General features: G+C 38.2%; 7 protein-coding genes, 1 long non-coding RNA gene and 2 pseudogenes across 10 annotated transcripts; 4 read left to right on the top strand and 6 right to left on the bottom strand.

Annotated features, from left to right (window-relative positions):
* The first annotated feature begins 49,697 nt into the window (after positions 1 to 49,697).
* LOC132097084 (taste receptor type 1 member 1-like) lies at positions 49,698 to 78,687 on the top strand. The gene is made up of 6 exons (XM_059502716.1): positions 49,698 to 49,879; positions 50,028 to 50,325; positions 58,140 to 58,862; positions 59,131 to 59,340; positions 76,269 to 76,389; positions 77,753 to 78,687. Exons 1-6 carry the CDS (start codon positions 49,698 to 49,700, stop codon positions 78,685 to 78,687), a joined length of 2,469 nt encoding a protein of 822 aa, XP_059358699.1.
* Positions 78,688 to 85,027: 6,340 nt separating this feature from the next.
* Positions 85,028 to 109,362, top strand: LOC132098240 (taste receptor type 1 member 1-like; annotated as a pseudogene).
* A 9,826-nt stretch (positions 109,363 to 119,188) lies between these two features.
* Positions 119,189 to 137,358, top strand: LOC132097083 (syntaphilin-like). The gene is made up of 5 exons (XM_059502715.1): positions 119,189 to 119,304; positions 128,764 to 128,846; positions 130,084 to 130,212; positions 132,402 to 132,551; positions 135,728 to 137,358. Exons 2-5 carry the CDS (start codon positions 128,803 to 128,805, stop codon positions 136,998 to 137,000), a joined length of 1,596 nt encoding a protein of 531 aa, XP_059358698.1. The 5' UTR covers positions 119,189 to 119,304; positions 128,764 to 128,802; the 3' UTR covers positions 137,001 to 137,358.
* A 1,612-nt stretch (positions 137,359 to 138,970) lies between these two features.
* LOC132097424 (peptidyl-prolyl cis-trans isomerase FKBP1A-like) lies at positions 138,971 to 141,314 on the bottom strand. Its single transcript, XM_059503126.1, has 5 exons — positions 141,200 to 141,314; positions 140,933 to 140,980; positions 140,066 to 140,178; positions 139,608 to 139,782; positions 138,971 to 139,306 (listed from the first exon to the last, which is right to left on the bottom strand). Exons 1-4 carry the CDS (start codon positions 141,234 to 141,236, stop codon positions 139,654 to 139,656), a joined length of 327 nt encoding a protein of 108 aa, XP_059359109.1. The 5' UTR covers positions 141,237 to 141,314; the 3' UTR covers positions 138,971 to 139,306; positions 139,608 to 139,653.
* A 4,533-nt stretch (positions 141,315 to 145,847) lies between these two features.
* mfsd2al2 (major facilitator superfamily domain containing 2a-like 2) lies at positions 145,848 to 155,432 on the bottom strand. Its single transcript, XM_059504419.1, is given in 19 exon segments — positions 145,848 to 145,875; positions 146,309 to 146,410; positions 146,503 to 146,679; positions 146,927 to 147,000; positions 147,002 to 147,072; positions 148,329 to 148,443; positions 148,639 to 148,719; positions 149,014 to 149,115; positions 149,265 to 149,386; positions 150,445 to 150,536; positions 151,031 to 151,175; positions 152,550 to 152,593; positions 152,595 to 152,611; positions 152,810 to 152,862; positions 152,865 to 152,935; positions 154,408 to 154,520; positions 155,098 to 155,166; positions 155,168 to 155,225; positions 155,356 to 155,432. Coding segments are annotated over 19 exon segments (1,611 nt in total).
* A 1,261-nt stretch (positions 155,433 to 156,693) lies between these two features.
* Positions 156,694 to 161,186, bottom strand: LOC132097423 (protein FAM110A-like). Its single transcript, XM_059503125.1, has 3 exons — positions 161,020 to 161,186; positions 160,839 to 160,882; positions 156,694 to 158,340 (listed from the first exon to the last, which is right to left on the bottom strand). Exon 3 carries the CDS (start codon positions 158,208 to 158,210, stop codon positions 156,966 to 156,968), a length of 1,245 nt encoding a protein of 414 aa, XP_059359108.1. The 5' UTR covers positions 158,211 to 158,340; positions 160,839 to 160,882; positions 161,020 to 161,186; the 3' UTR covers positions 156,694 to 156,965.
* Positions 161,187 to 163,808: 2,622 nt separating this feature from the next.
* On the bottom strand, positions 163,809 to 218,033 carry LOC132097421 (prickle planar cell polarity protein 3-like). 2 transcript variants are annotated; one of them, XM_059503123.1, is made up of 11 exons: positions 217,824 to 218,033; positions 211,446 to 211,528; positions 182,571 to 182,754; positions 180,487 to 180,600; positions 179,122 to 179,259; positions 177,325 to 177,528; positions 175,472 to 175,658; positions 172,430 to 172,762; positions 171,524 to 171,802; positions 171,087 to 171,446; positions 163,809 to 164,859 (listed from the first exon to the last, which is right to left on the bottom strand). In XM_059503123.1, exons 1-11 carry the CDS (start codon positions 217,863 to 217,865, stop codon positions 164,447 to 164,449), a joined length of 2,337 nt encoding a protein of 778 aa, XP_059359106.1. In that variant the 5' UTR covers positions 217,866 to 218,033; the 3' UTR covers positions 163,809 to 164,446. The 2 variants fall into 2 exon arrangements, with proteins under 2 accessions (XP_059359106.1, XP_059359107.1); XM_059503124.1 differs by lacking the exons at positions 211,446 to 211,528; positions 217,824 to 218,033 and adding an exon at positions 211,031 to 211,051.
* A 1,030-nt stretch (positions 218,034 to 219,063) lies between these two features.
* Positions 219,064 to 219,533, bottom strand: LOC132097082 (uncharacterized). The gene is made up of 2 exons (XR_009422655.1): positions 219,256 to 219,533; positions 219,064 to 219,184 (listed from the first exon to the last, which is right to left on the bottom strand). It is a non-coding gene; the product is annotated as an uncharacterized LOC132097082 (long non-coding RNA).
* A 59-nt stretch (positions 219,534 to 219,592) lies between these two features.
* On the bottom strand, positions 219,593 to 281,289 carry LOC132097420 (proteolipid protein 2-like). Of its 2 annotated transcripts, XM_059503122.1 has the most exons (6): positions 281,280 to 281,289; positions 235,045 to 235,141; positions 224,132 to 224,287; positions 223,948 to 224,046; positions 223,730 to 223,826; positions 219,593 to 220,121 (listed from the first exon to the last, which is right to left on the bottom strand). In XM_059503122.1, the coding sequence occupies exons 2-6, from the start codon at positions 235,138 to 235,140 to the stop codon at positions 220,108 to 220,110; spliced, it is 462 nt and encodes a 153-aa protein (XP_059359105.1). In that variant the 5' UTR covers position 235,141; positions 281,280 to 281,289; the 3' UTR covers positions 219,593 to 220,107. The 2 variants fall into 2 exon arrangements, with proteins under 2 accessions (XP_059359105.1, XP_059359104.1); XM_059503121.1 differs by lacking the exon at positions 281,280 to 281,289 and having other exon boundaries at positions 235,045 to 235,461.
* Positions 270,375 to 273,375, top strand: LOC132098238 (NFU1 iron-sulfur cluster scaffold homolog, mitochondrial-like; annotated as a pseudogene).
* Positions 281,290 to 288,358: the final 7,069 nt, after the last annotated feature.

The raw sequence follows: 288,358 nt of genomic DNA, 5'->3' as shown, positions 1-288,358 counted from the left end.
CATGAAACAACTCAGTTTTCCGCAGAGACCACTGAATGTTTCAGGTAAGCAAGGACTTTTTACCAGTCTATGGTTCTCAATGCACAGTATTTTAAATTAAAGCAGCATTTTCTCAAATTTCTCATTACTAAACTGAATATTCCATTACGTGCTATTAACTTTCTCACTGATGTTTTCAAGGCACATTTCCTCAAAATCTGGATATTACATGTTGCAAGTAATGTAAACATACCAATTTGAAAAATTTATGGAATGCATAGTCAATATAAAAACCTGGACGAGGAGTTATTTCTTACTGCTAAATTCTGAAAAAAAAAACACAGGTGTTAATTATTGAACCTAAAAACTCTGCATGTAATAATCTAGAACACTGTCTAAGAGTTGATGGCTGCTCTGTCAATTCTTCGTCATCCGTTAGAAACCTAGGTGTGCTATTTGATATCAATCTTTTCCTTTGAAAGCCACATTTCTAGCATTTGTAAAACTGCATTTCTCTATTTCAAAAATATATCTAAATTACGACCTACAGGTATGCTCTCAATGTCAAATGCAGAAATGTTAATCCATGCATTTATGACCTAAAATTTGATTATTGTAATGCTTAATTGGGTGGTTATTCTGCACATTTAATAATCAAACCCCATCTAGTCCAAAATGCAGCAGAGTTCTTACTAGAACCAGGAAGTATGACCATATTAGCCCGGTTCTGTCAACACTGCACTGGCTCCCTATTAAACATTGTATAGATTTTAAAATATTGCTTATTAATTATAAAGCACTGAATGGTTTAGCACCTCAGTATTTGATCAAGCTTTCATTGCACTAGTCCTCCACGTCCGCTGCATTCTCAAAACTCTGGCAATCTGATAATATCAAGAATATAAAAATCAACTGCGGGAGGCAGATCATTTTCCTGTTCACCGCCCAAACTCTGGAATAATTTACCTAACATTGTTTGGGAGGCAGACACACTCTGTCAGGTTTAAATCTAGGTTAAAGACCCATCTCTTTAACCTGGCTTACACATAACACACTAACACATTTCTAATATTCAAATCCGTTAAAGGATTTTTAGGCTGCATTAATTAGGAAAACCGGAACCGATAACACTTCCCATAACACACAATGTACTTGCTACCTCGTTAGAAGAATGGCATCTACACTAATATTAGTCGGTTCCTCTCTTATTCCGAGGTCACCGTAGCCACCAGATCCATTCTGTATCCAGATCAGAGGGTTACTGCAGTCACCCGGATCCAGTACTTATCCGGACCAGATGGTGGATCAGCACCTAAATAGGACCTCTACAGCCTTGAATGTCAGCGGAGACCAGGACAACTAGATGAGCCCCAGAGACAGATCCACAGTCAAGACATTGTCTTCTAGACGGCCACCAGGACAAGACCACAGGAAACAGATGATTCTTCTGCACAATCTGAGTTTGCTGCAACCTGAAATTGAATGGATGGTTTCGTCTGGTCAGAGGAGAACTGGCCCCCTGACAGCCTGGTTTCTCCCAAGGTTTTTTCTCCATTCTGTCACCTTGCTGCTGTCGCCTCTGGCTTGCTTAGTTGGGGACACTTAATTTCCAGTGATTTTGTCGACTTGATTGCACAGATACTATTTAAACTGAACTGAGCTGGATGATTTCAATGATGAACTGCCTTTTTGCTTTATTGACACACTATTTTCCTATTCAATGCTGTTCAGTTGATTTGCCACAATCTGTATTGTTAAAAGCGCTATATAAATAAAGGTGACTTGACTAGTATAATGTCCAGGGTATAATGGTTAGGTTAAAGACAGTAATTATATTATATTTTATATATTTTGTAATATTAGGTCACTTTGCAGCAAAAACATTCTCTGTTGGCTTTTATTATTTGAGAAATAAAAACTTGTCTTGAAAAGTTATGCAAATGGTTTACTATTTGTATGACCACATCACAATGAGTCAAGTTTTGTAAAAGCATTAGATGGAAAACATTGACATATTTTATAAAAGTGTGTAAATAATAGAATTGCAGTTAAAAATTCCCTTTCTTTAAATGTCAATGTTCTAATAGTATTTAAGTACTAAAAAAAAAAAAAAAAACTGGGTCTTAAACTGGGTGTGTGGCTGTGGAATGGGGTTTGGCCATGGAACAATTTTCAATCCTTTTTTTTTTTCTAGTCCATATGGAATCTATGAATTTTCTATTGACTCACTTTAAAGTTTTGAATACTCAAAAAAATAAAAACATCACATTATTCACCTCAACAGATGCTGCATAAAATCTAAAAATATATATTCACATACACATCACAGCCATCACAGTTTATTTGTTTAACCATATCTGAACCTGAAAACCATTTTGATTCTAATCCAACAGTAAAAACCCTGCTGATAGTTCAGAAGGTTAAAGTTGATTTTACAAGAGTTTGATTTATAAATTCAAACATTTGTACAGCATACAGCATATATATATATATATATATATATATGAGGAGACATTTGTGGCGTAATGCTCTGTTTAAAAAAGATTGACATGCTTTATGAGTTAAATATGGAAATGGACATTTGAATCAGCGAATATAGTGGTTTAAGCTAATTGAAATGTGGTTTAAGAAAATTAAGTCTTGAATATGAGTCTGTCTTTTTTTTCAAATGATTAGCCACTACACACACAGGTCTGTTTCATGACCAGCGGTTTCTATTAAACCATGCTTCTCAGGAGCATTTACATTTTGCTTGTGGGCTTTTCAAATTTTTTCAAATGTTATTAATGTTATAGAAATATGATATTTACATAACATTAATAATATAATTATCTATCAAAAAGCTACTCTCGATGCCGCATTTAAAAAATGAGAACATTCTTTGTTGGACCGGTTGTGAAGAATGTGTGTCAAACACGCCAAGAATTGGCTTAGGCCCTGTTTACACAAGTGCGTTTTTCATTTTAAAACACCATTTTAGAATTAAAATGATCCACGTTTACACTGGCATTTCCGCTGCATTTCAGAAACGATCTCCGTCTCCAGTACATAACCAAAAACGCCTGTCACGTGACCATTCATGCACACTGGGCATGCGCATAAAAGTGTAAAGAAGAAGTCGGTTGCTAGTCACTGGCATGTTCAACAATGAGCATGATGGTGAGGAAAAGCAAGGGCATCTTTATGTGGACAGATGATGAGGTGGAATTGTTACTCAAAGTAACTAATGATTACAAGGCGCCCATGGCGGCCAAAAATGTTGATTGGGAGTCATGCCAAAACAAATGAAAGTGAAAGTCGTGACATTTGCCAAGTATGGTAACTCAGAATTGGTGCTCTGCATTTAACCTATCCAAGTGCACACACACAACAGTGAGAAGTGAACAATACAACAACATACTCAACAGAGACATGATACGGTTACACGGTCATCAAGGATACGCAGAGATCACGTGATAAACGAGGCCTTAAATAACCTTAGCAGGTGACATCATTTGATTATGTGCATTTATCATTCAAAAGAAAGCATCTTGAAAGTGAAACAATTTACTATTCTTGTTGAGTGAACCTGTAAGAGATGCATGCTTCGCTCTTCATGGCCGATCTCTGAAGAGAACTCGCATGAGTATTTTTTTGGAATGTTTGGGAGAAAAGCAAGCTGCTGTTGCTTTCCAGATTAGTAGATTTGAGTACTGCAGTTCACTTCCTATCCGTGTGCTTCGCATTTCTCTCACGAGGAAAGAGCATCTTCACACTCATTAAGATCACGATTTGATCTGGCTGAGGATTTAGAACTGTGCGTTCCCCTCTCTTGTGTTCTTGACAGAATGGAAGGTTTTCATGCCCGACTCCGAAGGTTGCCTGGGCACTTCTTCGGATCGGGCAGAGGATGCTGCAGCTTCTGCTTCTGTTGAGATGAGATTGAGAGTGCTGCCTCCAAGCAGTCCTCTCACTATTATAAATATATGAGGAGTTTCTCGAGGTGGTGACTCGTGCAGTGACCAGATTAAAGCTTTAAAGTGATTAAAATGTCACAAAAAAGAAAAAAAACTGCAAATTAGATGACAGGTTTCAGTCAGGTGGACACAGGGAGGGGCTACAGCAATGGTCTCTCCCCTTCTTTGGTGATCTCCATGATTAGATATCTTGGTACATTAGGTGAAAGAGAAACTAGCGGGCTATCTTTAAAAAACAGCATATGCTCCCTACCAAGCCATGTGGAGAAACATCTACATTTGGAGGGAAAGGGTTTCACACCGTGGATCAGACTGGTGCTGCCCTGCACACCATGGGGGTTCTGCACGTGTATCAGTGCCAGAAGGAGACTTTCAACAAGTTTCTCACATACTGTGCTCAAGTGTCTGGGCCACCCAGTCCCTACCTGGACCAGCTCCTCTGGGGCAAGAGGCTCAAAGAGAGAGTGTGGTAAGTTGTGTGCCCCCTCGTAAACTGGGGAACAGCTTATAGCACTTAACAGCCAGAGATGAAGCAAGACCTAAGAATTGTCATTACGACCAAAGAAAGGTCCTGAGGCTGTACCCAGGACAAAAGGTGTGTCCCCCTTGGGGAGGGCCACAGAAAATTCCAACAGAAGACTAGGGCTGCTTCCTGGCTCCCTTAGGGGATAGCTGTACAACCTCCGCCAACAACCGGTGTTTTGGGGAGCAGCAGTCTACAGTGAAATGTTACATGCTCAGTTGTGCCTGCCATGTTTCAGGACACCAAACATTTAACATTCCCCCCAACAGAACGAAATGTCTTGATTAGTTTCCCTTTCAGAGAAGTTGTCAGTGTAGAAGCTACTGCCAAATAATCTCTACTTGGGTAATAAGTATTGTAAAAAGGGCTACAGAATATGGTTTGTGTATTGTCATCTGCGTTTCAACGGTATGGTCTTCACTACCGCTGAACCGAAACAAGCATATTTGTTGACACAGGAATTGCAAATTCTCCTGTACAAGGAAGTCTTGGAACATTTTCCCTTCCCAGACAGAGAGCTGGGCTGCTACAGCTAATATCTTCTGGTTCCCAGAAATTACGGAGTTGCTTCCAATTTTCGAACTTTGCTGACTGAAATGCTTTCTAAATGCTGACAATCAATGATTGTTCTTTCAGATCCACTCAGGGGATTGATTGGTGATAATTGATGAATACTTTAATCTAGAAACTTTGCCACAACGTAGGGAGTTCCAGGGGTTTGCTTTCAGGGACAAAGCTTACCAGTATCGGTTCTTCTGTCTGGCCTAGCCTTATCTACCCGCACATAAACAAAATAAATGTGTGTAGCATTTGCATTGGCAACTGGCTGATTTATCCCAGTCTTAAGAGCTTTCGCTTCAACATTAGGATGCTGTCTTTGCTCATCTAAAGTCTCCGGGGTTGAGCCAAGGAAAGCGTTTTCTCTTTTGCCCAGGTGACAATGCATTTAGGGATTGAATGGGATATGATCACAATGTGGGCAGCGCTGTCTCCTGCATATGCCGAATCTATTCTAAACACCCTGTAGGATTTCAGGCTAAGCCAGAAAGTTACTGTACATTACTTTCGGAAAGTTCTAGGTCTCATGGCGACTACATCTACAGGAAAATCTCTGGCCGTCCTGTAAATGAGACCATTGCAGTTGTGGCTCAGAGCCAGGTGATTTCATTTAAGGGGCAATGCCCAGAGGCATATAAGGGTTACGCGCTAAGGGCTTCATACTCACAGTATGTGGTTCAGACCATGACTTTGGGTCTCACGCTATTCACGTGTTGTCATCATGAGATGCTAACAACACACACTTCTCTAATGTGCTGGGGAGCAGTTTTAGATGACCGTCCACCCCAAGGGATTTGGAGAGGTCATCTTTTTGACTGGCACATCAATTGCCTCGTTATGATTTTGGTATTTTGGGCCATGGGTATAGGCTGTGGTCACTTACATAAGCCGCGGGACAGAATGCATTTGTAGCACCAAATCAGGCTAGCACAGCAGATTCTGCTTTGGAGATGGGACAAGTTCCTGTCCATCATGGAAAATTACATTCTGGGGCAAATAAATGTGGGAGCAGATTCACTGTCCAGACAAGCTGGGAAACTCCAACCCAAAGTAGTCAGACAAATTTACAAAGTAGCTTTTTTTGCCTTTGCTTCACAGGAGACAGCATAATGTCCCCTCTGATTTCTCCAGCTCAAGAAGGGATATCGGTCTGTAGTTTTCTAGAAGTGCTGGATTTAGAGATGGTTCCTTAAGCAGTGGGCTTACCCGAGCCTGCTTAAATGCTGAGGGAAATGTTCCAGAGTGAAGAGAGGAGTTGATAATGTGAGTAAGTGAAGGTATGACTGAAGAAGAAATTAAAAAATTAAAAAAGTGCAAAGCATAATACTTTGCACATAATTTGCAGATCTATCACGCATAAATTAATTTGATTACATTTGGATTTGGATGCATGTTAAGATATTATCAATGGCTACTTTTTGTATTTATCTGTTTTTTGTTCAATTGTTTTGTTGTTTTTGCTTGAAAAATTGATTTAAAATTTGATTTTAAAGCACTGACAGAGCCCATTAATCTAATGGCCGATCCAAATGCAAACTTTGCACACAACAATCAGGCAGCAATTGACAGTGCTCTGAACCAATGGCATCCTCAGTTTAACAGTACTGTAGCTCAATGACATTGAGAGATCCAGTGGGGGCAGCAGTCATATTTCAGGGTGACCATGCCATTCTTTATCACAAACCTGCTAAAATGTAGCACTGTAGTGCCAGTATGAGCGTTCATTGGCAGCCCTTAAGCTGGTGGTGCCCTATGCGACCGCCTAGCCCACCTATGCCTAGAAATGGCGCTGACCGGGCATACAGCTACACCGGGCATTTTTCTGTTGGGCCGAGGCACTTAAGGGACCAACGGAATTTTTTGTTTTGTTTTGTTTTTGCCAAGGACCATCACGCACGGACAGTGAGCATCCAGTGTTGCTCCCTTGGTTTGTCTCCTGTATTGACAATGTTAACCACCCAATCACAATGCGCTATAGACAGAGTGATGAAGTATTTTGCTCCGCCTAAACTCCGCCTAAACTATCGCTTCACCCAAACTTCTTCCTTGTCGGTTTTTACCACATTTTCACAGCAGCATTATCTAGAATACGAAAACACTTTTTAATAAAACATAAATTCATCCCCGACATGTTCATTGAGGTATCCACGGCCCAATGCGAATAAATCTAAATTTAAATTTAAAAAGACACTACAATAGTTGGAACTGATGTTTTATTCTTATCCAAAACAACTAGATGCAATGATACATATCTACAGTATTTACACTACCAGTTAAAAAAAGTTAACAGTAAGATTTGTCATGTTTTTTAAGAATTTATTCTGCTCACCAAACCTGCATTTATTTGAAACAAAGTACAGCAAAAGCAGTGTAGTGGACAGCACATTCCAGGGGCCAGTTTATGGCAGGGCCCCTCTCTGACCACAATAGTGGACAAAGGTTTGCTACATTTTGATTGGATTTTGGTTGACTAACACAAGCAAACTGTCCAACGCCATGAAAATGCCAGGACAACATCCAGACACCTATTAGATGGCAAGAAGAAGACATTTGGTACTTTGGAAGGACAGGACTTCCTATTGGTCAAAATGCAGTTTCTGCCCTTCACCCACCAACAGACTAATTCCTCAGGTTTTGGTCTGTGACCGCCATAAAAATTCCTTAGGACCTTTGGATGCAGCAGCAATGGGTGAAACAAAAAAGAGGGATCACAGAGTTCCATCCAAATCCATTCATAACTATGTTCTCAAACCTTAAAGGTCCCGTTCTTCGTGATCCCATGTTTTAAACTTTAGTTAGTGTGTAATGTTGTTGTTAGAGTATAAATAATATCTGTAAAATTTAAAAGCTCAAAGTTCAATGCCAAGCGAGATATTTTATTTAACAGATTTCACCTACAAAAAAACGACCCGTTTGGACTACACCCCTCTAGTTACGGATGGGTGTTTTCCGCAAATATCACATTCGAATATTTGAGCTCACAAAAAACGAATATTCGAATATACGTTTATTTAAATTAAGTTTAATGAGACCGACGTTATTTTTCAGCAACATTTATTGTTTCCGTCATTTTTAACAAGCTTACACACAATAAGCTTGAACATTACACATCGTGTTTTGTAGCTGAAAACCTTTAACAATGCGTGCAAACAAAGAAAAGTACAGATTAAAAGCAAAAAAAAAAAAAAAAGTTAAAGAAAAAACTTAAAGCAGCCTGCAGCAATTAGGCTATTGTAGAACGTAGCCTACACTTAACTTTGAAACTTTTAAACTGTCAGCAAATCTTTTTTGCTTTTTTTCTATTGTTTTACATGTTCTTGTTAAGAAACACGGGCATGTAAACATGATCGGGGGAAAGTCGGCTCCTTAGTCTGTTAACAATAAGCCTGGGCGCGGAGAAAACGCGCTCTGACAGCACAGACGGGCGGGACTCACAAATAATGGTGTGCTAAGCGAAAAAGTTTTGTGAAGCGCCTCGTGTTTTCGTTTCATCACTGAATGGGATCCTCAACTGGTGGAATACATGGCTACAGCAAGAACTGTTCCCACTCGTCTCGGCTGGACTCTCTGTAATCATCACTGAAGAACTGGCTCAGCCTTTTCCGACGAGTGGGCATTGCATCCTCTTCATCGTTGGTGACGGCGGCTGCATCCGCACCACTCGTATCAAGGAAAATGTTCAGATAATGTTCAAAAAAGTTTTTTTTTCTTACTTCTCTTATGTTTTCATCGAGAAACCTGAGATGTTTGTGCTGAGGGTCTAGGGCAGACGCGAGAGGAGGAGTTTTCACTGAATTCTCCAAGTTAGCGGTGTTTATTCGTTGCTTGAGAGATGCCGCAACAATGTTCTTGAATTCGGTCACTTTCTGTGATTCTCCACGGCATATTAGAAGTACTGTAGAAGACCGCAGTTCTTAGGGGCCGTTCACATATCGCGTCTTTTGCGCGCTCAAGTTCGTTATTTCCAATGTAGGCGCACGTTATGCGCGTTCATAATGCAAGCGACACGGTCGCGATGTGCACGGGGTGCGACGCGCCCGTTTTTTCCAGGCGCGGCCGCACCGCATCGAGTTAAAAACCTCTCAACTTTTCAGAATGCCGCAAGCGCACTGCAGGTCATGTGACAAGAACTAAACATTCAGCTTCATCCTCTCCCATAACAACATTGAAAGCTCAGCCAAGATGAAGGAACAGCTGATCATAGATGTATATGGATTGCCATTTTGAAATAAATTTAGTAGCAGAGCTACTGAAAGCGATTTTTTGTGCTGCAAATCCATTTATCCTTTGCTGAAATTTCTGCGTCTTCATGGAAAGAATGCGTCATTGTTGCTTAGCAACGGCAGACGCCTCAGGAGCGCTTCTTCCCAAGCACTTTGGAGAAGGAGAAAGCGGCGCGCCTAGCGTTTTCCACGCGTTTTTAGGCGCGATATGTGAACGGCCCCTTATTCATTCATGAATTATTTTTTGCTTGCATACATCTTCAAATATGCCGTGGAGAATCACAGAGAGTGACCAAATTAGGTTTTATTGTGAACTTTTTTTTTTTTTGGCGAAATTCGCAAATTTTTATTTATCGAATAATTAGAGCAGAATGAATATTCGAATGTTCGACTATCCGTGCACACCCCTACCTCTAGTTCCTGCAGTAATGACGTCATTAAAACAGTTTTTTGACTAACCTCCGCCCACATGAATACACAAACAGGGGGGCGTGGTCTTGTTGCGTTCCGACGTAGAAGAGGAAGAGCTGCGTTGTTCAACACCCAACATAATCTCTTGCATTTAATGTATCTTATGCACTTTAGTCTAATTTCATTTATGAAAGTAGTTGTTGATTACTCTTGTCTATCTTTTTAATACAATTTATTGTATTACACTTGTGTCTTCCTTGTGTTGATAATACAGAAGTGTTTCTACAAGTTAGAGTTCCCAATAAACTTTCTTATTTGATGTACTCATAACCACACCTTAAGTGACACGTGATCCAAATATCATAACGTTATTGGTGATGTGAGTACCCATCACTACACTATTTTGCCTCCCTAGGTTATCGAAAGCGAATATCACTACAGCAGCAATGATGTGAAATATTTTTACTTTTCAAAATAACTACTTTCTATTTGAATATATTTTAAAATGTAATTTCTTTCTGTGATCAAAGCTGAATTTTCAGCATAATTACTCCAGTCGTCAGTGTCACATGATCCTTTAGAAATCATTCTAATATTCTGATTTGATGCCCAAGAAACATTTCTGATTATTATTATTATTATTATCATCATCATCAATATATTTAAAACAGTTGAGTTATTTTTTTTAAAAATCAGAATTCTTTGATGAATAGAAAGATCCAAAGATCAGTATTTATCTGAAATAAAAAGCTTTTGCAACATTATACACTACACCATTCAAAAGCTTAGAGTCAGTATATATATATGTATTGGGGTGAAGAAATTATAGAAATTAATACTTTTGGCAAGGATGCTTTAAATTGATAAAAAAAAATTAAACGTTTTTAATGTTACAAAATATTTCTATTTCAGATTAGTGCTTAAATTAAATATTAAATAATTAAATATAAACTTGTCTTTTGCACTTATATATTGTTGCTCTTTTATTAGTTTTGACTGCTTTTATTGTCCTCCTCATTTGTAAATCGCTTTGGATAAAAGCATCTGCTAAATGACTAAATGTAAATGCTTTTCTTCTGAACTTTCTATTCATCAAATAAACATGAACAATTTATACTCGGCTCTTTTCAACATAACAATAATAAATGTTTTATTGAGCAGCAAATCAGCATATTAGAATGATTTCTGAAGGATCATGTGACACTGAAGAGTGGAGTAATGATGCTGAAAATACAGCTTTAACATCACAGGAATAAATTACATTTTAAAATATATTCAAATAGAAAAGTTATTTTAAATAGTTAAAATATTTCACAATATTACTGCTTTTGCTGTATTTTGGATCAAATAAATGCAGGCTTGGTCAGCAATAAAGACTTCTTTAAAAAACATTAAAGATCTTACTGTTCAAAAACGTTGACTAGTAGTGGTGGTGGTAGGTAAAAAAAATAATATATATATATATATATATATATATTCATTTCATTTCACTGACGCTTTAATCCATAGCGACTTACAATTGCTATATATGTCAGAGGCCGCACGCCTCTGGAGCAACTAGGGGTTAAGTGTCTTGCTCAGGGACACATTGGTGTCTCACAGTGGATTCAAACCCGGGTCTCTCACACCAAAGGCATGTGTTTTATCCACTGCGCTAACACCACCCCTCTGTATATATATATATATATATATATATATATATATATATATATATATATATATATATATATATATATATATATACACACACACACACACACACACACACACATATAAATATATATATATATATATATATATATATATATATATATATATATACACATATAAATAATGTATAATGTATATATATATATCAATAAAAAAGTAAGCAAAGAACCATTGCGCATTTTACAGCAAAAAAAGTTTGAATATGTGTTTTTGTCACCAGCAATACAGTATGTTGCTCAGTTTTGTTAAGCTCCGATTTAAAGAAAGTTTTAATGAGTTTCTTCTGTTGTCCTGTGGAAAAAAAATTAATAAATTAATTAATCAGAAAGTATCGTGCTGTTGCACAAAGATGCATCCAATTGAAACGCATTAGTTAAAAAAAAAAACTTGCTGCAATCACGAAAATAACGAAATAAACGTGTCCCTGCCACGGCATTCCATAGCCTAGGACCCAGCAAAGGCATAAAATACATGGGCTGAATCACAACCAGATGACAATTTGCAGGACACTTTCTACTGTGACCTTGTTGATCTCAGTGGTCAGAAGGGTGAGATTTTCACAACACTAAAATTTAAAAATGGAAATGGCCAACTGAAAGTAAAAGTTGATATGGGCACCAAATGTAATACCGTATCCAAACGAATGCTGAATACTACCATCCCCACACTCTAAAAAATGCGGGGGTTTTCAACCCAACTTTGGGTCAAATATGGACTAACCAACTCTTGGGTTAAAAATTTAATTACACAATTTAACCCAACAGCTGGGTTAGTCCATATTTGACCCAAAGTTGGGTTGAAACAACCCAGCATTTTTTAGAGTGTCAACAACAGAGAAAGTCAATCTTATGGCTTATGGAGGAGAGAAAATTGACCCTGAAGAAACCACATTGTTGTAGTGCAACAGTGGGGAATTTAAATTCCATGTAGTGGATTGCTATGTAAAACCCCTTCTCGGCCTGCAGGACAGCATTGGTATGGGACTCATTTAGCTGGGACCTGATGTGCACATGCTACATCATAAAGCACAAGAGGTATGTGAAGGCAGGGATCTTTTTGATGTCATTGGCAGCTTGCCAGTTGTGTATCATATGAGACTGGATACTACAGTGACCCCTGTAGTCTGTGCACCCCTAAAAAATCAATAGCCATTAAGGTAAAAGTCAAAGCAGAGCTGGACCACATGACTGAGCTGGGAGTGATAACACCTGTAACCGAGCCAAACCATAGTGGGTATCAGCCATGGGTGCAGCCAATAAAAAAGATGGCTCAGTGAGGATTTGCATAGATCCAGTTCATCTTAACAAAGCCCTCCTTTAGACCATGGCATCCACTAAAAACAATTGAAAAGATAATTGCAGATATGCCTGGTGCCAAGGTGTTTACCATTTTGGATGCTAAATATGGCTTCTGGTAAATCCCCCTTGATGAAGCTTCATCCAAATTAACCACATTTAGGTCCCCGTTTGGCCATTACAGGTTCTTGAGGATGCCATATGGAATCTCAACAGGCAGTGAGGTTTTTCTGAGATCAATGGAGCAACCGTTTGCTAGACTGCCTTGTGAAATTGTATTTGACGATATTCTCATCTGTGGCTGGACGCATTAGGAACACAATGATCACAGCAGTTACAGAACAAAATTTGTGCCATTAACATGAAACTCAGCCCTGACAAATGCAAGTTGAGAGTCAATTCGGTCCAATAAGTTGGTCACCTACAGTCAATGTATTAATAACCCGCACCCGACCGACTTTTTCATTTAAACCGCCTGCAACTCGGGCCGCAAAAAAAATTAAAATAAAATATTGTACCAGACCCGCTTCCTGACCCGCATTTTAAAAAAGCAGTAAATGCTAATCGTAGCATCATTGGGCCATAGGAATGTAGGCAAAACTAACTAGGCAAAAAAAAAAAAACACTACAAAATAATTTTGTCAAGAATTATAAAAAAAAATCGTCAGTAAGCTCATAATTTGTACTAACCTAGTCTAGTCTGGCTAATGTCTATTTGTATGTTTCTGCAAGGTCAGCAGACATTGAGGCTCGGGTTTGTTCCTATCAGAGCTAGTGAGCGTAGAGCGCATTTCTGAATATCCCGATCTGCTCGCTCATTCCGTGGGGTCTCGCTCAACCCAGAATGGCCTGCTGATTCGAAAATATGCAAGGGGTCATTTAATTGTTTAGTAATAAACTGGTGCTTTCTGTGTCGCTGCTAAGATGAAGTTGACGATGCAGACTCGCCATGAACGCCAGAGAGAAATGCACATTTCATATGGATTACATCATCAGAGAGTAGCCCATTTATTTTGGTTTGAATATTTTAGTTTAAAAGAAGACATTTCAAGCTTTCCGTAATATATATCCTATATTTCTCAAATCTGTGAGGCACACGCTGAGTTTAGTTCACATGCAATGCAAGTGATCGTGCCGGCGCCTTATTACATTGTCTGCTAAGCTATATATTTGCTTCTTATTTATTAAATACGGGCAACTGATTGATAAAACACTGATCAAAATTAAGATACAATTTATACAAAACGAAAATCTTTTAAAAAGAGTTTTCTATCAAACAAAACCCAAAGAAGTCGTCAAAATCATGTACCGCGTTTCCACCAAAATTACCCGGAACATTTTTACCAGGAACTTGTTTCCCCAGGAACTTTTTCCCCCCAGACCTGTTGCTTTCTGCGTTTCCACCACGGTGTAAAGTACCGAGAAGATTAGGCAAATAGACTGGTGACGTAGGTCTGCGCGCGTTTCTCAATACTATAGTACACTGATTTTGGACGTGCATCCTCGGTAGTTCAGACTTTGCGCATTCGACTCGGGAGTGTGATGTCCGCGACGACGCAAATCTGGTAAATCTGCAAACAGCAGCGTACTTGATAACTTCAGTCAGCTCGCCTTGGCTACTGCTATTTTCCTCACTATATATTTACAATAGGGCTTGGGCGCCGCGTTGCATTCTGGGACGTGGCGGCCATGTTGATGGCATCGCGAATGTAAACATAGAGCAAGTTGAATGAGAAGAAGCAGAGTTGGTAGAAAGAAAAAAGATGTTTAAATCACGGAAAGGTTGTGGGATTTATAAGGATAAACTAAATAGGGATGCCAGAGACCGGTATGTGGACAAAATCGGCACTATTAACGGTTTGGATCCATATGAAATTCCCAACAAAGAGTGGAGTACCGACGACGACTTGCTGCCACACTTTTGCATTAAAGATATCCCCGTCTACCTTGTTTGTCATTGGAGTCTCATGTGCAGTTCGAAAATGGATGGGTTCAGGAGTTGCAGATCATAGAACCGGCAAACAGTTTACAGTAATACAGTAATCTGGACAAAGGTAAGCTGCGCTCTACCTAGCTGCTGGTTTATTAACTGTTAGTGCTAACAACCATTCACACATGGACTTTTAACTATGTGTTTCAAAAGTGTAGTTAGTAGCTGTCAACCCTCCCATTTTTTTCCGGGGTTCTCAGGTATTTGATCTCTTTTCCCGCTGTCTTGCCGTTTTATTATTTTCCTGTAAAATATCCCCTTAGCCCCTCCATCGGACCTGTCAAGTCTCTGTGCTGTTGTCCTGTTACTACTCCTTGCCCTTCCAGCGAACAGATGTTTTCAAAGCATCGTTTTGCTTACTTGAAAGCAACCTTAGCGTGATTTTGGGCTTTTTAAGATAACAGCGTGGTTGTTGAGAGAGCACGATTTCACGCCAATCTGTAAGCAAAGTCATGTCAGACCTAGCTTCACAAATCGCTTAACGTTAGTTAATGCAGCAGTTTTGTAGTACGGATTTCTGCTGTCAGCAGAGGGATAGCAACAGAAAGATGAATGTTGAAATTTCCCGTATTTTGCATGAGTAACCCAGGAAATTCCCCTTATTTTCAATGTTCAATGTTGATTTAAGCTATATAAATGAATTTTCAGATGTTATGGTCTCCGTGGTCGTGCCTCCAAGCAGGAAAGCGGTGGAAAGTTAATCCATTCTCGTTTTATTTGCCCCATGGCGATTATATTTTGCGCTGTTACACCTCACAATACAGCAACGGTTTACCATGGTTGAAACAGATTTTTAATTAATCAAATTAAGACACACGGATGAGAGGGAGTACGTCTAAACACTGCGCAGTAGTCCAAGTAGCAGAAAAGGAGGCCATCAACACGGCGGCCACGCCGAGTAATGACGTCACGACGCCCAAGCCCTATAAAACGAAATAGGATATTAGGAAATACCACTGCCTCCTTTCGTTTTTATTTAAACATAATAACAGCTGCAGAAATGTACTTAGTTCAGGGATTTCTGTATTACAATTAAAACGAAGTATTATATAAATTTGCCTTTTTTATTTTCATTTTAACATATAGATAAATTGAATACAGACCAAAGATAACCTGTTAGATTTACCCAAAACGAATTATATCTTATGTTTAACCACTAAAGAGACCTCAGAGCCAGCGGCACATATCAGAAGGTCTAGCCGAGTTGAGAGTGCTCTCGGCGGATACATGAGGACTGAGCTCCCGCTGATCGCGTGGAGCTCACCGTCTCCGAGATCGGCGAAAAACATTTTTAAATAGGCGCTCGCTTTTTAAATAAACCACAGATTTGAGTTTTAAACAACTACATTCTCGCCTGAAATACTTTTAAAATTACATTTCATGACATAATAACAGTAATATTTTGAAAATGATCCGAATAAATGGTGGTTGAACTCAACCAATGCAGCGTGAACTCAACCAATCAGGATGTTTAGCGCCCAAGTCCCGCCCCCGAAAGTTCCGGAACTTTGAAAAAGTACTACCTCGCCAGCAGGGACTTTCTAAGGGGCATTTTTTTACCCTGAACTTTATTTAGTTCCTGGTTCCTGCGGTGGAAACACACCGAATACCAGGCCAAAGTCCCTAGTTCCTGGGTAAAGGTTCCTGCGGTGGAAACGGGGCAATGTTTTACCAAAAACAGTGACATTGCTCCCCATGCAGTCTTCTTTGCCGCCTCCATCTCTACGTGCAGACTGAGCTTGTGCGTCATCTTCATGCCAGTTTTTCAGCCAATAAAGTGTAGGCCAATGTATTTCCAAAATTTGTCTAGTACTATATAAATTACAAAGGTTTAATTGGCATTTTTATTTCAAACGACCCGACCAACCGTTACCCAAATATCATTAAAAATATTTTTGGATGACTCGTAACCGCAGGTAACCGTGGGTGACCGCAGGCACCCACTTATTTCGGATCAACCCACGGCATCACTGGTCCCCTAATAACTGCTGATGGTGTCAAACCTAACCCTGAAAAACTAAAGCTGTTTGTGACATGCTAATATCTCAGGACAAACATGCTCTTAGGCATGACAAATTACCTATCAAAATTCATCTCCAGTACAGTGACATCACTGGTCCTTTGAGACAGATGATTTATCGGGATGTGGAGTGGTGCTGGCATGAGACTTATAAAAATTTGGATTTTGCAAGACTGAAACAAGCTTTGACAAATCCCCCAGTTTTGCAGTATTTCGATATATGTCCATAGTGGTCCTCTCAGCAGACGCCTCTCAACATGGCCTTCGTACAGTATGCTTATAGCAAGGATGGCCTGTAGCATTTGCATCATGAGCCCTCATCCCTACTGAATCACGTTACACTCAGATCAAAAAAGAAATGTTGCTTCTCATGTTTGCGACAAAATAATTCCATGATTTTATCTACGGCTGCCCAGTCATTTTAGAAACTGATCTCCAGCCCTTGATAACCATAACAAGGAAGCCACTCCTCACTGCCTCACCCCGCTTACAGGGTATGATGATGAAACTGCTTTGTTACCATCTGGATGTGTCGTAGATTTTTCTTAAATCTAACTAAGTCCTATCTCATCTGACCTAAATCTACTGGGGCCGTCTCCAATCGACGATCTCCCTGGGCCGTCTCCAATCGACGATCCCTAACGTCTCCAATCAACACTTGATAAATACTTATTTATCTAAACTATCTCACCTGCTGCGCAGCAGAAAATGACAGACAGACTTCAGCAAATGTCCTTTGAGTTCTTTATTTACGGCCGGGAGAGTACTCGAGCAATTCTCAGAGAATCTCTCTCCAGAAAAAGAATACATCAGGTTTTATAGGACAAATACAGACACACCAAAATAAACTCAGCATGACTAAAATCACTAACATAACTTCACCTTTTATCAATATGATTGGTTCAATTTATAAAGCAAGCCCCTCCCTTCTTTACCCTCTGTTTCTGGCATATGCAAAATCATCAAAAAACATTGTACAGGGTTAACAGTCAGTTGATTACTCAATATATATCATGACATAATGCAGGCTAAAAACGAAAGGTTAGTAAGACCTGTTCCGAAAAGAAGAAGTAGAATTTAGTTTGTTATTTTTGTTAGACCTAGAGGAGGAAGTTAGGTAAGTGTTTGTCATAATGTTAGACTGAAAAGAGAAGTCAGGTTAAAAGTTTAACAAGTTGAATTAAGGTTAGAAGTTTAACACAGGTTAGATTCAGAAAAAATAGTTTACTATCTTATTTATTAAAAATCCACCACAGATGTTATCTTCAAACGTGGCAAGGAGCTGTCTGTGGCTGATGCCTTGTCCTGAGCCCACCTCTCCACATCTGACCCACAACTCACAGATTGCCTACTGGAGGTCATTACCAATGTTGAGAGTAGTGCATTACAAAAGTAATGCATTACAGTAACTGATTACTTATTGCTGTAATGCAGTAGTGTAACTAAATGACAGCTTCTGATATATTTGTTTAGCGATTTATTTCATTCATCTCCCTCTTGTTGGTGGAACTTTGTGTTGTGTGACGTAGTCCAGTGAAGGCGGGTTTAGGGGGCGGGATTTACAGGAGTGTCGTGAGGGGCATGATGGCATGATGCGGGATGATTTCAGCATATGGCATTAGAATTTACATATAGTCCTGTTTTGTCTAATATGAATAGCAGAGGTGTCAAGTAACGAAGTACAAATACTTCGTTACATTACTTAAGTAGAAATTTTGGGTATCTGTACTTTACTTGAGTAATTATTTTTCAGGCGACTTTTTACTTCTACTCCTCACATTTTCACGCAAGTATCTATACATTCTACTGCTTACATTTTAAAAATAGCTTCGTTACTGCTATTTCATTTCGGCTTGTTTACATTCTGGCTTGTCATCATTAAAAAAAAACACCTATCCAGATAAATCGCGCCATCCGGATGGAGTGAATTTGATTGTGGTTGGAAGAGAAGTATAAACATGCCATTCCGACACCCTATTGGTTTGTACGCGATCCATCGAACTTGCACATGACACAAATCACATCACACTCCAGCAAGGACATAGCCAGTGTTGGGTTCGTTTAGCAAAAAATGTATTTCTTAAAAGTAGGGTTGGGTATGGAACCGGTATGCACCGAACCGAAAAAGAGGAAGCAGATTTCGGTGCCTTATAAATGCCTGAGCGATCGATTGAAATTTGTCCTGGTTCTCTGAAATGTTCACAAGAATCACGGTTATTTATATATTTTGCTGTAGTGTGTCAGTATAAAATATCAGTTTACATTTCCAAACATTCATTTTGCCGTTGTCAGACTGCTTGTGCATTCAAAATCGCACTAGATTATTGTTAAAATGAATGGCAAACTGATATTTCCTACTGACACACTACAGCAAAAGATATAAATAACTGGCTTAAAACCCTTTTTTGGGGTGAAAATACTAATGTGCCTAAGACTTTTGCACAGTACTGTACTTTACAAACGAAATTGTTGCTACTTTATAAAGAATGACCATACAGTAATTCACAGAGCTGATTAAAGACAGTGACAGACAGCACTCATCTTAACTAAATATCAGAGTGATTGACAGGGATACAGTAGAAACATTATGTGTGGTTTTGTATTAAATAATGACCCAGATTGTGAAATACATTTATTAGCCTTAGAGTTAGGAAAGCTTGGGAAATGAGAGCATCCAAGGAGAAAGCTATGGATGTATTTTAAATATTTGTAATGTTCTTTAATGTTTAATGTAATGTTCTCTTGTTCTTTTTTTTTTGTGGTTCTTTTTTTTTTTAAGTATTGGTTCAGGCACCATTTAGGCACCAGTACCGTTTTAAAAGTATCGAAATGGCACTGGACCCTACTTAAAAGTTATTATTTCTCACTACTGGCTCATTTACCAAATGGGTGCTTTCTCTTCGTCCTCCACAAATGAAGCTACGGTAGGTAGTTCGGTAGCGAGACATTTGAATAAATTATCGTTTGCGATTGACGACGCGATTGACAATGTTGTGATAACTAGGCTATACCAACTTTATAACTTGTTAACCCCCCCCCCCCCCACACACACACACACACTGGACATAGCAGACGTATGTACTGAATACAGGAAGCTATTTGAGGAGGTGGGGTAGTGCACAATAGGCCCCTGTGGTGCAGCCTAAGCTTTTGTTCTTAATGGCATTTTTTTCCTTACATTACTTTTACTTTTATACTTTAAGTAGTTTTTTTAAACCAGTACTTTTACACTTTTATTTGACTAAAAATCTTGAGTTGATACTTCAACTTCTACAAAAGTCTTTTTAAACCCTAATATCTATACTTCTACTTGATTAATGAATGCCAATACTTTTGACACCACTGATGAATAGACCCAAGCTATTCACAGATATAGCTAGATTAACAACTTTACCTCTACCATACTTTTAACAGACTTGGATTGTTTGTGATTCTGGCTGTCATCCTTTCTTGCATTGTCTTGAGCCTTCACTTTGCCAATTATAAGCTATATTGTTAGTAGCTTGGATAGCCAACAGTCATTATGGTACACCATATCTATTTGATGTAAAGTGACTTCAGAATGTTAAGTTCTACTTCTGTAGTTATTTTGGTGAAAGTAACTCAAAAGTAATACAGGAGTCATGCAACGCATTAAAATTCTGAGACAGTAATATTGTAAGGTAAGGAATTACTTTTAAATGACAGTAACAAGTAATCATAATGTATTAAGGTTTGGAAGTAACTTGCACAACACTGGTCATGACTGCCCTTATGAAAAATAAGTTTATTCAAGTGTGCTATTAGTATACTTCTTTTAAACTAAAATTAGGAAAGTATGCTTTTAGTTTACTTTTTTTGTACTTCTCAGAAATGGGCTTTATGTACTCATCAGAAATCTACTTAAAATGACATTTAAGTATACTTGACTTATACTTACAAAAAGTCTAAATATATTTAAGCTATACTTGTGCTCCTAGAATCCGTGTTTTCATTGTTATATGGTAGAGGGCGCTAGAACACATCTTTCGTACAGAATTTCCAAAAAAATAACACAAATGAAGAAGAAAAAGAAACAACAGATAATAACACGTCATCTAACATGATCATCTGACAGGAAACAGCATCAAAACTGTAACATTATGGAATAAAATGACAGATGAAGAGGTAATAATTACAGTCAAGCTTTGGGGTGTTGATCGACTCCATGTACAGTATGTTTTGATTACATTCTGAAACCAATTCATAGTCTTTGGTGTACATTGATATTGACACTGAAATCTCTTGTTGTGCACCCAGCAATGAATTCAAACCTCATCAGGTGAAAGAACCACTGCAGCTGCATGAAATCCTTGATCTTCCCTGGTCTTTCACAGCTGCTGACTTATTTGACTGGCATGGAAAAACACATTTAGTCCTTGTAGATTTCTTCTCTGGCTAGTTCTAACTGGACTGCCTTTCTGACATGAAAATCAGCACAGTCATTGCGAAGTTGAAAATATTTTTTTCAGTACATGGTACTCTGCACACTCTAATGCCTGATAACACTACTCTATTTGTGTGCAAGGATTTTGGATATTTTACACACACGGGACATTAGGCTTTGGAAAAAATGGGGGAAAAAAATTTGTTTTGTTTTTTTGTTAGTTTGTTTTTTGACGCAAATGTAATGTATTCTGAAGCAATAGTCTCATAGGTACTCTATCAGGTATTACTTTAATCAGCATATTTGTGCATATTTGTGATATTTGTGTAATTGTTACACTTTTTAACTTTATGAAGGACAATATTTTCCTAACCTGATTAAATGTACATGTCAACATTTATATAATTTCTTAAATTTGATCAATACATTAAGTTAAAATAATAAGACTGTATATGGTTGTTACTATTAAAATTAAATCAGTATCAACAAACTCCATCTTTCCACTGCACGGGAAACACAGAAGCTGTATCGAAGGTGACATTTAAGAGTATTTTATTTTTGGATTAATGCGTATTGGAGACACAAACAGTTTAAAAGGATTCAGTTCGATTTGGTGAACTGGTTCAAAAAGATCCGGTTACATCGAATGATTCGTTCGCGAAACCGGATATCACAAACTGCTTTGTTTTGAACTCTCTCACAGCAGACACGGAAGAGAAGACAATGCTGAATAAAGTCGTAGTTTTTTCTATATTTTTGGACCAAAATTTATTTTCGATGCTTCAAAAAATTCTAACTGACCCTCTGATGTCACATGGATTACTTTGATGATGTTTTTCTTACCTCTCTGAACATGGACAGTAGACCATACACACAGTTTCAATGGAGGGACTGAGAGCTCTTGGACTAAATCTAAAATATCTTAAACTGTGTTCCGAAGATAAACGGAGGTCTCACTGGTTTGGAACGACATGAGGGTGAGTTATTAATTACATAATTTTTATTATTGGGTGAACTAACCGTTTAATTCCTTAATGAAGAAAAAGAAGCAGAAGTAGCAGTGATCCTTCACGTCAGGAAAGCTGTTACGTGAGGTATGACAGCATTCAATGATGATGATATGTTAAGTATAATAGGATTATGGTCAAAAAAACTGTGATCACATATCTCAATATACCCCATAGGGAACCCATGATATGTTATAATATCAATGTGGCCATGTATATGAGTAGGTCCTTTGATAAGCTACATTTAATCAAACATATCTGTTAGGCTAATTAAATCTTTTGAAGTGCAGCACAGGAGAACATTAAAATCCACAATAATCCCACCCCCCCAAGAAGTCTGAGAAATTAGTCAGAAATTCTTTGTATGGCTTTGGAGGCCTATAGTCCACTGAATAATGGAATATCAGAGCCTAACACAAGCAACTGCAGTTCAAAACTGTTATATGTACAGTAGCTCTTTGTATAGTCAGACATTGAAAACAATCTTTAAAAATGTAATCCTAAACGTCACCCTGTTTTACAGAACAGGTGGATTTAAAAAAAATTACAATTGGGTGGTAAGAGCTTAGAGGAAGGAGTTAAATCTCCTTTGGGAAGCCACGTTTCCATGATAAATAGAAAAGCCGAGGCTCTGGAAATGAAGTACTTAAGAATAAAAGTCTTATTTACCACAGACCTCACATTGACCAAAGCCATCTTTATCTGGACTAAAGGTCCTTGCACACTGAGTCAAAAATTTTAGTACGCGTTTTTTCATGTTCGTCATTCTAAAAATTTGTCATGCACAGAAACCTTGCACACTGACTGCAAAGCATATTAATTCATCCGTTGTGAAAAACAAAATAGCAAAACAATAGTAAATGGAGTCTTCAAGCAGTGAGGATGATTTTGTGTTTCTCTCACAAAAGATCCCTTATTCTTTAAAAGAGAAAAAGACAGGAATTATAGGGTCCATCCAAGATCCCTTATTCTTATAAAGAGAAAAAGACAGGAATTATAGGGTCAATCCAATCCTGATATATATATAGCAGTGGCGGCTGGTGAAAATTATGTTAGGTGGGGCTGTCATATTCGGTTATTTTAAATAGCTTGGCCTTGGTAACCATGGGACACCAGGTCTTATAGCATTGTGGCTCCCAGGTTGTGGAATGCTTTTGCTCAAGACGTCTGTCAAGCATTCACCCTTTTCTCCTTCAAAACCTTTTTTTTTTGTCTGAATATTACTCTTTAGCTCAGAATCTTTAAATTTTACCTTATTATTAATGTTTATGTTACTTGCTTGAATCTTTAACCTAACTTTTGTAACTGAACTCTGTATATTTATATCTGCCCTTGGTATGTCTATCTTTGATGTTGAGGTTTATTTAGTTCAATTCCTTAACCTAGGCCTATATTGTAAAGCGACTTTGTTGGAAAGGCTATATAAATAAAAAAATCCTATTATAATTAATAACCACCCAGGATACCAGTGCTCTGTGAAAAGTAATTATTTAATGCCAATATTAAAAGGTTGAGGCATTTTTGCACAAAAACAAACATATTGCACAAACTTTCTATTTGCATTTGAAATTTAACTCAAACAAAATACTTAGTCATTAATTAGCTGATTAAATACAACTATTACCTGCAACAATTTTGAGTGATTTCAAACAAATGTTCCACAAAATGTACAGTAAATAAACATAATAAACTCGATACTTTAGTAGTGGCTCGCGCCCATTGCTCGCGCCTCGCGGCCGCGCGCAGTTTGGGGCGCTAGGCGAAGCGCCCATAGCTGACTAGATTTTAGCTCGCTGATTGGCTACAGTTTATGTCAAACATTTATATCTAAAATCAGCAATTGGCTAAACTGCTCCAAAGACCCGCCTTTCTGGGGCGCTTTCTCCAGCGCCCCAGAGCTGATCACGTGTACAGATCTAGACGGGACGTGTAGAAAAACAAACATTTTGAATTTCTATAATATTTTTCAAATATACTAGCTGCATTTACTATCTCAAACACACAAATATTGATAATTTTATATATGATTTATTTATGTATTTACATGTATTTGACTGCAGTCTATGGTATATGCTCATGGGGGGGCGGCGCCCTAGCGCCCTCTATTGGCCAGCCGCCCCTGATATATAGAGAGGAAGGAGAGTTCCTCCTCCTTTTTAAGGAGCAGCAGGATTATCAGTGGTGATTCAAAGGTTACTTCAGGATGTCAGTGGCTCAGTTTGATGCTTTGCTAGCAATACTAGAGCCACATATTAAAAAGAAGACCATCAATTTCTGTGAACTCAGTGAGAAAGGATCTTTACAGTGCTTTGTGCTGCGAGATGAAGTAGATGAACTATCTATAAGTGGATGACAATCACCATACTGGATTTTGGCGTTCACTTGTACGGTGGCTCTGAATTGTCAAAACGCATCTCAAAATGCTTGCTACGGATTCATAAAACACAGAAAAAAAAATCTGTTTTTAAATACCTCAGTATGTTGAGTTGACAGTGTGAACTCTTCAGTCCATCAGACAGAAGTTTCACTCCTGAAATCAGCAATTCATTGTTAAACAGATGCAGCTGTCTTAGTGAGGAGTTTGATAATTAGAGATGAAGCTGGTTGGTGAAGCTGGTACAGCATGGTCTTGCAGAGTCGAGTGTAAGTAGGCTAGCTGTCTGTATGCAAGCATTGTTTTTACTAGCATATTTCTATATTTAACAGATTACTGATGCAGAAACCATATGAGATTAAAACATGAATTGTTGCATATTTCTATATTTAACAGATTACTGATGCAGAAACCATATGAGATTAAAACATGAATTGTGGTTATTAATTTAACTCCTTCTGTTGACAGTAGAACTGATTGTATTATTATTGTAATGATTGTATTATTGATCCGTTATAAGTTTTGAAAAAAAAATGTAAAAATTCAAATCCGTGAAATGTTTCAAAAGATTTGTGTTCTGTTTCAAAGGATCTATGCTTAAAACAATTATAACCTTTTTTATCAATCTATTTCTCCAAGTAATGTAACTGCGCTTAAAACTATTAACATATCAGTGCTGTTGTTCCACTGAAAAAAAAACTTGATTGTCCACCTGTCCTGAATGTTCAAATCTTAAATTCTGAAAAATGTTTGAACTATTAAAGAAAATAAGTTGTCCCAAGATGACCACAAATGTAACCCTGCACCACAAAACTTGAGATTAAATAAGATGAATAAATAACCTTTCCATTGACGTATGGTTTATTAGGATCTGAAAATATTTGGCCAAGATACAACTATTTGAAAATCTGGAATCTGAGGGTGCAAAAAAATTAAAATACTGATAAAATCAATTTTGATCGCTTTTAGCTGCTATTAAGCCTCTCATAAAAAAAACACAACTTGATCCAAAAAAACTAGTTAATTATAGACCAATCTCGAATCTCCCTTTTCTGTCCAAGATACTAGAAAAGGTAGTATCCTCACAATTATATTCCTTCTTAGAGAAAAATGGTATCTGTGAGGATTTCCAGTCAGGATTTAGACTGTATCATAGTACTGAGACTGCTCTCCTTAGAGTTACAAATGACCTGCTCTTATCATCTGATCATGGTTGTATCTCTCTATTAGTGCTATTGGATCTTAGTGCTGGATTCGACCCTATTGACCACAACATTCTTTTGCATAGACTAGAACACTTTGTTGGCATTAATGGAAGTGCATTAGCATGGTTTAAATCGTACTTATATGACCGCCATCAATTCGTAGCAGTGAATGAAGAGGTATCATATTGATCACAAGTGCAGTATGGAGTACCTCAAGGCTTAGTACTAGGGCCGCTACTCTTCACGCTTTACATGTTACCCTTGGGAGATATCATCAGGAAACATGGTGTTAGCTTTCACTGTTATGCTGATGATGTTCAGCTCTATATTTCTTCGCAGCCAGATGAAACACACCAATTTGAAAGACTAATGGAATGCATAGTCGATATAAAAAACTGGATGACGAGTAATTTCTTACTGCTAAATTCTGAAAAAAAAAACAGAGGGGTTAATTATAGGACCTAAAAACTCTGCATGTAGTAACCTAGAACACTGTCTAAGACTTGATGGCTGCTCTGTCAATTCTTCGTCATCAATTAGGAACCTAGGTGTGCTATTTGATAGCAATCTTTCCTTAGAAAACAACGTTTATAGCACTTGTAAAACTGCATTTTTCCATCTCAAAAATATATCTAAATTACGGCCTATGCTCTCAGTCAATCAATCAATCAATCAATCAATCAATCAATCAAAATTTATTTGTATAGCACTTTCAACACCATAACAATGGACCAAAGTGCTTTACATGGTAAAAAATCATTATATAAGTCATTAAAAGTATAATCATAAAACATATCAAGCTAACAATTAGATAAAAGGATAAAAATACCATACACAGTAACTCAGGAAAACATACCAATCATACAGCAAAAGCCTTAGAAAAAAGGAAACTCTTCAATTGTCCTTTAAAACTACCCAAAGAGGGAGCCAATTTCAAAGACAACGGTAGCCCGTTCCATAACACAGGAGCTGCCACGGAGAATGCATGATCTCCTCAACCGTGATTGCGGAACAGACAACAACATATGCTTATTTGCTCTCAAAGAGCGAGAGGTTTTGTATGGGCTCAACATAGGGCATTACAATAGTCCAACCTCATAGAAATAAAACCATGAACAACGAATTCTAAATCTTTTTCTGGAAAGAATAGATTTCAGCTTGGAACTGATAAAAGGATCCTTTTATCAGCTTGCAACTGATAAAAGGATGATTTCACGACAGCATTTACTTGTCAATCAAAGCAAGGTTCTGTGTCAAAAATGACACCCAGGTTCCTAACATAACCATTTATACTGGGAGCAAAATCCTCACTCACAAACAGATTTCCCGTAGACTGTTTGTTTCCAAAAACTATAATCTGTTTTATTCTCATTTAATTGCAGAAAATTACTTGCAAGCCATACCTTCACTTAATTTAAGCATATGTTGAAGCTGTTCCATGCAGCACGCTTGTCCAAAGAAAAATATAATTGCAAATAATTTGCATAGATATGGTAATTAATATTGTGGCATGTAAAAACAGACCCAAGAGGCAACAAATACAGAGAAAAACATTCAATGTTCAATGTCAATGTTCAAATGCTACATTCAATTTCAAATGCAGAAATGTTAATCCATGCATTTATGACCTCAAGGTTAGATTATTGTGATACTTTATTGGGTGGTTGTTCTGCATGCTTAGTAAACAAACTACAGTTAGTCCAAAATGCAGTAGCAAGAGTTCTTACTAGAACCAGGAAGTAGGACCATATTAACTAAACTCTGGAATAACCTACCTAACATTGTTTTGGAGGCAGACACACTCTTGCAGTTTAAATCTATATTAAAGATCTCTTTAACCTGGCTTACACATAACACACTAATATGCTTCTAACATCCAAATCCGTTAAAAGATTTTTAGGCTGCACTGATTAGGTAAACCGAAACCGGGAACACTTCCAATAACCCCGATGTATTTACTACATCATTAGAAGAATGGCATCTACGTTAATTTGAGTCTGTTTCTCTCTTATTCATAGGTCATCGTAGCCACCAGATCCAGTCTGTATCCAGATCAGAGGGTCACTGCAGTCAACCGGATCCAGTACGTATCCAGACCAGATGGTGGATCGGCACCTAGAAAGGACCTCTACATCCCTGAAAGACAGCAGAGACCAGGACAACTAGAGCACCAGATACAGATCCCCTGTAAAGACCTTGTCTCAGACGACCACCTGGACAAGACCACAAAAACAGATGATTCTTCTGCACAATTTGAGTTTGCTGCAGCATGGAATTGAACTGGTGGTTTCGTCTTGTCAGAGGAGAACTGGCCTCCCCAACTGAGCCTGGTTTCTCCCAAGGTTTTTTCTCCATTCTGTCACCGATGGAGTTTCGGTTCCTTGACGCTGTCGCCTCTGGCTTGCTTAGTTGGGGTCACTTCATTTACAGCGATATCGTTGACTTGATTGTAAATGATTGCAAAGATACTATTTAAACTGAACTGAGATGATGACATCACTGAATTCAATGATGAACTGCCTTTAACTGTCATTTTGATTTTGGGACAGTGTTTTCTCTACTTCCTGTTGGCCTTCTGTAGCAAATTGTAGCTCCGTGTAGCTGTTTTTATTTTATTTTTTCTCTAGAATCTTTATCTTACTATCACTCTCTGTTTTTTAAAGTGGTAAAATATAACTTAATTCACACCATATTTCTGATATTATCGATCAAATCTTATCAGATTAACTTTGATCGTTCACTTTTATTTTATATCTGTGAGTGCAGTACACCTGCAAAGCGTTAGCACTCATTAGCTTGTCATTAGCGTTTTCATTCGAACCTATCGCTGTTTTCTTTTCTCCTCTCCCTCGCTCCAGTTTTTCACAAGTTCATCAAACAACCGCAGTAAGAATATTTCATCAAGCACGGTGAGTAATGGCTTCTCCCGTCATTGTTACTTGCACCTCTTGCCACATGTACAGTTTATCTATCTCTGTCGCTGATGAGGGATTCACATGTGATAAATGCAGGGAAATAGTTAGGCTGACAGAGAAGATTTCAGAATTAGACACACGCATCCAAACTTTAATTGAGGACAGTAAGAATGTTAGGGCTCTAGATACGGCTTTGGATGCGTCTAGCTCAGGGATTCCTGTACATTGTTCGGTTCCGGAAACAGAGCCCCAGCAGCAGGGCAACTGAGTGACGGTGAGGCAGCGTAGTCGTGGGTCAAAACACCGCTCTTCTGTTCCGATCAAAACATTAAACAGGTTCTCCCCACTCAGTGATGCACCCACTGAGAAACCTGATGAAAGTGCTCTAGTTATTGGTGATTCTATTGTACGGAACGTGAATATAGAGACACCAGCCACCATAGTCAAATGTTTACCGGGAGCAAGAGCGCCTGACATCTTGGCAAATTTAAAAGTGCTGGCTAATGCTAAACGTAAATACAGTAAGATTGTTATTCATGCCGGCGCTAATGATGTTCGACTTCGCCAGTCGGAGATCACTAAAAGTAACATTAAAGAGGTGTGTGAACTTGCAAGCACGATGTCAGACACTGTAATATGCTCTGGTCCCCTCCCTGCTTACCGTGGTGATGAGATGCATAGCAGATTGTCATCACTCAATGGCTGGATGTCTAAGTGGTGCCCACAGAATAACATAGGTTTCATAGACAATTGGATGAGCTTTTGGGGCAGACCTGACCTGTTTAAAAGAGATGGTCTTCATCCCTCCTGGGGTGGCGCCACTCTTCTCTCTAGAAATATGGCAAATAGTCTTAGTGTTTATACTTGACTAACTGGGGCCCAGGTCAGGAAGCAGACAGACTGGCTAAACCGACCGTCTGCTAGCTGCCTCCCGTCACAGAGGTCAGTTAATTCTCAGCACATAGAGACTTTTTCACCTAGATATCACACTATAGAGACTGTGTCTGTTCCCCGAACTAGAAAAAACAAAAAACGTCCAAACCAAGTTAAGATTAACAATTTAATTGAGGTTCAACAAATAAAAAACAGAAGCAATATGGATAAACAAATGATAAAGCTTGGCTTATTGAATATCAGATCCCTTTCTACGAAAACACTTTTTGTAAATAATATGATCACTGATCATAATATAGATGTACTCTGTTTGACAGAAACCTGGCTAAAACCTGATGATTACATTATTTTAAATGAGTCCACCCCCCAAGATTACTGTTATAAACATGAGCCACGTCTAAAAGGCAAAGGTGGAGGTGTTGCTTCAATTTATAACAACGTTTTCAGGATTTCTCAGAGGGCAGGCTACAAGTATAACTCGTTTGAAGTAATGGTGCTTCATATAACATTATCTAGAGAAACAAATGTTAATGATAAATCCCCTGTTATGTTTGTACTGGCTACTGTATACAGGCCACCAGGGCACCATACAGACTTTATTAAAGAGTTTGGTGATTTTACATCCGAGTTAGTTCTGGCTGCAGATAAAGTTTTAATAGTTGGTGATTTTAATATCCATGTTGATAAAGAAAACGATGCATTGGGATCAACATTTATAGACATTCTGAACTCTATTGGTGTTAGACAACACGTTTCAGGACCTACTCATTGTCGAAATCATACTCTAGATTTAATACTGTCACATGGAATTGATGTTGATGGTGTTGAAATTATTCAGCCAAGTGATGATATCTCAGATCATTATTTAGTTCTTTGCAAAATTCATATAGCCAAAATTGTAAATTCTACTTCTTGTTACAAGTATGGAAGAACCATCACTTCTAACACAAAAGACTGCTTTTTAAGTTATCTTCCTGATGTATCCAAATTCCTTAGCATATCCAAAACCTCAGAACAACTTGATGATGTAACAGAAACTATGGACTCTCTCTTTTCTAGCACTTTAAATAAAGTTGCTCCTTTACGCTTAAGGAAGGTTAAGGAAAACAGTTTGACACCATGGTATAATGAGCATACTCGCACCCTAAAGAGAGCAGCCCGAAAAATGGAGCGCAGCTGGAGGAAAACAAAACTAGAGGTATTTCGTATTGCTTGGCGGGAAAGTAACATATCCTACAGAAAAGCATTAAAAACTGCTAGATCCGATTACTTTTCTTCTCTTTTAGAAGAAAACAAACATAACCCCAGGTATTTATTCAATACAGTGGCTAAATTAACAAAAAATAAAGCCTCAACAAGTGTTGACATTTCCCAACACCACAGCAGTAATGACTTTATGAACTACTTTACTTCTAAAATCGATACTATTAGAGATAAAATTGCAACCATTCAGCCGTCAGCTACAGTATCACATCAGACAGTGCACTATAGACCCCCTTGAGGAACATTCCACTCACTCTCTACCATTGGAGAGGAAGAATTGTATAAACTTGTTAAATCATCTAAACCAACAACATGTATGTTAGACCCTATACCATCTAAGCTCCTAAAAGAGGTGCTTCCAGAAGTCATAGATCCTCTTCTGACTATTATTAATTCCTCATTATCATTAGGATATGTCCCCAAAACCTTCAAACTGGCTGTTATTAAGCCTTTCATCAAAAAACCACAACTTGACCCCAAAGAACTAGTTAATTATAGACCAATCTCGAATCTCCCTTTTCTGTCCAAGATACTAGAAAAGGTGGTATCCACACAATTATATTCCTTCTTAGAGAAAAATGGTATATGTGAGGATTTCCAGTCAGGATTTAGACCGTATCATAGTACTGAGACTGCTCTCCTTAGAGTTACAAATGATCTGCTCTTATCATCTGATCGTGGGTGTATCTCTCTATTAGTTTTATTGGATCTTAGTGCTGCGTTTGACACAATTGACCACAACATTCTTTTGCATAGACTTGAACACTTTGTTGGCATCAGTGGAAGTGCATTAGCATGGTTTAAATCGTACTTATATGACCGCCATCAGTTCGTAGCAGTGAATGAAGATGTATCCTATCGATCACAAGTGCAGTATGGAGTACCTCAAGGCTCAGTACTAGGGCCGCTACTCTTCACGCTTTATATGTTACCCTTGGGAGATATCATCAGGAAACATGGTGTTAGCTTTCACTGTTATGCTGATGATACTCAGCTCTATATTTCTTCACAGCCCGGTGAAACACACCAATTTGAAAAACTAATGGATTGCATAGTCGATATTAAAAACTGGATGACGAGTAATTTCTTACTGCTAAATTCTGAAAAAACAGAGGTGTTAATTATAGGACCTAAAAACTCTGCTTGTAATAACCTAGAATACTGTCTAAGACTTGATGGTTGCTCTGTCAATTCTTCGTCATCAGTTAGGAACCTAGGTGTGCTATTTGATCGCAATCTTTCCTTAGAAAGCCACGTTTCTAGCATTTGTAAAACTGCATTTTTCCATCTCGAAAATATATCTAAATTACGGCCTATGCTCTCAATGTCAAATGCAGAAATGTTAATCCATGCATTTATGACCTCAAGGTTAGATTATTGTAATGCTTTATTGGGTGGTTGTTCTGCACGCTTAGTAAACAAACTACAGCTAGTCCAAAATGCAGCAGCAAGAGTTCTTACTAGAACCAGGAAGTATGACCATATTAGCCCAGTCCTGTCAACACTGCACTGGCTCCCTATCAAGCATCGCATAGATTTTAAAATATTGCTTATTACTTATAAAGCCCTGAATGGTTTAGCACCTCAGTATTTGAATGAGCTCCTTTTACATTATAATCCTTTACGTCCGCTACGTTCTCAAAACTCAGGCAATTTGATAATACCTAGAATATCAAAATCAACTGCAGGCGGCAGATCCTTTTCTTATTTGGCGCCCAAACTCTGGAATAACCTACCTAACATTGTTCGGGAGGCAGACACACTCTTGCAGTTTAAATCTAGATTAAAAACCCATCTCTTTAACCTGGCATACACATAACATACTAATATGCTTTTATTATCCAAATCCGTTTAAGGATTTTTAGGCTGCATTAATTAGGTAAACCGGAACCGGAAACACTTCCCATAACACCATATGTACTTGCTACATCATTAGAAGAATGGCATCTACGCTAATATTTGTCTGTTTCTCTCTCGTTCCGAGGTCACCGTGGCCACCAGATCCAGTCTGTGTCCAGATCAGAGGGTCACTGCAGTCACCCGGATCCAGTATGTATCCAGACCAGATGGTGGATCAGCACCTAGAAAGGACCTCTACTGCCCTGAAAGACAGCGGAGACCAGGACAACTGGAGCCCCAGATACATATCCCCTGTAAAGACCTTGTCTCAGAGGAGCACCAGGACAAGACCACAGGAAACAGATGATTCTTCTGCACAATCTGACTTTGCTGCAGCCTGGAATTGAACTACTGGTTTCGTCTGGTCAGAGGAGAACTGGCCCCCCAACTGAGCCTGGTTTCTCCCAAGGTTTTTTTCTCCATTCTGTCACCGATGGAGTTTCGGTTCCTTGCCGCTGTCGCCTCTGGCTTGCTTAGTTGGGGACACTTCATCTACAGCGATATCGTTGACTTGATTGCAAATAAATGCACAGACACTATTTAACTGAGCAGAGATGACATAACTGAATCCAATGATGAACTGCCTTTAACTATCATTTTTGCATTATTGAAACTGTTTTCCTAATGAATGTTGTTCAGTTGCTTTGATGCAATGTATTTTGTTTAAAGCGCTATATAAATAAAGGTGACTTTGACTTTGACACACTGTTTTCCTAATGAATGTTGTTCAGTTGCTTTGAAGCAATGTATATTGTTTAAAGCGCTATATAAATAAAGGTGACTAGACTTGACTTGATGTTGTCCAAAGCAATGCATATAACTAATAAGAAAAAAGTAAGTTTTGATATATTTACAGTAGGAAATATACTAAATATTGTAACATATGAGCAGTTCATTGATAAATTAGTTCTGAATTAGTTAACGAATCATGGTTCGTTGAATCTAAAACAATACACCTTCCTTGGCTAAAACCCAAAGCTTCTAGCTTTTGAACCCATGCATATAAAACAAACTCTGCAAGCTGAATTCCTGGCGCCAGCATGCCTGGATTTAAATTGTTTATGACTCCTTGGAATGTTAACAGACCTTCCACAGTCCCGTTTGAGCAGCTCTCTACACCTTTAAACACACAAACACACACACACAAACTTTACACTCTTCATGTAAATTATTACTAAGATGTATTTTGATAGGTTTGTGTGTGGCATAACTGGTTAACCCTGTTATGCGATCATTATGATTTTCTGAGTTGTAACTTGGAAATGTTTTTCGAAATAATGTCTCAAAAAACATGAGTTTGTAGACAGGAAAGCCCAGCTCGCTGGAATTCTTGTAAGAAAAGAGAAAAGTACCTTTTCTCAACGTATTCTAAATGTATTGACTCTTTTGCTTTTTTGTGCTTAGATGTCTTCCCATATCAAATTGGAGTATCTGCAATTTTATCATGTTTTAATCCAACTTTAAATGTGTGTAATTCTGCATATAAGTGAAACTTTGTTTCTTCTACCCTTACCCATCATTCTTGGTATCTGTTTAACCGTCTTCTTTTGACTGACACATTCATACATAGGAAAAAAATGTTAAATGTATTTATTCTGGAATTACATCTTGCTGGAATATAACTGCTGAATTCTGACAACACCATAAATTATGCGAGTGGGTGTTTCCCCAGAGACAAAGGAACTTTTTCCCGCTTCAGATCGCGGACGTTCATTGGTTGATCGTGCAAACAGAGGCGTGAACCGGTCAATCTATAAGAGAACTGACCCAGGAAGTTCCCTGCTCCCCTTCTTCCCTTCTTCGCTTGGTCTCAGCACTGCGTCTGAGAGAACAGCCTGTTCTCATGGCTCCTTAGGGGGCTTTCATCTCTGTTTTTCTTTTCTTTTCTCTACTAAGTTTATTCTCATATTCGGCTCTCCCCACAAGGGAGATGAACTCTGAATCATTTCTGAAGTAACTTTACATTCATTGAAGCCATGGGCGTCAGTTTGGTTTGAAATGTGGTGGGGACAGAGACGCATTCAGAAGTGCATTTTCAGAAGTGGTGGGTACAATGATGCATTTTTTTTTTCTCTTTCGCGCAGGTCATGTTTTGAAAGACGTCCTGTATCTTATTAATGTAAATAAATAAAAATGTATACAAAAATGTGATGATGTCCGACTCGTTTTATGAAGAAGAAAGCCGTACAAAGCATTAGACATATGATATATGACCCACTAATCTGCTTCATATCATCATATAAGTACCATGTTTACAATATGACATGGCCATGACGTGGTTTAATGTACCTAAACAATGATTACCAAATTTCTCTTTCATGTTGCTTTGTTATAACCACTGAAAACGGGGAAAAAAATCTAACCCAAAATCGGGCCTCGCTCTACATTATCCCGCTTATTACATGGCTACCCACCAAATAAATCAATAATTTGACACAAAATATTGATTTAAAAAAGAGTTTATTGATTTAAACACGATTGTATTGCTTCCGCTAAAGAAAATAGTTCCGTCTCTACGATTAGAATCCTGCCGCGTCCATACCAACGCTCTGTTTTTCATGGCAACGGTGTTATTATCAAGAAATAACAGACTTCATTCTACAGTGGAATTCAACCAAGCCATGTAATAATTTGATTTAATTCCCAGTACAATTTACCATATCTACACAAAACACAACTTAAGCACTACAAATTTTATCAAGATTGAAAAAGCAAAAATACGTGTAGCACATGAACACTATTGACTATCACACCATGATCTGACTGCTCTCAATTCACAACAACATGCATCCATCCAATCTACATCAGGCATTTTGACTAAAACTTGATCCATTCCTCATCATCATCATCATCATCATCATCATCACAACTATTTCAGAATTCAGCAATAGATTCAAGCAATAATTAAACAAGATACTGACTACTCAACAATCATCTCCCCCAACACTTGCTGTATGAACGCAAACCGTAACTAGCTAATTAAGTTGGTGGCTAAGGAAGTCTAACGTAACATTAATTGCAAGAGAAGAATTAAAACAGCCGATCCCTTGTGTGCAAATGCACAAGACCTAGCCATAATACCAGCAAATCTTAATAAACATAAGTTATCGCGTCTTACCTTTGTGTCAATGGTCTGCAGACCCTTGCTGTGTGTACAACAACATCCATTTGTTCTACAAGTTATCACTTTGATATGTTATAGTCCATGGCACTAGGATGCAACCTTGTGATATTGTATGAAGGCTAAATGACTTGCTCGTCTATGATACATTCGCCAGAAATTCTGGCCAATCCCAGCAAAGACTAGGTAGCCTCGTTCCCGCTCGTTCACTGTCCATTCCAAACTGTCAACTCATTTGAAAAACATTCTTTAAAAAAAGAAGCGCGATAGTCATATAGACGGTTTCATCGGGCGCACGCGCCTGGACCTAAGTTAACTTCCGGTCTGTGTTGTGTATATCGGTCTGGCTGCAGTGCCTTCTACAAACGCGGTTAAAGTCAAGGCGATGAGTAGACTGAGGGCTCAGTTGGTTGTGCTGCGGGATGTGTTTCCCATACATTTATTTATTTTTGGAAACTCACCACAATTTTAAAACTGATCGATTTTCAAAAAGGCTTCGCTGAATAAACATGAGTAACGTTATGTACTGCACGTTTAATAATAATAATCCCTTACATTTATATGTTTAAATATCAAAACGAGGCACAGGTGTTTTTTATATCGCTGTATTTCTGAAGGAAGACTTGCATGTTATATGCCTGATAAAACAGCGTGTGTGAGCGTACTTTGTTTACAGCTGTTACTGGGGAAACCTCCATTTCTCGCGCTTTATGTCTATGCTTTAAAACATCTCCTATTGGCAAAGAATGGATTTGCATTCTCATTAAGTCCGCCTGATCCATGCAGCAAACATATTTTGTTTGTTATCAAAAAATATCTACTCTAGAGGGACTTGGCTGATGTTATTGATTCTATTTGGAAGTCTACCGGAAGTTAAGTTAGGTCCGCAAAAGCGCGCATGCGCTGTAACGTTTGTTTATGTTGTTGCCGTTGAAACCGGCATATAGAGAAAATAATAACAGTGACACGATGACTCCCCCTCCCCCAACATAGAACGTATCCCAATGTTACAGTTGTTGCAGTTTTAATGAACAGAAAAGCGTGTAGCCAGCGCAGCAGCAGAACTTGAGGTTTAAAAAAAAAAAAAAGGTGGTGGGTACAAAATGACTCATGACGAAATCTGGGGGGGACACGTCCCCCCTGTCCCCCCCGAAATCGACGCCTATGATTGAAGCTTTGAAATTGCGCGCGAGTCTAATCGCCCCGGAAGACACGAGAGAACACGGCCAGTTCCAAAAGAATGACACACGCACACTCGTCCTTCGCAACAAAGAGACCACATGCAAGTATTATTTTTCTAGAGAGATTTAAATGCTGCTTAAAGGTTTTAAAGGTTTTATTACCTTTTCAAGGTGATCTGATTCCTTGTTGTCTTTCAAAAGGTTACTGTCTGTGATTTTGCCATACTGTGTGATTATTCTGTGATCGCGCCTATTCTCTCTCACCTTCTACTTTCACTTTCTCTTGCTTACCCTCTCATCCCCTATCTCTCTCTCTCTCTCATCTGTATCCGTTATGTATTGTATTTGTTTTTACTGTTTGTATTGTTATACGCATCTTTACTGTGTGAAGCGTAGTTTGATGTATTATTAGTTCAATTATTAAAATCCAATATATATACATGATTGTTTCTATCTAAAATGCTCACATCACAAGTCAATGAAATGTTTGATCTTAGCTACAAAGCTTATTTGTTACTTTTCAGTAACCTAAATTTTATAAAGACAGGAGAATAGTTTCATGGCCAGAAACAATGTTTCCTGAAATTATAAGAAGTGCTAACTTTATTGAAAGTTGATAAGGTAATCTTACGGCCCTTTGCTGGACAAACCACTGTTCGATTTGCATTAATTCCCAGTAAAAGATATCACGATAAGTGATGTGAAGAATGGAATATTGACATATTAATGAGTAAATTACAGTGCCTTGTAATGAGTTATTGATATATACAATTGACCTATTTTTCATCTTCAATAAATTTTAATGTGACCGTCATATGAAATATATATTAATCATATTTTTATTAAAATTTCCTATATCATTTGAGTTAACTTTAATGTACTACCCAGTGCGGCTACAATATCTTCATGGAACATGATCTTTACTTAATATCTTAATGATTTTGGCATAAAAGTAAAGTTGGTAATTTTGACCCAGACAATGTTTTTTGGTTATTGCTAAAAATAAACCCCAGCAATTTAAGACTGTTTTTGTGGTCCAGGGTCACAGATGTGAACTATCAATAATCATGTGCAATACTTTTAAGTACAGAAGTGGACTGACGTGACTCTTTATATGTGCTTCTGGGGTTCTCTCAATGAGATGCCATGATTTATTCATTTAGGTAAATTAGGTTACCTCTGATTTCATTTGAAATTCATCTGTACTTTCCTCTCTTCTCATTCCTTCAATCCTGTTGTCCACTTCCTCTCTGTCCATGTTGTCTTAAAATTTCTCATATTGCTCTTTCCACCACACCAATGCCTTCCACTATTCATCTCTTCTGCCTCTCCTTCTACTCTTTTTATAACATCCTCTTCTCCCCTCATCTCCTTCTAGCTGTTACACTCTTATTCTCCCTCTAATTACATCCCTTCCTTCACCCACTTCACAACTTGCACCTTTTTCTTTTCCCTTCTTTTGCATAATCTTAGTCTGTATACTTGCATAGCCACATTTCTGATGAAAAAAGGGGCCACTATTGTGCATCATATTCTCAATCAAGGTCTTTCAATGACCGAGGCAGGTCGAAAGCAGTGTTGGGGTAGTTACTCAAAAAAATGTAATTAGTTACTAGTTACTAGTTACTTCTGTAAATTGTAATGAGATTACTAGTTACTGCATCTGAAAAGTAAGTTCACTACTTATTACTTTACTTTCCTTTTTTTAGTGCCCTATAAAATCTGTTTGATGAATAATTGTATTCATCAAAAAGCATGTCTAATTAATTTAAATCATAACACTTATACATTTTCACAGCAATTTATCAAAAGTTTAGGGCCCTATGAAATGTTTTATTTTTTCTTCACCATATGTTTTACTTTTGTAGCATGTGTAATTATTTAAAGGCAATTTTTCTTGAAATAGCCTTATGAAATGTTTTTCCCTTCAGAAATTCTGTTGTGTATTTACATTTTTCTGGTTATCAAATGAAGGTATAAAACATTCATTTAGATTTTCTTTTAAAGATAAATTGCATTTCTTTTTTCTTCTTCTGAGAAATAAACACAAACTATGCAGCATATAGTAAAAACAATTGCACAAATTGTCTTCAGCAATACAATGCACAACAGTGCAAATGATTCACAAACTACACACAAAATGAGTGAGAAATATTCAGTGCAACAGAAAATAAATAGTGCAACTATCTTTATGAACTGTATACTTAAATAATGATTTACTTAGTGTACATAATATACATAATATAAATGATCGATCCGTTGGCTGTAATCTGTGTGAGAATTGATTTTATCGATTTTTAGCGACCCAATACATAAATTCCAGTGCTTTATCAGATATGTACCACTGTTTCATCCTTGTTTTTTTCATCCATTTGTTTTATGTCAAAGTACTCTGTCGAGGGTTTTTTGTGCTTTTTCGTAGTGTTTTCTCATGCAAATGTGTTATTGTGTGTTTGTATTCATGCACTCACGCATCAGACTTTACTTTCATTTTGTTTTCGTTCATTTTCCAAAGCAATATGTTAAGTAGTAGTTCAAAAGACTACTTATTGGTTTAATATGGGACAGTTTGAACCAATCTGGGCATGGGGTGGGACTAAGTGTCAACAATCATTTCTGTTTAGCTCAGAGGAACGAAAGCATTGGTTTCTTCTGATGAATCAATGTTGTCAAAATGTGATGACGTAATCACGTAAACTACGGCACCTCAGAATATCCATAATGAGATACCTGGAGAATCTCTGCTTTACATCACTTTTTAAAGGATTCAGATTGGATTAGCGGTTCAATAGTTATTAAACATTAAATAATAACAGTTATTTTTAGCCGCGGGCGGCTGTCTCTGTCTTTGAGGGTTAAGCGCTGAGATCAATCGTTATCGGGAAACCCGGCATAGAACTTTACACACAGGCAAACACGGCATGTGTAACGCAGGAAAGCACATTTTTATAGTCTAGTAAAGTAGTGTAGTTACCAATATTATTAGTGTAATGCATTACTTTACTTCGTTACCCAAAAAAGTAATATAGTTACTTTAATCCGTTACTTTGTAACTCGTTACCCCCAACACTGGTAGAAAGCTATAGTCAAAGGTTATGAGAACAACCATGTCATCAGTCATTCAAAAGTTTTGCAGACAGAGCATTAATGTAATCCAACAATGTGGACTGAACTTTACGGTAAAACTGTAAATCTAATGTAATTTTTCATAGTACACTTGCATTTTACTGTAATTTGTTGTCAGACCACAAGTAAAATTGTAAATAAATCCTGTCCTGTTTCTTGGAATCAACAATAAACAGGAAAATAGCAGCCTTGTACAATATTGTCTTCACATATATTGTAACTATAGCCATTATTTACATCAGTAAATATTGACAGATTGCACTGTTACTGTCACATGCTAAATATTTTGTTTGTGAACAATAACACAATGACTTGTCATTCTGATGGCACTTATTTATTCATATAATTCATTGGACTCACTGGTTTACAGATTATAACTATGATTCAAGAAAGGTACTAAATTGACCAGAAAAAAATTAAATAAAAAAATAAATAAAAACCTTTTGCAACTAAAACTCCATTCAAGAATCCAGTCAAAGCAGCTTGGGGTTTATTTAATAGAGGTTCAGTATTTTTGGAAAAAGGTGTCTCCCCCTAGAGTCAGTTACTGACTAATTGTTGAGTGAAATAACTCCAATGATAGAAACTTTTACACATTTCTTCTTAGTTTTATACATCATATTTTTAAGGGCATGTCTTTTCATTTTTTTTATTTTGTATCCATTCCATTTGAGTATATAGTTATTCCCATCAAAACTAGGGTGGCCAATTGGAGACTTCAACATCCACCTAGATAAATCTCAGGCTGCAGACTTCCATACTCTGCTTGCCCCTTTTTATCTCAAGCGAGTGCTAACTATGGCTACTCACAAATCAGGCAACCAACAGGACCTTATTTACACATGACACTGCTCCACTGATCATGTACTGGTTACTCCACTGCACACCTCAGATCACTTCCACCTCATTCTTAACCTCAACATGGTTTCTGACACAACACATACCCCACCACATGTCACTTTTCGACTTAACCTATGCTCTCTCTCATTGTCCCTGCTATCCGCTATAGTTTCATCTCTGCTTCCTTCCCCTGAACATTTATCATCTCTTGATGTTAACAGTGCTACTGATACTCTCTGCTCCACTCTTACGTCTTGTTTAGACACTGTCCGTCCCTTGTCTTCCAGGCCAGCTTGTATCACCTCTTCTGCCCCTTGGCTATCTGATGTTCTAAGTTCAGAGCTGCAGAAAGAATATGGCTTAAATCACAAAATCCTACTGACCTTAATGTATATTGATCACTCATCTCTTCATTCTCTGCTAATGTCTCCACTGCTAAAAGGACATACTATCACAACAAAATTAACAATTCGCCTAACTCTCGTATGCTCTTTAAAACATTTTCCTCTCTCCTTAGTCCTCCTCCTCCCTGCCCTTCATCAACTCTAACAGCTGACGACTTTGCCACATTCTTCATTAATAAAATTACAAACCTCAGTGGACAATTTGCCACACCAAAAACTGTCAAACACATCTTACCAACAAACATACACTCATTTTCATTCTTCTCTCCACTCTCTGAGGCAGAAGTCTCTAAACTCATCCTTTCTAATCATCCTACTACTTGTCCGCTTGATCCTTTTCCATCTCATCTCCTTCAAGCCATTTCTCCTGCCATTATGCCTACACTCACATCATTAACACATCCCTTCACACTGATGTTTTTCCCTCAACATTTAAACGGGCTTGTATAAACCCACTTCTTAAGAAACCCACTCTTAATCCACTCTTAATCTTTTAGAGAACTACAGACCAGTTTCTCTTCTACCTTTCATTGCAAAAACACTTGAACAAGTTGTGTTCCACCAAGTCTCTGCCTTCCTCACAAAGAACAACCTCCTGAAGAGCAATCAAGAAGTGGACATTTGACCGAGACTGCCTTGCTTTCAGTTGTCAAAGCCCTAAGACTGGCAAGATCTGCTTTCGAATTTTCTCTACCAGGGGTAACCAACCCTGCTCCTGGCGGTCGACTGTCATGCAAATTTTAGCTCCAACCCTTATCAAACACACCTGCCTTTAATTTTTAAGTGATCCTGTAGACCTTAATTAGTTGCTTCAGGTGTGTTTGATTAGGATTGGAGCTGAACTTTGCAGGACAGTCGATCGCCAGGAGCAGGGTTGGTTACCCCTGTTCTATACTTATCTTGCTGGATCTGTCCGCTGCTTTTGATATGGTGAACCACCATATTCTCCTGTCAACCCTATTGGAAAATGGCATCTCAGGAACCGCACGCCAGTGGTTCGTGTCTTACCTCTCAGATGAGTCCTTCAAGGAATCTTGGAGAGGTGATGTGTCCAAGTCGCAACTTCTAACTACAAGGGTGCCTCAGGGCTCAGTTCTTGGAACACTTCTCTTCTCTGTCTACAGTCGTGGCCAAAAGTTTTGAGAATTACATAAATATTGGAAATTGGAAAAGTTGCTGCTTAAGTTTTTATAATAGCAATTTGCATATACTCCAGAATGTTATGAAGAGTGATCAGATGAATTGCATAGTCCTTCTTTGCCATGAAAATTAACTTAATCCCAAAAAAACCTTTCCACTGCATTTCATTGCTGTCATTAAAGGACCTGCTGAGAAATCGTCTTGTTAACTCAGGTGAGAATGTTGATGAGCACAAGGCTGGAGATCATTATGTCAGGCTGATTGGGTTAGAATGGCAGACTTGACATGTTAAAAGGAGGGTGATGCTTGAAATCATTGTTCTTCCATTGTTAACCATGGTGACCTGCAAAGAAACGCATGCAGCCATCATTGCGTTGCATAAAAATGGCTTCACAGGCAAGGATATTGTGGCTACTAAGATTGCACCTAAATCAACAATTTATAGGATCATCAAGAACTTCAAGGAAAAAGGTTCAATTCTTGTAAAGAAGGCTTCAGGGCGTCCAAGAAAGTCCAGCAAGCACCAGTATCGTCTCCTAAAGAGGATTCAGCTGCAGGATCGGAGCGCCACCAGTGCAGAGCTTGCTCAGGAATGGCAGCAGGCAGGTGTGAGCGCATCTGCACGCACAGTGAGGCCAAGACTTTTGGAAGATGGCCTGGTGTCAAGAAGGGCAGCAAAGAAGCCACTTCTCTCCAAAAAAAACATCAGGGACAGATTGATCTTCTGCAGAAAGTATAGTGAATGGACTGCTGAGGACTGGGGCAAAGTCATATTCTCAGATGAAGCCCCTTTCCGATTGTTTGGGGCATCTGGAAAAAGGCTGGTCCGGAGAAGAAAAAGTGAGCGCTACCATCAGTCCTGTGTCATGCCAACAGTAAAGCATCCTGACACCATTCATGTGTGGGGTTGCTTCTCATCCAAGGGAGTGAGCTCACTCACAATTCTGCCCAAAAACACAGCCATGAATAAAGAATGGTACCAAAACACCCTCCAACAGCAACTTCTTCCAACAATCCAACAACAGTTTGGTGAAGAACAATGCATTTTCCAGCACGATGGAGCACCGTGCCGTGAGGCAAAAGTGATAACAGTGGCTCGGGGACCAGAATGTTGAAATTTTGGGTCCATGGCCTGGAAACTCCCCAGATCTTAATCCCATTGAGAACTTGTGGTCAATCCTCAAGAGGCGGGTGGACAAACAAAAACCCACTAATTCTGACAAACTCCAAGAAGTGATTATGAAAGAATGGGTTGCTATCAGTCAGGATTTGGCCCAGTAGTTGATTGAGAGCATGCCCAGTCGAATTGCAGAGGTCCTGAAAAAGAAGGACTGCAAATACTGACTCTTTGCATAAATGTCATGTAATTGTCGATAAAAGCCTTTGAAACGTATGAAGTGCTTGTAATTATATTTCAGTACATCACAGAAACAACTGAAACAAAGATCTAAAAGCAGTTTAGCAGCAAACTTTTTGAAAACTAATATTTATGTAATTCTCAAAACTTTTGGCCACGACTGTACATGGCATCACCAGGTTCTGTCATTCAGAAACATGACTTTTCATTTCACTGCTATGCTGAAGAAACTCAACTCTTCCTCTCATTCCATCCTGGTGATCCGACAATAGCTGCTCACATTTCAGCATGTCTAACAGACATTTCTTGTTGTATGATGACCATCACCTTCAACTCAACCTGGCTAAGACAGAACTGCTTGTGGTTTCAAAAAACCCATTGCTTTATCAAAACTTCACCATCCAGTTAGGCTCAACAACCATAACTCCTTCAAAAACCGCTAAAGACCTCGGAGTTGTGATTTAATGATAAGCTGAATTTCTCAGACCACATTACTAAAATTGTCCAGTCCTGTAGATTTGCTTTATACAACATTAAGTGGCCTTCCAGCCACTTCTATCAAACCTCTACAATTAATCTAAAATGGCACTGCAAGATCATTCTGTCATGGTCCTGTCTCCCTCTGCTGGTCACTCTTTCTCTCTTTTCCTCATCATCCTCGGTTTCATTACTGACAGGTGTTCTCACTTTCCATTAGGCTCATTCCTCCCAACCTGTTCCTCGTCCTGCCTCATTATCCTGGCTTTTTCTAACCCTCTCTTCTCATGTCCTATTGTCAGATTGTTTGATGTCACAGGTGCATTTTAACCAGTGTCTCTTCCTCGTCTTGTCCTATCCTGTCGGAGTGTGTCATTACTTTGCTACCGCTGCTGAAATTACTCTGTGCTCGTCATACATCCACAGAACCCTACCTGCCAAGAGCTACTTTGGCTTACCTGCTTGGAGCTCTCCCTTCATCAGCCTCTTCGTGAGTTTGTGTTCCTCGCCAGTGCTCTGGCCTTCCCTGCCACAGAGGAGTTTTTGTGTTAGAGTGATTTCCCAATCTACAGGTTTCTTCAGTTCATTATTCTCCCATTTAAGTTGGATTACCTGTGGTCAGACTCTGTCTCAAATAAAGAACTGTAATCGCCACTTTCGCTTTTGAGTCCTCTCCTGCATCACACATTCTTTAATGAGCTGAAAACAACACCTGTCACACCTCTGTTCATCAATTTGCACTGGCTTCCAGTAGCTGCTCGCATAACATTCAAGGCATTAATGTTTGCCTACAAAACCAACACTGGCTCTGCACCCCTTTACCTAAATTCATTACTTCAGAGTTATGTGCTCTCTAGAAGATTGCTTTCTGCAGGTGAACAATGCATTATTGTGCTATCCCAAAGAGGCACAAAATCACTTTCAATTACTTTTTCATTAACTGTTGCCTACTCACTCTTAGCAGCTGACTCCTTAGCCATCTTCAAGTAATGACTAAAAACAAATCTGATCCATTTTATTTGACCCTCTAACTCTAGCACTTTCTATTCTTTTTTAATTATACTTCATCTATTAATCTTATTTTTATATATATAAAAAGCTTTCTATTTGTTCTATTGTATCTACTTGTTTTTCTTTGTGTGATTGAAATATATATATATATATATATATATATATATATATATATATATATATATATATATATATATATATATATATATATATATATATATATACTCACCTAAAGGATTATTAGGAACACCATACTTATACTGTGTTTGACCCCCTTTCACCTTCAGAACTGCCTTAATTCTATGTGGCATTGATTCAACAAGGTGTTGAAAGCATTCTTTAGAAATGTTGGCCAATATTGATAGGATAGCATCTTGCAGTTGATGGAGATTTGTGGGAAGCACATCCAGGGCACGAAGTTCCCGTTCCACCACATCCCAAAGATGCTCTATTGGGTTGAGATCTGGGAACTGTGGGGGCTATTTTAGTACAGTGAACTCATTGTCATGTTCAAGAAACATTACACCAGCACCACCAGCCTGCACAGTGGTAACAAGGCATGATGGATCCATGTTCTCATTCTGTTTACGCCAATTTCTGACTCTACCATCTGAATGTCTCAACAGAAATCGGGACTCATCAGACCAGGCAACATTTGTCCAGTCTTCAACTGTCCAATTTTGGTGAGCTCGTGCAAATTGTAGCCTCTTTTTCCTATTTGTAGTGGAAATGAGTGGTACCCAGTGGGGTCTTCTGCTGTTGTAGCCCATCCGCCTCAAAGTTGTGCGTGTTGTGGCTTCACAAATGCTTTGCATGCTTTACATATTAGAGGATGGTCTGAATACCATTTTATGAGTATCGAAACTTCTATAGTAATCAACACAGAATATTCAAAGCTTTGTAGGGTGGGGATGAACATATTCTTCTCTCTAATAAAGGCAGGAATTTCTGTGTGTCTATCTCTCTGTTTGCATTTATATTATGTCACAGACTGTTCATCCAATCAACTTCACGTGTCATGGGTGTGTTGCTGTGGACCCCAGGGAGTGCAGTGTTGCATTTTGGTGCAATATGGACACACAACACGTTCAGAATGAATCAACTTTTAATAAACTACAGATTAACTTGAGCCGTAAGCAGCGCACCTCATGTCTGCAGGGCTTATATGCTCTGAGAATGGACACTGCACAAGTGATACAAAACACACAAGTTTTTTTCACACCAATAATATACTATGGCGTACTACTTCAAAGTACTTCAATCTCGATGTGCTGTTGTGGTAGTCCAGTTTCAAATCGCCTTTTTCTTGTCCTCACTCAATTTAAAGTGCTCCCGCACAGATGAGGTCTTCAGCATTTCTGTCTTCTTGAATGTTTGATCAATTCCACTTAGCCAGCTATGGAGAAACTGGTAGCCAAGCAAGAGAGTGGTAACGTCACGCACACGGACTCTAACAGCACGGTTAAGCACGGTTGTCTAACCATTCGGCCTGATAGTAAAAACAATGGCTATATTCAAGCACAAATGAAGATTCTTTGCGGGGGATGATGTGTAAATAAATATATATATATATATATATATATATATATATATATATATATATATATATATATATATATATGTATATAAATAAAAAATAATTATTTGAATCTCAAAATTGAAAATCGAATGCCAGTCCACCAAATGAATATTCGAATGATTTAATATTCTGTTCCACCTCTAGTATATACATTTTATATATATATATATATATATACACACACACACACACACATACATATATAGTAGAGCTGGAACACAATATTCTGGTCCTACATACTGTATATATATATATATATGGGTTGTGACGTTGAGGAAATTTTCCCACCGGTTAATTGATGTGTGACAACACCGGTAATACCGGTAACACTGTGAAGTCGTTCCCTTTTGTCTTTGCTTTCCTTCACTTTTAAATAGTTTGTGAAGGTGGCATGCACATTTTACTTTCACTTTCAAATAGCAGCAATTCAATGTAAAGCAATTGTTAATTTTTAGTTTGTTTGAATTTTCCCTCTTTTCCACGCTTTCCTTCAGTTTTAAATAGCATAAAAGCGCTGTGCGCATTTTACATTCACTTTCATATCAGGGGAAATACGGCATCAATTGCTTAAATGCAAACACACTTTAGCCTATATATAATACATAGACCTTTTATTAACAAAACAAATAAAAAATACACCATGCTAAAGGGAAAGCTATGCCTAATATAAAATAACAAATAACTTACATAAAGTTTAAATAAGTATACAAAATTGGAAATAAACATGTATACTATATAACCAAATAAATAAGAGGAAGAGGTAACCATGTGGAACCAATTAAATAAGAAATTAATGTTTAAAATAAGACATCCAAAATCACATTAAGAAAACGGCAAAAGTCAACAGGCTTTTCAAAGTCTAACTAAATCATCAGCCATAGTCTTGTCTGTCTCAATTCATTCTTGTCAGTCAGCTTGACTCTCCTCACTGGATACATTAAATCTGATCTGTGATGCAACTGTTGTTCGGCATGCTGTACTGAGCAGCCACTTTCAGTTTTTAATCTCTCTCTCTCTCTCTCTCTCTCTCTCTCTCTCTCTCTTTCTCTCTCTCTCTCTCTCTCTCTCTATATATATATATATATATATATATATATATATACACTCACCTAAAGGATTATTAGGAACACCTGTTCAATTTTTCAATTTCCTGTTTTCAATTTCAATGGTTGTTGGTGCCAGACGGGCCGGTCTGAGTATTTCACAATCTGCTCAGTTACTGGGATTTTCACGCACAACCATTTCTAGGGTTTACAAAGAATGGTGTGAAAAGGGAAAAGCATCCAGTATGCGGCAGTCCTGTGGGCGAAAATGCCTTGTTGATGCTAGAGGTCAGAGGAGAATGGGCCGACTGATTCAAGCCGATAGAAGAGCAACTTTGACTGAAATAACCACTCGCTACAACTGAGGTATGCAGCAAAGCATTTGTGAAGCCACAACACGCACAACCTTGCACGAGCTCACCAAAATTGGACAGTTGAAGAAAAATGTTGCCTGGTCCGATGAGTCTCGATTTCTGTTGAGACATTCAGATGGTAGAGTCAGAATTTGGCGTAAACAGAATGAGAACATGGATCCATCATGCCTTGTTACCACTGTGCAGGCTGGTGGTGCTGGTGTAATGGTGCGGGGGATGTTTTTTTGGCACACTTTAGGCCCCTTAGTGCCAAATGGGCATCGTTTAAATGACACGGCCTACCTGAGCATTGTTTCTGACCATGTCCATCCCTTTATGACCACCATGTACCCATCATCTGATGGCTACTTCCAGCAGGATAATGCACATGTCACAAAGCTTGAATCATTTCAAATTGGTTTCTTGAACATGATAATGAGTTCACTGTACTAAAATGGCCCCCACAGTCACCAGATCTCAACCCAATAGAGCAGCTTTGGGATGTGGTTGAACGGGAGCTTCGTGCCCTGGATGTGCATCCCACAAATCTCAATCAACTGCAAGATTCTATCTTATCAATATGGGCCAACATTTCTAAAGAATGCTTTCAAGCACCTTGTTGAATCAATGCCAATTAGAATTAAGGCAGTTCTGAAGGTGAAAGGGGTCAAACACAGTATTAGTATGGTGTTCCTAATAATCCTTTAGGTTGTTCCTAATAATCCTTTAGGTGAGTGTATATACTGTATATACATCTTGCTACATTTACTGAATTAGGCTAACCAAGACTTTTCTTGCTAACCAAGACTTGTTGTTGCTTTTTAGTTTGTTTTGATTGCTAATATTGTCCTCAATTTTAAGTGATTTGGGTAAAAGTGTCTGCTAAACGACTAAAATGTTGACTGGATTTGACATAGTGTGGTTGCTTTTTTCTTAGTCTATTTGGGATCTATGAATTTCATCATTGGTTTCGAGCTTCCAGGGATAACATTAACAGTTATACTCAAAAATTATTAAATCCTTACATTCACCTCAACAGATGCTGCATATATTCACCTCACACAATGATCACAGGTTATTTTTTTTAATTATCTCTAAATTGGAAAATCTTTGTGATCATAATCCAACTGTAAAGCCCTATTGAGATTTCAGAAGGTTACAGCTTGTTTCACAAGAGTTTGATTTGTAGATTTTAAAATTTGTATAATTTGCTTTGTGTGAGGAGACATTTGTGGTGTAATGCTCTATTTAATACCTGAATAATATATACTTTGTGAGTCTGACATGGAAATGGACGTGTATCATGTTTGAAAATGGTGGTTTAAGCAAATTTAATTGTGTTTTAAGAAAATTAAGATATAATTAAGTAATATTAGACTGACTACTCTCAAACGACTATTCACATTTCTGCTTCATGACCAGCAGTCCATCTTTAACCATGCTTCTCAGTAGCATTTACACATTCCTTTGGTGCTTTACTAATTGTTTCTTTTTCAACGTTTCTTGTTCAACATCTGAATTTAGATTGGAGGGAGATTACTTATTGGGTGGACTTTTTGCTTTACATGAAATTGACCTTGTGACACCTGTTTTCAACCCGGAGACCACTGAATGTTTCAGGTAAGCAAGGATCTTCTACCACTTTAAGGTTATTAGTATGGAGTATTTTAAATAAAATCAGCTTTTCACTGATTCTAATCAGCTTTTCACAATTCTAAACTGAATATTCAGTTACATTCAATTAACTTCCTCTCTGATGTTTTATAAGGCACAATTTCTCAAAATCTGGATATCAAATGATGCAAGTAATGAGGTTTGCTGTTGAGGAGATCAATAATTCCACAACTCTTTTGCCCAATGTTTCTCTGGGGTATGAACTTTTTGACCATTGTTCTAACACAAGGAATTTTCATTCAGTCTTAAGTTTCATCTCAAAGAATGGCTCAATAAACCCTAAAGAAAAACTCAACAACTATCAGCCTAAAGTGATTGCTTTAACAGGACCATATGGAAGCCCAAGAGCTATATCTGTTGCACCACTGATCACAATGGACCTTATACCAATGGTAAATTTTGTGTATTTTTATACAGTCCACACACAACAAAACACTTTTTTTTCTCCTACATTTTGTTCAGGACTAGCAAGTTATACTATGAGTGTATATATATATATATATATATATATATATATATATATATATATATATATATGTATAACAATGCATTGAGAGGCTGAGGTGTAAACATTTGAACAGAATGAGGATGTGTACATTCTTTATTTCACCTAAATATTATATATACAGGTCCTTCTCAAAAAATTAGCATTTTGTGATAAAGTTCATTATTTTCCATAATGTAATGATAAAAATTAAACTTTCATATATTTTAGATTCATTGCACACCAACTGAAATATTTCAGTTCTTTTATTGTTTTAATACTGATGATTTTGGCATACAGCTCATGAAAACCCAAAATGCCTTCTCTAAAAAAATTAGCATATTTCATCCGACCAATAAAAGAAAAGTGTTTTTAATACAAAAAAAGTCAACCTTCAAATAATTATGTTCAGTTATGCACTCAATACTTGTTCGGGAATCCTTTTGCAGAAATGACTGCTTCAATGCGGCGTGGCATGGAAGCAATCAGCCTGTGGCACTGCTGAGGTGTTATGGAGGCCCAGGATGCTTCGATAGCGGCCTTAAGCTCATCCAGAGTGTTGGGTCTTGCGTCTCTCAACTTTCTCTTCACAATATCCCACAGATTCTCTATGGGGTTCAGGTCTGGAGAGTTGGCAGGCCAATTGAGCACAGTAATACCATGGTCAGTAAACCATTTACCAGTGGTTTTGGCACTGTGAGCAGGTGCCAGGTCGTGCTGAAAAACGAAATCTTCATCTCCATAAAGCTTTTCAGCAGATGGAAGCATGAAGTGCTCCAAAATCTCCTGATAGCTAGCTGCATTGACCCTGCCCTTGATAAAACACAGTGGACCAACACCAGCAGCTGACATGGCACCCCAGACCATAACTGACTGTGGGTACTTGACAATGGACTTCAGGTATTTTGGCATTTCCTTCTTCCCAGTCTTCCTTCAGACTCTGGCACCTTGATTTCCGAATGACATGCAAAATTTGTCCAAAAGTCCAGTCCTGCTACTCTATAGCCCAGGTCAGGCGCTTCTGCCCCTGTTTCTGGTTCAAAAGTGGCTTGACCTGGGGAATGCGGCACCTGTAGCCCATTTCCTGCACACGCCTGTGCACGGTGGCTCTGGATGTTTCTACTCCAGACTCAGTCCACTGCTTCTGCAGGTCCCCCAAGGTCTGGAATCGGTCCTTCTCCACAATCTTCCTCAGGGTCCGGTCACCTCTTCTCGTTGTGCAGCGTTTTTTGCCACACTTTTTCCTTTCCACAGACTTCCCACTGAGGTGCCTTGATACAGCACTCTGGGAACAGCCTATTCATTCAGAAATTTCTTTCTGTGTCTTACCCTCTTGCTTGAGGGTGTCAATGATGGCCTTCTGGTCAGCAGTCTTACCCATGATTGCGGCTTTGAGTAATGAACGAGGCTGGGAGTTTTTAAAAGCCTCAGGAATCTTTTGCAGGTGTTTAGAGTTAATTAGTTGATTCAGATGATTAGGTTAATAGCTTGTTTAGAGAACCTTTTCATGATATGCTAATTTTTTGAGATAGGAATTTTGGGTTTTCATGAGCTGTATGCAAAAATCATCAGTATTAAAACAATAAAAGACCTGAAATATTTCAGTTGGTGTGCAATGAATCTAAAATATATGAAAGTTAAATTTTTATCATTACATTATGGAAAATAATGAACTTTATCACAATATGCTAATTTTTTGAGAAGGACCTGTATATATTTATTTTAGGCACTCTGTCTATATTTCCATTTAGTGCATGCCCATCAGAATATAAATGTGTCTCCCAGAAGCTAGCTCTAAATGCATTGTTTTTCCTTCTGGGAAAACCAAATAATTTGTGGGATCTGAAGGATTTTTCTGAAGAACAGCTAGAAGTTTATTGATTCAGGACAAACGTACTCGGTTACTAACGTAACCTCGGTTCCCTGAGATGAGGGAACGAGTACTGCGTAAGCTAGCTTACGCTATGGGAAAAGGTCCCCTTTTCTCGAGAATATGAAGCCAAAAATTATCCTTAATTTTTAAATAATGTAAAACGCAGTGCTGCAGCACAGCAGACCCAAGCGAAGCGGCTCGCACGCTTATTGGCTGTGCTGCGGCAACTGCAGCAACCTATGGTGAGGCGGCGGAGAGTAACGAACCAATGGGGGCGCTTCGCGCCCATTGGACGTCAGAGCGCGCCAAAATAGGCGTGGCTGGAACTATATAAGCCACCGCTTCACCATAGGGATCAGGTTTTAAATCGACTGAAGCGATCACCCGGTCCGAGCACATAGCACGGCAGGTTACGCAGTACTCGTTCCCTCATCTCAGGGAACCGAGGTTACGTTAGTAACCGAGTACGTTCCCTTTCGAGAGTACTCTCGTACTGCGTAAGCTAGCTTACGCTATGGGAACACAATGTAAAACGCCGTGCGTGCTCGGGAACTTCGACCTGTCACAGCCCGAGGCGAGAGCTCGGGGCTTTATAGCAGGAGAAATCCCAGTCCCAACAGCCAACCTTAGTGAGCTTTATATAGGGAACGAAAAAAGGGGGACGTGATAAGGCTTAGCACGTCTATATAGAAAGTACCCTGGCCTGCAGGGCAGGGACTTGCAGATTATAGAATGTAATAAATGTGGACGGAGAGGCCCAGCCTGCCGCCGCACAGATATCATCCAGTGGTATCCCGCAGGACCACGCCCATGACGAGGCCATACCTCGGGTGGAATGGGCTCTGATGCCGAACGGGCAGTGAAGGCCCTTAGATTTGTAAGCCAGCGAGATAGTGTCTATTATCCATCGCGATAGGCTTTGCTTCGTGGTGGCGAGACCTCGGGTGCGCCCACCAAAGCATATGAAGAGCTGGTCCGACCTCCTGAATAAGGCGGAGCGTGCAATATAGGTTTTAAGAGCCCTGACAGGGCAGATGAAGCTCGCGTTGCTTTCGTCGCTTTGCGAGGAAAGGGCTGACAGCGAGATGACCTGCGCTCTGAACGGTGTTGAGAGCACCTTGGGGACATAGCCGTGTCTTGGTCTGAGAATGACTCTGGAGTCATTAGGCCCAAACTCGAGACAGTCAGCGCTTACAGATAGCGCATGTAAATCCCCCACTCGCTTGACTGAGGCCAGAGCCAGTAGAAAAGCGGTTTTGAACGAAAGAAGCTTCATATCGACAGACTGAAGCGGTTCAAAAGGGGGGCCCTTTAAGGCCTCTAGGACCGTAGACAGGTCCCAGGAAGGGATTGAAGGGGGTGGGGGAGGGTTCATCCGACGAGCTCCCTTAAGGAAACGAATGACCAGTTCGTTTTTTCCCAGTGATAGGCCGGCCACCGGAGCATGAGAAGCTGCAATGGCTGCCACATACACTTTGAGCGTAGACGGGGATCTGCCCGCATCTAAACGCTCCTGTAGGAAGGAGAGTATCTCCGTCACGTCACATAAGTGAGGGTCTAGGTTCCGTGTCCCGCACCAGGTGGAGAACACTGACCATTTCTGCGCGTATAGGCGCCTGGTTGAGGGCGCTCTGGCTTCCGTAATGGTCTTTAACACTCCCTCAGGGAGGTTCCCGGGTACCCGTTGAGGGGCCATACATGAAGGGCCCAAAGTTCAGGGTGGGGATGCCAGAGGGCGCCCTTCAGCTGCGTGAGGAGATCTTTCCGCAGCGGTATTGGCCATGGGGCTGTACTGGACAGCTGCATCAACTCGGAGAACCAAGGTTGGGTCGTCCAGAGTGGGGCTACTAGCAGCATAGCACATCTGCTCTTCCTGACCCGATCGATGACCTGCGGTAGCATCACGACCGGTGGGAAGGCATAAAGCGGGCGTCTGGGCCAATCGAGGGCCAGCGCGTCCCTGCTCTTTGAAAAATATATTGGGCAATGAGCGTTGTCTTCTGAGGCGAAGAGGTCGACCTCTGCCCTGCCGAAGATGCTCCACATCAACTGAACCGTCTGTGGGTGAAGAGACCACTCCCCAGGGGGAACATTCGCCCTGGAAAGCATGTCCGGGCCCCGGTTCAGGATGCCAGGTACATGCGCTGCCTTTAGCGAGCACAGATTGTAATGTGCCCATGTCAGAAGACGCTCGGTCAGGGTGTGCAAGGTTTCTGACCTGACACCACCCTGGCGATTTATGTAGGCCACCACTGACATGCTGTCTGATCTGACCAGAACGTGGTGGCCCTTTAAAAATGGGAGGAAAGCTTTCAGGGATAGTTCGACCGCTATCATCTCCAGACAGTTTATGTGTAACAGTCGCTCCGGGCTCGACCAGAGGCCGGAGGCAGACCTGCCCTCGTACAGGGCGCCCCAACCGAGGTTGGATGCATCTGTCGAGACTACTTTCCATTTCGAGACAGCGCCCGTGCTTACGCCTAACTGATACCAGTTGGCTATTTTCCAAGGGGCCAGAGCTGTGATGCAGCCGTGGGTCACCCTGATGCGCGCGCGGCCGGAAATCCAGGCGCGCGCTGGAACACAGTCTCTCAGCCAGCGCTGTAGTGGGCGCATGCGCAGCAGGCCCAGTTTGAGAACCGCAGAGGCTGATGCCATCAGACCTAGCATTTCCTGAAATCGTTTGAGCGGGTAAAGAGACCCGGCTTTGAACGACACGGCTAAATGCTGAATAGTGAGAGCGCGCTGTGATGTCAGACGCGCTGTACATGTCACAGAGTCTATGTCTATCCCCAAAAAGGAAATCCTCTGGCTGGGAGACAGAGCGCTCTTGACAGTGTTGATCGTGAGACCCAGGCATTCTAAATGGCTGAGGATCCAGGATCTGTGTGTCGTCAGTAGTTCCTCGGAATGGGCTAAAACTAGCCAGTCGTCGAGGTAGTTCAATACTCGCACTCCCCGCATTCTCAGGGGTGCGAGAGCGGCATTCATGCACCGTGTAAACGTACGGGGTGCTACGGAGAGGCCGAATGGAAGAACCATGTACTGATAAGTCTGCCCCTCGAAGGCGAATCTCAAGAATGGCCTGTGATGGGGTGCTATTTGAATGTGAAAGTAAGCGTCTTTCAGATCCACTGAGAAAAACCAATCCCTCGGGCGAATTTGCGCGAGTATTTGTTTGGTAGTTAACATTTTGAACGATCGCGTCATAAGCACTTTGTTCAAACGTCTGAGATCTAGGATGGGTCTGAGACCGCCATCCTTTTTTGGTACGAGGAAGTAGCGGCTGTAAAAGCCTGACTCGCGCTGCGCAGGGGGGACAGTTTCTATCGCCCCTTTTGCAAGAAGGTTTATCAGTTCGGCGCGAAGGACGTGTGTCATTTCGCTTTTCACTTTCGTTTCGACCACGGCGCGAAAGCGCGGCGGTCTGCGAGCGAACTGGAGCGAGTAACCTCGTTTTATTATATTCAAAACCCAATTTGATATGCCGGGGATGGCCTGCCATGCAGCGGCTCGTGCGGCTATGGGTTGAATGTGCTTCGGGCACTGGCCGCCTGTTATGAGGGGACCAGTAGCTCGAGTATGCTGTGCTTGTGACACTGTGGTGACAGCGCTTATTTGTAGGGTTGCGCACTGAGAAGTGGGCACGCGCGCTACATTTAGAGCACCTCCGGCGCGAGCGGGAAGGTGGGCATGAAAGGAGACCCGAGTGAGTCTTTGTGACACTTGGGGGAGTGTGTATACATGTAGGGGTGCGTACTGTGTAGTGGGCACACTGCCTACATAGAAAAAGCTCTTTTTGTGCTTTATTGAGGTCGCCGTGAAAACGGCGTTTGTGTGCAGGCGTGCGTGCATTGTAACAGGATCGTTTACTGCAGTGTAGACATCTCCAACCGCCTTTAGTGAGGGGATTGGAGGAAGCATGTGAGGTTTCTTGTGTGGTGGTCCGGCCGCAGCGGGACTTAACCACGGTCTTTTCAGCCCGAAGGTCAGGAGGGCTTCGGAGGCTCGGGGTTCAGCACAATCCTGGGCCGAGGTCCCCGTCTCTCTGGCGGTTTGCGGCTCGTAGAGCGAGAGCGGTGCTGGGTTTTGGTCGCTGGGCGAGACTGTAAGTCTGGCTGCGATGGCTTCGAGGTCTGAGGGGGCGGCGCATTTCTACGGCGTCCCGCAGCAGAGCTAGAGCGTTTCGGCAGGAAGTGTCTCATTGCCTGTGACGTTTTCTGAGCCTCAGTGAAGCGTTCAGCGAAACCCTTAACCGACTGGCCAAAGAGGCCGGAAGGCGAGATAGGAGAGTCGAGAAAGGCGGATTTGTCGGCGTCTTTCATCTCCGTGAGCGTGAGCCAGAGGTGTCGCTCTAAAACAGCGAGGCTTGCCATGCTTCGGCCGATCGCTTGTGCTGTGGTCTTTGTCGCACGCATGGCTAGATCAGTAGCGCTGCGGAGATCTTTAAAGTCATAGGTATCTGGGGCAGACTCGTCCAGGTTACGGAGAAGTCTGGCCTGAAAAACCTGCAGCACAGCCATGGTGTGTAGAGCCGAAGCAGCTTGACCAGCGGAGGTGTAAGCTCGGCCAGCGAGAGCTGAGGTGGCACTGGTGAGCAGGGACTGGCGCTGCTCGTGCACGAAGAGGACAGGCGAAGGAGAGAGAGCGGGCGAGGCACGCGGGGAGTGTTCCGGTGTGAGCTCGCGTCTAGCAGTATGCTCAGGCATTCTCTGATCGCGGCTTTTCTTACGCGGCACTTGAGAGAGAAGAGGCGGAGCGGGTGGAGCATCGTGGCTGGTTTGAGCTAATCGAGCCCGCAGGGTCGATATAGCCATGTCGTCGCACTCAGGGCAGCCGCCCTTGAAGAGTGCGCTCTCAGCATGCTCGCGGCCCAGGCAGGAGACACAGATGATGTGGCGGTCCTCGCTGGGCAGAGGGCCTCGGCAGGAAGCGCAGGCCCGAGGCATTTGAAACAACGCCTCGAATTCTGGAGGAAAAAAGTGTGATGCAGCGGCAAACACACTAGCTTTGAAAAGGATATAGTCACGCCGGATGGCGCAGCAGGAAGCGAGTGCTGAAGGCGGCGTCGAGATGAAGCACGAGCCGGCGTCCTCAGATCTGCGTTGCAGTGCTATCCCGCTGAGAGGCTTTTCGACGGCGTGTAGAGGCTTCTCCGGAGAAGACAGCGAAGTGCAGGTGAGATCGCTGAAGGAGATGAAATCTGATCCCTATGGTGAAGCGGTGGCTTATATAGTTCCAGCCACGCCTATTTTGGCGCGCTCTGACGTCCAATGGGCGCGAAGCGCCCCCATTGGTTCGTTACTCTCCGCCGCCTCACCATAGGTTGCTGCAGTTGCCGCAGCACAGCCAATAAGCGCGCGAGCCGCTTCGCTTGGGTCTGCTGTGCTGCAGCACTGCGTTTTACATTATTTAAAAATTAAGGATAATTTTTGGCTTCATATTCTCGAGAAAAGGGGACCTTTTCCCATAGCGTAAGCTAGCTTACGCAGTACGAGAGTACTCTCGAAAGGGAACAAGGGACTCATGAACAACTATCACTAAACAAACAAACAAAACAAAAAACATCAGTGGATCGTTCAGGTAACAACAAAGTATTAAGAATCCAGCATATGTAAACTTTTGAACGGGGTCATTTTTATAAATTCAATAATTATTTTCTCTTGTGTACTATATATAAATGTATTTTATGTGAAATATCTTGTTCAGGTCAGAACTAAATAAAAAATTAACATGCATTTATATGGTCCCTCTTATTGGTAAAATAATTAACATTTTGCCAATTCTGCAAGGTGTGTGTAAACCTTTGACCTCAACTGTATGTATAAATGTTTTCTTCTCTTTCAAAGGTGAATTATGGAGCTTCTAGCTATGTGCTCAGCAATAAACTTCAGTATCCTTCTTATGTAAGAACACTTCCTAGCAACAAAGACCTAATAAAGATGATTATTCACATTATACAGTGGTTTGGATGGAATTGGGTTGCCTTTCTTGGAAGCCAACAGGATTTGGATGGACTAAATCTGTTTAACAAATATATAAGAAATACTAGCATTTGTTTAGCCTTTCAAGAGGGTTTGAGCCTAAATGCAAACTATAGTCAAACGCTTAAAAAGATTGATGAGCTCAACATCAATGTCATTGTAATTTTTGCTTTGCCACAATATGCAACCAAAATAATCAAAGCAGCCATAGCAAACAACATCCAAGACAAAGTATGGATTGCAAGTCAACACTGGTCTATGAATAAACAGCTTCCAAGTGAGCCAGGAATTAGGAAAATTGGCACAATCATTGGCATTACGGAGAACCTATTGTCATTGCCTGGATTTAACGAATTTGTCTATGGCCATAATGATAGAGCTGAGAGTGAAGTCCAGGGGAAGAGTAAAATATGTAATCAAGTTTGTGATTACTGCTCATTGTTGACCGCAGAGGAGATTATAAATGAAAATCCCACACTCTCCTTTGCCATTTATTCTGCTATATATACCATAGCTCATGCATTACATATAGTTCTGCATTGTGACATGGATGAATGCCACAAAAATATAATGGTCAAGCCATATATGGTAAGTAAATCCATGTGAATCCATGATAAGTTGAATAATTATTATATTTACATTGTTGAAGTAACGTTTTAATTAATGAATAATGTATTTTTAAAAGTATATTATACCTTATTGTATTATTGTTTATATTATTTATTGTGCAATAATTTAATAAAAGAGTAAAACAAAAGTAATATAAATTGTATTAATATTATAGTAAAATAACTTCAATATAATATAACAGATAATATAGTTATATGTTACTTTTGTTTTAAACACCTCACAACAGCTTCTTGAAGAAATAAGGAAGTTGGATTTTCTACTCATTGGACGTCACATTAAATATGATGATAATTTTGATCCAACCATCAGTTTTGCAGTTGTGCTCTGGCGCACTGATGTGAATCCTCCACAGTTTAAGATTGTGGGCTCATATGAGAATCATCTGGAAATATATTTTACCATGGACAACTCTCTCCTTCTCTGGCATAATGGTTCTGTAAGTTTTTAATGTTCAATGCTCAAGATTTTATTTACAATGTAAAGTCTTGGTACAGCAGTTAGGGGGAAGGGATAATTCAAAAAGAAAAGACAAGACACTTCTAGCTTCAGGAGGGGGTTAAGGCCAAAATAACAAACAGAAGGAGGATGCTACATGGGAATAAGGGAATCTAACTTACTTATCAATCAAAACGTCAAAATAAACAATATGTTTCTTCCTTGACTTCTTCACTTTCTTAAAGAAAAAATTGAGCTCGGAGCACACAATCTTCAACATGATCTGGGAAAACAGACTCTCTGGTGAACAGCCAGTTCCCTCTGTTCGAATGCAAACTGCTCTTCACAGCTCTGGTGAGGGACAGGTGACATAAATTAAGCTTCTGTGAGAGGTCAGGGAGGAACAGAAAACATCTCTAGGTTACGTATGTAACCCTAGTTCCTTCGAGGGAATGAGACGCTGCGTCGAAAACGCTTTGGGTAACGCGTTTAACGCGAGCGACTCTGAATATCATATCTAATCTGTCTTATAGAAGAGCGTGACGTCACGGGGGGGATGACGTAAGCGACCAGGAAGCTATAAAGGCACGAGCCGCGCAGCTGGCGTCAGCTTCGAGTACCAGCAAGCGCCGGCAGGGGTGCCGGGGGTATGGCCTCGAGACGCAGCGTCTCGTTCCCTCGAGGAACTAGGGTAACATACGTAACCTAGAGACGTTCCTCTTCAGGAACTCGAGCTGCGTCGAAAACGCTTTGGGGAACGAGTACCAACGCTGCCAGACTACCAAACCCCTGCCTAGTGTGTATCCGAAGAGCACAGCTTAGGACGAGAGGACTGAAGCACCTGGAGTGACTGGCATGTCTAAGCCATAGAATTTTGCGAAACTAGAAGGCGTGGACCACCCCGCAGCATTGCAGATGTCCAGCATGGACACACCTGTGTGGAGTGAGCCTTGACTCCCGACAGCCGGGGACGACCAGAGGACTCATAGGTGGCGTTGATAGCCTCGACTATCCAACGACTAATAGTCTGCTTAGAAGCAGGAGAACCCCTCTTGTGGGGACCGTAGCATACAAGCAATTAGTCTGTTTTCCTCCACAGAGCAGCTTTGTGGACGTATGCGTCCAGCGCTCGAACTGGACACATACAATTTAGCTTCTCTTCGTCGGGCTCCCGAAAGGGAGGAGGACAGAAGGCCTGCAGCACTACAGGTTGTGGTATGACAGAGGGAACCTTAGGAACATATCCCGCTCGAGGGTATATGAACTCTTTGGTCATGCCAAGTGCAAAATCAAGATAGGTAGGGGCCACTGAGAGGGCCTGCAAGTCTCCTACTCTCCTCAGAGAGGTAATTGCCAACAGAAAGGCGGTTTTAAGAGTCAGATGTCTGTCTGAAATATCTTGAATGGGCTCAAACGGAGGTTTGCACAAAGCCTCTAACACCACAACCAAGTCCCACGGGGGAATAAGGGACCGTACTGGAGGTCTCAGCCTCAGTGCACCGCGGAGGAAATGTGTAACTAAGGGGTGTCTTCCCAAAGACGTAAACCTTCAGCGTGGAGTGGGTCAACCCTGCAGAGAGCCTGGCCTGTAAGAACTCCAGAACTGTACCAACTGGGCAGTTTGCTGGGTCTAGCTGGCGGTCCCTGCACCATGAGGTGAAGAGTTTCCACCTCAGGGCGTACAGTTTCCTCGTTGAGGGTGCTCTGGATTGGAGGAGGGTCTCAACAACCTCGGTTGAGAGACCGGATGCTATTAGTTGTGCCCCCTTAGGGGCCACACCCTAAGCTTCCACAACTGCGGGCGAGGGTGAATTATCGTGCCCTGCGCCTGTGAGAGTAGGTCTGTCCTGATCGGTATCTCCCATGGAGAGCCGTCGAGGAGCGAGACCAGATCTGCGAACCATACTCGGCTCGGCCAGAACGGGGCTACTAATAACAGACGGATCCTGTCCCGGCGTACTCTTGCCAGAACTCCCGGGAGCAGAGCGATAGGGGGAAAGGCATACAGACGAAGCCTCTGCCAGGTCTGTACCATAGCGTCCAGTCCCAGAGGAGCTGGATGAACTAGAGAGATCCAAAGGGGACATTGTGATGTCTCTTGAGTCGCAAAGAGGTCTACTTGAGCTCTGCCAAAAACTCTCCATATCTGCTTCACCACCTTGGGGTGAAGTTTTCATTCCCCGGGCCTCGGCCCCTGCCTCGACAGTATGTCTGCACCCATATTTAGTTTCCCAGGAAAATATACTGCTCTTAATGAGAGGAGTTTGCTCTGGGACCACACAAGGATCTGGTGCGCCAGCTTGTACAAGGGGCGCGAACACAGACCTCCCTGGTGGTAAGAGACCACCGATGTGTTGTCGATTCGCACCTACACATGGTGACCCCTTAGGTCTGGGAGGAAGTGCTTCAGTGCACGATAAACTGCTAGCATTTCTAGACAATTGATATGCCATGTCAGATGGCGACCGCTCCACAGACCACGGGCAGGGTGGCCACTCATGATCGCACCCCAACCAGTGAGGGATGCATCCGTCACTAGTATTAGACGGCGACAAGGAGCTCCCAGCACCGGGCCCTGATTCAAGAACCAAGGTTTCTTCCACATGTCTAAGGCACGGAGGCAGCGCCGCGTGACCTTGATAGTTCAAAGTGGATTGCCCCTCGGGGAAAATCCCTTGGTCTTGAGCCACCACTGTAGGGGTCTCATGTACAGCAGGCCAAGAGGTATCACGTTGGATGCAGCTGCCATCAGACCCAACAATCTCTGAAATTGTTTGACAGTGAGAGACTGGCCTTCTTTGACTCTCTCGACTGAGATGAGGATCGACTCGATACGAGCAGGGGACAATCGTGCCTGCATCGCGGTTGAATCCCATACTACGCCTAGATAGGTGGTTCTCTGAACTGGAGAAAGTACACTCTTCTTGGCGTTCAGTCTCAAACCCAGCTCCCCCATATGTGCGAGAACGACATCTCAATGCCGAGCCGCAACCTGCTCTGACTGAGCTAAAATCAACCAATCGTCGATGTAGTTGAGAATGCGGATGCCCTGCATTTGCAGGGGGACCAGAGCCGCGTCTACACATTTTGTGAACGTGTGGGGTGAGAGTGCAAGACCGAAGGGAAGTACTCGATATTGGTAAGCTTCGCCCCCGAAAGCGAACCTCAGAAACTTCCTGTGTTGTGGAATGATGGATATGTGGAAGTATGCATCTTTGAGATCTATTGTGACAAACCAGTCCTCAGTCCTCGGAGCTACAACATGCGTGATCATGAGCATTTTGAACTTCAGTCTCATAACTGATCATTTTAAGACCCGCAGATCTATGATCGGATGCAACCCCCCATCCTTCTTTGGAACTATGAAATACCTGCTGTAAAACCCAGACTCCCTGTCTTGAGGAGGGACCACCTCGATGGCCTCCTTCTCTAATAGGGTTTTCACCTCCTGTTCCATAACCAGAGCCTGCTCGGGGCCGACTGTCGTTGGGGTAACCCTGTTGAATATCGGTGGTGCAGAGCCAAACTGAATACGGTAGCCTATTTCTACTGTATGCAAGACCCATTGAGATACATTTGGCAGTAGTTTCCACGCTGCTAAGTAATCTACTAAGGGAATCAGTCTCTCGAGACTGACCTCTGGTGTAAGAGGCCCCCGAAGGGGCAGCGAGCATCTCAGCTCCACGACGCACGCGGGCGGAAAATACTGAGGACATTGCTCGCTGTAGGCCGCTGCGCCCTGGAACTCTGGCAGGGTTGGGCAGATCGGCCCCCAGAAGGCGCTGAGGCGAGACGGGCACCGTGTAATGCGTTGTACGCCACTCTACCCCAGTAGGGACCGCCCTCTGCAGTCATGACCGAAACGTGTCAGGACTTCTTAGCTGAGGGCCTCCCAGCCTGAAGTACGGCCCTCAGATCTGCCTTAGGCTGGGAAAAACCCTGGTTCTGAACCCGCTCTGACGATAGACTGAGAGGGCTGCTCCCGCCAAGCAGCCCTCCAGTATATATAATTTCTCAGAGTGGGATTAATGTCATTATATTCCTCAGAATTTAATGCAAACAAACAATCAGATGAGTAAACACGGTCTGCCTTGTTGTTATAATTCATATCTAACTTCTCATAGTCAGATAGATGCTGAATTTAATTCCTCAGAATTCATGCAGTTAACCAATCAGACGAGTAAAGACGGTCTGGTTTTGGTAAGATTCACATCAAAACTGAAAATGATGTAATACATGCATTGCCTCGGCAACACACGAACCGCTTAGTCACACAAACAATATTAATCTCCTCTGAGATAAGTAGCTGCAGCTGCGAGTTCACAGAGGGGGAAGGAACCGATACGTGTGCTTCCGAACCTCGAGAACGAACTCTACATCTAGGGAACATGGGTGGAGATAGGCGGAGCCGTCTTCAACTCGTCCCCAGATATACGAGAAGCACAGTCAGCCCCCTTATTTTTCCCTGAGAGCTGACTGCATGGGCTGCACTCCTCATTAATGCTGCTCGTTATAAAGTTAGGCATAATATGCTTGTGTAACTGATGCTTGTGCAACTGTTGTCTGTGCAACTGATGTTTATGCAGCTTATGTTTGTGCATCTGCGAGCTCATCGACGCACTCTGTTTCAATCTTCTCGGAGAAAGAAAGGCGGTGCGTCACGGCCGTCACTCGGGGAGAAGGACCGTAACACTCGGGCTTCCGAACCCGGAGATCGGGCAGATCTGTCGGGTGAGGTAGGAGATAGGGAAGTGCCCATCTCCATACCCTCCATCAGATCTTATCTGCGAACCCAGCGAGTGCAGGCGCCGCTCTGCCTCGGCGAAAGCGGGACCGATACAGCGAGGAACACTGGTGAAGAATCCCTCTCGAGAAGAGTCCTCCAGGATCGAAGCGTCCACACTGGCTTGTACCAGTGCAGGCAGTCGGCTCCCTCAAGATCCGAAACAGCATGCCTCGATCCCAGGCAGACCGCGCACAGACAGTGTATCCCTACTCGTGATGAACACACAATCTGAAACACGATTTCAGATGTCTCGTCTTAGCTTTGCTCTTTGACTATTGCTTACTCTTTGAGGAGCTAATAGTGACAAACAACAATAAATAAGACTGACAAGACAGAATAACATGAACACACAGAGCGCTCGCTGAAATACGCGAAGCTGATGCCAGCTGCGCGGCTCGTGCTATTATAGCTTCCTGGTCGCTTACGTCACCCACCCCGTGACGTCACGCTCTTCTATAAGACAGATTAGATATGATATTCAGAGTCGCTCACGCTAAACGCATTCCCCAAAGCGTTTTCGATGAAGCTCGAGTTCCTGAAGAGGAACTACACTTCCCAGCAGGCTTCCCAGCAGCAATTGCTGTGTTTGAAATGCCATATTATCATACTACTCTTGCTATTTCAGCAGTATCCAGTATGTATGATGTGCAAATTTTCTGTATGCATCAAATACCTGGATGACCTTGCTAAATATAACACAAGTCCACTGAAATCAGTACAGAATCTGTGTTCGGAATGACATACTACCATACAATTCCTGCTATATTGCAGTATGCTGCGTGTATACTGTGAATAGTAAGTGAATGTTCTGTATGCATGGAATGCCCGGATTACCTGCTACATTGGCTGAAATTTGATGTATGCATCTGAAGACACTGCATGGGATACTGTTTCCCAGAATGTAACGCGTAATGTTTCATCTTCAAACGTGTGAGTGAACTAGCACTTTTATACATACATGTTACTGTAAACTACAAACTGTCACTGTTTATCTAAAAACAATATTGCAAATAGGGCATAAATTGTACTTTAATCTCTACAGCATTTTTTTTTATCAAGTCAAATGACATCACCTTTATCTCTATTGTGCTTTATATAGTACAGTTTATTTAAAAAAAATTATTAATAAAAATATTGAAGTAATATAATATATTAACAAAAAAAAAAAGGAAATATAAATATAAAGGAAATATTAAAAAATGTGAAATAAAAAGTCATTAATAATACAGTGTTATTAGGTGGTTAGCAGTATAGGTGTAGGGAGGTTTTTGTCCAAATAAAGTTGCATTAATTTAATGATATTTTTAAGTATGATAATTGAAACACATGTTATTGCATACTGTTTTATAATGTATTACAGTACTGAAAAATAAATATCTACCACCTAACTACTATTCACACAATTATTATTGGTTCTGTTCAGTATGTAAAGTCCATTAATTATGAAATGAGTTCTTACCACGTGTACAACCGAACAGTCCAAAACAAAATCCCGAATGTTGCAAGCCTTACCTGGCTACCAAAATCATTGCTTTACCAAAAAACTAGTTCGATTAACTCCTGGATGACATGCCACATTGGAGCAATGACCCCATCGAATAACGTCTGACCGTAATCTCTCGGGCACGAATAGGCTGATTTGACATTCGACTCAATCTCCCATGTGAGTGTGGAAACAATACGTTTCTCAGTTAAAATGCACTCGGAAGTAGTTGGGTGATCAGAGCGGTGAAAAACACCAGGGGGAACCAGGGGAGAATTGGCAATGAAAAATGAAAAAATTGGAGATGAAAAATCTCTTCAGTGTGGTTCCCGGATGTGATGAGGGTGATGTTGCTGGTGGTGTGTGAGATGGCTGGAAGTTCTTGTCCGTTCAGTGCACTGACAGAAATCTTGTGAGGAAGGGGGGTGACTGGAATTTGAAGGTGAAGAGCAAGTGATTTGACAATGAAATTACCTTCCACCCCCGAATCCAGTAAGGCTTGACACTGATGAAACGTGGTTGCCCATTGCAGTCTTACCAGGAGGAGAGTTGATGATGAAGGTTTCTCTGTAGCCAGTCCTCCCGACAGTAACCTCGGTCCTACTGCCGGGCTTGGTCTTTTACCGAGCAGTCCCTTAGAAAATGTCCAGATCCTCCACAGTAGATGCAGAGTCCCTTCATCCTCCGCCTCTCTCTCTTCTCCCGGGAAAGCCGAGCTCTACCGATCAGCATGGGTTCATGATCACACGTAGCACCAACCGCATTACTACTTCTGGTTCTGTGATGTTCCGGGAACTCGGAAACCACTGTCTGACGAGTATGCCTCTCTAGTCGCTGTAAACGTGCGTCCACCCGAAGCGCCAGATCGATGAGACCATTAAGATCCGTGAAAAGTGTGAAAATCTCCTTCTGAATGTGGTCGGCCAACCCATGCAGGAACATGTCCCACTGCACCTCCTTATTACATTTGCACTCTGCCGCTAGGGTGCAGAACTCGCTCGAATAGTCCGAGACGGGTCTGTCCCCCTGACAAAGCTTGGTGAGTTGACGGGCCACCTCGCGTCTCATCTCCTGGAGAGTGCTTGGAACGAGGCACAGCAGGGATCTTGATTCTCCCACACCACCGTTCCCCACTGAGCCACACATCCTGAAAGCAGCAAAGAATTGTAGTGGTGGGTCAGACAGAAGCAAGTGCACGATGGTCCACTCCTGGCAGCACAGGGACACAGATGGGCAACCAGTCTTCCGTGGAACACGAGGAATGGAATGACCATGAAGACAACACAGGAATCAAGACAATAACGCGGGAACAGGACAGCCATGGACAGGACGACTCAAAACAAACTCCAACGATCTGACAAAGACAGGAAGTGAGATGAGAACATATATAGGCCGGTGTAAGTGACCACAGCTTTCGGTGGTGATCAGGTAATTGGTAATCAGTGGCCACACCTCCAACACAACCAAACACACACAGAGAGCATAAGTCAGCAAATTCAAGAACCGTGACAAGACATGTCAAGACATCCTTCCTTCTGTGAATCAAGCCCATAGTCACGCCCTAATTGAACGACTGTTGGTCTTTTCAAGTGACCAGAGCAGTTACACAGGCATGGCTCACCATGATATAAATGCATCCTTGACGCCCCGCATTGGTCTGTTCTGCAGGGCTTTAATTTTGGTGCAGGATTGCGGGGATTGCACATAATTATTTCCGCAAGTTGAACTTTCATAATGCAAGAAATTCCCGCACAAATGTATTTGCTTCATCTCAGATCAAATTATGCAATACATCCACAGAAGCAAAAACAGAAATGTTCTGTCTTTATTTCAGAATTTAATTCTATTAACAGCGCGGCACCGGACTTCTCGGACTCTCTTTGAGTCCTTGTAGCATCGGTGTAATCTGTGGTATGCTCTAATATTCTAAGGCGCACGCAAATGCAATTGAAATCTACTGCATGTGACTGTGAAAAAAAAAATGTAGGAGCACCACTGCGACTGACCCGAGCATATGTTTGTTTGTGCTAAGGTGAGCCTCAAAAGTTTCTCTGTGTTTTTGCAGCATTTAGGAATGTATCACAGACATAGGCTATCTCAAGAATCCTTTCATAAACAAAGTAGACACAAGGTAAATAAGAGATTAATTGTGCAGTGTAGAGAGCTTCATTGATTATAATGGAACTTTGTGAAATCGTGATGAACTAAGGAGGATGATAGATAGATTTAATGGTTATTAAGGGAGTTTGTAAATGTGATATTGATTTAATAGGCTACACCAGTTTACTATAACAATATTGGCTGATTTTGCTCTATTGCATCGACAAAAAAAGTTTGAAACAAAGTCACAGCTCAGCCACTGTGCATCTCCATTCAAACACAGCGGTGTACTGGTTTATGAATAAACCTTTTTTTTTAAACGAATCATTACTGAGTCGATGATTTAATTACCCATGCTTTATTCCTGAATGAATCAGCCATTCGAACAAATCAATTGAATGAATGATTCAGTGACAAAATCAGTGGGTGTGTTCGACTTGAAGCTCGGCTACAGACGGCGATCAACAAGAGTAGCCGCTTGCAGTCGGGGGCAGAGTTGAAAATGGAGCCGTCAAGACGGACAGTTTCTGCTCCCGTTAGTGACACTCACGTGGTGTTTGCATACATTGTCATAAATGAAGTGCATTAAATGCAGTATTTGTAAAATACACAGACGTTTTAGAAACTTTTTCATGAGCAACAGAAATACATACATACTGCTTATATATTCGTTATAAGCAGCGGCATATTTTCAAGAACAAAGTTCAACATATAATATTTAAATACTAATACATTGGGGCATATATGCTTTTATCAGTGTTACTCAGTACAACAGTGCGACTACATTTAAAAGCTTTTACCATTCTAAAAACACAGATTTGTGTCCATTATTTGAACTGAAAAGGTTCGAGAAACACACGTGATCGTTGCCATGTGCTGGATCTGGCCAATCGTGAAGCAGCTGTGTCGTCATCAGCACTCCTGCAGCCACTCTGGAGAAACTGCGGCGTCTGAGTCAGACGGCTGCTCTCGAAATGCTCTTGCGGTACTTTGATGCCACACGTGACAATCATGTGGCGTTGGCGCCGTCTCAAGTCAGACAAAATTTCTAACCGGAATGCACTGCTTCAAGTCAGATAGCGATCGGTTTGCGCAATGCTGTGTGAAGTCGAACGCACCTAGTGACTTACTGCCATCTACTTAGTTTAATTTTTAATGTATCTTTTCATTTATTTAAATAATTTAATATTTCTATATTCAAAATGTTATATAAAAAAATTTATCTCACCATGAATTTATAAATTTAATTGCACTCATGCCACCTCAGTAAAACGTCTGAAAATACACCTACATACCAATTTTGGTATGGTTTCATTGACTGCTGTGCTAGGTGGGGTCTGGGGTGACTGGTGGTCGTTGCAGAACTGGAGCGCTTGGGCAAATAAGTGCTGCATTGCCTGGGACGGCTTCTGTGATGCTGTAAAACACTCTGCAAATCCCCCGAAAATGGGTCTAAATAGGACCGTTAGGGGAGACCAGAGAGTCAAGTAAGGGGGACCTTGTCAGCTTGCTTAATCTCAGTGAAGTTTAGCCATAAGTGGCGTACCAACACCACTAAGCTGGCCATTGTCCTCTTCCGATGGCCTGTGCTGTAGCCTTTGTAGCTTGCAAAGCCAGGTCTGTTGCACTGCGCAGCTCCTTGACTTGGAGGAGTCTGGCCTGGAAGACCTGGAGCATGGCCATGGAGTGACATGCTTTCATCCTATAGCTCGTCCTCCATTACCCTGAACAAGACCATGTTGCTCGTATCCACCGAGGGATGCTGGTCTGAGTGTTCCAAGAGAACGGGGGAATCATCTCTGCTTGGCGAGGGCAAGGCACGCTGGATCTGGGCCAGCGTGAGCTCACTTGTAGCCAAGCGTTTAGTCCCCATAATCGCTGGTTTTCCTCAGGAGTCCCTGGGAGATAGTAGAAGGTAGGTTGTGAGGGGCAGAGCAAGGCATGACAATGGTGAGCGCTTCAAGTCCTGTAGATTAGCGAAGGGAATATCGTTGTCACTGAAGGATAATTGATGGCCCTGTCCATTCTGGCTGGTTCTGGCGGGCTTCATCACCATAGGCTTGAGCAGCTCTGTGGATGCGCTGTCCTTGCAGGATGTTTAAATCTGCATTGTTTATATTTTGCTTAGTTTATAATTTTAAATGACAGATGTTATCTTTGTTTATTTTTTCTCTGCAACATTTTTCCTACTGTATTAACAGAAAAACGTCAAAGGAATTTAGTATTTTGACAAGACGAATAAAAATAGTGGACAGGCTATTTTTGTACCACCTACATTTTAATAAATTTTCTCTCTGCGACACTTTTTCCTATTGTGTTGTAAATGTTATCCTTGTATCCTGACAAGACAAATAAAAGTAAGAAATAAAATTTTTGTACATTTTTATTTTACACTTTTTTTCCTACAGGTTGCATAAAATATAAATCAAATTTTGTGTCTAAAGATAATTCATATAAATTCAAGTCAAAGTCAAAAAATTCAAGACTCTTCACAAGACTAATAAAATAACATACAACTTTGTGCAGACTTTTATTTGTTAGCCTCTCTCTTGTTATTTCAGTAGCAGAAATTTAAATGTGAGATTCTGGAAATGAGATGTAAATTTAGCCAGAATGGTTGGTTAGGGAAGAAAATTATTTTAAGTGGACAGCAGGTGAACAAAGAGCGGGTGGGTGTGGAATATAACTTTACGGGAGCAGGCAGGAGCGGAACTAAAAATAAAAAAAAAAAGTCCTGCGCAGACCTCTAGTCTGTGCCACTGGTGTTTTCAAGTTCTCCTGGGGAAGTTTGTGTTCAAGGGTTAGCAAGTTGTAATTACAATATTAGGTCATCAATTTAGTCAAGTCAAGTAAAATCATTGTTATTTATATGGTGCTTTGTACAATACAGATTGTGTCAAAGTAGCTTTACAGTGTTAAACAGGATAAATGTGTGCTGATAATTCAAAAGGACAAAAAAAACCTTCAGTGATTTCATCATCTATTCAGGTCAGTTTAGTTCTCTTCAAGTAGTGTCTGTGCAATCAAGCTGCCAATATTGCCAGAAACTATGTCCCCAACTAAGCAAGCCAAATGTGACATTGACAAAGAACCCAGACTCCATCAGTGACAGAAATGGAGAAAAAAGCCTTGTGAAAAACAAGGCTCAGTCAGGGGGCCAGTTCTTCCCTGGCCAGACAAAACCAGCATGGTGTGATTTAAATCCATGCTGCAACACAATTCATTATTGTGCAGAGGACGCATCAAGTTCTTGTGGTGTTATTTGGTCACAGCAAAATTCTGATTTACATTTTCTACAAAAATGTTTACAACATTTATATCTGCAAAACAATAAATAAAAGAAAATAAATAAATAAAGAGAATGTTCAGAATTTCCTACCCATAATTACGACTTCATGGTGGTTTTCATTTGCTATGAACATTTTGTTAAGTGACTTGAATGTACCATTCTAGTGTCACATTGTCTTTTACAAAGACCACATGTAATGTTTTGAGAGAACTTTCTTTCTTTAGAGCACTTTACTCAGTATGAGTATTTACTTATTTGTCCCTGTGTGTTGTGGAGTGTTCTGTGTTGTGTGTTTTTGTATTGGATGCCATAGTCATTACACTGTAAAACAAATTTACCTACGGGTACAATAAAACTAACTAAGTAAAAGTTTGTTTGAAAGAGGAGATCCCGTCTAAGTGGAATGGGCAAAGGGTTGCTATCAACAGCTGAGTTAGCTCTGATATCCATGGCTGGTTCATCCAAAGGGGGTCCACCAGGACAACCATTTTTTTTTATTGCCTTACTCGCCTGATTACCTGCGTGATCAGGATGATTGGGGAAAAGCATAGCGAAGGAGGTTGGGCCAGTTGTGGGCCAATGCATCCCTGGTCTTTGGGAAATAATTTGGGCAGTGAGAGTTGTCTTCCGAGGCGAAGAGGTCCACAAACTGCTAACATTTCCAGGCAGTTGATGTGGAAGCCCTTTTCCACTATCGACCAGTGGCTGAAAGTCAGTATGCCCTCATACAGCGTCCCCCAACCTGAGTTGGAGGAATCTGTCGTGACAACTGTTTTTCTGCAAACCATCGCCCCACCCTGTTCCAGCCAACGGGAGTCCTTCCAGGGGGACAGGGCTGTTACACAGGCCTGACTCACCCTGATCTTTGGGCGTCTGTGATGGAACCCATGGGATAGAACCCGTGATTTCAACCAGAACTGAAGGGTGCGCAAACGAAGCAGAACAAACTGTAGCACTGATGATGCCGCTGCCATGAGGCCCAGCATCTAAAATGCTTTAAGAGGGCAAGTGGTACCAATCTTAAAGGAGGTCGTCTGCCTCTGTATGGCCAGAGCCCGTTCTGGCACGACTACAGCTCTCATTTGGAATCGGAAACTGTTCCCAGGAATGATATTTGTTGGCTGGGGAACAATGTGCACTTGGCAAAATTGACCCTGAGCCCCAGGCACTCCAGGTGACTGAGGAAGACGGTCCTGATTGATATGATCTCTGCCTCCGACTGGGCCAGAACTAGCCAGTCTTCTATGCAGTTGAGAATTTGGATTCCCATCTGGCCCAGAGGGGAGAAAGCCGTGTCCATGGAGTTAAGCGCGGGGGTCTTCGAGTGAATTGGAGTAAACATCCTCATTTTATTATCCCCATTCCCATCTCGACATTCTTGGGATGGCTTGCCAGTCCTCGGCCCACATGGCGAGGGGTTGAATTAACTCAAGTGACTGGCCACATGGGGGCAGGACACTGGAGGGTAATGGAAGGGGAAGATTGTTCTCTTTTTGAAAATGTATGTGTTTTATTTTTCATGCTATAACTGCGGCTGAATGCTTGAGTGCATAAACAGACCCGTTGTTTGCACAAAACACATTTGCCTCTGTACACAGAGTTGAACGGGGTGTCAAGAGGCTCTGTCCCTGTCCTCTTCCTTTCTTGCAGATCAGGATGACACCTGAGGCACTGGGTCCAACGCAATCTTGGGTTGGGGTCCCTGGCGCTTAGGAAGAGGGTAGCATTTGGGCGAAAGAGAGCATCCCCGCATCTGCTGCATCATAGCGGGCTGAACAGCAGGGGCAGGAGGTGCTGGCTTCACAGGCTGCTGAGTCAACACAGACTCAGGGCAAGCAGAGGCAGCAGTGGAGCTGGAGCACTTAGGCAGGAAATGTTGCATAGCCTGGGATAATTTCTGTGCCTCCGTTAAGCACTCTGTGTATCCTTCAATTGCCGGTCCGAAGAGACCTTTGGGAGAGACTGGAGCATCATCCTTGATCTATGTTAATGTCGAACACCACGAGGCTGGCCATCAATCTCCCAATTGCCTGAGCATTGGTCTTAGTGGTGTCCAGAGCCAGGTCAGTTGCAGTCCTTAGCTCCATCAGAGGAAGCAAGGATTTTGGCCTTGAAGACCTGGAGGACCGCCATTAAATGAAGTGCCAAAGTCGCCTGTCCAGCTGAAGTGTAGGCATGTCCAGCAAGAGCTGAAGTGGTCTTACACAGCTTGGACCATGGCTTGGACCACTTTGCTCTCCAACCGATAGCCACGGGCAGGCAGAGGTGCATGGCCACCGACTCATCCAAGGGGGGAAGCTTATCGTACCCCTTCTATTCAGCACCATCAATGGAAGTGAGGGCGAATGAAGCAGAGAAACAAAGGTGGGCAGAGCAGGGAGAATGCAAAGATCTGGGGAGCTCATCATGGACCTCCAGGAAGAACGGAGAGGAACGCTGACCAGGGGACTTGGTGGCACCCCGGCAGGAACCACTCATCCAGGCGGCTGCGGTATGGTTCCTCTGGTGGAGACCACTCTAAACCTTACCTTTCAACCACTTTTGAGAGGATTAGGAGAAGCACGGCATCCATCCCATCTTGGGCAGCGCTGGGTGCGGACGATGGCAAGGGGGTAGGGTCAGTCACAGAGTCCAACAGCTCCTCTGTGTCCTATGCTGTTAATGACATGCTGTAATCAAGCAGCTCATCCTCACTTCCCCTAAATGAGATCAGGTTGCTTGCATGAGCAGAGGGACACTGATCAGACTGGGAGAAAAGGATGGGAAAACACTCTCTATATGGTGAGGGCAAGGAAGAGCGTGAGCTCACTCGCAGTCGGTCGCTCGAGTCCTCTGACCCTCAGGTCGCTGGGAGGAAGAAAACTGGAGGGCGCGAGGGGTGGGGCCGCTCTCTGAGAAGAAAGTGATCTGCGAGAGGAGAGAGCTCTTTTTAGTAAGCTCTTGTAGTATTGCCGGATATCGGCAGGGGAAACGGACCGGAACTGCTGCGTCACTGAAGCATCGGAGAAGCTGCTCAGCCATGCTGAGAGGTCCAGATTCCAGCTGTGACGGCGTGTCAGTGGTGAGTGGCTTCGGATCAGTGTAGAGACGTAGAGTCATCGCTGAAGGAGAAGAAATCTGAGAATCCTGCGGCGAATGCTCACTTACAGAAGCAGATGCCCCGCCCATTCTGGCAGGCTTTGTCACCGTAGGCTCATGCAGCTCTGCTGCCTAGCCATTGGTTTGTATTTAATACATGCAATGGCCATGCAGTTTCACTGCATGAATAAAAAAGGCTTCAGTTCAGGAGAACAAAGGCTTTTTCAATATACATCCAGCGAGACGCAGTACGAGTGAACAGTCGTGGCCAAAAGTTTTGAGAATTACATAAATATTGGAAATTGGAAAAGTTGCTGCTTAAGTTTTTATAAAAGCAGTTTGCATATACTCCTGAATGTTATGAAGAGTGATCAGATGAATTGCATAGTCCTTCTTTGCCATGAAAATTAACTTAATCCCCCAAAAAACCTTTCCACTGCATTTCATTGCTGTCATTGAAGGACCTGCTGAGATCATTTCAATAATCGTCTTGTTAACTCAGGTGAGAATGTTGACGAGCACAAGGCTGGAGATCATTATGTCAGGCTGATTGGGTTAGAATGGCAGACTTGATATGTTAAAAGGAGGGTGATGCTTGAAATCATTGTTCTTCCATTGTTAACCATGGTGACTTGCAAAGAAACGCGTGCAGCCATCATTGCATTGCATAAAAATGGCTTCACAGGCAAGGATATTGTGGCTACTAAGATTGGACCTAAATCAACAATTTATAGGATCATCAAGAACTTCAAGGAAAGAGGTTCAATTCTTGTAAAGAAGGCTTCAGGGTGCCCAAGAAAGTCCAGCAAGCGCCAGGATCGTCTCCTAAAGAGGATTCAACTGCGGGATCGGAGTGCCACCAGTGCAGAGCTTGCTCAGGAATGGCAGCAGGCAGGTCTAAGCGCATCTGCACGCACAGTGAGGCGAAGACTTTTGGAAGATGGCCTGGTGTCAAGAAGGGCAGCAAAGAAGCCACTTCTCTCCAAAAAAAAACATCAGGGACAGATTGATCTTCTGCAGAAAGTATAGTGAATGGACTGCTGAGGACTGGGGCAAAGTCATATTCTCAGATGAAGCCCCTCTCCGATTGTTTAGGGCATCTGGAAAAAGGCTTGTCCGGGGAAGAAAAGGTGAGCGCTACCATCAGTCCTGTGTCATGCCAACAGTAAAGCATCCTGACACCATTCATGTGTGGGGTTGCTTCTCATCCAAGGGAGTGGGCTCACTCACAATTCTGCCCAAAAACACAGCCATGAATAAAGAATGGTACCAAAACACCATCCAACAGCAACTTCTTCCAACTATCCAACATAAGTTTGGTGTAGAACAATGCATTTTCCAGCACGATGGAGCACAGTGCCATAAGGCAAAAGTGATAACTAAATGGCTCAGGGACCAGAATGTTGAAATTTTGGGTCCATGGCCTGGAAACTCCCCAGATCTTAATCCCATTGAGAACTTGTGGTCAATCCTCAAGAGGCGGGTGGACAAACAAAAACCCACTAATTCTGACAAACTCCGAGAAGTTATTATGAAATAATGGGTTTCTATCAGTCAGGATTTGGCCCAGAAGTTGATTGAGAGCATGCCCAGTCGAATTGCAGAGGTCCTGAAAAAGAAGGGCCAACACTGCAAATACTGACTCTTTGCATAAATGTCATGTAATTGTCGATAAAAGCCTTTGAAACGTATGAAGTGCTTGTAATTATATTTCAGTACATCACAGAAACAACTGAAACAAAGATCTAAAAGCAGTTTAGCAGCACACTTTTTGAAAACTAATATATATATGTAATTCTCAAAACTTTTGGCTACGACTGTAGTATCGAAAGGGAACACGTCTCTTACAGCATTGTCTGTCCCTGTGTATTTTGCCAAGTCTTCAGTTTTGATTGTAAGACAACTTTAATTATTGATTGCTGTCGGGATAATCAGAATTTTAACCAGAATAACAAAAATGTTTCTGGAAAAAAAATTCCTGTCGAAACTTTTAACTGTTTTGAAAGTTAGAGTTAAGTAATTTATGTGCATTTAAATTTGTATTGCATTCAGGTTTCAGGATGTGTTAATTTGAAGATAGTTTGTTTAGATTGAGAACACCAATATTAGTTTGGAGAAATGTTTAAAATCAATTGAGATTTTACTTTAATAGTCATTTAACTTTAATGACACATTTTCTCATTTCTTTCTCAGGTTCCTTTCTCAAACTGCTCTGTTGAGTGTGAGGCGGGATATTCAAGAAAACCTGAAGGTTTTCATAGTTGCTGCTTTTCATGTGAAAAATGCCCACCTAACACCTATGTGATTTTTTCTCGTAAGTACCTTCGGCAGCAGACAATGACAGCTTGGCAGAGATAGTCCACCCCCCCAAAAATTTAGTCATTTACTTTCCCTCATGTGATTCCAAATCCACATACATTTCTGCAGAACACAAAAGAAGATATTTTGAAGAATGTTAGTAATCAAATAGTTTTGGTTCCTATTGATTTTTCATCTATATTTTTTATCAATGCAATTAAAGTTAGTGGAAACTGTTTGGCTACAAAATATCAGCATTCTGTAAATTCGACTAACAGGACTCTGAAGTGCAGCGCGAACAAACATGGCGGCGCCCATCTCACATTACAGATCACGATCAAGATCATTTAGAAAAGTTCTTAAAGGACAAAACTCACTCATTTACACATACTTGTGAATCGGAATATCAGCTTGTTCATGACATGGTATGCAAGTTTGTGAATATTTTAAATAAAAAATTAAATACAAAATAAAAGCGATTCATCAGTCATACAGTGTTATTATGGCCACGGTGTGTCAAGTGACAAGCCTGACGTGTTGCCATGGAAAAAGTAAGGGGAAACGTTCTAAAATAATTGCCTTAAAAAAACTCACTCTGGGGTGACTGCTAGAATATTTTAAACTCACCCCTGAAAAGGTTAACCCAGTTCAATATGATAGATCATGATATGCTGATTGATGATATGCATATCTCATGGGAAGGTCATTCTCTGTCTGCAAAATTCATCCAGTTTGCCTCTTTCTTGGGAGGTACCTTAGGGTTTGACTCTTGCACCAATATTTTTTTCCTTTTATATGTTACCTTTAGGATCCATTTTTCGAAAATATAATGTATCCTATGTAGCCATTTTACATTCCTTCTAGATCTTTAAGATCTGAAAATCAAAATCTTCTTTGTGTTGTGAGAAATAAAAACTAACAAAAGGGTGACAGCGCCTTTACTTGTGTCAGACCAAACTGAAATGATTTCCTTATTTCTGTAAGTTCAGTAAAGTCACTACTGACATATAAAGCCATGTTAAAAGTACATCTTTTAAATAATTTTTGGGCATCTTTATGATGGTGTTTTGATTGTTTACCATAGCTATGACTTTGTTTGTTGCTCTCTGTATTTCTATCTTTTTTAGTTTCATGGTTCATATTATTTATGCATTTGTTTTTTGTGATTGTGAAGCCCTTTGGGCAACAGTGGTTGCATTAAATGGGCTATAAAAATAAACAAAAACAACATTTTTGAGGATCTCTTTATACAACAATAGTTTACTGGAGTTATGTGCTATTTGAAGTGTGATATTTGATGACAAAATATTTTTCCACATCCAGTCACAATTACTGCAAATTCTAGTACTAAACATTCATATCATTTTACTGTTTTTCAGGCGACCCCTATACCTGTTTTCCATGTGCAGAGAATGAATGGTCTGATGAGGGCAGCACGACATGTAAGACACGTTCTGTTGTCTATCCTCAGTTCACAGAAATCCCCTCCATCATTGTCATGTTTTCTGCTGCATGCCTAATTATTCTGCTAATTGCTGTATTTTGGCTTTTTGCATACAATTACAACACACCAGTGGTAAAGTCTGCTGGTGGTAGCATATGTTTACTCATGTTGGCCAGTTTGATTCTGTCTAGCATAAGTGTGTTCTTTTTCTTTGGAAAACCCACATCTGTATTTTGCCTCCTGAGAAATGGCATATTTGCTTTTTTCTTCACTGTCTGTATTTCCTGTTTGACTGTCCGTTCCTTTCAAATTGTTTGTGTTTTTAAAATGGCTGCCCAGTTCCCTAAAGCACACAGCCTTTGGGTAAAACACAATGGCCAGTGGCTTTTCATTGCATTTTCTTCTTTCATTAATTTATTTTTTTGTGTGGTATGGATGACTGTCGATCCTGTCAAAGTCATTGCTGACTCCTGGACTTATAAAGACCAAATTATGCTCATCTGTGAAATGGGGAATACTACAGCCTTTGCCATAGTATTGTTTATAAGTTGGTTTCTTGGTTTCCTGTGTCTCCTATTTTCTTATATGGGAAGAGATCTGCCCAAAAATTACAATGAGGCCAAATCAATAACATTCAGTCTCATTTTGTACTCTCTGACCTGGATTGCATATTTCACAGCATACCTCACTATCAAAAGCAAATACATCATCATTTTTAATGCAGTGGCCCAGTTAACCAGTATAAATGCAATTCTCTTCAGTTATTTCATACCAAAATCTTATGTAATAATATTCCAACCGCAAAAAAACACTCCAGCATACTTTCAAACATCTATTCAGACTTATACCCAAACCATTAGTAGGTCTTAGAGTCAGACTGTAGTCTTTATGTATAGAAAGTAAGCCAGCTTAATTCTTCAACTCTGGTTTAGATCCTTAACTTTTATGTAATCACAGTCTTAAACACAAGTAGAGAAAACAAGTAAGCAAAATAGAGAATAGAGATCTATTGGGTTCAATCAGCATATGTGATTTTTGAGATTTATACGGTACATTATGTAATGTAAACACAAAGGCTTCCATTTTTGTTTTAACTTATAATAAAGAACATTTGAAAACTCAATAATTAGTGTCCATGTTATCCATATACGTTTGTCAAGTATGGGTCAGCTTTATTTGGAAAATGTGCATACTTCTAAAACAAAACAAAACAAAACAATAATATGATCTCACTGCATTTTAATAATTCAATTCAATTCAAGTTTATTTGTATAGCGCTTTTTACAATACAAATAGTTACAAAGCAACTTTGCAGAAAATTATGTTTCTACAATATTAAGTAGTAGCTTATAAGTGGTGACTGTCAGTTTGTGCATGTATGACAGGATTTTTAGAAAATTAATACAAGACGTAGTCAGCCAGACGATGAACATTATTAATATTATTAATAATTAATAAATATTATATGATGCAGTCACACTTGTAGCAATATTTGTTAGTTCTGTTTGTTGATTCAGGGTTAGCATCATCTGCATACATTATTCGAATGCTTGGCGAAAGAGATGCGTTTTTAATCTAGATTTAAACAGAGAGAGTGTGTCTGAACCCCAAACATTATCAGGAAGGCTATTTCAGAGTTTGGGAGCCAAATGTCCAGCGTTTTGTGACCTTAGGGAGCGTGATGGGTTGTAGCGGGGTATAAGGCTAGTTAGGTACGGAGGAGCCTTATAGGTAAGTAATGATAATTTATAACTGATACGGAACTTAATAGGTAGCCAGTGCAGAGACTGTAAAATTGGGGTAATATGATCATATTTCCTTGACCTTGTAAGGACTCTAGCTGCTGCATTTTGGACTACCTATAACTTGTTTATTGAAGAAGCAGGACAACCACCTAGAAGTGCATTACAATAGTCCAGTCTAGATGTCATGAATACATGAACTAGCTTTCCTGCATTAGAAACAGATAACATGTTTCGTAGCTTGGCAATGTTTCTAAGATGGAAGAATGCAGTTTTTGTAACATGGGAAATATGATTTTCAAAAGACAAGTTGCTGTCTAATATAACACCCAGATTTTTGACTGTAGAGGAAGTAACAGTACATCCGTCTAGTTGCAAATTGTAATCTACAAGATTCTGTGTAGTGTTTTTGGTCCAATAATTAATATCTCTGTCTTATCCGCATTTAATTGGAGATTGGTCATCCAATCTTTTACATTTTTAACACACTCTGTTAGCTTAGATAATTTAGAAGTTGAATCTGGTCTCGTTGAGATATATAGCTGAGTATCATCAGCATAACAGTGGAAGCTAATTCCGTATTTTCTAATAATATTACCAAGGGGCAACATGTATATTGAAAATAGAAGGGGACCTAGGACGGATCCTTGTGGCACTCCATATTTTACTGGTGAGAAATGAGATGACTCCCCATTTAAATAAACAAAATGGTAGCGATAGGACAGGTAGGATCTAAACCATCTTAGAGCCTGCCCTTGAATACCTGTATAGTTTTGTAATCGATCTATGAGTCTGTCATGATCTATGGTGTCGAACGCAGCACTAAGATCAAGTAAAACTAGAAATGAGATGCAGCCTTGATCTGACGCAAGAAGCAGGTCATTTGTAATTTTAACTAGTGCAGTTTCTGTGCTATGGTGGGGCCTGAAACCTGACTGAAATTCTTCATACAGATCATTTTTGTGCAGGAAGGTGCTCAATTGAGCAGACACAACTTTTTCTAAAATTTTAGACATAAATGGAAGATTTGAAATAGGCCTATAATTTACCAGTTCACTAGGATCAAGTTTTGGTTTCTTAATAAGAGGCTTAATAACCGCCAGCTTGAATGGTTTTGGGACGTGACCTAAAGATAACGACGAGTTAATGATATTGAGAAGTGGTTCTTCGGCTACAGGTAACAACTCTTTCAGTAATTTAGTGGGTACAGGATCTAATAAACATGTTGTTGGTTTAGATACAGTGATAAGTTTATTTAGCTCTTCCTGTCCTATATTTGTAAGGCACTACAGTTTATCTTTGGGTGCGATGGATGAAACGGAAGTGTTAGACGCTGTAGAATCTACATTCGCTATTGTATTTCTAATGTTATCTATTTTATCATAGAAGAAATTCATAAAGTCATTACTATTAAACGTTGGTGGAAAATTTGATTCAGGTGGCATCTGGTTATTTGTTAATTTAGCCACTGTTCTAAATAAAAACCTTGGATTGTTTTGGTTATTTTCTATGAGTTTGTGTATATGCTCTGCCCTAGCAGTTTTTAGGACCTGTCTATTGCTGGACATAATGTTTTTCCATGCAAATCTAAAAACTTCCAAGTTATTTTTTCTCCATTTGCATTCAAATGGTAAATGGACTGCATTTATATAGTGCTTTCAACAGACCACATGGCCATCCAAAGCACTTTACAATTTGCCTCACATTCACCCATTCACACATTCATTCACACACCGACTGCGGTGTCAGCCATTCAAGGCGCCATCCAGCTCGTCGGGAGCAGCTGGGGTTAGGTGTCTTGCTCAAGGACACCTTGACACTTGGTCAGGTGGAGCCAGGGATTGAACCACCAACCTTCCGGTTTGAAGACAACCTACATGAACCACTGAGCCACTGCCGTCAAGACTACGAGTTACTTTCTTGAGAGAGTGAGTATTACTGTTATACCATGGCACAGTACGTTTTTCTCTAACCTTTTTCAATTTGATGGGGGCAACAGCTTCTAATGTATTAGAGAAAACAGTGCCCATGTTGTCACTCATTTTGCATAATTCATGTTTTTTTTGGGTACAACTAGCAGTTGAGATAAATTTGGCAGGTTATTTGTGAATCTGTCTTTGGTGGCTGGAACAATGGTTCTGCCCAGACGGTAACGCTGAGACATATAGTTAATATCAGTGATACGCAGCATACACGATACAAGGAAATGGTCTGTAACATCATCGCCTTGAGGTATGATATCTATATCAGTAAGATCGATTCCATGCGATATAATTAAATCTAGTGTATGATTAAAATGATGAGTGGGCCCAGTGACATTTTGCTTGACTCCAAAAGAGTTTATTAGGTCAGTAAACGCAAGTCCTAATGCATCATTTGTATTATCAATGTGCATATTAAAATCTCCCATTTTTAGCGCCTTATCAACTGTAACCAGAAGGTCTGAGAGGAAATCTGCAAATTCTTTTAGGAATTCTGTATACGGCCCTGGTGGTCTATACACAGTAGCCAGCACAAGAGATATATTAGATTTCTTTTGCATGTCTGACAGTGTAATATTAAGCAGAAGTATTTCAAATGAAAACCTGTATCCTGTTTTCTGGATAACATTGAGAATAACACTATATATTGTTGCTACACCTCCGCCAAGACCAGTCTGACGGGGCTCATGCTTATAACAGTAGTTTGGTGGAGTCGACTCATTTAGACCAAAATAATCATTTGGTTTTAGCCAGGTTTCAGTCAAGCAGAGTACATCAAAACTATTATCTGTGATCATTTCATTTACAATAACTGCTTTGGGTGTGAGTGATCTAATATGTATGAGCCCAAACTTTAAAAATAGTTTTTGTTCATTTACTTTACATGTTTCTGGTTTAATCACGATAAGATTTTTTCTAGATTCTACATTTAATTTATATTTTGACCTCACTATTCCGGGAACAGACACAGTCTTAATAGATTGTACAGCGCAAGTACTTTTATCATTTAAGCGTGTGGAACAAAAGTCATCATAATCGTTATTTGAGAATTGTCTTACTAGTCACATGGAGCGAAGTGTCCTGGAGATGTTGTCAGAGAGCAGCTCCGCTCCGACTCTGATGGGGTGCAGGCCATCAGCGCGAAACAGCCTAGGATGCTTCCAGAAAAGATTACAGTAATTAACAAATAGATCTTTTTGTTCTTTACACCATGACAACAACCATTCATTTAAAGCAACAAGTCTACTGAACCTTTCGTGTCCTCGTCAATACATGGACAGTGGTCCTGACACAACGATCGTCGCACAGGCGTTGTGCTGCGAACCGTCTCGCTCAGGCTCCTGAAGACCCTCTTCAGCGTCTCCGTCTGCCGCAGCGTGGTGTCGTTAACCCCGGCGTGAAGCACGACCGCTCTGGGGCTCTTGTCGGCCTTCAGGATCGCGGGTATCTGTGCAGAAACATCGAGAACACAAGCACCAGGGAAACAATGAGTGTGCACTTTACCTTCAGCTAACATAGCACGGACGTGTCGGACGATGGAGTCTCCGATGATCACAGCGTCCCGTCCCGTCTTGAGGAGGGGAGCGAAGCAGTTCCGGATGGAGATCTCGAAGATCGGAGGGGGAGTAGTCGTCGCCCGGGGGCCTGGCTCGCGTCCTCCGCTGTGGATACACCCAGGGTCCGTGGTGTCCCGGCGCTGGAGTGAAGGACATCTGGGAAGATCACGTCCTGGGTGCACCGGGCCTGTGCAGAGAAACACACGGAGTAGACGTGGTGGGACTGTTAGCATCACGCTGTATACTTACCCCGGAATTGTGAGCGTAAGCCAGAGATGATTCCAGCGTAGCTCTCCGCTCTCAGCTGGGCCTGCCTCACCTCCAGGTCGCGAATCTGCTTCTCCATTGCCTTGAGCTCGAGCTGCATTCAGTGTCCTCACCTGCAATCAAAGGTAGACATTCATCCGCCATTAAAGCAAGTAACAGAGTGTACAGCAATGGTAATGTGTGTGAATAGAGTATTAGGAATGTAAGCCCAGTTAGCAGCAACCAATAGATAGTTTTAGAAGTGGAGTAACCCTTTAAGTCACATGATAACATCAACATGGCTGATGATGCCTGGATCGCATTCATACTAAATTTGAGATTTAGCTGTAGAGTTCCTACTCTTTTAGCACTCGTTAAGTAAGTACTTATTGAACTTAACTAAAGATTAGACCATGAGACCAACAAGACGGACGACAAGCCAAATACACCAGCGCTGCCATCTTCCATCAGTTTTTATTTTTATTTGACACATTTCTCCATAGTAATGTAACTGCTCTCATAATGATTAGAGCGGTCCTATTATACTTTTACTCTTTTTCAATTTTAATTAGCCTGTAACGTTGCTGTTTGAGCATAAAAAAGATCTGCAAAGTTACAAAGCTGAAAGTTCTCTTCAAAAGGAGATATTTTATTTAACAGAAATCACTTTTTAAAAACTACAACGAATGACTCATTTGGACTACAACGCATATTTTCCAGATTTGTGTTATCAAAAATATGGACGAATGGGACGAGACCTGGTTGAGCTGCACAAAAGAGTTCAACGAGTGTTATCACTAAGTTGGAGACACACTAGCTTTCCTATGGCAGAAGAGCTTAGAGGGGTTACAGTCATCCAGGTTTAAATAAATTCCTAAATTCATTAATTCAGATGTATGTGTTTATTTAAGTTTACAGGGAGAAGATAAACAGTAATACTCAAAAATGATGAAATCATCACATTCACCTCAATAGACTTTGCATATATTCACTTCACACAGTGACCACAGGTTATTTTTTCAATTATCTCTAAGCTGGAAAACCTTTGGGGTCCTAATTCAACCGTAAAACCCTGCTGAGAGTTCAGGAGGTTACAGCTTGTTTCACGAGTTTGATTTGTAGATTCAACAATTTTTACAATTTTCTATGTATGAGGAGACCTTTGTGGTGTAATGCTCTATTTAATAACTGATTAACATATACTTTGTGAGTTTGACATGGAAATGGACATATGTATCATGTCTGAAAATGGTGGTTTAAGCAAATTTAAATGTGTTTTAAGAAAATTAAGTTGAAAATATGAGACTGACTACTCTCAAATGGCTAGCCACATTTCTGCTTCATGACCAGCAGTCCATCTTTAACCATGCTTCTCTGTAGCATTTACACTTTCCTTTTGTGTTTTACTAATTGCTTCTTTTTCAAATTTTCTTGCTCATCATCTGAATTCAGATTGGAGGGAGATTACTTATTGGGTGGCCTTTTTGCTTTACATGAAATTGACCTTGTGACACCTGTTTTCAACCCGGAGACCACTGAATGTTTCAGGTAAGCAAGGATCTTTTACCACTTAAGGGTTATTAGTACAGATTATTTTAAATAAAATCAGCTTTTCACTGATTCTAATCAGCTTTTTACAATTATAAACTGAATATTCAGTTATATGCTATTAACTTCCTCACTGATGTTTTTAAGGCACAGTACCTCAAAATCTGGATATCAAATGTTGCAAGTAATGAGGTTTGCTGTTGAGGAGATCAATAATTCCACAACTCTTTTGCCCAATGTTTCTCTGGGGTATGAAATTTTTGACCATTGTTCTAACACAAGGAATTTCCATTCAGTCTTAAGTTTCATCTATGGCTCAATAAAACCTAAAGAAAAACTCAACAACTATCAGCCTAAAGTGATTGCTTTAACTGGACCATATGGAAGCTCAAGAACTATATCTGTTGCACCACTGATCACAAAGGACCTTATACCAATGGTAAATTTAGTCTTTTTATACAGCATGCACAACAAAATACTTACACACTAGTTTTTGTTCCTACCTTTTGTTCAGGACTAACAAGTATATTGCTATGAGTATATATATATATATATATATATATATATATATATATATATATATATATATATATATATATATATATATATATATATATACAATATATATATATATATATATATATATATAACAATGCATTTAAACAGAATGAAGATGTGTAAATTTTTCATTTTGCCTAAATATCAATATATATATATATCAATATATATATCAATATATATATCAATATATATATATATATATATATATATATATATATATATATATATATATATATATATATATATATATATATATATATATATATAATATTATTATTATTATTATTATTATTATTTTATTTTACTTTATTTTATTTTTTTTCCATGCACTTCAGGAGATACATGTTTCCCAGAAGACAAATAAGCTAGATTTTCCCTGACCTTTAAATACAAAAAAAAAAAAAAAAAAAAAATTCAGTCCTTGGCTCTTAATGCATTGTTTTTCCTTCTGGAGCATCAATGAGCGTTTGAACCTTCAGTAAAGTTGCATATGAGTCCCTCAGTTGTCCTCAGTTTGAACAGATGGATCTCAAAATCATACAGTCAATGTTGGAAAGGGTTTAAATACATAGAAATGCTGAAAAAAACTAAGAATTTGGGGACTCATGAACAATTATCACTAAAATAAATAAATAAATAAATAAATAAATAAATAAATAAATACCAGCTGTGGATCATTCAGGTAACAACATTAAGAATCAAGCAAATGTCTTTTGTGTGAAATATCTTACTCAGGTCAGAACTAAATAAAAAATAACATGCATTTTGTATGCTCCCTCTTATTGGTAAAATAATTAACATTTTGCAAATTCTGTGTGTGTAAACTTTTGACCTCAACTGTATATATAAGTGTTTTCTTCTCTTTCAAAGGTGAATTATGGAGCTTCTAGCTATGTATTCAGCGATAAACTTAAGTATCCTTCTTATGTAAGAACAATCCCTAGCAACAAAGACCTGATAGAGATGATTATTCACATCATACGATGGTTTGGATGGAACTGGGTTGCCTTTCTTGGTAGCCAACATGATTTGGATGGACTTAATCTGTTTAACAAATATATAAGAAATACTGGCATTTGTTTGGCCTATCAAGAGGGTCTGAGTCTAAATGCAAACTATAGTCAAACGCTTAAAAAGATTGATGAGCTCAACATCAATGTCATTATTATTTTTGCTTTGCCACAATATGCAGACAAAATTATCAAAGCAGCCATAGCAAACAACATCCAAGACAAAGTATGGATTGCAAGTCAACATTGGGCAATGAATAAACAGCTTCCAAGTGAGCCAGGAATTGGGAAAATTGGCACAATCATTGGCATTACAGAGAAAATCTTGTCATTGCCTGGATTTAAGGAATTTGTCTATAAAGCCAAAGGAACAACTGATGTTGGCCATAATGACAGAGCTAAGCGTGAAGTCCGAGTGAAGAGTAAGACATGTAATCAAGTTTGTGATTACTGCTCATTTTTGACCGCAGAGGAGATTATAAATGAAAATCCCACACTCTCCTTTTCCATCTATGCTGCTATATATACCATAGCTCATGCATTACATAAAGTGTTGCAGTGCAACATGAATGAATGCCACAAAAATACAATGCTCAAGCCATACATGGTAAGTAAATTCTTTTGAATCCATCCATTTTTTTAAATATATATTTTTAATTAAGTAAATAATGAATAATATTGTATTTTAATGAAATAGTATATTATACCCTTTTGTATTATTGTTTACATTATTTAATTATTGTACAATAATTTAATAAAAGAGTAAAACAAAAGTAATATAAATTGTATTAATATTATTGTAATACAACTTTAATATAACACAGATAATATAGTTATATTTATACATTTCTTTTTTTACACACCTCACAACAGCTTCTGGGAGAAATAAAGAAGTTGGATTTTCTTCTCAATGGCCGTCACATTAAATACGATGATCATCTTGATCCAACCATAAGTTATGCAGTTGTGCTCTGGCGCACTGATGCGAATCCTCCTCATTTTGAGATGGTGGGCTCATATGAGAAACATCCAGATATTACTTTCACCATAGACAATTCTCTCCTTCTCTGGCATAACAATGGTTTTGTAAGTTTTTAATTTTGAGCCTTTATCTAAACATTTAGCTTTGTAGATTACAATTTTCTCAATCAGGTTTACATATTTTGCCAAATGAATGTCAACTTTCATTTGGTCCTCTGGTGCACAATTTTATTTTCTTAAGTTTTATTTACTAATTCAAGCAGTAGAAATCAATTTACTTCCATATGAGTAAAGATTATAAGGTTTTATTTTAATTGTCTGTTAAAACTAGGGTAGGCAGTGTCTGTGCTAGAAGTCTGCATTTACAGACTTGTTACACAGGCCTGGCTCACCATTACATGAATGCATCCATGATGCCACGCATGGGGTGGAATTTGAGGTTTCAGCCAGTACTGAAGGGTTTTTATGAGGAGCAGGTCCAGCTGTATTACCAGCGATGCCGAGGCCATGAGACCCATCATCTTTTGAAACATCTTGAGAGGGCGAGAGGCTCTGATTTGGAAAGACGCCGTGAGCTGTTGTATGGCCAGTGCACATTCTTGCCAAAAACAGCTCCCAGGAACGAAGTTTGTTGGCTAGGAGACAGCAAAATTGAGTCCCAGGCACTCTAAGTGGCTGAGGACGAGGGACCTCTGAGATATCAGCTCGGCCTTTGACTGAGCTAAGATGAGCCAGTTGTTGAGGTAATTCAGAATGCAGACTCCCATCTACCTCAGAGGGGAGTGGGCCAAGATCATGCACTTTGTAAAAGTACAGAGAGCCAGAGACAGTCCGAAGGGCAGGACCATGCACTGATATGCTACTCCCTTGAAGGCAAACCTCAAGAATCATCTGTGATGGGGGCTACCTAGATGTGAAAGTAAGCATCTTTCAGATCCAGAAAAAAATAACTAGTACCCTGGGCGTATTTGTGAGAGAATCTGCTTCAGGGTAGTCATTCTTAATAGCCGTTTCATGAGGGCATGGTTCAGGTGTCTGTGATCGAGGTGAACAACATCCTTTTTGGGGAAGAGGAAGTAACGTCTGTAAAAGCTTGACTCGCTTTGAGCTGGCGGAACTGTCTCTAAAGCTCCTTTTTCCAGTAAATTCTTTACCTCGGATCCCAAGACATGAACATTCTTGCTCTGGACTAAGGTGGAGACCACATCGCGAAACTGCAGGGGTCTTCGAGTGAAGTGTGTAACCTCATTTTAGAATCCCCAGAACCCAATCAGCAGATCAGGGCGACACCTAAAGCAGAGGATCCAATGTCAGCTTGCTCCGGGTTCCTTGGCACTTCAGAAATGGGTAGCATCTGGCTGATCGGGAATCACTTAAAGGCGGGTCCAAACAGCCCCGTAGGGGAGACCAGAGAGTCGAGGAAGGGGACCTTGTCAGCCTCCTTAATCTCTGTGAAGTTTAGCTAAAAGTGGCATTCCAACACCACTAAGCTGGCCATTGACCTCCCGATGGCCTTTGCTGTAGTCTTTGTAGCTCGCAAAGCCAGGTCTGTTGCACCGCACAGCTCCTTAATGGCTGCAGGGTCAGATTATTTCTGCCCAGAAGATCAGGGCGGCGTAGCGTCACAATGCATGTGTGTTTAAGGATGTGTTCATTTTTAAGATAGTCTGTTTAGTTTGAGAACACCGATCTAATTTTGGAGAAATGTTTAAAATCAATTGAGATGAATGTTAACTTTAATGACACATTTTCTCATTCCTTTCTCAGGTTCCTTTCTCAAACTGCTCTGTTGAGTGTGAGGTGGGATATTCAAGGAAACCTGAAGGTTTTCATAGTTGCTGCTTTTCATGTGAAAAATGCCCACCTAACACCTATGTGGATTTTTCTCGTAAGTGCCTTAGGCAACAGACAATGAAACCTTGGAATTTAAAGAGAAAGTCCACCCAAAAATTGACATTTTGTTGTCATTTACTTTCCCTCATGTGATTCCAAATCTACATACATTTCTGCAGAACACAAAAGAAGATGTTTTGAGGAATGTTGTAACAATATAAACTTCATAATCACGGGAAGCAGTAGGCGGGAACCGGCGAACATTCAAATCAAACTTTAATAATAAAATAAACACAAAATAAAGTCCAGGCCTGGTCCTCTCTCATCCTTCACTGTTGTAACTCCTCTTTTGCATCCTTCCTTAGCTCCTCTGTGGGACTCAAGACTGGTGACTGGCGCAGGTTTCACTCATTTCCATTTACTCCTCCGTCCTGTTCCCTGCTCGTTCCCATTCTGGCGGATGGCAGCAGGCTATGGCCCCAGGCGAATGGCAGTGACTCCTCCACTCCCTCATGGATGGCAGCCATCTCTCCACATCCCGGCCGGACGGCAGCGAGCTCGTCCATCCCCCCGGCAACTCACTCCAGCCCACCGCCTCGAACGTCCACAATGGCAGACTGCTCCGCCATGCTCGATGGCACTGCGGATTCACCACAGCAGCAAGGGATCTTTGGCAGCATGTCCCTCCTTCATCCTGGGTTTCAGCACCAGTGTAACAATATAAACTTTATAATCACAGGAAGAAGGAGGCGGGAACCGGCGAACATTCAAATAAAATTTTAATAATAAAATAGACACAAAACAGCACAGACCGGTGAGTGGCACAGGTGTTGCTCATTTCCAATTACTCCACCGGCCTTGACCCATTCCCAAGGCTCTCGACCACGCCCCACTCGTCATATACCCCCATCGCCCCTGGCAGGCCTAACTCCGTTCCCATGGCTCTCGGCCCCGCCCCACTCGCCACCGACGAATTTGAATCTTGCTTCGAAAGACCAATCTACTTTGAGTGTAACTAAACGAGCCAGTGCACATTTACATGCAATTATTGCATCCAGCTTCTACTGATCACAACGTGAGTATAAAAAGGCAGCAGGTGCGATGCAGACAAGCTGTCCCTGTATCCCCATGTCTTCCCGAAAGTCATGGAGGGGGGTCTTGTTCCCCTCAGAGTGCAGGGTGTACAAATCCTCAACTATCTCGACGGTTGACTTATGCTAGCACAGTCTCAAGATCAGATGTGAGAGCACAGGGACATGGTGCTCCAGCACCTCAGCCTGTTGGGTCTTCGGGTCAACTGAGAAAAGAGCAAACTCTCCCTAACGCAGAGGATCTATTTTCTTTTTGTGGATTTGGATTCGGTCAAATAGACAGCATGCCTCACAGAGGAATGTGCATGATCGGTGCTGACCTGCTTTGAAATCATTCAAGGGCAGGACTGCAGTCACACTGAAACCATTTCAGAGGCTCCTGGCGCAAATGGCAGCTGCAGCGTCACTTACAATGCTAGAGCTTTTGCATATGAGACCGGTTCAACACTGGCTTCATGGCCGAGTCCCGAGGCGGGTGTGGCATCACTGCACTTACCGGGTCCAAGTTACACCAGCCTGTCGCCAAACCTTCACCCCATGGTTAGATCTTACATTCCTCTGGGCAGGAGTGCCCCTAGAACAGGTCTCCAGACATGCCGTGGTTTACATGGATGCCTCTACCACTGGCTGGAGGGCCACTTACAACGGGCACGCAGTGTCAGGTGTTTGGATGGGCCCCCATTTGCACTGGCATATCAATTGCCTAGAGTTGTTAGCAGTACACCTTGTCTTGAACGGTCTCAAAGGGTGCTTGCCAAATGTACAACAAAGCGACCATTGCGTACTGTATATTAAACAACAAGGTGGTCTGAGCTCCCATCGCATGTCGCAACTCGCCCTCCACTTCCTCTTTTGGAGTAGGAAGGTTCTGAGGTCACTTTGTGCCATTCACATTCCGGGCCTGCTCAACCAAATGGTCTTGAGCTACACTCCAGAGAGAGTAGCGACTCCATCCCCGGATGGTCCAGCTGATTTGGATATATTTCAGGTAGGCCTATTTGCCTCTCCAGAGACCTCTCAATGCCAGTTGTTCTGGCACACAGCCGGCCATGGGGCCTGTGCAAGTATGCGTTTGCGAGCGAAGGATGTGTCCCTCCACCCTTAAAGTTTATGTTGCTGCGATTGCTGCTAACCATGACCCTGTGGAAGGGAAGTCAAGTGGTGAACCTGCAAGTGCTGTCCCCGAAGGATGCAGACCCAGCCTTAGCTTAGCTTTGTCCCGTCCGGGCATTGAGATGCTGCGTAGACTGGACACAAAGCTTTAGGACCTTAGACCAGCTCTTTGCCTATTATGGAGACCGGCAGAAAGGGAAAGGGCGTCAATAAGCTGAGGATGGCCCACTGGATTGTGGATCCAGACAAGGTGTGCCCTGCCTGCTCAGGTTGTGTGTTCTAGAGCTGTAATATAATATAATAACTTAAAAGTTAGGCCCGACAGGACACAAGCCCAACACATTTCGGCCGGAACACGACAAATACATTTTGATTGACAGCTTTTTAAAAGCCAAAACCTGTTTACAGCCCGACATTATTCAAATGTCGGGCTGTTCACACACAGCTCTTTTGCCTTTTGTCAAGAATAAGTAATTTATACATGTTTTAACAATTTATTCATGACTAACGTAGGCTATAGGCACTTGGAAGTTGGAATAAAAAAATAAAATAAGTAATATGTAACATCGTAACATCTCAGCACTCTAAATGGGTGGTCTATGGTGGACTAAGCTTTGTGTCCAGTCTACCCATCATCTCAATGCCCGGATGGGACAAAGCAAAGCTAAGGCTCGGTCTGCCTCCTTTGGGGACAGCACTTGCAGGTTCACCACCTGACTTCCCTTCCACAGGGTCATGCTTAGCAGCATTCTAAATAGGCATAGGCCAATGCACCAATAAAAATTAGTCTTTCTTAACAAATTAAATTAAGATAAATTCTAAATTAAAATGGGTATTTGGCAATAATGAAATTAAGATAAAGGCTCTGCCGGATTTGCTTCGCCACTAGCAGCTGAAATTTAATAAAAGAATAATGCCAAAATTAGCCTATATATTCTGTCTACATTATGCATTTTAGACTCAATTAATATTTAGTTATCATTTGAAAAAACCTTTACTCACCAAGATTAGGCTAGGCCTACATGTTTTTGTGGAGGAAAATTACTGAATCCACTGTAGATGGTTTCAGCATGTTCCTGTACTCACTGATGCTGCGTCAAGCTATATAACCCACTGGCTCATTATTCTCATTATAAATATGGTCAAAACTCACCTCAGACTTTGCTTTAGTTGCTGGTGCAACCAAAACATAATCGCCAGAAGCCCCCGTTTCACCTACTCAGCACACATTTTCGCATCTTTTTCATGCTAATCGAAACACATCACATGACCACTCATTAACCTCGCAAAGTGGTTCGCAAGTCCGAGCCCAGCCCGGGCCTGTGTAAAATGATATATATTAAGCCCGAACCCGTCGGGTCCCATCGGGACCTTCAGCTCTAGTGTGTTCACTCTACTAGAAGTGTTGCATCCTCCTGGGCACTGGCTTGACAGATATTTGTAGAGCTGGGGGACCCCCAACACGTTCGCTAGATTCTATAGCATTTGTGTGGAGCTGGTATCCTCCTGTGTTCTCGCCTTATATGGGTAGTGGCACTGAGAGGCCCCGGTTAGTGTTGTCTTGCTAAAATTGCTCCAGAGTGCCCATACTGTAGACCCTGTCAAGCTTCTCTATCCCCTCGACAGACAGATGCAGCAGAACTTCTGGCACCATGCCTTCACCCTTCACTTCCAATTTTCCATATGCACCTAAATGGATGTTCATATGTGTATTTGCTTCCAAAACCTCTTTTGGGAAGGATGGGGCTTCTGCAGAGTCCTGCTTCCAATTTGAAATGGTACATTTTCCCAGTGTTATCAATCTCACTTAATGAGTAGTGTTACGACAACAGTGAATGGTCCTCTTGTTGCGAGCCCGGCCTACACCAAAGAGGAGCGCAGGTGGCTTGCACAGGGAACTGGAAGGGGCAGCATCCATTGTACTTTGATGGGGAATCCCAATTCTTCGGTCACCGACGTGACGTCAAAAGTGACCGACTGAAAGGGAACGACTCGGTTACGTATGTAACCCTCGTTCCCTGAAGTATGAAATGGAGATGTCACATCCCTTCGCCACAGCTGCTGTACCACCTTTGAGAAGCTGGGTCACCAGCTCGTTTCCTCAAACAAAACCTGGTGTGCAATGCACTAAGTGCAATAATTGCATGCCTATGTGCATCAGCTCATTTAGTTACACTCACAGTAGATTGGTCTCTCGAAGCGAGATCCCAATTCGTTGATCACCGAGGGAACGTCTCCATTCACTCCTTCAGGGAATGAGGGTTACATACGTAACCAAGACATTCCTATTGATTTTTCATTTGTATTTTTTATCCATGCAATTAAAGTCACTGGAAACTGTTTGGTTACCAAATAGCAGCATTCTTCAAAATATCATCTTCTGTGTTCCTAAGAAGAAAGAAAGTCAAACAGGCTTGGAATTACATGAGGCTGAATAAATGATGACATTGAGCTACAGATGTTACAGATTCCTTTGATTAATCCTGTGCTGGTTGCACTTGTATATCATCCTCTAAATGCAAACAAAGACTTCATTTGTGAATTTTCTGAACTCTTGAGCAAGCTGGCTACACATTTTAATCACTTTTTTTTGCCAGGTTTTCACAACAAAACCCTCCCAATTACTACTTTAAACTACCCCTAAACTAGCCCAATGGTGTTTTAAGGAGGGTCCCCCAGTAAAAATTGTGTTTCGGGGGGTAAAATACATGTTTTTGGTGATGTTCCCCTGGTAAAATTTGCATTTCAGATGCTAAATATCACATTACTGGGGTCGCTTCAACCCGCAGACATGAAAAATAAACCATGGCAACAGTGTTAAAGTAGCCCAATTCTGCCAGAAAACTGTGGTCTTGGCAACACTGCCCATCAATTCATAGGTCTCGCCCACATTTCTGCAGATTCTGTCACAAACACATGTTTCTAAACTATTTAATTAGCCTGAGTGCTCCAATTTTTGTCTGCTGATTGCCGCACAAGAGGCTTCTTAAAATAAGGCAAATACAATTAAAATCTTCTCCTGGAGGTCCCTAAAAAGTCTGTTGGTGCCTCAGTTGAACTTGTCAATCTCTGCTGTCAGTCATGGCATCACTCTCTAATTTGTCTCACGTCCTATTAGATTACATAGAGAGAGCGGCATTTATGACCTACAGTATACTCAGTCCAACCACCTGGGGACAATCAGAAAGTTTTGGGTTCACTTATCAGGACTTGTGCAGCACACTTGGTTGGTGAACGTATCCTTCTACTGCTACATTGATGAAACTCAGATATATCTTCCAGTGAGACAGGTGCTACATAAAACAAGGCGCTTCCTATCTTTCGAGTTTTGCCATTTTACAATCCTTCTTTGTACTGTAAGAAAAAAATACTAACAAAAGGATGACATAGGCTTTTCTTCTGTCTGACCCAAACTGTGGAATGATTTCCCTATTTCTGTAAGGTCAGTAAAGTCACTACTGGCATATAAAGCCATGTTAAAGGTACATATTTTAAATACTTTTTGGTCATCTTCATGGTGGTGTGTTTTGATTGTTTACCTAAGCTATGACTTTGTTATCTATGCATTTGTTTTTTGTGATTGTGAAGCCCTTTGGCATTTGTCATCTCATTATACTATACAACAATAGTTTACCCACATGGAAAGAACGTATATGTGGATATATGCGCTTATATGAAACCTATATGCAGTGTATATGCACATATATGCTGCATATATGCACATATATGATAATATATATGCTGCATATATGCGCATATATGCTGCATATATGCGTATATATACTGCATATATGCTGCATATATGCCGTATATATACTGCATAAATGCTGCATATATGCCGTATACTGCATATATGCTGCATATATGCGTATATATGCCACATATAGGCAAAACTGAGGTGCATATATGTGCATATACAGGAAATATAGGTCTCCTGTATTGCTTCTTCATATCCACATATAAGCCCTATACATACAAGATATGTCTTCTATATAGCTAATGGCAGGATCTGGTCATTTTGTAGCTCAAATCTCATTTTTGACTGTCATACATGATGCCTAGCTCATATTTTCTATTATCAAGACAAAAACTAAGAATTAACGAAAGAAATTATGCAATAACTAATGTATGTGCGAACACGTGAAATTGGTATCACATGTAATTGGCATGTTATGGAATTTAACTATGGCAATATATTTACATGATATACAGAGCCGGACAGTAACGGAGTAAATTTACTTGAGTACAGTCCTTAAGTACAATTTTGAGGGATCTGTACTTTACTCGAGTATCATTTTTGGGGAGTACTCATGACTTTACTCTAGTACATTTGAGAGGCAAATATTGTACTCTTTACTCCGCTACATTTCTATCCATAACCGTAAGTACCCGTTACTTCTTCGGCCCCGTCCACACGGAGACGGACCCCCAATCTTTTTTTCCCTCATCTCAAGAAATATCCGCGTCCACACGAAACCGATTTAGTATACATGCCAGACCAGCATGTGGCACTGTAATTCTGCCACAGAGATACACTTAAAACGTAGAAGAAGACATGGATTTGCTTTGGCATGGACTTTTATTTATGTATCCTAGCAGCTATGGATTTTAATTTTACTATTATAGGTGAACATATAAGTGCATATATACATGCATATATGTACCTATATAGGTATATGTATGCACATATATATGTGTACATATATGTGTACATATATGTGTGTGTGTGTATATATATATATATATATATATATATATATATATATATATATATATATATATATGCATATATGTACATATATGTACATATAATTTAGGAAAACGGCCAATTTTATATATGTCACATATATTTAAAACCTATATCAAAACCTATATTGAAACATTATATGTTTATATAGGTTTTTTCCATGTGGGTACTGGAGTTTTGGTGCTATCTGAAGTGCGATATTTGATGACAAAATATTTTTCCACATCCAGATACAATTACTGCAAAAATCTAGTACTGAACATTCATATTATTTTACTATTTTTCAGGCGACCCCTATACCTGTTTTCCATGTGCAGAGAGTGAATGGTCTGATGAGGGCAGCACGACATGTAAGACACGTTCTGTTGTCTATCCTCAGTTCACAGAAATCCCCTCCATCATTGTCATGTTTTCTGCCGCATGCCTAATTATTCTCCTAATTGCTGAATTTTGGCTTTTTGCTTACAATTACAACACACCAGTGGTAAAGTCTGCTGGTGGCAGCATGTGTTTACTCATGTTGGCCAGTTTGATTTTGTCTAGTATAAGTGTGTTCTTTTTCTTTGGAAAACCCAGATCTGTATTTTGCCTCCTGAGAAATGGCATATTTGCTTTTTTCTTCACTGTCTGTATTTCCTGTTTGACTGTCCGTTCCTTTCAAATTGTTTGTGTTTTTAAAATGGCTGCTAAGTTCCCTAAAACACACAGCCTTTGGGTAAAACACAATGGCCAGTGGCTCTTCATTGCTTTTTCTTCTTTCATTCATTTAATTTCTTGTGTGGTATGGATGACTGTCGATCCTTTCAAAGCCATTGCTGACTCGTGGACTTTTAAAGACCAAATTATGCTCATCTGTAAAATGGGGAACCCTATAACCATAACCATAGTCGTGTTTATAAGTTGGTTTCTTGGTTTCCTGTGTCTCCTGTTTTCTTATATGGGCAGAGATCTGCCAAAAAATTACAATGAGGCCAAATCAATAACATTTAGTCTCATTTTGTACTATCTGACCTGGATTGCATATTTCACAGCATACCTCACTACCAAAAGCAAATACATCATAATTTTTAATGCAGTGGCCCAGATAACCAGTATAAATGCAATTCTCTTCAGTTATTTCATACCAAAATCTTACGTCATAATATTCCAACCACAAAAAAACACTCCAGCATACTTTCAAACATCTATTCAGACTTATACCCAAACCATTAGTAGGACTTAGACTCAGACTTATGTATAGAAAGTAAGCCAGCTCAACTCAAATACTTCACTGTTATGTATTCACAGTCTTAAACACAAGTAGAGAAAACAAGTAGGCAAAGTAGAGAATAGAGATTTGGGTTCAATGATTTTTTAGATTTATACATGTAAGCACAAAGGCTTCCATGTTTGTTTTAAATTATAATAAAGTACATTTTCAAACTCAATAATTAGTGCCCATGTTACCCATATAGGTTTGTGAGGTTTGAATCAGCTGTCTTGTAGGTTTGATGTTATACTCACTGTCTATTCACACTCAAATGATATAATAGTAATATATATATTGATGAGCAACAGCAGTTTTTAACCCATTTATTTAGAAAATGTGCATACATCAAAAAAATAAATAAATAAAAATAAAAAAACAATATGATTTCACTGAAGTTTAATAACTTTCCTTTTGAAATCTTAATTTTTCAAGGCCCTATATCGTTCAGTGCCAAGAATATGGGGAACTCAGTGAGGCTTCATGTACAGATTGTTAACTATTACCAATTTTCAGAGGTTTCAAAACCAAATTTGGTCACTTTGTATTCGGCTGATATTTATTGTATTTAAAGGGAATGTTGAAACTAGAAATGTATCTTGTTTCCCTCCACCAAAAAAAAATATAAAAAAATATTCTAGATGAATAAAATTGTATAGGACATACCTGTTTGAGTGTCATAAATATCCTTTTTCCAAAATCTGCATGCTTGTAACTTAAGAAGTATTAACTTTATCCTAATATGAATTTAGATTCTGTAAACTTTTTTTTTTTGGAATCTTGATTTTTAAAGTACCCCATTATGCCATTTTTAAGGTTCTTAGTATTTTTCGGAGCCTTCTACAATAAGATCACATGCATGCAAGTTCAAAAAACGCTTTTGTTTTCTCAAAATATGTATTTAATATCACCTCGTTTTCCAGCCATTCTCAAATGATTAATTCAAAGCAGTTCTAAGATTCAAGGTGTGTTCGACATCGGCTGCGGCTGGATGCAACCGATCGGCGAGGGTAGCCGCGTGCAGGTGGGGAGGAGCTGCAAACGGAGATATGAAGCCGGACACGTTGTGGCTCCCGTAGTTTGCTGCAATTATTTCAGTCACGGCAGATCACCTGGCGTTTGATTACTTGATCGCGTTTAAGATGTGTGTATAAAGTGGTGTTTTGGAAGGGTGTCTTCCAAAACAATATAACATATTGGATATATACTTTAGCAGTATGACATGGGTGTTTCTGCTAATAGAAAATGATAAAAGTAACCTATAAAAAAATTCCCTGGTGGGTATGTGTTTTTTAAGAAGGTTTCAGCAACAAGATTTACAGTACCCTCCTGCTGAGCTCTTTTTAACATTTTAAACATAACACCACTGATTTTCATATACAGAAAAGCACAATTCTGTTGGATTTATATTGTGTTTTGAAAGTGAACAGAATGTTGTCAAGTTGTTAAGTTGAAGTTACAGCAAGTTGTTAGCAGTTTGCTAACCACACGCAGGTGAAGTATAAACACAGCAAAATAAACTAGACAATATGAAGAAACCAAACAAATGGAGGAACATAATGTATTATGTATCATTTGTATAGGAGCATACATTTATGACCACATTAGATTGTATGTTTTTAAGATTAACATTTTAGTTATTAAAAATGCTCATTTGAATAGGTTATGCTGCTGAATACTGTAAAAGGTCTGTATAAAAAAGAAAGTCATGCAAAATAAACATACACAAACTTTATATTAACAATAAAGTAAATACAGTAAAACAATATTTAATAAATATGATTTATGAGATGAAGACGACATAAAAACGTATTTAACTGTTTTAAAAGTCCATATGAGAATTTCTGAAACTGAAGTCGACTCGCAATAATCTTGAAACGCACGTCATCGGTGTCATCAGTGAATCCAGCCAATCGTGGATCAGTTGTGTCGTCATCAGAACCTGTGCAGCCGCTCTTCAGAAGCTGCGCTGGCTGAGCTCTCCGGCTACTCTCAAATCACTCTCGCGGTACTTTGATGGCACACGTCACAGTCACGTGGCGTCAGCGCTGTATCAAGTCGGACAAAATTTCTAACCGGCATGCACTGCTTCAAGTCAGCCGACGATCGGTCTGCGCAGAGCTCCATGAAGTCGAACAAGCCTTCAGTCTCTTTAAACCCCTCCTTTCCATGAGCCTGCTCTTCTCTGATTGGTGAGATGGCCCAGTATGTTGTGATTGGTCTGTGGCATACAGCGGTGTCAGAAATGATACTCCCATTGTTCCATATTTTGAACGCTTGTTAGAAAATCTATTTATCATACTTGTGATTCAGTGAAGCCAGCTGTTCCATAAAACAAACATCTTTCAAGAGCAAGCGTTTAGTGAATCCCACGTTGAACTCCCCGAGATTAGAGAAGCAGTCATCCGAAGAATTAGGTGTTTGTGGGCGGGGTCAGGTTGCCAACGTAAAACATAGGCGGGAATTATGCAAATGTGTTACATGAAGCTGTCACTAAAGTGGTATACATACAGTCGGCATCTAGTCATAGCTGGGGGCGTGGCGAGGGCGGAGTCGGCGTGGGGGAAAACACTGCGAACATCGTGTGTATCTGAATGACAAAAATGCAATATTGAGCGCTCATTCCCAGAGACGCGTAGAACAATTTTAGTCTCTTTTAACTTTAATATTCATATACACAAGTCCATATCGATATTTGATTCATTTTACAGCCCTAATATAGATGTATTCATTCAAAAATAGCCAAATTCCGTGACGTTCTGCTTTATACAGCAAGTTCTATTTTTGACTGGATTCCGCGATTCAACCGTTTCGCAAACAGACGGGGTGAATTTATGAATGAAAGTGTAAAAGTTCTGACACAAACCAAAGTTGTTACGTGTCCACGCGCTTTTTTGAGTGGGTTTATGTTCGACACTAGGCTAACGTTACATAGTTTTGCTTAAGGTAGAATGATAAGGCTAATTATATATACATGCCACTTTCTGAAACAACCTTACACAGTTTTGATAACGTTAATAATGAACACAATGTTAACGTAGCCTGCCTGTGATGAATGCCGACTGCACACATTTCCACAACTTCCCTTGATCATCCTCACAACTTATTGCTTGTAGCCATTTTGTCATCCTTTCCGGTTCTGTATGTTTATTAGGAAGGATGTAGAACTTCATTTCATAATTTGTTAGTTTATTGGAGGTACAGAAAACGACACAACAACTCTTCGGCATGATTGTCCTGTGTATTTCAATTGGCGCCAACGCAATGTTTTCCCCCGCGGGCTAAAGTCACATCACCTGACGGGGCGTTCCCGGGGGCATTCCCAGACCAACCGTCTGTATCTATAACGGAACTTTGTGAGATCGCGATCAGCTCAGATGAGTGGCAGGTTTTTAGGGAGCTTTCTTTGCACGTTTTATGTAGGCTATATGTAATTTATGTTATTCATATAGACTTATTTGTATAGAACTTGTTTTTCACACTACATGCTGGAAAATTATCTTGCAGGGGATATTTCCCTTCCTAAATTATAGAATTGGCTATATTTTTTTACATGTATAAAGACCCACCTAAGCTAAGTAAAAATATTAATTATTTTTTATTCAATTATTGTGTTTTGCTTAAGCTGACTGGGTAATAGTAAATCGCTTTTTTCTTTAGGACTACACCACTGTATCCTACCCATTTTCAATGGTCAAAAACCATTGGTTTTGTGTTTCATCACTGTTGACACTGTCAAATATGCAAATAATAACAGTAACCCAAGGAATGTACAGTGTGATATGTCAGATTATGAATGACCAGGATTTATTATGTGGTACTGTGATATGAAAATTGAGCATAATACCAAGTCTTGATATGCCATTCAAAGCATTTGAATGAAAAAACAAAAACAAAATGTTTATGCTAATATACAAATCAAATACAGGTAAGGGGCGAAAATGTAACTATAATAACACATAATTTGACGTAATTCATACTCATGCAATAAAAATTATAATAATTAGACTTTATGGCCAACATAGCATAGAAGTAAAGCACACGTGAAGTGGGCGGGAAATTGTATCAGTACGTTATTGATGCATGCTGAGCAGCAAAAGGTATGGCCTCAGGGGCGTCGGACTGGGGGTAAAACCAGTTCTGATAACCAGGGCCCCAAAGGAAGAGAGGGCCCTTGAAAAGTCTGGAATATATATTTTCAAGGGGGGGTGGGCATTAGGACTGCCTATGCATAGGGCCCGGGATCTTGTGCAGCGCCCCTGTATTGCCTACAGTACAAAAATAAGAATTGTTTAGACTTAAAAAATTATTTATAAACAAATAGAGCTAATTTCCAGGATACTGAAATTGTGAAACTGATGAACACAAAAAAAAACTTGACAGCGGGTGTATTTATTTGGCCAGCATTACACAAGATGACTTCTCAAAAACAAGTGAGCTCCCTATCTAGACAACATTATTTGGTGTCATAAGCGCATTCTGAAAGTACAACATGTTTGGTGTCCATCTAGACAGCATTCTGGAGCATCGCCGGTGCGGTGCCTATTAAGGCTGTCTGGGATGGTAACGTTAACTAAATGTTTTTTGAGACAGAGCCTAATAAACCATATTTAAGAATTGGGAATGACAGCCTTAACTCAAATATGTAACACATATTTACAAAAAGGCAATTCTTATGTTACTGGGTAAAAGGATGACTATTTAAGTGTACAGTTGTGTTAAAAAAAACACTAATAAGTTCATTAAGTTACATTAGCTTCACAGTCTCCCATGTTGACGACAAATGTTTTCTCAGACACGCCACACATCACAATGTTTTATGCCCAAATCTTCACCTCTAAACGAAGCTCATTAGCCAAGATATGTCTCGCAGTCCATTGGGAGAAGAAAATAACCAAAGCCCACATGTTTGGATGTGACCTAGAGACCACCATAAAGGAGATCTTATCACCCCAGGTAAAGTTCACCTGGTTAATTTATATATTAACACTAAACCAACTAACTTAATGAAGTTAGTGCTCACTTTAGGAGATAGAAAAAAATGTAAAGCTAAACTAAACTAATCATTGTCTCTTCCTGTTTGTGGGATATATCCACATGATTCATTACCAGATGAAAGTTAGTCTTTGAACTTCAGGTCACCTTCTTTAAGGAGTTGTCTGGATTTACTCAAAGAAGACCAGATAACCTTATTGCAGACTGCGGTGATGCGTTGATCAAAATTAATGTGGCTTTCAGGCCAGGTAAATGCAGCCTCATACAATACATGATTAATCTAGATTAAAATGGCTCATTTGAACTCTGCCGAAGGCATTCAGAATATGTGTGCTACCAATAAAATGATGACTAAAAGTAACATTAAGTCTTTGAGAACGGGTTTCTCAAGACAGTTGGTGCATTAGACCAGGGGCTCATCTCCTGTTTCCAAAATGCATCACAAACTGCTCCACATTGCACCACATTGCACAAGGTGCAAACAACCTTACGCCTGTTTCACACATACTCCATCTGCAGTGCGTATGCATTTCATATTTTTTTACGCACCCATGTTAATAGATTCCAGCGTTCACGCGGTTGCGGTCCGTCATTGCATTCCAGGAGCGGTGCGTCTGCAGCAGTGCAGCGATCGTTCACGTACCGAGTAGCGGACTGCAAACGCTTCCTGTGTGAAAGCACAATGAGTATGAGTCCATGCTGCTTCTGAACCACATATGAAATGCACACGGACTGCATACGCATTGGGAAACTTCTTTAACCCTCCTATTAACTTTGGGGTCAATTTGATCCCATTCAATATTTAACATCTGTAAATACATTATTAAAAAAAAAAATTCTTCAGATTTTATGAATTTTCCTAATTTAATGGGGACAACTCTGTAAACATAAAATTAACCTGCTGATATTTTTTAAATGTCCTGTACACATTTTGTAGCCTCGGTGTTCCTTTGGGGTCAATTTGAGCCCAGGCTCTTTTAGTTGTATAAAACATAAGAAATATAGAAATTTCACAAAAAATTGTTTTAGTTGTTTTATTGAGGTCACTATAGCATGTTATAATTATATAATGTTCACTATAATTTTACATATTCAATATTATATTCAAAAAACGTCCCTCTGTTTTAGGGTTCTAACCTAATATAACCGTATCTGAAGTAGTACACATGACATGGGACATAATTCTCATGAGAACTTTGATGTTTCATATGCCATGGGGGAGGGGAAAACATAATTTTTGTGAAAACTTTGATATTCCCCGTGCCGTAGGGAGGGGAAAACCTAATTCTCATGGTTTACCAAACAAAGGGGAGGAGCAAACATTATAAAAGCATGAACAAAAGCATTCTAAACCATTTCTCTTTGTGCTCTGTGTGCTCTCTTTGTTCACCATCTCTCTCATTTGAAAATTACATCTAAGCAAAGATTTTATGTCAATGAGATTTTGACAGTGAAAGTGACAGAGGAGAATGTGTCTGAGACCGATGATAATATTGAGGACCCTGATTATGAGGCATCCTCCTCAGATGAGAATGAGACTCCTAATGTTGACCCTCCTGTTGTCTCTCAACCAACCACAAACCCATTACCAGAGGTGGGTAGTAACGAGTTACATTTACTTCGTTACATTTACTTGAGTAATGTTTTGGGGTAACTAATACTTTTCGGAGTATATTTAAAGATGGGTACTTTATATTCTTACTTGAGTAAATTTTGGGGGAAAAATCTGTACTTTTACTTCGTTACTGTGGGCGACGCTCCTCTCGTTACTTTATCTTAATGCAATAAATGTTATAAATGCTTCAGTTTATTCCAAACGCGCCGTCTACTTTTCTCTTGGCAATGAGCGTTGCTCATTCGCGAATGATTCATTCTTTTGAGTCAATTCTGTTCAAAGGCTTGATCAAACCAGTTGGCAAACGAATGAATTGGTTCATGAATCAGTTTGAATGAGTCGTTCAGTTCCCTGTCGCACGCGCTGAGCGTCTGAAGCGGTTCACTAAGAGTTGTAACGTTTAACATCAGCAGCGTTGAAAACGTGGCTATGGAACTGCACTGAATTGAAAGCAAATCTGCAAAGGCTATTATTTGCATGCGATGGAGATCCTTATTAGATGAACACCGCGTGTGCTGTCTACTGTTTAACAGGTAATAACTTGGGCTACATTCGATTACAGTACACGATACCACTATGACATTAGTTTGTTGTACGTGTGTGGCTTATAACAGAGGGGAGTCAAGTTGAATGCAGCTTCCAAAAGACAAAAAATAGCCAAGATTATAATAGATAATAGATTTTAATTAATTTGAATACAATCACACCGGTGCCAGTAGCCTACGTTCAGCAAGTCATATCATCAGCTGCTTAATTCAGATCTGTGATCGCTTGCTGGCGCTGAGCCAGAGACAGACGCGTTTTTACAGCAGTGGTGCGCATTATAACCAATCACACATGATTTTTTTGAGCTTATTAAAGCATTGGCCAATCAGAGGCGTTCAGATGAGTCATCGCTAAAATACCGGTGATGTCGGGTCTCGGGGCTAATCACCTGTCTTTTTGGTGTGGGTGTGTTGGGATGGTTTGACAGCTCACCGCGTCTGCCTGTTTGTGTTTTCCCCGCCTTCCTTGTTTCCCCGTTGTTAACCTTAATTGATCGCCACCTGTTCTCTATGTCCTTCTAATTTTTCCCCTTTATTATTCCCTGTGTTTCTCTGTCTATTGTCAGACTGTTGTTATTCGTACCTATAGCTCCGATCATCTAGCAGCTCTTTGTACTCACCCTGTCGTGTCTTGTCCTCAGGCTCCAGTGTGTTTAGCTGATTTCTCTGCCCTAGTTCTTACAAGCCCAGAGCTCCTAGTAGCATCTGCTGTTCATCCTGTCACTGCGAGTGAAACCTGTGAAACGTGACTCATCTGCTGTTCATCCTGTCACTGCGAGTGAAACCTGTGAAACGTGACTCATCTGCTGTTCATCCTGTCACTGCGAGTGAAACCTGTGAAACGTGACTCATCTTCTCTGTCTCCGCTTTGTGAATAAAGACTTGAGTTTACCCGCATCTGAATCCAGCCTGCTTTCTCCTGACAGAACAGTCTGACCATATTATGGATTCAGCGGGATCTGATCCGGTTCGCTCGGCTCTCGCTCAACAGGGAGTGTTGATCGGGCAGCATGCCACCCAGCTCAACACCACCGCGCTGGATGTGGACGTTCTCAGTGCCCGAGTCTCCGAACTCCTCACACGGGTGGACGATCTTCAGCGAGAGGCAACGAGCCGGAGGCCCGTTCCTCACACCGGTATGTCACACGAGTCCGAGCCCCATGCCAACAACCCGCCGGTCTACGATGGCGATCCTAACGCCTGTCAAGCGTTTCTCTCCCAATGCTCGCTGGTGTTTTCTCTGCAGCCCCGGCGTTTCGCAAATGAAGAGACCAAGGTGGCTTACGTCCTTACACTCCTCTCGGGTCGTGCCCGCGATTGGGGAATCGCCGTATGGAGATCACGTGCTTCCTGTTGTGCCACCTTCGCGGATTTCAGTCAAGAGATGGCCAAATTGTTTGATCGCTCTGCTCAGGGGGGCGAGGCGGCGGCCCAGTTATCACGACTGTCTCAGGGGAGGAGCTCCGTCACTGATTATGCCATCCAGTTCCAGACTTTAGCTGCGGCATGCGGCTGGAATGAGAGCGCGCTGCGCGCTCGTTTTCTTGAAGGGTTGGCTTTCACCATTTCTGATGAACTCATGGCCATAGAGCTCCCGCGGGAATTGGATCAACTCATTAATCTCGCGCTCCGTATTGAGGGTCGTCTCAGCCAACGCCGCAAACAACGGCAAACACCCGCCCCGTGGCGCCACCTAGAGTCCTCTTCAGCCAGTTCAGCCAGCCGACAGCCCTCGGAGGAGCAGCCCATGCAGTTGGGTCGTCTACGGCTTACACCACGGCAGAAGCAGGAGCGTCTGTCGTCTGGGGCGTGTCTATACTGCGGCAAGGGAGGCCACTTCGCCCTCTAGTGCCCGTTAAAGGGCCAGGGTCCACCAATGAGGCGGAGTGTCCTGGTGGGCACGGTTCTCAGCTCAAGCTCTCCTGCAACACGCACTCAGCTGCCGTTCCAACTCTCCTTCCAGAGTCATTCACACACTGGACTCGCCCTTGTGGACTCAGGGGCTGAGGGGAACTTCCTTGATGCTGCCTCTGCTCAACATTGGAGAATACCGCTTCTTCCTTTGGTTAGTCCCGTATCAGCATGGTCATTAGCTGGCCGTCCCCTTACCACAATCACCCACGTCACTCCCAAGATAGATCTTCAGATTGCTGGCAGAACAGGTGCAGAGACAAAACGGGACTTTAAAATCCCTCCCGGGATCCTCCTGAGGAACACAAGACACAGAGACAGGACGAAAAACAGCACCCAAACATGACACGTGACAAGACTGACTCCAGGCTAAAACAGAATTACCGACCCAATCAATGTGGGGATTGTGCTTGTGCAACCATGGGTGTCCCAGAACTAAAGGAGCCTTAGGGGAATCAATAATAAAAAGTTAATAAAAAAGGGTAATAAAAAGGCTTTAATAAAAAGCGACCCTCTCCGGGCGCCTTCTCGTAAGCTGGCACCCAGATTCATTGGGCCATTCCGCATCACCAAGGTGGTTAATCCGGTGGCGATCAGGCTCAAGCTCCCTCCTACTCTTGGTCGGGTTCACCCGGTGTTTCATGTTTCCAGGGTCAAGCCTGTGTTCTCTTCCCCCCTTAATCCTGCTTGCAGTCGCCCCCCCCCCCACCCCCTCGTCTTGTGGATGGATCTCCTACCTAAACGGTTAAGAGATTACTCGATGAGCGGCGCCGCGGCAGGGGGTTTCAGTATCTTGTGGACTGGGAGGGGTATGGTCCAGAGGAGAGGTGTTGGGTGCTGTCCCGGGACATTCTGGACCGCTCGTTGATTGAGGACTTCCAGCGGCATCGAGGTAGGCCCCTTCCTAGAGCGCCAGGGGACGCTCCTGGGAGGGGGGGTACTGTCGGGTCTCGGGGCTAATCACCTGTCTTTTTGGTGTGGGTGTGTTGGGATGGTTTGACAGCTCACCGCGTCTGCCTGTTTGTGTTTTCCCCGCCTTCCTTGTTTCCCCATTGTTAACCTTAATTGCTCGCCACCTGTTCTCTATGTCCTTCTAATTTTCCCCTTTATTATTCCCTGTGTTTCTCTGTCTATTGTCAGACTGTTGTTATTCGTACCTATAGCTCCGATCATCTAGCAGCTCTTTGTACTCACCCTGTCGTGTCTTGTCCTCAGGCTCCAGTGTGTTTAGCTGATTTCTCTGCCCTAGTCCTTACAAGCCCAGAGCTCCTAGTAGCATTTGCTGTTCATCCTGTCACTGCGAGTGAAACCTGTGAAACGTGACTCATCTGCTGTTCATCCTGTCACTGCGAGTGAAACCTGTGAAACGTGACTCATCTGCTGTTCATCCTGTCACTGCGAGTGAAACCTGTGAAACGTGACTCATCTTCTCTGTCTCCGCTTTGTGAATAAAGCCTTGAGTTTACCCGCATCTGAATCCAGCCTGCTTTCTCCTGACAGGTGCTTCCTTCACTCGCTCACTGACTGAATACCTCTTTCTGGCGAATTCTCTCAACAGAAACAACAAAGTGCAGATGTGTGTACGAATCTTTAATTAAGATATTGATTTCACAGTGTTAACAGTTTCAGTGATTTTAATGGGAGTTTCTGAGAGTGATTGAACTCTAGACTGTCAGTGAAAATGATCTTTAATAATGTAAATGTTATTTGCTCTCTTTCTGAACAATGGAAGATTAGTAGCAATATTTATATCACATTAACTTTCAATGTTAAATTCACATTTTTGTGAATTTGTCGTATTAAAAATATGTTATGGCATGACACCTATATGTTACTTAAGTAAACAGACAGGGTTTTATAATAAATTAAATAAATTGGAGTAAAGGCTGATGAAATATATACATTTATACACACACACATACATTACATATATGTTATCTATATATCTAAATAAAAATAGACTCAGTATATATGACCCAAAGTAACTAGTAACTAACTACTTGAGTAGATTTTTTATCCGATACTCTTTTACTCTTACTCAAGTAACTATTCAAGACTAGTACTTTTACTTTTACTTGAGTAAATATTTCTAGAAGTACTTTTACTTGAGTACAGTTTTTGGGTACTCTACCCACCTCTGCCCATTACCTTCCAAAAATGAAAAGTTATCATGATCCTTCTCACCACCTGAACAAGAGGGTAGACTTAGTGCTGCTAATATCATCAAAATGGTTCCAGGGCCCACTAGATATACTGTCAGCCATGTCCAATATATAAAATCAGCATTTCATCTTTTCATCACACCATCAATTGAAAAGAATGCTCTTGAAATGACAAACTTAGACATGTTAGCATGACACGTTTGATGTGGTAATTTCACAGTAGGCATACACACAGGTTTAAAGACTCATTCTTGCCCCCTAAAGATTCGGCTAGTTATACATCTGCACTAAAATATCAAGGGGAAAGTCATCATAGCTCACGTAGTATAGACCCAGCTCCCAACCCAACTTTGAGAATAGATTAACGGCGATATTTTTTTTATCGCCCGATAAGAGTCTCCCGTTAACGCAGCACGTTAACGGCAATAACAGCCCACCACTAATCGTGTTTACTAACAGCTCACAGCTCTTCATATAGATTTTTTGCTGATGTATGCCTAGTGTTTTCATGACTTCTTTGGCACGTTATATCTCTCCCAGCACCATTGATGTGGCTGATCACTTCTCTTTGAACCAGTGCCGCACTCAAGATATTACTCTCAAAGAGAACTTTGAGAACCTCTTTCTTAACATGGAGAGAATAGGTAACACCTCTGAATGATCTATAAAACAAGCTTTTACATAAACTCTGCATAACTATAGATGTATGTGGTTATATTTCCAATTCAAAGGTGAGGAAATCCAGTCTTATCCAGGATTCTTTAATCAGAGTTTCAATGTTCATAGCGACTACTTTGGTGATGAGGAAATGGCTGTCGACCTCATTGGTGCAGTATAAACATTTATGAGTTAATTTATGAGTGCTTTTACACTGAAAATTGACAGTTATAGTCAAGCGTTAACTCTAGAGGTTAAGTGCAATAATAGTAAATAATGACATTTTTTAAAAAGTGGGAAGTGGGATGCATTAAAATGTCATTTTTTCAAAATCAAATTTGGTTTAATGTTTAAGGTGGATCATTTCTATGAAGGTGTATAATTTCTTTTTTGCCACAAAACTGAAAAAAAATTTTTTTTTAAATATGTTTATCAAACACTTTCCCGTAGCTCAATATGCACATTAAAGTGGAGTATAATAGTATAATTTATAAGTGAATATGAAGCCCCTTACTTTTTGTGTATTTGTACAGAATCATTTTATCTAAATTTGTGGAAACATATTTGTCTAATTTTTATTAAAAAAAACATTTTATCACCAAAATTATGGAACTGTATCACTGTTGATTTGTCTTTATTTGTGGTCTTTGAAGATTTTATAGCCAATACGACTGATGATGCAGTGGTGCCACACGTGTGTGTGTATATATATATGTGCATTAAATTATATTTTAGGCTTTGAAACAGATGAAAAAGCAAATTGTTAATGGTTTATTCATCTGCATATCTCGTTGTTTAAAGCTTTGGTCACATGAAATTACACAATGAAACAGCAATGAAACTGTTTGTGCATCATTTAATTAAAAATATAACAACAAATTGGGGAAACCTATCTAACTGCCATTATTATTAGTAAGTAAGTAAGTAAAGTTTATTTATATACAATGGTGGACAGTAATGGAGTAGCTTTACTATACTTAACAAGGTTTCCGCGGGGTATTAAAAAGTCTTAAATTTAGTTGTACAAGAAAGTCTTAATTATCATTTCAAGAGGTCTTAAATTTGGGGACAGAAAGACCAGAATTGCTATATGGCTGAATGTGACGATTAAACTTCAAAAGGCTAACGTTATATTTCATTGAATAAACATGAGCGCTTCACATTCAAAGTCCAGTGCTGTGCTGCTTTGTGTTCCCTTTCGAAAGCTTCAGTCAATGCTGTGCTGCTCAGCGCATTGGGAAAAGTCTTATTCGTGACCAGTGGCGAATAATGTGTGTAACACGTCAATAGAATTTACCCGGTGGTAATATAGCCTCGGTTGATGACGTCATCGGGGCGCGCGCCCGCAACACGGGGCTATAGATACTCCACAGGTGCATCCTCAGGTCTTTTGTCTTCAGATCATTCTGTGCATGTGTGCGTCAGTAAGATTCTTTTCATCAGCACAGATCTTTGTAGGATGAGCCAACGAAACGGTAAGTGTTATGTTCCTCCGTACTCTCGTCTTATGTATAAGCTGGATAGACATGATTACTGTTTTTGTTTGTTTGGGGGAACAGCACTGGCTTTAAAGACAGGCGAGTGCGAGCATTGTGAACTGCTCTCAGTGAAGATGCTTCGTGCTCGTCTGAGCTATTTTCAGACCGCACCCACCTTTTCATCGAAGGGCTCTTGTGCGGATCTGCATGATGAGTGAGCGACGGGCTCATCCCTTTCGCTTGCGATATCACCGGATCCACGCATCCTCTCTCATGATCTTGAATCGCGCTCTGGTGTTTCTTCGGTTCACGAGGAGGATTATATATCTCTTGGGTTTTCGGGCCATGAGCAGCCCGCCTATGAGCGCTCCTCACGCGAGAGGTTACTCGCGCGGTGGACAGGTTGCAGCTTGATTGGCCACGCGAACAAGAGACCCCCAAACGTAGTAAGCTAACCGTATACTTCCCGCATCTTTGGGCCCTCGACGTTGACTTTTTCAACTATCATGGATGCAAAGACGCGGGGGTATTCGGAGATGCCTCGGGTTGAAGAGACGTTTGCGAGCTATCTCTGACCCGATTCTGCATCCTCGGTTAAGAAACCTACTCTCCCCACTAAGCCAAGCTGCAGGTCAGGCTGGTGCTGCGCTGCACACTATGGCAGTGTTATAGGCATACCAGGCTGATCTGTTGAAGGCAATCTCTGGGGAACAGCTTTAGTCAGCACGGGGAGACATCAGTGGTTTACTCAAGGGGAGGGACCATCGGCACTGCATTGCACAGTGCCCGTCTCTTTCAGTGCCTTCAGGAGATCGTTCTGGCAACCCTGTCGATGTTTCAGGGCGCAGCAATCTCCGGCGAGCGATTCTCTAAGTTACCGCCTGGAAACTAGCGGTGCTAAGAGGTTCGCTACCTCTACGGAGGTCTCTAGAGCAGCTAGTACAGTCTTCCCTTGCCGGTCCGCCACTTCAGGGCACTGAGCTAGTGGCTATGGGCACACGAGGAAGCAGTCGCTGAGCTGCGTCAAAACATGGATTTGTCTCAAGGAGAGGGGCCATTGGCACCATATTACATGGTGCCCGTCTCTCCTCAGTGCCCTCAAGAGAATGTTCTGGCAGCCCTGCCGGTGTTTCAGGGCACAACGATCTTCAGCCAGCGCTCTCTCAGTTACCGCCTGGAAACTAGCGGTGCTAAGAGGCTCGTTACCTCTATGGAGGTCTCTAGAGCAGCAAGTATGGTCGTCCCCTGCCGGTCCACCGATTCAGGGCACCGAGGTAGTGGCTCTAGGCGCACAAGGGATCGTTTGCCCCTTCCCATTACCCTCACAAAACCCCTCCATCCCCGCCACTTCTTGTGCTTCGGAGTGCGGTGGTTTCCAACAAGATGTTAGATGTTCCAGTGTTTCCTGCCATTGGTCAGGACACGGAACATCTAACATCCTCTTAAAAGGAAGTGTTAAAATTGGTACCACTCTCAGAGAGTCTGGCAGCGTGGAACTTCTGCTGGGCTTTTCTGAGTGGATATTGAGCACAGTACGGATAGGATACAGGATCCAATTTATTCGTCATCCTCCACGTTTCAACGGCATGGTCTCCACTTCCGTGAAACCGGAGCTGATGCAGGTACTGTCTAGAGAGCTACAGACTCTTCTGGGCAAAGAGGCCATAGAACATGTTTCTCGTCCAAGGAGAGAGTCGGGCTACTACAGCAGATACTTCCTGGTTGCCAAGAAGGGAGGGGGAGTGTGCCCAATCTTGGATCTTTGAGGCTTAAACTGTACAGTCAAAGCGCTCAAGGGAGATAATATCTCTCCTCAATGGCTCGCCGTGGGTGATTCTGGAGAGGAGGGACCTTCTGCCTGAGGCAGGGGGAACGATATTCCATCCAAAGGCCCGACCTGTGGAATCTTCATGTTTGGCCCCTGAAGGGTACCAACTGAGGAACGCAGGGCTTTTGCCGGAGGTTATTGATGCCATTCTTAGTGCTAGGGCTTCCTCCACCAGACAGAGTTATGCCAGTAAATGGGGTGTATTTGACAGGTGGTGTGTGGTACACAATGTTGATCCAGTCAACTGCCGCATTGCTTCAGTTCTGGACTTCATGCAAGAGAAATTGTCAACAGGCACATGCCCTGCTACTCTTAAGGTTTATGTGGCCGCTATTTCGGCTTGCCATGCCTTGATTGACTGGATGCCACTCGGGAAACACCCTCTACTCTCTTGCTTCCTTCGTGGGGCCAGACGACTGAGGCCTGCAGTGAAAACCGAGATGCCTTCTTAGGACTTAGCTATAGTTCTCGAGGGTCTGGTTAAAACCCCCCTTTTTTTTTCTCATGGCAATAACTTCTTTGAAGAGAATTGGGGATGTGCAGGCTCCGTCTTTCTCACCATCATGCTTAGACTTTGCCCCAGGCAGGGTAAAAGTGATTTTGCATCCTCATCCTGATTACCTGCCTAAGGTTCCGTCTTCGGCTGTACACCCGGTCATTCTAGAGGCCTTCTGCAGGAGAAATCTTATAGTCTGTGTCCAGTCTCCAAAACTCTGCACACTTTATGAAATCCTGTACATTAAGGTTTACGCGTATTAGCTTCTTTCCCTTTCTCTGAGTTGGTTAGACCCCTGTACCTAACTCAACCAGTGTGTCTATTAACACACTTTGAAGCATTGCTTCCCTCAGCATTGAGGGTTATTGTGAGCATGGTGCTTCCTTTTGGGTGCTCGAGTTTTCTCCCCTTCTGAGGAGTTGAATTCCTTGCTCCATGGGCTGTTCTCGTGGTAGTTTGGCAGCGCTCCCCTTTACCAAAAGGGTTGCCTATGAGGAAGCTACTCCTTTCTGAATTTGGAGTTCTCCTCTCATGTGAAAGTTGAGTTCTCGAGTTCAGACACGGGTCACAATGAGGCATTCCCAATAGCGACCCCTAGAGGACGCAGTGTCTTGTTCCCTACTCAGGAAGCCATGGTTACGTAAGTAACATATTTAGTTTAATTTTAAAACAGGGTGATACTATCCCAACAGCTGGATTTACATAACTAAAATTTTTGTAATATTCAAAAATATTACTAATAAAAAAATGAAAACAGCCAAGAAGTGAAAACTTTGTCATTATGCACCTTCATGTTATTCCAAACCCATAAAAAATTCATTCATTTTTGTAACACAATGGCATTGGGAACAAAAACCTAGGAATTTTCTGTTTTTCATTGAAAGTCTGTTCAACCAAACCTCTGATGCTTACAAAAAGTAATAATAGGGTAACAAAAAACATATAAATAGAGCTTTTTAATTCAAGGTGTCTGAAAAGACATGAGTAGACTTTCAATTTCATTAAAAACATAATTTGTGTTTCAGAGATGAATGAAAGTCTTATGGGTTTAAAGCAGGGGTGTCAAACTCCTGGAGACCCACAGACCTGCAGATTTTAGTTCCAACCCTGTTTCAACACACATAACATCTAGTTTTCAAATAAACCTGAAGGATTTGATTAGCTTGATCAGGTACTTTTAATTAGGTTTGGAGCAAAGTTCTGCAGGGCTGTGGCAATCCAGGATTAGAGTTTGATACCCTTGGTTTAAATCAACAGAACAGATAGAATGGGTGAATGATCCCTTTTAAAACGACAACATAAAACGCAAAAACTCTTTTTAGTTAAACTCTTGTTTAACTCACAATACAGTATTTAAATACTTGGTCTCATCACTATTTGTACGGATGGACATACACAAAATTGATCACAGTCCTGAAGACTGCTGTGTAGGGCTGTGCGATGTGGGAAAGAATATCTAATTGTGATTTATTTATAAACATTTTTTACTGATATTGTGATTGCGATTTGATTTGCGATTTAAATTTTGCAAAGTCATGCTTCAGCTTAATATTTTCAATAGTCTGCAGCACAGTATAAGTATCATTACCCTGCTGAAAAAAAAAAAACAGAAACCATCACAGAAATTCTTATGGTTTCCAATAAAAAAATTCCTTTTTGTAGTGTGTTTTGGGCATTATTCCAATAGGTATTACTGTTGTTCTATTGTTTCCCATCTGCCAAATGACATCCCACCCATAGAATCTATCAAATACCAGTAGACACTACTTAAATCCATTACATTTTCTATTGTGAATTGTGAGGGGTTATATTGTTTAGTTTTTTTCAGCAGGGAATATTATAATGGTATTACTACTTTTACAGAATTTACTTAATTACTGAATTTCACAGGAAACAAATTTCACTTGTTTTAAATGCGGAGCCAGGCACGAGTTGACACAGGTTGCGTGCGTGCATCAAGTCTCATCCATATTGCCAGATGAGCGCTCGTGAAGCGAGTATAACCAAACAATTGTGATTCGATTTCGATTAATCACACAGCCCTACTGCTGTGACCTTTTCTGTTTTCATTTCTATTATTGGTTTTTGCATTTTTCTTCAGTCTACCTATAAAAACAAAAGTTTACACATATAATCATCTGAAATGTCAAGCTACAAACTTGGGTTACATTTTATTTTATAGTGTGCTTGTAACAGTGTAGAAGTACATATAACTACTCAATAATGTTAATTAACAACATTTTACTTACTATAGGGTTAAAATATTAGTTCACCCCAAAATTAAAACTGCCATTTACTCACCCTCTTTTTTTTCCAAACCCATAAAACTTGGCATTTAAACATGATTGAAGATATTTTAATGAAATCTCAGAGATTTCTCTTCTGGGATTATTATTATTATTATTAATAAATTTTTTTGTGCGTTTGTGTTGAAGTATATGATGAACACTCCTTATTGTTCATGCAACAATACATATTGCTGTTATAGTTTTTTATTAATAACAATTGCTGTATAGCTGATAACATTGTCTAGTGCTTTCATTAATTGTGAAAATCTAATTACTAATCTGAATGACATAGCATAGATTTCTTCATGGCTAGTGTTTGCGTATTTCATTTAATTCTAACCTGTTGTACAGATCTGTGTACTGGTGTTAAATGCTACTGTTTTGACAACATTGATATTGTTTCTGACCGACAGTGTATCCCATCAGCAATAACCTGACCATGTGCTTTTGATTACTGTCAGTTTAAGATGCAGTGTTGCTATATTGGTTTTTTAACTAAACAAAAACCGAAAATAAATATAAATTATGTCAAATCTTTTGCAATTAAGATAATACAAATATATTGCTGAACCTAAACTGCAACTTCCCACTTTATTAACTTTCTGAAGAGTTAAATTAAGTGAAAAAGACAAGTCTAAAAATGCGTATAATAGCTGAATCTGGCAACACAGAGGCTGTGCCAGCGCCCTCCATTACAACTCTCACAAGAGCTTGTTTTTGAACATGAAAAGCCTAAAGATTGGTGGTCTCAAAACTCTTTGAAATCCACCCCACCAGCCGCTTTTAGGAGCAAGTTATGCCATTCAAACGTAGTTATTATTATTAATATTATTGTGTGGAAATTCAGTTTCCACTCAGGTGAAAAAAACAGAGGCTAGACGTCCACAAAATGCTTCAGTGAAACATAAAAATGAACAACAATCAAGAATCCTTCAACAAAAATGACATGCTTTAAGCCTTACAGACATTTTTTTGCGATTATGCGGTCAGAAAAAAAAAATCATTATTTTAAAGGCTACCTTATTGTAAAGGTAATTTAAACAGTCAAAACAATGTTCCCAATAATCAAAACCTTGTATAATTAAATAATTTCTAGAAAATGTGCATTTTGCCTGCTTATTTTCACTCCTGACTCATCGTCTCCAAATCAGTAACAATGTATATAAAGAGGAATCGTAAATGTAAACATATGCAAACCTAACAATAAAGAATTAATGAATATGGTTTGTTTTGGGTTGTTATTAAAAACTGAAACCAAATGAATGTAAATGACAAACAGGGACATTTAAATAAAGATTTCGAAGGCAAAGAAATTGAATATTCTTCAGTGACCAAGTCAGTCACCTGATCTCAATCCAATAAAGCATGATTTTCCGTTCCTGAAGGCAGAAAGACCCACAAACAAGCAGCAACTCAAGGTGGTTGCAGGGAAGACCTGGCAAAGGATCATACAGAGGAAACTCAGAATTTGGTGATGTCCATGGGCTCCAGACTATACAGGCAGTCATTGACTGCAAAGGATTTTCATCTAAGTATTTAAACTGTGCTTATATTTATCATTATGTCACTTTGTCCAACTATTGAGCCTCTGGAAATGTTGGTACTTTGCTTAATATAGGTGTAACCTCTAAATGGTAAAAGTCATTGTTGTGGAATCTAAAATAAAGCTAAAAGTCTGCACTTCAATCACATCTTGATTGTTTTATTTCAAATCCAATGTAGTGGTGTGTAAAGGCAAAAGCACAACATTTGTATTGTGTATTTTAAGTAGTCTGTTACACTGCTATAAGTAAAGATTTGGAATTTAATCTGATTTTCTGGCCATATAAATATAAGCAAATGCACCAAATTGGCTTTTGAATAAAAGTGTTTTTTTTTTCTCTCTCTCTATCCTTAAGTCTTAACTCAATTCTCCTGTGTCATACTATACCAATTCTCACTATTAGCTAGTTGCTTAAAAGCATGCCTAAAATAATATATGATTAACATATTGGCTGTTAATTACTTATAAAGCACATATTTTGCATGACCATATTCTGCATCCCTATTCTTACTCAATATCTAAACTTAACAACTACCTTACTAATTCTTAATAAGCATTCTAATGGCTTGTTAATAGCAATATTTGAAAATTAAAACAAAGTGTGTATAAAGAAGTTTTCTAAAATAGAGAAAAAATAAAGACATACATTGTAATTGTAGTTGTACAACTACTAAAAAAGGTTTAAACATCCACTGATGCTCCAGAAGGAAACACGATGCATTAAGAGGCGGAGGGTGAAAAGTTTTTGAATTTGAAGATCAAGGTAAATTGTACTTAATATATCTTACGGAAAACAAGCAAGTATCTTCTGTTACTTCCAAAGGACAGTAGCCTACTAAATGAAAAAAAAAATGTACAAAAAAAAATAAAATAAAGATATTTCAAGAAAAGAAGAAAATTGATGTTCAAAAAAATAAACTGTTCAAAAACTGTTCAAAAGTTTCCATCCCCCAACTCTCCATAGGCGTAATGGTTTTTATACTGTACAAACAGTATTTTCTATCAACCCTACACCAGAACCAGTGATCCTCAAATCTGGCCTGCGAGATCCACTTTCCTGCAGAGTTTAGCTCCAACCCTAATCAAACACAGCTACCTGTGATTTTCTTATGCTGCTGAAGACATTGATAAGCTAAACTCTGAGCTAAACTCTGCAGGAAAGTGGATCTCGTGAGCTAGATTTGAGGATCACTGACCAAAACCATCCCCTTTTAAGATAAAAAGAAAACAACAACAAAAAACATATTGCATACATTGTTTTCTTTTATGTATTCTGACATCTCAAAGTGTTCAGTGGCCTCTTGTTCAATGAACATCGATAGCCTACTAGCTCCAGTAAAATAAGTGGTTCAAGCAATTGCCAAAGACTCCCATTAATGAACGGCAACGGGTCAAATATAATCATGAAAAGTTTGATTGTATTTTATAGGAAACTGTCTTAAAGCCAGAAATGTTTGCGTATTTCATTTAATTCTAACCTGTTGTACAGATCTGTGTACTGGTGTTAAATGCTACTGTTTTGACAACATTGATATTGTTTCTGACCGACAGTGTATCCCATCAGCAATAACCTGACCATGTGCTTTTGATTACTGTCAGTTTAAGATGCAGTGTTGCAGTAGATGCAGTAAAAAAAGTGGTTCAAGCAATTGCCAAAGACTCCCATTAATGAATGGCAACAGGTCAAATATAATCATGAAAAGTTTGATTGTATTTTAGAGGAAACTGTCTTAAAGCCGTTGCAACTGAGGTGAACCAACGGTTTAAAAGTTCAGAGCACTAAAATACATTAATTAACCTGTCCTCATAATGTGTAATCAGTACAAAAATCCCTTGACATCTGCAGCTCTGATGCCAACAATTACTATTTTGAAACTAAATAGAAAGTCTGAAAATCTTTGCCTCTCTATCTCAAAATATTTATTATTTTAAGGTTTTTTTTGTTTGTTTTTGCAGTTAGTGTTGTGTAAGTACGTATAATAATTATTATGTTGATCATTTGTATTATTTATATTGGATGTACCTTATTTTGCCGGGTGTTCCCTGTCTTGTTGTATACAATTTGCAGTAAAAATAAATAAATAAATAAATAAATAAATAAATAAATAAATAAATAAAAAATTTAACATTTGGTTTCTGTCCCTTTAAGAATCTCGGTCGTAGCGTCACGCAAATGCGTCGGTTCTGCTCTCAGCTGCAGCAGCATCCGTCCATCAGCGCAATGACGCCGCGCGCATTACTGTCCCGATCGCAGGGCAACGCCAACATCCATGAACAAACTTCACAGGGATACTACTGGGAAGAGCAGAGGATGTAAGTGACGTTCATCCCAGTTCACTCTTCTCTGTCATGAATTCTCTCGACTCACAGCTGTTTCAGAAACTATGACAGGTGATAATGTTCATCATCATCGTCATCATAACGATTTGTGCATCATGTGTAACTGCGTCTCTCGGCATCCTACACTTTCTATAGACTAGGCGTATTATGTCATTCAGTTTTATGCTGAACAAAGTCACCGACGCACTGTTGCAGCGGCGCGCTTCAATCTCAGATACGGTTACATAAGACAGCTTGTGCCCTTTACTACACAGAAGTGATGCGTCTACAAAAATGTAGTCTTGTGCTATACTGCAGTACAACTCTGTGAGGCAGAAATTAACCAGGGATATGTCCCAGATATTTAAAATGTGTGGAAAAAAATATTTATTTAGTATATGTATATATATTTATATATATAATTCTAGGTCTGTCTAGCCATGGGCTTGGGATCTCTGCATTTTACAGTGACCTGTAGCTGTCAGATATTACTCTGAGGCAAGTGTTGTTGAATATGCTAATGTCAAATGAAAGTAAAATCAGCCCTAGAAACAATGGATGGAACTCCAAAACATAGAAGAAATATACTGGTGAAATATATATATATATATATATATATATATATATATATATATATATATATATATATATATATATATATATATATATATATATATATACAGTTCTCTCTCCACCTTCAATACCACGACTTAGGTGCCCTTGAGCAAGGTATCGAACCCCCAACTGCTCCCCGGGCGCCGCAGCATAAATGGCTGCCCACTGCTCCGGGTGTGTGCTCACAGTGTGTGTGTGTGTTCACTGCTCTGTGTGTGTGCACTTCGGATGGGTTAAATGCAGAGCACAAATTCTGAGTATGGGTCACCATACTTGGCTGAATGTCACTTCACTTTCATTCACTTTCATAGATAGATAGATAGATAAACTGGACCATTTTTTAAAAAGGAGTTTTAGCTGAATGTTTCTTCTTTTATGAACATAAAATCGCATCATATGACTCATTTAGCATTTAGCAAGACAATTGTTATTGTATTTATTAATCTTTGTTAATATAAACAAAGTTTATAAAAGTAGAACTTTTCATTGTTAGGTCATGATAGCTAAGGTCCTTGTGGTCTTCAGCCACTTTTGAAAACTTTTTTTTTTTTTTATCGTAGCTTCATCAGAATGGTATGAAACGTTGTGAATTTTATGGCACCTTGTATGTGAACACACACACAAAAAAATTGAGGACATGGTTCAAAAAAGCTAAGTGCCTGCAAAAAAAAATAAATACAAAAATAAATAAAAAAGTCACACTCATGGTATCCGGTCAAAAATAACCGACCATACCAAATGAATGGGAAATGGTAATAATAATAATAATAATAATAAAATACTGAAACAATTTGTGTGTAAAATCTACACAAAGCAGTGAAGGGGTGACACTCTAAAAAATCTAGTGCAAAATCAACAAACCCACTCACACACAAACACACACACACCCTTATGAACTGGTGTGCCTGTAACACAGCAACTATGTAAAATAAAACCAATAATTCAACTACAATTTAGTAACACAAGGCTTGGACAGCAAGGAAGGGGTAACACTAAAACATCAAGCGTGCAAAACAGAAACATCCACTCACACACACTCACAGACACACACATATAATTATTCACACTCAAATAAAATTGGTATGGCTACAAACATATAGCGAGAATGAGTCAGAATACTGAAATAAGAGGGTGAAATCAGATCAGACCCAGAAGGATTAAGCTCTGAGAAAGCGTTCCTGTTTATTGTTGTTAGTTTTCAATGAATTTCAGTGTTCTGTATAACAAAATGCTTTGACTGTAGTAATAATGATTCAAAAACTGACACTTCAAATCAACATTAATATCTAAACAAACACAAACATGTGTGTGTGTGTGTGTGTGTATACAAACCTTGACAAAAGGTAGTCTTTAAGAAAGTTTTAATATCCTTTTTTAATCCACAATCTAATAAAATATAATAATTGTGTATAAAAACAAGTATGGAATTCAAAAGCCTCTCTATAGTTTCCCTATACAGGCATCTAGTGGTTACACCATGAGATTACAGGTTTTCCTTTCTTTCCTCTCACAAGGAGGTGCTAATCTGCCTTTAAAAAAATGGATTTTAAAGGTCCTTTTCAATATCCCTCTTTTGATTCCTCGATCCTCTGTCCCCCATCCTATGACCTGGAAACTGATTGAGCGTAGCCTTCTTGAAGGACATCTCAATTCTCTGATTGCACCATGAGGAGGCGAGGATCGGGGAGTGAGGAGGCTTCCTGATTAGTCGTGAACGACGATACACAGGTGTATCCTTCACGGAAGTGTTTTTCATTGAAAAACCTGACGCACGTATAAATGATCCTCCCCCTTCACATCTGTTGTAATCATTTTAATTTCTATTTTAACTTTTCCGTTTAATAAAACCATACATGTGATAAACTTCGAACAGAGTATCTTGCTTTATTAATATTTATTATGAACGTCTTAAATAACAAACCTTAACAACATAAGGGCAGATCCCTTTAGCACAGCTGATGACGCTTTGAAGTGATGCTAAAGGGAGCGAAGATATTTTATTTCACTTGATTCAATTCCTCGACCCTCCCATCTTTTCCTTGCTTCATTCCCTCACCTCCTGAAGGAATGGAGCTAAGATGCAAGGAAAGGAAGTAAGGAAAGGAAACGAGGAAACACAAATAAGAATTAAGAAGCACCCCATGTCTCTATTTTAATCTGAGATACTGCATTAAATGAAAAATAATTATTAAAAAATGGGAACAATTTATAATAAGTATTGCATAAATGTTAATTACAAAAGAAAAAAGATCAAATATTTTAGATTGATTTTACTGAATAAAAAAAAAAAGTTACATTTCAGGTGTCCGGTCACTTTTGACCGCGAAGACCATGAGTATGAGTCCAAAATAAAGATTCCAAAATATTAACAAATACAACATTTGATTTTAATGATGCATTAGTAAATGTTGAAATTAACATGAACTAAGATTAATAAATGCTTTAGTAGTAGTTTTCATTGTTAGTTCATGTTAACTAATGTAGTCAACTAATGTTAACAAATGGTAGCTTATTGTACAGTGTTACCAAAGTGTTTAATGGTTAAGAAAAGAAAAAAAGAAATACATAGAAAATGTAAAATAAAAATGCTGAAAATTCAATCAAGCAAGCAAATATTGCCCCACAAGTGGTTTCTTTTTGACACCAATAATATGTCTAGTTCATCCATAGTAACATAAGAACTGCTGTAACACAGTGTTCTGAGATACAGACTAGAACAGAGATGAAAGTGAGCAAGAGGGAGAGAATATTCTGAGGGATTTTTGAGATGAAAACAAAAGTGTCTTGAAAGTTGCAATGATTTTGACTGTTCAGTCTGGCTTTAGAACATAAGGATTCCTCGTGTCAATGCTTATATAACACCAGCAGCTCCAGATATGTGTGTGTGTCTCTGTTCATGTTACTTGTAGCACAAACACCCTGTGATGTGATCTGACAGATGCTTTCAGGGGCCAAGTATACTGACAGCTAGCTCTAATATCAGACACACTTTTCTTATTTATTGTGGAAGCAACTGATGACAGTGCAGACTCAAATCAGAACTGGTTCATGCTAAAAGAAAAGAAAAAAAAAGACACCTTACCGACAACAAGAGTATTTCATTAATTTCCCTTTCATTAAATATACATTATAAACTCGAAAATATAAATCCTGCACACTATCCACAAGTCTGCATCATAACAAAAATATTTAAATGACATTTAAGTCAATTGACCGTCCTCAGGCTTAAAAAAATATGCAAAGTGCAAGCATTGAGAGCCAGTAATCTAGAGTGTAATCAGTTTTGGAAATAATAATCACCATGCCTCCAATTAGAAAGAAGACAAAATTCAAATATGTGTTTGAATAATTTAGCAGCACACGACTCAATAGTTCACACTAGCTTTGTCATGGCAGCCAGTGTTACATCAGTCACACCCACACACTCTTCATAGTCCGGAGAGACAATCGTTGTTTCTGTGAGTGTGAGAATAGCTCAGTTCAAAGTGTGGAAGAATCCATCAGCTGTATTGTGTGTGTGTGTGTGTGTGTGTGTGTCTTTGTCTAGTTAATTTTGTTTACCGTTCTGAATGCTTGGTTTACATTAGCATTTATTTTCTTGTGCATCATGTGGCATCCAGAATGAAATGCTCTCTGTTGGATTCTGTTCAGCATCTGATGTTCTAATATTGTCTGGCATGTGTCTTTTTTGATTTGGTATTTTAATGGGATGCAAGGTTACAGAGTCTCCAAATAAACACGCTTGTGTTTGTGGCTATCAAATGGCCAACCAGCAAATTATACTCACTCACCCTTGTGTTATTATAAACTCATCACTTCTTTCCATAGAACACAAAAGTATTTTTACCAGAAACTTCACGCTGCTCTTTTCCACACAATGAGAGTGAATGTGGAATAATGTGGTCAAGTTTCAGAGCAGTAAATCAGCATATGATTTCTAATGGACCATGTGTAATAGGAGACTGAAGTAATGATGTTTAAAATTCAGCTTTGTATCAAATAAATAAATGACATTTTAAAATATATTAAAATTGTAAACAACTGTTTTGAAGTGTAATAATATTTCACAATATCAATGTTTTTTTGTACTGTAGTTTTGATCAGGAAAATTTTGAACATATACAATGGTGATAAATTCTTGGTGAACATGAGACTTCTCTCAAAAACATTTAAAAATCTAACCCCACACTTTTGAAAAACAGTTTACATACCGTCAAAAAAAAAAAGAGGATTCTATTGCAAGGAACAAAAATAATCCACGTCCAGGCACTCACATAGCAGGCAAAATATAAAAAGCTTTTATTGTAAGAAAGGGCTAAATGTTAAAAAGCACCAACACGTATCAGCCCAAGCAGGCCTTCGTCAGGGTTTTAGACAACAGAGAATTGTCTAACACCCTGACAATATGGAAGCATATGGGTAGCAATATTCAATTTGGAATGTAATATGCAAAATTACAATGCAATATGTAAAATGGCAATGCATTTCTGTATTTACATTTATATTTTCCAATACATTTGTGCAACGTATGGTGCAAAATGAAATGAAGATTAAATTACATAATTTTCATTTGCCATTTCACACACTAGTTTTAATATGTAAAATGAATACTAATTTTAACGCTTTATAAGTTGCAAAATTTAAATGAAAATGTATTACAGAAATTAGTAGATGTATAACATGTTCAAGCAAAAACTGTGGCAAAATTATCATTCAAATGCTACTTTTCTTAATTGCATTAACACTCACAGTCAAGACACTTACGATTGCATTTTCATTCAATGTCACCGCAATGCGTGTAGCAAAATTCTATGTGCACATTAAAAATGCATTCCGAGCCGATCACGTCTCCGCCCCCTCCCACCATGTCAATCACTGCGTGAACAAGGCGGGGCTTGTAGAAGGTCAAGAGACTCAAGACTCAAGAGGATTCAAGTGAGAGAACATGGACAAGACAGTTGTACGTGTACGTTTTGACAATTTCAGTTTATGGCTTCAATATTTCATTCACACTTGTGGGCGGAGGTGAAATGCTGCTTTCATCTGATTCATTCTTTCATTCTTTCAGACAGAATAAGAGTCAGTGCGAGTGAAGCACTGTAATGTCTGAAACCACACTCACTGTTAATTAGCATAATATTTGAATCAGATGTAGCTGGGCACATAATTCGTGCTGCTGAGACCTGCAAATTATTTCTAGGTTGTAGTATTGTATGAATATTGTCCCACTGATAAAAACAGTGCAAATAGTTCTGTCTCCTTGGATAACAGTGAAGTGGAAATAAAGATAGTTACATTTATGAAATAAAATTAAATAGGATTTTTTGGGAAGGTAAGTCTGGCCAGTTATACAGCATCGCTAGTCAGACGAGTCTAAAGATCTGAGCTGAATTTGGTGAAACATTAAAGTTCTAGTCTGTGTCAATTACTCTCATAATAAATAATAATAATAATGTTACCAGTATTTTTTGGACTATAAGTCACACCTAAGTATAAGTTGCATCAGTCCAAAAATACGCCATGACAAGGAAAAAAACACATATAAGTCGCACTGGACTAAGTCGCATTTATTCAGAACCAAGAGAAAACGTTGCCGTCTCCAGCCACGAGAGGGCGCTCTGGGGTAGGCTACAGGAGCACTGAGCAGCATAGGGTGCCCTCTCGCTGCTGTAGGCTGTAGATCTTGGTTCATGTCAAATTAATTTTGATAAATAAGTCGCACCTGACTGTAAGTCGCAGGACCAGCCAAACTATGAAAAGAAGTGCGACTTATAGTCCGGAAAATACGGTAAATATATGTCTTTCTCAAGCCCAACAAAGAAGACTAAAAAGAAAAACATGATTCAATTTAGTATGTAATAAAATGAATATTACTAATTTATTTAAGAAATGTAACTATATTAATTTTCACAATTATTTATTAATGTCACACACACCTAGTGCCTAGTGCCTTATGACTTAAAAGATGAGAGTGGTAAATGTTACAGACATGGAACTGTTCAGTCTATTATTGATTTTTATTTCCACTTCACTTTTATCCAAGGAGACAGAACTATTTGCACTGTATTTATCAGTGGGACAATATTAATACAACCCGAATTCCGGAAAAGTTGGGACGTTTTTTAAATTTTAATAAAATGAAAACTAAAGGAATTTCAAATCACATGAGCCAATATTTTATTCACAATAGAACATAGATAACGTAGCAAATGTTTAAACTGAGAAATTTTACACTTTTATCCACTTAATTAGCTCATTTAAAATTTAATGCCTGCTACAGGTCTCAAAAAAGTTGGCACGGGGGCAACAAATGGCTAAAAAAGCAAGCAGTTTTGAAAAGATTCAGCTGGGAGAACATCTAGTGATTAATTAAGTTAATTGATATCAGGTCTGTAACATGATTAGCTATAAAAGCTTTGTCTTAGAGAAGCAGAGTCTCTCAGAAGTAAAGATGGGCAGAGGCTCTCCAATCTGTGAAAGACCGCGTAAATAAATTGTGGAAAATTTTAAAAACAATGTTCCTCAACGTCAAATTGCAAAGGATTTGCAAATCTCATCATCTACAGTGCATAACATCATCAAAAGATTCAGAGAAACTGGAGAAATCTCTGTGCGTAAGGGACAAGGCCGGAAACCTTTATTGGATGCTCGTGGTCTTCGGGCTCTCAGACGACACTGCATCACTCATCGGCATGATTGTGTCAATGACATTACTAAATGGGCCCAGGAATACTTTCAGAAACCACTGTCGGTAAACACAATCCGCCGTGCCATCAGCAGATGCCAACTAAAGCTCTATCATGCAAAAAGGAAGCCATATGTGAACATGGTCCAGAAGCGCCGTCGTGTCCTGTGGGCCAAGGCTCATTTAAAATGGACTATTTCAAAGTGGAATAGTGTTTTATGGTCAGACGAGTCCAAATTTGACATTCTTGTTGGAAATCACGGACGCCGTGTCCTCCGGGCTAAAGAGGAGGGAGACCTTCCAGCATGTTATCAGCGTTCAGTTCAAAAGCCAGCATCTCTGATGGTATGGGGGTGCATAAGTGCATACGGTATGGGCAGCTTGCATGTTTTGGAAGGCTCTGTGAATGCTGAAAGGTATATAAAGGTTTTAGAGCAACATATGCTTCCCTCCAAACAACGTCTATTTCAGGGAAGGCCTTGTTTATTTCAGCAGGACAATGCAAAACCACATACTGCAGCTATAACAACAGCATGGCTTCGTCGTAGAAGAGTCCGGGTGCTAACCTGGCCTGCCTGCAGTCCAGATCTTTCACCTATAGAGAACATTTGGCACATCATTAAACGAAAAATACGTCAAAGACGACCACGAACTCTTCAGCAGCTGGAAATCTATATAAGGCAAGAATGGGACCAAATTCCAACAGCAAAACTCCAGCAACTCATAGCCTCAATGCCCAGACGTCTTCAAACTGTTTTGAAAAGAAAAGGAGATGCTACACCATGGTAAACATGCCCCGTCCCAACTATTTTGAGACCTGTAGCAGAAATCAAAATTGAAATGAGCTCATTTTGTGCATAAAATTGTAAACTTTCTCAGTTTAAACATTTGCTATGTTATCTATGTTCTATTGTGAATAAAATATCGGCTCATGTGATTTGAAAGTCTTTTAGTTTTCATTTTATTAAAATTTAAAAAACGTCCCAACTTTTCCGGAATTCGGGTTGTACAATACTACAACCTAGAAATAATTTGCAGGTCTCAGCAGCACGAATTATGTGCCCAGCTACATCTGATTCAAATATTATGCTAATTAACAGTGAGTGTAGTTTTAGACATTACAGTGCTTCACTCACACTGACTGTTATTCTGCCTGAAAGAATGAAAAGACCGAGCTGAAGGTGGAGCGATTCGACCAATCAGATGAAAGAAGTGCTTCAGCTCCGCCCACAAGTGCGAATGAAATATTGAAGCCATAAACTGAAATGATCAAAACGTACACGGACCAACTGTCTTGTCCATGTTTTCTCACTTGAATCCTCATGAGTCTTGAGTCTCTGACCTTCAAGCCCCGCCTTGTTCACGCAGTGATTGACATGGCGCGAGGGGGCGGAGACGTGATCGGCTCAATGTGCACATTGAATTTTAATACATTCGTTGCGGGACATTGAATAAAAATGCAATCGTAAGTGTCTTGACTGTGAGTGTTAATGCAATTAAGAAAAATAGCATTTGAATGATAATTTTGCCACAGTTTTTGCTTGAACATTTTATACATATCTAATCATTTCTGCAATACATTTTCATTTTAATTTTGCAACTTATAAAGCGTTAAAATTAGTATTCATTTTACATATTAAAACTAGTGTGTGCAATGGCAAATGAAAATTATGTAATTTAATTTTCATTTTGCACCAAACATTGCACAAATGTATTGGAAAATGTAAATGTAAATACAGAAATGCATTGCCATTTTACATATTGCATTGTCATTTTGCATATTACATTCCAAATTGAATATTGCTACCCATATGCTTCCATATGACAAAGGCCTGCTTGCTTTTTATATTTTGCCTGCTATGTGAGTGCTTGGACATGGATTATTTTGTTTCTTGCAATGGTCAAGACTTTTTTCAGTCATACTATTTAAAAAATCTGATTCACTGTTTATTTGTATTTGAAAAAGGTTTATTTTTTTATTTTTCATTAATCAAATTCATGTTTGGCTAACATGCAGAAACACACAGACCCTTTTGTGTTCTATTAAAAAAGGTCCCTTTCCCTTTAAGTACAAAGAGATTTATATTGTGTCATTCATATATGCATTTTTTCTTACTGTATTTCATATTCTTTGGTGTATGTGTGTCTTCTAGAGAGATCTGTCCTTGGGAATCCTTGTAATTGTGCTGTCCATGTCCCTCTCAGAGAACCGAATGCCATCTGCTGGCTCCCGCAGGTAATGCAGCCCTTCTCCTTTAAAGGTGCCATAGAATGCAAAAATCACTTTTATAAGGTGTTTGAACACTGTGTGGGCGCAGTGCATGAAAACAACCAACCTATAATGGTAAAAATCCACTCATTCATTGTTTTATAATTCCCAAAAATCATAAACGGTCTCTACACAGTAACAGGTCCAGACTTTGACGACATAGTCTGTGAAAGTCCCACTCATTTGTGACGCTCTCTGCTCTATTAACATATACACAGCCCTGAGTGAGAAAATGCGGTCCACCATTACTGTTCTCTTGCTGTAGCAGCTGGAGGTACAATGTCAGATCCAAAAGAGCCATTAAAAGTGTTGTGTGTTGAGTCTCCATGGATCACTGAGGACACAGTGGTTAACTTTCATTTTCGAAGGAAAAAAATATATACTTTGTGGTAACATTTTATACGGGACTCGACTGCCTCACAAAGGAGGGTGAATTCAGCGCTGTAGTTGTGCAAAGATTGTTTCTGAAAGAGGGATCGATACCAGCGCTTCGTGCGCAAACACCAAGACTCCAGACAAAGTAAGCATCATGCATAATTTTTTTTTTAAAGCTTCTTGGCTCTCTGTAAGGATAATGTTGCTAAAGCTACCACTGTCACTTAATGCTGCCTTCACGTGATACCAGAATGATCATGAATAGGAATGTGGTAGTTAAAAATTGCGTTTGAAAGCAATGTGTGAGTTAAGTAACACAGGTCTGCCCACGAGCATGAGCTCTTGAAGCTCTGCACTCTTCTGAGAAGGGAGCAGGGTTGCCAGGTTTTTGCAACAAAACCCTCCAGCAGACATGAAAAGCCACTCGCAGCAACAGTCTTAAAGAATCCCATTTACTTAGCAAAACTGGAAGGGAGGCAGGAGCACCAGCTCAGCTTCATTTAAAAGGGACATACACATAAACAGAGCGTTTGGCTCATACCCTAAAAGTGGCAAATTCTAGAAGCTATAATAAATTATCTGTGGGGTATTTTGAGATAAAATTTTACATACACACTCTGGGAACATCAGAAAACAATTTAAAATATTGTATCAATGCATTCTATGGCACCTTTAACATACACATGTTTTCTAATTATTATAAAGTGCTTAATTCATTCAGTGCCAGTTCCTTTAAAACACATCCAATTTTACGATGTGAAACATTTCACTGTGGCATCCTGTTTGATAAAGACGTCAGAGCTCAGCTGTCATTGTGTGTGTGTCACAGAAGGCCTGCTGCCCCAGGCAGCACTCAACACTTGCATGGAGACTCGTCTGTCTGTAGCAGTTACTCAGCAGCATCCTGCAAGTGTACAGAGAGCAATACTGTATCACGCTCCAACCCAGCCACACCACGGTGAGCGACACACACACACACACACACACACACACACACACTCAAAGGCAGATTAGATTTGTCTTCCATCAGGGTCGTGTTCCAGATTTTGCATGGTGGCAGAAAGGATAGTACAGAAATAGAACTAATGGAACAGACATGATACTATATACATTTACAAGTCTGGTTACTTTCTGTGAAGCTGCTTTGCAATAATGTGTACTGTGAAAAGCAATATACAAATAAACATGAAACTTATTTGTGTCTTAATCGGATATTCAAAAGTTCTGAAATACAGAAATACAGAGATGATTATGTGTATTGGAAGAGTTTACACAAAAATATTAAATTCTGTTATTCACAAACCCTGATGTTTTTCCAAAGCTGTTTTTATTTCTCTGTGGTTCACAACAGGAGATACTTTATAAGACTGTGCAGGCTGCTCTTTTTTAAATAAAAGTGAAAGGGGAATAAACTATCATAAAAGGCATCATAGATGTAGATCATAGTTCTCACACATTAAGTCTGCTAAAGTTATACATAAGCTGGTAATTTACTAAAAAGCCTTTTCCTGTAGATCTCAATTACATTTGCGAGATTGAATCAATATAATTTTATATTTTACTTTTTTTTTTAAATGGTATTGATGTCTTTGCAAATGTCATTTATTGTCTGGCAAAAATAATAATAATAATAATAATAATAATACATGTTCAGTGTTGGATAACTTTGTAGACCTGACAGCATCTCAAATGTCAGACATAGATCTGGAAGCTGGCAGTCACTAACAGATATAGCTTTATCAGCTTCAGAGTGAATCTGCAATTAAAGTAAAAACCAATTAGTTCATCGATGCTGAAGGATAACGCTAAGCTTTTGACGCATTAAGAAAAAATATATATATATGTTGAGGAAATATGTTGTGATCATGAGACAACTTTTTTTTATGTATCATGCATTGCCACTTAGGGCTTCTGTAATTTTCTCCTCAACCAAAATATAGAATTTGTTGTTTTTTGTGCAGATGAGATGGGTAGACATCCTTGTTGCATAAATTGACTCCATAGGTGTTGCACCAGTTGCCAGTAAACTTGAGCCTGTTATTTACATTTACATTACATTTACATTTAGTCATTTAGCAGACACTTTTATCCAAAGCGACTTACACTGAACAAAATTATAAACGCAGCACTTTTATCTTTGGCCCCATTTTTCATGAGCTGAACTCAAAGATCTAAGACTTTTTCTATGTACACATAAGGCCTATTTCTCTGAAATATTGTTCACAAATCTGTCTAAATCTGTGTTAGTGAGCACTTCTCTTTTACCGAGATAATCCATCCACCTCACAGGTGTGACATATCAAGATGCTGATTAGACAGCATGATTATTACACAGGTGTGCCTTAGGCTGGCCACAATAAAAGGCCACTCTAAAATGTGCAGTTTTATCACACAGCACAATGCCACAGATGTTGCAAGTTTTGAGGGAGCGTGCCAATGGCATGCTGACTGCAGGAATGTCCACCAGAGCTGTAGCCCGTAAATTGATTGTTCATTTCTCAACCATAAGCCATTCTTGTGGTGGGGTTATGGTATGTGCAGGTGTATGTTATGGACAACAAACACAGGTGCATTTTATTGATGGCCTTTTGAATGCACAGAGATACCGTGATGAGATCCTGAGACCCATTGTTGTGCCATTCATCCATGACCATCACCTCATGTTGCATCATGATAATGCACGGCCCCATGCTGCAAGGATCTGTACACAATTCCCGGAAGCTGAAAACATCCCAGTTCTTGCATGGCCAGCATACTCTCCGGACATGTCACCCATTGAGCATGTTTGGGATGTTCTGGATCGGCGTATACGACAGCGTGTTCCAGTTCCTGCCAATATCCAGCAACTTCACACAGCCATCGAAGAGGAGTGGATCAACATCCCACAGGCCACAATCAACAACCTGATCAACTCTATGTGAAGGAGATGTGAGGCAAATGGTGGTCACACCAGATACTGACTGTTTTTTTTTTTTTTACAAACACACACACACACACACGCACAGACAAAGAAAAATAAATAGATAGAATAGAAAGCTATTTAGTTTTATCTTAACATGCTAAATATGTCGTAATTATATGAGATAAATCGCAATTATAAATTATTATATAAACATGTACATTATGTATTTCTTGCTCTCTGACCAGACGGCAGGCAAAGTATGCAACCTGTAATGAGAATCATGGGATCCGTCCGCCTGCTCCAGAGCAGTATCTCACCCCACTGCAGCAGAAGGAAGTGTGCATTCGCCACTTAAGAGCTCGGCTGAAAGAAAACGTGGAGAGGCTTCAGGACCGGTCAGTAATGCTTCTATCATTCAACATCCTGTCAGTGGAGTTTTATAGCTTCGGGTCATTCTGAGTATTATACATCCAGACATATATAACAGAACCTACCCTGCATCTGAATATACCTACTTCGCTACAGGGGCGATTCTAGGATTTTCATTTTAGGGGGGCTCAGCCCCCAATGAGGGTATGATGTAAAAAAAAAAAAAAAAAATTAGTTTATGCTCTAATGCTCATTATTAACTAGTTTCATTCATTCATCCAGTAACATGCATATGGCATAGTTTTATAATAACTGAGGTACCGAATGTGAGGTATTTAGGGGGGTTCGGGGACATGCTCCCCCGAGAAAATTTTGATTTCTCTGATCTACATATGTGCATTTTAAGATGTTTTGAAGGCCAAAAAAATTGGATGACAATAGCTTTAAAACCATGTGTGGGCAGCTGTTTTTTTTCTCACCTCATCAGCATCACACTCTTTTTCTCTTGGTTTTTATCTTGCTCTGTCTTTTCCCTTGTAAAGCTGAGCTTTGACTGATATAGGCTTTTTATTTTTGTCTGTCAGTGAAGAAAGTAAACATAGGGTCAACTGATAGGTTGATTTATGAATCATTTTCTCAGACAAAGCTACCAGGAAAGCTAGGTAACTAAGTCCATCAACAATGAAATATAAATTATTTTATTTTTTAAGCTTTTTAGCCTTTGTAATCAACAATACGGTTGGTTATTCACCAAGTCACCCCTTGAAAATCTATTTAATTTCAAATCATTTAACTAACCAGCTAAACGTGTATTAATGTAACTGTCTATTGGCAATATGATTAATCTGTTCTATATTTATTAAAAATAACAACATGAATTATCAATTTGCCACTTCTATAAATCAAGTACTTAAAAGAAAATCACAAATCCCTTTTACTCTTACTCTAGTATATGTATGTGCACTCCTCCTAATTCATTATTACTTAATACAAAACTATATTTATTAATACAAAAAAGCCCCCCTAAAAAGGGCCTAGTGACGCCCCTGCTTCGCTACTATGTGGTTTGGAAAATCATTTCATAAAGCGCAAAAGAAACTACGAGTATGCAATATTGTAGTAATGTCATCATGAAGTTAACAAAAAGGTGAATAAGGCAAATAAAAATAAAGCTGCCTTAAATCTGTGCATGCATGTATTTGTTATATATGAGTCTCATTTAAGAGCTCCCTCATCTAACACACCCGATTCAACTCGTCAGCTCATTAGTAGAGATTATAAGACCCCAAGTGGGTCAGAAAAGGTAAAGGGCTGTGAGAAAATGTGTCAGATGTGGCTCTCTCAAATGTGTCATATCTGGGTCACATTTAGCAGCAGGTGCTCTTAAAGTAATAGCAGTCAGCTAAGCTAATAACCAGCAGATGTGATGTCTGTTAATCAAAAAAAAAAAAAAAAAATTCATCCAATGATCATCTATATTTAATTTAGAATTTAGTGTTTGATAACTTCATACAATTTCTGTATATTTTCTACTTGCTGAAGGGTACAGGTAAATATGAGATTTAGTATAATGGGTTTATGAGAAGACTGATTAAAGTTTGTTTATAAAATGATTCATTAAATGTCTGCATGTAATTCATAATGTTTAGCGTCCATGGTATGAAAATGATTGCTGCGAGAACGAGTTTTCAGAGAGTTGTGAGCGAGATAACGAGAAGCAGCCTAAAGTTTATTGCATAGTTACTTTATTTCCTGTTTGGGTTTGTTATAAATGCTTTATTTTTTAAGATTAACAGTTTTTTCCCCAAAAACATTGTTAGATGCCAGTGTTTACTGTCAAGATTTGATTTCTAAAACAGTCTCATTGCTACTAAACTATTTCTTGTAATGATTTTGAATCTGTATTTAACCACAGAATGATCTCATGTGCTTTAAAATGAGATTATTATAATCCATCATCTGATAAAGGATTCTGACAGTAATCAGTGTTGAGTTCTACTGTAAGGTTAACCTGCCTGCTTAATGTTTGAAAACAGTTGTGTAGAAAATTTATAAAAAAAAATAAATGAATATAATCAGTTACATTACTTATTGCAGATAGTGGCAATTAGCTCCACCTCAGTAGTACATTATAAAACAGTATGCAATAATAACTTGAGTCTAGTTTGATGGATGCCACCTTATTGGGACAACAAAGCCCTCCCTACACCTACCCTTAACTTTGTGATTATTAACTTAATTTTCATTGAAATTAAATTCTTTTTTGATGTAATTTGAAATGAAAAATTTCGCCAAAAGGCATGATTTCGAACCCGGGTCGATCGTGTCAAACTATGTATGACGCATGTTTGACCTTCTGCACCACAGGAGCTGACAGTCAGTTGCTGTCTTTTGTAATCTTGACTATCCAAAAATAACATGTTTGGTGGGCAATATGTATGTATGCATGAATAATAAAAAACTGATAAAATTATTCACCCCATATAGTATTAACAAACTTTGATGCAATAAATAGGGTACGATTTAAAAATGAGCACCTCTCCAAAAAAATCTACATTTCTGTCTCTTTTCAAGTCTTAGAGTATATAATTAGTTGTATTTATTTGGGTTATTATAGCACAATTCTATAATAAGGGGGTTATTATAGAAACCCCCTGGACCTCACTAATTTTCAAAGCCTGGCTACGGCCATGTCTGAGTTATACAATTTCAATTCTCTGTATGTATTTCCTGTACATGTGTAAGAATTTAAAATAAAGCAGACTCTGTCTATAGTCAATGTTTAAATATTAGGTAGAAAAAATCCTAGCATTGGTATCATTGTTACTCACCTTCAGTCATAAAAAAAGATGTCATTAAAAAATATATATATAAAATATACTGTCTTTATGCTGTTTCTACATCAATTTGAAGTTTGAATGTGAAATTATTTCAAAATAAAAGTATATTAGGTCGGATTAACTGATACATTTCAGAAAAAAATAAATTTATTAGTTAATCTTTTTAAATTGATTGACCGCACTAGTCTGTTTATAATATTAATAAAACATTATCTTACCTCAAACATTCATATCATATAGGATACTTTTTTAGCAGATGTGAAGTTCAAATCAAATGTAATACATACTACACAGAATGCTATTTCAGACCAAGCACTAATGTATTCATATGCCCTTGTTTGTTTGTTTTTTTATCATGGCAGAGACTCCGAGATCGAGGAGTTGCGGATGCAGCTGACTCGGATGCAGGAGGATTGGATCGAGGAGGAATGTCATCGCATAGAGGCCCAGCTGGCCCTAAAAGAGGCCCGGAAGGAGATAAAACAGCTTCAACAGGCTGTGGAAACCGTTAGGTCCAATCTGGGGCCCCATGAGGCAGATCAACAGGACTGTAAGTCTGAAAGTCTAGGCGTTGGTAGGATAGGCCCACGAATTGGGGCATCCAGGTCTTGTGGCTGCTCTCCGGCCCACAGCATGAGACGCAGCGCCACCTTCACCAGGCTGAACAGTGACACGTCACCTGGTGCTACAGATCGCAATGGAAATGTACGTTCCGATCGCTACATTCCTGCCAACAGAGGGGCTATGACATTACCAAGAGGGGACGGACGTACTCATCTACTTCTAGAAGCAGCTCTACTGTCTGAGCAAGCTCCTCACCCGACAGTATGCTCCACTATGTCGCGATCCTCCACCTGCGAGAGATTGTGCAGCGGAGAGATGAAGTTGCCCATTAGCCGATCCTGCCATGCTGTTAACAACAACTGCAGCTGTGCTCCACATGCCTACCTCCCACACCACCATTTGTTTCTGCACCTCCCACAGGAGGAAGCACCACCTCCACCACCGCCCCCTAGTGCATCAGCGGTCAGTGACAGGCCAGGATACCGTTCACAGGCCTGCAGCCCCACCATAACCTGGATCTCTGAAGAGGGCGCAGGTGAGGAATTGAGCATCATCACTTCAGCAGCTTGTGCGCCAGACATTACTTTATCTGAACCACAGGTGTTTTCGCCATCCTCTGCAACTGCTTCCCCTGCTCAGATGTCATACATCACAGAAACTTCGCGGCTAGACAACACAGTTGAATTTACATCATCAACAACGACGCCGACAGTGTTGACGATGCCACAGGTTCAACAACCTTGTCGCAGAGCGTCACCACCTCTCGAGCCGCCACCACAGGAAGCAGTAGTAGTAAGGGTCAGTGGTGAAGATGGAATGGGGGAGGACACAGAATCAGCCCCCCCTCAGAGGAGCCACTGGAGCCGTTATTTCCTGATTGACTTCTTAGCGGTGACCGTTCCTGTAGTTCCCACACTGGCGTGGCTTTGCCGGGGGGCGCGGAATGAAGGCATGCCAGTGTACAACATGTGTTCCCTGTTGCGCGGCTGCTGTGCCATTGCGCTGCACTCTCTAAGACGGGTTGGCAGAGGCCGTGGTCCCTCAGGAACAGGAAGAGCGACACCTATCTGATAACTTTAGCATTAGCGTACCATCAAAGACTTTTAACTGGATCTTGAGTGGAATCTTTGTCCTCGATCTCCCAGTAGGTAGTTTGTTTTTTGAACCAAGGAGGCCTAAATCCATAACACCAATGCTTGTTTGGGATAAAGATCGAGGGAATGTGGCCCTAATTTGCACAGTCACTCACAAGTTTCAAGGTTGTTGCTCATTTCCACCATTTGTTTTTCTTTTCCTTCTGGTTCTCTTAGTTATCTGCTTTATTTCCTCCCATTCCTGGACGAAACTCAGCAGGCAGTACACGTCACAAATGGCTGCAAACAAGAGACAAGCTGAGCAGAGAAGTCTCAATGTAGATAAAAAAAAAAGATAAAAAAAAACCTATATATATATTTTAAATTAAATGTATGCATTTAGCAGACGCTTTTATCCAAAGCGACTTACATTGCATTCAGGCTATCAATTTTTACCTATCATGTGTTCCCAGGGAATCGAACCCCCAACCTTACACTTGATAGCACAATGCTCTACCAATTGAGCTACAGGAACACTTACATACGTTTTACTGAGTTGAATTAATTCTGCTTTCATTTCCTGAGTGAGGCCAGTTCACAAGAAAGTTTTGCATGAGACTTTAGGTAGGTTACATAGACACTGGTGACTACTGTTCTTCACGAGAAGAGCAAATTTCAGGTCCATATCTCAAACAAATTAGCAAGGCTAGGCTTTCAAATGTTAAATCTCTTCATACCGGTTTCTAAGCAATCATTGTGATAATCTTGTTTCATGAGAAACATAACTTTTCACAATTATAGGAATTTTAAAAGGGAAAACATTATATTAAATGGTAATTGCACACGAATCAATAGGCACCCTGCAACTTTGATGTTTGGATCTCTAAAAAAAAAATGCTTCAGTCATTAATTGCATAAAACTAGAACACCGATTCTATGAAACATGAAATTGTTTTACTAATGTGGGGTGTTTTACAGATAAGTATTCTGATGTCATTCTGCACTTCTTCTAAAAGGTAATCTTTAGTTGTTTTATCAGTTACGTGCGTGCATTAATAATACGAGCAAAAATAAACTTCTTTACAGTGCTTTTTTTTTTGTATATTATTTTTGGAATTGGAAATAATAATTTTCACAAATGCCAGATTTCATTGATAAAGCAATGGAAGGTGATGGTTTAAGATGATTTTATTCTTCTGTCCTTTGGGGGGTAGATTTTTCTGCTCTTTTTAACTCAGTCTCAGGTGGAACTCAGGTGAATTGAACTAGATAGGATGTAAAATTAGCGGAATTCAATGTTTCACTTCACAAAACAAATGGGTCTTTAACTTGCATGTAGATTTTAGTAAACTCTGTTAGGGAAAAACTTGCAATTAATTAATGCATTTGTAAAGCAAATTATTCCGTTTCTTTGAAGTAGCACAAAAAAATATATACATATTAAACTGGATTATCATGAAGTTCCAGTATTTTTTTTAAGGGCTTAGATCGCATGTTAGCACAATAATTCCTTGTGGTTAATTACCAGTAAATTTAGATTCTATTTCAAATAGACATTCACATAGAGAACTCATCCTAATTTGAAGAGTCTCATTGCAAAATATGATTGTGTGTTTAAGACACAGCCCATCAACATTCAACCCTAATTGTAAATTTGGATTGTTTCATTCAGCCGCCCCGTGAAAATAAAAGTGTTTGATTAACATGACTTTTTGTTTTTAATTTACACCCTGTTCTCACTTAAAGCAAAACACTGAAACAGAACCATTACAGGAAATCAAATCATAATTGATGTTAAAGATTTAGTTCTTTAGTATGCAGAGTGGGATTCAGACCAATGTGATTCATTGAGGGTGGATCCACCAAATGACTGGCAAAATGTACCACCATTCGTCATCGTATCTGACATGATTATGACACACCTGTATACACATTTCAGTTTCTCAATCAACACAGAGACCAGCTTGATCTTTTTATAAACAATTTATTTTCAAGTAGTTTTGTTTTATATTTAACCAGATTTCCCCACCAGAGTACTTATTACCAGCTCAGCCACAACCCTGTTGCAGTGATAGCGTTTACAACACAGAAATCAAATATAAAACGAGAAAAGGAAATGGAAGGGCGAGGGAAAAGAAACATCTGATAATTGAGAGGATACCAGTGATTGTGTCAAGGAGAAAAGAAATAAAAAGGCAACAAAATATACAAATGCAAAACAGAGCTAAGCTAAGTGGTATCGCTATTAACACTAGCCCCTTTTGAGGATCACGTGCATGGAGCAATGTTCCTTAAAAGGTTGACCTGGAAGAAAACAAAGAGAGAGGTTTATTAAACAACTAAACGGTGTTCCTCAAAGGCCATAAATACGATTACGATGGTTTAATCTAAGAGCCTGTTAAACTCTACAGGACATCTAAGACCGAGACAACAATAATCTCCTTTAAAGATTATCTGTTAGTTATTAAAGTGATCTATGCAACTGGAGGAACGATCTACAATGATAAGCTATTTTTTTCAGGTGTAATGCAGTCATAAAATTTATTAAATACCAAGTAACAAGAACAGACTAAAAAAAGAGACATGTGAAAAACTTTGCACCTACCCTGAAAGAATGAATAGGGAATAACCTGAGTCCAATTGTGAGGGCTTTACTCCAAGCCAATCAGCTCCACATCAAAGACGAGAGTTGCGTTGGGAGGAATGATGCCCGGGTGCCCCTTGCTCCCGTAAGCAAAGTCCGGAGTGCAAGTCAGCTTGGCACGCTGCCCCACACTCATCTGTTACAATAGGAAGAGGTCATTTTACCAAATTAAGTATAGTAAGAAACAATACACGGGGTTCAAAGAAGTGACACCACTTGGTTACAAGAACCACAATAGACAGCGTGTGTTGTTTTTTTTGTTTGAGCGAAAGGGGAAATTTTCCAATTAGTACCAGACCTACTTTATGAACAGATGATGTGCCTTTAGATGACAACACAATGTAGATCAGGCAGATTTGTATTGCAAATCGAACCTATTTTTCAGAGGATATCAAAAAGAATAGGGCTTCTAACATTACCTGGGCTACTCCCTCATCCCAACCACGAATCACTTCCTGTTTGCCAATTTTGAATTTGAAAGGCTTTCCTCGGTCCCGGGAGGAGTCAAACTTGCGTCCATCTGTCAGAGAGCCTGAGGAACAACAGGAAAAAACACATATGAAGAAGCTCCGTCAACCTGCACATGCACAATTTCACAAAAAAAAAAGGTTTTTCATTCATTCAGACTGTAAGCGTCAAATATTAAAACTACCTTCCGTGAGTGCAGATCACAAAAAAAAATATGGAATTAATCAAAACGGGTTGGTTTGAAAACACAAGGGCCGCCCAGACCGTTTGAATGTAAATATGTGTGGATTAAAGACGCCGGATGTTCAAATCAAAAGATCTGACAATCGAGGGCACGTTCAAACCGAAACATTCTGAAAGATCACACCCACGGAGAATTCAAATTGCAACATTTTAGCAGCAGAGCATTCGAATCTAAACATTCTAATCGAGCATCATAATCGCGGTAAAAACTTCGAATGTGATGTTTAGACGCGCTTAGAATCTAAAAAAAAAAAAAAAACAATAAAAATAGTTTGGTTGAGGCTGCGCGCTATTTTTTCACCTCACCATTAACGACATCAAAATAACCACTCTATGTCCGCAAAAACAGGCCACGCTTTCCATATCCTGTAGTTTTGGACGCATTTATTAGCGTATAGTAAAATGAAAGATACAAGAAGCAGCAAATATCAAAGGTACATAAAATATTGAAGATTTAAAGCATCGATGAGCCGATCGCGGATGGGAAAGCGTCTTTTGTGTTGATGCGGCTAATATGCTAATGCTGGCTAACACCCTTCGTGTTATTCATCAACACAATCACTTCTTAAACTTACCCACGTAGTGCACGACACACGTCTGTCCTTTTTTAGGGAAAGTACTTCCTAAAATTCAAAACAAGAAGAGAAAAATGTTAACGGCAAATACTGTTGCAAGGGGTTAACTGTTAGTGTTTAGCTAACAGGCTAACGCCCGTGATGCCCAAAACCGGCTAAATGTGTCGATTTAAAATGCGGCTGATTTGATTTACATATATATGTATACATATATTAGAACTACGGTTTGTATATTGTCGTTGCGTTTCCATCTGTGGCGTATTTTACCGTCTCCAGGAGAAATAGTTTCAACCTCGACTCCCATCCTGGCAGCTTGTTTTGACTCCTGAACCTCTGCACACAGAATGCGCTTCAGTAATTGTGATTGAGGGCAGAAACCCCCAGTCTGCGCCACACTCGCGCTTACAGCGCCCCCAGCGGACAAACAGCCCCCTGCCTCTGAGCAGCCATCAACCACTAATCGCCATATTAACCATAGATTCAACTCTAATTCCATTCAGTGCAATACGCTTATTTGGTATTAGCCATTACAGTCATAAATAGAATAATTGTATGTCTTATTATTCTATGATTACTGGAAAGCATCTGTTTTTGCACTATAAAAATCTTTTGCACTGTAAAAATCATCTACCAATTCTATATCTCTCCATCACAACCAGATCACCTTTTGTATATTGTTACTGCATTGACTGGTCTATCTACATCTTAAAATCACTTTAACATATATTATATATTATTGAATCTAATCTCATTTAAAGTAGGAACATGTAATTGTTTTAAACCTTTAAGGACATATTAGTGTAAGGGAATGTAACTTTATATGAAATGGATGCAGCAGCACTTTATGACTCATAGACTTGTAACTTAAGTGTATTTTTTTCCATTTTCAATATTTATTTCACAAGTGTATACAAGAGTACTTATACTTAAAGGGGTCATATGATGTTGCTAAAAATAACATTATTTTGTATATTTTGTGTAATACAGTGTGTTTATGTGGTTTAAGGTTTAAAAAAAAACATTATTTTCCACATGCTGTATATTGTTGTTTCTCCTCTATGCCCCGCCTTCTGAAATGCATTGATTTTTACAAAGCTCATCGTTCTGAAAAGCGAGGTGTGCTCTGATTGGCCAGCTATCCAGTGCATTGTGATTGCCCGAATGCCTCAAGCGTGTGACGGAAATGTTATGCCCCTTAACACTGTAATGCCGTGTGTGCCTGATGGGTAGGATTAAATGTTAGGACACCGGCGCAATGAGACAAAACCAATAAAACCCATTACAAACGAGGCATTTTTGCATCCAGTGGGGACATAATTACTGATTATAATGATTTAAGTCATGTTCACACTTGGCATATTTTCTGACAAGAAAAAGTTAACCAGAGCGTTTTTTTTTTAGTCAAATAAAATGCTGGCAGCGTTTTGGCTACAAATAGCAGCCTAGGGCATCTTTTGTTGCTATAACAACAGCAATGCAATGGTAACCTAGTGCTTTGTGCTGCTGAAATGTCTCCTTTCGAAGTTAACGGGGATGGTTATGTCCGTTCATGTAAGTTCACAATAGTGCGACATTATACGGGGAAGGAAACCGTGTAGTGCATTCAACAATTTAGTCCAGGAGCTCTGGTTGGATGATGCCCAGTTTGCGGAATATTTTTTTAGACTAGATAGAGTTTTGTACGCATATCATACGACTCCTCGTGCCGCGAAACTAGTACGATCTGTCTAACGGCTATCTTCTCCTTGTTTATTTTTTTCTCGTTTTTTTTTTTTTTTTGAAATGTTGCAATTTTTACAACTTCAAAATATGCTCTGATCTGGATAAAAAGACACAGATGGTTGCATTTTAAAAAGTGCTCAGGACTTTTTTGAAAAGAGGCTTACTCCATATGATTATAATGTAAAACAGACACTGGTAGCTTAAAAAAAAGATGCAAAGTGTGAACATGGCCTTATATTGCTTTTTTACACATTGTCAGAGGTGGGTAGAGTACCCAAAAACTGTACTCAAGTAAAAGTACTTCTAGAAATATTTACTTAAGTAAAAGTAAAAGTACTAGTCTTGAATAGTTACTTGAGTAAGAGTAAAAGAGTATCGGATAAAAAATCTACTCAAGTAGTTAGTTACTAGTTACTTTGGGTCATATACTGAGCCTATTTTTATTTAGATATATAGATAAAATGTATGTAATGTATGTGTGCGTGTATAAATGTATATATTTCATCAGCCTTTACTCCAATTTATGTAATTTATTATAAAACCCTGTCTGTTTACTTAAGTAACAGATATAGGTGTCATGCCATAACATATTTTCAGACTGACTTTATATTAAATGTGAATTTAACATTGAAAGTTAATGTGATATAAATATTGCTACTAATCTTTCATTGTTCAGAAAGAGAGCAAATAACATTTACATTATTAAAGATCATTTTCACTGACAGTCTAGATTTCAATCACTCTCAGAAACTCCCATTAAAATCACTGAAACTGTTAACACTGTGAAATCAATATCTTAATTAAAGATTCGTACACACATCTGCACTTTGTTGTTTCTGACGAGAGAATTCTCCAGAAAGAGGTATTCAGTCAGTGAGCTAGTGAAGGAAGCACCGGCATTTCAGCGATGACTCATCTGAATGCCTCTGATTGGCCAATGCTTTAATAAGCTCAACAGAATCATGTGTGATTTGTTATAATGTGCAGCGCTGTATAAACACATCTATCTCTGGCTAAGCACCAGCAAGCGATCACAGATCTGAATTTAGCATCAGCTCTGATGATATGACTTGCTGAACGTACTCACGCCGGTGTGATTGTATTAAAATTAATAAAATCTTAATCGGCTATTTTTTGTCTTTTGGAAGTTGCATTCAACTTGACTCCCCTCTGTTATAAGCCACACACGTACAACAAACTAATGTCAGAGGTATCGTTTACTGTAATCGAATGTAGCCCAAGTTATTACCTGTTAAACAGTAGACAGCACACGCGGTGTTCATCTAATAAGGATCTCCATCGCTAGCAAATAATAGCCTTTGCAGATTTGCTTTCAATTCAGTGCAGTTCCAGCCATGTTTTCAATGCTCTTTCTGTTCTTAAACGTTACAACTCCGAGTGAACCGCTTCAGACGCTCAGCGCGTGCGGCAGGGAACTGAACGACTCATTCAAACTGATTCATGAACCAATTCACTCGTTTGCCAATTGGTTTGATCAAGCCTTTGAACAGAATTGACTCAAAAGAATGAATCATTCGCGAATGAGCATCGCTCATTGTCCAGAGAAAAGTAGACGGCGCATTTGGAATAAACTGAAGCATTTATAACATTTATTGCATTAAGATAAAGTAACGAGAGGAGCGTCGCCCACAGTAACGAAGTAAAAGTACAGATTTTCCCCCAAAAATTTACTCAAGTAAGAGTATAAAGTACCCATCTTTAAATATACTCCGAAAAGTATTAGTTACCCCAAAAAATTACTCAAGTAAATGTAACGAAGTAAATGTAACTCGTTACTACCCACCTCTGCACATTGTGTTGGGTATCGCGCATCGCGCTGCATAAACACAAAACCATGTCTGCATTTGTGATCAGAGAAACGACAAACAACAAGCTTACTCTACGTACACTGCTCAAAACTCACGTTTGAATCATCAGTGGCAAATCCTTTACATATGAAAACATACTTACAGACTGTGAGTCAGAAGCACCAGACTGTTGAAACACTTCATGTGCACTTTCGGTCTTGCGGACTTACAATAGCTGCTGCGTACATGTCCCATTCATCATTTTAGCGCTGAAAAGGGTGCTCGCGAGCGCCCCCTTTGCATCGTTATGCGCCTTCGATACACACTTCTCTGCAGCAGACTTCTTCCTGACAGTCAAAGCGGCATTACGTCATGAAAGTGCGGACTAAGAGGAAGACCATGAGGGTTTAGGGCACCATTTAGGACAGGGCCACCTTCCTATGACACGGCCTTATGAATGGAATTGTTCTTTTTTATTACCTTTATTGCATATAATATGTATTTAACACATGACATAGTAAAATATTATTTGAATATAGACATTACACTGTACACATAACAAGCTTTTTATGCTCATCCCCTTTTTATGCTCATTAACTTATCTTTTACTTAAACTGGAAAAAATGTCCACCTATTTCAACAACAAAAAAAAAAATTGTGGCTGGCTATTTTAAGTATAAACAAATTAAAAGTCATTTGAACTGCTGAATTCCTCTCTGTATGCTTGATTGGACTTTACAATATTTGTTGTTATAGGTCATCAGTCATCACACAAAAACATATGCAATGTTTTTATTGGAAAGATAGTTTTACAGGGTTATAGAAATTAATCTAAAACGAACCATTAGGGACTGTTTTTTTTATATATATAATTTATTTTTATTTTTAAGTTATTTAAAAAAATAACCACCCTGCAATGTTCTGGGAATGTTATTTTATGGTTGCAAAAAAAAAAAAAAAAGAACCTAAAAATAAAGTTTCCCTTATTGTAGTATTTGGTTCCCAAAAAAATAACCAAACGGGAACCAGAATCTAACTTTAGGGGAAAGTTCTGTGTTTGCTGGGAATAAAAATAATAATAATAATTATTATTATTATTATTTGCCTATTATAAAAACCTCTGTATTTCTTTTCCTTAGTATTTCGATTTGTTGTTAAATTAAACTTCAGTCATTCAAATAAAAAGAATAGGCTATTCCAAGCCCAGAGTTGATTATTCAAAGATAGTTTTGATCTAATAAATCATATCCAATGGGTCTGAGTGCAGTTATTGGATAACATTATATTGTAGACCGATTGAAGATTAATCCTTATAAACATGCTGCTACAATTAAAACCAAAACAATTATATTAAAAATACATTTAAAACAGTGTATTTCAATGACTTAAGCACCGTGCAGATTCTTGTCAGGACTGTGGAGACAGCAGCGCAGGCATTCGCTTAGCTCGCTCACATAATGTATACAATATATATCTATTGTAACAGGAAGATATATAATTTTTAAGACATAATATGTCATTATTTCAAGAAAAATATATGTTGTATTAACGAGACAATTATATTGCTTTAACGGCATATCTCATTTTTACGAGAAAAGATGCTTTTATAATGAGATAATTGTCATTTTAATAACATTAAACCCTACTTCACGCATTGAATGCACACTCTCCAATTTTAAACATCTACACCCATGTAACTTTTGACCTCTTATCTGGAATATCTTGACACTTTAGTGCATGTTCATGTGTTTTGCTCAACCTTGATTCATGACGTTTCACACTTATATTGTTATATTGTTGTGATGATGTTGGGTAAGTTCTTGGTTTATGACATTGGATTGCTGACTTGGAACTTGACATCCTGATTTGAGGATGACGGGAATCATAGATTTTTTGAGTTATGGGAACACTTTCCTCTTCTAATCTTGCAAGTGTGGCACGGTTAGACCTAAAAAGGCAAGAGAAAATACAGAATACACTATTATTAGCATTCATAAATCATATAAGATTTAGACATTGGCTGACACTCATATATCTTACCTTGTGTTTCCGAGATCTTGTTGAATCTGCTTACGTCGTACTTCATTAATTGGGTACAAATAGAAAAATACTAAGCCAACCAGCAAAAAGGCGATTGGAATGGGGGCCAAAAGCAATTTTAGGGCCAAGACAACTCCATCTGCATGACTACATGCACCTGCTTTATATCCTGTGAAGCTTCAACCAAACACATTGCTCAGTGTAAATATGTCAAGGTAAACAATTCAGACTTCCACAAAAAGGCTGAACTATTGCAAACATGAGCTCGGTCTTGTTTTGGCCAAACATTCTCGCCTGACAGTATTTAAAAACTTGCAGGACAAACAGAGCTTGAACAATCGTGTTCCAATATTTTTAAAAACGGACCGACTGCCACTGTAAATCAGGCATTACATTGGCTTAGAGCGAGCGAGTGCTGACTCACTGTAGTGTCATAGTGGAGATGCCAGCAGACAGACCTCCTCCAAGCTTGTTGCAAAACCTTGAGCAGGAAAAAAATCAGGGGCTCCAGGCTTTTGCAGGACAGGTTCTGAATAGTGAACTCATCCACTACATCTGGCAGCATTGACCGGAGCAAAACAAGTCATTTTAGGTATTGAAACCAAATTTGTACATTTTCTGAAGAAATGTGAGTGATGCTTCTCTGTGCAAAAATGTGAAACCACCATGCTAGGGAGTAGGCTTTGTGGTTGTAAAGATGCTTGGAGTGTTATTTGTATTGCTGTAGATTTGATTTCTAGAGTGTTGCTTACTGGCCCAGATCAAACCTTTACTTTGGGTTTTTTTCAACCGTTTTATCATTCAGTTGGCAAAGTTGTGTTTGCTTATAGAAATAATAGCACACCTGTCTCTAATAAGACTTAATGTGTAGTTGCCCAGTTTGCACATGTGGTTCAGGACTAGTTATGTACAGAAGTTTAATAAATAATCAATGATAAATAAGAGCATGGGCGTCGCTAGGCCATTTTTAGGGGGGCTTTAGTAATAGATTGTTACGATATCTGCATCTGTGCCATTCTTTGTCATGCATACAGTTTACAAAATGTCATGTGGGTGCAATTGGTTTCCCATCTACTGTAGAGTTTTCGCAGAATTCACTCCTCATCACACTGCTTCCTCCAGCAAAAATGTAGCCATAAATTAACCTTTTATAAATAGCTTTATATACTTTCTAAAATGATCATGTTGCAATGTTCATTTGAAAAGTAACTTTCAATATAAAGCATATTACAGTGCATATGGCAAAGAGGTTTGTACTAGAAATGCAAATAGTAAAATGTTGTGGTTGTACAGTAAACAGGTGTGTGTATGTGTGTGATCAGGAACACTTGTATTTTGCTTATTCAGTACTCAAATATTATACCTAAGCATATTATGCATAGTACATGCAATACAGTGGAATACTGAAATAAGTATACCACCCTATAGTCAAACATTTATTGATTGATTGATTTACCTACCTACTACCCATCCTCATTGAGGGCTGAGCCCCCTAAAATTAAAATCCTACAATCACCCCTGAATAAGAGCATACAGGTCGAAGAAAAGAAAAAAATCTTTTACAAATCTTGTTTTAAAAGACATGTGCCGAGTTGTCAATTGTACATTCCTGATAAAATGCATTTTAATAAATTGCATTTTTAATCTTAAAAAATACCACTAAATGCATGACCTCTCCATTGGAACATGATTTAATTGATAATGTAAAAAAAGGCACATTTTAAATATTACCAAAAGTGATGGCAATCCCCTGCATAAAATGTCATGAAGATTTACTGATTGATAACAGAGTGCTAAACTTTCAAGGCTGAAGAATGCTGGCCTGAACAAGAACAGTGCCGCTAAACTAGATCTAGCCAAAACACACAGAACCATGTACACGGGAAGGTTCTCTGGCGTCAGTGGCATGGCAACTAGGACCACCAGAGCTGGAATGAGGAGCTATATGGAGAAACACATAAAAGAACATATTGATCACTTTGAAAATATGAAAGTGTTTTACAATGGGAACAAAAATTGATAGCTCAAGCTTGAATCAACCTTCCAGCTACCAGCCAAGCTCTTTAACAACTAGAGTCCATCACCAGAATCATTGTGTCTAGTCTCGTCACCATTAAACAAAGGGAACTTACAGGCAGACCTAAAAAAAAGTGCAGTTTTCTTGCCCAGCCTCACCAGCGTCATCTGCCACACTGGCACCGTTATGGTAGCGGACACCTGTATGCACATTAGGACATCCAGGAAATAACAAATCTCATAAACCATGCTAAAACATCTGTTTATAAGTTCATCTGTTCATGTAACCTATTCTGGTTTTTGCAAAATAAAGTTAATAATGGCAATTATAAAATAGACAGTTCTAGTCCTGTTCTAGATTGGTCTATAAAGTGTTCAAGTGGTGCGAAAATACATCATATAGTAACACTGCCAATGACTTACATAAATATTACTGTGTCAATACTGTTTTGAGTTTGTTTATAACAACTACAGCATTTTTATGTCTAGACTTACCAGTATGGCTAACATGAGATACTGGAACTGAGCTCCCAAGCCAGCAATGTGAGTGCAAAACAGTGTGAAGTTTCCCAAAGACATGTTGTATTAATCCCCTAGCTTTCAAATACAAAGAGATGATTTTATGCATTATAGAATCTAGGTGCTGAATATTTACCACATACAATTTGTGATTGCATGTCAAGGTAGTCTTTTTGTTCTATAGTTTTAATTTTACAAAAACTTTACAGGTAAATCAGAGATCCAACCTGGAAAGCTAAAGTGGAGAAGAGGAAGCCGAGGACCAGACGCAGGTGTGACACATGGCCAATCAGCTTCTTCACAGCATTCAGGTATGTAGTGTGCATGTGACTCTTACCACCGAGAGGCCCTGCAGGAGCCAGAGAGAAATACAACAATACATCTGCACAAAGCTTTGAAATATGACACTGAACTGGTGAAGCGTTAAGAGCTAGTTTGGTGGGATTTGATTCGTAAACAAAGAATTCACTGTTCGCTGCCTGATAAATGCCCAAGATATAGCCTACAATAAAGTTATTATTAAGGGTCGTTAAGAGTCCTCAACAAACCCTAATGGTCAATAGTATTTTCAGGGAATATAGCAAAACAAAACACAAAAAACTTTATTAGTAGTTCACTACAGTTCAAGCCTTTATTGTTATATGTTGTTAAAATCCTCATAAAAGCACATCATGCTCGTCATCATCAATTCACTACAGTTTCAAAGCCATATTGTTAAGAGTCCTCAGTAAAGCCTCATGTTCAATGGTATATTCAGGGAATCTGTCAACACAAAAAAGCAAACAAAACAAAACAAAAACAAACAATTGTTTATCAATTCACTGCGGTTCAAAGACATATTGTTGTGAAGTGATCGGTAAAGCCTTATGCTCAATTCAGGGAATCTGGCAAGACAAAAGCAAAAACAAAAACGGCTTCATTTGTTTATCAATTCACTGCAGTTCAAAGGCATCTTGTTGCTAAATATTCTTAAGGGTCCTCAATAAAGCCTCTAATGATATATTCCTAAAATCTAGGAAAACAAACAAAAAAATAAATAATAATAATTAAAGATTTTATTTGTAAACAAGCTATTCTGTACTAGCCGAGGACATTTGTAGCTGATAAACATGTCCAAAATGTAGCCTGCCATCAATACATCAATAAATGTTGTTAAATCATTAAATGTAATAACGTCTCATGCTCAATAATATACTTGGGGAATCTGGCCAAAAAATAAAAAATAAAATTCAAGTCCATGTTTCACTGATAAACATGTCTAAATGTAACCTACCATGAAGATATTATTGAATGTTGGTAAAAGTTCTCAACAAACCCTCATGCTCAATAATATATTCAGAGAATCTGAAAAATAAAACATTCTTTGAATTGACTTTTATTTGTGCAAAAATGTACTGTATGTCGCACCTCTTTGTTCTTTGACCCCCAGGAACAGCACCATACTGCAAACAAAGAAGAGAGCGCTCATGACCAGTGCTGATATCATAAAGAACAAAGAAACACAGACATATATATATGCACAGTAAGTGTATATGCAAACAGTCTCAGATTGCAAATGATAGTTGCTTTACTAGACCTCCCTAAAGAACGTGTGAGGGGTCTACATATTAGGCACTTTTCAACTGTTTACAAACAGTGTCTTGACTACAAGAGTTAAAAATTGGATTACATGTCAGGCAGAGTGTGTAATTTTACATGACACCAGAGACTAACAGTCCCTGAGGTGCCAAACCAACCTGCAGATTACCCCTAGAAAATGCTTTAAAAACATTGAAAGTAATTGTATAATTAACACACTACACACCTAAATGACACCCTAAGGTTAAATACTTTTTATGGCTTTGTTCAGATAGGTATGGGTAATATTACAAGTAATTCTTTCCTCTGCAAACGCAAGTAAATATAAGAGTAAAATACCCGAGTAACGTCAGAACAGTTGCATTACACAGTATTTTACAGTGTGCTGGTGGTGTGTAGGTGTTATCGTGTTACAGTTTCATGCAGTGCAGTGCTGTGTGGGAGATCCAGTGTTTGGTCCACGCTCAGACAGGCTTGATCTCTGTCTTTGTTATACACCCACAGCACCTGACCCTGAATCACAGCCACCATCAGCATAGCAAACGCCTCCACACTCATCCCTGACAGAAAGAGGGGCGAACAGATGTGCATGCAATCATACAGCAACTGATAACACCAACTACTGCTCAGAGAAACACCATCACACACACATACTGCCTGGAATTAGTTAGGTCTTGTCAGTTATATTAGCTCTATTTCAAAACCTAGAGAGCTGTCTACTGCCTAAATGGGCAGCTGTCTTATAAGGCAGCATTCTAACCAAAGGGGAACATTTTAAGTGATGGATTTGGAACGATCTATGCAGGTGGCAAATCTTGTTCCACACAAAACTGGTGTAAATGATTAAGTGCTGTCTGTAATTGTAATCTCTGATACAGTGTGTTAACACTAATGAAGTGAGCTGTATTTTATAACAGGTGATTATTTTTTTAAATGTAATGTAATGCATTCTCGTGATGCAAGGCAGAATTTCCGGCATCATTATTGCAGTCTTCAGTGTCACATGATCCTTCAGAAATTGAAATATACTTTTTGTGAAACAATGTAAAAGTCATTAGACTTGTTACGGTCACTTTTGACCCATTAAATGCATCCTTGCTGAATGAAAGTATTCATTAAGTAAACCTTACTGCTGCTGGACTTTTGAACGATATTACAGTTGTATTGTTTTGTATTGTATTATTTGAATTACTTTCTCATATTAAAATTTGATCAAAGGTAATATGAGATGTAAGCTAACAGACTAATGTGCTAGCAGTATGCTGACTAAATAATAATAAGAAATATTTATATTTACATTAGATTGCTTTGTAATTATATATAATAGTATAGAATTTCAAAATAAGTTATAGGTCATTATTACATAGTTAAAATCATCATTCATTGACTATGTAGTTTTTTTTTCTGATCAGGCTCCAGATAGAGAACCTATTAAATTTAAATACTGATGTATTTGCTAGATGGAGCAATTTGTTCACAATGTTTCCAAAAGAGAAGTGTTGCCTTAGTTGCCTTAGAAAGCTGACAGAAAAGCATACATGGTTTACGTTATTTTTGTTTTCTTTTCACACAAAAAAAGTTCTCGTAGTCAATTAGTAAAAGAGATTTTAAAGAAGTTTTAGTTTACAGTAACAACACTGCAACAATGTTTTACATTCACTAATCTAGAAACACAATATTCTAGGAGGCATAAAAATGCATAGAACAAACAAACATTGGATAATAGTAAAATAGTAAAAAGATAACATGTTGTTTCAAACCTGTTTGCGTTTCTGTAATTCTTCTGTGGAACACAGAAGATGAATATGTGAAGCATGTTCTGCCTGCTCTTTCCTCAGAATTTCTCCTTTTTCCATGGAGAAATGCCAGGTTTGAAACAATGAGAAAATGATGACAGTTTAATTATTTAAAGCTGATGATAGAAGTGTTCTCACTGTAAGCTGTGGCAGAGTCTCTGTCTTGTTGGTCTGTGTACAGTGTATGGAACACTGTAGCACTGCAGGGAGCAGAACGTTCACTTTGAAGGAGTCAGCACATGAAAGATGTGTGATGTAACAGCCATTTGACCTCAATAATGAACACTAGAGTGCCACTAATGAAAGCCGGCTAATTTGGCTATTACATAAAAAGCATCACATGGAGAAAGGACAGGGCATGTGTTAGTGATTGAGAGAATAAAAGAAGGGAGTCATACACTCATGAAGGTCTTGAAAAAACAGCTGATGGTTAGGTACCAGGGCACACTGAACTCCCGGCATTGTGGGGTATGAACCAAAAGAAGATGTAAGAGAGAATGGCCAATGGCATTGACAGCATAGCCCTGAGACAGGAACAACCAGATGAGTCATGAAGTGCTGTCAAAGGATTAATCGCATCCAAAATAAAAGTTTTTGTTTACGTAATATATTTGTGTATACTGTGTGTATCTATTAATTATATATAATACAAACACATGCGTGCGTGCGTGCTTGTGTGTGGGGGAAGTCGTGGCCTAATGGTTAGAGAGTCGGACTCACAATCGAAGGGTTGTGAGTTCGAGTCTTGGGCTGGCAGGAATTGTGGGTGAGGGGAGTGCATGTACAGTTCTCTCTCCACCTTCAATACCACGACTTAGGTGCCCTTGAGCAAGGCATCGAACCCCCAACTGCTCCCCGGGCGCCGCAGCATAAATGGCTGCCCACTGCTCCAGGTGTGTGTTCACAGTGTGTGTGTGTGTTCACAGCTGTGTGTGTGCACTTTGGATGGGTTAAATGCAGAGCACGAATTCTGAGTATGGGTCACCATACTTGGCTGAATGTCATGTCACTTTCACTATATATAGTACAGACCAAAAGTTTGGACACACCTTCTAATTCAAAGAGTTTTCTTTATTTTCATGACTATGAAAATTGTAGAGTCACACTGAAGGCATCAAGGGCTATTTGACCAAGAAGGAGAGTGATGGGGTGCTGCGCCAGATGACCTGGCCTCCACAGTCATCGGACCTGAACCCAATCCAGAGGGTTTAGGGGTGAGCTGGACCACAGACAGAAGGCAAAAGGGCCAACAAGTGCTAAGCATCTCTCGGGGAACTCCTTCAAGACTGTTGGAAGACCATTTCAGGTGACTACCTCTTGAAGCTCATCAAGAGAATGCCAAGAGTGTGCAAAGCAGTAATCAAAGCAAAAGGTGGCTACTTTGAAGAACCTACAATATGACATATTTTCAGTTGTTTCACACTTTTTTGTTATGTATATAATTCCATATAGGTGTGTCCAAACTTTTGTATATATATATATATATATATGTATATAATGTTGTTTATGTATTACATATATTTATATATAATATAAAATATGAGAATATAAATATATAAATGCATATACATATAAATAATTTCAAAATATATAATGTATGTGTGTGTATTTATATATAAATAATATACACAGTACACATACATATGCTATATAAACAAAATCATTTATTTTGGATGCGATTAATCGTGATTAATCGTTTGAAAGCACTAATATACACATCTATTATTATTATTTTTTAATCCTCTTGATCTATGAAAATGGTCTTTTAATTCCTTCGTGGAAAATCATATTTTTTATGAATCCATTGGATAAGTTCACAAAACTGGTCTAAGCAATTTGTTCCCAAATCAAACTGAATTTGTTTAAAAAAGTGGGTTAGCAAGATCTCATTAAACAGAAAATAACCTAAACCTTTTTTGTAACGATATGATTTTAATAAGTACTATTTTATTTTAAAAATGCTATACCCTTTATGTCACAAACTTTGACCACCCACCATGGAAGGAGCCTGCCTGCACTCCTGCTCACTAGATACCCAACAACTGGATCAGTCACGGCATCCCAGGCATGACTGATGAACAGAATCAGAGATACTGAAAAAGCCTCCATCTGCACACCAAACAGGAGCGAAACAGAGAAATGAGGGTAAATATGGGATTGCATTCAGGATATTTTCCACTTCAGTGATAAGATTGCTGATAAAATGCTTATATGCAAAAAAATCTCAGACATAACTTTAGTAGTCAAAGCAGTTAAAGTTAACATGAAATCAAAATGGATTTGTTTGCATAGTGCAACTACAATTTCCTTATAATATATAAATCCCAAAAAGATGGCCATACAAAATTTGCAACGTTTCTGATAATTTTAAACAAACGTTTCATTAAATTACAGTAGCTGTTTTGGCAATGTCCTGTTCGGTTTGGTAGCTTTTTTCAGGTATTATAAACCTCCTTCATTATTCTGTAGTATTATATTACATATCTATCAATATCTGTAATAAAATATGTAATATTAGTTATGTTACATAGTATTTCAACAAAATGTAAGTTGCTCAGTCTCTGAAATGACCTCGATTTTTGGGGGGCTGATGTCACTGTGGCTGAACTGGCTTTTTTTTTGGATGCATTTATATAAATCATTATCCATATTTACTTAATGCAGGTAAAAAAATGCAGATTCTTACCTGCACCACATCTAACATCTAGATCTTTAGAGAAAAACCAATAACAATGTTGGTCATCTGATACGGTACATCCCCCTACTGCGTAACACAGCTTTCTGGAAAGGGGAAGCCTCACCTTATTGTGAAGACTCAGAAAGAGCAACAAAGATAGAGACGTCGGCCTCTTAAAAATGAAAGCGCATACAAAAGTTACGCTCTGTATGGATGCTGTTTTCACTAGTGCCTGGTGAATACTAAGAGCAGTGAAAGCAGTCAAACTAGTCCAGCTGAATCCTGATTTCACTGATCCTCCCACGGGAACCGCACACTGTAACTAGAGCTGCTGTCAAGCACATAGGGCCTACTTTTACAAAGTAAACAGGATTTATAGAACAACAGTGATTTATTTTTCTATTTTTTTTTAATTATTATTTAATTGGTTGGATTACATTCTAGATTTCATTTGGAGAGAGTGTTTTAGTTGGGGACAAAAAACCTTTTCGGAATTTCAGTAGCCTATATCAAAAAGGTTCTTGTCCCATTCATAAAATCATATTGTATATTATGTCATTTTTTAACAAACTTGTTTTTTAAATTATTGTATTAGGTCTTGCTCAGTTTATAAGTTTAAAATACCAAAGTGAAGTATAAACAGGCATATTTTAAAGTGATTGCAAAATGGCCGGCAACCATATTGTGCACATTACAGAGGGAGCAATTTACATAGTTTTATTCAATGTTGGAGAAGCAATTTCGATACCTTACTTTGTCATGCTACAATTTAAAGTAATACAGCTATAGTCAGGTCTACAGGAACCAAAGCTTCTCAGCTTCTGAGAAAGCGTGACTCATGTGCTGGAGAACTACACTGATCCGTATTCATCACTTTGCCCTCTGCACAAAAGAATTAAATCCAGGTTTTTTTCTGGATACTTGTGCCATCCACATAATATATATGGGCTGGGCACAAGAGAAGGCTCGCGTTTCCACAACGGGGATGGAAATATAGAGTAGCAAGGTTAAAACTGTGGTCTAAAAAAGTAAATACATTCCCCATAGTTTTCCTGGCCATAATAACAGGATGTGATAATTAAGTGAAAACTGTATTCTTTTAAATGCTAGATTTATGCCAGAGGAAACATCAGTTTTGATGTTCAAGCAACTGTCTTTTTTTAACAGTCCAAACTGTTTCATTGTAAAAAAAATGACTAAACGGAAGTGCTCTGGAGTAAATTAATTTTTATTCCCATTCTTTAAGATCAGTTTGCTAAAGCGCCATAATATACATAGAGTATGCTATGTACAATTGCATTCAATGTACCAAATGTTGCCTAAACATCAAAGTATACCTGCCTCCTTCTGTCTCATAATAAAGATCTGATGCGACACACTGACAAACGTTAAAAATATTCACACACTATTTTTGTCATTGCATGACACAAGATAAAATATTTTAAAACAATCATTAAAGTTTAGCCGCAATAAGTTAAACAGTAAAACAAATTATTTTTTTGGAGGACGCAAGTACCTTTTCATGCATCAAAAATCCTGTTATTGTTTTATTTGGCCTGTCAAGTATAGCCTATCATTGCTGAAAAGACAACGATGCAACAGATGCATTGTGTTTAAGAGTTTATTGGTGGTCACCATAACCATGCATCAATGCATGCTTTGTTATTGTTTGAGAACATGGCTACAAATATGAGCTGTTATACATGTCACACGCACAGCCATTTTAACAAGACAACTCTAAAATATGCAGATGAGAGACAAAATAGTGAATGGGGAAGTAAGCAATTTGTACAACATATTTTGTATTTGATTTCAGTCTGAATAGTGGTTGTTTGTTAGTCCTTTGTTGCCTGTTACATATCGACCACTTTGGGACTCTATTTGGCCTGGCGCATCCCATAAAGCCACTTGATCACGCGAGCATTTCTCTCAATGACCGAGACACCGTAAACAGGACGTTCATCTTTTGGTGCATCTTCTTCCTCATCTTCACCCTCAGCCGAACGCTCAGATGCCGGTGCACTGGCGCTACGTAGACGTGAAACAGACACGATGTCAGACCCCGGTCTCGCCAGCTCCTCTAAATCCGATGGGTCAAGGCCACAATAATTAAAGAAGCGCTCAAGTTCTGCTCCTACTCGTGAAAAGCAGTCGCTGACATCAGATTTTGAGCGCGTTAGGGAAGAACGCTTCCTGGAGCTTGTTGAGGATTGGCGAGTGATGGCTGGAGATGACGGGGACTGGAAGTCATTTTTGAGCAAAGCAATGGAGTTTGGAGTAAGTGAGGGACACGATAATGGTTCTGTGATTGGTTTTATGGAGAGGGGTAGAGGTGGGCTAGTTGGGGATTTGGAAGAAGGTGAGGTTTGCGCAGCACAGTTTGGTGGTTTAATAGGTCCTTTGTTGGCATTTGTTTTTGTGGCTCTATGGAGCCTTTTGAAGTCAGTTGGTTGTTGATTTGGCTGTGTGTACGGTCTAAGCAAGCGCAGAAGTTGTATTGGGACCTTAGGTGTGGTCTGTTGCCCTGGTGGTCGGTTCTGTTGCTGTGGTCTACCAGCCATCCTCATCTGAGGTAACTGCGGCCTGACGTCAACTCTCCGCACTGTCATGGTAGGACATCCGCTCGCCCCTAAAGCCTCTACTGGAGCTTTTCCTTGACTTGCTGAAGTTAAGCCCACAGAAGCTTCTTCAACTGTTGGAGAGGTGGCCTTGCATGGATCTGTAGCATCTTTCTCTTTGTTGTTGGGTTGTGTAGATACGTCTGGAACGGTGGCATCGCTGACTCCATCAATCAGCTTGCAAAGATTTTCCAGGTTAAGAGGTGGCATCTCAGACTTTGTAGGTCTTACAGGGATCTTCCTTGATGGCTGTTGAGCACCTTGTCCACTTTGGCTGTTGTTGGAAGGACAAATAACTGGCTGCTGCTTCTTCAAAGCCACCTGTTGGCTCTTGACGTACTTGGCCTTGTCTGCTTCCAAACGTTCCACCGCACTTGGTTTGCGTATGCCTGGAGATGATTTGACTGGACAACTGGACTCTAGGTTGGGACTTGGAGTGCCAGAAGTTACAGCTAGCCTTATTATTCTCCGTGAAGATGGCTGGAGACTGTCAGTTGACATCATTGGCAATGAAAAACTTCAGCTGTTTCTCTTTTGTCCTCCACTTGTTTGCTTAGAAATAGATGAATGAACTTACAGGCAGAGTATACTTCCACATTAATGCATTGGAGACACTGGATTCAAGTTTTAATTTCTGGGGGAACAGAAATATTTATGACAATCAGAAAAAAAACAGCTAGACAGTTTACTATTATGTGCACTCACACTTTTAAAGACTTTAATAATAATAATAATATATATTTTTTATTTGCTGATAAACATACGAGTAGTGTTTGACTGTGCAAGCCTGACCCTCAGGCCATCCTAGCTGTATACAACTTTATTCTTTCAAAAGAATACAATCAGAGTTATATTAAAAATGTCATGGCTTCCTGAAGCTTTGTATTGGCAGTTAAACGGGTGTTGATATTCAATAGTCCAATTGAAACCCAAAAAAGTGCATCCATCATAAAAAGTGCTCCAAAACGGCTCTGGGGAGTTAATAAAGACCTCCTTAAGTGACTCAATGCGTTTGTGTAAGAAAAGTATCCATATTTAGAACTTTATAAACCTAACTTCCGCTAACTGTCTTATGTGAGCGAGTGCTGTACCAGCAGATGATGTAGGACATAGACCTAGCATGATCTCTACTGAGTGACGTGACATTCAGCCAAGTATGGTGACCCATACTCAGAATTTGTGCTCTGCGTTTAACCCATCCGTAATGCACACACACAGAGCAGTGAACACACACACACACTGTGAGCACACACCCGGAGCAGTGGGCAGCCATTTATGCTGCGGCGCCCGGGGAGCAGTTGGGGGTTCGATGCCTTGCTCAAGGGCACCTAAGTCGTGGTATTGAAGGTGGAGAGAGAACTGTACATGCACTCCCCCCACCCACAATTCCTGCCGGCCCGGGACTCGAACTCACAACCTTTCGATTGGGAGTCCGACTCTCTAACCATTAGGCCACGACTTCGAGAAGTGACGAAACGCAAACACCCGTCATGAATTAGAAGTACAAAACGAGGATTAGTAATATTTCGATATAAACCAAAAGGAGACTGGATTTCCTTTGCTAAACCAGGGAAACTTTGTTTCTTTGCTCCTGAAAACAAAACTATACACCTACATCATCAGTGAATGAATGTGTGTACTACAGTTAGTGGAAGCAAGAAATTTAGTTTATGAAGTTTTAGATATGGATATTTTTCTTACATAACCACATTGTTTCAGGAGGCCTTTATTAAGCCCTCCAAAGCCATTTGCAGCAATTTTTATGGTGGATGGATGCACTTTTTTGGACTTCAAAATCTCAACAGCCATTCACTTCCATTATAAAACTTGGAAGTGCCAGGGCATAAGTGCCAGGAACAAAGTCATATACACCTAGAATGGCTTGAGGCTTTTAATTAAAATTTTTGGGTGAACTATCCCTTTAAAGGAGTGCAGTATATGAATAGTGGTCATAAACAGCTGCTGAGATACTATCCTCATTTGATAAAGACTAAAGTCTTGGAATGAGATACAGGATATGATACGTCAAAAGCTGATAAGCAATTGATATGTCACAAGCAGATAAGCGCTTTTCCAGCATATGGCTGACGAGAAACAGCATCAGTAGAATTCCAGTAAAATGCAATTTAGTACAGTATGATTGTAAACTGATTCAAACACAGATTTCACCAGCCTTTCCTTAAATCTATGAGATTTTCTTTCATCAGTTTAATTGTCTGCAATTTAAAATGATTTTAATTGCTTATAAATGTCATAGCACAACTCTCATCAGCAAGCTGCACAATTTGAGTCTTTCATGACCATAACACAAAGAGTACAGTACATGTTATGCTTCCTTATTCCTAATTATGAGCATTAATAATAGTGATACTTGCTTTAGCAAACACAACTTATGAGCTCTTTAGGCTGTTGATGTATGTTGCAGGATGGCTTGAAACCATTATGAAGCCATTCTCAGAACATTACATTAGCAGTTGCTAACAGGCTGCCACTTTCTTCTAGAATACTGATGAAAGTAGCATTCACATAATTGATTTTTAAAGGAATTATTAATGGACAAATTCTTAAAATAACTGTGAATCAGACTGAAAGCTTATTTCAGTGCCCTTCCATTTAGCAAACCAACATGACAGATATGAAACATTTGTCAAAGATTGTGACAGTTTACATGCCCACCTTACAGAGAAACGTGACACTGAAGTCACAAGGTGGTCATTCATACTGGATTTTTTCCAGTGTTGTTAATAAATGACAGCTGTGCTGCTTTTATCAATGGACTTAAGATACTTTCCTCAAAGTACTGCCAATGATATACCAGCTCATTGTCTAAATGTTTATCATTGCTTTAACGTAACAGCCAGCACTCCACCTAAGGTTAAAGTGTGCTGTGTACCATCCTTTCCCGTCTTCTACAATCCGAACATTATCCCATCCTTTTATCCTCTCTGCTCTCCAGTTGTCTCCATCACTCAATCAATGTTTCTAACCTCACTCTCCCTATATATACATTTCTATATACCTGTTTTAAACTAAACAATGAGGTAATAATTCAAGAAGTAAATATGAAATCGATCCCTTAAGGCAAAAAAAAAAGGTCAACAGGAATAAATGCAACACAAGGTTTCCACTTACAGATTCCAAGGAAAGGCATGTCTCTACATGATCCAGGAATATGTCTAGAACCAAAACAACAGTTACGGGGAATTAAAACAAGACAGAATGTAGTAAAGAATAATGTATGTAGCCACATTGTTTAAAGCTATAGATCACATCAAGACACATACACAGACAATGCACACACAGCTGAACATACCTGTGACTGTTCCAGGAAACTCAAACAGTACCGGTTTCCCCTTTAACTCTAAAGCTCGAGTCAGGTAAGACAGAGTCAGGATTCAGTCACTAATATCTTTTGTGTGCCTGAGAGCAGGAAGAAAGTGAGGCAGATGGTGCACGCGTGTGTTTGAGTTAAGGAGAAAGTAAAACTTGCCAGACTGGTTCTCCTCGAACACTCCTCCAATGCTTTTTTTTTTCTTGTCCCATCCAATCAGAAACTCGTTCACTCTTCAGGAAGTATGTCCCATATGCCCTTTGAGTCTCCTGATCACTGAAGAAAAAAGCAGCCGTTGCCTTGAGAAAATTCTCATGCCACCTTTTGTCTGGAATCTGCATAGTATCTTAATAATGTACTTTAACATACACAAAATATATGAACATAATGTTTAGGATCAAGTTTTTTATTTGTCTCATTCAAAAAGATAACTTCTAAAAATATTTTAAGCCAGAAAGCATTTTGACAAGAATATAAAACCATCACCATGTTGTTTATAAAAATACAATTCTAAAATACTTTTATCTCTATTTTTTCAAAACACAAAGTGAAAGTCATGTGCCTTTATTTAATCTCTCATTTACACACAGAGAGTTTTGAAATGCTAACATTTACATATAATACAGTTGATGAGGAGATGCAGACTGTATTTTCCCACACTCTGTTCTGATATGGCCTGTAGTAGACTTATGACTTTCTGCTATACAGTTTGTTGACTTGGGTTTCTAGTACATGCTCAAATACAATAACTCCACAACAACGTGTTTGCATTTCAATAAGTTTCACATATAGTTAAACCTTAAACAAATGCAAATTACACAGCTCTCTCAAAACCAGTCAAACAAGCTCACTCGTTAAATTAGTTTGTTTTAGATTTAGCACTTTTTAACATGTACTACAGCTTTAGCAGAGGAACTTAAGGGACTAAACATCTTAGAAATATAACCAGCGTTGGGGTAATGCATTACATGTAATGGAAGTTACATGATTCGATTACTTTTTTTCAAGTAACTACTGAAGTAATGCATTACTTTTAATTTACATGAAAACATTTGAGTTACTTTTTTCAAATAAGTAAACGCCAGTTACTTTGATTTCCCATTTACTGACTGACAGCTCTCATGTTGAGAGAAATCAGGAGTAAACATGATGTGAACACGATGCTTCCTGTAGTTATAAATTAAGAGCGAACATGCATTAACTCATCTCACTTAAAAGAAAGAAGAAAATTAAAAATGGATTCAGTGTTCCTCAAAATGGATAAACACAGTGAAAAGCAAACTCAGAATATGACACAAACCTGCAATAATTAAATTATTTTCTTCAGCCTGAGGCTTATTCAGTTCACTTTTGGTGTGGAAGAGCTTTTACATTTGCCAAAAATACAACTTTTCTATATTAAAAACTAACAAACCAGCAAGCCCAGGCCAGATGTGAAAAAGTGATGCAAAAGTAACATCACTTTGCAAAAAAAGCACAAACGCAGTTAGTTGCTTTTTTTTTTAAGGAGTAATGCAATATTGTAATAAATTACTTTAAAAGTAACTTTCCCCAAAACTTAATTTAACAACAGCTCATTTCTATGATTTTTAACTGGTTTTGCTGAATTAATGGAATGATATTTCACCAACACACAGGCTGCGTGAATAGCATATAACAATTGTATACTGTTCATACAATTAATATATTCCTTAGGCATTGAATATGTGTCACACATTGGCCTAAATTTGACAAAACGTGCAGTATTTAGTAGGGCAAACACTGGGTAATCCATTCCAATGTGCTTGATTTGACCACACACTTTCCATGTAATTGCACATCTGTGATTTTTAACACCTTGTTTCATTATTTGATCGCCAAAGAAATTTTAACACAAAATTAGATTTAAAAAGACAAGATGACTAATTTTATGAAGTCATATGACAACACAGTGTCTCATTACTCTTGCAATTTAGTGTTGCATTCATGAAACAATACTGCGCTACAGTATGCTTATATTCCAATTTGAGCATAGTTACCATGGCTCTGATTCCAGGATTGTTTACACTGACAAAACTTTGTTGCAAAAATCTGGTCCAATAAACAATTTCTGTGTTCTAATCTGTATTTTGGTTTCGGTGATCTAATATCTATTTTGCACTGTGAATAAAACTGGCCAACCAATAACGTTCACACTTTTTTTTGTCACATTCCCAAAGTTGCTTCTGTTACTTGAAGTTAAATCTTGGTGGCGCTCATGAATATATGAAGCAGCTTTTTCTAAGCAACAGAGAATAGCCGAGGAAGAATCCAGAAGCAGCTTTCTTGTCTTTGTTTGGTGTTGTTTGATAAACAATATAAATACAAAAATCTGAACGGCTGATAGATGTTAAACATGTGAATAATGGTTTGATTTCCAAGCAAATGTCAACGAATGAAAAGGTAACGGAACGTTTTTTTTTATTTGTTTTTTTGGTGCTGCAGTAATTCTGCTTACATACTAAATTAAAATTAAATTAAATTTATGCATTTAGCAGATGCTTTTATCCAAAGCGACTTACAGTGCATTCAGGCTATCAATTTTTACCTATGATGTGTTCCAGGGGAATCGAACCCCCAACCTTGCGCTTGATAAAGCAGTGCTCTACCAATTGAGCTACAGGAACACATACTATGAGTGAACCTGCATTTTCATCAATTCCGTCTGACGTATTGCTCTAAACTATGAAAGCCCATTTCCGCCACTGAATACATTTTTTGAAAAGGCACAATTTTGCCTTTTTTCTCAGAATTGCAAAAAATCAAGATCTAAACTTACAATACTGACTTACACAATACTCCACAATTGCATGTTTATATCGCACAAATGACCCCCCCACCAAATTCTGATATTTTTTTTTTTCAATTCAGACTTTTTAACAAGCAACTATGACTTTGTATCATGTAATTCTGACTTTAGAACTCGCAATTGTGAGTTTATATCTCGTAATACTGAGAGAAAAAGATGCAAACTCGCAATTGCTAGATAAAAAGTCCAAATTGTGAGGGAGAAAAAAAAAGTTGCGATGACCTTTTACTTTTATTCAGTCGTGGAAACAAGTTTGTTGTCAAAATTGGAGTGAATTTATTGTGCCGAATATTTGTGCTGCGCGAAACTGGCCTTTAGCTGTTGCGCTCTCACATAAATTTAGAAACTGTAGTTCTACTTTTCATGTAACAAACAAAATTTGGATTAGAACTGTTCCTCGACCCGAATAATAATGCCAGTAAATTTGACTAGGCACCCTGATACTGAAACTGACATTGGATAATATATAATAACACAGATGCATAGAATGTAAGATGCATAGATTCTATTTTTATCATACAGAATGTCACTCATCAACTTTGATCTGGACTGAGCAGCTCGCTGATTCAGAGAGTCTTGGTCTCAGGACAGTATGCAGTTCTTGTCCTTGTCTTTTCTACTGAGACTCTTTGTCCTTCTTCTCCTGAAGCTTCCTCTTCGGCTCTTGTCCTCGTCCTCTGTTTGTCCTTCTGCTGCTCTCTCTCCACCCGTCAGCTGCGGCGGCAGAGGAATGCGCTGGCCCAGAAAGAAGCCTTCCTCCTCGGAGCCTGAGGAAGAGGAGCAGGTGGAGCAGGAGTCTTCATGTCGGTAGCGGGTGGAGTGCAGGGTAAGGCTGCTGTCCAGGACGCTGTTGGACCGCCTGCAGTCTCCTACCCTGCTTTCCAGGGTTTCCAGACGAGGTCTGTCGCTTCGTGAACCTCGGGAGCGTCTGAGCCTCTTCTCCGTGGGATGGTGGCCACCGCTTCCCCGGCGGAAACTGCGGTGGTACGACCCATCTGAAGGAAACATGATCAAATGAGAAGTCTTAACATTTTAACTGTTACTTACTGTGAACAGTTCACCCAAAAATTCAAGTTATTCATCGTTTACTCACCCTCACTACAAATCTCACGACTGTCTTTCATGATTCACAAAGAAATCAATATTTTGAGTCAGATCTTTTCTGTGAATCTGCTGATTCACCAAACCAGCCTGAGAGATCACGAAACACAGGCTGATCCAGTTCTTATGGAGTCAATTTAACGCCGTATATATACGCAAAAAATTTACGTTTTGCAAAACGAAAATTCAAGTATTGAGGAAAATAAATTTGCTTTTTGCAAACAAAAATTAAGAACTGCAAAACATAAATGAAACAGTGCAAAAGCAATGATTTTGCAATACATGTTTTCCATGGTCATATCTATTAATTTATCTGCATTTTGCGTGTCAATCTAGTCTGAGCTTGCGATACCATTTTTCCTTTGCGCTTCACTTTTCCGCACGTCTCTCTTTGTGGCACTGTTTTGACGTGGGGGCGGAGTCAAGGGACGGGGGCGTGTACAACATGCCTCCCTGGAAGTGACGGCCCAAAACGCAGCTCACTGATCCAGGTCCTGTCATGATGAGCAGAGACTTTCAAGTGGATCATTTCTTTTTATTCAATAGCATTAAAACATTCATGTTTTCATTTGATTAACTTTATTAACAAATGTATATGTCTATTAGCAGCGTTGGCTCAAGTTAAAGAAGTTGTTACCATGAATATCTGCTGTTTATTTCTCTCGATGTGCACACTTTTATAGCATTAAAATGTGTTGTTTCATTTGGTTAACTGCAAGTGTTTGTTTAAAATCTCTTAACTTGTGGGAGGACGCCAGCGCACAGAAGTGTTCTTTGTTCACTTTAGTTCAGAGTTACTGCTAGTTTTAATGTAAAATAATGCAATTCATTTCATAAACTATAACTTACATCATTAAAGAGGTCTACGACTCAAGTTTCATATCGATCGCAAATTTGTTTTTCATTTACATAACTACTGACATAAATTAATAAATTACTGTCATTGTAAGATTAAAAAAAAAAAATCACTCGAGTGGAGGAGCAGCGGCTCTACTCTGAACTCCTCCCGAGAGGGGTCAGCTGAGGTGGCTCGGGCATCTGTTCCGGATGCCTCCTAGACACCTTCCCGGGAAGGTGTTCCGGGCGCGTCCCACTGGGAGGAGACCCCGAGGAAGACCTAGGACACGCTGGAGAGACTATGTCTCCCGGCTGGCCTGGGAACGCCTCGGTGTCCCCCCAGAAGAGCTGGAGGAAGTGTCTAGGGAGAGGGAAGTCTGGGGTTCTCTACTTAGACTGCTGCTCCCGCGACCCGGCCCCGGATAAGCGGAAGAAGATGGATTGATGGATGGAATAACTCGAGTCTTTTTGGTTTAGTTTTGTCGTGGCCACGAGATATTAATTCTTGGGAAAGTGATAATGTCGTGGCCACAAGTTTAAAGAATAAACAAACCAGGTCGACCAGAGCAACCTGAGATTATCAGAGATTGATCAAATATTTTTTATCCATCCCACAGTCCGTTGATCATGTCTTTTTTATGTAATATATGTTAATATAAGGCTTTTATTATTTTTATCATTCGGACTATAAGTCGCACCTAAATATAAGTCGCATCAGTCCAAAAATACGTCAAGATGAGGAAAAAAAAAATTTCACATTTATTTAGAACCAAGAACCAAGAGAAAACATTACCGTCTTGGTTCATGTCAAATTAATTTTGATAAATAAGTCGCACCTGACTATAAGTCGCAGGACCAGCCAAACTATGAAAAAAAGTCAGACTTATAGTCCGGAAAACACGGTATATACAGTATAATATATCCAAGTGGATGCTGCACACTGCTGGTGGTTGAGGAGAGACCCCCCACATGATTGTACATCGCTTTGGGTGGACAACAATACACAATAAAGCACTATATAAATGCATCATTCATTTATTCATTCATTTATATAGGCTAACCGTATACAATTGATAATAATATTATATTAATTAGGGCTATATTTTTATATTTATTATTATTCTTATTTCCCCTTTTAATAAGTGTATTGCAGGGGTGCCCAACCCTGCTCCTGGCGATCGACTGTCCTGCAAAGTTTGGCTCCAACCTTAATCAAACACACATGCCTTTAATTTTTAAGTGAGCCTGAAGACCTTAATTAGTTGCTTCAGGTGTGTTTGATTAGGATTGGAGCTAAACTTTGCAGGACAGTCGATCGCCAGGAGCAGGGTTGGGCACCCCTGGTGTATTGCTTACCTAATTAACGTTCTGTTATAAATTAGTGTTTTCATTTACAAATGAAACTAGCGAATTATAAATTTATAATTCTACTATTTATTATTATAGGGTTAGAATATGTATATAGTTATTGTTAAATTCATCCTCTAAAGTGCACTTCCAGTAAAAATTCCTGTCACATAGCATAATCAAAGCTTTATTGGCATGTCAGGCTTTTACAGTATAGGCTATTATTTACAAAACTCTTCAGGGCTGTGTTTTCCTCTGAACTAATGTGAGCAAAAAACGCTTCTGTGCGCTGGCGTCCTCCCACAAGTTAAGAGATTTTAAACAAACACTTGCAGTTAACCAAATGAAACAATACACATTTTAATGCTATAAAAGTGTGCACATCGAGAGAAATAAACAGCAGATGTTCATGTTAACAAGTTCTTTAACTTGAGCAAATGCTGCTAATAGACATATACATTTGTTACTAAAGTTAATCAAATGAAAACATGAATGTTTTAATGCTATTGACTAAAAAGAAACGATCCACTCGAAAGTCTCTGCTCATCATGACAGGACCTGGATCAGTGAGCTGCGTTTCGGGCCGATGACGTCACTTCCAGGGAGGCATGTTGTACACGCCCCCGTCCCTTGACCCTGCCCCCACGTCAAAACAGTGGCACAAAGAGAGAAGTGCGGAAAAGTGAAGCGCAAAGGAAAAATGGTATCGCATGCTCAAACTAAATTGACACGCAAAATAAAAGCAGCGTTGCAAAAAAATTTATAGATATGATCATGGAAAATATGTATTGCAAAATCATTGCTTTTGTGCGGTTTCATTTATGTTTTGCAATTCTTAATTTTTGTTTGCAAAAAGCAAATTTATTTTCCTCAATACTTAAATTTTCGTTTGCAAAACTTTATTTTCTTTTGCAAAACGTAAATTGTTTGCGTAAAATTGACTCCATAGGTTATTTTTAACTCACTGGTTTAATTGAAATTATCTGTGAATATTGACCTTAATTATAATCATGTGTCATCACACAAAGGTATTGAATGACTTCATAAGACTTAGAAGATACTTTTAGTGTTTTTTTTAAAGCCTCACAACCAAAGTCCCACAGTTAGTGCTGTATGATAAATTATATTTAAGTAATGACCAGGATTTCTGCTTTTCCCAATTGATTAGACATTATCAACTGCACTATTTACCTGCTGGTTATTTATACCAAAAACATTTCATTCATTTAGCTTTAATTCAATTCAATTAAGCTTTATTAGCACGACTGTGTAACACAATAATGCCAAATAATTTAGCTTTATCTTAGATTGGTAACATGGTCAAGAGTTTAAATCACCCTATCTATCGCTCTTCTCCTAAATGGATATATTTTCTGCAGTGTTTTACTTAAAGGGTTAGTTCATAGAAAAAACAAAATTATGTTATTAATAACTCGCCCTCATGTCGTTCCAATGTCGTCAAGCTCTCAGTCCCTCCATTGAAGCGGTGTGTACAGTATACTGTCCATGTCCAGAAAGGTAAGAAAAACCTCATCAAAGTAGTCCATGTGACATCAGAGGGTCAGTTAGAATTTCAAAAATAGCAAAAACTATGACTTTTCAGCATTGTCTTCTCTTCCGTGTCTGTTGTGAGAGAGTTCAAAACAAAGCAGTTTGTGATATCCGGTTCGCGAACGAATCATTCATTGTAACCGGATCTTTTTGAATCAGTTCACCAAATCGAACTGAATCGTTGTAAACGGTTCCAATATGCATTATTCCAAAAATGACTTAAGCTGTTAACTTTTTAAATGTGGCTGACACTCCCTCTGAGTTCAAACAAACCAATATCCCGGAGTAATTCATTTACTCAAACAGTACACTGACTGAACTGCTGTGAAGAGAGAACTGAAGATGAACACCGAGCCGAGCCAGATAACGAACAAAAGATTGACTCATCGGTCTCCGAATGATTCGTTCGCGAACCGGATATCACAAACTGCTTTGTTTTGAACTCTCTCTCACAACAGACACGGAAGAGAAGACAATGATAAATAAAGTCGTATTTTTTGCTATTTTTCGACCAAAATGTATTTTCGAAGCTTCAAAAAATTCTAACCGACCCTCTGATGTCACATGGACTACTTTGATGATGTTTTTCTTACCTTTCTGGACATGGACAGTATACTCTACACACAGCTTCAATGGAGGGACTGAGAGCTCTCGGACTAAATCTAAAATATCTTAAACTGTGTTCCGAAGATAAACGGAGTTCTGACTGGTTGGAACAACATGAGGGTGAGTCATTAATAACATAATTTAGGTTTTTCGATGAACTAACCCTTTAATCTTCCCAACCTGGCAATCATGAACACATGCTCTCTCTACATTATGGAAAAACTGCTGAAGAGCGTAGAACACTGGCAAATTTACAGACTATTGAGATCTTCCACTCAAAAGTGTCATAAAGCCAGTCTGTTTTGTTTCACAGTGTTAGTAGTGTGTGACTAAATCTGTAAGCACACCATGCTAACTTGGGATTCTCTTTTTTGAGCATACTAATTGTGATTAATAGTTTAACCAATATTGTGCAGCCCTAGTGCTGGTTCACTCATTATAATGAAAATTTGTGAGAATTTTCCTTAGAGATTCATCTTTTATGTTCTACAGAACAAAGTCGGTCATGCATGTTTGTAGGGTGAGTGAATGTTGACAGAATTATTGTTTGGGTGAACAATACCCTGAAGCAATCAAGACATGATAAACTTCTTGAATTTCTTGTTTAGTCTTGCTGGTTTCAGTCTGGCCTCATCAGCACTGAATCCATCTGTCCAAACCAGAATTTGGATGAAAAAACTGTAAACAATGAAATGTGTGACTTTAAGTGCACCAACAGCTTTGTTCTAATGATGTTAAACTAAAGTGTCTTTCCTAAAATAATGCATGACTTGATAATCAAGGTTTAATAAGACTTCACAGACCAATCGGTTTATTTTAATATTATGATTTATTGAAATAATTATTCGACCCATGTTTGGGAAATCCAGTCTTTAATCATTAGGAACACAACCTCGTCGGGTGCTTTCCCACTCAGAAAGTATTAATTTTTTTAAGGCATTTGTTGCACTTTTCATAAACAGGATAGAAAAATATTAGACCCCTTTGTTGGGTATGACATATGGAATGGGTATGATTTTTTCTGCTTTTCTAATAAATGCTAAACATGATGCTGACCCTTCAGAAACTAGTAAGGAGCTCAGATCGGGACCAAATGTTGGTTTGAAGCCATTTGTATTTATTTCCCCTAATTTCTTTAATTTTTTTTTTTATTACATTTTGATTCAAATGTACAACAAATCTTATTTCATTTAGCTGTGCTTTTGGACGTTGCTTTCAAAAATCAAGCATGTACGCACAGACAGACACACACACACACACACACACACATACATATATATATATATACACACTACAGAATAATAGAATAATTTAAGTTTAGAATAACTAATATTTTTTGTTTTGAAAGAAGTATTTTATGCTCACCAAGGCTTAATCTATTTGAACAAAAATACAGTACTATTATGAAATATTACTACAAATTCAAATAACTGTTTTCTATTTAAATATCTTTTAAACTTTAATTTATTCTCTGATCAAAGGTGAATTTTCAGCATCATTACACCAGTCTTCAATGTCACATGATCTTCAGAAATCATTCTATGAAACCTTTTTATGATTTTACCATTGTTAAAAACACTTTTTCTGCCTAATATACAGTATATATATATATATTTTTTTTTTTTTTTTTGGAAACTGTGATGCAGTGAGACTTTAGAAACATTAAATAACCTGGTAAAATGTTAGTTTAGGAACAACTAGTTGATTATTAGCATGTAATACCAGCTGTTAAATAGCCTACAATAATAGCACATTGTTTCAGTGGGCATTATGATCTTACCCAGCAGCTCCATTTGAGATGGTACTTCAATGCAGAAACGCAACCTGTGTCCCAAACTTCCTTCCACCTCCTCTCCATCTTCCTCCTGCTCCTCTTCCTCTCCCTCTCTTCTCTGCATCTCCACCCGTTCCTCTTCCTCCCACTCTTCCTCTTCCACTGAATAGCTGCAGCTGATTGGCTCTCTGAAGCTGACCCTGGCAGTGCTGCCGCGGACCGGTGCTGCAGGGGCGTCCTCGGCTTCAATGACAGCGGCCCGGGAATCAGACGGATCGAAGAAAACAGGGGGCGGAGGAGGCGGGAAGGAGTCGGAGTCATTTAGATCGTCAAACGCATCTGAAGACTCCAGCTGAGAGGAAATTCCTATGACAGAGGAAGAAATACAGCTTCAGGTATGAAAAATAGCTTAACTGAATCTGACTCTGTGAAATCAAACATACCTGTACAACTGACGTTCCCACAATCCTTTGCAGTGGAAGTCCCTCTAGACGTGCAGCTCGGTGGAAAAGGGCCAAATTCTGCGTATCCGTTCAGCTCCACCGTAAACTCCAGACTGTCTGGCCGGTGAGTCACTCGCTGTTTGCTGATGCCTGATTGATCCTTGCAAACGAATGCCGTCCTGTCATTGGCTGCTGGACAGAGCTGTGAGTGTTGTGTTTGTATTTGATCATACGGTGGAGGTTGGCCATTGTGTATAGGATTGAAAGAGGTGAGGACACCTGCAAAATGAACAAGCGGATCATTTTTCTTCTTTTTTTTTAAGGTTGTATTACTTTATTTAATTTTTCGTAAGAGAAGTCATCTCTTACGATCACCAAGGCTGCATTTATTTAATACAAAATAGTTCTATTGTAGTGAAATAATATTACAATTTAATATAATCATTTTCTGTTTTATTAAATATTGTATGTCATTTATTCTTGTTATGCAAAGCTGAATTTTCAGCATCATTCAGTGTCACATGATCCTTCAGAAATCATTCTAATATACTGATTTGCTGCTCAAGAAACATTTCTGATTTCTGACTACTCCACTTTCTTATTTGAAGAATATCTATTTTCTTCATGTTTTTAAAAATTAAAAATAAGAATTAATGATAATAATTTAAAAACAAAACTAAAGAAATAAAACATTAAGACATAGTACAACAATGAGAATATTTGGGAAAATATTATTACTTGTCATGAAAAGTAGAGTTTCTCATTGTTCCTTTTTTTTTTTTTCTTACTTTTGACTTCTACTTTTTTTTTTTACTCAGAATTGTACTATTTCTTGCTAGCATTTGTGAGAGGCACCTGAATATTCTGTGTTTTATTTATTTTGTTTTGAGAAAAAAGCATAATCACATGTAGCGTTGCTGCCCAGTGTGACATGAGCCCCGTTTGCTGTTGTTGTGCTGGCTGCTCTGACGCTGGCTCCCTCCTGTGGCCGTGGTGTGGATGTGCACTGCTGGTTTTGAATGCTCTTGTGTGACACTGGTTTGCTCTGCAGGGCAGAATCGCAGGAGTCAGAGTTGTCTGGGTCTTCCCCGAGCGAGCAGGAGCGGGAGCAGAAGATGAGTCTGCTGCGAGGCAGGAAGGGTCGGCCCAGCAGAGGGAGCTGACAGCAGGCGCAGCAGAAACAGGCCTCGGACGCATGCCAGTGCTGGCCCTCGTACGTCATCTGACCCTGCTCTATACCTGCAGACAGACAGTCAAACCCTTCAATCAGGAACCACAGCATTTCTCTGTAATTACGGAGCTCTTTACTGCCATCATTGAATGGAATTGAATGGAATGGAAGCTTCTGCATCTGTAGCAATGCTGTCATTTACACAGAAACAACTTCAAGTTAAAACAATCAAAAAATGTGCTCATGGTATGGGAAGTGGGCAGCACAACAAATAAATGTTTTGTATATGCAGCTAGTGCATTCTTTTAAAAGTAACTTGAACCTATGAAGTAGTATTGTAGAAAATAATAATATTAGTAATAATAATAACAATAAATGGCAGTTTAATTGCATTACCATTCCAACGTTTTATTTTGAAAGAAGACTTGTACTCATCAACGCTGGATTTGTTTGATCAAAGATACAGTAAAATTGTCAAATATTATATAAAATAAAGGTTTCTATTTACATATATTTTAAAATGTAATTTATGCCTGTGATCAAAGCTGAATTACTCCAGTCAGTGTCACATGATCCTTCAGAAATCATTCTAATATGCTGCTTTGATGCTCGGGAAACATATCTGACATGGTTTGCTGCATCATATTTTAAAGGAAGCTGATATTTGTTTTCAGGATTATTTGAATAAAAAGATTAAAAAAAAAAAAAAAAAACCTTGCTGATCCCAAACTTTTAGCTTCTGATGTTCTGGTGGCATTATATAATACAGATTATTATAAGGTTGAGGCTTTCATATGAGACTTACATTTCATGATACGTTTCATAAGTTCATGATAAATAATAAGTTTCCCCCTAAATTCTCAATACTATAATGTAAATATCTACAGTGCCCTCCACTGATATTGGCACCCTTGATAAATATGAGCAAAGGCGGCTGTAAAAATAAATCTGCATTGTTTATCCTTTTGTTATGTCATGGTCTGTCTGAATACTGGATTCTGATTGGCTGGCAGGTGTTGATTAAATTCGTTTAACTGCACAGGTAAGGTTCAGGTCAGATTAATCACGTTCTATAGACTAATTTTGAGTAGACGTCCCTGTTACGTCACTTGCAGCTGCGCGCATATAGTGGTGGCAGAAAAACACCGGTAACCAGTAAAGGGAAACGGGTAAAATCCATGGAATAAGAGAAAAAAATGATTGTTGTGCCTTTGGATGTCAATAATTTTTAATATAAAACTATCGTCAAAAATGCTATTTGAAGCTAAATGCAGACATTTAAATGGACAGACTATGAATGAAACCTGCTATGATAACCCTATTTTAAAGCATAAACATGATTTAAACAATAGGTCTATATAATATCCATATAGGGGACATATTGTATTAGCATGAAATACAATACATGCAAGAAAAACTATTTAAACCTATAACATTTTACATAACATTTACCTATTTTATCTCAAAATTCAGACTTTTTTTTTTTTTTTTTTGCAAATGCATGTTTATATCTCCTAGTTCGGACTTTATAGTCAACAAATGTGATTTTGTCAATTCTGTGGGGAAAAAAGCCAAAAAGTGTGGAATTATAAATTAAAATAAAAAGATAGAATGACGAGTTGATTTTTCTTACCAGAATTGTGAGATATAATCTGGGAATTGCAAGACAAAAGTCTGAATTTTAAATAAATCCTTGATTAATATGAATATAATAAAATATATAATAAAAGTATAGTGCATTTAATCTATTTAATAACAGCAGAGTGAGCAAATTTTTGGATATGGTGCGATTAAACTTATTTTAGCGAATAAAATAACACATTTCATCTTTGTTAGGGTGGGTACACAATGTTATTTTATCCTTGCTTCTAAAAAATCCTCAATCTATGCATCGTTAAAGATTCACTTTCACCGCGACTATGCCATTAAATGTGACGTTAGCATGGAATAATCGTACTGGTTTACCTTACGAACCCAGAGTCTCCGCATCAGAAGAAAAGTGATAAAACGTGCATCTTCCATCTGAAGACTTGTTGCATTTCAGAAAAAAAAAAACAAAACATTGAACACCAAAATAATTAATTATTCTACTGTTAATTGTATTACAGATTATACCACTACCGGAAACTACTATAAATTGATAAACTGTTCGGCGTGATGACGTTTTATGTCTATTGTAGTCCCATTTACAAACTTGTTAGCAACCGTCTTTTTAAAGGAAAAAAAAATACAAAATCACGAGTGGGGTGTAACTGGTGTGTTTTATGTCATAGAACAAAAGCCTGTGTGAACCAAGGACCTTATTTTAGGGATTCAACCAAAATCCCATTCAACAACCCATTGAATCTGAGACTGTGAAGTGCTAAAATGCTAACTTGCTTCTGGGATTCTGCCTACAATGTGACATCACAGTTCCTCCGCTCTATAAAATAGGAGCGCTACAATTCTGACTAAAATATACATTTCGCTGAAATATTTGTTGTTGGAAAATAAACGTGACATGTAATGGATAATCAACCAAATGTGTCTGAATTAAGGAACGCATAAGCTGTTGTCAACACTGCCCTGCGCCTGTAGAAAATACCTAAACTTAAACTGCTACATTATACTTCTCATCAGCGAAAATAACACCAGTTCATCATTGAATTCAGTGATGTCATCATCCAGCTCAGTTCAGTTTAAATAGTATCTGTGCAGTCATTCGCAGTCATATGGCTGTAAATGAAGCTGTGTGTCATGTCCATGTACTCTGGTGCTGGTACCAAGCGTGCTCTCACCGATGTGTTCTCCGCAGGTGTCGCAGTATTCGGCGTACAGAGACTCATAGCAGTGGCAGCAGTACGGCCGGCTCTCTCTCATGATGTAGCGCTGGCCGCCCAGCGCCGTCTCACACTCGAAACAGCAGAAGTGCTTCATGTGCCAGTGCCGGCCCTCCGCCTCCGTACACTCGTCCGCAAAGATGATCTGATCACCACAGGAGGAGCGAGACACGCCGTAAGTCACATGTGTTTGCACCCACTCAGTAAATCATGCACAGCTCTATTAGTTCAGTTAATAAATAGTATAAAATAATATAGATTTTATTATTAGTACAGCAGGATTATAAGTGAACTAAAAATAAATCCATATAAAACATTTTTGATATGTAAATAAAAGAAACATTAACTTTTAAACATTAAACATGAACTGAAAACAAAAACCATATAAACAAAACTTCCCAGCTAGTTGCAAAGGCAACATTTCTAATTTGTTTGCTCAGATTAAAAAACTAAATTACTAAATACCCCCCCCCCAAAAAAAATAATAATTGGTCTCATGCTGAAATCATTTTTTGTAATTATAAATAGTGTTTAAATTATATGAATTACTGTTATTAAATACTGAATACTATTATGAGGGGCTGGGAGTTATTATAGTTACTTAAAACTAAAACCATGTTGAATCCATGTTGAAAAGTATAATAAAAATGCAGAACAAAATTACTAAAACGTAAAAACAAAAAAAATATCAAAATAAAATCTAATTTAAAATACTAACTATAATAGGGTCACTAAAATGTAGGGGTGTCCCCGACTAAGCATTTTCATAGTCGAATTGGAATTTTTTTCTAATTCTTGCTGATATTCGACTGATAGTCGAATCATATGTTTGGGGGTGGGGCAAAATACACTGAGTCAAGTCAGACATCCGACAGTCATAATTACTGATGTTAACAAAAACAGGGAAAATGTGTAACGAACACCTTGCAGATATAAACGGGGTAAATTATGTTTTTATGTTTTGATGAACACATAGCTAACACTTAACGTCAGCGAAATCATAATTAACAGATTTTTTTTTTTTTACAATAGTGCTCTCATTGTAATGTAAGCCTAAAACATTATTAATGTTCTGCATTTCTGTTTTGAGCTGCACACGCTGAAGATGACCAGTAGAGTGAGCATTTGATAGCAAGTTTTTAATCAATGGGATTAAACTCATAATTTAATGTAGAATACGCTTTGTTATTTATACAACATAACGTTAATATTAAGACTTATAGGCTATCTGCAAAAAGAGCCTGAATGCAAATGAACATGTCTGCGTGGCTCTGAATGAACTCCTTTTGTGGACGCATTCTTCACGAAACAATGTGCAGAAACACGGCAGCTAAACTCTAAAAATTCACAGCGTTTTAGCGTAATGGTGTTCTCATTATAATGCTATGGGTGTGACAGTCCAGTCATAGTTATTAATATTCTGCATTGTAGTTTGACCTGCTAGTGTTGTGCACTGAAGAGATTTCAACCAACTCCCCGCGAATATTCGACTGTTCGATTGGTACTCGATTCAGGCTCCGCGAATCAAAGCATCGATTCGTCTACTATTCGGGGTCACCCCTACTAAAATGACACCATTCTATCACCATTTTATATAATTTTATAATTAATAAAATATATTAAATACTCATTTATGCAGGGCCGGGATCAAATTCTATTTTGGTCAATTCGAACCTGGGTCCCCTGCATGAGCACCGAGGCTCAGTGTGTCTGGCACGTGTGTGATACGCATGCCTCCAACAAATTCAGATATTGAATCCCAACAGATTGAGTGAAATATGAAGTGTGTGATAAGCAGGGATAGAGAGGACCTCGTCGCAGGCCTGGCAGCGGGGTTTGATGCGCTCGGCGTGGTGCCGGCCGCAGTAGATGTGTCCGTCCTGATAGAAGTAAATCAGATCCACCAGCAGCTCGCTACAGGAAGTGCACTGGAAGCACTGAGGATGCCAGCAGGAGCCGTGACCCGCTCGTGACGCAAACACCGCGATGTCACCGCCGCAGATCTGCCTGCCACACTGAGAGGAAGAGACATTTAGAAAGTTTCAACTCATAATTACACGGTGGAAACTCAGCATTTTCTGAAAGCACTGGCTGCTCCCACATGACCGCAGGAATGAGACAGAAACGAGAAGAACAGCAGGAACAGAGAAACATCCCATCAAATCTCCTGATCACTGCAGTTTTTTTAAGACTTCTATAATAATATGACAACAAAGCTATATAGTTGAAAAAGACATTGGTATTTTTTATTTTACTGTTGTACTGCACAAATTTTGTTACATTTCTACAGTAAAGTAGTAGTATTTCTATATTTTTTTCATTTGTATAACTTAAAAAATGGAACTTAATAAATTAGTATTATTAAAAAAAGGAACTTAATAAATTAGTATTATTATGCTGTAAAATAAAACAATTATGATTATTAAATACTTATGTATTTAATACATTTAATTTAGGACAATAGCATTATTACTATAGTGATTTTCTTTATTAATTAAATATATACATTTTAATAAATAATAATAATAATTATTATTATTATCATTATTATTCAATAAAAACTTATTTTCTTTATAGTGCAAACAAAACTGTAAAATTTTACTGTAACATGCTACTACTATTATTATTATTACTACATAAAAACATTAATAAATTTCACTATAGTACAATTATTTATAATAATAAATATTATTGTTATTATTAATAATAAAAAAATACTCCACTTTTACTTTACAATCCAAAATACATTTTTATAGAGTAACTTAATAATAATAATTATTATTATTAATTGTACTGTAAAATAATAATTATTACTATTTAAATACTACATACTTTTTTACAGTACAACAGTATTATTACTAAAGTAATATATATCTCTTCATCTTCTTTAATTTCTATTATTTAGTACAATTAAAATAATACAATTTATTATTATTATTATTATTACTAAACATAAAATGCAGGATGAGTCATAAATATATATTTTTTATTTTTTTAATACCAGGCTAAATAATAGTTTAACTTGATTTTAATGTAATTTATTAATTAAGCCACTTTTTAGCCACTCACACAGTGATTTTACGATCAAACAGAAATGGTAAATCTGCTTCACATCATGTCTAGCACTCTTTAACAGCACTGTCTTGTTATTTAGCAGAGCGAAGCCTCTATAATAAACAGCTATAATAAAGCTGGTCATAAAAAGACATGACACAAACTGCCTCTCCTCAACAGAGTCACACCCTCCTGGCAGCTACTCATCAGCTGGAGTGCATTATGGGTGTTGAAATGTGGCAAAACCCTTGGAATATAGCAGAGGATGTATGGAATGTATGCGCTTTTATCTAGTACATATGATATCTGCCTTGGCTCGGCTCAGGCTGGAGTTTGAATTGATCATAGCATCAAAAAGTTCCTGAAGCCACATGCCAGACGAGAGCCTCTTCAGCTCAATGCACACTCCATTCTTCAGCTGAAGTGACACTCAGATAAGTACGCACTCTTTTCCCTGGGCAGTGCAGCAGTGAGTTGTGATTTCAAGGTGAGAAGCAGCATCAGGGCTGATGTGATCAGCAGACTGTCACACTGTGGTGTCTCTGTTACTCTACCTGTTGACAGATGGCTCCGGTCATGGTGACTGGAAAAAGTCGTACGATGCCACGGCCCAGATTCTCTCTCTTCCTCTGCTGGCTGAATAACCTCAGTTCTTTCTTCTCTTCTTCATCCAGAGAGTTACAGTACTGAGGCTGCACACACACATTTTCAAGACATTATCAATGTCATCAGTAAATTCAGGTGAATATGGTTGTTGAAATTCATGAAAACATGAAAAAACACTGCACCCTAAGAAAGTAAGTTACTCCCTAAATATACAACATAAATGCATATGGGTAATTTTTTCTTTCTTCTACTTATGAAAAACATAAAAATTAATACAAAACATTATTATTTTAGTATATTTAAAAACGTAACCTACTGCTGTGATCGAAGCTGAATTTTCAGCTTCATTACTCCAGTCTTCAGTGTGACATGATCCTTCAGAAATCATTCTAATATGCTAGGTTTTGTTATTATTAATGTTGAAAACAGTTGTGCTGCTTCACCCACCCCCCTTCTTTGATGAATAATCAAGATCAAAAGAAAAGCATTTATTTGAAAAATAAAAAAACAATTCTTATATTACATGTCTTTAAATTGATAAAAAGGTGACAGTGTACACCTGACAACATGTAACATAGAATACTGTTGTTTTTAATATTTAAAAAAAAATTAACATTTAGGCCTGCAACTAACAATTACTTTGCTAATCGATTAGTTGATCGATAATTTTTCGATTAATCAGATCAAAACCCCTGTTTTTTTGTGGGTTTTTTTGCTGACAAAAACGCACTATTCTACATTCTGCCGAATGTCCTTAAAACAAACGTGCCAACTGAATGCTATGAAAACACACAGTGCTTAAAAATTAATTAGACCACCTGTCATAAGACAAAACACAAATATGTTTTTGTGCTGAATATTGTCTTCCTCGCTTCTCTCTGTGTTCGGTCTGTTTAACACGCCGGCGCTCTTTCAGTAAAGATTTCTTTCTGCGAAAATGGAAAGGGGTTTGCGTGAATTTGTGACATTTACAGATAAGGATATGGCATTAACCAAAAGTTTTTTGCGCAGAGGACGCACACACGTATCTGTAAAAGCAGCTGACAGGAAAAGACCGGCTGCAGTTGTACGTGCATTGTGGGCAGACACGACTAATTGATAATGAGAATCGTTGCAGATGATCAACTAATCGATTTTATCAATTAGTTGTTGAAGCCCTATTAACACTGCATACTGCTTATTACTATAAAAATAAGTACTCAGTGTGCATAAGCTCAGATCAGAATCTAAGACCATGCTGTAGGGTTCATAGAGTCAGGATTCCCAGCTGGTTTGGGATCCAGAGACCAGTGTGAGGATGTAAGCAGTTTTACCTCGCTGTCATGGGCCGGCAGCTGGTGTAGAAGCTGTTTAATTCGATATCGTTCTCCTGGACTGTTGGCGTAAGGAACCTTGTCCTCTGGAATACAGCTGTAATACTGATACACCTGTACATACACAAATACAGATAATTAACTCTCACCCCCGCAACACAGACATGAAAATGCATATGAAATTAAATTTATGAATGTTGTGGAATACAGACCTAAGGTTGGTCTCTTTTATTAAAGAAGACAAACTGTAGATTATTGAAAGTGAAAAGCATTTATCAAATATTAAAAAATATTTTTGGAATCTAAAATTGCTGTAAAATCAAAGCTATACATCAATTTCTGTTCCAAATTTGATGTTGATATCACAAAAAATGAGGTTCCAGTGAGATTTATACCAAAAATAGCCCCCTGGTATAAATGTCTGTCAAAATAGATCTTTCCAATGATGTTTGTCCAATAAGTTGATTATAGAATACTATAGTGAATTTTTGTATGACACTTGGTACCGCCCACTGGGGGAGGTACAGTTAAAGTACAGTCTCCATGTTAATGCAATTTCATAGATTGTCAGACTATGAACATGATCATGTCAAACTGTGGGATCTCAGCTGTATTAATTTCAGACTGTACAACAGTCAACGGGTTGCATGCAAGAAAACTTGTCTGGAGTTGGACATCATCAGCCTATACATGCTCAGTGACTGGGAGCTGCATTACACGCAAGGCTGAAATGTTGGCTATCATGAAAATTAAATGAATAGTGGCGTATTTAAGAAGAATAGTGTAAGATGCACTACACACCCAAATGAAAACAGCGGCAACCAGTGTTTATATAGCAAAGGCAACATATCCAATGAATTCCGTGAGCGGAGGATGGTACCACTGGAATTTCTGGGGATTATAGAAATCTCTAATTCTGATAATGGCTTGAAAAACAGAGACAGAGTGACGTTCGTCATAGGAGACATCACACTGCAGGACAGTGCGCCAAATCTTCTGACACTGGCATAATTTTGTTGAAGGTCAAATTCAATGACAATGGCCATTAATCGGCTGTCGGTGAACATGTCAAACCAGCGATCAAAGACTACAGATTTTAGCCTAGGATTACAGGAATATTTTAGGATTTTCAAAATTTTTACATTTTAATTTTAATTTCAAATTTAGGCCAAAATGACACAGTGTTAGCTAGACTTAACCTGTTAACTGTCAGCCTGTCCCGTATACGGGACGCCTACGTTTACTTCACTATATTACAATTAAATCCTAATCTAATCATGACAAACTATATATCGTTGGAAAGGTCTAAGACTCCTTAATAGATACGTTACCAATCTTTTTCGTTAAAAATTATGTAGGAAAAGTAATATTAATTTATGGCAAGATTGCGCCTCAAAAACCTACATCATAACAGGAGTTCTGACCTGTCAAAAAAAAAACTCTTTTAACAAAAGAAAACATCAGAAAGGATATATCACTTGAAAACTTACAATCTCAAAATTCATCCTTTGGAACCCCATTTTAAAATCATGTTATTATCCATTATGAATGATAGAAATGTAGGTTTGGAACATGCACTTTCAAGTCTATGTTCAAAAATGTGGATGACATTTAACAGGTTTAAGGTTTCAATTGATACCTACTTTAGGATGATTCCTAAAATATGTGATAGGTAAAAAATGCAATAAAAAAAGCACATACTTAAAAAGAAATCCACACTTACAATACAATTTTACATTGGCTTAGAAAACTACACACAAACTGTGACAGGTTGCTTTTCACATGAGTACAGCCTCTTCCTGGGCAAGTGGGTGGTTAATGGGCAGAATTAAATAAAAAGTGGAAAAGACATAATGCTAAATATCAAAACTACACGAGGCAACCAAAATCATGTTTTTTTCCCAAAGTGAAGCTTGACGTGTGAACCGCCATTATGTCTCATTGTATGGAAAACAGCATCTGCTTTGTTTGACTGAGTTCAAGAGAGGCTGTGAATGGCTGATTCAGAGCAAACAATCCATTCAGTGAACACTTCACTAAAATGTCTTTGTATGTATAGATTCTTCTGAATGCTGCTTGCTCACCTGTTCAGGCTTGATCCCGGGCGGCACCCAGGCATATTCTTCTGAGGCGCAGCCCGAGTCGTCGTCGGATATGGAGTGCCTCTGGAAGTCTGACACCAGCTTCATCATCATCCTCTCCAGCTGTCCGGGCACAGAGCGCACCACATGCTCCTCCCGCACACACTTACAGTGCACACAGATCTTCCTGTGGAAACAGGTCAGCAAAGCGGCGCTGAGTAAACACAGCCAAAACAATGGACTCAAACTCAAAATAGGCGTATACAAAACTGTTCATGATTTTGGAGTATATTTTTACACTTACACTAGTGTATGCGTACAATGCATGCAACACAAATTTCATTATCAGAACAGTACAACACAACTTTGTATCTAATCTACTCGTGCAAATCTTTGAACTCGCGTTTGCTTTGTATGCCCAATTATTGTATTTGCATGTACACGACTGTATATATTTGTTGAACAAGTGGTAATCGCTTTCATATCATCTGACTAAACAGTAATCAATTAATTTTGATAATTTTGGGTAGAAGGCAACAAATCCCATCATTCCACGCTCCTTAGCGTCATCAAACCACGCGATTGTTATTGCTTTGGTAGTGCGATATTAATACAAGTAATATGAATCTCCTCTCTCTAAATGAGGACATACATACATGAAACAACATCTCCAGAACTGCTCTGAGAGTCACTTCCTGAGAATTTTATCATTTCATTTTGTTCAAATCCATTTACAGTTACACGATTAAAACTGATCTTGAAAAATGAGTGACCACATTTCTACATTAAACTCTGTATGTGAAGTTGGTCGCAGTGCCATGCACTTAATGCCTCATCTGTGGTCATTCTTCAATAAGGTTCATCAGTTAATTACATTAGTTATATATATATAAATAAATAATAATGAACAATATTTCCACAGCATTTATTAATCTTAGTTCATGTTCATTTCAGCATTTACTAATGCATTATTAAAATCACAAGTTGTGTTTGTAAACATTAATGCACTGTGAACTAACATGAACAATGATCGGCTATTTTTATTAACATTAACAAAGATCAATGAATTGTGTAATAAATGTATTGTTCATTGTTTATTCATGTTAGTTAATACATTAATGTTAACAAATTACATCTTATTGTAAAGTGTTACCATTAATATTTAATCATCATACTGTTTCTCTCTTGTTATTTCATAGGAGCTTCAAAGAAGACTGAGAAAGCCAGAGTCTTGTGAACTGCGTTTATCAGTATCCTCGTGTTCATTAGGTGAAAAAAAACCTCAAAGTAACCCCCCTCCCCCCAAGGTTTCTATAGATATCACGATATATCCATACTGTAAATTCATATGGCCACAATAACCATGATATGAAAAATCTAATATCATGACAGCCCTTCCTCAAACGTAACCCAGGCACAGGTCCCTTTACTGGCCACAACACGGTTTCTGTTACCACACGGCTTCTGCCTTCATTTTGTCTGGTGTGAACAGTCAGAGGTTGGTGGAGCTAGTGTAAATAGCTTTCAGTGATAATAGACACTCTGTAATTAATTAGTTATGCATTTATTCAATTCTGAATGCAGTCAAACCCCATCACTGACATTCTTGAGCACTAGCTGATGTGACTGATGTTCAAGATACCTATTATTACTCCTCAAAACACACCGTCATTTCAGGCCAGTGATTCATGACTTGCACCACACACTCACATTAAAGGTGTTATATCAACTAGTGTTGATATTCCTCAGAAATCAAATGTCAAAACAGAGCCGGAGGTCAAATTTTTTTTCCTGAGTACTGGTCTTACTGTGAACAATTCATAATTTAGCACAGATAGAAAAAACACGCGTTTGCCTTCATTAACATCAAATCAAAATGTTATGACTTGCTTCACCTTTCTATGACTTTTTTTAAGCTGATGTTATGAAGCCCTGTTATTTTTCAGGCTCTCTTTATTCATAAAGAGAATTTTCACAATCAAATCCATATCATATACATATCCAATCAATTCCTCAATGATAGAGTCAATCCCTGTCCTTATTTTCTTTTCTTACTGATTATCCTCTTTCACTCAAAAATATGTCATATTAAGGAAAAAAAAGAAAGAAAGAAAAAAGTCTGGGTTGCAAATAGCTTTCATGTTGGTTTCCTACACATATATAAATTAAGGCTAAGAATACATTAAACTATATACACACACACACACACACACACACACACACATTGAAGTGCATTAAATGGATACACAAATAAAGACACAAGTTGAGTAATATTTAACAGAGAAAAGGGAAAGTAGCATGTGGGTCCAGACCAGCTTTGTCGCACAGCATTGGTTTGACACAGCATTGGTTGGCACAGCAATTTAATTAATGACATCTAGGACACCTATTAATAACAACATGATCTAATGTTTCTGATGAAGACAAGCACTGCAGGTTCATCCATGACAACAACAGAAACAATGACTAGAGTCATGGCAGCGTATTCAAATCTTATACTTCATACAGTCACACCCAACAAAAACCACCAACACACACAAACACAATTCAAATCAGAGCCAAAACAAGCATTGCATTATTTCATACAGAACCAAGACCAATAAAAAATAAATCTAAATGAATAATTTCATCATTTGAAAAATTAAAGTTCAGTACAGTTCCACTGTAGTTTTAGATCCCATTGACTTTCATAGTATGGCCCAACATTAAAAAAAAAAAAAAAACTGAGCAGTAAATGATGACAGAGTGTAACATTTTTGACAAAGTATATATATTATATATACTGATATATATATATATATATATATATATATATATATATATATATATATATATATATATATATCTAATATATACACTCACACACTGATACTAATACGGTGTTTGACCCCCTTTCGAACTGCCTTAATTCTACGTGGCATTGATTCCACGAGGTGCTGAAAGCATTCTTTAGAAATGTTGGCCCATATTAATAGGATAGCATCTTGCAGTTGATGGAGATTTTTGGGATGCACATCCAGGGCACGAAGCTCCCGTTCCACCACATCCCAAAGATGCTATATTGGGTTGAGATCTGTTGACTGTGGGGCCATTTTAGTACAGTGAACTCATTGTCATGTTCAAGAAACCAATCTGAAATGATTCGAGCTTTGTGACATGGTGCATTATCCTGCTGGAAGTAGCCATCAGAGGATGGGTACATGGTGGTCATAAAGGGATGGACATGGTCAGAAACAATGCTCAGGTAGACCATGACATTTAAACGATGCCCAATTGGCACTAATGGGCCTAAAGTGTGCCAAGAAAACATCCCCCACACCGTTACACCACCACCACCAGCCTGCACAGTGGTAACAAGGCCTGATGGATCCATGTTCTCATTCTGTTTACGCCAAATTCTGACTCTACCCTCTGAATGTCTCAACAGAAATTGAGACTCATCAGACCAGTCTTCAACTGTCATATTTGGGTGAGCTCGTGCAAATTGTAGCCTCTTTTTCCTATTTGTAGTGGAGATGAGTGGCACCCCCTAGTTATGCTTGGAGATTTCAACATCCATCTAGATAAACCTCTCTTTGCTGATTTCCACACTCTGCTTGCCTCTTTTGATCTCAACCGAGTGTCAACTACTGCTACTCACAAATCAGGCAACCAACTGGACCTTATTTATACACGACACTGCTCTACTGATCATGTTCTGGTTACTCCACTGCACACGTCGGATCACTTCCTCCTCACTCTTAACCTCAACATCGTCCCTGCCACATCACTTACCCCTCCACATGTCATCTTTCAACGTAGCCTACGCACACTTTCACCCTCCCGGCTTTCTGCAATGGTTTCATCTTCACTTCCTTCCCCTAAACTGTTTGCATCTTTGGATGCTAACAGTGCTACTGATACTTTCTGCTCCACTCTTACATGTTGTTTAGACCCGGTTTGTCCCTTATCTTCCAGGCCAGCCCGTAACACCCCTTCTGCCCCTTGGTTATCTGATGTTCTACGCGAACACCATTCTAAGCTTAGAGCTGCTGAAAGGGTCTGGCGCATCTTACTCCTATCTTCTTTCTCTGCTGATGTCTCCACTGCTAAAATGACATACTACCATAACAAAATTAACAATTCGTCTAACTCTTGCATGCTTTTTAAAACATTTTCCTCAGTTCTTTGTCCTCCTCCTCCACCTCCTGCTTCATCTCTAATAGCTGACGACTTTGCAACGTTTTTCATTAATAAAATTAAACACATTAGTGCACAATTTTCCACACCACAATCAGTCAAGCTCATATCACCAGCAAACATACACTCATTTACATCCTTCTCTTCACTCTCTGAGGCAGAAGTCTCAAAACTCATCCTTTCTAATCACCCTACTACTTGCCTGCTTGATCCTATTCCATCTCATCTCCTTCAAGCCATTTCTCCTGCAGTTGTACTTGCACTTAAATACAAATTGCTAATTTGTTGTTTTTGATTGCTTCCACTGTCCTCATCTGTAAGTCGCTTTGGATAAAAGCGTCTGCTAAATGAATAAATGTAAAGTACCCGGTGGGGTCTTCTGCTGTTGTAGCCCATCCGCCTCAAGGTTGTGCGTGTTGTGGCTTCACAAATGCTTTGCTGCATACCTCAGTTGTAACGAGTGGTTATTTCAGTCAAAGTTGCTCTTCTATCGGCTTGAATCAGTCGGCCCATTCTCCTCTGTCCTCTAGCATCAACAAGGCATTTTCGCCCACCGGACTGCCGCATACTGGATGTTTTTCCCTTTTCACACCATTCTTTGTAAACCCTAGAAATGGTTGTGCATGAAAATCCCAGTAACTGAGCAGATTGTGAAATACTCAGAACAGCCCCCTGGCACCAACAACCATGTAGTGTTAATTTCGTCACCTATTTTTAATTTAGTCTTAGTCTTAGTCTAGTGCCAAATGTCCTTGTTAGTTTTAGTCATATTTAGTCATTCACATATCTTTTTTTGTCAGTCAAGTTTTAGTCAACTAAAAGTCTCGTCATTTTAGTCTAGTTTTAGTCAAAAGAAAACTCAAGGTATCTTAGTCAACTAAAAGTCTTTTAATTTTAGTCTAGTTTTAGTCAAAAAATTTTAGTGTTTTTTTTTAAATAACACATTATTACTGATAAACATTTCAGTAAAAAAGTGTTTCACATATCTCAAACATTGGTTAAATGTCATAATTACCTGACAAAATACACTTGTTGAATGATTTTTGTTGGATGCAAATGTTAAATGTGTCTGGTTTTCAAATTCTGATTTAGGAGACACATTCACAAATGATTAACCTGATCACATTTTTTTACTTTATTGATACTGCTTTTAATCGTAATGCAAAGACCGGTCATCGGGACATAAGCTGTCATATACAATAAAAGAGCCTGCGCAGCAACAGGAAATATAATTTAACACAAAAAGCCTGCCTAGATGGTGGACTTGCACTCAGGAATTTTTTTTTATTTTGTATTTTTTGAGCGGCGTGTGGACAAATTCTTTTTACGCACACACTATTTTATTTCTTGATAACAGACCGCTGCTAACTATAACACACAAATATCGAGCCTCTTCCTTCGACCTAGCATGTCGTCGTCGCTCGCTCATCACTCGTGTTCGCTTTGGGTGTTGTGCCTTCAGCAGTTTTGTGTTGCAGCCACAGGCTGGCAGTAACAGGAGAATGAGACCTGTAACTTGAGCAACAGCGGGAAGCCGCAAACTCGTTCTGAATTTTTAAAGGTGTAACAGTTGATGAAAAAGCAGAGACGACTGTAGACGAAAATGAAGAGAGATTTTATCTTAGTTTTTATTTTATGCAAAACATTTTCGTCTCGTCTTTTTTCGTCAACAATAATGCATGTTAATTTAGTCTTAGTCAGCGTTTTTGGACAGTGGTGCAGTCTTGTCATCGTCTCGTCTTAGTCATGAAAAAAAAGGTTGTTGACAAACATATTTCGTCTCGTCTCGTCTCGTCTGACGAAATTAACACTACAACCATGCCACGCTCAAAATTGCTTAAATCACCTTTCGTTCCCATTCTGACATTCAGTTTGGAGTTCAGGAGATTGTCTTGACCAGGACCACACCCCTAAATGCATTGAAGCAATTGCCATGTGACTGGTTGATTAGATAATTGCATTAATGAGAAATTGAACAGGTGTTCCTAATAATCCTTTAGGTGAGTGTATATATATATACGAAATAAAAGTTTGGGTATTTATTTTTTTAGTCGAGTGTCATTTGATACATCTTTTATTTATTTATTTATATATATATATATATATATTTTTTTTTTTTTTTTTTTTTTTAATTCGCTCATGAAGTGTGGAGCTCATACTTCAGGAAAAAACAAGTCAACTTTACTTAGAGGCACAAACTGAACAAAAATAGGCATATATAAATATCATTTATTCTATATCTCTCAATAATATGTCTTGATATAAAAATGCTTAGTTTTGTGATCAAAGCTCCATAGTTTCAAAACATAGAATGCTACTTACATATAATATACGGATAATCAAGTAAACCTAAGTTGCTTTAGTCCAGCAAGTGTTCATCTTGGAATATTATTAGCATTATTCAAGTTATTCTTACATTTATTGAAATCAGTAAATACAACAAAAAGACACATAAACCAATTTTACTTGCTAAAAAAAGTATATACTATCAATCAGATGACAGAGGGCATGTAGTAGATTGTCTACAACAAGTTTTTCAATAACATTTTGATTATGTTGATTTAGAGGTCTTAGAAATTTAAATAACAAATATGATACAGCAGGCTTAATAGGGTTACAAGTAAACTGACAAAAGCTGGAGAACATGGATACTGTTACAATTTGAGTTTTTGAATCGCCTTTTAAATTGGCTTAAAGAACACTAATTTATTTAAATGACATGAAGCCTTATATTTTCCTGTAATAATATTAATTATTAGCAGTAGGTGTTTTTCAGTCCTAAACTAATGTAATGTAAACTAACAATAAAAAAATCCTTAAAACATTAGATTAAAAGAGAATTAACAAATACGTACTGAATACTGTTCAAGAATCAGCCAGAAAACATCCAGGTGTGGCACACTTTTCAATGAAACTAATCATCTGCCCTGACTTTGACCCACAACACAACAAAACAAACATCCTCCACGGACGGAGCGCTGCTGAGACTGACGAGTGTCCCAGTCTGAGCCGCCGTCACGGGGCCACTGATGACATCACACCACTTCATCTCAGCTTTCTCTGTTTCATGATGAAAATGAGGTCAGAGCCGGGTCTCAACATCCACGCAGAGGTGAAGCGGGAATACTGTGGCGGTCCGTGTGTGTGTGTGTATGGGATGGGGGTTTAATCCTTCTCAGTACAGTTATGGGATAAGCGCTGCTGTTCTCTAAGTCAGACATCAGTTAATTTTATGGACAGCTACAACCATGCTGACTAACAGGGAAGTAGACAGCAGATGAATAAAAATTCTCATATACAGGTTTGTCTGTGTGTATTTCTCGCTGTTGTGTATCACCTCAGATTGGTTTTGGTGGCAGGTGCAGAATGGATGCTCACAAGCACAGATGGAAGACAAAAGCAATTTTTCATTGATTTTACTCTCTTCCTTCAACTATCCATCACCCCACTCTACCAATTCCTTCTTCTCGTGATAAACCGCCATATATATATATATATTGTCACTGCCTCTCCTCTGCATTGCAGGGGCGGTTCCTCCTGCAGGCAGAAGTGGGTCGTTAGTGATTGGAGCCACCTGGGCTCAGGGTATTTAAGTTGTTTCTAATCACTCTTTTCCCGCTCTCTGCTCCTCCAGGTATAATCCTGTTTCGTTTGTTCCTTTATAGTTTTACTTAGTTTCCACTCAGTCATGTTCACACATACACAGATTCCATGCACTCTTAAATATATGTGTGTGTATTTATATATACATAATAAATATACACAGTACACACACATATATTATGTTAACATAATACTTTTATTTTGCATGCGATTAATCGCAATTAATTGTTTGACAGCACTAATATATATAAACTTTCATGCATTTGTGCTAAGAATCAAGTGCTTCACATAAATCTCCCAGAATAATAACTAATATTCATATTCATGTTCAAATCCACACAGTCTCTGAATAAGAGCTTACAGGAAAGCTTGCATAAACAGGACCTTTTGTCCTATTGTTCCCAGAAAGGGACAAACACAGATTAACACACTACAAAAACGGTGTGGAAACGTTAAAGCTCAGACATTGGTCAACATGTTCACCCGTGCTGGTTAAGCTCTGCTGGCAAAAGCCATCCTGACCAAAGATCAACGTACGAATCTGCTGCCAGATGTGTCCCCAAGAAATGGCGCATGTGCAGATGCTATGACTGCACTTAATAATGTCACATTAACTGTATGTACATGCATTCACACAGAAATGGTTTGAAAGAGAAGACTATGTGTGTGTGTGTGTGTGTGTCCTGGTATTCTCCACTTTATGGGGATCAATGTCCCCCAAAAGATATTAATACAAGTATTTTTTGTGACCTAACGGGGACATGTTTTTAGTCTCCATGAGGAAACAAGCTTATAAATCATACAGAATGAAGTGTTTTGAAAATCTTAAAAAGAAGAAAGTTTTGTGTGAGGGGTAGGGCTAAAGTAAGCAGATAGAAAATACAGTTTGTACAGTATAAAAAAAAACATTATGTCTACAGAATGTTCCCGTAAAACCTGGAAACACAACGTGTGTGTATGTGAGCATATGTGCGTACAATATATTGGTGTAAGGGTGTGAGGTGGTTGTCATAGTCTGCAGCTGGAGTGCCCAAGACGGCCACCAGAGGGAACTCCTGTGGTTTTGTGCGAGTACATTGCTTGTGTTGTGCTTGTTTGGTGCCATGTGCTCTCTCCTGTCTTATTGTCTGTCCCCTCCCATCTTGTCAACTCATTATTGTTTCAGTTACTCCACCTGTGTCTCCCTTGTTACCCTCCTCATTTATCTCTCTATTTATTCTTCAGGTGTCTGCAGTCTTGTGCTGATCCATTGAAGTACTTTTATGTGTGGTATGTACATGCTGCTCTGCTCTGCCTTGTTCCTGGCCTTTCTGCCTGCTTTCCCCCCTCAGATAGTTTATGCACATTTTGTTTCATTTTATTATTAAAAAGACCCATTCTTCTTCTGCATTGAATTCCTCACCTCATCTCTCTTCCACTACTGGAACAGAACAGATCAGCCAAATGAGGACTCAGCAGAGAATGATCAACCTCCTGGAGGACCTGACTCTGGTGGTCCCAAGTCTAATGGTCCTGGAGAAGCCGATTCAGGTGGTAACAAGTCCGATGGTCCAAGAACCCCTGAGCCACCTGCTCCAGAACAGCCTGAACAACCCACTCTCACTACTACTACCATGAGGGCCATTATTGAGCAGCCCGCTCTCTTTGTTTCAGCCATGGAGACTGCCATAGAGTTGCTTGCTCTCACTGCTGTTGGCATAGGGGCCATTACTGAGCAACCTTCTCTCCTTGTCTTGACCACAGAGACTACTATAGAGCCACCCATTTTTTTCTGCTGCTCTCTTAGTCAAGAAGGCCATCTTTACTTTTCACCTTAGGACTGTTCTGTGTGCATAGACCCCTTCAAAGTTCACTCCAGTTTCCCAGGACCCTGCCTCAGAGTCCACTCAGAAGCCAGCTTCAGTCCGGGAGGCTTCAGAATCCACTCCAGAGTCTGCTCCAGTCCAGGAGCATTCAGAGTCCACTCATAAATTCACTCCAGTCAGGTAGTCTTCAAATTCACTCAAGAGCCAGCTCCAGTCCACATATGAACCTGTTCCAGTCGTGGAGCCTTCAGAGTCCACTCAAGAGCCCGCTCCAGTCCGGGAGCCTTCAGAGACCACTCATGAATTCACTCCAATCCGGGAGCCTTCAGAGTCCACTCATGAATCCGCTCCATTTCGAGAGCCTTCAGAGTTCACTCATTAACCAGCTCATTCAGAGTCCAGTTATGAACCACTTGAGTCCGGGAGCCTTCCCACGGCTACAGACATATTTAGCTGAGCAAGCCAAATGAAGCTAGTGAAAAGTAGGCCACTATGTGGGACCATTTAGACAGAAAGGGCAACGAGGTTACTTGCAAAATGTGCTATGCGGCATTAAAATAAAAGCAGTAGTGAAAGTACAATGCAATATCACCTGTTACGCAAACATCCACAAGCAAATGAACGGAGCTTCCCAAAACTGGACACTCTAGCAAGACGTTATCTCTTTATTCCCGGGACATCTGTGCCATCGGAGAGGGTGTTTTCTACCGTGGGCTGTCCACAGGCTGCACTCCAGACTAACCCCACATCATGACATGTTACATTTATTAAATAAAAATTGAACAAAGTAATTATCGCGGCCGGAATAATTATCGAGCTCATTTTTTTTTTTTATTGTGCGATTAATTGATTTATTGACTATCGCAACAGGCCTACTAGTATGTGACTTTCCTCTTTCAGAATAATCCAATCAAAGTTATATAAAAATTTCCATGCTCTTCCAAGCCTTCCAATGGGGGTAAGTGGGTGTTTGTTGTCAACTGTTCAGAACACGTGAAATAAAATGCGCACATCTTTAATAAAACATCCATTACACAGAGTTTTTGTAAGATAAATATCCAAATCAAACGTAAAAAACACTTTTTTCTCACTTCAGCTGACTGTGGGAAATTGGAATACATTAATTTATGACATTAACACCGATTAAACAGTTATTCAACAATGAAAGTTATAGAAAACTCCTACAAGCCCAGAACACATACTTCTGCCAAACTACATCATCATTCATCACCATCATCATCGCTACTGCTGTTATGACTGAACGAACTTCCTGTCAGACAAGTTCAAACACAAAACGAATAGATACACTTGACAAGATCATATTCTAGGTAACCAAACACCAAGTCATCAGTATTCAGAGTATATTACCTTGATCACAGTGAAGTCCATGACACAACAAAATCCATTTTCATCTTGATTTTTAAGAGCAGTAAAATGTTGAATTGTTCAGACTAAAGGTGTTTTAAGCAAGTTCCCCATTCTTCGGTGACCTCGTAGAGAACAAAACGTCATCCGCTTGAGCCGAGTCAAATGACAGTCCTCTCTGTTCTCTGATTCTCCCCCCTCAGGCCGCTGAAGCCAACACTGGACCCAAACAATAGGTGGCTTCCTTCACAATCCCTCCCCTCGGCCTCCTCCCTCACCAACAACATGTTTCCAATTTCATTTTTCAAACATGTTCTCATCTGTAACAGGCAGCTCATGTGATAATGAGGATGTACAGTATGAAGTTGCTCTTTTTCCTCGTTTGTCTTAAAATATTTTATGGGCTCAGCTCAATGTTCCACCTTTTTTTATAAAAATAAACATTTCTTTAAAATTCATAAACATTAAAATTAGGGGTGCATGATATATATCACCGATGATTAATGCGCATCTCATCAGTAAAGCCAGTTATCTGAACAGAAGCTGTGCAAATCTACGTTCATTATCACCATTGATTTGTGCAGCTTGTCACTTAACAACGGCTCTGTGTAGTAACAGCTGCTCTATGTGAAATCACGCACCTGATGGAATTTACCGCTAATTAGAGAACCGGCTTTACTGACGAGATGCGAATTAATCATTGCGCGATATATATCGTTGCACTGTGTAAAGTTATATCCAACTTCACAAACTATAAAACTACTGTATATTATTTAAACCGCGTTAGAGCTTGAATATTACAGATGTACAAAAATATAAAATTAAATTTCTGCTTTTAAATCCTCCAAATATTTTCCCCACTCACTTTCATTCAATATGGTGCCCCACTGACAATGGTCTATATTGCTGCGGCACTCATGATGTCATAAGCAAATGCAAAAAATCCAACTACTAAGACTGCTGCTGAAACCAAATTAATGGGGTTATGTTTCAATCAGCATGTCAATCAATGGAGAAAGTATCCGTCAGCCAGAATGTTTTAACAAGGTCTCTGTCAGCATGTTTGTCAGTTTTTTCATGCTTGTCAGTCTTTGGATAGTTGATGTGGTCCAGTCAAGTCAAAACACGCCATAAATAAAGATAACATTTTTTTTCACAGTTTTTCTGCACTAATTAATTTTCAGGCTATAACAAATGATTATTTTGATAAGATAAGATGTTTGCTTACAGTGAAGCATTGTTTGCATATATTGAACTTCTCTTGTCCTAACTGAAGAAAGAAAAAGTACAAGACATCCACGTTGTTTAGCAGATACACACAACTGTAGTTTAAATGAGTACAAAGACATTTTTATTGTAACTTCTGGACAGAAATAGCACACACTCTGAACAAGGATGCACTTTTGTACACGCTATCAAATAGAGTATCATTTGAAAGGCTACACATTGGGCTGTATGCACGTATGCCAAAGTCCCTTTAAGACAAGTCATGTCACTCAGTGGCCATCTCTGAAACACCTCTCAGGCATCCAAGTGCAACCCCTATCTCTTTGAATGGGGAAACATGAAATTCTCCAAACCTGTTCACTAAATTTACGATCAATCGATCAAATTTACGATTTAAAATCACCAAAGATATCTGACAACAACAGTGTTGTTTATTTTAGGGATGCATCGATCTGATTCTCAATATCGGTATCGGCTCCGATACTGTCATATTTTGCCGGACCAGTTATTGGTCAGATGAGACCGATCCAAATCTGATACTGTGTGTATACTATTCTGTGTTATTGTTGAGCCACCAAAAAAATATTTCAAGTGTTCTAAAGCTGTTCCATAGTTCAATGTGATGTACACATTAATATTGAAGTTGTTAAATTCAAGTACACTTAAACTCTTCTTTCTGCTGCAGCTGTCATCCTCAATTCAGCAATCAAACTGCATGTTGCATTCGGTTACTAGTCAAAACGATGAAACTCGCTTCAATAGAGCACAGTAACTGAAGTTTAAAACTGTTAAAACTAATGCACATATTAATACGTAGTGTATTAAATATCTCTTACCTTTGTACTAACCTTTCTATTAGTCTTCGGAGGGCTGCACAACCTGCACAATTTGACTCTTGTTCTGTCCCATCTATCATACGTTGCTGCCTTTATTACTATACATTTAAAAGTAATGTCTTTTAATTTTATACAATGTATATATATAATGTCAAATACTCAGAATATTACTGTTGCATCCCAAGTTTTTTATGTTCAAATAGCATTTTAAAAAGCCAATTTTTTGGGCTAGACCAGCCGGTGTGCATGCACAGTCCTAAGCGCACGTCTCTTAAAGCTTACTGTTTCTATAGCAACCGGGACTTCTAATAGCGCTGACTTTACTGATTAGTGATTGGCTCTTTTGCTCAGAAGGCTGGACTTTATTCAATAGCGCAGCCATATTGAGCGTTGCATTTTTCCCCATTCAAAACTATAAGAGTGACACGTCTTGGGTATTCTATAGTCTTTGATTTTTGATAGTCTTTGAAAAAATTCTGTAAAAAACGGATAATGTACTGGAAGAAAATTACCAGGACATTTTCCTTTCAATTTACGGACACTTCCTTCAACATTAAAACGGAAAGTTCTGTAGATTAACATTTTCTTCCATACCATAAACAGAAAATTATTATTATTTATTATTAAAAAAAAAATTATATATTATAGGCCTATCTTTTGTAGCAAATAAATCCAGCACAATATGTATGAATTGAACATGGTTTATTTTTACCTCATGTGAACATTCTTAAAATACGTTCAGTAGCTTTTATTTGCCTTAAACAGGTGAAGAAAAAAATATTATGACATCAATTAATTTAACAATGTGAAAAGCACCATTGAAAATGTTTGTATTATAGAACACTTAAGTTTTAAACAGCAACATGATGAAAAAAGAAAATATGAGCAGGTACTTGTACAATATTGGTGTTGTAATAGTGGTCACAAAGATAAACATTTTCAAATACATGGGGTAAAAATTTATACAAAGACAGGGCTGTCATTATTAACAATTGCTACAGAGTTATAGTCAATAGTCAAGTCAAATGACACCCATTCCTATAGAACACAACATTATTTAAAAGCACAAAATGTGAATTCTGTCATCAGTTACTCTCCCTCATACCGTTCCAAATCCATACGATTTCCATTTATATTTCAAACACAAATGAAGAGTATTATTAATGAAATCTCTGCTTTCTGTCCCTCCATTGACAGCCTATGCAACTACCATTTCAAGGTACAATACAGTATAGCAGTCAGATTTCATTAAAATGGATCTTCATTTATGTTCCAAAAATTAACAAAAGTCTAACAGGATTGGGATTAGATTTTTCATTTAATATTATGGGTGAACTAAACCTAGTTAGATTAACTAACCTCTTATTCATGCTAAATTATCTGCATCTACAATTGACATCGATAAATTGACATTTTTTTGCTGCATGTTCATTCCAAGTCCTAAATTGAGATTTGAAAAAAACTTGGAATCTAGAAGTAGTTCATACACGAGTCTTGGAAGCGTAGATTCCCTTCATCTGAACCTTTGACGCTCATTAAGGATTTCATCACAGTAAGACTGTTGATGACACGAAATGAAAATGAATGAAAGTGAAGTACAGAGTAACGTGCAGAACAGGTTGAGATTGAATTATCAAGTTACAGTTTAAACATTACTTATAAAATGCTAAATTTGCATTTTCAGTGGTCTCCAACACAAAATTAACTTAAAATTACAGTTGAACTACTGATGTCACATGCGCCTTGATCGTGGTAGGGCCCTTGCTGTCTATGTAGGGTCAGAAAGCTCTCAGATTCCATCAAAAAATATCTTAATTTGTGTTCTGAAGATGTACGAAGGTCTTACAGGTTGGAAACAACAAGAGGGTGAGTACTTAATGACAGAATTTTTGTCTAAAAACGAACCCTTATTATTTTCAACTAAATGGCAACATAACAAAATGCTTTATACACAGTTTCATTAGATATGTTCCTTACATTTGAATGAATTCCAGCGTAGGTGCCATTCTCCTCTGGATGTTTTATGTTTAAGATAAAACAAAGAGAATGTGTAGCTCGGCCACAATGTGGGAGGAAATGGTAACTTGTATGACAGCAATCTGGAATCACCAATAACAAAAAACAAAGAAATTATAAACAACACATTGTAAATTCAGAAAGCCACTCCAAACATTGATTAAATATTTCCTACACAAACAACTTCACTAACCAAGTTAACTGAATAAAAGGCTCAATGACTATTTTTAGTCAGTGTTGAACATCCCTAATGGTAAATAAATATGGGAGCAAATGGGTAGCAAAATTAAATTTTAAATATGCAAAATGGCAATCTCTGAAAAATCTTTAAATTTTTCGTAAAAGCATTGACTCTTACATATAAGACGTTTCAATAGCATTTTCATTTAATACCCCGTGATGAATTTAGTTTAAGTCAGTGTGGAAAGCGTTTGTTTGACTGAATATTGAACTATTGCGCATCCTGTTGGCGAGCCCCACCTTGATGTAGCCTAACGATTAACAGTTCAGGGGCGTGCTGCATTTCCAAATGCATTTTAATTCCATATTGACTTTATATTCAGCGTGAGATATTAAATGAGAATGCAACTGAAACAACTTGTATGAACCTGCATTCTTTGCGCGTGCATGACTTGTGTGCGTTCACAGACAGCGTGCCAGTAAAGTTACAGAATTAACTTATTGTGTGTGTGTGTGTGTGTTTAACATAAACAAGCCGATAAAATGTCTAAACCTACCTCGTTTGGCAGAAAAGGTGTGTCATCCTTGAAGAACTCTGTGATGTCAGATCTTCACTTAGTCATATAATCTCTTTTAAATAAAAAGTCGTAACGTTAATGGTGTCTTCTTTTCTTGAGAATTACTCTGCCAGCTCCTGTTGAAGGCATATAGCGCTCTAAACACAGTTGTAACGCACTTCAGATTTAACGTTATCACAGGTGCTCAATATCACCTCAGAAACGGTAATATGCCTGATGCTTTATGACACGCTCATTAACAAGCATGTTACACCGCATCAACAACAATAAAAAGTTAATAAACCTTATAAAATTAAAAGTGAGCACTGTAACACATACCTCCACGTCGAATAACGTTAAGATGTGACGGTATGCGGAAAATGTTGAATGCGACGGCTCCGACATTAATTTGTCAAACAAGACAGGCAGCAACTAAGTTAACGATACAGTTTGTTACATTTAACAATTTTAAATAATAATTTACAAAGGAAGTGTAAGAACTAGGGCTGGGATAAACGATTATTTTTTAAACGATTAATCTAGCGATTAGTTTTTCCGATGCATCGATTAATCTAACGATTAATTTTCCCAGACCGATTCGATTTCGAATATCTCCCCATTAATTGACTACTAACAATTTATACATGTTGATTTACCTATCTGAATGAAAAAAACATGAATTCCTTAACATTGCAATATATGTTTATTGCTCTTAAAATTACAAAATAAAAGACTGACTAAGAATGCATTACTTTGCACTTGTATAGAGATAGCATTCAATAAAACCTTGAAGCCTTGAAAACACATAGCTTACTGAAACAAGCTTACTGGACACATAGGGCCTAGCTTACTGAAAAAAGTTCTTCTTTCAGATGAAAATAACAACAACTTGATGTCTAGCATTCAATAAAAAAGTTCACCCAAAATACTTGTTTAGAGCAATTGAAAGAATACAGTAACCAATGTAAAATTGAGGGCTTTAAGCTAATACAGAGAGTGCTTTTCCAAAAAAAAAAAAAAAAAAATTAATAGTGGGAGCCAGCAGCCTGTCATGGAGAAAAAAAAAAATCTCAGAATGCTCCACGTGAAACTTTGGCGTTCCCCCCTTTTTCTATCGTGTCTAATGATTTTGGTTAATATGCACGAGGGGAGAGAGAGAGGGAGCAAGACAGCGCTCGTGTAGTTTGAAGACTGTGAGTGCGCGAGCGCGCATGAAACTTTGGTGTTTCACCCTTTTTCTGTCGTGTTTAATGATTTTGATTAATATGCACGACGGAGAGAGAGAGAGCAAGAAGCGCTTGTGTTGTTTGAAGACTGTGAGTGCGCGCGCACAGCCGGGGCTCTCTCTCGTACGCGCCCTGTCAGGCGCAGCAGTCATTCTATTCTACATCCGATCAAATAAGGCTTTGACAGCCGCCAAAAAAAAAGATCAATGCAGAAAAACCCCTGGATTGGTTATATAACGTTGGACAGAATGTTGATCCGGCCATCGCGTATATTCAGCGCACATAAGGTAAACGTTTTGCAAACGTTTTTTAGAGAAATAAAAACAGGTCGACGAATCGATGCGCATATTTTGCGTCAACGTATTTTTTGTGTCGACGTCATCGATGACCTCGACGCGTTGTCCCAGCCCTAGTAAGAACCATTCTCAAAATCCTAAATCCGACTTTAAAATGAACCAAGAACCTTTTGACCGAGACTATCTCCATGAATAATGGCGCCTGCTCAAGCACTGGTTTCGCGCAGATTGTCGACTGAGCAACAATGTACCCACAATGCCAAGGGTAATTAAAAAATACGGAGAAACACCTGTAAAAAGAAAATACGGACAATTCCTTTAAATTATATTATATTATATTGTACTGGTTTTTTTTACAGTGTATGCGCTAAATAGAATTTTGATAATTGAGGCCTCTTCAAAAAAGACCAATCCACAAACACAAACAATGCACATCAGTTCATATCCATACATCGCAACAGACAAAAAAAACATTCTATTCATTTTCTCCATATAGAAAAAGAGAAAAACCACTGATTGTTTTTATGGTTTCTACATGCTTTTTGTTGAGCCCATCTATGTTCACATTAATTCAAATTATTTTTTAAATAATCATCTTTAATAGAGGAAATCATGGTGAAAATCTACATTACCCATGATGCTGTGCAAAAACTTCCACAAATCAAAGAGTGGCAGCGAGCAAAGCATGGCAAAACTGATCTATAGCATATATAGCATATATATCATAATAAAGTAGTTAAGTATTTGTATATGTACAGCCAACAACTAAAATGAATAGTCAAATTCTCCTCCATGACAACATCCAAATTTGTACTCAGCAGACATGCATGACATGATGTCCTCTCCAGTGCATATTCTCTCTCTCTCCGTCCACCGCCCCCCCTCGAAAATTCATTGCCTAATTGTAAATGTACTCACTCCTTTAGCCAGCTGAAATGTTGCAACCATAACGCAAAATTTGTTATCTTTTATAGATTAGCTAGATTTATAGCAATAATTAACATTAACATAAATAACATTTCTTAAATAGTTCTGAGTGATCCCAGTGAGTTATTCACTTCTACCAGTTCAGTGAAACAAACAGCTTGTTCAAATGAATCCTATCCAACACTACTGTCTGCTAGATAATATCTTTAAAGGGCAAATAAACAGCATGAACACACTGCCTCTGGCTCTAGTGTCAAAAACATGCACCTCTGTTGCCTCAGAAATACATTTCTTGTCAGCATATGATGTTATCCTGTCATCCAGTGAGTGCTGTGTTTGGCCTGAAGCACTGAATCTGTGTGCATGTGCACTGGTGAATTAATAGAGCTATAAACATCAGATTATACACATGAATAGCTGTTGAGGTGCTTCCTTCCTTGGTGCTTCCAAGTTTATTTCCATACACTTGCAATAAGAGGCGCTTATTAAAGAAGAAGAAAAAAAAGGGTTATCGTAAGCACCATCTAGTCTGAAAACAGCTAAACTACTGTCAGAATACTGATAAATATTACTAGTACAGTAGGTAGCATTGTTACTCGCCCACACCGATCTAAAGAAAATGTGTGACATAATGGAGGGAAATGAGAGTGAGTGAATGTCTAAATAAAGAAGCAACGAGACAGGAGAGGAAGACTCTTCAGAGAGCAGGGGAAGTGTGGGAGTCTGATGGCTCTATTACTGCAGTCTGGCTGCAGAAGGACCTGAAAGGACTAATCTTATTAGTCTGACAGGAGGGATTAGGACACAAAATAGGGGGCCAGACGGGTGGACATAGGGAAAAAAGACTGTGAAGAAAAGAAACAAGGCACAACGGGTAGAATATGAAAAAAGGAACGTTGCAGTAAAGAAACAGTAACATCACTGCAACAAATGCTCAGTTTTACACACACAAAAAAAATAAAAAATAAAAAGCTTAAAGAGCTTGTTGAGCAGAATCTGAAGTCTGCACATAGATTAAAGCAGCACATAGATTAAAGCCATGTAGTTGCAGATCTAGATGTTATTGTTTCTGTTCTCCGGATTAGTTTGTAGTATGTGAAGATTTCGCCTGATGCTGATGTATGACTCTGGTCAGAACCGCAGGCGTGAGAGTGAAGAGTGCAAACAGAGCAATGGTGCCAAAAGCTAGTACCGTCCCACTAATTTAAGGTGAGAACAGATCTCATGCACACTTGTTCATTTATAGCAGTATAAGTTCCTGACACATACCCTAAAATGATGAATGTGTGTGTGTGTGTGTGTGTGTGTGTTTATATAGTAGTCCAATATTTATTTACTATGGCATCCTAATTCTTGAAAATGTAGGGCAATGTTGTATGAGTTCAATTTAAAGAAATTAGGCTATTATTAACAAATTTAAGACATTCCAGCAGTTTCATCTCAAAAATAAATAAGAATTGCAAACCCCAAATTACTAAATTCATTGTAGTTCAGCATTTATGCAAAGACATATTATGTCTGAAATTATATATTCATTGAGCTAACTTGCATTATTTACTTTATTCATTAACCATTTTTAACATTATTAAATTACATATATATATATATATATATATGTAATCAACGTCACTTCCTGTTTGTTGTTGGCGGCTGTACTGCGTTTGAGCTCCGTCACTATATTCTTTTCATTGACTATTTCTAACTTAAAAATCAATTTTATACATCATCGTTTCCGTTTATATAACGTGAAATTATATATCCTGTATTGTATTCTACAACAAAAACAATCAGAGCGCCTCGCTATTACTAGTTTTATTTTGATCTCCCGGGTCCGCTATTAGCTTTTAGCCCGTTAGCATCAGCAAGCGTGGTTGCAGCTAACTGCGCTTACATTGCTAATACTCTATATACACACATTACCACTGCTGTACTCACTGTTACTTGCTTTAATGGCGGATGAATGTCTCCACTCTGTGCAGCTCGAGCTCAAGGCCGTGGGGAAGCAGATTCGCGACCTGGAGGTGAGGCAGGCCCAGCTGAGAGAGCGGAGAGCCGCGCTGGAATCATCCCGGGCTGACGCTCACAAGTCCGGGGTAAGTATACAGCGTGTTGCTAACAGTCCCACCACGTCTACTCCGTGTGTTTCTCTGCACAGGCCCGGTGCACCCAGGACGCGATCTTCCCAGATGTCCTTCACTGCGATGCCGGGACACCACGGACCCTGGGTGCATCCACAGCGGAGGACGCGAGCCGGGTCCCGGGCGACGACCTCTCCCCCTCCTGCCTTCGACATCTCCATCCGGAACCGCTTCGCTCCCCTCCGCGAGACAGGACGCGACGCTGTGATCATCGGAGACTCCATCGTCCGACACGTAAGTGCTACTTTAGCCGAAGGTAAAGTGCACACTCATTGTTTGCCTGGTGCTCGTGTTCTCGATGTTTCTGCGCAGATACCGGCGATCCTGAAGGCCGAGGAGAGCCCCAGAGCGGTCGTGCTTCACGCCGGGGTTAACGACACCACGCTGCGGCAGACAGAGACGCTGAAGAGGGACTTCAGGAGCCTGATCGAGACGGTTCGCAGCAAGACGCCCGCGGCGACGATCGTCGTGTCAGGACCACTGCCCATGTATCGACGAGGACACGAAAGGTTCAGTAGACTTTTTGCTTTAAATGAATGGTTGTTGTCATGGTGTAAAGAACAGAAACTGCTATTTGTTAGTAACTGGAATCTTTTCTGGGAGCGTCCTAGGCTGTTTCGCGCTGATGGATTACACCCCAGCAGAGTCGGAGCGGAGCTGCTCTCTGACAACATCTCCAGGACACTTAGCTCCATGTGACTAGTAAGACAATTCTCTAATAACTATTATGATAAGTTTTGTTCCACCCGCTTAAATGATAAAAGTACTTGCGCTGTAAAAACTATTAAGATTGTGTCTGTTCCCCGAATAGTGAGGTCAAAATATAATGTAGGATCTAGAAAAAAATCTTATCGTAATTAAACCAGAAAAATGTAAAGTAAATGAACAAAAACAATTTTTAAAGTTTGGGCTCATAAATATTAGATCACTCACACCCAAAGCAGTTATTGTAAATGAAATGATCACAGATAATAGTTTTGATGTACTCTGCTTGACTGAAACCTGGCTAAAACCAAATAATTATTTTGGTCTAAATGAGCCTACTCCACCAAACTACTGTTATAAGCATGAGCCCCGTCAGACTGGTCTTGGCGGAGGTGTAGCAACAATATATAGTGTTATTCTCAATGTTACCCAGAAAACAGGATACAGGTTTAACTCTTTTGATACTTCTGCTAAATGTTACACTGTCAGACATGCAAAAGAAATCTAATGTATCTCTTGCTCTGGCTACTGTGTATAGACCACCAGGGCCGTATACAGAATTCCTAAAAGAATTTGCAGATTTCTTCTCAGACCTTCTAGTTACAGTTGATAAGGCGCTAATCATGGGAGATTTTAATATTCACGTTGATAATGCAAATGATACATTAGGACTTGCGTTTACTGACCTAATAAACTCCTTTGGAGTCAAGCAAAATGTCACCGGGCCCACTCAACGTTTTAATCATACACTAGATCTAATTATATTGCATGGAATCGATCTTACTGCTATAGATATTGTACCCCAAAGTGATGATATTACTAGGGCTGCAACTAACGATTATTTTGATAATCGATTAATCTGTCGATTATTTTTACGATTAATCGATTAATCGGTTTATGTACTTATATTTTAGTTTTTCCCATTTTTCCCCCAAGTAAATTATTAATAAATGGCCTTTATCATTCAGCATAGATTTAAGAGATTTTAACCATTTTGCACTGTCATATCCTCATCAAAAATATACCTGGAGTTGTTTTATTGTGTTAGTAATCCTTTGTCGAACTCTTCTGCAATCAGAACACTGACCCATACTCTAGCAAATTTCACAAGGAGATTTCAAATAATGTTTTCACCATGGCAGTCCTTAGACCTCCTAAAGTAGTTTAACATCCTGAACAAAGCTTAAGGAATCTTTCCGAACATATTTTCACGAAGAATAAGGATAAAACAGAATAAAATTGCAGTACATTGTATTTTATTATTTACTGGGGAAAAGCTTTATAGCTTTTGCTGTGAAATTGTAAACAATCCTTCAAAAAAAGTGCCAATGGCATGAAACCTGAATGGAACTCACAATTTAAAGTAAAATCCATCAGAAGGTTGTCCAGAAAAAAAAATAGGACACACACAAAAAACCTGCTGTGTGAAAAAGAGCAGTGAATAATACTTAGAAAAAAAGTGCATTTCAAATATCTACATTTACCTCTCTCATTCAGTCATAATTAGGCTGCACGACTGAATTTTGAACTGTTAAACGACAAACTGATCACAGAACATGTTTGTAAAGCTTTAAATGTTAACTGTTAAAAAGCAATGTTATCAGCTTTTATGACTAAACATTTGCAAACAACATTGTACTGGAGAATCTGCACAAATGAAAGTCTTAGGGGTCGTTCACAAATCGCGCCTAAAAACGCGTGGAAAACGCTAGGCGCACCGCTTTCTCCTTCTTTCCAAAGCGCTCGCGCAAGAGCGCCCCTGAGGCGTCTGCCTTTGCTAAGCAACCATGACGTGCTCTCTCCTTGAAGACGCGGAAATTTCAGCAAAGGATAAATGGATTTGCAGCTCAAAAAATCGCTTGCAGTAGCTCTGCTACTAAATTTATTTCAAAATGGAAATCCATATACAACTATGATCAGCTGTTCCTTTCATCTTGACTGAGCTTTTAACGTTGTTACGGGAAAGGATGAAGCTGATTGGTTAGTTCTTGTCACATGACCCGCGGTGCGGTTGCTGCATTCTGAAAAGTTGAGATGTTTTTAACTCGATGCGGTGCGGTGTTGGAAATAACGAACTTGAGCGCGCAAAAGACGCGATATGTGAACGTCCCCTTAAACAGTGCAGTAGTGCAGGTTACTCTTCTTTTTTTAAAGGCTCAATGTAAAGTACTCCCACATCACGCTGAATGCTGCAGACATAGACATCATATGATGTCTATGGCTGCAGAGACGCTGTTCGGGAAGCACGTGACATAAAACAAGGCCAGCTATTGGCTATTCGCTACTTCTCCTGTTGTACTGGCTGAGTAAAACCTCCGGTGGCTCATTACTGCCACACTTTGGTCACCGCAAATTTGAAATATGCACGAAATGAGCCGCTTACGGCAAATAAAAGTTATTTAGCAACGAATCGATGACTAAATTAGTTGACAACTATTTTAATAATCGATTTTAATCGATTAAATCGATTCGTTGTTTCAGCTCTAGATATTACAGACCATTTCCTTGTATCGTGCATGCTGCGTATAACTGATATTAACTATATGTCTCAGCGTTACCGTCTGGGCAGAACTATTGTTCCAGCCACCAAAGAAAGATTCACAAATAACCTGCCTGATCTATCTCAACTGCTATTTGTACCCAAAAATACACATGAATTAGACGAAATTACTGACAACATGGGCACTATTTTCTCTAATACATTAGAAGCTGTTGCCCCCATCAAATTGAAAAAGGTTAGAGAAAAACGTACTGTGCCATGGTATAACAGTAATACTCACTCTCTCAAGAAAGTAACTCGTAGTCTTGAACGCAAATGGAGAAAAACGAACTTGGAAGTTTTTAGATTTGCATGGAAAAACAGTATGTCCAGCTATAGACAGGCTCTAAAAACTGCTAGGGCAGAGCATATCCACAAACTCATAGAAAATAACCAAAACAATCCAAGGTTTTTATTTAGCACAGTGGCTAAGTTAACAAATTACCAGACGCCACCTGATTCAAATATTCCACCAACGTTAAATAGTAATGACTTTATGAATTTCTTCACTGATAAAATAGATAACATTAGAAATACAATAGCGAATGTAGATTCTACAGCGTCTAACACTTCAGTTTCATCCATCGCACCCAAAGATAAACTGCAGTGGTTTACAAATATAGGACAGGAAGAGCTAAATAAACTTATCACTGTATCTAAACCAACAACGTTTATTAGATCCTGTACCCACTAAATTACTAAAAGAGCTGTTACCTGTAGCCGAAGAACCGCTTCTCAATATCATTAACTCGTCGTTATCTTTAGGTCACGTCCCAAAACCATTCAAGCTGGCGGTTATCAAGCCTCTTATTAAGAAACCAAAACTAGATCCTAGTGTACTGGCAAATTATAGGCCTATTTCAAATCTTCCATTTATGTCTAAAATTTTAGAAAAAGTTGTGTCTGCTCAATTGAGCGCCTTCCTGCATAAAAATGATCTGTATGAAGAATTTCAGACGGGTTTTAGGCCGCACCATAGCACAGAAACTGCACTTGTTAAAATTACAAATGACCTGCTCCTTGCGTCAGATCAAGGCTGCATCTCATTTCTAGTCTTACTTGTTCTTAGTGCTGCGTTCGACACCATAGATCATGACATACTCATAGATCGATTACAAAACTATACAGGTATTCAAGGGCAGGCTCTAAGATGGTTTAGATCCTACCTGTCCGATCGCTACCATTTTGTTTACTTAAATGGGGTGTCATCTCATTTATCATCAGTCAAATATGGAGTGCCACAAGGATCCGTCCTAGGTCCCCTTCTATTTTCAATATACATGTTGCCCCTCTTTAATATTACTAGAAAATACGGAATTAGCTTCCTCTGTTATGCTGATGATACTCAGCTATATATCTCAACGAGACCAGATGAAACTTCCCAATTATCTAAGCTAACAGAGTGTGTTAAAAATGTAAAAGATTGGATGACAAATAATTTTCTCCAATTAAATTCGGATAAGACAGAGATCTTAATTATTGGACCAAAAAACACTACACAGAATCTTGTAGATTACAATCTGCAACTAGATGGATGTACTGTTACTTCCTCTACAGTCAGAAATCTGGGTGTTATATTAGACAGCAATTTGTCTTTTGAAAATCATATTTCCAATGTTACAAAAACTGCATTCTTCCATCTTAGAAACATTGCCAAGCTACGAAACATGTTATCTGTTTCTGATGCAGAAAAGCTAGTTCATGCATTCATGACCTCTAGACTGAACTATTGTAATGCACTTCTAGGTGGTTGTCCTGAATCTTCAATAAACAAGCTACAGGTCATCCAAAATGCAGCAGCTAGAGTCCTTACGAGGTCAAGAAAATATGATCATATTACCCCAATTTTACAATCTCTGCACTGGCTACCTATTAAGTTCCGAATCAGTTACAAATTATCATTACTTACCTATAAGGCCCTAAATGGTCTAGCTCCTGCGTACCTAACTAGCCTTCTACCACGTTACAATCCATCACGCACCCTAAGGTCACAAAACGCTGGACTTTTGGTAGTTCCTAGGATAGCAAAGTCCACTAAAGGAGGTAGAGCTTTCTCACATTTGGCTCCCAAACTCTGGAATAGCCTTCCTGATAATGTTCGGGGTTCAGACACACTCTCTCTGTTTAAATCTAGATTAAAAACACATCTCTTTCGCCAAGCATTCGAATAATGTATCTCTTAAATTGTGAGTGTAGTTGCATCTGATCAAATGTGCATTTTTATTCTTTAGCTTGTGTTAAACTAATTTTACTTTGTTGGAACATCAGCTATGCTAATGATGTCTCTATTTTGTTTCTATGTTTTGCCACGGGATTTACATCCCGTGGTAACTAGGATTTACACAAGCTCCAGTCTGGATCCAGAACACCTGAGAAGAGATGATGCTGACCCTCAGAGGACCCCAGATGATCCTAACATTGAATCAACAAACAGAACTAACAATTATTGCTACATGTGTGACTGCATCATATGATAACTATTAATTAATAATATTGATAGTTCATCGTCTAGCTGACTACTTCTTGTATTATTATTATTATTTTTTATTTTTTCTAAAATCCTGTCAAACGTGCACAAACTACTAGCTACTACTAAATATTGTAGAAACATAATTTTCTGTAAAGTTGCTTTGTAACGATTTGTATTGTAAAAAGCGCTATACAAATTACCTTGAATTGAATTGAATATATATATATATAATTTTTTTTTAATTAATTCTTGCAACAATTTTCCCTCCAAAATAGCTATGTATAAAACACACATACTTACATTTGTGGTTTAGGGGGACTCTCCATAGGCGTAATGGTTTTTATACTGTAGAAACTGTATTTTCTATCGTCCTACATGCACCAACCCTACATCTAACCCTTCCCCTTACAGAAAACTACTGGCAATTTTTGAATTTCATAAAACACTGTTTTGTATGTTATTTAAGCCTTTTGTTTTACAGGGATACAAAAAGTGTCCTCATAAACCATTTTTACGTTGTAGTACCCATGTCATTATAGACATTTGCGTCCTCATAAACCATATGTACCAGTTCACACACACATCTTTGAAATCACTGGAATGCCTCATGTCCTTTAGCATTTGTTCTGGGTCATTGTCTGGCTTCTTCACACACCGGCTGCCAGTTGAAGGTAAGTGTTTCTGAGGCATGTGTGTGCACTCTAAAAAAAAATAGTGGGTTATTTTTTTTAACCCAAATGCTAGGTTCAGCCTGTCATTTTATTAGGTTGTTTTTATTATTTTATTTTACCCAGGTGCTGGATGGTTTTAATGTAACTAAGTTGTTGGGTCATTTTTAACCCAGAGTTATTTTTTTCTAACCAGCTGCTGGGTTAAGCTTGTCTCCAAAGAAAACAGCCCAGCTGCTGAGTTATATTCTGAGGGCGGCCTTTTGAAATCCACTACAGGCTGAGATGGTTATCAGCGCCGCCGATTTGGTGCATTCTTCATCAAAAGTAAGGCTTGTATACATTTTATTTAATTTATAAAGTCTTTACTGTGCTGTAAATTTTATTATTTTATGCAACACAATATGCAAGGATGAAAAGTCAGTCAGTTGCGTCAGCAGCAATCACTTTGCATGATGGAAACACCTTTTGTCTTGCAAAACATAAATGGATTTTGTTCATTATAGTACTGAGTTTAAAGCTGCTGTATGTAGAATTGACACCGAGTGGTTGAACTAGGTATTGCAGTCCAAATTCAAAATATTGGAGAGGGTTTTTTTTTTTTTTTTTTTTTACACGGCCCCTCCTCCTCAGACTTGACGCCAACTAAGATTGATTGACACCAACAGGAACGAGCGCACTTGTCAATGAATGGAATAAAGTATGCTATGTTTTCCGCCAACTGGCAAGCCGGGTGCCAAAATACAATTGGTTAACTGGCAGAGGGTGGGGGGTTTCACAAACCTGAACAAACCGGAACGCACATTAACATAACAGATAAACAGGTATGTTAACTTAGCATGTTTCTTAAATATCTGCAAACATATTATGGTACTTTTATGCTTTAGTAGAGTCAAAACCTTACATATAGCACCTTTACAGCAAGTTAATGTGATGTTAAAATGTTTTTTATCTCAGTAGTGTTTGTTTTTAGGTAGGTTTTGGAGTCAGACGCAGCATCTTTGAGCTACGAGAGAAACGCGAGGCCGCGGTCTAAAGTTCACAGTTCCCCTGTGAAAAGCAGCCCTTCACCAGCTCAGATTTCAGCGGCACATCGATTAGAGAATTAGCGCTATTTTAGTAAACAATGATTACAGAGATTGGTTGAATACGCTTAAATTAAAATGCTACTTTTAAATGTTTTTTTTTTCTAAAGAGTTTAAATGTGTGTAATATTGTAAACTATGATCTATTTACCTAAATAAATTCAATTTGTCTTGTATTTTGTCCATGGGTGTTTCTTGCCTAATAATGAATGTTCATCTTTTGATTAATGCTGTTGCCTCTAGAAATTCTGTGTGATTTTTAATTTCCAGTCCATGTTAAGCCAGCAATAAAATAATTTTTAAACAATAGTTTACTTAAATTAAACAACCCAGCATGGTAGGGGTCAGAATAACCCAGCATGTGTTCTGTCCAATATTTACCAAGCCCTAGGTTGCCAAATTACCCAAGTTGGGTTGTTTTTATCCCAGCATTAATTTTTTTGTTTACATGTGGATAATGTTGGAGTCATAAACTCATTACCAGATATAACAATCAATAATCCGTAATATTATAGTAAGATATACAGAGAACACAAACACACACTACAGCTACACTAACGCTCCTCATTCTTCAGATGATGCTTGTCTAATGGTGTAACAGTGAAGTGTGCTCAGTGTAAACACTGCACGGCTTTCATTACCTGCTCTGGAAATATGATTAGAGGTCTCATGTTACACACAAGAATCCCAGGTCTCACACACACACACACACACACACGTGTATCTGGTCCTTACAGACTGTCATTTATCAGTACCATCTTCCCTCCTTTCCTTTTCTGCAACTTCATTTCAAAACAAATGAATAACTAAAACAATTATCCAAGATGTTATGTCTGAGGATGTTATGTTTCCGTCTGCACATTCCCAGGCCTGGGACGAACGTCCTTCATAAGTAAAGGGTTGGATACTGTAGCACATATATCAGATGTGTTGCTTTGAATCTGTCGTGCATCATTTTCATTTCAAGTGACAAAAATACCGTAAAATGGGAGGACAAGGAAGTTTTTATAGCCTTCGTTCTGGGTCTTTGGTCAAGTATTAGCGCCACAGTCTTACCTCCATCCATGCATGCGGAAGCCAGGACACTGTTCTCCACAGCGCATACACGGCTGCCCCCTGTCCGGATCCTCAGCGTCTATCTGCAGGACACAAATACACACACTCATAATTTACATCCCATTTACAGCCAGTTGCATTAAAGAGAACTTCTGAATAAATTGGTAATAAAATGTTTTCGACAAAAAAAAACATATTTTTGGTCGAAGTGGCCCGAGAACGAGTCAATCTTTCATTCCTTATCTGGCTCGGCTCGGTGTTCATCTTCAGTTCTCTCTTCACAGCAGTTCAGTCAGTGTACTGTTTGAGTAAATGAATTACTCCGGGATATTGGTTTGTTTTAACTCAGAGGGAGTGTCAACCACATTAAAAAAGTTAACAGCTTAAGTCATTTGTGGATTAATGCGTATTGGAGACGCGAACAGTTTAAAACGATTCAGTTCGATTTGGTGAATTGGTTCAAAAAGATCCGGTTACATCGAATGATTCATTCACGAACCGGATATTACAAACTGCTTTGTTTTGAACTCTCTCACAACAGACAAGGAAGAGAAGACAATGCTGAATAAAGTCGTAGTTTTTGCTATTTTTGGACCAAAATGTAAAATTCTAACTGACCCTCTGATGTCATATGGACTACTTTGATGATGTTTTTCTTACCTCTCTGAACATGGACAGTATACCATACACACAGTTTCAATGGAGGGACTGAGAGCTCTCGGACTAAATCTAAAATATCTTAAACTGTGTTCCCAAGACAAACGGAGGTCTGACTGGTTTGGAACGACATGAGGGTAAGTTATTAATGACATAATTTTGATTTTTCAATGAACTAACCCTTTAAAATAATAAGGTAAGACATACCAGTTTACAATATCAAGCAGCAATCTGTTTTGTATAGCTAAAAATAGGTGGAAATGACACCAGAAGCCAGTCCCATAAAATGTACAAATGGATACACAATTATTCAAATTTCTAATCGCAATTACAATTATGGATGCCACAATAATTTAAAGCGGCAATTAATTGTTCAAATTCCACTTATGTTATTCTGCATGCTTAAGGTATGTTTTTTTCTTTCTACATGTTATCTTATGGGTACCGTATTTTTACTTTTTTTATCATTTAAAAAAACCAATCTGTTGTATATTTTTACATTTGAGGCTTTATACTATAGAAAAGCACAAAGTTTTTCAGTTTGAGTGTTTTAAGCTTGTTTATTTTCATATAAAAATATGGCATGCAGTTGCATCAAACAATGGTATAAACATCATTCAATAATATTAATCGTAATTAATAATCCCAATTACAATTTCAAGGGAATAAATCAACAATTATGATTTTTGTGATAATCCTGCAGCCGTTCTTACCTTTAAAAAAAGGTGGATAAACACTACTTTAATATGCAATAAATGGAGGTAAAGTTGTAAGAAAATGCCATCTGAAATTTTCTGAAAACAATCAGTTCCCTTCAGAGATACATTCATATTAACCTCCACCCTCAACTGACCCTTTGCAAAAAGCTTGATTGACAGGTGATCTGACCAATCATGACGCAGAATCTGTCCAACAAACAAACCAGACATGGGAGTAGATTACCTTTGGTGGACTTGAACTTGAAAAATTGTGTGTATTCACATCTTTCCGTGATTAAAACAAAATTAGTTCTGATGTTCATTCATGTTTATTTCGTGCTTTAAGTAAATATGAAAAGACGATCGGTTCACGTGTCGCTTGTACTGAGGCAATACAGTGATCTCTCACAACACATTCAAGAGCCACAAAACGCCATTTATTATCAGGGTTGCACATCATTTCTTTCAGCCTGGTTCTCATAAGAGAACCTGGAGATTTGGTTTGGTCCTCACACTGCATATAGCGTGACCCATTAAATATAACTATAAAAAATTAATTAATAATAGTTATAATATTATTGCACTTTATTTAGTTTTTTAAAATATAATTATAGTAAATTAACTAAATAATAGTGTGTGATGGTATTATTAAAAATAAAAGGCAGTCCTAGTATTAAACACAAATAAATTTATTTTACAGTAAACTTAAAAATAAAATGCTAATATTTACTACTACTTTCTTTGTTTGCCTCTTTAAGAAGAATCACTTTATGTATTCCCTAATTTTAAGTAGCTTTGGATAAAAGCGTCTAAAAATAAAAGCACTTTCATATTTCATATTCAAACTTAAAATCAGCAGGCTTTTATTTTGGCAGGTTGCCGGCAAGTAAGTATACGCGCATAGCCTAGATTTATGCTTTCAGGTTGAAAATAAAACTTATATATTACAGTCTGTGATCTAAAATGGTAAATGTGTATTAACAGCTGTCAACCATGTCAGTACGCAAATGCGCTGTCAGAACATATTTATATAACGCATTTTTTATTTTGGTCGTGCATGCTGATCTCTTATGTGCACCCCTGTTTATTATGAACTATACATTTGAAAGCAGAGACCTTGTCTGTCTGTCGGTGTGTTGTCAGTGTCCTATTTGCTCTGTGATGTTTTTGTGACTGCATCAGAACATGATGTGTTTAGTGTGAGAGTGGCATTGTTTGTCTGACCTAGCAACAGTAACTTAGGAGGGCGGGTTTATTGCGAAGAATCAATTTAATATTTTGTTTTTTCTTGTAATATTTAGAGCATCAAGAACATTGACCTTAATCTGTCTGGTCCAGTATACAGAAAAAATTACCCAAAAGGTTTCTCATCAGATCTATACGAATCTCATATGTGACCTATTTTGATCTCAAAAAGGTGATTTTTGAACAAAATGTGAGGTGATTGCATCTATAAGCATTTCCTTAAAAAGTGATATCACCAACTTCGATCTTTGCATGAATAATACAGAGTGTACAGAGATTAACTTCAATGAATTGAATAAATTAAATCTGTTGTTTAGGTATACAGGTGTGTAGTATAAATGCATTCCTGGACTTGCTACACCCACTCGGCTGACACTGTCCTTTGACCTGTAACGTACAAACCATCTGGAAAATAATTCACTCAGGCCTCGTAAAAGGGATGGCTCACCCCAAAATGAACCAACCCAAGTGATCTGTCATCACTTACTTGTTCTAAACCTGTATGACTTTCATTTTAATCTAAAAAATGAATATTTTGAATAATGTAACCAAAAAGTTTTATATTTATTTTTTAAAAATTTTATCTGACGACTTCCCAGATCCCGTGGCATTATGGGATTGTAAAGTGTCCCCTAGCTGTGCCCTTGAGAATCTTAGCAAATGAAGTGTGCCATTCGTACATTTTTAGTAAAAATAAATTACAATTGCATTTATTTTTTTTAGTAATTTCAGTGTTTAGTTATTTTGTTGTCGTCGCAGAGAAGTTGCTCTAAGTTGTTTTGAATGGTCTTGCTGGTGACGCATTTAACATCCTAAATAAGATTGTTCTGTTTTTCTAGGTCTGCGGCACGAATTTCTCCAACAAAACACACAGCACCAAAATGTTGAAGAGCAACTCTGTGTTATGTACAAATTGAGATGTGTGTACTGTACAGCTCCATGTCAGGTTAAGTTTAGCCTCAAGGTCTTCTACTTGTTTGTGGGAACAAATAAAGCAATAAAACTGAGAACTTGTTCTTCAAAACCTGTAAGTGACGGAGTTGGGGTGTTTGAAATCTGTGACATGCCTATATATGGCAACACAACAGCCATAAAACTACAACACTTGGTTTGCTCTTTCACACATACTGAAGGGGAACCCTGGAGAAAGTGTGTGAACCATTTTGAAAACAAGACAAAGAAAAATAAAGTCTGGCTTTTGTTTTTCAGCTAGGCTACATAAAGAAGGAAATTCTACTTGTAAAGATGACACGCATTAAAACGTTGGATTTTATAATTATATTATAGTTTATAGTGTAAATCATTCCATCACAGTACCATAATACAATTAGCTAAGTACTCAAAAATAGACTTTTTCTTTTGGGGGAAAATATGGGTTTGCACAAAAAAAACAAAAAAACTTTTTAACATTTTAAAGAACAACGTAAAGCAACTCAGCAATACATTTTGTTAAACAACCATCATTTGAATTTCTTAGTCAAGATTTATGGAGACATGAAGTACTACTAAGCTTTGCGTACAATGACAGAACATTAGTGCAAAGCCCAGTCAGGATGAGCGAGTGACACGCGTGCTAAAACAAACACTGCCTGTAAGATCAGTGAACTCTAACAAGACCAGAGAGAGAGAGAGAGAGAGAGAGAGAGGGAAAGAGAGAGAGGGAGAGGGGACAGGATCTTTGAGTGTTTTTTCATCACTGAATAGTTAATTGCATTAGCCTGTTTAAAAGAATGAATAGGAAAGAAGGGGGAAGTATGAGAGAAAAAAAAAGAATAATAATAAATCACAAATGTTGTTTCAGTATCGTCTTGTACAGACACAACTGTAGCTAGTCCAAGAGTTCTGTGAGAAACATGTTTACAGGCGGTTATAAAGAAGAAAACCTGCCGTACAGGTCCAAAGCTGCTAATGTTCATGGATCTGATTTAATGTACTATTGTGCATCTAAAAACAAAACGGAAGCCATCATGGAGCAGTATATATGACAATGGTGAATGTGTACAAGTGGGTTTGAAAAAGACAAGAACATGTTTGTTTTGTTGGTTCGTTTGTTTTTGTATTTGCATTTTATTTAGAACATTTATTTTCTCAAACACGTTTGTCAATAACATTCACTTTATCCCGGTTCAGAATACTTTATCTAATGCAAGATTGAGTTATATAAGGATTTACAAAATGCATAGTTTAAAAGTAGTGCATTACTTTAGGAGCGCAAAAGGTCATGGGTTCAATTCCCAGGGAACACACATACTGGTAAAAAAAACAAATGTATAGCCTGAATGCATTCGAAGTCTGATAAATGCATAAATGTAAATAAAAATGCAAGTAAAGGAAGTGCAGAATGTAAGAAATGTATAAAAAATAAAGCAAGTAAGAGAAGCAACTAAAAGTACAAACGATGACTTGATAACCAGTGATCATATTAGCAGTGTTATGTCTCATAGCAGATTACTGTGTGGATTTGTTTGCATAGTAAAGATAGTGTGAAAGAGAGTTTAATCAAATGAATTTATGACATGTACAGTGTATGTGAATAAACAACTATAACTTGAAGGTTTTATGTAGAAAACTGGTGTCGGAGCCACCTTTGTGTCCCGTCTGTGACGGTGAGACCGGATGCCCTCGGGGTGTCTTCCTGTCCACACCCTCAGGGGACATTTCCTCTCAATTGTCACCATGACAACAGCTACGAGAGGTCAGAAGCTCAAAAACACTTTTTAGTTGTATGAGGCCCACCATCATTGTTTACTCGTGCCGAGTTACAGTAGAGTCGGACACAGTAGGACTTTCTGGATAATAGTTAGCATGGCACATAAAAAGGAGGTTCTGGACAAAATCTGAATGTTAAAAGGTCACTTCTGTGTTCATATAAAAAATGGTCCAAATTTAAAGGACAATACCAAAAGATCTGCATTCATTTCATTTTTATACCCATGACTACAAGATTAAGACCATCTGTTAAACATCTGAATCAGCACATTACACGGAGCCGCTTCAGGAAACAAAGAGTTTCTAATCCATTCAAAATAATCTATTCCAATTCACATCTTTAGTGAATATAACCATGTTCTTTCCAGATATTTGAGAAACATTTCCTCAATAGAAAGCACTTCCTTCAGGAAGGAAAATACATACAAGACGAAACATAATATGAAGCATTCAGTTGGAATGATAACTGATGCAGATGCACTGTGCATTTCAGGACTAAAAGTATAAATGAATACTTTACACATACATACATACATACATACATACATATATATATATATATATATAATGCATAGTTTTTTTGTAAAATGAATTCAGTGTAACAAATTGACAGAATAATCTTTGACACTCATTTATATATTTTATATGAAATGCTATCCTTAAACGATGGCGTCACCTGTACAGGTAACGGTGACGTAGGCACACAAGCCACGCCTCCTCAATACAATAGGTAGTTAACAAGACCACGAAAAATGCCTCATAAATTGTTAGGCGCAAAGTTATGATTGCCAAGTAAAACGTACCCAAAACACACTACTGATACGATTAAATATAGGAGTATAAGTTTTGATATGTTTATCCCGTTCCTTTAACTTGAGATGAAAACAGGCTCAGGTAAAATAAGTGCGAGACTCAAAAGTAACTTTCGATCATCATCACAACATGATAGGTTTAAAATGACCATAAAACTTCAAACCAGGCTGTTTTCGTTCAAAGAACCGAGGAAAGAGTTAGTAAAGGATCAAATTGTTTTCAGATTGTGATAAAAGCGGGATGCCTCGACACTTACCGAGCGATTGGAGCGTCGCTTCTTCGATCCGCGCGTGAACATGTCGACGGCGCCGGTGTGTCTGGATTCACGCGAGTACTCTCATATATCCGCTGAAGTTTACTACAGTACAACCTAACCTCTCCTCGCTCGTCTCCGCGGTCTGGCCTTTGGCCTGTAGACCTCCGAGCTGAAAACAACTGCGCGAGAAGTTACCCGAGAGCGCCTAACTAACCACGGGCTACACCTACAGGACAAGTGCTTAACTGTAGAGGGTCAGGACCACCCCCTGTTCACCACTACTGCACACCATACTCATCAAAATCAATCAAGAAATAAACCCATTCAAAATCACCCTTAAAATATGTATGTGTTGCATTGCAATTGTTTATTGTGTAGGCCTATGTATGTAGCGATTACTTTTTGTTATTCAGTTGTATTCAGGCTATCTATCTATCTATCTATCTATCTATCTATCTATCTATCTATCTATCTATCTATCAGTCTGTCTGTCTGTCTGTCTGTGTATGTCTGTATACGTTTAGAATCACTAAGTTTTCAATTGATGCTTCACAATTAAATATAGCATGTCATTTATTTTAAAAGAAAAGGTGAACATCGAAAAAGAAACATTTAAAAGAAAATCGTGTACATTTTTATTTTTACATTTTAATTATAAACATTATTACATTTACATTTTATGTTTAAACATTTGTTAGACCTACCTGCACTTTCAGAGCCAAATCTATGAATTAAATATTGATGGTAATATTGCCTATGTGTTTATTTACTTGAATTAATTCATTTAATTCCAAAACTACTAATACATAAATGCACTTTCATAAAAGCAAAGTCTTCTTAACCTGTTAAAAAATGCAAAAGGTTTCACGTCACTCTGAATTAAAGTAGATGCTGCCATCTAGTGATAGATATTCTCCTGGACTCATCTGCTTATAACTGGGTATAGTGAAATTATTATATTAAGTACTTATATTATATACGTATATTAAGTCCTTCCTTTATTTCTTTGATTAAAAAAAATAATAATTCTTCAAACATTTTTAATATTAAGTAAATCTGTATAAATACCAAAACGTGTGTATAACACGTCATATTGGTAGTCGAAATCATTCGTATCGTTCCAGCAGGTGGCGCCGCGCGCACAGTATCCTTCTCTCTCACACACACACGCACGCACACACACACACGCACACACACACACACACACACACACACACACACACACACACACACGTGTAAAAGTTGGAAACCTTATAACAGCATTTTATTAAATGTAATCGAAATACCAGCAACACCATTTTAAAGACATACACCTTACACTATTAAATCTCGTGCTGTAAACACAAAACAAAACAAAAAAACTTGCAATAAAGTTTTTTGTATGTGTGTGTGTGTGTGTGTGTGTGTGTGTGTGTGTGTGTGTTCAAATGACTGTTTGAAAAGAGCAGAGCATCATGAGTTAATAATTTTTTACAGAAGTGATGGCATTTCTGATCATCTCACAAATAAATGTTTTCAGGAAATCACTGGGGTAGAGGTGAGGTCGCAAAAACAATACAGACATGAGAGGAAAAACAGGCAAACTGTCTTCAGCTAATTGGTATATATAATTTGTAAATGGTAAAAAAAAAAAAAATTAAATTATACGTTATAAATGGTTTTCAAGCAGGAGAAAAAAAAATCTATCCTCTATCACTTCTAAAAAACAATTTCTATCTTGGCAAAGCTTCTGATGTTTGACTGACAACTGACTTTTTCTTGACTGCACCTGAGTTGAATACATCCGACTCAAATCCTGTTTGATTAACCTTATACAACTACAACAACTTCATTTAAGCACAAAACACAAGAACAATCAATAGTTACTAAAAATTAGGTGAAATTTTTGACAATAAAAAATAAAATAAAAAACAGCACCAGACCAAATTAAATTAGGTTCTCCAACACAATTTACTAATACTGACTTGGTCAAAATGTGTCTTTCTCTAGTAAAGAATGGGAAGCTCTTCTGAACACTGATTGATCAGATGTTATCAAATGTTGTGAGAACCGACCAAGCCAACACACAATGTGTGGTACTGAAAGCCGCCTGACCGAGATGATGGAATGAATCTTTGAATGCCTTCATTTTCAATCCCTTTTGTACATAAACCTCTTTTGCTGTGTGATGTTTCCTCTGGTCTTCATCTCTCACGATAACTCTCAGGAATTCACTCCTTTTGCCATTTGTAGACTTGTTCTCCATGTTTTGCTTGCTGTTAATGTTGTAGTGAGGAAAGTAGTTTCAAACTGTGTCATCTGTTAAAAACAAAAAAGGGAGAAGCAACGAGGGAACAGTTAGTCAGGTTAAGTTGTTGTAGGTACACAGAAATTCGTTGAGATACCAGTGTTGCCACTGTCAGAATAACTGTTTAAGTCAAATGTGAGTCGTAAACATCCGGCAGCCTGTTCAAAGAGAGTTACAACACCACTTCAAATCAAACCCCTGTCTCCGCCCTCAAACAAATGGCAGGATATTAATGCAACATCTTGTAAGTTTACTCCTTTTTTATTTATTCTTATTATTATTCCTAATACTGTACATGTATGTACACAACTTTCTTTTTTATTCTATAATACGTGTTCAGATTTTGTCGTTTTACTCATGATCATTTAGTTCCAAACCCATAAGACTGTTGTTTATCTTTGAAACAAAGATCATAATTTCTTTAACAAAACCTGCAAGTACGTTTGTGCTTCCAATTAACATATTTTAGTTTCTGCATAAGGATCTGTCAAACTTCATATGTAAGTAAAAGCCTAAATGAAATCTGTTTGTTAGTGAAAGTGATTATGTGTTGGGGTTTTGGTGTAATGGACTTTCAGTGAACGAATACAAATCTCTCCGGTGTCATTAAAGATATATCTTTATTTCAGTGAACTCAATTCATTTTTAATAAAAAGGCATTGTAGAGTAGATACGATACCACTTCTGAATTTGGCATTGCGAAAAACAAAAACTATCCACAGTGTGTTAAAAGAACAAACAGACAGCATCTGTTGACATTTGTAAAAACAGAAAAACTAAAATCTACCTTAAGTGCTTTACGGTACACATGGTTTTTGTTTGTGCAAATTGAAGTACTAAAGTATTCACTTGTACTGAACCCGGAATGTTACTGCAAGATATAACTCTTTTCATATTTAAATATCTCAAAAATGTAATAACAGAAATTTAAGCATATGAGATTTTTCCAAATATGCCGGTGAGGAGAAAGGAAAAGGAAAGAACATCCTGGAATTCAATGCAATTTAACAAAATAATGAAAAGCAATAAAAGAGAAGATCAACATGTGGATGGATTAGGAGACATAAATATACGAAATGCCACTGCATTAGATAACATACAACCCGAATTCCGGAAAAGTTGGGACGTTTTTTAAATTTTAATAAAATGAAAACTAAAGGAATTTCAAATCACATGAGCCAATATTTTATTCACAATAGAACATAGATAACATAGCAAATGTTTAAACTGAGAAATTTTACACTTTTATCCACTTAATTAGCTCATTTAAAATTTAATGCCTGCTACAGGTCTCAAAAAAGTTGGCACGGGGGCAACAAATGGCGAAAAAAGCAAGCAGTTTTGAAAAGATTCAGCTGGGAGAACATCTAGTGATTAATTAAGTTAATTGATATCAGGTCTGTAACATGATTAGCTATAAAAGCTTTGTCTTAGAGAAGCAGAGTCTCTCAGAAGTAAAGATGGGCAGAGGCTCTCCAATCTGTGAAAGACTGCGTAAAAAAATTGTGGAAAACTTTAAAAACAATGTTCCTCAACGTCAAATTGCAAAGGCTTTGCAAATCTCATCATCTACAGTGCATAACATCATCAAAAGATTCAGAGAAACTGGAGAAATCTCTGTGCGTAAGGGACAAGGCCGGAGACCTTTATTGGATGCCCGTGGTCTTCGGGCTCTCAGACGACACTGCATCACTCATCGGCATGATTGTGTCAATGACATTACTAAATGGGCCCAGGAATACTTTCAGAAACCACTGTCGGTAAACACAATCCGCCGTGCCATCAGCAGATGCCAACTAAAGCTCTATCATGCAAAAAGGAAGCCATATGTGAACATGGTCCAGAAGCGCCGTCGTGTCCTGTGGGCCAAGGCTCATTTAAAATGGACTATTTCAAAGTGGAATAGTGTTTTATGGTCAGACGAGTCCAAATTTGACATTCTTGTTGGAAATCACGGACGCCGTGTCCTCCGGGCTAAAGAGGAGGGAGACCTTCCAGCATGTTATCAGCGTTCAGTTCAAAAGCCAGCATCTCTGATGGTATGGGGGTGCATAAGTGCATACGGTATGGGCAGCTTGCATGTTTTGGAAGGCTCTGTGAATGCTGAAAGGTATATAAAGGTTTTAGAGCAACATATGCTTCCCTCCAAACAACGTCTATTTCAGGGAAGGCCTTGTTTATTTCAGCAGGACAATGCAAAACCACATACTGCAGCTATAACAACAGCATGGCTTTGTCGTAGAAGAGTCCGGGTGCTAACCTGGCCTGCCTGCAGTCCAGATCTTTCACCTATAGAGAACATTTGGCGCATCATTAAACGAAAAATACGTCAAAGACGACCACGAACTCTTCAGCAGCTGGAAATCTATATAAGGCAAGAATGGGACCAAATTCCAACAGCAAAACTCCAGCAACTCATAGCCTCAATGCCCAGACGTCTTCAAACTGTTTTGAAAAGAAAAGGAGATGCTACACCATGGTAAACATGCCCCGTCCCAACTATTTTGAGACCTGTAGCAGAAATCAAAATTGAAATGAGCTCATTTTGTGCATAAAATTGTAAACTTTCTCAGTTTAAACATTTGCTATGTTATCTATGTTCTATTGTGAATAAAATATTGGCTCATGTGATTTGAAAGTCTTTTAGTTTTCATTTTATTCAAATTTAAAAAACGTCCCAACTTTTCCGGAATTCGGGTAGTATTAAACCAAGGAGCTTTTATTTTATACTGTAGAAAGTTTTCACAACAGGAAATGTTTGATGAGGTATTGAAGTACTCAATATTAGAAATACTGAACATGAGAAAAGTATTCTGACACGTTGTGGATTTCAGACTCCAGTGGATCGTCTGGACCAGTCATGGCTGAAAATTAGCTGATCATATGCTCATCTTCAGTTCATTGAAGATGTTTCTACATGAGAACAGATTTGGAGAGATGTAGCATTACACTTCTTGTTCACCAATGGATGTTCAGCAGTGAATGGGTGCCGTCAGAATGAGAGTCCAAACATGTGATTAAAACATCACAATAATCCACACCAGTCCAGTCTATCAGTTAACGTCAAAAGTTGAATTTTTTAAAGAAACAAATCCATCATTAAGACATTTTTAACTTCAAACCACTGCTTCTGGCTACAACCCTTTATCTACAATATTGCTTTTTTCAGTGAAATAATTTTCGGAGGAAGCATTATTATAGATTATGGACTCATATTTTAGTCAAAAGCAATGGTTTAAAGTTCGAATGTTTTAATGATGGATTTGTTTCTTACAAACAGACAGCTTTTGGCTTTTCAAGATGTTAACGGATGGACTGGATTGGTGTGGATTATTGTGATGTTTTAATCAGCTGTTTGGACTCTCTTTCTGACGGCACCCATTCACTGCAGAGGATCCATAAGTGATAAAAAAAAAGAAAGAAAGAAACTCATCTACATATTGAATGGCCTGAGGGTGAGTACATTTTTTGGATGAACTATTCCTTTGAGGAGAACTGGCACAGTAAATCCAATAAAGTTCTGCCGACCCTTGATTTGCTATTTGATGTCTAATGCAATGGCATTTAAATGAGGTTTAAGTTCTAACATGTTTTAATAAATGAATGAGTGCTCATGCACCTGTGGTAGCAGCTGTATGCTGTCTGCTGCTCTTGAGGACCAAGTAAATCGTGTAGGAATCATAAGCAAACAAGATCCCAGCCAGCAGACCAAACACCTGGGAGAGAAGATGAGCATTATTATAAACAGATGCTGGTTGAGTGATAATCCGAGGAGGATATAAAGCACTTGAAGAAATAAGTATGGTTTGTGTTAATGCTGATTTTTGGATGTCTCACCCCACCAGTGATGAGAGCCCCGTCTCCAGCCCCCCTGATCACACAGATCAGAGAGGTTATGAGATAAAGTGCCGCACCGATTACAGCGCGGATGAGATCCTGAAGAGACGAACAGAGAAGCTGTAAGCAGCGTTCGCAATGCTAGGCTGAAACAAGACGCAAGTGTGAGTGAATTCATACTCACGCTCCAGATCCAGTTCACCACCAGAAACTGTTTGTCCAGGTCCATCATGAAGACAACGAAGAAGATGGAGGCAAAGACCATCTCACAGATGGCGACCGCTGTATACCCTCCATACTTAGATATGGCATAGCAGATAAGGATGATGAAACTGAGAATCTACAGAAAACAGACAGACATGCAGTTTAATAACTCAAACGTGATCGCATCAGTGTACAAAAGCATGTGAGGATTGCTAGTTAGCAATTCTGCATATAGCCTGTTTCTCTACTGCAGTATTATTATTGTTAAAGTCGCAATAAAAAGGAAGTAGTGACTGATACTAGTAACACTTTCTCTCTATTAACTAGTTGCTTATTAGCATGCATATAACAAGTATATTGGCTGTTTATTTGTACTTATAAAGCACATATATTAGTTCCTTATTCTACATGACCATATTTAAGATCCCTTAACTCTACTCAATACAAAAAAAACAAGCACTGTTCATGATGACATTTATAATATGCATATAGAAAATAGAAACAGATTTCTGAAATTTGATTTCATGCTAAAAAAAAAACGAAATGGCGAAACTTTCCAATTAACTGAAAGAAACAACAGTGGAAAACTGAAACTAAACTGAAACTAAAGTACATCTACAAATGTGTTTGAAACTGAAACTAAAATAAAATGACAAGATACCAAAATGTAATAAAAAAAATAGAAATGTCCACAAATTAATTTGTCGTTTATAAATGTGTGTGTGTGTGTGTGTGTGTGTGTGTGTGTGTGTGTGTGTGTGAGAAACTAGAAGACTCTTAAATGACTAAACTAAATCTAACAACGACAGGATGAAAACAATCTGTAACTTGTTCAGTTATATTGTGCATCTAGTGTCTAATTCAATGACATTTCTCTTTGGTTCTCACGTAGTATTACTGTGCTCAAATTACACAATCCTTAACTTTTTCAGTTGTATCTTGTATAAGACTGTATAAACTGTCAGTGTGTACGAGTGTTTTATTATTTTCCTAAATATCTTTGACTTTTCAGAGTGGAAATTCTCCCTCTCCCGTACGTCACCAATGTTTGCTGCCAAATCACCAAAGCTTTCTCCTGTTCACTACCCACAATTCATCTGAACGTGCCATCTGCTCTAGGTGTCAGTTAACAGTGAGCTCCCGGTCTCTCACATCTTATGAAGCCTTTTCAAGTTTGATTACTAAAACATCTGTTGAGGACTAAAGAGAGGAACGCAGCGTGGATATAAACACAGCACAATAGAAGAGGTTGAAGCTCATTAGATGGTTATAAACAGTGAATTATTATAAGAATACTTTTGGGAGTATCAAATCAAATCAGCCCATAGACTCAAACACTGCGCTGATCTAATTAAACACTGCCTGGAACAATTAGGAAAAGTTAGTTAATGTTACAGACTTCAGGAACTTGGACTGTAATATCTAATCTATTACTGATGCAGTGTTGGGTAAGTTACTCTAAAAAACTAATTCATTACTAGTTACTAATTACATCTTCAACAGTGTGATTAGATTAAATTACTCTCTCCAAAAAGTATTTAATTACTTAATACTTTCTAAATCCTATATCAACCTCGACAAGTGATATGAATACAAGAATAGACATGAAATAGTTCTTTTAGCTCTTTCAAATAAATAATAGATAACTACATAAATTATTCTGGTCACACTTTAGATTTGCCTCAATATACTCCTAATTACTGCTTATTAATACTTAGTTAAGTAGTTGTTAAGTTTAAGAATTGGGTAGGATTTAGGATTTAGAATAAGGTCTTGCAGAATAAGACATTAATATGTTTTTTTTTTTGTTTAAGTAATAATAAACAGCCCAGTAATATTAATGCTAATTACCAACTAGATAATAGTGAGAATTGGACACTATTCTTACTAACTCAACAGAGTATTTAAAGTGAGAAAGGTACATAAAAGCATGCATTTTAAGGTTAGACTTTACATTTTGATCTTAAATCCACTATTGTATTGCATTGTATATAAACGTTCTACAGTCTATACACAGTATAAGCTCAATTACATAAGTAACTGTAATTAAATTACAGAAGAAATAAGAGTAATCCCTTACTTTACTTTTCAAGGGAAAAGTTATTAAATTACACCAACTAATTACTTAGTAACCAAATAATTTAACTAATTAACTGGACTGACTCATGGTTTGTTTGTTTAAGAATGACAAGAATGCAGGTTGAAATAAGATTATAGAGTTTTCAACATGCTTCGATTTTTTAATTCTTCTAAAAAGCCTAGTGAAACATTAAATGAAAAAAGCCGCAGATTTCAGATTTAGCTGCTTCTATTTCTTTCAGATTTGTTGGAAGGAAACTACAGGTGTTTGTGCATGGTTCCTCTTGAAGTGCTATTTTTGTTGCCATGAGGGGTAAATGATTTGTCCACAAGCCACTGTGCAACACCTGTGCCTTGTGTTTGCACTGATCTGCTGCCACAGCAACAGCTGATAAAACACTGCAAGTGTGAAGATCAAGACAGGAAGATGCTCAATGTGTTAGGAGGCAAGCTTCCTGTTTTCTGTCACTTGAGGAAATTACAAAGTTATGCTACCAGGCAATAACTATGGTATCATAAACATTAAAATAAACATTAGTTTCTGAATGCATGTAACTGATCTTACTGTAAATGACTCATGGTTTTTGGCCACATCATATTTAAACTGAAATGTCCTAACTCCACCTTCCGGAAAAATAACAGACTTTTGTCTGGTGACGTTAGCAGGGCTTCAACACTTTATCATGATCCATCCACCTCCATCAAATCAACAATATAGATATATTGCATTGAAGTGATAAAAAATTACAGTAAAGACATTTAAAATATATATATATTTTTTTTAAATTAACAAATGCTGTTCTCCATCCTTTCAGTTTCATCAAAGAATCATGAAAAAAAAAAAGCTTTGAACAACTTAATGCAGCCTTTTGAGCATAAGAATCTTACCAACTTTTGAATAGCTAGCCTATTTTTATTATTTTTATTTTAGGTTTTAATTTCCATTATCCATTCACAAAACCTCACTAGAGAGTGATGCTGAATCTGTGTCCTGTTACATACGGATGGTTATTTGGGCTTACACACTGCTCCGGGTGTGTGTTCACTGCTGTGTTTGTGCACTCTGGATGGGTTAAATACAGACCACGAATTCTGAGTATGGGTCACCATACTTAGCTGAATGTCATGTCACTCACTATTTATATTACATTATACTACACTATGTCACTTCTGTGCTACTGAATCACAAATCCACTGACTGGAAACAAATCTTGTGTAAATTAGGTGATGTAACCACACAAACAGCACATGAGCTCATTTTGAAGTGAAGTGACATTCAGCCAAGTATGGTGACCCATACTCAGAATTCGTGCTCTGCATTTAACCCATCCAAAGTGCACACACACAGAGCAGTGAACACACACACACACACACACACACACTGTGAACACACAACCGGAGCAGTGGGCAGCCGTTTATGCTGCAGCGCCCGGGGAGCAGTTGGGGGTTTGGTGCCTTGCTCAAGTACACCTCAGTCGTGGTTTTGCCGGTGTCCTGACATTTATTCATTGAAAAGTTAGGCTATATGTTAGGTTATATGATAATCTGATTAGTAAACCATTTCAAAAAAATTTTATGTAAAAAATAATTTCTCCATTATAGTTAAACTGCAAAATCAAATAAACAGTTGACCTAACATAAATAAATAAATAAATAAATAAATAGACAACCTATGGAACTCGATCAACTTAAATTAACTTAACTATCAAACGAAATATATAAACATGTAATCTGAATAAAAGTCAATCTACTTAATTTTTTAAAAGGTGTTAAACAACCAAAGACACTTAGAATTTTGCACTGCTTAACATCTATAATAATCCTTCTTTATATTTATAGACAAAATTAAAGTATATTGCTCAAAGCCTTCTACATAGTACTAGCTTCTTGTAAATGAAGACAAGCATTTATGCTTATAGACAATAAGCATTAATTTAATTGCAATGAGATGCACATACCTCAGTACACGATTCTCAACCATGGTGAGGATCAATACATTTTAAATCAGTAAAAATATGAACTCTGATCCACATGACAGCTAACTGACAGTGACAACAGCAGCAGCATAAATTAAGATAGTAACATTTAAAACAATTCTAATATTTTAATAATGAACACAAAATGTTTTCAAGCAGCAATGCATGCTGGGAACTTGTGCAATATTGTTCCATGTACAATTGTTTATTCAGACAACTCAATTTGAAAAGCCTAGAGATTGTTGTGAACAAATGCTTGAGTATCAAAGTAAGTTAAACAAAACAGCTTATGCTAGTGACAAGGTTTTTTTTTTCACACAAAACATTAAACTGACTTCTACTAAACATTCTTTTTTCAGGCTACTTTTTTACATTGGTTAGTAGGACTTTTTGAAAGTTGGATTTTTTTGTGTATATACTTAGCATTTTATAGGTTTCTGTGGTTTGGGAGCTTGTTGGAATTGATTTAACTGGTCCATTACCCAAAACTGCAGAAGGCTTTCAATATTCCTAACAGCTACAGACTACTTCTCAAAATGGATTGAGGCCTTTCCTTTAAAAGCAAAGACAGCAGCTGAAGTTTTAAGACATCTCTGTTCCCTTATTTATAGACATGACTGTCCCCAGAGAATTCTCTCAGATCAGGGAAGAGAATTTGTAAATGAAGAAAGTCCATTGAAAATTTTTTTGTAATAATTTGGGTTAGGTTTATTTTAATAAGGATTGTTTCGCTGTAAAATCATCCTACGTGTTTATTTTATAGTGGTAGGAAAATCTGATAAGGTATTTTAATCTAATAAGATTATATTGAGTGTTTGTCTGAAAACAGAAACGTCATCTTTACTGACCATTGACCAACACTGATAAACTGACTGATAGACCCTTATTTCATATAAAAAAGAGACAACACAACTAATGCGTCGATCACATTATAGCCAGTCAAAACTGCATGTAGCCTGAGGCTAACAAGTCAAATGCTAGCCTACTAGCCAAAACTCCACTTAAACTGTAAACATAAACCATTTTTAGCACAGACAATTTTCATTTTCAGCTAAGCAAAAATACCAGAAAGGTTGAGAAAGGCTTTTTTTTTTCGTCAGGATAGCAAGTTTAAAACACACAGTGTTATCTCTCCATGGCTTTGAAATGAAGCCAGCATGAGGGCACATAAACACACCGCTGCCAGCAGAACGACAGCCGTTCGGCTTCAACCGACAAACGTGCAGCGCTGCATTCACAGTTCTCTTCACACAGCTACATGACTGTAACCTAGTATTCAAACTCTCTCAAACTTTAAAAGCAGTTTTCATTAATAAAAAAATAAGGAAACACTTTAGTTTAAGGACCAATTCTCACTATTAAATAGTTTCTTATTAGCATGCCTATTATTAACATATTGGCTATTTATTAGTAGGCCAACTTGTAAAGCACATATTAACACCTTATTTTGTATGACCATATTTTAGATCACTTAATCCTAAACCCTACAAATACCTTACTAACTATTAATAAGCAGCAAATTAGGAGTTTACTGAGGCAAAATCATAGTTAATAGTTAGTTAATAGTGAGAATTAATCCCAAAACTGAAGTGCAACCATGTTAAATACACAGTAATACAATTTTATTTAAAATAAATGTAGGGCTCATTCTCAGAAAATGGAGACACATGACTAATCACGATTATCAATTACAATAACACTCAATCTTTAAATGTTTGGTTTTCTTGAGAAAACCGAGACATGGGATGAAGCGAAGCCAATCAGCAAAAGTGCATGTTACTAACCTGTTTGGATTTTTAATGACATTTATCCATTCATTCATTCATTCATTTATTTAGGTCACACTTTATTTTAAGGTCCATTTCTCGCTACTAACAAACTATTAACTATGTATTTTGCCTCAATAAACTCTAATTTGCTGCTTATTAACAGTTAGTAAGTTAGTTGTTAAGTTTACAGGTATTGGGTATGATTACAGATATATAATATGGTCATGCAGAATATGTGCTTTGTGAGTACTAATAAACAGCCAATATTTTAATAATACTCATGGAACTAGTTAATAGTGAGAATTGGTCCCTATACTAAACTGTTACCTTCATTATTTTATTTTTTTATGTAAAAGGGTTAAAAAGTTGCTGCACAAAACACGGGTTACTTATTTATTTTTAAATGTATGATTTATTACAAAGGCACACACAAACTAAATGACACTAATGAAACTTTGGATCTGAGGTGGTTTTCGAGAATTCAGGGATGAACTTTTAGAAGATTCTGAATGAAATTCTAAAAATGTAGCCAATAAAAATCATAGTTGTACTAACTTTGTTTAATGTAAACTAGTGTTGTCAAAAGACCCGGTACTTCGGTACCAAGTCGGTACTAAAAAAAAGAAAACGTCACGGTACCAGGTTTCTTTAAGTACTGGTGGTACCGAGGTCCCGTTCAAACCCGGTTCTTGACGCATACATCCCTATGTTTTCCGTGAAGCAAAAAGCGCGGACGGAATCTCAAAATCCAGTCATGAAAATGAAACTTAGCTTTTAATATGGACAGTCAGGGAATTAGTCAAAGTTGCCATAAATTAATCAAATCAAATCTCCATATGGACGAGTATGCACTTCACAAGCATTTTACCGTTTCATTTGAGTAAAACCAGTCAATATAAAGGTATTCCCGGCAACCCATCAAAACAACCCTCTACATTTCGAGTAAATCACTCGCATATGTGACTAAATTTTACTCTGGGCAACTAAATGATGTCTATTGTTAGCCATTGGCTAATAAATTCTTATATTTTACTCGCCAGTGTGTGTGTTCAAGGCTATTATAAGATTAGCACATTTTCACTCGCTGAACACTGACTTAGCGCTTCAGAGTTCTCTCTTCATCAGGTGACCTGTATTATTTCAGTTCATCTCACTGGACGCACAGCGCACCTGTTTTTGCCGAACGGTAAACTTTGTGTGAGAGCGCACAAAAGGATTTTGTGCCGGTTTCTCCGGTAGTGGGCGGGGCTAATGCACAAATAGCAATTTCATTGGCTGGGGCCGATCTATTAGAATCTCTGTTTTGATTTCAGCAAATCAGTTCGACCGAACGCAGACAACGTGATAATAATTAATATGATCTATTACTATGTTTTTTTTTGCAGAAACCCTCAATGACCAAAAATATCTTAAGCATCACCACCAATCTTAAGTTCAGTTAAAATGACAAATATGCATTCATTAAAATTTTTACATAAAGGCATTGTGCTAGAAATATTACTATTATTTAGTCAAATGTACGTGATACTGCTACTATTGTTGAAAAAATTAATAAAACTTTATTTTTTAAAGAAATAAATCATACAATATTCTTCCATGTTTTAAATGTAATAGCAAATCCCCTTTATTTACCAAAAAATAAAATGTGTTTAAATTTCATAAATTAAAAGACAAATTAAACTTTGGTGAAACTTGTTTACTGTTTTTCATAATTATATTACTTGTAGAAAAACTTTATACAATTGTAAATAAGTATAAAAAATGGCATTGGTTTTATTTTTAGTGCTAAAAAGTTTTTTCTAATTAGCATATTTTTGTGTTTTGCTTTGGTACCGAAATTGGTACCGAGAACCGTGGATTTTCACTGGTATCGGTACCGAATGCTGAAATTTTGGTACCGTGACAACACTAATGTAAACAAATACAATTTTATATTTATAATTAATTTCTTTATGAACACTATTATATTTTAAAGCATGCATGAACATGCCTAAAACTCACTGTAGCTTTATAAACTTCATTATATTGCCTCATTTAAATAATTGTAAGCTAAGAAAATGTAGCTCTATTTTACATTTTGACGTTTAATCTTATGCTAAAACGTTTTTCCAGAGCCCCCTACAGTTATTTAACAATCTACCCCAAAGTCATTACGCCCGGCCTGTGGGCAGCGTGAAGCGCATGATGTCATCAGGCACCCCTCCTTCAGGCACATATGTATCGGAGCTTTATGAGCTGTGGGGACTGGCATAAACTGTGTCTATGAACCTCACAGGCAGACTGAACTGTAGGCAGCGCACAATGAAGCTCTATTCAAGAATGCAGCGCTGCCCCTTTAAGAACACCCACTACTGAGGACTCCGGGCTGCAAAAGAAATATTCAACACCCATACGCTGATCATTTGGCAAAGAGTCAAGATGTACTAAGCAATGGCAAGGCGCCCACTGCTTGATTCTAGAGAAAACATTTGTGCATGTGTTCACATTTGTTTTTGTTCAAATCGACAAAGCATAATAGAGCTATACAGTACATCCCTCATCTACTGTAAGTCTACTTACTAGTACTTGTACATAGTACTACTACTATGGCTACTTACTGTAAGCCACTAGGCGTGTCATTTTAGTTGCCCGTTACTCAACATGTCTGGATGTGGGTGTGTCTGAACGACAAAACTGAACTCTTGAAAATGAGTTCTTGATTTCCAATGTCCTTGACCTTGACCAGCTATTAGTTATACAACATGTGATTATTCCTCACAATAACACAGTATTCTGTGTTATTAGGTAATTATTCCATCAGAAGTCATGACAGGCCAATGCACAATATGCTGATGTTATTTTTCAACAGGATACAGGAAGTCGGGCATGTGAAATGTGGTGAACTAGGAAAGCTCCATTGAGGCATAATAAATGACAGAGCTGGGCTGCTTTACCATTCTGCCATTTATCAGTGTGTTCTCTGATGGTTTATGTCTTGTATGCAAAGACAAGGTGAGTTTATGAGTCTACAAAAGTCCCTCTGTCAGATCCGGTTTGAATTATTTACTCTGAACAAACTTGTTAACAAGAACTTTTTATAGACTTTTTGTTCATTTGCTATTGCTTAATATGGGTTTTTACAATAAGGAGAGCTATTACAGAATAAATATGCTTTTAGGGGTATAACAGTACATGTATTCGTACCGGACCGTTTCGGTACAGGGTTTCGGTACGGTGCACGTGTGTACCGAATGACCGAATGCAATATTTTGTGTGCGGAACATATACATTTTCGTGTTTCCAAACAAACATATTAAGTGGCGGAAGTCTCCGCGTTCAGCGCAAATCCCGCCCTGCAGCTGATTCTAAGGCCAGTGACACACTGGCTGCGTGGCGTGAGCATGCGTTTCTGCTGCGTGTCAGTTGCGTGACGGCTGCTTCGCGTTTTCTGTGTCTCTACACACCAGAATCATGCCTGACACGGCACTGGCGCGCTGCTCATTTTGTAGGTGACATAGAGGGAGACTGCCGACAGACCAGGATCTTGTCTTCACGACAACAATATCTATACTTTATGTTGAGCATAAATATAAAGCCTACCGATAAAGGACACTGTCAACAGTATTGACAGCAAAATAGACTATGTTTGACAGGTGCAATATGCCAGTGTGTCACCGGCCTAAGGTTTTCAAAAGGCAACACGCGAGTGTGAACATCACTACAACTAGGAAAAAAATTATTGTAATTCAAACGCAGCTCCCGTCGGCATTTAAACAGACCTTTGCTCTTAATTCCGATCGGTCCAACGCAATAACGAAATCTGATCAGGTCTAAAAACTGAAACTTGATGTTGCACTTTACACTTTGGAAAAGTTATATATTTTAAATATGAGCAGCCTACAAGCTGGGATTGGTAATGCTGCACTGTAATCAAAGTTATTTATTTATATTTTTCATTATATTTTATTATATGATATTGGTTTGAGACTGAGAGTATTTTATTTAGTGGAGAACTTTGCAGCAGTAATTTATTTCCTATTCGTTTTTTATTTTATATATATTTTATTAAAAAGTATTTAAAAAAACTGTAAACAAATTGTTTAAAAAAAGTTTATAGTAATAAACAACCTGCAGTTTAATGTATGCATTTCTTTCCCTTACTGTACCGAAAAAAAACCGAACCGTGACTTTAAAACCGAGGTACGAACCGAACCGTGATTTTTGCATACCGTTACACCCCTATGCTTAGTTTACAGGGTTAGCTCACCACAGCTGAAAATTGTTCCTTGTGTCTTACTGCTTTCTTCCAGAACATAAAAGCAGAAGTTTTGCAGAACAGTTTTGAAGTGGAAGCAAATAGTGACTATGATCTGTCAAGCTCCAAAAAGAATAAATGTCATCTGATGACTGAAGACAGACAGGCACCCACAACTGAGAGACAGATAAGAGAGGACAGTGGTCTGGTGTCTATGGATCTAGCAGATGGGTGACGTCTCGTGAACTCTGACCTCACACACACCATCAGTCACATGGTCTCCTCCCAAAAGCACACACTGGTGTGAAGTTTGAGATGCCTCCGCGATGAGAGCTACTTCATTCAACAGCAGTGTTAATACTCTTTCACCCACGTTCGCTTAAAACAAGACATAACTGAATGTGTGATGCAGTTTTATACTTATATTTGCCACCATACTTTATCTTAGTCAAGCCTGTTATTTTGAAACAGTTAGCTACTTGAATGCAACTGTATGACAATTCTGGCACTTTCTTTAAATCTATTTTTAGCTCTAAAAATGTAAAGTATGTGGTTTATGGACTCACACACGATTAGACTAAATGTTTACCACATATGCTGTGGGTATGAAATAAAGACGCAACGATATTCTTAAGTGTGTGAATCAACAGGAGAACTATTTTTGTTCAGCGAGTGGGAGCGTCTCCATGACAACGGTTCATTTTAATGCACACCGGTATTTTGTTCATCATACGATGAAGCCAAATTAAGAACTGATGGAGAACCTCTGAGCGTTTTACAAGCATATTATGAAATGAAATGTAAAGTTAAAGTCACATTCATGTTAATAACTTACTATTTCAGCGGCCAGGATGGTTCCTTTCCGAGTCCGCGCATAGCTCGTCAGTTTCCCAAAACAGCCTCCAGACGAGCTTCCCTCCGTTTCTGCCATTCTGCAGATGTTTTCCTGTCAAATAATAACGCTTTCCTATGAAGCCTAGCGTCCGTATCGGCGAGTGTTCACAAACACGATTCTGTTATAAAAAGACGCCGTGACGAGGAAATATAAACGCAGTTTATATCTTACGCAGCTTGTAACTTCTTGGTGAACGTCCTGTCAGAGCAGCAGTTAAAGACAGGAACCTCAAAACTAAGCGCGTGAGTGTGCTGGGCGTTGGCTAGGGCTTCAGTGTACTTCTGTAGTGTCTTGAGGATAAATCACAGAGAGAGAGAGAGCGAAACCAACCGCCCTGCCCTAGACAGAGTATAAAAGCGTTTCCTCTCAGCAGCTGAAGTGCCTGCAAACACTAAGTAGGCAGCTGCAGCGCGCGAGGTTTTGAAACGCAGCCCGAATAATCATAGCTGCGAGCGGTGAAATGTTCAGTCAGCAGAGTGGACTTTAAAAAGACACTCATTACCAGTTTTAAAAGGGAAACCACAGCTGCCCCAGTTTATATCTGCAGTGGAAAACTAAAACTCTAAAAAAAATTGTAGAGATCTTTATGTGAGACATAAAAAAAATACAAAACCATGCAAATAAATAAATTATTAAAACTTTTTCGTTATTCCATGAAATTTCTCATTATTGTCTTTATTTTCTTTTCTTTTAAGCTTTTGAGTTGTGTGTGTCATCATTGCGATATGTATTTTTACTGTTTTAAAATAAAAATGTAATTAAAAAACAGTCAAAATAAAAGTGAGTAAAATCGACATCATTATTAGCAATAAATGTGCATCAAATGGTAATATATATATATATATATATATATATATATATATATATATATATATATATATATATATATATATATATATTACTGATAATTATCAGGGATATATTTAATTTTGCTGTAACACAAAAACAAAACTAAAAAATGCAAAAAAACATAAAATAAACTACTGGATACATGTTACATAAATAGTAACATAAATAAATAAAAAAGGTTTCTTAAGAAATAATATGAATTGTTCTTGACAGGTTTCACCCATATGCCAGTCATTCAGTACTGATACCACAGTACCATAGTATTAACATTTTATACCATCACTGACTGCACCTTGTTACTGCCACAATATGTTTTTGGGGGACTGTATTTAGGACTATTTCTGTGAAATCTGTAATTTCCTCCGTTTCCTTCTATGATTTCTTTCCTATTAACGGTTTAAAAAATAAGACCATAAGGAGCTGCAAAGAGTTATAAATGGTTTTGAATGGGGAAACATTTTGTAATGCTTCCCATCTGGATTGTGTTTCTTTCTCCTGATTCTCAGGGAGTGTAACTACACTGACAGAGAGAAGGAGAGAGGTTTCATGGAAACTATAGGTAACAATTTGATTTAAAGTGACATTGTGGAAATACTCTGTGCCATAAGTACTTTGGGTTGGGTTCGACGTTCTCCCAAAGGCAGACACACACACACACACACACACACACAGAGGGCCTTGTTTTCGCAACAGTGAGTGATAATAACAAATGCTGCCACGAGCGAGTGAGGACACATCTAAAGGAAACCACACTTTTCTGTCTTACAGCCTGTTTCACAACACCAATAAAACACACTTGAGAAGAAACCATCAATTATTGTTCCATAACTCTGTTAATAATAATTGTGAATTATATTTATGCTGTAGTACTTGCAGCATTAATGTAAGCTATTATTAGAAAGATGCTAATTAATACAGTAATCTGAATTAAATATTAATTCAGGTTTACAGTAAATTTCAAACAGAATAGTAATACTTCCATTCATACGTTTGGGGCAAGTACTTTTTAAAAAATGTTTTCTATTGTAATATATTTGTTATTTATTCTTGTGATCAAAGCTGATTATCCAGCATCATTAACATCCTCTAGAAATCATTCTAATATTTATCATCATTTATCCTCATCTGTAAGTCGCTAAACAATCAAGATGCTCTACAACTGCATTAATAAACATACTAGCATGTATGCAAATGTAGATTTAATTTCAAATTTCTTAGAATAATCTTTTCATTTGTATTTATGTATTTTATTTTGCATATTTATTTCGAACAGTCACATAATATACTAAATGTCTCCCTCTTCTGGTCTTAAAAGGCACCAAACATGTCTGTCTGTCATTTTAACCAAACTTTCCCATTACTCTCCTCTCTAACCCCACAGTGAGATTACAATCGATCCACATCTGAATGCTTTTTTAAAACTGTTAGATATTAGAGTTTCTGAAAACCATGTGTTCAGTGAAAAACAGGCACACTGGAGCATGAATGTCATCACTCTAACATGATTTTATTTTGCAATATAATGAGGGAGAGAAAGAAAGCTACATGGACCTTCATGTACAGGCAGAGAGACAGAGACAGCATCGAAACCAAAAAAAGCCAAAAACACATGGAAATGAACTTTCTGGATGAATATTCCTGCTCACTCACACTCATGTCAAGAAGAGCATCAGTGGAGATTCACAGCACTAGAAAAACCAAACAGCAAGTACTGAAGCACCCATGATGATGTTCACTGAGCTGCTGTATAGCATCAACAATACAAATGTGTTTTTTTTTAGATTAGAAAGGATTTGACAGGAAATAAATCTTGTGCTTGTTCACCTGTACTTCCTGTTTCGCTTTGTTCTTTCATTCTTCTAGTAAAAGTTTGATCTAAAACCACTGACTTTTGCAAACACTTTTAGTAATGATTGACACATTACTGTTATACTATTTAGTCTTTGGGTTCTCACGAACCTTAAAAGTTACACACAAATAAAAAAGAAAACCACACATTCAGTAGGAGGTTTAAGGTCAGTTCTGTATAAAAAAACAGTAGTGATAAAAAAAAATGGGGAAATCACCACCACAATAAATAAAAACGAAACAAATGTGGAGACTACACACGCAAACACAAACAAAAAAAAAAACACCCGTTAAATTCACAACATGGTATATCTATTTAAGTAGAATTCATATTTACACCAAACAGTCAAACACATTAAGTATTTTAACTATTTTAACGATCTGAAACGCAAGTGTCAAAGCGCGAAGCGCAAGTAACTTTGTGGGCAAATCTAAAATGGGTTGGTCTTAAGTAGCTTCATTATTCATAGGTGTGGTTTGGGCGTAACGTGAAATAAACCACAATCAGAGCGTCATCCAACATTCCCTTTAAAAGCAGGTGCGCAAGTTCCATTGTGGATTGCTATTATTATGGCGTATTTACCAGGCGCACGCCAGGAGCGGTTCACAGCCGAGGAGACTGATGTTCTTGTAAGAGCAGTGAAAGACAGAGAAGTTGTGTTGTATGGGGATGGGAGAATTACAATTAGCCTGAATAATTTGTAAGATAGATTTATGCCTATTTTTTCACATCTTCGTGGCACACCACAATGATTTCCGTCATCGCATGTGTTAATATTTTTTTTATTGTAACAATTTAATATTTGCAAAAATAACTGTTGCATCTGTGTAGATTACATGAGCAAAGTGTATGCGCGTTGTGCACGCTATACATTGTGGTCAAGCATGCGCCCTTAAAATAGCATAATGAACAACGCGCAACGCGCCACTGACTTTAGACTAGGTTTTTCTGGTCAGTCGCGCAATTGTTTAATGGAACAGCAAAATAGCACCAGGGATTGTTTGCGCCGGAACACGCCTCCTTTTTTGCGCTGAACCGTCCAGGGAGCGCAAGTTCATTCACTAGTTTAGCGACGTGCTTCTGTGGAGGGAAAAGCGCGCTTTGCGTGGGTGCAAAATAGGAATGACACATGCGTCGGTGTACAAAGTCAATTGCGCTGGGTGCAAGATAGGGCCCTAAGTATTTGTCTATAATTCATATATAATTCTTTCAAACACCTCCTCGTATGTAACAGGTTTCATTCTTTTTTTTTTCTTGGTAGCATATTCAAGTTTTTGCTTATCACAATAGGATGGTGATGTATTGTGAGGGTCTCACCTCCTCCTGGGTCCAAATAATTTCCCCCACCCCTTCCCTTTAAACCCACTGCTCATACAGAAAGACTGAAGAGACAGGAAACATACAGTAGCTAGGGATCATGGCACCAGCGCCAGTACGTTCTACGGATGGTGGCGCCAGGAGCAGATTTGGGAGTGCTGAGGGTGGTGTGTGGGGGTATTCATTAGTATGCAGTTACTAATAATATTTCATGTTAATTTCTTGTTTAGTTTTCTTTTGTTTATTGACAGTAAAGCACTAAGCTTGAGTTAAGATGCACACAAAATTTACTTTTGTTAACAAAACGAACAAGGGGCAAACTCTACTTTTATATACAGAAAATGTATTCCACTCTTATTAAATGTACCATTATTTTTCTAGCATATGGAACTAAAGTGATTATGTGTGATTTAGTAGCAAATTGAAGAAAAGTTTGTGACTTTTCTTACTTCATACACAAAAATAGTGGACAATTCTGACAGAATCTGATTTCTTGATGATAGTGATTTTATCATTTCAAAATATAGAGGAAAAAGTAGAAATGAATGACTAATAAGCCAATAAGTGCTCCTCTGCTGCTGTCTACTGGTTATAATTGTGATTTGATGTGTTTTTAAAATTTCACAAACGTTTGTTTACTACATAGTATATTTTGTTTATCCCTTTAAAAAAAAACATTCAAACTGGATCATCTTAGAGCTTTAAAGTGCTGGAAATAGCTGTGTAAAATTCTTGGAAGTCATCGAAAAGTGCTTGAATTTCTCTCTCAAAAGGTTGTACAAACCCTGGATGATATAATGCATTAGACTATTTCTACCACAACACCATGGTTACAGTTAGCGTTACGCTTCTGGTTTCCTGACGTATGTCAGCGCCAGGGGCGTCGGACTGGGGGGGTAAAGGGTACCGAGTACCCAGGGCCCGAGGCAGGGGGGGGCCCTTAGAAGTCAGTTTTCTATACATACATATACATGCACTAACATTTGTATAGCATTTATGTACAACTAAAAAAGTTCCTGTGCAAACCTAAACTTGTAGTTAGGCACTGGATTGGTATAAAAAAGTCATTTTCATGCTGTGCAGGGCCCCACACCCCTCTCGAATCAATGCAAATGGTACGACCCGCAGGTCAGGTGCTTCTGCTGCGGACCCGCGGTGATTGAATCAGTTGATGAGACAGGAGCTGGAGTGAGCCGTGAAGAGTCATGTCTCTCCTTAAGAAAGGAAAATCAGGGGCTCAAAAACGAAAAGAGAAGCAGAATAAAGAGAGAAGGGCAAATGAGGGCAAGCAGTTGCTCACAAATTTTTTTGAAAAGAGAGGTGAGCTCCAAATGCATCATCAAGCATTGACATTGTTTTAACATAAATATCTACTCCCGGTAGAATAGCATACATTTATGTTTGCATTTATGAATAATATACCAATACTTTATAGTATCACACCCTTCATAGCGAGCAAACAATGTTTCTGATTATTACATGGCTTGGCTGAATTCCAATGTAGAATGCGGTCTGTTATTTCTTGATAACAGACTGCTGCGAAGTATAACAGACCGTTGCCATGAAAAACAGCGTGTTGCTATGGACGCGGAACGGACTATTTTCTTTGGCGGAAGCAATACAATAGTTTTTAAATCAATAAACTCCTTTTTAAATCAATAATTCGTGGCAAATTATTTATTTATTTTGTGGGTAGCCATGTAATAAGCGGGATAATGTATAGAGAGGCGGTCGTTATAGCGAATAACAACCCCGACAGGCTGAACAGGACCCCGACACGAAGCGGAGGATAATGTAATCTAACGTTATAATTTATCCCTTACGTAAATAACAGGGAGTGAGAAGCAGACGGAGCTCAACACACTGCCACTCCAGGCAGCTGCCTAAACGCTTGTCTCCTCTTCTGCTGCAGATCATCCCACTCTCAGAGTCAGAAGATAACATGAAAACACTGTATATTTCCCTCCATTGTCAAAATCTAACACCCGAGAAAACACAGATCGTTAGCGCCTATTTTACCGCATTGTTATGCAAATTAGCTCGCACACGCTCTTACATTAAGTACAGGATTGTTCTCAGTATAATAATGCACATCTTAATGATTGAAAAATGACTTATTTTAAAACATAATTCAAAGACTGAATGTCTAGTTTGGCGGTTAGTTTACCCTGTGATTCTATAGTCTAGTCTGCATTTATTTTAAACAGACAAATAATCATCAATTATCTTGTACTTAGCCTACACTTTAAAAAAAAGGTATTGTGACAATAAAGGATATTTTAGCAACCATTTGAAGCCATATATTTCAGTTTCAGAGTCAGACCCTGCAGCAGCAGGCCCCTCATCATGGCTAGGTGAAAGCAGTGACAGTGAGGTGGATGTGAGTGTGACAGTGAGACAAGGTGAGCTTTTTAACACTTAGTAATTAGTAATTAAGTGTTAAGAGGAAATAAGCAAAATTAGTACATTGTTATTGTACACATTTAAACTTTAAAGTGTAATTACTAATTACAGTTTACAGTTTACAGTTTAAAGTTTAAATGTGTACAATAACAATGTACCCATTTTGCTTATTTCCTCTTGTAGCAGAGGCAGAAATAGAAGATGAGGTTGATATTCATATAAGTGATCAGAGGGAAAGTGAAGAATGTGATGAAGGTAGTCAGGAGCAGGAGGACAGAGCTGAAGAGGAAAGAGAAGAGAATGAGAGACTTAGGGATACTGGAGAGGGATTTTCAGAGGACCCAGGATTATGGCCAACAACTCTTACTGATAAGCACAGGAAAACTATTGTTCACTCAATAACACTCTACCTGCAAAAATATATTAATCAGAGTGTGGCCTATTTTGTTTACATTTTAAGTGTTTTTATGATAAAAATGCAATACCTTACCCATTGGTATCACTATGGTATTGGGGGCCCAGCAAGATGGTTTGTACCCAGGGCCCAAAATTAGGTGCTACGCCCCTGGTCAGCGCTGTTTAAAACAGAAATTTCTGTGCAGAATTCAGTCGCTTCTCACTGGATCTCGGAGCACTAACAGTGTCGTGAAATCAACTTTGGCTCCCGAGTAAAGCTGTTCTGAGCTCGGACAAGTTTGTTTGCGTCACGGTCCGAGCTGCGCAGCTGAAACAGCTTGGTTTGATTTCGCTTTTGTTTCGTTTGCTGTTTGATGTTTCTCAAATGCAACAGAAAATGAGAGCTTATGAGTTGGGTGTAATAAGTTCTGTGTAATAAAATGGAACGACCAAGGGAAAAAATATTACTTGAATAAATTACTTTAATAACAACACCGATCACTGTTAAATTTAGCAAACTGGATTGAACAAAGGTGGTTTTAAAGAATTTCTAATATGTATGAATTATTTAGCATGAAATGTTGTTAAATTTAGAAGAAAAAAAAACAGCTTTCATTATTTCAACTGCATTTTAATGCTGAAGTTCAGTAACATTCTGGCTGGCTTTGTATACAGCAGTGAATAATGCAGCATAATTATCAATGCATGATTACATTATCATCCAGGAGTCACATCATCTCGTTATTCCTCATTTGCATAATGCTGAATCTGTCTCAACTGCCAACATGTGGAGCACATTTAATATATGTGCATAATGACATTGTCTGTACCCACCACAGAAGTGTTTAGGCCGGACATTACGGGCTCATGGATTTCCTTGCAGTGGTTTTCCTCACGGTCAAACACAGGGATGAGGTCGATGACCTCATCAGGGTCTGTGGCCCACTTCACATCTGAGAGACCTTTGGCCCACGCCACTGAACTCACCAACCACATAAAGGTAAAAATAGCTGTCACCACAAAATCCTGCAGAACGATAAAACACAACTATAATTCAGATTTAAGTGCATTTTTTTTTCCACCGGAACACACATTTGAATGGGTTATATTATATTAAAATAATAAAATATTATGCCTTCACTACTATCCTTATATGCTGTGATGTTTCCCCTGTTAATATTTTTTTATGAAAATATGTAAAGAATTATTTATTTTTTTATTTTTTATTTATCTCATGGCTCCAACAGATTACGCTTTTCTAACAGTCTTTCTCAGTGGTTCATTATGACTGCACTTTCATCAAGCTCAATAGTTAGAATAGTAATAGTGATCAGTTTATTATAGGAATATAATGCTTGACACCAATGTAAGAATATTAACTGTAAATAATCTAATGGATCCAGTGACATTTTGTTAGTTAAAGTTCCCCTGAAGAGCAACTTTGTTACAGCCCACTTATTAGCCTATAATGGAAATGAAATATGGATTTTGTTTGCTTCTAAATGTTTAATTTTTGATTATGAAATATTTGTTAAATTAGTAAAAATGTGGGCAATATACATGTTAAAATGGAATAAAATATGCTGTATTAAGAAATGTTCTCATCTGAAATAAACAGATGAGAGTATTTTACAAAATTTCTGATTACTTTTATAGGGTTTTTTTTTGTCAAAATTATGTAGTTTATTATTATTTACTAATAGGTTCACTTTAGAATTCTGTAAGTCCTGCAAAAATTATCTGATAATTTTTTATTAATTACTAATTGGTTCCCAATATTTTCACTTTAGAATAGGCCTTATGTTTCAGGTTCAAAATAAGTCCTGCAGAATTATTTTATAATTCTTTATTAATTACAAATTGGATACCTGTATTTTCACTTTTCCTCAGGCTTTGCCTTGCATACAGAAATTTAATTAATGGTAATGTGGTATATGCTGATGAGGCACACATACAGTACTATATATAAAATATAAAAACTAAGGTAAGTTATCGCAAGGCACTGGAGCCGTCGTGGTGTTCCTATCAGAAGCTGATTTCTTACAAAACACACTCACAAAACAATTTACTACATAGGCAAAACCTCTATAAAATGTATTGCATTTATTAATATCGCATTTTCCTACTACTACTATTGCTAATAACATTTATATGAAAGGGTCACAATTCAATTTTTGTGTCCGCCAGTGCTGTTTTTCTGGTTGTTTTCTTCAGCAAACATGTGCTATACTTGTATGTCTTTGACCACTGTGTTGCTTTTTGCCATTTTCATGTCCTTAAAGGAATAGCTCACCCAAGAGTCAATCAATGAACAACTTGTGAAGCAAAAAGCTACATGTTTGTAAGAAACAAATCTCTTTCATTAAAATCTTTTTTTTTTTTTTTTTTTACTTAAAACCATTGCTTTTGGCTAAAATCGTTCAATTAAAATCCATAATGTTAAACAGTCCAAAACAAATTTGTATGTGGATTTTGGTGTAACACAACAGGACATGGACTTTTTCACTGGAGGAAGTGTTATCAGGGTTTATGGACCCATATTTTGGCCAGAAGCAATGGTTTAAATTTAAAACACATCAATCATGGGTTTGATTCTTAAAAAAACACACAACTTTTCTCTTACTACTTAGTTGGTAAAGCATTTTGTGTTGAAACAGTCAATAATAAAATGTGACATTCTGTACGTCTGCCTCATATTAATATTTTAATCATATTTATAAATGTCTTGACACCACAGGTGATAAAACAATTTTGTCTCTACTGTTCCAATACTTATGGAGGACATTGTATATAAATTTGTTGAATGACAATTTTTTATTTACAACATTTATATAATGGTTGAGTACACCATGAACACATCTTCCAAACCATGTTTTTGTCTTTTGCCCTGAATCAGTACAGTACACCTGTAATCTTTGAAGTGTTTACTTATTCATATTATGCTATTTTTAGATCAAATGAGACACCAGTTGCTGTGGAGTAGCTCCCGCTAGATGTATAATATAAGGGAAACAGGTCAATTTAGCTCAAAGGGAATCATTTAAGATTTTAAAGGGAATTTGAACAGAATCACTGTTTCATGGCGGATCACTGAGATGCCCTGCGATTCACTGAACGAGCCGTTTAACATCAAATCTGCACTGGATATTAATATCCAAAGTATAGTGAAAACACTATCAATTAGCACAGTAACAAGATCGGCAGTTTAAGACATTAACTTGTAAGCACAAAACACAAAATACTTCTCTTTTTAATATGAATAAGGCTTTATTAGATAAATCTAAGACATATAAACTAATCTAACACATAAACGCACACACTCATACATTCACACAAGTTACAGGAAGATTGAACGTTAGGGAAGAATGAGTTTAAGAGAATGAAAATGTGAAGTCCCAAGTTTACAGCAATACATGAAATTGCATAGACATGAACAGCCATCAATCACTTAATTAACCCTCGCAATGAGGTTAAAATTATATTAGATACACCAGTAAAGGTCAGAGTCTGGAGGTAAAGTTACTTGCATCGCCTGTGTAAAGGGGTTCTCTTTGTTGTCGTTGAAAGGGGGTTTCCCGATGTTGCTGATTGGCTGGAAGTTCAGTAGTCGCTGAAGTGACGTCTTGGGAAGCCCGTGGTTGGGCGTTGGCTGACGATGCGGAGTTGTGGGCTGGTTGAAGTTGAACGGGCACTCGAGTTCAGACTCGGAGACATGGTGTTACAAAACTTAACTCAGAACACGAAACTCTTAAACGGAAAAGAAAATAAACTAAAGTAAAAGAACAGAAGTAAAGTTTGACGAGACTAGGTGGTGTTTCTTCTCATCGTGGCTAAGTTGCAGCAGGCGTGCAGGCCGAAGCACACTGGAACCACGCTCAAAGAACAGTGATGACTAAAAGCAAAACGCAAAGCTAAAAGCGTGATTTGATGGTGTCCTGGGCACTGTTGGGAACGTTACTTTAAAAAAGTAATTAGTTATAGTTACTCACTACTTGTTCCAAAAAGTAACTGAGTTAGTAACTGAATTACTCTATAATAAAAGTAACTCATTACCAGGAAAAGTAACTATTTGCGTTACTGTAAAAAAAAAAATGCTGCTGCTGCGAATCTCTGTGTAGCTGTTGCTGTGTGTTTGGCACCGCTGGCGCGCGTGTGTAAAAACACTGGCTCTGATTGGCTACCATGAAACACATGACTCTGCCTTAGCCAATCATAATCGCTTATCTCGTTAATAACCCACCTGCTCACTCACTGTGTGAGCCAGGGGTGCGTTCGGATTGCATATTAAATCAATGCATAGTAACGCACCGCATTTAACGTTCAGTAACGTTAACAGCGTTGTAACGACGGGAAAAGTAATTAGTTAGATTACCCCGTTACTGAAAAAATAACGTTGTTACCTAACGCCGTTCTTTTAAACGCTGTTATTCCAAACACTGGTCCTGAGTATTTAAACTGGCCTGTTAGCCACACCTCAAATGTTGTCTTGACCAATTAGATATTATCTTTGCCCGGGGTATCATAAATCATATGTTATCTTATCAATTATACCTCTTGCAGGGTATAATTTTGGACATGATTCCTATAACAAGAATATGATACATTTGACAAATAACTGATGGTCAGGACTGTTTCAAGCTAACAGATTCGACCACATACATACTAAACATGAATATGTATCCTTAAGCTATCCAAAATTTATTAAAAGACACACACAATAAGTGATTATAAACATGATAGTCAAATGTGTGGGTTACATATAAATGAATATGGAGTTAAGCGATGGACTGATATTCATTTATAAGTCCTATTGAGTTCATTTTGGTCCATTTATATCAAGAAAACACAGTTCCTGTGCCATTCTCTGACATAAAGATGTTCTGTGGGGACCAGAGTTTAAAAGGTCCCCTTAGGAATTTCAGTCTGGTTCTGCTAGGTGGGGGAAGTAAATCCAAGGATCTTGTTTATTACGCTCATGGGTTTACATGTGCTGGCCAGCATTGCATCTTTGTTACTTGCCCCAAATTTGACAAACTCTTCTCCGAATTGAAATTGTCAATAAGTGTTCTAATGGTGTTAATGTTGAAAGCTGTTCTGTGAAAGAGTTGGTTGGTTGGTTATCTTGCTTCTGACTTGTGGCACTAGGACTGATTTATGACCTCCTGTTGCCTTTCTGAGGAATTCGGCTTATGTTTCAACCACAGTCCTGATCGACTCTTTAATTTGTCTGGTTCGGGTCTGATACGCTACAATAACATTTGATTTATTACCCACTAGAGTGGCAAACATTACAAAGTGTACCTTTAAACATTTTTGGCACTAAATGGTTAGTTTACACAAAAATGAAAATTCTGTTATTTACTCACCCTCCGCATGGAATTCATAACCAGTGTGGTGAACAAAATGTGTAGCGATACATACCAAATAATCTGTTGTGGTTGTCTTCTTGTAGTTCTTTCTGTGCTGACAAGCATATATATGAAACCCGCTTGGGGGCACCTGTGGGTTAGCCCATGTGGGCCCACAGTGGGTTTGTCCCTGGGTTTTTTTTTTTTTATAATATATGTGTGTGTTAAGTGTATATTTATTATGTATATATATGCAATGTAATTAAAAAGGCAATGGTTGACATACTGCAATAATGTTTGTAATTGTATTTTACCTGACAATGAATGTATCGGTTAAATATTTTACACACTTTCATTATACTGAACTTATAGAATAGGACACCTTTATTACAAAGCTTTACTTTGAAATTTAAGATCTAGTAACAATACACACAAACAGTTCTAGTGCACATGTAAACAAATATCCACAGAACTACGAAGTTACATATTTACATAATTTTTAGTTACACTGCAATCTGTACAAATAAAACAAATTAATTTATTCCTTGTGTTATGTCTAATTCTTAGCATCAGCTTATCCAATGCTTCATGCCATTCTTCAGTTATCAATTACTGATGTAGTATCAGGGTTAAAGTTAATATACGCTCAGTAGGCCTACTGTAAATCCATGACTTTATCATATCTGGTCTGAATTGGCGACAAGTGAGCTGAATTCTGCTGCCTATTTCTTTAGGTTGGAAAGGCAGCAAGTGAAAAATTATATTTAGCAGCTATTTATAGGAAAATAACCAAAGACTTTAAGATAATTGCATATTTTTTGTTCTTTAATGATTTATATTCTGCCAGCAGAATTTTTTTATTCTTAATTCTCAGATACAATAAATGAATAGCCTGAAGAAGACTGTCGTCTTTGTGATGAATCAGCATAAAATCAGGGTTTCATCCCAATCGTTTTTTAATTCAATATTGAAATCTGAAAAATGAAATAAACCAGAAATTATTCTATCAGTGTCAGAAATTTTCTTTCCCATTAGGTGGAACTGATCTTTATTAACCATTTAAACATAATGTCGTATTAGGCCTAAATATGTATGTCATCCTTAATTTTAAATTATTAAATGATAATGTTAAATTAGAATACATATAATATGACAATAGGCTGTTACCAATTAAATCAGTATTAATCAAGCCTTCAGAGATAGAAGCTGCATCTGAAGTTGCTTTTAGATGTTGCAGGCCTGTTTACAGTTTAATGCTGCTCAGAGGTCTGTATATGCATTTACATAGCAATTACAACTGTATAATGAAATTAGATTAATGTTTAATAAATTTTTTTAACACAGAATTATGTAATGACAAAATTAAATGATAGGCCTACTTTATGATACTTATTAAAGTAATATCTCCTGTCTCTGTGTTAATAAAGAAGCCTTTTATTCAATCTAATTGTTCAAGATTCTGATTCATTCAGGAATAAATTCAAGTGTCTGTCTTTAATAATTTGTCACTGAATTGTCTATAATAATGGGTCTTTCAAAGACTGATTCATATCAGGAGTCAGGAATGATACTCGATGGTTTACTGTGACTTTGGTTTGATGACATCAAGAAAATACCCCCCCCCCACACCCATTATTTTCTGAGAACTACTACTTACTATGCCACACAATTTAACTGTAAATATAATGTAAATATGTAACTTCACATAATTCTGTACATATTTGTTTACATGTTTGCATTTAAATAAAGAAAACACTTGACCCTCTACTTGCTCTCTGTTCTTTTTCTATCTAGGTTACTTGTTTTTCATAAAAAAACATTTTCTTTCTATATTCTATATATTTATTCTAACTACTTGTTTTCTCTCTCTCTGTGTGTGTGTGTGTGTGTGTGTGTGTACAGTCAATATTTGAAGCGGAACAAATCCTTTATTGTCCTAAAACATAAAACCAAACTGCAATTTTGTAATTTATAATATATATATATCTTACTACTTTAACTGCGTTGGGCTAACCGAGACTTGTCAAGTCAAGTCACCTTTATTTATATAGCGCTTTAAACAAAATACATTGCGTCAAAGCAACTGAACAACATTCATTAGGAAAACAGTGTCAATAATGCAAAAATGATAGTTGATTATTGAATTCAGTGATGTCATCTCTGTTCAGTTTAAATAGTGCATTTATTTGTCAACGATATCGATAACGATATCGCTGTAGATGAAGTGACCCCAACTAAGCAAGCCAGAGGCGACAGCGGCAAGGAACCGAAACTCCATCGGTGAAAGAATGGAGAAAAAAACCTTGGGAGAAACCAGGCTCAGTTGGGGGGCCAGTTCTCCTCTGACCAGACGAAACCAGTAGTTCAATTCCAGGCTGCAGCAAAGTCAGATTGTGCAGAAGAATCATCTGTTTCCTGTGGTCTTGTCCTGGTGCTCCTCTGAGACAAGGTCTTTACAGGGGATCTGTATCTGGGGCTCTAGTTGTCCTGGTCTCCGCTGTCATAGCATCTGCATTTTATTGCTCTTTTGTTAGTTTTGACTGCTTTTATTTTTTATCATTAGTAATAAAATAGTCTGCTAATATAAATGTAATAATTAATGATCTACTTTAAATGTCCCACATACCAGAACAAGTGGTTATTTCAAAGGACATTTAAACCATCTCTGATTTTTCTTATATCGTGTTATATTGTTATTGGACGTAAATGCAGGCGATCCGAAAACACGGATTGTGCTTCGCGAGTCACCCATCGCGTGTTGGTAGTGGCGTGTACCACAGATTGATTTGCCGATTGCGAAACGTGATTGGTAAACGTTTTGCCAAAATATATCCTGTGACCCTCCACCCCCCGGTGGAACTGGTACGTTCCAACCACGAGCAAAACAGGTAAATGGAAAATCAGAGCAATGAGTAATTTTTTATGTTTGTTCAAAAATCGACTCGGACCCAACAACCCAAGCTTGTAGAATTGAAAATTAAACTGAGAAAACAATTATCCGTTTGTAAATTATTCCAAAGAAATGGAAAATGAAAGTTTGAAGCCAATTTTTCATTTGGTTAATTTTGATCGTGCAAATTGAATAAAGCACAGCAAAGCGTTACACGGACCTATGCTGAACTGATTCTGTGCTAATATACGGGCTTGAAACGACATGACGGTGAGTCATTAATTACATAATTTTTTTTTTTGGTGAACTAACCCTTTAATAGAATCTAATAATGTAATCCTAGAAATCCAATAGGATTTTACTGTCGCCTATAAGAGCGGGCGAAGACTTTTCTTTACATTCAAACAGTTTGTTCAAGTGCCAAGGATTCAGCAGGTTTTTAGGATATAATTTTTCCTTAAGGCAATAATAGTGGTGCGATTTTGTGGAATTTATTGTAATCAATTTTCTGCTCATTCACCCTTAAACGTATCTATCAATACAACACATACAAGTTTTACAGTATAAAAAGTATAAAAATACAACACCGGTGGAAGTGAAAACAATGTTTGGTGCAGTTTGAGACGTAGAACTTTATTTTTGTTGTTAAAATCTGTTTGACATCCGCCCCGCATAAGATCTAGTAAGTGACGTCATAATGTCTTAATGCCCTCACAAGTATGGCCGCGTACAGAAGCGTCTGTGTCGGAAGGAATGTTTCTATGGAAGGCCAAAAGGGCCAAAACGTGTGAAACTGTCGCGTTAACGCGTATTTACGTGTTAACACGCAATTTACGCGTTAACACGTCATTACGCGTTAACGCGTATTTACGTGTTAACGCGTAAATGGCGTGTTAACGCGTACCTAAATTTGGGACATTAGCACCACCTACTGGTTTGGTGCTGCTCTTGCTCAAACACAGAGAACCTAAATTAAGCTTGTAAATAGCAGTTTTTAAGGTGAAAATACATGTTCAACAATGACTTTTCAGAATATAGGTTACAACTAGGCCTACATATAATTACAGCATATTTTAAATTGGCCTCTGAAAGTCATGACCATTTTTACAATCACAATAGAAGTTGTGTTAGGATAATATTACACATTTCCTTCAAATTGTATTTTCATGTAGCCTACACTCCTACTGTAGCATATTTCTAAAGCATCTTTTTATAATTTAACTACTATGCATTATTTGTTAGAGAGCCCCTTCTGATAACACATTAAGCCTTGTGAATCTGATTGATATATATCGTATATATATCAACACACACTTTGCACATTATACATTATAATGTGTAAAAAAAGCTACTTTCAATCACCTCGCGCCCAACGACCTACCCACTGTAGATATTTAGTGGCAGGTGTCTTTTTGTCATAAACACAGGAATTTTGTGCAAATATACTGTCTGTTATTGGAAATGTAAAAAAAAAATTATTCCACTTGCTTGGGCGAGAAAAAAATCTCTTGGTGTGACTAGGGCTCTTACTGGCGCCCCCGGCTGTTTGCGCCCTAAGCAACTGCCTAGTTTGCCTATGCCTAGAAACGGCCCTGGCTACATGTGTGTGAGAATCTCTCTGTTCTGGAAATTATTTTGAGTATTAAAGAAACTTTCTTCATCATCCTGTTCTAGTCTGTCTTCCACTCAGCGCGTTGTGACAATAGCCAGAACTTAGAGTTGTTTATTTTTTTACAACATTGTGTTATTATTTATTTTATTAACGAAATGTCAATCTTCGTGTTTATAACAGATCGAAGATACAATAAAATACAAAAATCTTCAAGATACAGCCTACAATCGTATAACGGATTGTCACCTTATAAACAGTCATTTGTGTGGTGGAATAAGCAATGCTATATGTTAGCATCTTATGAAAATTTATTTTGTGATTTTATTAGTTAATTAACTAATTATGCTAACTCAGTTCAATGTAACAGCTGGGAACTAATTAGGCTACTAATTAAATCATGTCAGCTATTTAATGGGCTATTGATTAGAGTTGCCATAGACTAAATATTTTTCCTAGGGTCATTCATTTAAGCACGGACTAATCGCATGTTTATATTCAATCCTGAGTGCAAAGCGCATGCATATTGCCGCAAAGCACCGGCAAAAGTGGGCTAATGATAATAAATGTGTCTGAAAAAATTACATAGCATTTTAATTGTTTATTAATAGTGTATTCTTAATCAGTGTTGGCAGCAAATTTATCTCCATATAATAGCTGTAAAGTATAGATGCGCAGATGGCCTATAGGCCTATAGCCTATGAGTCATTCCACCGAAAGGGAATGTCTTTTCTTCTGTCCCCAGGAATAAAATAAAATAAAACAGCAATAAAATTGCATGAAAAAATAACTCTAAAATACATTTTATTATTAAGCCTAATGTCCATTAAGCTAACTACAAATTTTAAATATATAATTAAAAACATTAGGATAATAAAAACTACAAAAAAAGAAAAAAAGAAGCATTTTCTGCATGTCCCCATTTTGGCAATTGAGTGGAAAGGATAATAGGCTATGTATGAAAATATGTTTGGAACATCTAACTACACTAACTACCGGAATTATGAACGGCATCTGATCATTAGACTGTAAATGTCATTTTTGTTATGTCATATAGGCTATTAGCTATTGAGGTTTTGTCTTTAGACCCATACAACGATATTCTTGTTATAGGTTATGATATAGGCTATTACGGTCGGTGGTTATAGTCCATGTCTTATGTTATGTTTCTTTCTGTTTCCCTTCTGTGTCGCTCTGCCTCTATGAGCGCGCAGCTCTCTTTCTCATAGGTTGACGGCAATGAGGAGAAGAAACGAGAGAGAGATGCGTTCCAGACAGAGAAGCAGCGTCTTTGTTCTATGTTATGTTTGTTTTGTTATGCTTTACGAATACGAATTATTTTTCCGCATAGCCTAGTTGTTGTTGGCTATGTTAGATTATCTCAACCAAGCTTATTCAATGTTTTGTTAGCACAGACTGTTAGACCTTACCATTTTTTTTTTTTACAGTAAAATACTGGCAACACTGTTTTAATGGAAAATGATATTGTCAGAATATGGCCTTTATTTAGGCTACCGCAAGGGTAACACTTAACAGTGCAGTTATTAACAATAAAAACTGCTACTTTGGGTAAAAAATGTCGTCCTGTGTTCCGTCTTTCAAACTTCTCAACGTGCATGCAGTGTAAATAAAGCCGTTGCATCAATGAAATGATAAAGTTAGTGCACGGCGCAAATTTAATACGAAAAAATAGAAAATCTGTTATATTTCATTTATTCAAATGTTTGTTTCTGAAGTCACAATTTAGCACAATTAATTTAAAAAGGGGGAGAAAAGGCAACTATCCATTGATACTGGAAAAACAAGAAAAAGTATGTCTGGTTTTAATTTTTAATTTTTGCATTTGCATTAGGCTCTGAAAATTTAATTGTGAAGTGCGGGTCCCTTAACTAGGCTATTTCTTATGTGCTTTTGTTTTGTTTGACTGATGGTGGCTAGCCTACTGGCTGAATGTGTAATTGCAAAGATGATTACTGAATAATGGTGAGGACTCCAAGTTTTGACTGTTGAACAATAAAAAAAGTTAAATTACAAAATAAACTTTTTCATTGCTTCTTTTCCATCTACTTTTTTAATATTAATGATTATATACCAACATAATTATCAGGTCAACAAAATAGAAAAGCTATGAAAAGCTATGAAATCCAGTGGTAAAATCACATCTTAAAAAAAGACCACCACCGAAGACTATAATTTGACCCGAGAAAAGCCCTGTATTATTATTATTATTATTAATAACAATTAGTATTAATATTATTATTAATAACAATTAGTAATAATATTATTATTAATAACAATTAGTATTAATATTATTATTAATAACAATTAGTATTAATATTATTAATAATAATAGGCCATATAGCCCCGTTGAGAAGAATTATGGGTAGAATTCGAATTCAAAATCTCGCACTAAGAAACGCCGCCGCCGTCCATTGGTTAGGAATCTGCCCGCGCATTATTTAAACTCCATTTTGTGATTTGAGGTCTTCGTTTTCGACAATCAAGATATTGAGACTTTGAGAGCTGATGGAGCGACACAGAAGGCTGAATTCTCTGGCAGATAGGTTCAGTTCTTTGATTCAAAACAGACTGGCAGAAGACAGAGAAAATTCTGCAGGAGAAGGACTAATCGACAGGTAAGCCTAGTAATGCTTGCTTAACTTGTAGGTTCGCATGGTAGAATGGGTTCTTATTCTTCTTTTTCTTATTACGGTATTATTATTATTGTTGTTATTATTATTATGCATACGTTCTAAAAAGCCTACCCAGCTAACATGAGTCCAGCGGGCCAGTGGCGGCCCACCGGCGGATCACCGACGCTTTCCCGACGGTGGTCCGCTATCGTTCCGCTGGTTTATAATAAGTGTTTTCTGGCGGACCACGGTCGGTCCACGATTTATAATCAGTTACTCATGCTAACCAAAATTCACTATAATGGATAAAAAAAAAAAGCAATGTACACCAATCTCAATGGCAGTTGCAAATTTATTTTTATTACATTAATTTTCAGTTAACAGATGAAATAGATGGGTCATTATACGAAAACGTGCCATTTTGTGTCCCTCAGAAAAAAAAGCTCTGTAAATCTTAATAAACCATAAAACAAATAAAATATTTTATAATTTAGTTTCCATAATATGTCTCATAATATAAGAATAAATTAATTTCTGTTTCTTTTGTTTTTAAAGGATTTTAATCACATTTTTGTGCAAAGCATCTTGCAGAAATGTTGAAAATGGCCTGTCCCTCAGTATGATTTTTCTACTTCTACTTGCTATTGAGGCCAAAAAAGTCAAAATATCATAAAAAACCATATACTTGTATAAAGCATTAAGTGTCAGTTCATTAGTCATGAATGGATTTTATTCTTAACATGTGTCAAATTTAGAAAAAAAACACAATTTAGTCGGGTCCCTAGGTTCTCGTCAACCCTGTTACTTTTTATGAAAACACCTCTTTAAAGATAATAGACTGTTCCAAAAGTTGCATCAGTTCCATGAAGTGACATCATCTGCCTTTCATGATGTTGATGGTAGAAAACAAGTAAGTGTTATCTTCTTTTAATGAATTTTCTTTATGTTTATGTAATGTCTGAAAGACAGGGACACGCTCATTGTGTCAGCCCTGTTACCAGAAAAGCATAGGTTAAAAAGTTATTTGTACATATTTAAAAATGTACATATATTACAACATTTAAGCCTCTCAATAAGGCACATAATGTGGTGTCATTACCTATACCTCATGGCTAGTAATGGCAGCCAATAACATTTTTCGTCAACCCTGTTACCGTCAACCCTGTTATCATTCCAGGGTAACAGGGTTGACGAAAGTATGCTTTTGTGTGTCTTACCCATGTTGTAAACCCAAGAAGGGTTAAATCAAGGGCAACTGGACTTTGCTTTGCCTCTCATCCAAGGGGTTTCTTCAGTTCTAAATGACTGATGGGGAGTGCCAGGTATTTAACCTCTGTGGGGTTGTCACCCCTGAGCCAACCCTTCTTGGATAACTATGACCTGGGTGACTGAGAATTTTCACAGACGTACTTTTCTTACTAATAGTATTTACATAATATACAGTGGGGAGAAAAAGTATTTGATACACTGCCGATTTTGCAGGTTTTCCCACTTACAAAGCATGTAGAAGTCTGTAATTTTTATCATAGGTACTCTTCAACTGTGAGTGACGGAATCTAAAACAAAAATCCAGAAAATAACATTGTATGATTTTTTAAGTAATTAATTTGCATTTTATTGCATGACATAAGTATTTGATACATCAGAAAAGCAGGATCTACTCCATCCAAAAAGGGGCTTAAAGATTTTCAAAACAGTACTTTGAAAATCAAACATTAAAAGTGGGAAATGGCACGTTTTCGTATAATGACCCAGATACATTTGCATTGCATTTATCAGATTCTTTTATCCAATGTGACTAGTAATTTGTACCCTTATGAAAATTAACCATGGTTTTACCACATTATTTGCAGTAAAACCTTCGCCGTTGATCAAAATTACCTATGGATGAACAATAATTTAAATAGGCTAATAAATAGGCCTAGTCTATATTGATGATTTCCACCTTAAAACCTCTGCTATACTTAAAACCCGCACACTCCAAGAAAAAACCCCCAAACTTTCTCTGCCTATAACAATGCAGTAACTTTAATAGATTGTGATGATTCAAAGATCACCACCATTCGTTTTCCATAAGTTGATTGTACATGATAATGTAAAGATGGTGTACAGTCTACAAATGCAAAACAACATCATAGTGACACGCATGACTCCAAATAATGCCATAGACATTAATTAAACAAATTATATGTAATATAAACCCCAAATGTACATAACTGAAAACAAAAACTAAGAAGAAACATAATTATTTAAATGAAATAACATTAAATGTGAAGTCTCACGCAGGGAATTTTGGGAATGTCAATTTAGAGAAATAACAAGAACAGAAAGAAGAGAGAAGCGACGAGCAGAAACACAATAACTACATCTTACTTCAGACACAGCCTTGATGAAATCAAATTAACATAAAAAACATAAAATCCCTCAAGATCTCAGCAAAGGAGGATTAAACAACACTCACAAACAGCATTACCAGCTTCACTTATTACTAACCAGACTGACTTAACTTCTGTTCTGCTACAGTTCTGTTTGAGAATTAACAGAGGTTTAGATGTTGTTGATATATTGTTTTAGTTACCATGATGGTGATTAGTGACTGCTTTAGTTGGGCTCTTGATAAGTTATACCTGTTCATTTTTTAAGTAATGTGTTCTGTATTTTGTGTTGAATAAGACTGAGGATGTTCCAAAGGGGACAGGGAACATCTGCGACACAACGACCACCGAGAGTGCGCCTGGCAAGAATAAGAATGGGTTTGATTCAAAATGGGAATGACACAATATATATGCCAAGGCGTAAGTGCATATTTTATGCTAAAATATGTAACTATTACACTGTAAAAAATTTGTAACCCTCCCAAATCAAAAATTTCAATTGACCGATAACATCTAAATTTTTCAATTGGACCAAGTGAAATTCTGTAAATTCTAAAATTAAATGTACAGATTTTCACTTGGGCCAATTGAAAAATTTAGATGTTATCGGTCAATTGAAATTTTTGATTTGGGAGGGTTACAAATTTTTTACAGTGTAAAGTAAAATTTCACATAACTTGTACATGACAAGATTATTTTAAAGGTCCCATATTGTCAAAACTGAAATCCCTTGGCTTTCTTCATGATAACAGAGCTCTAGGGTCTGTAAAACTATAATATAAGTTTCAAAACAGTCGATCCACAGACGACTGTTTTAAAATAGCTGTGCCATTTCAGGAGCCATTGTGACTTCTGTATAAATGTGATGTCAGAACTACTCAGTCTCCGCCTTCAGTCTCCACCCCTACCAATGGTGGCTCACTCAGAAAACAACGGGCCAATCAGAAGAGAGGCTCATGAATATTAAGTAGACAGACCAAAATCGACTTGTTCTTGGCAGAGCTCCTGAGAAAGGAGCTGTAAAATAAATATTGAGATGCTTTTTGGTGCTTATACAGCAAATATATATTCTTAAGGACATCAAAACCTAAAATAAAACTTTAGAAAGGTGAACAATATGGGGCCTTTAAATGTGCAGTAAGCTATTTCTGAAAACAGCTGTTAAAAGTGGATCTTGTAACCAATCAAATTGTTCTTTCTCATGCTCTGCCTAAACCTTTTTTTACCCCTCTTTACAGCTGGAACAACACAAAAACTATTGGTTGTCCCACATTCCATGTCTGAGAGGGAATTTGTGGCAAAAATAAGGGAGGAATTTCCTGAAGTGCAGCAGTGTGAATTCACACTCTGCCGATTAAATCGGCACAGGCAGATTATCCCATTAATCCTCCCCACAGTTTGCCCCGCTACCATAAAGTCCTGCCAAGAACTCAGGAACTCACGTTCTGCTGTGTACATTAGACCAAGGGTATGATTCTATCTAAATGTTTTTTCAGCTCAGCTCCTTTTATGTGCATTTTGCACAAGTGTCAACGTGATGTGGCATCTGACCAATCAGTTTTGAGAATTTCCTATCTGATCTGAGAAATGCTCAAAAGCAGTGAAGAAAAACTGTAGTAGATCATTTATGTGATTAAATGACACTTCTTCAGCAAGTAATTTGTTTTGATAGAATATATATATATTTTTTTTAGGTTCTGGAGCGAGCTGGAGATGAAGATTTAGTGCAAGATGACAATGTAAATTTATCAATTGTTAAAATGTAAAGCAATCCATGATTAACATGTGTGACAGTTTACAGCAAGGGATATGGGTTTTTTCTAAGAACAGCTTTTTGATCTTTTTCAGGTTTTGGAGCCAGCTGAGGATGAAGCTATAGTGCAAGATGACAATGTAACAATTTGTTTAAGATATTAAAAGGAAACTTTTGTTCAGCAAGTAATATTTGTGTACTGTAAACTCTTTTCTAAGAACAGCTTCTGGCGATTTTCACAGGATGAAATTTGAGTGTTTAAGCTTTTGAGTGCCCTAATTTTTTATGATTGAAAATGTGATTGGGGAAAAATGTAAATGAAAAAGTGTTTCACTACAATTAGTAGGTTAATAGACCAGAGTTACACCAAGCTGTTGTTCGCTAGATCAGTTCCATTCATTATTCATGGATTCATTCTATTTACAAACAGAATTGAGTAGTATTTCTTATTGTGTTATATGCTGCACTACTACCTCAAAATCAACATTTATATTATTTTTTCTTAAATAAGCATGTGTTTATATGGATCTGTGCAGGATTTAAGGGCATGGAGGGCCCTAAGGCAACAACAAGATATAGAGTACAAAAACTCCCTGGAAATTGACAGAGCAAGGGTAAGTAGGCCTATAATAATACAAATAATACTAGTTGTTTGGTGCCTGTATGATAAAAAAAAAATTAAAAAAATCTGTTGAACACAAAATAAGATATTTTGTGAATGTTGGTGACCAGACACTTGGTTGTAGCTATTGACTTCCACAGTGGAAAATAAATACTATGGAAGTCAATGTCGACAAGAAACTGTTCTTCAAAATATGTTATTTTGTGTTTGTACATTTTCAAATGTAACAGGAGATAAGAAGGAGACAGATGGAAGAGTGTGAAAGGCGACGCAGAAAGGTATATTCAAATATGATGTCGTCAAAAATTTGGCCACAATATTTTTTTCTGTGTATGTAACTAAAAATGTTTAACTTTTTAAAAAGGCAATAGATGATCGCCGGAGGCATATATCAGCAATTCCTGAGCCGGCCGATGGTCTTATGATACAATTTAAATACCCAGATGGGAGAATCCTGAAGAGGAGATTCAATGTCTCTCAGTCATTTCAGGTTAATTGCTATTTTATTATCTACTTTTTAATTTGTTGAAGAAAGTTGTTTCAATTACTGATAATTTATTTTGCTTCTGACAGGACCTGGTTGCATTTGCTGGTGTTGATGACATGGCAAGTGAAGTGTTCTCAGTGCAGTTGCCACTCTCACCAACTCCGTTATATAGCAATCTAGTAGGTACCCTAGAAGATCATGGCATAGATGGGCCTTCCACTCTTTATGTGTTGTGGTTATCTTCGGATGAGGTACAGGTAAGAACATGTGATACATGTGTGTTATTATGTGATTACTACAAATAGTAATTATCTGTGCATTATCATTATTATTTTCTTTATTGAATAACTACAGATATTTTTCATTCATTGGCAGGTTTCACTCCCTCAACTATATATATATATATAATATTGTATAAGTATATATATGTATAAGTGTACAATATATGTGATGAATGTGTTATCATTTCAGGAATTGCTTACAAATACAGACATCTCATCGACTGGATTTTCACCCGCCATTTCACCCCCACGGTCCGCCATTTCAACCCCACGCCCCACCATTTCAACCCCACGCCCCACCATTTCAACCCCACAGTCCGCCATTTCAACCCCACGCCCCACCATTTCAACCCCACGCCCCACCATTTCACCTCCACGGCCCGCCATTTCAACCCCACAGTCCACCATTTCAACCCCACGCCCCACCATTTCACCTCCACGGTCCGCCATTTCAACCCCACAGTCCGCCATTTCAACCCCACGCCCCACCATTTCAACCCCACAGTCCGCCATTTCAACCCCACGCCCCACCATTTCAACCCCACAGTCCGCCATTTCAACCCCACGCCCCACCATTTCAACCCCACAGTCCATCATTTCAACCCCACGACCCGCCATTTCACCTCCACGCCCCGCCATTTCACCTCCACGGTACATCATTTCACCCCCACGCCCCACCATTTCACCTCCACGCCCCGCCATTTCACCTCCACGGTACATCATTTCACCCCCACGCCCCGCCATTTCACCTCCACGCCCCGCCATTTCACCTCCACGGTACATCATTTCACCCCCACGCCCCACCATTTCACCTCCACGCCCCGCCATTTCACCTCCACGGTACATCATTTCACCCCCACGCCCCGCCATTTCACCTCCACGCCCCGCCATTTCACCTCCACGGTACATCATTTCACCCCCACTATACGTCATTTCACCTCCACGGCCCGCCATTTCACCCCCACGCCCCACCATTTCACCTCCACGCCCCGCCATTTCTCCCCCACTATACGTCATTTCACCTCCACGGCCCGCCATTTCACCCCCGAGCTCCGACATGTCTCTCTTGTCACCTGGCATACCTGAAGAGTGAGTAGTGAATGCTTACCAATTCTAATGCTTTCACAGACAATACTGCTCTTAAGCAATTAAAAACACAACATGCTTGCATTTGTAGGTCAATATTTATTCTGCCAAGTAACTAACTTGCAAGAAAAGAAAAAAACAATGAAGTGAAATTCTCTTGTTTTGTAGATCTACCAGTCTTTATTCTGGTGAAAAGTAGCATCCAAGTGTTATACAACATGTTTAAGCTTGTGTATCAGAATATGAGCATTTTAAAGATATGTAATTTAATTCCTTCTTTATGTCAATGTATTTTTTATCTACAATACAGACATTTGGACATTACTCACATTATGCTTTGCCTGCGGTCGAGGGTGAGGCAGAGGGCTATCACTGCCAATCAAGTTAATGTCCTCCGTGGGGAGGAATTTGATTGTGCGGTGAGAGCTTTCAGTCGGTCCACATTTGATCCTCAGTCCAGGCTGGATGTGGTGTTTGTGGATGAGAGTGGAGTGGGTGAAGGGGCTGTTGATGAAGGTGGGCCAACAAGGGAGTTCTGTCGTCTCCTCATGGTCCAGCTCCAGGAGCACCATATTTTTGAAGGGCCTTCCGAATCACGAGCTTTGGCTCTAGACAGTGTTGGTATGTTTGCTTTCCACACAATCATCTTAAATGTCACTTTAATACTATTATATTAATATATTAATATTATTATATTATAACATTAGTCACTGGGTATCCTACACTAAACACTAATAAATGGTAATGCATCAAGACCTTACATTTTAAACAATTTTCCTCTATAGCTCTGCACAACGGGATATATAGGCTTGTGGGCCAAATGGTAGCAGTTTGCCTAATTCAGGGAGGGGTTTCTCCACACTTCTTCTCCGATCGGCTCTTCAGGCAAGTCTGTGGCCTTCCACCGCTTGCCCCTTCCATAGAAGAGGTGGCAGACCCAGAGTTGAAGGACAAATTGCGCAAGGCAAGTTTGTAAATTACTTTATACTGTAATATCATTAGAATGTTAGAACAGTCAAGCGGCAATGTACTGGTTTGTAGATATGACTCTTTTTATGAACTGGACCTGTAACTCTCACATCACACATGTAAAGAGGTTAAAGTGTTTCCATGCATTTATTTTAATAGTAGTAATTACTAATTAAATATGTAGTTTTAATAGATATATATCCATTGTCTATAAAGGACAAATGGATTTGAGAGTTTGTTATAACTTCAGAAATTTCCCATTAGTGAAGCATCAAATTCTCCTCTATTGTTAACATGTTAATAACATATTAAGAAGTCTATAAAAACTCCATAATAACCATTTGTGTCAACTACAAACTGTCTAGCACCCCCCAGCAACCGTTTAGAGCCACCTAGAAACCATATTGCAACATATTTCAGCCCTACAATATCGTACAGACATGGTTGTTGGCTCGTATGCAATCATGTAAAGCACCCTAACAAACGATTGCTGAGTTTTGCCACAGCAAGCACCACTCACATTTTCTCCAGAAAATGTAGATATCTGCCTTCCAGTTGTGCTTTACATTCCTTTCCTTCCTTCCTTCTCATACTAGATAGCAAGTGCTGGTACATTAGAGGAGGCCAGAGAGGCAATCACTGGAGCCACAGATGAGCTGTCTCTTATGGGAGCTTTATGCTACCTAAACTCCATGGCCCAGAGAGACGAACTGATGACAGCAATCCTGGAGTTTTACACAGAGGGCCGTATTCATGCCGCACTCCAGCAGTAAGTTATGGTTTAAGGAATGAAGAAAAATGATGAAGAGGAATTCTTTTGTGTGGCAGATGCATCAATAAGTCTTTATTCCAACTAAGAGACGTAATGAAGCTTGTAAAGCATTCAGATTCAGGGTGTGTGGAGCTTGTTTTTACCATGATAAGATTTCTTAATTTCGTACAGCGGTAGTGTGATTTTAATAAGTGTAGTGCTTGTGAAATGGACTAACTGTTTTTATAGTACATGCAATTCTATGAAAATACATGAAAATTTCTTCAATTGTGTTAATATTAAATTATTCTCAAAGAATTGCACATTGTACTTTCTGGAACCCAGATGTCATTGAGTGGTCAAATAGGTTTAAAAATGTTTACTCTGTGATATATTTAGTATTTACACAAAATATTTTTCCTACTACCATCTTTACTTTAGGTTCAAAGAAGGTCTAAATGCCCTTGGGCTCCTAGATGAGCTTGTGGCTCACCCAACAGTTTTTCAAGAACAATTTCTGAAAACTGATGCCCAAATTACTGCTGCTGACATTGTGGAGCTGTTCAAGCCACAATTCAGCTCAACAAGAGGCTCCCATAAAAGGAGACAAGAGACCAGGACCATTGCATTCTGGCGGGACTGGCTTCTGGAGGTGGAGGGTAAGACCGTTTTCAAACTCAGAAATTCACAAATTGTATTTTTCAACCACACCGTATAATTATTTTTGTTAAAATAATTCAAATGATCATAGATAATCGAAGAACTGCGATACAAGTTTTTAGTTTGGATAACAGTGATAAAAATAATAGAGTAAATCACTTTTTGAAAGTAACTTCAAATAAAAGTGCTTCAAATAAAGATTGTATCAATTACGTTGTTACATCAGCAGACAAGCAACTGTTTAAAGGTGCTATCAGTGATCTCGGTTGGCATAACCTCTTGTTGATGTTTGAATTATTATCAAACATAAGCTAGCTAGACCCTCCCTCCTCCTCATCCGTGCAATAACCCCCTAAACCCCACCCCACATCATTCTTGTCGGTTATTGGCTGGAACAGTCTGTTATGTTTCGTGATACAGGTCGAACTGTTTGTTGCTCAGTTTGTTTGAGCTGTGTTTGTGGAGCCTGGGCTGTCTACAGAGACCACGTTTCTTTACAGTGTGTTCAGAGGACAGGCAGCTAGCGGATAGTGATGAGATGTTTGCGGTATGTGAAAAAAATGTTTTAGCCTAAAAAACGCGTGACATCACTGATAGCACCTTTAATGTATTTGTCATTGTATCATTAATGCAAGAGATTGTTCAAAAATGATGATTCATCCAGTGATTAAACAAGTGAAGTCTTAATAAGAGAGTCATTGAATCATTCATTCAAACTTTTTCTTTTTTAATTTTTAAACTTTATTAAATTGACTGCAGCAATAAACAGTTTGTCAGAACCTTGAGTAAATTACTTTTATTTTTATTTTTTTTATTGTCTTTTCAGAATTGTGTGAGAATTGTGATCTATTTAAAAGAAAAAAAAACGTGATTTCAGAATCGTGCAGCTCTACTAAGTACTTAAACGAAAGAGTTTATAATCATACATATTTCTCATCACTTGACAGGTGGAGATGCAGCTCCAATTTCTCTACCTGATATTTTAATATTTGCCACAGGATTGGAGAGGGTTCCAGCAATGGGGTTTCAACCCCAGCCAGAGCTGTCCTTCCTCCATGAGGGTGATGAACGACTGGCAATGTACCCCACTGCAAACACATGTTTACTTATTTTAAGAATTCCAGTCAAGAATACCTATAGGGAGTTTAAAAGTGCAATGGAAACAGGGATTGGCTGTTCAGACCAGTTTGGTTTCCAGTAAATGTTTTATTTTTTTGTAGACAAGTTTTGTATTTTATCTGAGTTCCTGTCATGTTTTGGTTTTGTTTCATGTCTGTTACAGTCCTGTTATAGTCATGTGATCCTGCCATGTGTTCCTCATGTGAATGTGTCATGTTGTCCTTGATTGATTGTCTTGATTATGTCTACAGGTGACCCTTGTCTAGTAATTAGTCTTGTGTATCTAAGCCCTCATGTTAGCCGTGTGTCTTTGTCAAGTATTGTTCCTGTATTCACTGTTTGTAAGTCTATGTTCACTTTTTTTTTTTTGAGATCCAGGCCACGGCATGCCTTTTTTTTATATTTGATCTTGTTCTGAATAAATACTTCACTTGGGTTCTTCAAACTTGCCTTCAGTAGATATTACTTACATTTGTTCCTTTGTAACAAATTCATGTTTTTTTATTCCTGTTTAACGTGTTTGGATGTTTTTACTGAACTGTTTCCCTGTTCACCATTTCACACAATAAATAGGCTGAAATATTTTATATTGTTATAGTTTTATTGACTTTAACACATGAAAGAATTGTCTTATGAATGTTGCAGATATCAAGTAAACTGCATGTAAAATGAAACATCTAAACTAAATTGACTGGATAATAACTAGGATTCTGAAGCAGAAATATTATGAACATTTCAAGGAAAATCTGAATGTATTAGACAAAGCAAAACCAAACCTTAGCGAGATGAATCAGTGCTTAAAATGGGGAAAGAGAGATGTACTGTACATAAATACAATGTAAAAACAGTACAAAGAACAATAAAAAGGTTATTACAGAGAGTCAAGGAACCTAATGGCCTCTCTCAAGAGGTCCACTCCAAGGTTGTCTCTTGGTCCTCCCAAGGGATCAACAAGTTGCTGAAGTTCACCCAAGCGGTCATTGTCCAGGGTATATTCAGTCAAGGGGACCTCAACGCTGTCTGGCCAGTTAAAAGTGGGTACCTGAGGTGAGTGAGGCACTTCTGCATCCAGTTGAGCAGGCTGCTCATCAGCACCAAACACTCCTTGAATCCCAGTCAGATTTTGAGCCTGTAAGCGAAGACAGCCACGCACAAAGATCTGATATGGCGACATGTACCTTGCAGTTCTCAGGTGGTGATGGTTCCACTGATTGACAAAAAGATGTAAGTCCTGGTTAATTCGGGGAAGGTAGATGTAATGGAGTGCCCAAAGGTGCTTCTCATTGTTGCAGTCTACTACTCCATCGTCTTCTAAAAGGGTGAAAAGTGAATGGTACACATTAACAACACCTCTCCAAACATCTCCCCACAGTCTCTCAATCCGCTGATTGTGGGTGCTCCTTCCCCTCAAAGCACTCCCCCTGTCAGAACCTCAAAAAACCTCCATGAAAAGACAAACGGCGTTGTTCTCTCCACCTTGGTCACAGCGAACTCTTGATGGCACACCATACTGGTCGACAGCCTCAACAAACTTCTCCATCACAGTGCTGCTTCGGTTGTTGTTTGAAGCTTCCAAAAATGTAACAAGTCTGCTAAAACCATCAATAGCCCCATGAATAACAATTCTCCACCTGAAAATGAAATGCAATATTAATACACTTGTTAAAAAAACATTGTCCTGACCTGAAGTATTTTATATATATATATATATATATATAAGAGGAAGTTACCTAATTAGCTTGTGGTTGCCATCCAGATGCCATAAAGAATTTGGCCCTGCAACTCGGTATGTCCGCCTGCGTAGTCTGGAAGACATGGCTCTGCGTGCAGCCCCTTCTGGGTTGGTCCGGAGCATACTTTGGCGAACACGCCTCCGTTGCACCAGCAGACCTTCTCCAAAAAGTCTTGCTCGTACAGCTTCTGGACCCAGTAAGTCATTGCCGTTGACCACCTGTTTGACTCTTTCATCCAACTCCGCATCAGAGATGTTTGTGAAACGGCCACGCAGAGATAGATTGAATGATCTGTTTAGGATCAAACATTTAAAGATAATTCTGAGTGTAACATTGATTTATTTTACTTAATTTTAAATAAATCTATATGATTTTAAGTTTGTAAGTAGTGAAGTCAAGCTGACAATTATCATTATGCAATTAAACAAAATTATGACAATACCATTGGGTTCATAAGTAAGATCTATGTTTACCCAAGACGTCGTTTCACAGTGCGACTTGAAGTGCCCAGTATTTCTGCAATCTGGGGTATGGTGAACTGTAAAGACAGTAAAAACTGCAGTTGTTCAGATGTGATGTGGCACTTTGGACGCCCAGTATGTCCCCAAACGCGTGGAACTTGATAACCAAGGAAAGCTGCAATAGAAAACATTGAATTAGATATAACAATGATTAGTGCTTTAACATCCACCTTACTTTGACTGTTTTTTTTTTTTGTTTTTTTTTACACTTTATCCAAGTATGCTTTACTTTACACTTTATCCAACTGCATGATTTATGTTTTCCATTATAGTGTGGGTACATTGAACATTAAAACCTCTAATGTGAAAGTATATTTCTTTATCCATCAGAGTTCCGATATAGTCCAGCCCATCCACTAGTTTCTCATAGTGAAAAACAACAATACCACCAGGTTGTCGTTGCTGCCGAACATCTGCCACAAACTCGTCAATTAAATTTAAGAGTCCGTCAGCTAGTTGGGATTCACAAAGTCTCCCTCTTGCCCATTGAAGACTCCGTGCCATCGTTTCCATTCTAGACAGAATTTAACAAGAAACAGGGCAATCAATGGATAGCCTTACCTTAATTTAAGTCAAATACAAAAATAGAGGAGCTGGAACAGATATTTCTTAATAATCAGTTGCCTTTTAGGTTAACTTACCTTGTAATTATTGTTTCAATAGAGTCCTGGTCGTCTGTTTGTGCCAATCGGGTGCACTCCCGAAATGCTCTATTGCAATCTGACAGAAACTGTCCCAGCGCCATTGTAATCCTCCTGAAAAGAAGTGTATTATAGTGTAATATAGTTACTTAGGAATAAAATAAGTGTAATATAGTTAGGAATATATTTAGGAAATAATGCTGATGTGATGGTTTCATCTATCTATCTATGATAGATATCTATGTAGCCTAGTTATGTCTGTCTGTCATCAACTCTGTATCATAGAATGGTAACTTTTCTTTCTGTTGTTATTTTGTAGATGTTTGTTGTAACAAAATGGCTTGAATGTAATTCTAGATAATTTAGTAAAACCATGGTTACTACAGTGATGGTTACTATGGTTTTACTGTATTGATACAATAGAACTGTAGTAAAACCATGTATCTATCTATCTATCTATCTATCTATCTATCTATCTATCTATCTATCTTTACTTATTTGTTGTGTTATTCAGTTTATAATAAAGTTTATAATAACTGCATCCAATTTCTAGATTTTTTGTGTCATCATTTTATTTGATTAGTTGTGCCATAAAAGTAAAAGCCTTAAAGTATTTATTTTTTTATATATAATTGATATCGATTATTTAATTATCTTGTAAATACCATACAAATGTGGGGAAACTCTGGGGGAAAAAAATGATTAAATGTGTTAAGACATAGGCTAGCCTATTCTAGTACTATTACTCGCTGTTAATAGACATATCACAGGGGGTTAAATGACCAAATATGTGAGTCGAAGAAAATGCATAACTCTGAAACATCAACTCTTATGGATTCCATGCAACGGTATTTTTGATGTATTGAATATAATGGCAGGCTGTCGCGCTAATTGCGAAGCAACAATCTCATGACAAACTTAAATAAAGTTTAAAAAAAAAACTATTTTCAACCCACCGTAATATGTTTAACAGTGTTTATTATAACCGAAAGCTAGTTTGTTCAAAGTTACCTGTAAAGAAGTGTAATATATAATTTGGAAAAACGATGTATGGATTCCCGTCTCTCTATACGATTCTCATCACGGGCGCTCACGGAACGGAAGATGCCAGGTGACGTAGGCTCATCGTATCCATGAGGTAAGCGCTTTTTCGCAATCTCATGAATAAATACAATAAAACGAAGGTGTGCGTCACCAAATTAATAGTCATGAGAATGATTACAAACAGTAACGACAGGCGGTGTCACCGTGACACAACACCTTTATTTTATTTGAATTATTCATGATAGAGTGACTCAAGCACTACGCTGAACATACCTCATGAGCCATCATGAGCAACGACACTGATGGAAGGGTAACTTCCAGGAAACTGAATAGATAGATCACGAGTGTATTAGCACTCCAAATCTATCCAACATTTTGGCGAGAATATAGATTAATCTCTTGTTCTGTGTAGTATTAATAAAATATTATTACTTTTGGTCCTATATTCATGATTTCACAATGTAATATCCATTGTAAAAAAAGAAAAGCAGAAGTTCTGTTTCATTTCATTTATTAAAAATTCAAGCCAATCACTTTAGATTATTATTATTACGCATGTGTGTATGTGTTTGTGTTTGTGTGTAGTGTGTGTTGTAATATAACTTTGTAATATATATATATATATATATATACATATACATACAGGCGCTTCTCAATAAATTCGAATGTCGTGGAAAAGTTCATTTATTTCAGGAATTCAACTTTACAGGTGAAACTAATATACACTTTTTACATGCAAAGTGAGATATTTCAAGCCTTTATTTTTTTATAATTTTGATGATTATGGCTTACAGCTTTTGAAACCCCCAAATTCAAAATCTCAGAAAATTTGAATATTACATGAAATCAACAAAAAAAGGATTTTAAATACAGAAATGTTGGTTCTCTGAAAAGTATAATGCATATGTACTCAATACTTGGTTTGGGCCACTTTTGCTTATAGACAGTTTCACCTGTTAAGTTGAATTCCTGAAAAAATTAACTTTTCCAAGACATTCTAATTTATAACCACCTTTATAGCCTATATATATATATATATATATATATTATTTGTTATATTTTATTGAGCTTGTTATCTTCGAAAAATACTGCAAAACAATGCATCTCAAATCTCAGATTCTTCTAAATTCTCAGATTCAAGGCTTAATGGTGTTAACAGAAGGGGTTCTCTAACAAATAATGCATAGTGGTTCAATTATAAAAAGATACTTTAGAAATATGCTACAGTATAAGTATACATGTAAATACTGTTTGGAGAAATGTGTAAATATATTACACAATTTCTATTGTGATTGTGAAAATGGTCATGACTTTTAGGGCTTGAACAGTTATAGTTAACTGTCTAAATATGCCCATTTAAAATATGCTGTAATTATTCTGAAAAGTCATTGTTGAACATGTATTTTCACCTTAAAAACTGCTATTTACAAGCTTAATTTAGGTTCTCTGTGTTTGAGCAAGAGCAGCACCAAACCAGTAGGTGGTGCTAATGTCCCAAATTTAGGTACGCGTTAACACGCCATTTACGCGTTAACACGCAATTTACGCGTTAACACGTAAATACGCGTTAACGCGTAATGACGTGTTAACGCGTAAATAGCGTGTTAACACGTAAATACGTGTTAACGCGACAGTTTCACACGTTTTGGCCCTTTTGGCCTTCCATACGTTTCTGCTCTTTTAACGAGATCGTGAGTCGTTACTGTGCTTGCTTTCCGTTTCTGTGTCGGTTTATGTAATGTCCGTCAGGTGCTTAGAGTTGTGTGAAGCATTTGCGTCATTAAGAGTTTTGTAATATTCACAGCGTCACTGACAAGATCTGATGTCATCAGATGCAGACAGACAATTTCAAGAGTATTCATGAATCAATACACTGTACATATGAACAATGAACATATTTTGTTCATATTCTACACTGGCATCTGGCAAAATTAATGCAAACGCTGATTCTGACTGACATCTCCTCAGTCAGAAACATGTTTATTCAGACCTAAGACACTCCGAACCCAAACAGCCTGAAGTTTCTTCCTGGTCGTGTGGTGCTGGAAGCAGGGACTATGGACTTCGCTGGACCCAGAGATGCTTATTGTTCACCCCTTGGCAAGGTAGACTTTGGATTTCAGCCAGTACACACTTTTTTCCCCGATGTATTTTTGTTTTCTGATTAATTGTTGATGCATTATCAGTCATAATTCATATTAGGATCTACACTAGAAGTAGTTATTTTTAACACCAATAAATCTAGAGTCAGTTTAAGTGATTGCTGCACCAGTAGCAAAAACAACTACATTTCTCAAGGTGACTGTCTGTTCAAAAGTCACTGCGCACTATCACATGTGTTCATGGTTGTTGTTTTTTGGATCCAAATCCTAAGAACCTGTTAATAACTCTTTATGATATTCTGGTCAGATTGGCTCTAACCTACTGTAGGTAATATAGTCAACAGTTGCAACATTTATACTTCATATTTTTAATGGCATCACAAATGTTTTCTTGAAGAGGTTACTCTGAAATTCTGAATGTATATTTGCATCATAAAAATAGTGCAGTTATGGGGCTGTAATAAACCATTTTTATAGTTGTAGCAGTTGCTTTGTTAGTAACCATTCCAGATGACTAAAATATGTAACCGTTTTTAAGAATAAACAAATATATATATATATTGTTTTAAATGTTTGTTATGTTTAAATATATACCATTTCCTTAATTTTCTTCATCTTGCTTTCTCTCATAACAAAAAAAAAATATATATATAAATATAAAATACAAAATATATAATAATAAATAAAAAAAACACATGTGACCCAGGACCACAAAACCAGTCATAAGGGTCAGGTTTAAAAAAAAAAATATATATTGAGATTTATAAATCATCTGAAAGCTGAATAAACAATCTTTCTTTTGATGTAAGAAAGAAACATGACCTACAACTCCTGCCAGCACCGAGACTCGAACCGGCAACCTTCGGATAATTAGTACAAGTCTCTAACCATTAGGCCACAGCTGCCCCCTATTAATTATGGTATAAAATTCACAAAACACCTTCATATAAAATTAAATAGATTTAAATAGATTAAATGGCTCCCTCTTAATAGTCAAATATGATAGTTCTGAAGAAAATTATATATATATAAAAATAGTTATAATACTATTATCATCAGTGGCCATGGAATGTATACTAAATTGTAGAATGGCTCAAGAGCAAGATTAATATTGATGCTTGACTAAGTAAAAAAATAAAAAATAAAATGCTTATAACAGCTCTAAATCCAGACATGCATTTGTGAGAATGTTCTGGTGAACTATGTCTGTAGCAGAACCTGCAGGGCTCCTGGAAGTGCTGATGCTGTTTTCATTCTTCAGGCAGTTGTTCAGAATAGATGGAGTCAAGAGTGTCTTCTACGGTCCCGACTTCATTAACATTACTAAGGTAAAGAACTCGCATTTTTTTAACAGTATTTTAATGTAACTTATTTTTTTTAAGAATAATATCTCTTTATCCTTCAGGCTGATAACGAGACAGAGTGGAGAGTGATCAAACCGGACGTCTTTGCCACCATCATGGACTTCTTCACCTCTGGACTTCCTGCTGTCAATGAGGCAGATGCTCCATGTGCAGACACAGGTTAAACATGACCTTGCTTTCTTTACTTCTCATCTCGACATCCTCACTTAATCCAAGATCATTAACTGTATGTTGTGCATGCCCTACATCTGCAGCTCCTTCTGAGGATGATGATGAGGTGGTGGCCATGATTAAAGAACTGCTGGACACACGCATAAGGTACCAAAGTAAATTAATCTACTTTTGCTATTACATTTAATGCAGGCTTTAAATGTCACTTTTTTTTTCTGTGGCACACAAATTTTGCATGTCATATATGTTCTCATATCTCAAAAAGTGAGCATTCCAGATGAAGCACAACAACAGAAATGTGTGATTTGTAACAGTCTACACAAACAGCAGCTTGAATTAAGCACACACAGTGTATATATATATATATATATATATATATATATATATATATATATATATATATATACTATTAGCAGCATAAACAGATATTGGGTAAGTGGTCTGTTTTGAACTATTTAAATACTGAACTGAACCACATGAATGATTGATTTGTTTTTTATTTCACTGAACACAATCATGTTGAATCGGCATTTGTCCGGTCTTGGATTGTCAGAGGAGTGACGTAATGCCATTTGGTAACTGTCGCTGTTGGTCTGCAGTGAAGTCGAACATCATTTTGATTATTTCTTCTTCCTTTTCTCTGTTTGCATGTGAACTTCAGGCCCAGGTGCAGGAGGCTGGAGGTGACGTGTTGTATCGTGGTTTTGAGGATGGTATTGTAAAGCTGAAGCTGCAGGGTTCCTGCACCAGCTGTCCCAGCTCCATCATCACGCTGAAGAGCGGCATCCAGAACATGCTGCAGTTCTACGTTCCCGAGGTGGAAGGAGTCGAGCAGGTGAGGAGTTAAGAACGGATCATCTGCTCAGAAATCAGAGTGAGCAACGATAACACAATTCTCAAGTTGTTCCCAACCTGTATGACTTTCTTTCTTCTAAAGTTTTGTAGAACGTGGACAACCAAAGAGTTTTGCTTCTCATAGACTTCCATTGTACTTTTTGGCCACACAATGGAAGTCAATGGGAAGCAAAGCTGGTTGGTAACCAACATTCTTCAAAAGATCATTTCACATTTCACAGAAGAAAGTCATGCAATTTTGGAATGACATGAAGGTGTGTAAATGACAGAATTCACATTTTGGAGATACTGATTTTATTACAGTGCTGTCCCTCTATGGTTTTGTGAGAACATGCACTCAGCAGTAAGTTATGAAGTGTTTATGTGCTTTATTCTGTGCCTTTAATCTTGCAGTTGAAGGAAGAGGATGTGGATGTTGAAAAGGAAGTCCAGTGATATGAGTTTCAGCTGACTTTATCCTTTCTTCATGATAAATTACCCAGCACCCCTCTTTCCCATCAACATCTAATCATGTACAAGGAGCCTTGAGTTGTAAGGAAAATGGACAAAACTGTGTGTCCTCACACTCCTTTAAACATATATTAGCTATGGACATTAATATTAGGATATCAAGTGTGCAGGAATTGTTTTTAGCCTGCACTTTTGCATAGACAATGTTTGGTCGGTGCTGTAAGAGGTTTGGGTTGGTCATCCATAATATTTGACAGATTATCACTAGTGCGCTGGTTAAAACAAAAAGCAGAATTTAATCTATTTGTGAATAAGTTGCAATATGTGTTTTCCGAGACGTAGAAATCTCCAGGTTTTATGTTTAATGAATTTTCAAGAATCTTGATTGTATCATGGGTCCTTCTTTATTTAAAAAAATATATATATTTTATTTAATAAAGATTATATTTTTAAGATTGGTAGAAGTATACACTAAATAAATGAAAACCATAAAATTCTATATTTTCTTTCACCATCAGCTGAAGTGCTCTTCTGTCGGTGTTGTTGTATATTGTAAGATTAATCATTTGAATTCTTAATTTGTTCTTCAGAACAAAGCATCTGCTAAATAAATAAATATAACTGAGAATTATATTAAAACTACATGTATGTGTGTGTGTGTGTGTGTATATATATATATACACACACACACACACACACACACACACACCTACATAAATTTGTTCAAATACGTTTTGATTAGTGGCTATTAAAAATTGACATTTAAGTTTTCAAAATATCGATTTTATTTATTTAAAGAAGAAAATGTTACATGTAGAAATTATTTGGTGTGTGACTAGGGTCAAATGCATGAATATTAAAAGATAAAAAATAAAACAGAACATATGAATGATGATTGTTAAAATTTTTTATAATTCTGGTTTTGGCTTCTGATTGGTCAATACAGTGTTCCAGTTACTACAAGGTGAGCAGCTGTTCACCAAATTACTGCATGGCTCCCATAGGGCATTATTGATATTGTTGCATTCTGAAGAAGATGGGAATCATCTTATACAGCTCCATTTAATGAGAGAACAACTTAAACGTCAATAATCCAAAAAACTCCAGAGAGAATATTCTTTTTCAGACTAACAAACCTGAGTTTCTCTTCACTTATATCAATAGTACACAATATTGAAAGAATCCTCACTTTCTCAGTCAGTGAGAAAACATCTATAAAAATGATGTGATATCATCATAACATGACTCGAGCATACTGCCGGCTCCAATGGGATCTGCTGCCAGAATATATATATTATATATTGCAGTTGTGTGTTTGTATCCCCAGGAGAGTGCGCTCTTGACCGATACAAACAGCTGCAATAAAATTACAGGTCATTCAGAGATGGATTCTTTTGACTCTAACATTCATAGTCCAATCACCATCTTGGATCCATGCACTGCGTCTATATTGACACACCAGGGCCAGTAACAGAAAGAAGGTCTGTTACATAAATATTCATCACTATTACTGTTTAATGTTTGTTTAAATGCCTGTAAAAGGCTACTCAGTAGCAGCTTCATGCCAGCTTGCTCCACTTCAGTCCATAATATCTTAAATTAACTCTATATTGTTGTGAAATGTTCATTAGCTTTCGTAGTCAAGACTTTAAAGTATGTGCCTATAGAACTTGACTTTAAAAAATAAGCTATTAAAAATAAATTAAAATGTCTGACAACTAGCATGCCTTTAGATTTATCTTTAAAGCAAAACAAAAGATTCAAAATAAAAGTTGAAATATCATCTTTATTTAATAATCTTCTGTATCATATATATATACAGTACAGACCAAAAGTTTGGAAACATTACTATTTTTAATGTTTTTGAAAGAAGTTTCTTCTGCTCATCAAGCCTGCATTTATTTGATCAAAAATACAGAAAAAACAGTAATATTGTGAAATATTATTACAACTTAAAATAATAGTTTTCTATTTGAATATACTAAAAAAAAATTATTTCTGTGATGCAAAGCTGAATTTTCAGCATCATTACTCCAGCCTTCAGTGTCACATGTAACATCCAGTCGATCACATGATCATTTAGAAATCATTCTAATATTCTGATTTATTATGAGTGTTGGAAACAGTTCTGCTGTCTAATATATTTGATGAATAAAAGGTTAAAAAGAACTGCATTTATAAAAAAAAAAAAAAATCCTAATAATATATATTCTAATAATATATTTTCTTTACTATCACTTTTTATAAATTTAACACATCCTTGCTGAATAAAAGTATTGATTTTATTTAAAAGAAAGAAAGAAAAAAAAATGAATGACCCCAAATTACTGACCAGTAGTGAATATTGTTATAACAAAATATTTATATTTTAAAAACATAGCTTCTTTTTTTTTTTTTTTTTACTTTTTATTCATCAAAGTATCCTAAAAAAGTATCACATGTTCTGAAAAAATATTAAGCAGCAGAACTGTTTCCAACTTTGATAATGAATCATCATATTAGAATGATTTCTAAAGGATCATGTGATAATAATCCTAAAAATTCACCTTTGCATCACAGAAATAAATGATAATTCAAAGTATAATCAATTTAAAAACAATTATTTAAAATTGTAATAATATTTCACAATATTACTGTTTTTTCTGTATTTTTGATCAAATAAATGCAGGCTTGATGAGCAGAAGAAACTTCTTTCAAAAACATTAAAAATAGTAATGTTTCCAAACTTTTGGTCTGTACTGTATGTGTGCGTTTTAACTGAAAATTGCATTAAAAAGGTCTATTATGTACACTGTTCTGTTAATCTTTGGGAAGTGCCTTTAAATAATATGAATGCAGTTAAACTCGGATGAAACAAGGCCTCTTAGCACAACGGCATGTTTAGAGGAGGCACAGTGTATAATGAAAATCCGAGCCCCATTTTTCATTGTTGCTGTATTTATGGATTACTGAACATGACCACTGTCCAATTTAACACATGCTGAGCAAGAAAATATGCATGCTCAGCAAGAAATAAAAGCTTTTACAACACATGCACAAGCTCTAAATATGATCTGGTAAAGTAATATGCTCTTCATATTTTAATGTATGTTTTATCCATTATATTATTATAAATATTGTATAAAGATGTACATACGAAGTTGAAATCTATAATTATTTTGGCCCAAAAACAATATTCAGTCATATACTGCTTCACTGAAATCATCTGCTTCCAATATGTGAGCTCAAACAGATAACATATCACCATTACATTACATTATATATCTCTAATATATAGGCTATATAAAATAATATGGAAACGTACACAGTACATGAATAAACCATAAAACAGGATGAGGGCAGCATGTGCTTGCATTATCTACACTGTAAAAAATTGCTGTAGTTTCTACAGCAAAATTTTACAGAATTTTTCTGTATAAACATTTTACAAGATGCAGCTGTAATTCGCAATGCATTATGGGTCAAATAAGGTTTTACAGTTGTTAACAGTATATTTCCACGTCAACTGTAATTCATTTCCAAGAAGCAGGTGTTGTCACTGTAGTTCCTGCTTTTTACACTAACTTACTGTAGTGTGGCTTTATGGGAATGCGCGCGCATCACTCAAATCAGAAACCCAGCCGACTGGAGCAGCCCGAGAACGATTGAAGATTAGAGGCTTTATTCAGAATTCCTGGTAAGTTCACTTAAATATACTAGAGAAACATATCCTTTTTATATTTATTTGAGTATATACTTATAATGTATAAGCGATATCATGTCACAATGACCTCCTATCCTGACATTTAGACAAGTGGTCTTGGTAACTTCTGTGCAGTACTGGGAATTGCTATCATAGCATAGTTAGGCCAAATTTTTTTATTTTTGGAAGTTACATTTTCATATTGAGAGCATTTAAAGTAGTGTTTACCTAACTTTTATCATAAAGCCCAATGCGAACGATCGTCATAGTAACTACTATCTGTCGAAATAACTGACGAATAGCAAAATGTGAAATTTCATTTGTTTATATGTGTTCATTTTTTTATGTGTTCAACTGTCCCATATTGACGTGACGCCTTACTATAATAAGCGAAAGACATCTTTATATGCCCGACTGAACAAGTTAGCCTGATAAAAAAAAAAAAAAAAACGGAAAAAAAGACTGAGGAAGCATCGAAACGGAGACTGATTCTGATTATATTGACGTGTCATTCAATATCAAAACAAGCTTAACCGCACACATAAACTCACGGAAAGTACATGAGGTAAATGTTCAACTGTTGAGTTTATTTATAACATATATAGGTAGCATCACAATTGAGCTGTTTTCGTGAGTATCACGATTGCAAATACATAGTTCAATAAACAATTAGTTAACAAGTCACTTTTAGACACAATATTAACTATTGTTCTATTTCACCAACGAAAATAGTTACAAACAAAGACCAAAGCAAAACGATTTTGCTCATCCTCAAACAAAAACTCAGCGTTGTTTTTGCTGAATGATTCATCTTTTGGAACGGATCGGTTCAATGAATGACTCAGTTGATTTACTCATTAAGTTATTTGCTGGCACCTAATGGCGGTTTAGTTTCACGTTTAAAGAAAATCATTGCATTTTTCCAACATTTATTAATTGTATTTTCAAAAATTAATTTAAAACATTAATGTCATTACACAGTTGTAATTTTGCACTGTAAATTATTTAATTTGATTGGTGGTACAGTTCTACAATGTAATTATAATTTATAATAGGTTGTTTATTCTAAAATATATGCCTTTTTTGAGTGTTAATTTTGGTCTCATTTATGTAAATGCTTTAAAGAAATCACAAGTTTATTTTCTTTATGTCTTGTAGGTGCAAAGATTAGCAGCTGATGTGGAGAAATGTTTGATGCTTCAAGACTCTGAAGCTGATTTTATTAGTTAATGTATTAATTCTTTAAATAATTTGATAAACTTGTAAGTTAGATTACATTTTATATTGAAATACTACATTGTAGGTTACATTATTGCTTATATTTCTTAATTTCAGGTCCACCCATTGGCTTTTGACTATTTGAGGGTCAGACGGTTGTGAATTCATACCTCAACTTGTAGCTGGATTTGGAGTCTTATTACAATTTCAGTCTGGCGTCCCGAGAGCAGGCATCTTTTGCACACTTGATTTTTTTAAAGGTAACAAGTTTTACTTAAGTAATTTCATTTGCAAAAAAGGTTACTTATTTAGTTTAAAGGGTTACTCCACCCCATAATGACAATTTAGTCAATCAGTGTTAACGTGATTAACAGTGATTAATGTCATTTCAAACCCGTAAAAGCTTTGTTTGTCTTCAGAACACAATTTAAGATATTTTGAATGAGAACCGGGAGGCTTGCGTCTGTCCCACAGCCAAACAATTAACAATGTCTAAGCCCAGAAAAGTATGAAAAGCATCGTCAGAATAGTCCATCTGCCATCAGTGGCTCAACAGTAATGTTACGAAGCTACGAGAATACCTTATGTATGCAAAGAAAACAAAAAGAACAACTTTATTCAACAAAGCTGGTATTTTTGTTTTCATTCAAATCAAAGTGTAAATAAACATAGAAAGCCTGTCCATGTGACACAGTTCAACAGATACTCACCAAAATGGCGCTACACTGATGCGTAGAGGAGGCGAATTGTTGAATAAATCGTTATTTTAGTTTTCTTTGCATACAAAAAGTATTGTCGTCGCTTCATAACGTTACTGTTGAACCACTGATGGACTATTCTGATGATGTATTTCATACTTTTCTGGGCCTTGACAGTGGTATTTATTGGCAGTCAGTGGGACAGCCACAATCCTCCTGGTTGCATCCAAAATATCTTAAATTATGTTCCGAAGACTAACGAAGCTTTTACGTGTTTGGAACGACATGGAGGTAAGTGATTAATGACAAGATTTTCATTTTGGTGTGGAGCAACATTTTAAGTACTGGTAAATGCTGTTTGTATTGTATAAGTGGCATGTTGACATTTATTTTATTGAGCTAGTTTCATTCAATACTTAACTTTATCCTGATGCTTCTGCTTGTTTTTATGTGCAGATGTTTTCTTGGAATCACAACACTCACTGCATACAAGACGGACACATAGAGGCAAAACAAGTGGAAAAGTCTCAGAGAAGAGGAACAACCCTCATGTATGTGCTCATCTCAGAAAGTTGATGGACTTTCAGTATGTATTTATTAAATTGTCTTTTGCAGGAATATTCTTAATTTAATAGAACATAAGCTCAAACAACAGAATTTGTGATTTAATGTTGATTCCAGCATTTTATTTTAATCATTTTCTTTAAAAGGTATTTTTTTTTTACAAAAATTATACAAATTCTATTGATTGACCTTCATTTTTATAGAAAGTTAATGTTCTACTCTGAGTATGGCTTATTTTTTTAACATGTATTTGTAGTTATTTGTGATGCTATGTTATTTTTATTATAAGATTTAACTGTTGAAAGACTGACATTTTTATTTTACCAGTAAAAGCCTTGCAATGTCTTTCTGCCAGTTTTAATAAATACTTATTTGCAACATCATTGACTTAATTCATTTTTATTCATTTGTAAATGTATTAAGATAGAGCTCATGACAATGCATTTATATCAGTATTTTATAGTTTACTGTTAAAATTATTCTTTAAAGCAGTTTCATTGTTAAATTATTACAAGATCATATTGTATTTAGGGGTATTTACAGGATTTTATTGGCAACTTTTGTTGCCAGTTAAATACTGTTATATAATGAAATTACAAATAAATGCTGTAAAATATATTTACAGGACTTTATTGGCAACTTTTTGCCAGGTAAATACTGTACTTTAGTGAAATTACAAAATATTGCTGTAAAATAAACTACAAGTTAAATTCAATGTTACTGTAAAAAATACTACAAACTACTGTATTTCACATACAGCAATTAACTGTAATTTGCTTTGCAGTAATTTCCTGTAATACATTTTACAGCAATTAACATCATTTTTACAGGATTTTATTGGCAACTTTTTTGCCAGTAAAATCCTGTAAATTCTACAGTACATTTTTTATAGTGTAGTATATAAGTATATACATTTTCGTCTAATATATGTGCCCAGTTGCAATTGACCCTTTAAGAAATCACTTGTAAGGATATTATGACTCTCTTTCTTTTTTGAAACACTCACAAAGCATATTTTTATTCCTTAAAATTAAATTCAGTTGGGCCCAAAACAACATAATATTGTACCCAGTTAACTTTCACTATATGGAATTTTTATAAATATCTTCTATTGTGTATCGCAGAGAAAGTCATACAGGGTTGAAACGACATTCTGGAATTTCGGTCAACATTAGTGATTTATTGATTATTGTTTTGGAGTTTTGTCAACTCGGCAGCTTTTGCTAATTTGCTGAACTGGCAATACCACCCAACAAGACCCAGAACAACATCTGTTGTAAATCTCGGTATGAGGTTGCATTAAGTGTCCATTTTACTTATGGTTCACTGGTAGCTCTTACTTGGTTATCTTGTGTTCAAAATTAAACTCTCTCATTCTAGCTTGTCTATGAGCTCTATTCATCCCAAGTACTGCATAAATTTATACAATCCAGTCAAACTGCAGTTCACATACTCTGTAAGACATAATCAAGGAAGAAGCTGTTGAAAGGATGCAGATGCAACAAAGAAAACTAAATGGCATCACTGTAGAACGAATATTGTAGAAGCAAATATAATTATGGTTTGCAGACTTGCACCGCAGTAATAATGCAATAACAACACATGATTTATAGCCCAAATGTATTATTTATTTATTCGTAAAAGGTCATTCATTGTCTGTTAAAATGTTGATGATAAAAGTATTCAACAACAAAACTCAGAATACAGCATAATTCTGAGTCACCTTACAATTAACAGATTCCAGATGTTTTGAAAAGTCCCAGCGTGACACATTATATTTGTTGATATTTCAATCAAATTAATAGGTTTCAATTGAATGAAAACTGTTAAATCAGAACAACTGGACAACAATCCAGCATATTGTGTAATAGTACTTCAGGCGACCCTAGTTTGAGTCCTAGTTTGTTGTCCTTTCCTGATCCTGTTCCCTTCTGTCCTCTCGTATCACTTCCTGTCTCTGCTTCTACTGTTCTATTTCTATCAAAATAAAGGAATAAATGGCCAATATATATATAAATGTATATTGTTCTTCTTTAAAATGCAACCTTCTATTTTTTTAGTTTTGCTATAGAGAATATGGCCTAGATGCCTACGTTAGCTAGGAGAGTCTGATGATTGCACTGATTTAAAATTATAACAAAAGAATCTAATTAACTGCATGACTTGCTGATTTATCAATAGATTCATACTTAATCATGTATGGCGGGTAAAATAAGTATTGAACACATCACCATATTTCTTAGTAAAAATATTTCTAAATGTGCTGTTGACTTGAGATTTTCATCAGATGTCGGTAACAATCCAAGTAATCCATACATGCAGAGAAAAAAAAAATTATTCAGAAATTATGTTTTGTGTAAATAAAGTTGGATGACACCGAGAAAAAATATTGAACACATGAAGAAACGGAGGTGCAAAAAGGCATGGAAAGCCAAGACACCAGCTGAAATCTATCAGTAATTAGAAAGCAATCCTACCCCTAGTCAGTGGAAATTAATATTAGTTGGTAGAGTCCCAACTGATTGCCTATAAAAAGGTGTCTCATGACCAATGTGTCACACAAGAAACATTTCATGATGGGTGAAAGCAAAGGATTACCGAAGGATTTCTATATTTCCTGAATGTTCCAATGAGCACTGTTTGGGCCAAAATTCATCATTTCAACATAAACCGGCCAAGACCAGGTGCTCCTCACAAGATTTCTGACAGAGGAGTGAAAATAACTATCAGAAGACTTGTCCAAAAACCAAGGACCATTTGTGGAGAGCTTCATAAAGACCTGTAATTAGGTTATACAATTGTTTCAAAGAAAATAAGAAGTACAATAAGTAATGCACTTATCCACCGTGGACTTTATGCACGCTCACCAGACAAGGCTGGCTTTTTCCTTCGGTCATTCCATTTCAGAAGACTAAGGTGGAGCCGGTGGGACTGAGGACACTGGTGGAGCTGAGGTATCGGAGGACTAAGGTGGAACTGGTGGGACTGAGGACACTGGTGGAGCTGAGGTATCGGAGGACTAAGGTGGAGCCGGTGGGACTGAGGACACTGGTAGAGCTGAGGTATCGGAGGATTAAGGTGGAGCCGGTGGGACTGAGGAAACTGGTGGAGCCGGTGGGACTGAGGACACTGGTGGAGTTGAGGTATCAGAGGACTAAGGAGGAGCCGGTGGGACTGAGGACATTGGTGTAGCTGAGGTATCGGAGGACTAAGGTGGAGCCGGTGGGACTGAGGACACTGGTGGAGCCGGTGGGACAAAGGACACTGGTGGAGCTGAGGTATCGGAGGATTAAGGTGGAGCTGGTGGGACTGAGGATACTGGTGGAGCTGAGGTATCGGAGGACTAAGGTGGAGCCGGTGGGACTGAGGACATTGGTGGAGCTGAGGTATCGGAGGACTAAGGTGGAGCCGGTGGGACTGAGGACACTGGTGGAGCTGAGGTATCGGAGGATTAAGGTGGAGCCGGTGGGACTGAGGATACTGGTGGAGCTGAGGTATCGGAGGACTAAGGTGGAGCCGGTGGGACTGAGGACACTGGTGGAGCTGAGGTATCGGAGGACTAAGGTGGAGCTGGTGGGACTGAGGACACTGGTGGAGCTGAGGTATTGGAGGATTAAGGTGGAGCCGGTGGGACTGAGGACACTGGTGGAGTTGAGGTATCGGAGGACTAAGGTGGAGCCGGTGGGACTGAGGACAATGGTGGAGCTGAGGTATCGGAGGACTAAGGTGGAGCCAGTGGAACCAAGGACACTTTTTGAGCCAAGGAATCAGAGGACTGGGATGAATCCGGTGGGACAGAGGACACTGGTGGAGCTGAGGTATCGGAGGACTGGGATGAATCCGGTGGGACAGAGGACACTGGAGGAGCCAGGGTGGTGAAGGCTGAGATCCAGCCAAAGATCCAGAGGTCCATGGGGGAGTCATGGATAGTAGGGCAGAGGTAGATCCGGTAGGCCAGGAGACCATGAATAGACCAGTGAACCTGGAGGATTGAGGAAAGCCAGCTGAGCAGGAGGATGAAGTGATGTCTGGGGAACTAAAGAAGATCCTGGTATATTTGTTGGAGTTGGAAGGACTAGTGACCTGCAGGGAACCATGGGCCATCAATGCTGTACAGAAACAGTGGTGAAGGAAGAGCCAAGGGACAGGACATAGACATTGAATCAATTATGATGGCCTGAACTAGGAAATCCACTGAACCAGATGGAACCAGTGAAGGATGAGGAGGAAAAGCTTCCAGGAAGATGAATACAGTACTGTGTCTACCTCAAGCAGGGCCTATAAGGGATGACAGAAGGCAGCGACTCTCAACTGGTGGGTCACATGTCTATTCTGACAGGGTTGCTCAGAGCAGAGGGAAAGGCAACCCTAATATAAAACAATAAAATGCAAATGAATTTATTATGATGCATTGTTAGAATATCAAAATATTTAGGGCATATAAAAGTATTATTATTATTATTATTGACTGAATGTTTATAGGTTTTTAACAAAAATAGCAAACACAATAACACATTTAAAAATTTCATTAAAAAAAAAAGAAAAACACAAATTTCCAAACCCCAGGATATTGAGCATACATAAAAGTAGCATTAAATATGAAAATAAATTACAACATTCTCCAGGGTATGTCCTGATTTTGCTGAATTATATTTTGTTGACCCTGGAACAACATTTTAATCCAAACATTTAGTCATGATATCCCAACACCTAAACCTAACCATGTCATGATATCCCTACACCTAAACCTAACCATGAGTAATCCCTAAAATGACAGATGAATGACACTGATATACAAATAACAAACATTGGTTGTAAGCCTAAGCTTAACAAAAAAAATATAAACTGGTTCTTTAAATCTGATTTTATCACAGTGTTGTTACAGGGTCAACAAAGATGTTGATCCAGGAACATGTTGCATTTTCTTTACTTTACTGAGACCAGATACATCTGAAAGTATCCACACTCCCCTTAAGTCAGCACTAATTCTTTAAATTGCCAAATTTTGGCAAAATTGGCAAATAAATAAATAACATTGTGCATTATTTTAAATAATTTATGTAATCAATTCATGATTGAAAAAAGTGCTGGAGGACTTCTTTGTGAATATGAGAATTAATATTGACTTCAGAGTAAAGAATACGATTGCCAGACTATTGCACAACACGTCCATTACCTCACTGGTTGATTGCATCAGAATTTAATCTTCAGTCTAATATAATCTTGGCATAGTGGTCTCAGTAGAGGAGGGGAGCCATGTTGGAACACAAGTCTGCTATTTGCTTACCTATATATAGGTTCAAGATGACAGAGGGAAGGCCATAAAGAAATTAGAAACGAACGTCCAGCTGATCATAGGCTTCTGAAGCTCAGAAATTCATCTGTTCTCCACAGAGAATTTATTTACTTATTTGTGAATTCTGATACCATATATGACAGTTTTAAGACAGCCTGGACTTTCTCATGAATACTCTTTTATATTATTATTTAAAAGTATTTTATATTAATCTTTTAACACAGATTCATTATTATTCATTTACATTTACATTTATTCATTTAGCTGACGCTTGCGACTTACAATTGCTATATATGTCAGAGGTCGCACGCCTCTGGAGCAACTAGGGGTTAAGTGTCTTGCTCAGGGACACACTGGCGGTTCACAGTGGATTCGAACCCTGCTCTCCCACACCACAGGCATGCGTCTTATCCACTGCGCTAACACCACCCCTATTCAAAATTATTGTAAATAACATTTTGATTTTAGGTACTTAAAGGTGCAATAGGTGATTGTCTACATAAACATTTTTTGTTATACTGGTAGTTCAAGTATATTTTAAGTATACTTTATATAGCAAGTGTACAAATATCAGTGTTCTAGTAGTATACTTGTAAGTGTACTGTTTCAGTACTCCTTGGGACTAAATTGGCCCAGTTTCCAGTATATAAAAAGTATACTTTTAAGTATACTTTAAGTATAACAGTAGTAAACTTTGAGTACACAATTAGTTTACCTCATGTTTGTAGTCTGTACTGCAATTATAATAAAAGTGAAGGTATATAGGTATACTGATTTACTGATTATACTGATTTATTAATTAAATACTATGTACACTTTTAAGCATAGTCTCAGTAAACTTCTAGTTTAGTAGTTTTATACTGCAAATATTACTCATAAGTTTCCTTTAAGTGAACTTTACATCATACTTTAAGTATACTTATATGTCCCTGTTTAGGTTTTAATTTTTCTATATATTTTGTTATATGATTATCTTAACATTAAAAAAAACATCCAAAGAAAGAACAGGGTATCTGCTTGTAAACTATTTTTTTTTATTCTAGCTTCATGCATTCTTTTTTAAACAATTTAATGTGGGCAAGTTTCATAAAAAAATAAATAACATTTTGAACAAAAAGCTGAAAAGCTGTAATTATTACCTCTTCATCGGTCGCCATTTTATTCCATAAAGTCACATTTTTGATGCTGTTTCATGTTCAGCAAGGATGTGTTACATTGATAAAAAAGTTATACAAATATTTTCTAACAATATACATATAGCCCGTAAGTCTCTATTTTGATGTCTATTTTAAATAAATGGTGTTCATTTTAACTTTTTATTCATTGTAATTTTTTTGTCATAGTTTATTGGTATGAAAAATTATTTTTATATAATTATTAGCATTAAAATATTTTCTTTCTGCTTCTCAGGTGAATGTAAAGAGAAGAAAATCGAAACATTAGATTACAAGAAAGTAAAACAGAGAAAGTAAAAATAAGTAGGCTATGACTTTGACAGTGCATGAGAGGATTGTGGAGGTAGAGAAAGAGAAAGATTGAATGAGGGGCTAAGAAGGAGCGATAAGCAGACCTGTGGGTGATGTCCTCAGATGTGGTTTCAGGGTGCCGATGGTCACAGATGACTGGCTTCACTATAGACTGAAAATCTAAAATCCCTATTTCATGTTGTGGCATAACTCTATAATCCACAAGACATTAAACAGGGAATATTTTTAGCGTGAAGATGTCATACATCATCTAATGCAACATATATTGTCTTCACATGATTCATAATGTGCTTTGAGTGGATGGAAAGTGGAATCTAGATCGGAGTAAGTAGCTACTTTATCACCTTAACTGCTGCTTTAAGAATTGCAGATGCATTCTGTTAGCTGACAGTTATCGCGGTAAACCGATAATTGGATGTCAGTAGTGACTTTCAGGATGAAGGACGAATTAAAGCTTAAAACCTGAAATAATGTGTTGCAAGGAAGTGTGCTGTGGCTGATTAGTGATGCTTGCTAATGCAACCATCTGGTTTACTGTTGCTCAGCAGCTTTCAACAAGTTAATGACTTACAAGTTTCAATAGACATGACATTAAAAGTACAATTTAGTTTATCATAAATGCTTGCCGGTACATTCAGTTCAAGCATATTAAAACAGACAATATAGAAGTAATTATGAAATAACATACTTAAAGGGATAGTTCACCCATTTAAAGGTGCCATCTGTCATGTCTGGCAAAAAAATCAAGTCATACTCCACATTCCATACCAGATGGGGGCAGTATGCCTCAATAAAGTGAATTGGTCTACTCTAGAGTAACAAACGAGAAACGGCATAGTCTCTATGCTCCGCCCCTACCTTCACAACAACCCTACAGCCATAGCCGAAGGATATAAGACAGCGGTTCTCAATTGCAGTCCTCGCGCCCCACTGCTCTGCACATTTTGAACGTTTCTATTAGCGCTTCAGACATTTGTTCTATTCGAACATAAGTGCCCTGCGAAGTGGACATCACAGGATATTCAGCCATGATTCAAGTTCGAAGCGAACGTAGCTATATGTTATAAGTGTGCAAGACGTGAATTTAAATTGTATTGATTTACAGAGGTATATGATGTCACAATTGTCCATGTTTAAAGACGCTGCACAGCACAAATCAGTGAATGAATGTTTCGATGTGAGGTAAACTTCAACAGATTTCCCCTGCTCAGGGAGTAGGGAGCAATGAACAATTGGAACACAGTTCATGCACGGAGTTCATTTCTAACGAGCTGATTATCTGAATCAGGTGTGTTAACAAAGAGAAACGTGCAAAATATGCAGAGCAGTGGGGCACGAGGACTGGAATTGAGAACCACTGCTATAAGAGGACGTTTTGCCTCCAGAGGAACGTTCAGTGATGTCAAGTGATTTTGAAACATGACATCTTCAAGCTACTCCCCTTCACCAGTGAATATGTTCATATTCGTTTTGTTCATATTACATTGAGTTGTATATACACATTATTTGAATTAAATTAATTTGAGAGACAGCATTCTGTCAACATCATTGGTCAACAACAGACAGCTGATGTTGACCAAGCTAGCGCCAACCAACGTAACCAGAGCTGTCAACTCTCAAGCATTCACCGTGAGACACACGCAATTGACTCACACACTTTTACGCCACACATCAATTTTCTCACGTACAGAAAAACCACGAAGCAAAGAGGACATTTGTGATTTGTGATTCCGAGCGCGGTTGTTTCCCTGTAGCAGGTGGTGGTCTCCTGCCAAGGACTTCAGCCATCCTTCCGCTCTCTTCCCTGAACTGAAATGTAGTGGGCTGTACTTTCCACACGATTGACATCAGGTATAAGTACGCCCACAAGCCGTGCGAGTTATTTGTGTATTGCAGGTTGGCTGGTGGTTATGTTGCCCGCATACCGCCTCCCATGGCCGAAACTGGCATTACGACACCTGTCGGGCCGGGGCTAGTAATGCTAATGCTAATTAAGGTTGATATCTCTGCAGCACTATAACTTGACATTTT

This window comes from Carassius carassius, chromosome 21 (assembly GCF_963082965.1).
Source record: "Carassius carassius chromosome 21, fCarCar2.1, whole genome shotgun sequence".
Taxonomy (NCBI): Eukaryota; Metazoa; Chordata; class Actinopteri; order Cypriniformes; family Cyprinidae; genus Carassius; species Carassius carassius.
This window is presented reverse-complemented; position numbering and strand designations above follow the sequence as displayed.

Excerpts from the sequence above, each read along its gene's own strand:
- LOC132097084 (XM_059502716.1), top strand. The coding sequence starts at position 49,698 with ATGCTTCTCAGTAGCATTTACACATTCCTTTGGTGCTTTACTAATTGT. Across the intron at positions 59,341-76,268 it reads TTCTCTGGCATAATGGTTCT|GTTCCTTTCTCAAACTGCTC; the intron begins GTAAGTTTTTAA and ends TTTCTTTCTCAG. Across the intron at positions 76,390-77,752 it reads CACCTATGTGATTTTTTCTC|GCGACCCCTATACCTGTTTT; the intron begins GTAAGTACCTTC and ends ACTGTTTTTCAG.
- LOC132097083 (XM_059502715.1), top strand. The coding sequence starts at position 128,803 with ATGTCCCTCTCAGAGAACCGAATGCCATCTGCTGGCTCCCGCAG. Across the intron at positions 128,847-130,083 it reads CCATCTGCTGGCTCCCGCAG|AAGGCCTGCTGCCCCAGGCA; the intron begins GTAATGCAGCCC and ends TGTGTGTCACAG. Across the intron at positions 130,213-132,401 it reads TCCAACCCAGCCACACCACG|ACGGCAGGCAAAGTATGCAA; the intron begins GTGAGCGACACA and ends CTCTCTGACCAG.
- LOC132097424 (XM_059503126.1), bottom strand. The coding sequence starts at position 141,236 with ATGGGAGTCGAGGTTGAAACTATTTCTCCTGGAGACG. Across the intron at positions 140,179-140,932 it reads GTGTGTCGTGCACTACGTGG|GCTCTCTGACAGATGGACGC; the intron begins GTAAGTTTAAGA and ends GTTGTTCCTCAG. Across the intron at positions 139,783-140,065 it reads GGGATGAGGGAGTAGCCCAG|ATGAGTGTGGGGCAGCGTGC; the intron begins GTAATGTTAGAA and ends CTATTGTAACAG.
- LOC132097423 (XM_059503125.1), bottom strand. The coding sequence starts at position 158,210 with ATGATGTCAACTGACAGTCTCCAGCCATCTTCACGGAGAATAATAAGG.
- LOC132097421 (XM_059503123.1), bottom strand. The coding sequence starts at position 217,865 with ATGTTCACGCGCGGATCGAAGAAGCGACGCTCCAATCGCTCG. Across the intron at positions 179,260-180,486 it reads TGCCGGCCCATGACAGCGAG|CCTCAGTACTGTAACTCTCT; the intron begins GTAAAACTGCTT and ends GTGTGTGTGCAG. Across the intron at positions 171,447-171,523 it reads TGGGAACGTCAGTTGTACAG|GAATTTCCTCTCAGCTGGAG; the intron begins GTATGTTTGATT and ends CCTCTGTCATAG.
- LOC132097420 (XM_059503122.1), bottom strand. The coding sequence starts at position 235,140 with ATGGCAGAAACGGAGGGAAGCTCGTCTGGAGGCTGTTTTGGGAAACTG. Across the intron at positions 224,288-235,044 it reads CCATCCTGGCCGCTGAAATA|ATTCTCAGTTTCATCATCCT; the intron begins GTAAGTTATTAA and ends TGTTTTCTGTAG. Across the intron at positions 224,047-224,131 it reads TGGTGAACTGGATCTGGAGC|GATCTCATCCGCGCTGTAAT; the intron begins GTGAGTATGAAT and ends TCGTCTCTTCAG.